The 282512-nt window shown below is 46.2% G+C and overlaps 11 protein-coding genes and 1 pseudogene across 52 annotated transcripts in view; 6 read left to right on the forward strand and 6 right to left on the reverse strand.

The window, feature by feature from the left end:
• The window catches only part of USP54 (ubiquitin specific peptidase 54), a 120992-nt gene extending 74873 nt beyond the window's left edge, over nt 1-46119 (reverse strand). For 3 of the 14 annotated variants that reach the window (XM_032423950.1, XM_032423951.1, XM_032423947.1), the window contains exon 1: nt 2096-3215. The gene's annotated coding sequence lies outside the window, so the exon portion shown is untranslated. The other 11 variants (XM_032423939.1, XM_032423948.1, XM_032423954.1 and 8 more) reach the window with 9 other exon arrangements.
• LOC116644378 (40S ribosomal protein S27-like) lies at nt 14884-15995 on the forward strand. Its single transcript, XM_032423957.1, has one exon. It carries the CDS (start codon nt 15080-15082, stop codon nt 15260-15262), a length of 183 nt encoding a protein of 60 aa, XP_032279848.1. The 5' UTR covers nt 14884-15079; the 3' UTR covers nt 15263-15995.
• Nucleotides 46120-51220: 5101 nt separating the features above from the next.
• Nucleotides 51221-58354, reverse strand: MYOZ1 (myozenin 1). The gene is made up of 6 exons (XM_032423654.1): nt 58252-58354; nt 56916-57006; nt 55605-55783; nt 53759-54002; nt 53214-53379; nt 51221-51727 (listed from the first exon to the last, which is right to left on the reverse strand). Exons 2-6 carry the CDS (start codon nt 56986-56988, stop codon nt 51496-51498), a joined length of 894 nt encoding a protein of 297 aa, XP_032279545.1. The 5' UTR covers nt 56989-57006; nt 58252-58354; the 3' UTR covers nt 51221-51495.
• A 3595-nt stretch (nt 58355-61949) lies between these two features.
• On the reverse strand, nt 61950-69778 carry SYNPO2L (synaptopodin 2 like). Its single transcript, XM_032423561.1, has 4 exons — nt 69674-69778; nt 68294-68445; nt 67321-67835; nt 61950-64090 (listed from the first exon to the last, which is right to left on the reverse strand). Exons 1-4 carry the CDS (start codon nt 69776-69778, stop codon nt 61950-61952), a joined length of 2913 nt encoding a protein of 970 aa, XP_032279452.1.
• Nucleotides 69779-75275: 5497 nt separating this feature from the next.
• Nucleotides 75276-99896, forward strand: SEC24C (SEC24 homolog C, COPII coat complex component). Of its 3 annotated transcripts, none has more exons than XM_032423762.1 (24): nt 75676-75759; nt 77499-77698; nt 79969-80104; nt 88161-88336; nt 88548-88919; nt 89227-89363; nt 90586-90654; nt 91962-92073; nt 92470-92597; nt 93762-93900; nt 94114-94229; nt 94374-94498; nt 94648-94839; nt 95049-95142; nt 95354-95470; nt 95823-95993; nt 96505-96601; nt 96704-96849; nt 97080-97218; nt 97367-97485; nt 97578-97757; nt 98004-98195; nt 98431-98520; nt 98661-99896. In XM_032423762.1, the coding sequence occupies exons 2-24, from the start codon at nt 77527-77529 to the stop codon at nt 98799-98801; spliced, it is 3360 nt and encodes a 1119-aa protein (XP_032279653.1). In that variant the 5' UTR covers nt 75676-75759; nt 77499-77526; the 3' UTR covers nt 98802-99896. The 3 variants fall into 3 exon arrangements, with proteins under 3 accessions (XP_032279654.1, XP_032279653.1, XP_032279655.1); XM_032423764.1 differs by having other exon boundaries at nt 88827-88919; XM_032423763.1 differs by lacking the exon at nt 90586-90654 and having other exon boundaries at nt 75276-75759.
• Nucleotides 99897-100104: 208 nt separating this feature from the next.
• Nucleotides 100105-107821, forward strand: FUT11 (fucosyltransferase 11). Of its 3 annotated transcripts, none has more exons than XR_004301722.1 (4): nt 100105-100818; nt 100943-101568; nt 102967-103491; nt 107769-107821. XR_004301722.1 is itself a non-coding variant. In XM_032423626.1 (3 exons), exons 1-3 carry the CDS (start codon nt 100111-100113, stop codon nt 103112-103114), a joined length of 1482 nt encoding a protein of 493 aa, XP_032279517.1. In that variant the 5' UTR covers nt 100105-100110; the 3' UTR covers nt 103115-104855. The 3 variants fall into 3 exon arrangements, 1 of the variants encoding a protein (XP_032279517.1); XR_004301721.1 differs by lacking the exon at nt 107769-107821 and adding an exon at nt 106424-107073; XM_032423626.1 differs by lacking the exon at nt 107769-107821 and having other exon boundaries at nt 102967-104855.
• Nucleotides 107822-107889: 68 nt separating this feature from the next.
• CHCHD1 (coiled-coil-helix-coiled-coil-helix domain containing 1) lies at nt 107890-109185 on the forward strand. Its single transcript, XM_032423627.1, has 3 exons — nt 107890-108056; nt 108179-108297; nt 108893-109185. Exons 1-3 carry the CDS (start codon nt 107933-107935, stop codon nt 109001-109003), a joined length of 354 nt encoding a protein of 117 aa, XP_032279518.1. The 5' UTR covers nt 107890-107932; the 3' UTR covers nt 109004-109185.
• Nucleotides 109186-110800: 1615 nt separating this feature from the next.
• On the forward strand, nt 110801-125330 carry ZSWIM8 (zinc finger SWIM-type containing 8). 7 transcript variants are annotated; one of them, XM_032423614.1, is made up of 26 exons: nt 110801-111558; nt 113662-113815; nt 114063-114157; nt 114348-114520; nt 114697-114804; nt 114920-115001; nt 115136-115256; nt 115496-115697; nt 115817-115992; nt 116365-117358; nt 118113-118244; nt 118382-118561; nt 118664-118847; nt 119057-119155; nt 119744-119868; nt 120560-120800; nt 120899-121057; nt 121154-121382; nt 121559-121848; nt 122008-122231; nt 122794-123282; nt 123512-123695; nt 123819-123995; nt 124166-124285; nt 124610-124720; nt 124842-125330. In XM_032423614.1, exons 1-26 carry the CDS (start codon nt 111351-111353, stop codon nt 125300-125302), a joined length of 5718 nt encoding a protein of 1905 aa, XP_032279505.1. In that variant the 5' UTR covers nt 110801-111350; the 3' UTR covers nt 125303-125330. The 7 variants fall into 7 exon arrangements, with proteins under 7 accessions (XP_032279505.1, XP_032279506.1, XP_032279508.1 ...); XM_032423615.1 differs by having other exon boundaries at nt 118113-118223; XM_032423617.1 differs by having other exon boundaries at nt 124542-124720; nt 124842-125319.
• Nucleotides 125331-125335: 5 nt separating this feature from the next.
• On the reverse strand, nt 125336-133824 carry NDST2 (N-deacetylase and N-sulfotransferase 2). Of its 5 annotated transcripts, XM_032423621.1 has the most exons (16): nt 133567-133822; nt 132675-132917; nt 131366-131407; nt 129924-131278; nt 129644-129731; nt 129200-129354; nt 128830-129015; nt 128422-128550; nt 128108-128290; nt 127917-128013; nt 127329-127452; nt 127027-127201; nt 126655-126825; nt 126439-126548; nt 126165-126267; nt 125336-126068 (listed from the first exon to the last, which is right to left on the reverse strand). In XM_032423621.1, exons 4-16 carry the CDS (start codon nt 130926-130928, stop codon nt 125943-125945), a joined length of 2652 nt encoding a protein of 883 aa, XP_032279512.1. In that variant the 5' UTR covers nt 130929-131278; nt 131366-131407; nt 132675-132917; nt 133567-133822; the 3' UTR covers nt 125336-125942. The 5 variants fall into 5 exon arrangements, with proteins under 5 accessions (XP_032279512.1, XP_032279516.1, XP_032279514.1 ...); XM_032423625.1 differs by having other exon boundaries at nt 126476-126548; nt 131366-132917; nt 133567-133824; XM_032423623.1 differs by having other exon boundaries at nt 128830-128940; nt 131366-132917; nt 133567-133823.
• Nucleotides 133825-134307: 483 nt separating this feature from the next.
• CAMK2G (calcium/calmodulin dependent protein kinase II gamma) lies at nt 134308-188945 on the reverse strand. Of its 15 annotated transcripts, XM_032423586.1 has the most exons (23): nt 188732-188945; nt 187282-187376; nt 176282-176341; nt 169037-169091; nt 168078-168143; nt 165574-165646; nt 165323-165425; nt 164806-164889; nt 164286-164380; nt 163599-163721; nt 159983-160066; nt 159697-159739; nt 157080-157142; nt 154970-155013; nt 147816-147848; nt 145599-145667; nt 144410-144454; nt 142525-142573; nt 141225-141338; nt 139135-139210; nt 138731-138825; nt 136996-137240; nt 134308-136333 (listed from the first exon to the last, which is right to left on the reverse strand). In XM_032423586.1, the coding sequence occupies exons 1-22, from the start codon at nt 188794-188796 to the stop codon at nt 137008-137010; spliced, it is 1767 nt and encodes a 588-aa protein (XP_032279477.1). In that variant the 5' UTR covers nt 188797-188945; the 3' UTR covers nt 134308-136333; nt 136996-137007. The 15 variants fall into 15 exon arrangements, with proteins under 15 accessions (XP_032279477.1, XP_032279464.1, XP_032279465.1 ...); XM_032423573.1 differs by lacking the exon at nt 147816-147848 and having other exon boundaries at nt 188732-188944; XM_032423574.1 differs by lacking the exon at nt 145599-145667 and having other exon boundaries at nt 188732-188943.
• Nucleotides 188946-218638: 29693 nt separating this feature from the next.
• On the forward strand, nt 218639-224559 carry PLAU (plasminogen activator, urokinase). The gene is made up of 11 exons (XM_032423660.1): nt 218639-218744; nt 219039-219126; nt 219555-219588; nt 219737-219844; nt 220175-220349; nt 220535-220626; nt 220965-221181; nt 221401-221546; nt 222101-222241; nt 222605-222753; nt 223421-224559. Exons 2-11 carry the CDS (start codon nt 219070-219072, stop codon nt 223595-223597), a joined length of 1296 nt encoding a protein of 431 aa, XP_032279551.1. The 5' UTR covers nt 218639-218744; nt 219039-219069; the 3' UTR covers nt 223598-224559.
• A 41492-nt stretch (nt 224560-266051) lies between these two features.
• Nucleotides 266052-267166, reverse strand: LOC116644323 (annotated as a pseudogene).
• Between the last annotated feature and the right edge of the window lie 15346 nt (nt 267167-282512).

Genomic DNA, 282512 nt, shown 5'->3' on the forward strand with positions numbered 1-282512 from the left:
ATCTGTACTTTATTAGAATACAATATAGAAAGTTACACTGTCTTACACTCAACAGATGCTCAATACTTGTTAAATAAAAGAATAAATGAATAAGCTTTGTGAAACACATTTTTCAGTTTAGAGATTAACTCAGTTATAAGTATGATAAGTCATCTTTCTGTCTCTTCCCTGAATCTACTGTCTAAATCATATCATGCCTAAATCACACATTCTGTTTCCAAAAGGTCTGTGGAATAAAGATACTCTATGGCCAGAAGGACTAACACAATGCTCTTTCTCAAACACACTGCTAATAGCACCAAACTAGTAACAGCAGGGGTTAAAGGAAAGAGAATCCACAGCAATTAAATTAGGCCCCAAAATGACAACTATATTAGGCAAAATGATAACTATGAGTTGCATGAAGTTGCTCTCTATTATCTTCTGGCTCAATAACTTAGAGCTAGAGATTTTTTCCCTTAATTTTTTAAGCCCCTAAGGTTTCTTAATTTAAGTGCTTGATTGCAACTACGCACTATTTATGAATCATTATAAATACACCACTACCCAAATTCTTTTGGCACAAACAATTATGAAGGCATGATGGCTCTATCAACAAGAGGAAAATAGGAAGGGAAGCCAGTGACTGCACTCATTACTGCTAGGAGAACACTGGTACTGAATGGCACAAGCAACTCCAGTATGAGAGACTAATAAGCACATGACTGGGAAGGTGACAGAGGATACCAAGAAAAGAAGGGCATCTATAAAGAACCCCAACTCTATGGGGGCAGGAGGTGGAGGAATGGGCAGGGATCCACTGAAATCTACTCTAAAAGCCTTCACAATATTCAAACAAAAACAGGCTACCAGACTCCAGGTTTTGAGCCAGTTCAAATCCTAGCTCTAACACTCAAAACTGAGAGACCTTCAGCAAGTTATTTAGCTATAAAATTGTAATAGCAGTCACCACTTAATGAACACCAACTGTGAGCTAGGCACCATACACATGGTATGTCCTTTAATTCCCACACCTAATCTACCAAACAGGGATTATTCTCATTTTGCAGAAAATAAAAATCCATGTTCCTTCTACCCATGTATGACTGCTTCCCAGAGGGATAATGCTACCTATGTGGCAGGGTTGTAGTGGGAATTAGAAGTAAATGCAAAGTACTTACTTAGCACAGGAACTAGCACCTGCCACATCATAAAAACTCAGGAAGTCATTATTGTATAAGTGCAACTATCACTTGAATAAATGACTCAATTGAACGGCAATAACATCCCACGAACAAGTTTTCCCTCATACTTTCTACCATAAAAATGACTTTAATTAGCAATACTTTTGGAGAACCAAAGGTGTGCGCACGTACAGCTTCTTAGTTGAGGATCAAAACATAAAATCCAAAGAAATAAAAAAGTCCATTATCAAGGTGATATTTGACTCAATCTGAACACTAAGTATTAAATACTTTACTTTCAAAAGCATTATAGATCTCATACCTCAAGGGAGCAGGAGCTAATGAACAAATCTAACTTCCCCAAAAATAATTCCCAGAAGCATCTGTTATCCTGAAGTACTCAGCAAACCATTTCCCAGAATTAAGAACATATTGCTAAAATCTTAGTGAATTTTGCCAAAAACATTCTGCTGAGAGGAAAAAGAATCATTCTGATTTTAGAAGCAAATGCTACTTTCCAGCTTAGCCACAAAATAGATCTTTTCTTCATTATTACTCTTATCAGTATGTTAATACTGAAAATAAATAGAAAAACATCACAAATATACTTCCATTTGAAGGAAATTTAAAATATTAAACCCATAACATTTGCTTTAATCTTAATGAGCTCAATAAAATCCATGAGAATGTTTTTTTAAACCAATAATAAAAATCAAATTTCCAAAGACTTATTAATAATTGAAACAGACAGGAGAGTAGAGCAAAAACAACAGTCGTATGCCAGAGCCCTCCTCAAAGTTAAGAGAGTCTTACAACCTCAATTTCAAAGTTTAAATTTTTGTTATTAAAAGCAACACTTCAGAAAGACTGACCAGACACAAAGACGAAATCCCTCCATCCACTTGCAGTTTTGCCACAAGGACAGTACTTACCAGACAGCAGCACGTTCAAACTCCAGCAATCCCAAGGGCATTTGTGGGGCAAGGGATCCAGGAATGAGGAGGGCCAAGGGAAGAGCCTGAGTTGTGGGGAGGGAAGGGTACAGGAGGGAGGAGACAACTGCAGCTAGCAACAATGGGAAATTGTGAATCTAAACCACAAAGGCTTCCTGCAGAACAGCACAACAGGGAAAGGGCAATTCTTTTTTACCACCTACCAGGAACTCAGAACTGACAATTCATGATAAAGCTAAAAAGATGGGGCCTCCAATTAAATGTAAACAAAGTAAACTTAAGAAAGTAACCAAAAGTAACTTGAAAGGACATATCACAAACTTCATAGAGGCTTAAGAAAAACAATTAGGAGGCTGTTTTCTCCAGGGGCATTCCTGATGACAAAGGTCAGCAATGTAACAATGAAGTCTGCAGAGTAGCAGCTGCTTCCAAACAGAGGGCCAGCCCTAAAAAACAGTCCTTTGCACTACACTCAAAAGGAGCACTAGAAGACACATTCATAGTACTTTAGAGAATAACCAAAACAATGTCATTGTTTGAATCCTTAACTCAGAATTCCAAGACTGTCTGGACTTAAATTATATCACTTTAATAGGCAAAACACCTCCTTAAACAAGACACACTCTTCAAGAAAGTTATTGTGTGAACTGAGCTTTTGAATTCAAGATCAATTCTAAAATGCTTGGGATCTCAAAGGTTCCCGAAACCAAAGGCAAGGACAGTGAAAGATCTCCACCCCTCTCTCAGGGAAGAAGCCAAGTTATATCACCAAGAACAAACAGCAGGCAGAGTCCTGACTCCAAACATGTGATCAGTCAGGCCAGAACTTACATTTGCAAGCAGGGCACAAAGGCCCCAGAGGATCAACACACACCCTTCTATGTATTACACCCAGTTATAAAACAACTTTATTGAAAGGAGTTGTTTTATAAGCATACTGATTTTAAAAACTCATCAGCAGAAACCCTGCCAAATATGAAGGTCTGTTGTATTTCTACAGGTTGTGAGAGAAAATATGAGATTTAATTAAGATTTATTGATAAAATTGAACAGATTCAGGCACTGCCCAAAACTAATTAAGCTCTTACATTTTAACAATATACTAAAGTACTCCTTTCACAACAGTAAGAGTGTCCAAATTAAAAAAAAAAAAAAAAAAAAAAAGATACTACTGCTTTTCTTTTGCTAACCATTAGCATTCTAACTCAGGTCTCCTAGTGGTAGGTGGGGGTGGAGATGTCATTCCGAACTGTGAAAAACAGGATTTCTATTGATCAGTGCTAAATGCAAAAAAAGAATGTACAAATATCAAGGTCAAGCTCTCTAATCAAGTCTTTCAGTGATGGTCATACATTTGTTGTAGGGCTAATCAAATAAAACTAGAGTAATTGGGGAAGAGTTACCGATCTTCAACCCTAGCTACAATGTAACTACATAAATGACTTTTCATATATTAGCCAGGCAAGGGAGGTGATCCACAGGAAAATCTCACCCTAACAGATTGTAATCTCTTTTGAAGCCCCTCAGAAAATACTTCATGTAAAACACTTCTATATAATCATATTCCACCTTGTATATAGCTGTTTCTCGGACCAGCGGGGCTTGAACTCACAACTGTGACACTGAGACCTAAGCTGTGATCAAGAGTTGGACACTTGACCAACTGAGCCACACAGATGCCCCTATTTTTTGACATTTCTTATTTCCTTTTCAAGACTGCACAGGAGATTCTGTCTCACATAGAGACAACCCTGCATCAACCACTGGGCCTCTCCACCTAAAATAAATTGAGTAACTACAGGTGTCTGCTACCTAAGTGTCAAACTGCCTGTAGGAGAGTTTTTGTGAGCATGATTGCTAGGTCAAGAGGGAGAGTGATATATATGGTTTCAGAAGTCATGTTTAAATGTCCTGGGATCCTAAAGCTGGATGACTGGTTACAACAGTACTTTTTAAAATTGTACTTTAACAAAACTCGTCATATTGTTCAAGTACTACGCAAGGAGTATTACATATAATAGCCTTCCTTTGACCATAAGAGACAAAGACCTCAGACAAAAATATATAAATATCATCAGCAGGGAGAAACTACCTCTAAGACTTGAATAAGGCAATCAAGAGAAATGGGGAGTGGGGGCAGGTTTAATGGAAGAACACAGGCTAAAAAGTCCCTACTTGGTCCGATACCACAACCTTTCATAATTGGTCTCCACTAGCAAGTGAGGTAGGGTACAGCAGAATGTTCAATTTAATGAAAGAACATTATGTTTCTCTTAAAGTCATAAAAGAGAAACAGAATTTCTCTAAGAAAAACCAAGGTGACTCCCTCCTGGAGTAACCCCAAAGCAAAACCATTTTTGTTGGTTTTTATTTCTGAGATGCTAATGATAATGCTGATGTTGGCAGTAAAGGCAAGAGCTGAGTGGCTCAAGTAGGAGCCAAATTGGAAAATAAAAGCCTCTTGATTCTAGCACTCCAGAGGGTAGTGAGGAAGTCTGTGGACTTTTAAATAAACTATGGAGGATTGAGGTGAGGAGGAGCAGGGTAGAGACTGCTTTATATCAACTGGAAGCCCATAGAAACAGTAGCGTTTGATCCCTGGGTTATATGCTCACAGGAAAAAAAAAAAAAGAGCTTAATTCAGAGCTGTAAAACTGGAGTTTTGGAAAATGAAACTAAGATACAGATTGATCTTGTCAACAAGGAATCCCCCAAAAATATTCTAGCTTTTTGACTCTATATTCTAAGGGAGAATATACTGGAAAGTCCATGAAAAACAAGAAAAACTATACAGCTAATTTGTATCTAGTTTTTATTCTGAGATTTATTCACAGTGTTGATAAATAGTGTGTATACCTTAAATATCCGATCATTTCACTTAAATACATATTACTGAGAAAAGGTATATTGTAGACAAAGAGAAAAAAGGAAAAAAAAAACTGATTCTAAGGGCACATTCTGGAGAAACTTTGGCTGTTAAGCACAGGCCTATGCAGTAAAACCATCCAAGAGAACTTGTATATTTCTCACACAAATGGACTCTTAAAAAAAGAGGAAAGGGGCGCTGGGGTGCCTCAGTGGGTTAAGTGTCATTCTCTTAATTTCAGCTGGGGTCATTGTGGGCTCGAGTCAGTGCTGCGTGTGGAGCCTGCTTGGGATTCTCTCTCTCCCTCTCCCTCTAACCCTCCCAACCCCTGTTCATGCACATGCTCTCTTTCTCTCAAAAACAAAACAACAACAACAAAAAACCACCAAAAAATAAAAACAAAATAAAAACAAAAGAGGAAAGGCAGTCAGAGACCATTTATTTGGGTTTCTGCTACTCCAATATCATCATCATTTAAATTCATATATTAAATTACATCTTGCATCCTAAAAATTACTTCAAATAGCATTATCATTATGAATATTAGCCAACATATCTCTAGAACAAGGGCTTAAATTTTCTTAAATTAGACTGAAAGCTCCTAGAAAGCAGTAAGAATGTGAAATATCTCTCAAGTACACTGCAGGATCATCAAAATCTAGTCTCACAGAAAGTAAAAAAAAATAAATCTGTCATTCTCTTTTATTTATTCATTTGTTTTTAGGGAGGGGGGAGAAAGAGAGTGGGGGGGGAGAGACAGAGAGAGAGAGAGAGAGAGAGAGGGAGGGGGGAGGGGCAGAGGGAGAGGGAGAGAGAGAATCTTAATTCCACTATTGGGTATTTACCCAAAGAAAACAAAAAGCCTAATTTGAAAAGATATATGCATCCCTATGTTTATTGCAGCATTTTTTATAATAGCCAATATATGGAAGCAACCTGTGTCCATCAGTAGATGAATGGATAAGGAAAATGTGGTGTGTATACAATGGAATATTACACAGCCATAAAAAAGAATGAGATTGTGCCATGTGAGACAAAATGGATGGACCCAGACAGTATTATGCTAAATGAAATAAGTCAAGCTGAAAAAGAAAAATACCGTATGATTCCACTCATAAGTAGAATCTAAAAAAAAAAAAGAATAAACAAATGAAAAGCAGAATTGGACCTATAAATACAGAGAACAAACTGATGGTTGCTGGGAGTGGGGCAAAATGGGTGAAGGGAAGAGGGAGGCTTCCAGTTATGGAATAAATAAGTCAATAAAAAGCACAGCATAATGAATACAGCCAATGATATTGTAATATTGATGTAACAGGACAGATGGTAGCTACACTTGTGGTGAAAACTTGTTAAATCACTAAGTTGTACACCTGAAACTAATATAACACTGTGTGTCAACTATACTCAAATAAAAGGAAAAGAAAAAAAAGAACCAAATTGAGTCTACAGTTGTGGTAAGCTGTCAGCAGAGTAATTTATATTTTTGGCAATATTGTTTCCTGAATTATTTTTGGTCCTAACAGTTATGAAAGCCTCTGAGATTTCTACCATACTTCAGCAAACTTCAACTGATTTTGGGTAGAGTTACTGATAATGTGTTAAGATGTACACACTAAATTTTTCTCTATGTTCAACTGAACCTTAAATATCAAACAGTTGTGCCAGGACAATTCAATGGGGAAAGAATAGTCTCGTTAACAAATGGCATTGAGGCAACTGGATATCCATATGCAAGAAAATGAAGCTGGACTCCTGTGGCACACCACATGTAAAAATTGACTCACAATGGGGTCTCAAATATCCAAAGGAATGAACTAAAACTATAAAACTTTTAGAAGAAAATGTAAGCATATATCTTTATGACCTTGAGTTAGGCAAAGTCTTCTTAGATATGACATAAACAGTAAAAGAAAAAATAGAGGGGCGCCTGGGTGGCTCAGTCGATTAAGCAGCTGCCTTCAGCTCAGGTCATGATCCCAGGGTCCTGGGATCGAGCCCCGCATCGGGCTCCCTGCTCAGCAGAGAGCCTGCTTCTCCCTCTCCCTCTGACTGTTGCTCTGCCTACTTGCACTGTCAAATAAATACATTTAAAAAAAATTAAATTAAAGAAAAAGAAAAAAATAGATAAATTTGACTTCATCAAAATAAGACAACCCAAAGAATGGGAATAAATATTTGCAAATTATATATAAGGGACTTGTATCTAGAATATATAAAGAATATATAAAGAATTCTTACAACTGAATAATAAAAACAATCTAAATTCTAAATGATATCTTTTAACACCCCAATTTAAAAAGAATCTGAATAGATATTTCTCCAAAGAAGATATATAAATGGATAATGAGCACAAGAAAAACTGCTCAACAACAGAGTATGGAAAGAGGCAGGAGTGACTTTACACTGGAGAAACCTGACAACCAGTGCCTTAGCCAGGTGATCAAGCTCAGTATCAACAATGATAAATCACATCAATAATACATACCCTTGATATGATACGATGAGAATGACACTGTATCTCTGTGATCTTCTACTCAAAAACCTCGACCCCAGTCCAATCATGAGAAAAATATGAGACAAATTCCAATAGACGGGCATCTTACAAAATACTTGACCAGTACTCCTCAAAACTGTCAAGATCATCAAAAACATCAAAGTATGCAAAACCATTATAGCTAAGAGGAGCCAGAAAGAACTGACAAGTAATGTAATGTGGAATTTTATTTTTTTTTAAGATTTTATTTTTTTAAAGATTTTATTTATTTATTTGACACAGAGAGAGACAATGAGAGAGGGAACACAGGCAGGGGGAGTGGGAGAGGGAGAAGCAGGCTTCCTGCTGAGCAGGGAGCCCGATGCGGGGCTCGATCCCAGGACCCTGGGATCATGACCCAAGCCGAAGGCAGATGCCTAAGGACTGAGTCACCCAGGTGCCCCTAAAGATTATTTGAGAGAGAGAGAGTGCACAAGCAGGAGGGGCAGAGGAAGAGAGAATCCCAAACAGACTCCACACCAAGTGCGGAGCCCGACGCAAGGCTCCATCTCATGACACTGAGATCACAACCTGAGCCTAAACCAAGAGTCCAACACTTAACCAACTGCACCACCCAGGCACCCCTGTAATGTGGAATTTTAGATAGGAACTTGGAATTGAAAAAAGATATTAGGTAAAAACTGAAGACATCTGAATAAACTATGGACTTCAGTTAATAACAACATATCAATATTCGTTCATTAATTGTAACAAGTGTACTATACTAATGTAAAAAATTAATAATAGGAGAAACTATGGGGGGGCACCAAATGGGAACTCTTTCTACACTGCTCAATTTTTCTATAAACCTAAAACTGTTCTAAAAAATAAACTATTTTTAATAATGATAATTAATAATTTTAAGTATACTTAGAAGTATTTTTTTAATAATTTTTAATAATAGTAAGTTTTTAAACACAAGTTAAATAACAAAATCAAAATCAAAATCACAAGGTGCCTGGGTGGCTCAGTCGGTTAAGTGTCCGACTCTTGGTTTCAGCTCAGCTTATGATCAGGGCGGTGAGATCGAGCCCTGCAACAGGCTCCATGCTCAGTGGGGAGTATGCTTGAGATTCCCTCCCTCTCCCTCTGCCCCTCCCCTGACTCACATTCTTGCTCACTCTCTCTCAAATAAATAAATGTTTTTAAAAAATGAAAATCACAATGAGATACCTCTTCACACTCACTAAGATGACTATAATCAAAAAGATAATGAGTGCTGGCAAGAATATGAAGAAATCTGAAACCTCCTACACTTACGGTAGAAATGTAAAATGGTACAGCCACCTTAGAAAACAGTCTGGCAGATCCTTAAAAGATTAAACATAGAATTACAATATGACCCAGCAATTCTACTCCTAGCCATATACCCAAGAGAAATTAAGACATGTTCATTCAAAAACTTATACACGAATGTGCATAACAACATTATTCTTTTTTTATTTTTTTATTGTTATGTTAATCCCCATACATTACATCATTAGTTTTAGATATAGTGTTCCATGATTCATTGTTTGTGCATAACACCCAGTGCTCCATGCAGAACGTGCCCTCCTCAATACCCATCACCAGGCTAACCCATCCTCCCACCCCCCTCCCCTCTAGAACCCTCAGTTTGTTTTTCAGAGTCCATCGTCTCTCATGGTTCTTCTCCCCCTCCGATTTCCCCCCCTTCATTCTTCCCCTCCTGCTACATTCTTCTTCTTCTTTTTTTTTCTTTCTTAACATATATTGCATTATTTGTTTCAGAGGTACAGATCTGAGATTCAACAGTCTTGCACAATTCACAGCGCTTACCAGAGCACATACCCTCCCCAGTGTCCATCACCCAGTCACCCCATCCCTCCCACCCCACCCCCCACTCCAGCAACCCTCAGTTTGTTTCCTGAGATTAAGAATTCCTCATATCAGTGAGGTCATATGATACACGTCTTTCTCTGTTTGACTTATTTCGCTCAGCATAATACCCTCCAGTTCCATCCACGTCGTTGCAAATGGCAAGATCTCATTCCTTTTGATGGCTGCATAATATTCCATTGTATATACATACCACATCTTCTTTATCCATTCATCTGTTGATGAACATCTTGGCTCTTTCCACAGTTTGGCCATTGTGGACATTGCTGCTATAAACATCAGGGTGCACGTACCCTTTCGGGTCCCTACTTTTGTATCTTTGGGGTAAATACCCAGGAGTGCAATTGCTGGATCATATGGTAGCTCTATTTTCAACTTTTTGAGGAACCTCCATACTGTTTTCCAGAGTGGCTGCACCAGCTTGCATTCCCACCAACAGTGTAGGAGGGTTCCCCTTTCTCCGCATCCCCGCCAACATCTGTCATTTCCTGACTTGTTAATTTTAGCCATTCTGACTGGTGTGAGGTGGTATCTCATTGAGGTTTTGATTTAACAACATTATTCTTAATAGCTAAAAAGTGGAAACAATCCAAACTTATACCAACTTATGAATGGATAAATAAATTATGGTATATTCATACAATGGAATAGTATTAAGCCATCAGAATAAAGTACTGTATAATATGTATGAACCTTGAAAGTATGCTACGTGAAAGTAGCCAATCACAAAAGACCACCAGCATGATTCTAATTATATGAAATGTCCAGAATAGGCATAGCATTTCTTTTGAGGGTGATAAAAATATTCTAAAATTGATTGTGGTGATGGTTGTTCAACTCAGTGAATATATTAAAAACCATTCAATTGTACACTTTAAGTGGGTGACTTGTCTGGTATGTGAATTATATCTCAACAAAGCTGTTTTTTAAGAAATCACAGTTTCTCTTTTTAAAAACAAGGACACTCTTTATTTCATGTCTGTGGTTTAAATTAGGTCCCAATAAACAACAGCAGCTGCCACCTGGTAAACTAGATGGCTTCAAATGCTTGGCAAACAATTTCTGTGTGTATGAGATTTTGAACAGTTGTTTTTAAAGAATACATAAGCAAAGAAAATCAGTCTGTCAGTACATTCTTACACTCTGACGTCATTTAATTCAGGACAGACTGCAATCACCATTTCCCTAAATCAAGAAACCAACAATAATACTATGATTACATTTATGTCCAAAGTAGATGGAGACAGATAATTCACTCCGATAAAAATAAGGCTGAAAATACTGTCAAAAGGGCACAGCAGCAAAAGTCAGAGTGCATGTCTTATGTTTGCGTGGAAAGACAGAACAGATGAACAAAGCAGGCTGAAGTAATATTCTCTGGGCATACTCTTTGCTAAACAATTACAAACATTCCCCCACATGTCTGTAGAAATCCTTCCTGTGGCTTCTTGGGCGTATTTCCCTAGAGTACTCCCTCAGAAGCTGACCTAAAACCATCTGTTTGAGGGGCACCTGGGTGGCTCAGGTAGTTAAGTGTCTGCCTTCAGCTCAGGTCATGATCCCCGGGTCCCGGGGGAGAGAGCATTGGGCTCTCTCTGCTCAGTGGGGAGCCTGCTTCTCCCTCGCCCTCTGCCTGCTGCTCCCCCTGCTTGTGCTCGCTCTCTCTCTCTCCCAATCTCTTTCTCTGTCAAATAAATAAATAAAATCTTGAAAAAAAAACCCACATCTGTTTGATAAACAATATGACGGTATCCAGGATTCACAGAAAACAGAGACCTAAGAACCTTTGGTGGGTGAAAAGAGGACAGAAGAAAAAAAGTGGGCAGGTATTTACCTTCATTGAAGGGACATAAATACCACTCCTGAGTTGGTGATCTGAATAGGAATAAGGAAAAAGAGAGAGATGACAGCACAGTATTAATGGTTTAGGAAAGGAAATTGGACCTTTGTGACAACTTATTTCCTTTTCTTAAACAAGCAAAGAATTTAAATATACAGTTCACAGAAAGAAAAAAATAGATGACCACTAAAGATAGGAAAAATGTCCTATCTATTTATAATTAAAGAAATGCAAAAGGAAGATACATAGATCATTTTTCAGATCTCATAAGGAAGATACATAGATCATTTTTCAGATCTCATATTGCCAAATATTTAAAAGTTGGATAAAATCAGTGTAGGTGAAGGTACAGAGAAGGATAAATTCTCATTTACTCTTGGTAGTATTAAAATAAATTTGGCAGTATTTCTCAATTTTAAATGCTTCTTTGTTTCAGCAATTCAACTTCTAGAAATTTACCCTGCAGCTGCAAAGATAAATGTGAAGGTAAATTTATAGTTCACTACTTGTAATAAATAAAAACTATCAGGGTGCCTGGGTGGCTCGGTCATTAAGCGTCTGCCTTCGGCTCAGGTCATGATCCCAGGGTCCTGGGATCGAGCCCCGCATTGGGCTCCCTGCTCCACGGGAAGCCTGCTTCTCTCTCTCCCACTCCCCCTGCTGTGTTCCCTCTCTCGCTGTGTCTCTGTCAAATAAATAAATAAAATCTTTTTTAAAAAAGGGTCTCCTTTTAAAATAAACAGCTAGCTAGCTAGCTAGATTAAATAAATAAATAAATAAATAAATAAATAAATAAATAAATAACTATCTGTCAATAGGGGACTGGTTAAATTATGGTAAGCCTCATTTAGGAATATTTACAGAGGAAATAATATATATAGGATTTACTTCAAAATAACCATGGGATTTACTTCAAAATAATCACATGTTGACTAGGGGGAGTAAGGGGGGAGTACAGATAAAACACGACTGACTATGTTTTTAATAACTTTTATGAGGCTGGTGATGGGTACATGTGGTTCATTATACTCTTCTCCTTATTTTTGTATATGTTTGAAATTTGCCATAATAAAAATATACAAAACTATGAAACAACAACACTGAAGAGGATAGTGGATAAAGGTACTGACCTACATAACTTTGGAAATCACTGGAGTCTGTTAGACTAAAAGCACAGGGAACCACATATTAGCATTGTACTCTAGCTAATAAAGCTGTTTCCCACAGGTGTACAGGTTAACAATTCTGAAACCACTATACATGTTTACTGAACCTGAACAACTAGGTAACTGAATGGTGGATGGTAGAAGGTTTCTCACTTTTGGAATGGGAGATTACAGGTAAGCAGGACGAAAAGGCTAAATAAAATGATCCATGTGGTAAGGGATTAGAGCTAGAATATGAACTTGTGTTTAGCTTAGTAAAAATACAGATGGTTACATCTAGAAATATTTATAGATATGTATGTATGCATATATACATATATTTATTCTGTCAGCTGAGAATGCTTAGAATCAATGACATCCCAGTTGTAACAAGCACACCTAGAGACAAGATATTAGTTTCTAACACCACTCTCCAACAAAAGAAACCCAGGTTTCTTGGAGAAATGGCTGATTCCAAGACTGGGACAGGAAATACACAAGATGAGCTGAGCATCCTGTAATGTCAGAAACTAAGGAAATGTTAAAAACAAAAAGATCCTAACTTTACAGAGGTATATCAAAGGGACAGAGGAGACTAACTGAATGAGCTTCCAAAAGCTAAATAACCTAAAGTACAAAATAAATATCTATGAGTTTATACTGATACTAAGGAAATGATTAAACAAACAAATGGAGAAGAACAAATTTCCCTTGCAGAAGAATTCCAAATAATTTATACAGATACTCCACCTGCAAGGATGGAGACCATAAATCCCACTCCTTAAGTGCATGGAGACCTCCCTCCAAAAACTACAGCATGGAGGGGCACCCGGATAGCTCAGTCAGTTAAGCACCCAACTCCTGATTCAGCTCAGGTCATGATCTCAGGGTCGTGAGATCACGCCTCCAGTTGGGCTCTGCACTGGGCGTGGAGCCAGCTTAAGATTCTCTCTCTCCCTCTCCCACTCTTCTCACTCTCTCTTTAAAAAAAAAAAAAAAAGTACAGCATGGGAAACGGGAAGGGGGAGACTAACTTCAGTGGAGAAACCTGTCAAACCCAGCCAGGTGATTAAGGTCATTATCAACAATGATAAATCATATCAATAATATATACCCTTGATATGATGTGATAAGAATAGCACTGTATCTCTGTGATCTTCCACCTGTGAAAATTAAAAAAGGGAAACCTCACTAAAGTGGATCTGGATGCTAGAAGGGAAGGCTGGAAGGCGGAGCTCTACCACTCAATATCAATTACAGGAGGAATTGTCAATTACAAATCCAACTGAAGAACCGTCACTGGAAAAGAATCATCAACTACAGGTCCCAGCAGAGAAAGATGTACATTGCATCTCATATAAAAAATCTACTAACTCTGCAACTCAGGCAATGAAAAATCATCCTACACTCTTGCTTTTCTCCAATGGACTTTTGTTCAAAACAACCCCTCCCAACTTCCTCTTTCTCCATAAAATAATGTTCCTCTCCTTTGTGAGATTTGCTTATGGCTTTGCAATTCTCTGTTATTCCCAAATAAACCTATTTTTGCTGGTAAAATAAACTGTTTGCCGATAAGACTGTTTTATTTTAAGGTTAACACACCCAAAAACCACAACCCCAGTCTAATTATGAGAACAACATCAGACAAATTCCAAATGAGGAGCATCCTAAAAATACTTGACTAGTACTCCTCAAAACTATCAAGGTCATCAAAAACAAGGAAAGTCTGTGACAGCCAAGAAGAGCCTAAGTAGACATGACTACTAAATTAATGTGGTGTCCTGGATGGGAACCTGGACAAAGAAAAGACTTAGATAAAAATTTGAAGTGGTTAATAATAATGTATCAATATTGATTCATTAACTGAAATAAATCTACTCTAATATGTTAATAATAATGAAAACTGGATGAGGAAGTATATATAGAACTCTGTACTATCATCTCAATTTTTTGGTAATCTAAAACTGTTCTAAAAAACAAAACGTGTTTTAAAGCTTATGAAAAAAAGATAGAAACTTAATAAAAATCAGTAGTGCATTTTTAAAAATCTCATGCAAATGAAAAATTATGTAACAGGGGTGCCTGGGTGGCTCAAACGGTTAAGCATCTGCCTTTGGCTCAGGTCATAATCTCAGGGTCCTGGGATCAAGCCCCACATCAGGCTCCCTGCTCAGCAGGGAGTCTGCTTCTCCCTCTGCCCCTCACCCCACATGTGCTCCCTGTCTCTCTCTCAAATAAATAAATAAATAAATAAATATTTAAAAAAAAAAAAAAAAGAAAAAATTTGGGACGCCTGGGTGGCTCAGTTGGTTAAGCGTCTGCCTTTGGCTCAGGTCATGATCCCAGGGTCCTGGGATCAAGTCCCACAATGGGCTCCTTGCTTGGCGGAGAGTCTGCTTCTCCCTCTACCTGCTCTGCCTGCCACTCGCCCTGCTTGTGCTCTCTCTGACAAAAAAATAAAATCTTTAAAAAAAAAAAAAGAAAAGAAAATTTGTGTAACAGAGAAAAAATAAATCTCATGCAAATAATTTCTAGTGTCTTTACTACTCCAAAAAGGATATATCCCAGTGAAATGCTGTCTCATAAGAACTAGCATAGATAAAAATTATAAAAACGTTAAGTTTTTTTTTTTTTGCTTTCCAGTGGTGACAACCTCCCCATGAGAGGACCTCCTCCACCCATCCCCGGAGGAGGAAAAGAGTAAGCATAGAAGTGCCTAATGCAGAGCCCCAACTCCTACTTCATGGATGTGAAGTGTCCAGGATGCTACAAAATCACCACCATCTTTAGCCATGCACAAACAGTAGTTTTGTGTGTTGGCTTCTCCACTGTCCTTTGCCAGTGTATAGGAGGAAAAGCAAGGCTTACAGAAGGATGCTCCTTCAGATGGAAGCAAAACTAAAAGCACCCTGATGGAATTAAGGTCTTAATACTATTTGGAAGCAATGACTAAGTTTGTGACTGTCACTGAATATACATTATTTAATATCTACAATGTATAGCACTGGGCCACATGATTTAAAAGTTAAATTCTATGCAAAATGCACCAGTAATTTTTCTCTCTTTGTTTTTTCTGGACATTCCCTTAACACAAGTCACTAGGTAGTATTCCAGCAGCTCCGTTCAAGGGAAGAGCAGTATGAGTCTTAGCAAAAATGAGTAATCATTTTTCACTTCAGACTATTTAACTGTCTCTTCCTACAGGCGGAGCTCTTTGGTAAGAATGTGTATCAATAATACTTGCTTCTATTTGCATAATATTTACAGTTTGCAAAGCATGTACGCCCACCTTCACATGACACCACTCCACTCCAGGAAGGCCTCCAAGCTAGACTCACTCCTGGTAAGCACCCCACAGCATTGCATTAATCTCTAACTTAACCTCCATACACTGTTCAGTGATCTGATGAATGTTGTGTCTTGCCCCAAAAGCTGTAAGCGACTGAGCCACCCAGGCACCCAAAGCTGTAAGCTTCTTAAGGTTAGGTATCATGCTGTATTAATCTTTGAGTCCCCAGGGCTTAATGTTGTACCTAGAATATTTTAGATGTTTAATTAATATTTGATGAATGAATTAAAAACTCTGTGAATTTTATAATCTTACATTTCTCAGCAAGGTTCTGGTTATACTAAACATTTTAAATAATGATACTGGCTTTGTGGGTATCACTATTTTAAATTTTCATTATTTAAAACAAACAATAAATAGGGGCGCCTGGGTGGCTCAGTCGTTAAGCGTCTGCCTTCGGCTCAGGTCATGATCCCAGGGTCCTGGGATTGAGCCCCGCATCGGGTTCCCTGCTCAGCGGGTCTCCCACTCCCCCTGCTTGTGTTCCCTCTCTCGTTGTCTCTCTCTCTCTCAAATAAATAAATAAATAATCTTAAAAAAAAAGAAAACAATAAATATATTAAAATAAATTTTAAAAAAAGAATTAAAAGCACCCTGAATCAAGATGAGTGGGAAACTGTCCCAATAAACACATTTTGGATAATACATAGATGGATAGATAGAAAGATAGATAGATATAGATATTAAATCTTAATACAGACTGGTTTAGGGAACATTACATTTTTATTAAGTACTCTGTACCTATGCACAGACAGGACAAACTAGAGGACATTAGAACTTATTCATCCTTAAGATCAGAAGAAGGAAACAAAGATTCTCTGAGATTCAGCATGATAATACTTACATTGTATGATAATGTAATCCCTATAAATTGTGTAAGTAGAAATTTGGTATATTTTAAATGCATTAGAAAATATTGCTCTTTAAATACTGTTGATATATTATTATAAAAAGCAAAATCTCTTTTTCTTTTGCAAATTTGATGTCCACATAAAAAAGGTATAAAAATATTAAAGTAGAGCAAATGGTGATGAATGGAATAAGAAGGAATGAAGTGAGCTATTGATTCTATTTGATCTTTAAAATCCTAATAAGAGAATTCTATACTGACTTCTCATCTCATGAACTATATCTTAAATATTTTAATTCATTAAATACTTACTGAGCCTACTTACTACTATAAGCCAGATATAGTGCTAATATTAGAGATACAAAGATGACTAAAATCAGGGGACCTTCAAAGTGTTCACTAATGAGGGGAAAAAGAAAAACTGTAACAGAGATATGAACAAAGGCCCTTAGACTTTCCAGAGGAAGTAATAATTGAATTGGGTTTTAACACTATTGTATGATAAAGAATTTGGTCTTTGTGCCTGGTTCCTGGGAGTAAGCCTCTAGACCTTTGGAATTTCCTCTGTGCTATTCAAGGTGGGCTCTTCCAGCCACACTGGGTTTATGCTAACCAAGTGAATGACACTGGGCCCCTAGTTTCAAAATGGGGGCTGCCCATGCTAGAAAGACCAACCATGTGATTAAAGTATTGGTGCACTGAGCCACATGATATTAGCCTGACCTCTGGGGAATATAGAAAGAGGCTGAAGACAGAGTTCAATCATATGGCCAATGATTCAATCACCCCTGTCTACATAATGAAACCCTAGTAAAAACTCTGAACACAGAGTTGGTGATATTCTCTGGTTGATAATACACATTGATATGCTGGGAGGGTGACACATCCTGAGGACACAGAAGCTTTGCTTTTAGGAACCTCCCAGACCTTGCTCTATACATCTCTCCTTTTTGCTGGTTCAGATTTGTAACCTTTTGCTACAATAAAACTGTAATCATAATTATAGCACTTTCCTGAGTTCTATGAGTTGTTCTAGTGAATTATCAAACCCGAGGGGCTCAGAACTCCTGAATTTGGTCAGAAATACAGATGGCCTAGAGACTCCTGAACTTGTGGTTGGCATCTCAAATGCAGAAAGTCTTGTGAGGGACAATGCCTTTAATTTGTGCAAATTGAGCTAATTCTCATTAATGTGAAAACTACATTGCAAATACCCTACAGGAATTAGTTTAAAATATGGATTTACAAAATTATTCATCACAAAATACAGCGCATATAAATACAATGGAATGTTACAGAATGATCTATCATAGCCACTAATTCAGGGAATAAACAAGTAAGCCCTAGAGTGCTGCTGTAGCCAAATGTTCCATCCTGAGGAATCCCAAGCAGGCTGGACAAATTGAAAGCACAGCTCCTGGATGGGTTTCCCAATACTGTTGCCGAACAAACTTGGATAAACTCATCCCAAGAGAAGTCAGTAACTCAAGAGATGAGGGTTTGGAAAAGAGAAAGGGAGAGATTTACTTCAAGTGCTGGCAGCTGGGGGAGGTGGCAGCCTCAAGCCTTACCAACCAACTTCTCTGCCAGCAAGATAGATACCTAGAGTTTTACAGGGAGAGGTTCAGGGAGGCAGCACGAGAGAGCAGGCAGAGAGCACGTGATTATGGGTGGGGGTCAGTATGTGTTCAGTGGTGATCATGGGCAGGGAAGGGGATGTAGTGGGGTGTGTGGTCTTCTAGTCATTCTGTTGCTATCAGGGCTTTTCTGGTCTGGTGGTTGGAATGTTCTGGTCATTGCAAACATCTCTGCCAATGCATTAAGAAAGTGCCGTAAGAAATAAACACAATGGGTTTTAGTTAGGACATGAATTAAGTGGGCTTATCTATTTCTGGTTTTAACTGTTGGGGTCTATAGTTGAACAAAAGGGCTTGCTGACAGAAGCATGACTCAGTCATGAAAAAATTATGTTGTAGATGAATATTTACTGACATGAACACATAAACATCATACCCTTTATCTCCAGATCCATTCTCTTCCCCTGAGGTCCAGACTTGTACATTAAACTTCCTACTGAACATTACCACTTGGTTGTCTTGGTTGTCTCAAACCTAACATGTCCAAAAGAAAAAAACTTAACTCTCACCAAATACACCCCAGTCAGCTCCTCCACACTCTTCCCTATCTTAGTAAATAGTACTACCATTCACTCACTTGTTCTGGCCAAAGTTGGAGCCATGCTTGACTTCCTTCTTTCCCTAAGAGCTCACCAATCCATCAGCAAATCTTACAGGTGCTACTATCAAAACATATCCACTCTCACCACCTCCACTCCATCCTAGACAAAGCCACCCTCTCTACTGCCTAGAATAATACTACAATAGCCTTCTATTCGGTCTCCTTGTTTCCATTAAGGTCAGCCACTCCACACAGCAACCAGAATAATCTTTAATAAGATTATTGTTGGTGATCTTCTTTTAATAAACTCATGTCATTATGTATATAAAACACTCCAATGTCTTCCCAATACATTCTGAATAAAATCTAGATTCCTTATCTTATGATCCAGCTTCTACTTCTCTTAATAATTTCATCTTTACTGCTCTTTGCCCTCCATTTTTCAAAGATTCCAAGCAACTTCCCATCTCAAGTCTTCTTCACTTGCTAATCTCTCTCCACTGAATGTCTATTCCCTAGCTCTGTGTATAGTCTGAACCTTCATTTCCTTCAGGTCTCTATTAAATGTTACCCTCCTCAAAGGGACTTCCCTTCATCTAAAATTACCACCTGTTTCAACTATACTTCAATGAAAAAATAATTTTTTTTAAACTAAAATGACCACTTGCCACCCTATCTCCTTACCTTGCTTTATTTTGTTGTTGTTGTACTTAACACTACCAGATCTTACTATCTACCTTCTCTATTAGAATGTAAGCTCCCTAAGGCAGACACTTTGTCAATTTTGTTTCCTATAGAATCTCCAGAGTCTATATACAGTGGGCAAGACATAAATACTTGTTGAATGAATGATTAGGATGTTAGGTGAAAGGAGCAAATTATAACAGTACTTTCAAAATTATTTTGTTCTTATAAAATTAAACAAAATGGAAAACAAAAGCCACTATGTACACACACATTACATACAAACACACGCACAGGGTCAATCCTCATTATTCATGGATTCCATATGTGCAAATTTGCCTACTCATCAAAATATATTTGTAACTCAAAAAAATCAATATTTGCAGCACTTCTTTGGTCAATCATGGACATGTGAATGTACAGATTGGTAAAAATTTTGAGTTGCCTGACATGCACATTCCCAACTAAGGTCAAACTAGGCAATGCTTGGCCTTCTTGTTTCAGCTTTCATACTATAAAAAGGTTCCTTTTTGTGGTATGGTGTCACGTTTTTCATATTTTTGTGCTCTTGGTTGGTGATTTCACTGTTTAAAATGAGCCCCAAGTATAGAGCTAAAGTGCTATCCAGTATTTCTAAGTGCAAGAAGGCTGTGATGTGCCTTCTGGAGAAAATACATGTTATATACATTCGTTCAAGCATAAATTACAGGACTGTTTGTTGTGAGTTCAATGTAAATGAATTAATTATATACATATTAAATAAGGTGTCTTTAGGGCACCTGGGTGGCTCAGTCGGTTAAGCGTCTGCCTTCGGCTCAGGTCATGATCCCAGGGTCCTGGGATCGAGTCCCACATCGGGCTCCCTTCTCAGCGAGAAGCCTGCTTCTCCCTCTGCCCCTCCCTCCACCATGGGTACTCTCATGCTCTCTCTCTCTCAAAAATAAATTAATTAATTAATTAAAAAAAAAAAAAGACTCTTCAAAAAAATAAAAATAAATAAATAAGGTGTCTTTAAACAACACACATAAAATGAGTTTAGGTATTAATCAGTTAATGAAAATGTAACCAGAGGCACATAGGAACCTAATCCTGTATTTCCTCTAGGAGCAGTAATTCAGTATTCATTAATTCAGTGTTCACAATGATGTTACAGAACATACTACCACCAATAACGTCTGTGTGTGTATTAAACTAAAAGGTCAGAGAGATTATATGTCGTTATACCATGATATTAATATAGTTAATATAATCTTTGGGCAGGAATATTATAGGGCATTTACTTCTTATTCTTATTTGTTTTTTGCTGGAAGAAAAAAGTTGAGTCACTTCTAAGATTTTAAAATAAGAATTATATTAGTAAACATTCTAGGGCAGCCAAAGAAATATAAAATAAAAATAGGATATGACCACTGATTTTTTTCAGTAATTAAAAGTGTAAATTTAGGGCGCCTGGGTGGCTCAGATGGTTAAGCGTCTGCCTTCAGCTCAGGTCATGATCCAGGGGTCCTGGGATCGAGTCCCGCATCAGGCTCCCTGCTCAGCGGGGAGCCTGTTTCTCCCTCTGCCTCTGCCTCACTCTCTCTCTCTGACTCTCATGAATAAATAAATAAAAAATCTTTAAAAGTATAAATTTATAGCTCTCCTCTTAACTTCTTAAGCCTGGGTCTTCTAAATCAAACCTCCTATGTGCAAATACACATGTATATTTATACACTCTCCCTGATCAGTAACCAACAGACAATTCAAATACTAACAGTTTAAAACTCATTCATTTATAATTATAGAATCTTATAGTAGAAAGAATCTTTACAGAGCATATACTTAGGTTTCTCACCTAATGCAAGAACCCTTTTTATAATCTTTTTTATAAGGGGTCACTCAGCCTCTGCCAGAATACGTTCAAGAACAGAGAGTACATTATCCCACAAGGCAGCAAATTTTTTTTTTAAAGATTTATTTATTTATTTATTTGAGCGAGCACACACATGCGCACAAGTAGGGGGAGGAGCAGAGGGAAAGAATCTTCAAGACTTCCTGCTGACTGGGGAGCCCCACACAGGGCTCAATCTCACAACCCATGAGATCATGACCTGAGCTGAAACTGAGTCAGATGCTCAACCAACTGAGCCTCAGGCACCCAAGGCAACAGATTTTAATTTACACACACTGTTCTTAGTTCAATCTCTGATCCAAAAGCAAGCAGATCTACTGTCTCCTCTTTATATAAGCCTTCCAAATATAAGACAAAACTCATAAGTTCCCTTGATCACCTCTTTCAGGCTAAAAATTCTAGTATGACTATGACTCAGTGTGGTACACAACTTTATTCATGCCCTTGTGTAATCCCCACTCTTTGAATACAGGCTGGACCTGGTGATTTACTTCTAATAAACAGAATACGGCAAAGGTGATTGGATGTCATTTCCAAAATTAAGTTACAGACTCTGGCTTCCGTCTTCTTCACTGTCATGGAAGCCAGTTGTGGTGTTTTAAACTGCTCTGTGTTGAGTCCCACAAGGCAAGGAACTGAAAAAGGCCTCCAGCCAACAAGCTAGCAAAGAACTAAGGCCCTCAGTCAATCAACCCATGAGGAACTGAAACCTGCCAATAACCACACGAGAGAACTTGGAAGCAGATCCTCCCCCAGCTGAATCTTCAGAGGAAACCAAAACTCTAGTTAACAACCTGACTGCACCTCTGAGAGACACACTTTGATTCCTTTTTTTTTTGTAATCAAAACTTAAGAACTTTATTTTTTTTTTCACATTCAAATAAGTGAACTTTTTTTTCAATTAATTAACATATAGTGTATTATTAGTTTCAGAGGTAGAGGTCAGTGATTCATCAGTTGCATGTAACACCCAGTGCTCATTACATCACGTGCCCTCCTTAACATCCATCACCCAGCTACCCCATCTCCTTCCCCTCCAGCAATCCTCAGTTTGTTTCCTACAATTAAGAGTCTCTTATAGTTTGTCTCCCTCTCTGATTTCATCTTGTTTCATTTTTCCATCCATTCCCCTAAGATCCTCTGTTTGGTTTCTTATCTTTTTTCAAAGATTTTACTTATTTATTTGAGAGAGAGTGAGAAAGAGCAAGAGCAGGGTGGGGGCAAAGGGAGAAGCAGACTCCCTGCTGGGATGTGGGGCTGGATCCTGGGACTCCGGGATCATGACCTGAGCCAAAGGCAGACGCTTAACCAGCTAAGCCATCCAGGTGCCGCTGTTCTGTTTCTTAAATTCCACATATAAGATCATATGATAATTGTCTTTCTCTGATTGACTTATTTCGCTTAGCATAATACCCTCTAGTTCCATCCACATCATTGCAAATGGCAAGATTTCATTTTTTGAAGGCTGAGTAGTATTCCATTGTATATATATACCACATCTTCTTTATCCATTCATCTGTTGATGGACATCTGGGCTCTTTCCATAGTTTGTCTATTGTGGACATTGCTGCTATAAACATTGGGTGCAGTACCCTTTGGATCATTACATTTGTATCTTTGGGGTAAATACCTAGTAGTGCAATTGCTGGGTCATAGGGTAGCACACACCTTGATTCCTGACCCACAGAAACTTAGATAACAAATATTTGTTGCTTTAAGTCACTAAATTTTGGGTAATTTGTTACGCAGCAATAGATAAGTAATACACCTAGCAATTTCACTTCCATCATAACCTTAGAAAAATTCTGATACATGTATCTTTATTAGAGAAAAAAAACAAAAACAATTTAAATGCTCATCAAAAGGAAACTAATAAATACAATGTACTATAATCTTAAGATTTATTGCTATGCAGCATTCAAAAATGGATGAACTAGATCTATTTAAACATTCAATCTCAACATAATGCTGAGAAAAAAAACTGCAGAATTACCCCTAAAATATTCCACTTATGTAAAAATTCTTTTTAAGTTTTTATTATTTTTAAGTAATCTCTACTCCAAACATGGGACTTAAACTCACAACCCCAAGATCAAGAGTTGCATGCCCTACTGACTGAGCCAGCCAGGCACCCCCATTTATGTAAAATTTTTATTTATTTATTTTTTATTTTTAAATATTTTATTTTTAAGTAATCTCTACAACACCCAACATGGGGCTCAAATCGAGATCAAGAGTCACATGCTGTATGCTCTATTGACTGAGCGAGCCAGGGACCCCCATTTATGTGAAATTTCTAAAATACATAAAGCACTACTATATATTAGTTGTTGATACATTTTATACATATACAAAATTATAAGAAATGGATTGTATTTCTATTTAAATATGTTAATTAAATAATTTACCTCTAGACCCTCCTAATTTAATTCTCAACTAAAAATAAGAGTAAAGGAATACAAAAGGTGAAAATCCACAAGGACAAAGAAACAGAACATAAATGACTGCAGGGGTAGAATTTACACAAAATTTTAGAAGCTGGAAAGCAGATAAATGTGTGGTAATTGATTAACATACCAGAGAAAGAACCAGAGGGTAAATGTTGGCAAACAAAAGCATACATACTCCTACTACAGAACCCAAGAAAGGCTCAGGAATTGGAACCCTTTGCAGGAGGGAATCTGGGGTGGAACTTAAAAATGGAAAAGCAATTTAAAAATGTGTTTAAGAAGCAGTTAAATGCTTCAAATTCTCTCTTTCAACCCAATACAGCCAGGCAAATGCCCCTTCTTTATATCTGAAGACTTTAGGCTTACTTTCTGAGGGATGAGCCAGAGAGGGTGTGATAGTGGGAACACACCAGACACAGCTAACCTGGGTGAGATGCCTTATTAAAACCAGGGAAATTTTTAATTCAATATAAAGTTCAATCTTAAAAAAGCACTAGGAAATTAAGTGAAAGTCTATATACTAAATGGGGAGATCCCCAGTCTCTCTTCTCCTCAGCACCAAACCACTTGTAGTCAGACTCCAAGCTCCCCCAGCAAGAAACTGGAGGACTTCCATCTGGGACAATTGACCAGCCCAAAAAAATACCTATAAATACATACAGCTGATGGTATTCAAATGGGGATAGGGGAGGGGAGCTTGAAGGAGACAGACAATCCAGGGAATATAAGAAAACCTAAAAATCCAAAATGTAATTCTCAGAGGTAAGATTTTGCATCTCTAAACCGAGAAATAATACAAAGTTCAATGAAAGATTTGAAAGACAAATTTAAGGAAATCTCCCAAAAAGTAAAATATAAAGACAGAGAAATAGAAAAGATAACAGATTTTTTTTTAAGATTTTATTTATTCATTTGACAGAGAGAGACACAGTGAGAGAGGGAACACAAGCAGGGGGAGTGGGAGAGGGAGAAGCAGGCTTCCCGCGTGGAGCAGGGAGCCCAAGTCGGGGCTCGATCCCAGGACCCTGGGACCACGCCCCAGGCCGAAGGCAGAAGCCCAACGACTGAGCCACCCAGGAGCCCCGGAAAGATAATAGATTAAAAAACAGAGAATCAATTCAGGCTTTCCAGAAAAAGAGAATAGGAAAGTATCAAAGAAAAAGTACAAAAAATAGCCCAGACTTTAAGATCATAAGTTTTCAATTTTAAAGGAATCACAAAGCCCCTAGCATAATGAATTTAAAAATCCACACGACAGCACAAATAATTCTAAACTGTAGAACACTGGGAATAAAGGGAAAATTCTGTAAGTATCTAGAGAGAAGGAAAAAAATGGTATCATACAAAGGAATGAAATCAGAATGGCATCAGATTGCACAACAATGTAAATGTACTTAATGCCACAGAACTATACACTTAAAAATGGTTAAAATGGTAAGATTTATGTTATGTATATTTAACCAAAGAAAAGTGTAAAAAAAGAATGATGGAGCAGGGTGCCTGGGTGGCTCAGTTGGTTAAGTATCCGACTCTTGATCTCAGCTCCAGTCTTGATCTCAGAATCATGAGTTCCAGCCCCACATACTGGGCATGGAGCCTACTTTAAAAAAGAGAGAGAGAATGATGGAGCACTTCAGTGGTAAGATCCCAATTCCTTCATAAGAATTAGTGCATATAGGGGTGCTTGGGTGGCTCAGTTGGTTAAGCGTCTGCCTTTGGCTCAGATCATGATCTCAGGGTCCTGGGATGGAGCCCCGCATCAGGCTCCCTGCTCAGCAGGGAGTCTGCTTCTCCCTCTCCCTCTATATGCTCTCTCTCTCTCTCTCAAATAATTGAATAAATATTAAAAAAAAAAAAGAATTAGTGCATATAAAAACACTACATTTTCTGTAGAATTCTGAAGTAAATGTATGCATTACAAATACCCAGTCTGTTTTACTAGAAATTACATATTTTTATTTACTTCTTAAAAAACTACCATTTGTTTTTGTAAAAATAAAATAAAAAGAATATTAAACTTTTCATAGGCAACACAGGAAGAAAATAGCAATACCTTTAAAATAATGAGAAAATGATTTCTAATAAAAAATTCTATTCCTAAATAGAGTATTATTTAATATCAAGGGTAGAATAAAAACATTTTCATATATGCAAGATTTCAAAAAATTTAATTCCTATAAATGTTAACTCTCAGAGAGCTTCTGGAGAACCAAGAAAGAAAATGACATGTAATTCAGGAAACAGAATTCCCAGGATGACAGTGAAAGGAAATCCCACGGTGAGATCTGTAGAGCAGGCCTACCTACCAACCAACCTATGCTAGAGCAGAATATAGAAGAATATACAGAATATACAAAGTAGATCTCTAAGGGTTAAAAAAATTGATAAATTATCTATTGGATTTGAATGAATAGGGCAGAGTTTTATGGTCCTGGCTGAGAATCTGGGAATGATTTAGTAATCTGAACTTTAAAAACTGAGCAAATAAAAAAAAGCAAGGCAATTAATTATGCCTACAGAAAATTAAAAGTTATATAAGAAAATAATTATAATCATGGTATATTATATAGCTCAGGTTCAATATTTGTGTAAAATAAAAAATAATTATTTAACCCCCAAATTATATAACCATATTGAGAATATAAGGGAAAAGACATATATGCATTTAAAAGAACCAAAGGCTCATCTTCTATGGCACTGTATATAGGTTTAATATTTTTTAAAAGCAAGTGTTATGGCTATGCTATTAGAAATATTTAAGATCTGGGAGACTGGGGGGCTCAGTTGGTTAAGTGTCTACCTTCAGCTCAGGTCATGATCTCAAGGTCCTGGGATCCAGCCCAGCGTCGTGCTCCCTGCTCAGTGGGGAGTCTGCTTCTCCTTCTCTCTCTCCCTCTGCCTCCTACTTGTGTGCAATCTCTCTCTTTCTCTCAAATAAATAAATAAAATCTTAAAAAAAAAAAAAGAAAAAATATTTAAGATATATGACTATGGTTTCCTCTAGGGGTGGGATAACTGCTATTTTTCCCTTCTAAGCATATAATACTATTCGAATTTTTGAAACTATGGACATGTATTACCTTGATAAAAATAAGACAGAGTTTCTTGTAGGAAGGAGGAAGAAAGGGGCTTTGACTTTATCTCAATTTTTTTTCTTTCTAAAAGAACAGCTAAGAGCAGTTAATTCTGGATGGTGGGATTATGGGTGTTTCATTATATTTGCAGTTTTAAAACTTATCAACACTACCTTCCACAAGTCCCAAAAGTTTCCTATATAAATGGCTTTCAGATCATTTACAGTTCTGCCTGCCTTCCTTGGAATGCTCTCAACTTTGTCAGTATCCATTTAAACAAACATGCAAAATGTGTTTCCAACCTAGTACAAAAATATATTGGAATCAATACTTTTGTGACCTGGATAAACTTCCGATAATATAGCCGAAGGTGTTTTTAGCAGCACACTGCATAACCAGTTCATGCTACATTTGTGATTAACCAAAATTTCCAGATATTTTTCACACTATACTACACCCAGCTCTTCTTTATCCTGTTCTTGTACATTTGAGTTTAAACATAGGGATTACCTCTGTTAAATTTAATTTCAGTTTGGGCCTACAAACTTTGTAATTTCTCAAAATCTTATAAATAGGTTAGCTAGAAATTAATATACCATTATCCCATTTTATGCATAAAGAAAGTGAAGCACAGAGAAATTAAAATTATTTGCCCAAGGTCACAGAGCTACAGTGAACCAAAATCTTCTATCCCAGTCCAGGGCTCTTTTCATTAAGGCTATGTGGATTTCTAATACAAAACTAGTTAAGATTGCACATAAAATTTCTTGCTTAAGGGGCACCTGGGTGGCTCAGTCGGTTAAGCGGCTGCCTTTGGCTCAGGTCATGATCCCAGGATCCTGGGATGGAGCCCCAAATCAAGCTCCCTGCTCAGCTGGGAGCCTGCTTCACCCTCTCTCTTTGCCCCTTCCCCTGCTTGTGCGTGCTTGCTCTCTCTCTCAATAAATAAAATGTTTTAAAATTCTCTTGCTTAAAAACTGATTTTTTGATTAGTGGTTGAGAGGGTTAAAGAAGGGGTGTGCAAAGGAAGTGGGTGTAGCTATAAAAGGGGAACATGATGGATACTGTGGTGATGAAAATATTTTGTACCTTAACTGTATCAATGTCAATATCCTGGTTGTGATATTGTACTATAGTTTTGCCAGGTGTTACCGTTCAGGGAAACTGGGTAAAGAGTGTATCAGATCTCTCCTAACTCTACATGAATCTAGAATTATCTCAAAATAAAAAGTCTAATAAAAAATAATGATGGATATTTCTTTTTTTAAACCAATTTCATTTTTTAAAGATTTTATTTATTTATTTATTTATTTATTTATTTATTTATTTAGAGAGTGCACATGCATATGAGGGAGTGCGGACGGGAAAAGGGACACAGGGAGAGGGAGAGAGAGAATCTCAAGCAGACTCCCTGCTGAGCAGGGCGCCCTACACCGGGCTCAATCCCACAACCCTGAGACCATGACCCAAGCCGAAACCAGGAGTCAGATGCACAACCCACTGAGCCACCCAGACGCCCCTAAACCAATTTCATTTTAAAGAGCCTTACTTAAATAGTTTAGGTAAATTAAAACAAAATAGAATAGAATCATGCATAGGGCTCTGAAAGCCAGCACCATGGACTTCAAAGGTAGGATAAGTCCCATCAACTAAAGCTCAAAAAAGCCATAAAGAAAAAATTTTCATCCCTGGAAATTAAAAAGGAGACCTCAGAACTCTTATTTCCTAAAGCAGCAAAATCAAACAAGACAGTATGAAAAACAAATTATTAAGCCACCTCAAAAAGAATCATTAAAGTTAGAACCACCAAAGCTTTCCTCAACCCACCACTTTACTGCAATCCTCAACTTAGAGACTGAGTGTCCATGTGTGTCACCTTCAACCTGATATTCACAGCCACATGTTTCAAAAGAGTCCCAAAATTGCTTCTATTTTTTTGCTACTCACAAACTGCCTGAAGCTTCAACCATTTCCTGCTTCTCCCAGCTGCAGGACTTGCAATTAGGAAAACATTTCACTCAGCGTCTAGAGCAGGTCTGGTTAGAATGAGCTCATCCCTTCAGATGTGTACCTGATCCTCAGGAAGCTGTTCCTCCTCCAGCAAACAGGTCTTTGTATGTTTAAAGTGACACCCACAATCAATCAATCAATCAATCAATCAAATGACATCCACAACCTGTGCAACCACTTGGCCAGAGCTAGAACAAGTCCTTCCCTACACATGCCTGGTGCCATGGAATCATTTTCTGCTCGAGCCACTTCACACAACCACAAAGTTCAGGCAGCAGCAGCTCCTGCTGCTATTACAGCCTCACTAGAGAAGATTACATTTTCAGCTACAGTGGAGGTCAGGGTCAGGTCCTTCACCACTACTCTATGAACATTGAGCTGTTTGTTTCTACAGGTCCTTACCCAGAGTCAAACCTTACCAGAATCACCCCTTTTTCCAGAATTTACAACTCATTTTCCTGTACCAGGAATTGTAATGCTTCTAACATCTCTTACTGTTTGTTCTGTGCACAAGTCTCAATTAACCAAGGCAGCTAAATGTACTATATGCAGTTAGAACCAAGTCCTGAAACTCAAGTTTGCTACTCAGTTTCACTACTTCTAAGAAAACATTTACTCTGCCACAGCTGTCTATTTATTGGTAAAGGACATAACAATCCTAAAGGATATGTAGACATCATTTCAAAATAATATACTGGTACTAAATATGTTCGATCAGAAGTACCTGGGTACCAAGTAGTCATTCAACAAATATTTCTGTGCACCTTTATGTACAACCATCTCTGATAGGGTGCTGAACTGGGCTTTCAACTTAAAAAAAAAATCTAAGAAATATCTCTTCCCACCTTAGCCTTCCACAGGACCTCCTCAGTATTTTTACTTCTGCCATGATAAGCTTCTAATACACTAACAGGCTAAGGAGTATAAACTAGTCAGAGAAATATCAATTCATGAGTGGTTACCTTTGAGAGATGACAAGGGACATGCAATCAAGAAGGGAAACTTTTGTTCTATAAAAGCCCAGGTGAAAGGATGAAAAAAACAAGCTACAGACTAGAAGAAAGTATTTGCAAACCACATATTCAACAAAGGACTAGTACCTAGGCTATATAAAGATCTCTCAAAACTCAACAGTAAAATATCAAACAAGCCAATTAGAAAATGGGCACAAGATATGAACAGACTTTCCAACAAAGAGGATATACAAATGGCAAATACGCACATGAAAAGGTGTTCAACATTATCAGCCATTAGGGAAATGCAAATCAAAACCACAATGCAGTATCACAGCACATGTATCAGAATGGCTAAAATAAGAAGTAGTGACACCACCAAATGCTAGTGAGGGTGCAAAGAAACCGGCTTACTGATACATTGCTGATGGGAATGTAAAATTTACTTTTAGTGCCAGTCTGGAAAATAATTTGGCAATTTCTTTAAAAACTAAACATGCAACTACCATACAATCCAGCAATTACACTCCTGGACATGTATCCCAGAGAAATGAAAATGTATATTCATATAAAACTTTATACAAATATTTGTAGCAGCTTTATTTGTTTTTGTTGTTGTTGTTTTCATAGCAGCTTTATTTGTAATAGCCCAAAACTAGAATCAGCCCAGATGTCCTTCAACAGGTGAATGTTTAAACAAATGATGGTACATATATCCATATCATGGAATAGTACTCAGCACAAAATATTGATACATGCAACAACTTGAGTGAATCTCCAGGAAATTATGCTGAAAGTAAAAAAGGCAACCCCAAATGGTTACATATTTTATGATTCCATTCAGATAACATTTTTGAAGTGAGAGAATTTTAGAAAGGGAAGACAAATTAGTGGTTGCCAGGAATGCAGCTGGGGTTGTATATGGAGCAACAGTAGGGATACTTGTGGTTTTAAAGCTATTCAGTATGTTGACTATAGTGATGGATACATGAACCTACACATGTAAAAAAATTACACAGGATACACACAAATACACACACACACACAATGAATAAAAAAGTAAAGCTACAGAAATCTGAATTAGATCAGTGGTATGTACCAATATCAATACCCTGGTTGTAATATTATATTGTACTTTTGCAAAACGTTACCGTTGGGGAAACTGAGCAAAATATATAGAGATCTCTCTGTATTATTCCTTGCAACTGCAAGTCAATCTACAATTATCTCAATAAAAATTTCAATTAAAAAAATATGTGAGTTTGGGGCACTTGGCTGGTTCAATCGATAGATCATGTGACTCTTGATCTTTGGGTCATGAGCTCCAGCCCATGCTGGGTGTAGAAATTACTTAAAAAATAAATAAAATCTTAAAAAACAATGTGGGTATAAGTAACTTGCCTATTTTTACACAGAAACTGAGCTGACATTCAAACCTGACACTTAGCTCTGCATCTTCACCCAAGAAAATAGTAACAAATAACTTTAGGTAAATTACTTCCAAAAAAACTAAACAAAGAAAGCAATTACTAACACTAGGAAAAATAATATTTATGTAAGAAAGGAAATGTATTACTATATGGCTTAGCTATGAAATCTATAAAGTCATAATGGAAACAATGAATACAGATGTATTAGTTTTCTATTACTGTGGTAAAAACAACACAAACTTTTTATCCTAGACTTCTGTAGGTTAGAAATCCAGTATGCTTTCACTGGGCTAAAATAACAGTGGTGCTAAGGTTGTGCTGCCTTCTGGAGGTACTAGGGGAGAATCTTTTTCCTCGCCTTTTCTAGTGTCTACAGGATACTTGCATGACTCTGCTCATGTTCTCTTTCCTCCATATTCAAACCAGCAACAGAGATTGAGTCCTTCTCATATAGCATCTCTTCTGCCTCCCTCATCTACTTTTAACAATCCTTTTAATTACATTGAACCCATCTCCATAAGCCAGGGTAATCTCCCTATTTTAAAATCAGCTGATTAGCAACCTTAATTCCATATGCAACCTTAATTCTCTTTTGCCATGTACAGGTCCCGCTTATTAGAATGAGACATGGGGGGGGGTATCATTCTGCTTACCACAACTGATTTAATCAAAACTGTATTATACCTATATTGGGAGAGAAAATGTGTGTGTATGGATGCAGGGCAGGGGTAGGTATAATAGAAAATAGCAGTTTAGCAGTTCAAGCATATCATTTAGAAATATATATGAAGGGGTCGCCTCGGTGGCTCAGTCAGTTAAGTGTCTGCCTTCAGCTCAGGTCATGATCCTGGGGTCCTGGGATCGAGCCCTACAGCGGGCTCCCTGCTCAGTGGGGAGTCTGCTTCTCTCTCCCCCCCTCCCTCTCTCTGTGTCAAATAAATAAATAAAATCTTTTTTAAAAAGTACTATTTCACTTTAAATAATGTACATGCATTACTATGACTTGATTTTATTTTTTAATGGCTTCCAATTTGCATGGCTTTATCTCAGAGGTTGGCACAGACAAACCAGTTGCATAATATTGGTAATACCCTTAGGCACTTTGAGGAAATTACAGGAAAAAGAACGATTTGAACGACCAACTATGGAATTTGTCCTGACTAGGGACACTTATGTCTTTCAGCACTCTGAGCAAGAAACCTAGTCAGAAAATTCCTAACTAATTTCCTGGAAAATATCTGTGACCTAGAGAGGAGGAAGACTGCTTCTAATACTTGGGAACTAGTGTCTGAACAAGATTAGTGCCACAGGCTTGAAGAGTGGTCTATTTTGATCAATGCCACCACAAATAGATTTTGTTCAGTCAAACAGTTCTGGGTGGAAAATGGCATGGGCAAAGTCAGGATGACAGGAAAGACATTGACTCGTTTAGGGAATAGAATGTAGCTTAGCCTGGCTGAAAGGATAAGATAGTGGGACTCTAACTAGAAATAAAGTGAGAATCATGGGTCAGTCTTTGATAATCAATGGAAGACTACTGAATGCTGTTGAACAGGAAAGTAACAAAGAGCAAAGAATACTTTTTTACTCGGTTTTCAAAAGTGGTTGGTATTCAGTGAAGCTCAAGGAAAGTATTTTCAGAGCCAATCCACATCTAGGACTATGGTGCGACACTTGAGGCTCCTAGGTAGAAAATTTAAGTAGGCACTCATTCTCAGGGTCAACCAAGTGACCATGCACTTGCACAATCCTGAGTGCCTCCTTAAATTTTCCACTTACACAACCCTTAGTATCCTTATTTTGTGGGCTAAGGACCTCATTTGCCTCATCCTTAAAAGCCAAAAAGTGGAAACAACTCAAATGTCTATCAGCTAATGAACAAATAAATAAAATGTCTTATATACATACAATAGAATAAGGAATATTTTTTGGCTATTAAAAGGAATAAAATACTGATACATGCCACAACATGGATGAACCTTGAAAATATGCTGAGCTGAAGAAGCTAGTCACAGAAGGCACCACATAATGATATTTTATGATTCCATTTGTATGTAATGTTCAGAATGGGTAAATCTATGGAGACAGAAATAAATTAGTAGTTGCCAAGGGCTACAGTTGTGGGTAGAAATGGAGTGATTGCTACTGGATATATGGTTTCTTTTTGGGATGATAAAAATGTAATGAAATTGGGGCGCCTGGGTGGCTCAGTCGGTTAAGCGTCTGCTTTCAGCTCAGGTCATGATCCCAGGGTCCTGGGATCAAGCCCCGCATCGGCTCCCTGCTCAGCAGGGAGCCTGCTTCTCCCTCTCCCTCTGCCTCTCCCCCTGCTTGTGCTCTCTGTCAAATAAATAAATAAAATGTTTTTTTTTTAAGATTTTATTTATTTATTTATTTGAGAGAGAGAGAGAAACAGCATGAGAGGGGAGAGGGTCAGAGGGAGAAGCAGGCTCCCCGCTGAGCCAGGAGCCCAATGTGGGACTTGATCCCAGGACTCCGGGATCATGACCTGAGCTGAAGGCAGTAGCTTAACCAACTGAGCCACCCAGGCACCCTAAATAAATAAAATCTTTATAAAAAATGTAATGAAATCGATTGCAGTGACAGCTATACAACTCTATAAATACACTAAAAACTTTTAAATTGTGCATATTAAATAGGTGAATTACACAGTATGTGAATTATATCTCAATAAAACTGTTATTTTAAAAACAGGCATTTAGTAACTATTGAAAAAAGAAGTAAGGTGAAAGTCACCATGAAATAAAAACTTCAAATTGAATATATACAATGGAATATTACTCAGCCATCAGAAAGGATGAATACCCAAATTTTACATCAACATGGATGGGACTGGAGGAGATTATGCTAAGTGAAATAAGTCAAGCAGAGAAAGTCAATTATCATATGGTTTCACTTATTTGTGGAACATAAGGAATAGCATGGAGGATATTAAGAGAAGGAAGGGAAAAATGGGGGGTGGGAATTGGAGGGAGAGATGAACCACGAGAGACTATGGACTCTGAGAAACAAACAGGGTTTTGGGGGGAGGGATTGGTTAGCCCGTTGATGGGTATTAAGGAGGGCACGTACTGCATGGAGCACTGGGTGTTATACGAAAACAATGGATCGTGGATCACCACATCAAAAACCAATGATGTACTGTATGGTGACTGACATAACATAATAAAATTAAAAAAAAAAAACTTCAAATTGATTTTTAAAAGGGAGTTATTATTTCTTTTCCTAAGTTTTTATTTTTTATTTTTATTTAATTATTTTTTTAAGATTTTATTTATTTATTTGACAGAGAGCTAGAGAGGGAACACAAGCAGGGGGAGCGGGAGAGGGAGAAGCAGGCTTCCCGCGGAGCAGAGAGCCCGATGTGGGGCTCAATCCCAGGACCCTGGGATCATGACCTGAGCCGAAGGCAGATGCTTAACTAACTGACCCACCCAGGTGCCCCTCTTTTCCTAAGTTTTTAGAGTAGGCATAGGAAAGACAACTGTAGGGGCGCCTGGGTGGCTCAGTCAGTTAAGCGTCTGCCTTCAGCTCAGGTCATGATCCCAGGGTCCTGGGATCCAGCCCCGCATCGGGCTCCTTGCTCAGCAGGGAGTCTGCTTCTCCCTCTCCCTCTGCCTGCTGCTCCCCTTGCTGTGCACTCACTCTCTCTCTCTCCCCCGCTCTCTAATAAATAAATAAATCTTTAAAAAAAAAAAAAAGGAAAGACAACTGTAAGACTTCCATACTCTGCCCAGTTAAAATTATGGCCAGAATTTTATTCATACAGATTTACTCAAAATAACTTGCAATGTGGAAATTTGTGGTTTAAACATTGGTCAAAACATGAATAGTATAAATGTGTATTCTCAATATCAGTAAATACTCTAAAACTCAGAGGTGTCTAAAATTTACCTTTTTAATTACAAAGTTTCCTACTACAATTCTGTGAAATAACTAGAAGTTTCCTTAGAACTGGTAGGTCCCAAGACTACAATGGCACTGCCTCTCTCTGGGGTTCCCCAAGATTAAAGGAACACATGATGGGAATTCCCAATCCTCACAAATACCTTTCTGGTCTGCAATGACCACGAGTAAAGATAAATAAAGGCTGAAAGAAATGGCACCATACAGCTTTGACTGGGGTCAACGTTCAGGACACGATGCACCACCAAAGGAAATGGATCTGCACAGAGAAACAACAGCTGAACCCAGGTCAGAAATGAGATAATGGCACACAAATAAGGAGAAAGTTCTGTTTCCATAGATAATGGATTTTTCTACAAACCTGACTATGAAACTACTGTACTGTCTAAAAGATATCTATTCAGAAATTTCTTCTCAGGAGAAAGAAAATTTTTTTCTTCTGGGAATTTCAAGTAAGTCATTGAATGCCTGCTGGCTTTATGTTAAAAATCTACCTTTTATGTCACAGAAGAAAATGAACCTATACACAGGTCAAAATAAGACCAACAAAAATATATTCCACAAGAGTCCAATATAGCCTTATCCTCAGCTTCTGTTTTCATTTAAAAACTCAAATGCTATTTGAAAAACGTGCTTTGTAGAACATGTTTCTTGCTTTCAACATAGTACAGGAAGGTACTGCTAAGAGAAAGTATTTAAGGAGCACCTGGCTGGCTCAGTCAGTAGAGCATCTGACTATTGATCTCAGGGTCAGGAGTTCAAGCCCCACACTGGGGATAAAGCCTACTTTAAAAAAAAAAAAAAAAAGGTGCTTAAATACTGAAACATAGATTTCAGAAAAGTTCATTCATTGCACACCAACAACAGGGCTATTGGCTTTTTTCTCAAAAGCCACTTGTCTATAAAGAACATTTATATAGCCAAACTGAAAGAAATATGAAAAACTCTGAAAGAGCAACAGAAGATTAAAAACGTTTTTGTATATAGTACAATCATATAAATATTTATGTATGTGTCTGATATAAATGAGAATGAGAGAGAGAGTTCACAAATTTACTATATGGCACTGTCCCCAAACAAAAAATTTGGATAACCGTTTCTGCAGATGTATTCCCTGGGAGAAAAAGACTGAAAAGTGAACCTCAAAGTGAATTCTACTTTCCCACTAATTCTCATTAAACATAAAAAATGTGTCCATATTTTTCATATCAATAAACCAACTTAAAATTTTAGTGAAGATAAGATCAGGCTGGTGACTGGCTCAACACTAACCTGGACATTAGAATCCATTTTCAATATTTCTTCTGGGAGCAATACTGTTTTTCTAGCAGGTAAATACTCCTTTTAGCACTTCCTATTATTTTCCCAACCCATACCATTCCTACTCATCCCAATGCTCAGCAATTTCTTTTATGTCTGGAAAATCCCTCAACACTCACAGCTCCCAGAATGTTCTCCTTGTCAGCCTCTGCCTTCCCTTAACTTTTAGTTGATGCCTTTCACTTGTAAGCACATCCAAACCTAAACAGGACAGGGAATTTATCAGACGCTATCAGCAATGGTCCTACAGTGAAAGGGTCTGGAATGGGGTGGTGTGTTACATGTGTGACCAGCAGTTCATGGATTTTCTCTACCTTCTATATTTGGCCATTTTGATACAACCTTCAAGGCAGACATCTTGGTATTCTCCTCAGTGTTGTCAATGGCACTTTATGCACTGATGGAGATGTTCCATTATCTGCACTCTCCAATATAGTAGCCACATGTGAATATATGGCTAGTAAGACTGAGGAAATGAATTCTTACCCTTACTTAATTTTAATAACCACATGTGGCTAGTGGCCTCCATATTGAACAGCAAAGCTAATTCCTGCAGAAACTCAAGCTATTGCTTTGGATGCCAAACCCTTGGCTAGTGACCAGATACCCAATCAGGATCTTGCCAGCCCTCTCTCCTAGATGTTCCTTGTATGCCCCAGCTTGTTGAGAGGGTCCTACAGTGAATAAATCAATCATTTGGAAACACAAAGTGACTACCTGCCTAATTTTCTATAGTTCCTATCATCTCAACCCTGCTGCTTTGTCACTACTAAATTGAACTCTTTTGAACTTCAGGTTAGTACTATCCTTTAGATATTACCAATTAGATCACTGCTTCTCAGACTTTAAGGTGTATATGAATCACCTGGGGATCTTGTTAAAACATGGATTCTAATTCTATGTTTCTAATATGTTTCTAAGTGGTCCTAACTCTAGGTTCTAGGTTCTCCTAACCCCTAATCTGAATGGATCCATACAACTGACAGTTCAGCAGCAAACATGAATTCAGACCTGTAAGTTATGGCATGCCTTCTCTTTCATCAAATGTTTGCACCATGTAATGGAGCTGTATTGGCAGTATGAATTTTTTTTAATGTAAGTTCTGTGTCCAACATGGGGCTTGAATTCATGACCCCAAGATCAAGAGTCATATGCTTTACCAGCTGAGTCAGCCAGGCACCCCTGGTAATATCAACTTTGAGCAGTACATGACATTATTTGATATGGTATACTATGGGTCTGAAAATTAATAATAACTACTATTTTTGAGTACCTTATTCTACAGAGGAGGATGTGGCTCAATGAGCTAAAGATCACAATGTTAATAACTGACAACTGGAATGGGAGCCAAGGTTTGTTAAATTCCAGTGCCCATAATCTTTCTACTATGCCAACTTCTCTCTCAATGCTAATCTCAAGAATGTTCACATGTCAAGGTTTCTCTTAAGAGAGCTGAGGGGCTGTTGCCCCTAAAGAATTATTTTTCCCCAAGTATAACAATAATCAAAAAACTAGTTTCTTCTAATTGTATGATTAAATATCAGATATAGATATTATTTACATATTTACATATTCTACTATGGATTTTCAACCTGGTCAATTTTATTCAGCTATCTTCTCCCCAACTTTAAATTTAACTCCGTTAATGCAGATGGCACATCACAATACATAGGATTGAGTTTCTGAATTTTACAATCAAATACCATTTGTATCCAGAAGTGGGCTTTTTTTCCCGTTGTTTTAATTCATAGTTTTATTCACCAGACTTGGTTTAAAGAATTCTAACCCTCTCAGAATTTTCCTAGTGTAAAGATAACTTCAAAGCATTGCAACATCCCATTCTAGTGTTTTACCTACTGATGGTCAAGAGGTTCCCATAAAAACAAACAACAACAACAAAAAACCACTGCAAGCTATATGACAAAAGATTAACACTTTTCTGATAAAGAGATTTAAAACATGTCAAAATAAGAAAAATTGTGTATGCCAAAATGAAAACTGGCAAAGACATCAGCTGGAATATATGACTATCTAGAAAATCCAAAAGAATCAAATGAAAAATCATGATATTTAATAAAAGCATTTAGTAAGGAAATCCAATTCAAGATCAACATAGAAGAATCAATAGCTTTACTATATGTCAGCAATAACCAATTTTTTAAATGCGATAAGGTAAAAGATCCCAATTGCCACAACTTTAAATAACTATAAAATACCTAAAAATTAGACATGTACAAGATCAATGTGAAGAGAACTATAAAATTTTCTGAAGGATTTTTTTTAACTTGAATAGAGAGAATATCCTGTTTCTTTTCTTTTTTTTTTAAGATTTTATTTATTTATTTGACAGAGAGAGACACAGCGAGAGAGGGAACACAAGCAGGGGGAGTGGGAGAGGGAGAAGCAGGCTTCCTGCGGAGCAGGGAGCCCGATGCGGGGCTCGATCCCAGAACCCTGGGATCATGACCTGAGCTGAAGGCAGACGCTTAATGACTGAGCCACCCAGGCGCCCCGAATATCCTGTTTCTAAATGGGAAGTCTCAACATTGTAAAGATATAAATTCTTCCATAAAGTAAATAAACTATCTGTTTCAATTAATGCCAATTACAATCCCAACAGAATTTTTGTTTGTAATGAAACCTGAAAGACTAATTCTGAAAGAAAAAGTCTCTTCTTACATATAGTCTAAGACTGAGAGGGGAACTGACCTTCAAACATACTATAAATAACCAATAATTAAAACTGGGTGGTACTGGGGTGCCTGGCTGGCTCAGTCATTGGAGCATGCAACTCTTGATCTCGGGGTTGTGGGTTCAAACCCCACATTCATTGGGTGTAGAAATTACCTTAAAAAAATCTTTAAAAAAGATGGGACTGGGGCGCCTGGGTGGCTCAGTCGTTAAGCGTCTGCCTTCGGCTCAGGTCATGATCCCAGGGTCCTGGGATCGAGCCCCGCATCGGGCTCCCTGCTCCACGGGAAGCCTGCTTCTCCCTCTCCCACTCCCCCTGCTTGTGTTCCCTCTCTCGCTGTGTCTCTCTCTGTCAAATAAATAAAATCTTTTTTAAGAAATAAAAAAAAAACAGATGGGACTGTATGAATATAAAAATTTTAGTACATCAATAGACACTGTAGGGGCGCCTGGGTGGCTCAGTCGTTATGCGTCTGCGTTCGGCTCAGGTCATGATCCCAGGCTTCTGGGATCGAGCCCCGCATCAGGCTCCCTGCTCAGCCGGGAGCCTGCTTCTCCTTCTCCTGCTCCCCCTGCTTGTGTTCCCTCTCTAGCTGTCTCTCTCTGTGTCAAATAAATAAACAAAAGATCTTAAAAAAAAAAAAAATCAATAGACACTGTAGATAATGCAACACACTGGAGAAAATATGTGCTATATATATTTATAAATACAGATTTGCATCCACATACATATAAAGAGTTCTTGCTAATCAAGAGGTAAAAGAAAAAGCTTCAAAAAGGCAAAGAATAGAATAAGAAATTTCACAGAAGGAAATATAATAGCCAATAAAGAAATTAAAAGATGCTCAAACTCACAAGTAATCTGAAAACTGCAAATTAAAACAAAAATTTTCTGCCCACCATATTGGTAAAAATGTACGAGATTGACAATACCAAGTATTGGCAAGTAGGGAAGGATATAGGTGCTTTCATAAACTGCTGGTGGAATGCATAATAGTACACAGACTATTTAAACGGCAGATTGGCAATATCTTTAAAAATATGCATACCTTTCAAGCAACAACTCTAGGCACTACTCTAGAGGTATTCTAGAACATTTACACAAGACACAAGAATAAGAGATGTTCATTTTAATTGGTAAATGTAAAAATCGTGGATAACTTAAATGTCCATCAATAAAAGAATGGTTAAATAAATTACAGGAATTCAAAATGAAATATAATCAGCTGTTAAAAACTGAGTATTGAGAGGATGAGATCTCACAGGCACACAGCTAAGTTAAAAAAAAGAGCTGCAGAAAAAATATATTATCATATAAAAAGCTATAAATAGATACATAAATTATAAATGGCATAGAAAAATCACTGGAAGAAAACCCACCAAAAAGAATATTCTGGAAGGGGATTCTTTGCTTCTAGCCTCTACATAAATTTTTTTAATGTTATTTTTCCTCTTTAAGTATACAATTTAAATATTTATAAAAATTGGGGCATCTGCTGGCTCAGTTGGTAATAGCATACAACTCTTTATCTCGGGGTTGTATGTTCGAGCTCCATGTTGGGTGTAGAGATTACTTAAAAATAAAAAAAAAATCTTTAAAAAATTTTTTTTAGGTGTTTTGGGGCACTTGGCTGGCTCAGTCAGCCGAGCAGGCACCTTTGATCTTGGGGTTGTAAGTTCAAGCCCAACGTTGGATGTAGAGATTACTTAAAGATAAAATCTTAGGGGCGCCTGGGTGACTCAGTCGTTAAGCGTCTGCCTTCGGCTCAGGGTCATGATCCCGGGGTCCTGGGATCAAGCCCCGCATCGGGCTCCCTGCTCGGCGGGAAGCCTGCTTCTCCCTCTCCCACTCCCCCTGCTTGTGTTCCCTCTCTCGCTGTGTCTCTCTCTGTCAAATAAATAAATAAAATCTTTAAAAAATAAATAAATAAAATCTTAAAAAAAATGTTTTTTAAGTATTTTAAAGAAGACATAAACAGTGAAGTCAAGAAAGAAAAATATGGAAAAATGTTCAACTTCATAGGCAATCAAAGAAATGGAAATTTAAAATGAGATGTCACTTTTCACCTATCATGTAAACTTTTTACTTTGTTCAATTTCCATTTATTTTTGCGATGTAAGTGCTGGGAAATTAATACTTTTTCCCACTCCCATCCCTGGAGGAGTGTAAATGAATAGAACCTTTCCGGGGGTATGTGTATCAAAGTAGAAGAAAAGTTCTTCAGGCTCTCCTGTGGAGATTGAGAGTTAAAGAATACTTTTAGACCATTATCCACTTTACACATCGCCAACTACTCTTTCAGTTTTCAACCTTTCTGGGATAGAAGTTCCATGTTCTGCCCTCAAGACTCTTCCTCTCATCTCACTCTCTTACTTTAAACCTTTCTTAGAAAAATGTCTCGGGATGCCTGGGTGGCTCAGTCAGTTGAGCATCTGCCTTCGGTGTAGGTCATGGTCCCAGGGTCCTGGAATCGAGTCCCGCATCGGGCTCCTTGCTCAGCGGACAGCCTGCTTCTCCCTCTGCCTGCCACTCCCCCTGCTTGTGCTGTCTCTCTCTCTCTCTCTCTGATAAATAAAATCTTTAAAAAGAAAAATGTCTCAGTGCCTCAAAAATAAGTCACATGAAAAACATGGGCACCCAGCCCACTTAGTTAAGATATTAGAAAACACAGAATCTCATTCATACCCACATGCTATTCCAGCCTATAGATGAAAGACTGCTGGAGAAAGTCAACTCGATGAAAAAACCTCACCTGACTCACCTTCAAATCTGTATGTATGTCTTAAGAATATTATGTACTACAGGGGCACCCAGGTGGCTCAGTTGAACATCTTGGTTTTGGCTCAGGTCATGATCTCAGGGTCCTCGGACTGAGCCCCAGGTTGGGCTCCATGGTCAGCCGGGAGTCAGCTTGAGGATTCTCTCCCTCTGCCCCTCCCCCACTCACTCATGCACCCATTCACACGCACTCTCTCTCTAAAATAAGTAAGTAGGGGCGCCTGGGTGGCTCAGTTGGTTTAAGTGACTGCCTTCAGCTCAGGTCATGATTCCGGAGTCCTGGGATCAAGTCCCACATCGGGCTCCCGGCTCAGCAGGAAGCCTGCTTCTCCCTCTGACCCTCTCCCCTCTCATGCTGTTTCTCTCTCTCTCTCTCTCAAATAAATAAATAAATAAAATCTTTAAATAAATAAATAAATCTTACAGAAAAAAGAATATTATGTATTACAACATAGTTGTATCCCTCCACTTTTTTTTTTTTTTTTTTAGGTTTTATTTATTTATTTGACAGAGAGAAACACAGCGAGAGGGAATACAAGCAGCGGGTGTGGGAGAGGGAGCAGCAGGCTTCCTGAGGAGCAGGGAGCCCGATGCGGGGCTCGATCCCAGGACGCTGGGATCATGACCCGAGCCGAAGGCAGACACTTAACGACTAACCACCCAGGTGCCCCCCTCCACTTTTTTAAAGGCATGTCAACATTTGTTAAAATGGGCCAGTAAGGCAGCTAGACACAAAAAAATGAAACAGTAATATAAGAAACCAAATGTAAGAAGCTTTTGAATAAACGATCTGAATGCATTTATTCTAAGTAGGAAGTATAAGTACAGTATAAGGGAAACAAGTAATCAGTTTGTACTCTCATCTATCAATAGCCTCCTGAGAACACACTGGTTTCCTAAAATTAGCTGAGAGCATCTATAACTCTATGTATAGTAATTATTAAATATAATTTGGCAATGTGGTACAGTAGAAGAAACACTTAATTGGAAATCAGGACGCCTGGGACATTGCAGCTGTGTGACTTTGGCAAGTCACCGAAAAGTTCCTCTAGGCTTTAGTTTCCTTAATATAAAAGGAAATGGATTGGACTCATCCACCTTAAGCATTAAGTCTAGACCTAAGTATCAACAATGATGGTATCTATCATTCTCACTTAGATTTCTAAAGAAACCATGTACTAAGATATAAAATTTGAATTTCAACCAGAAAATCAGATTTTGGACTTTAGAATAGAGTTTAAAAAGTCTGAATGCAAATATATAAATACATGTGATATGTATATACATTTTTTTCAATACAAAAAAAACCCAGCAATATAAAAAAATGTTTGACTAAATCTCTTAAAGTCTATTGTAATAACATTTGTCCTACTGCATTTGAATATAGATAACTGTTTCCATTATTAAAATGATCACTTTCTAGAAGACTGCAAATGTTAACAATTGCTTGTTATAACTATTTTCCCAAGCATAGCTCTCTGTACAATTATATACAACATGAATACGGCAATTTACTCAACTCTCTGTACAATACAAATATCATATTTAGCGTCATGTTAATATTCAAATTAGTTCCCATATAGAGTGTAAATATGTGAGGGAGAAAAATCTATGAACAAAGACAAAGAGACTGAATTCTGGTCTTCTGGCCAATTCCACCTTCAATCTCTGGCCCCCCAATCCCAAGGTACCCTCCCTGCAAAAGAGGGAATCTTGCTTAGTTTTTCCAATCACATATATTTCCATTTCCAATCCCTAATCTGCCATTTACTAGCTCTATAACTTCCTTAATTTATTGAAAGTACTGGTACCAGCTGAAGAGCAGAGTGTCATAAGGATAAAATGAGATAACATGACTGGCACATTAATAATCACTCAACAAATGTTATTATGCTTACTACTGACTTAAGAACATACAGTGGTATTTATTTTAAGAGTACAAAAGAAGACTTAAATTATGAACTGACCTGTGAATTTTCTCAAGCTTTCATTATAACTTTTATCTCTTCTGAGAAACGTTATGTTCTACTTATGCAGCACAGTTTAGAATTTGCTTAATGTTTTGTAATTTTTTTTAATTATTTCTTCTTTTTTAGTCTTGTCAACTAGGTAAACTCTTGAGGGCCAGAACCTTGTTTCATAAGCTTGGTTTCATATATTGTGCTTATTATATTGTAATTATTTGTTTCTCTGTCACACCTCCCCCCTTCCTAGGTTCTGAGCATTGCAAGGCAGAGAGCAAAGCTTACTTGTGTTTGTATTCTGAAGGCTTAGTAATCACACAAAATAGGTCTCAATAAATGTTTGTTGAATGGGTAAATGAATGAATTAATCTCCCTCCCCCCAGTGCCTAACACAGTACTCTATATATAATAGGAACTCAGTAAAGCTCCTTAATGGATTCATGCAGAAATCTTTTGGACCCAACCACATAAAGCTGTATCTTGCCTCAGAAAAGCACTTCTACTTTAAAGTTTAGCTCCTAATATTACAAATTAAAAGTTTTAGTCTAACACATATCAAATAAATAGGTTCAATGATTGACCACATTAAGGCTAGTGCCAGAAGGATTTAAAAGCCATTATTCTAATTAATGAATTTGTGAACCTCAACATGGAAAAATCCAGTTACATAATCAAGAGAGGTTATCTCCTGCAAATTTATACCTACAAAAGATAGTGAGAAAAATTATCAGAAAGTTTGTATCTGTCGACTGAAATGGGTAAGTTATTTTTATGCCTGAATTGAAGCCATTGTTTCCACTAGAAATAAGAGTTCAGGAGCAAAGTGGTCCAACCCGTCTCCACAAAATAATCTTGAGACTCAGAAACTAAATATTTTGCCTTCTCCTTGATTTTAACCCCTGAGAGATTCATTTTATTCTCAGATTAGCAGATACTCAAAACTTGTTCTGTCTCCTAAAAAAAAAAAAACAAAACAAACAAAAAAACTTCATCCATTTCTTAAAAGGCAAATAACCTGAATATGCACACTTTGGGAACACTAGGTTTTATAGTCAACTTAACTAAAACTATCCCTAGTGTTCAGCTTGCTGCTGCTGCAATACAAACACTTTTCTTGGTTTTTAAATTACATCCGTGGAAAGCTTAAGTGTCGTACTGCACATTCTTCTACTGTATCAGCTAAACTAGTTTTACAGTGCATATATAATTTCATAAGTACACCGTAAAGGAATTCTATACTTGAATGAATCTGGGAAGAAACGTGATTTCAGCACACACACCCCTTTTTCCAACTCAATACGCTCCAGAGGAAGCACATCTTAGTTTTTTTCCTCAAGAATTTCTCTCCCGCCCCCACCCCACACTTCACAGCAGCAATCATTCATTATCCCACTCACAATCTCTCCGCAGAAAGAACCTCACCAACTAATACTAGTTCACCAGGACCCTTCTTCCACATCACATCGTCCGTGGGGAATTTCCTTGGAAGGGGCGGGTGGTGGTGGAGGTCCCGGACGCCACCATTCCCGCCACGCCATTTATGACCCAGGTCCTGGCGCGCAGTCCTAGACCAGCGTCCGGCGGACCCCAGGGAGCTGCAAGGGGTCCGACACCGGCCCCCCCATCCCCCCAGTGCAAAGCAAACCGGGCCCAACCTCCGTGCTCCCATTCAACATACCCTCCTCTTCGCGATACCCCATTTCTTCCCACTTATTCCTCGATGTAGTCCGGTCCCTTTATCCAGTTCTGAGTCCGCGTAACTCTCTTCCTGCCAATACACACACCCTCCACGCTCCGGCCCCTGCCCCTTGAACCCTACTATAGCCGGGTCCCTCCCACTGGACCTCACGGCAGCTCTAGCCCTCCGAGTGCCCTAGTGCAGACCGGCGTCAGGTCCCTGTACCCCACTGGACCTAGGTTCTCCCTCACACGTCACACTTGGGCCCATTCCTCCCTACCTACCCCCCCAACCGGGGCTACCCCCTGCACCCCGTTACCTCCGACCCCGCCCCCCTGAGGGTGTCGCACTCACAGCTCCTGCCGCCGCATCCTTAACCGCCGCGGCTGCTATAGCTACGGGGAGCCAAGGCAACCAGCTCTCGCGACACTTTCCTCAGCTAACGGCGAGAACAGCCGAGAAGAGCTTCTCGCAAGAAAGTAAACGAGTCAGGCTCGAGAAGGCTAAATATATCTCGCGATAGTAGTGTGTAAAATGGCGGCCGCCAAGCGTTTTAGGGGTGGCCGGGAAAGGTTTGCTGGTGGGTGAGGGCAAGGAAGGATCTGGAGCAGAGAGTCGGAAAACTATTGCAGGGAGGACCGGCTGAGCTGGGGGGAGTTACTATAGCGAACCCTACCCTGGAATAACTTTAGGGATGTGGCCTTCTCCAAGTGCCTCATAGAGCAGTGTCGCCTTTAGTTGAAGTTCCGTTTTCCTGGCATTTTCCTTATGCATACGGAGTGGTTAGAGATGGAGCGAGCAAGCCAGAAATTGACCTTACAATCTCCTCATAACCTTCCTTCAAGAAGTTTTCATCCGTTCTTCTCACACTGGTTTGCAAATGGTATTTGGTTTCCCAGAAATATTTGTTTATTCACGGGTTCCCCACCCCTATCAGTTCGCCAGACCAAAATAGGAAATAAAAGGTTTTTTTAAAAAAATCGAACATAAGCACAGGTGTTTGCCTTGGATGCGGAAAGGGGACCGCATTGGTGTATTATTTGAATTTTGCACTTGCTGCTTGCCACACTGGACACATCCTTAATTCCTGACAACATTTAGTCGTAGGGCTTTCTCTCTGCTCTCAGACAACTGTAAATACAGACTGAATAGCATCTGGAACAGAAGATGGATTTAAAGAACGTTGGTGAGGCTGGTCCGAAGGTAGTGAATTATCTCAGTTGTTCACAGTTACAGATTGAACTCCTTGTTCTACTGTTTTTTGTGTTTTTTTTAAGATTTTATTTATTTGACAGAGAGAGACACAGCGAGAGAGGGAACACAAGCAGGGGGAGTGGGAGAGGGAGAAGCAGGCTTCCCGCAGAGCTGGGAGCCCAGTGCGGGCTCGATTTCAGGACCCTGGGATCATGACCCCAGCGGAAAGCAGACACCCTAGGACTGAGCCACCCAGGCGCCCCTCCTTATTCTACTCTTTCCCCATTCTCACTACTGCACTTGACTTAGAAACAAAACAAGAAAAAACATTGGTGAACAAGGAAGAGTAAAACAGAGAGGAACAAATAAGAGAATAGAAAGAATAAGTGGGAAATTCATATTCTTCCCTCAAAGCCCCTGAATAGTTCTCATAGTCTAAACCAATACTGTCTGGTAGAAATATATTGTGAGTCACATCATGCGACTTAAAATTTCTAGTGGCCACATTTTCAAAAAGTAAGAAATATGAAATTAATTTTAGTAATTTGTTTAACCCAACATATTAAAAATATTTCAACATGTAAACAATATTTTAAATTTTTTTAATATTTTGAAATTATTGAGATATTTTACTTTTTTCATATTAATTCTTCAAAATCTAGGGTTTATATTTATAGAGCATCTCAATTTGAACTAGGCACATTTCAAGAGCTCAATAACTACATGCGACTAATGATTAGTACTGGAAAGGAAAGCTCTAGACTGTGGACTAGAGAATACCCTGCCTGGGTAACTTTAGGGGGATGGTATTATGAGCATTGTGTTTTATGTAGAAGAAATTCTTGAAGTGGCTGATTCAAACGATTGCAGAAGCTAGGCAAGTAACAATAAAAGATGACCTACTGTAAAACAATAGGTAGTAGTGGAGACTAGGACTCATGGGAGAGTACAAGCACCTCTCTAAAGGGTAGCTCCCCTGAGCTCCTGAGTTTTAAAACACTATGATGACTAAAATAAAATAAAATAAAACAAAACACAATGATGAGAAACAGAAAATGTCTATGAGCAGTATAGACAGCTAGATCTGCTGCTAACATGTGGCCTCTGTGAACTGTGGTATTCAAATGCATGAAACATTTTTGAAGAAAAGATTTTTTTAACAGAAGAGTGTCCAGGCAAAGACATAGCAAAGCTTGAGGATTCTGCTGGCTGGATCCTGTGCAAGTGTGCACTTTAATACATTAAACCACCATTGAGGAGGGGAATGAGGTAATTGGGTGATGGGCATTAAGGAGGGCACTTGAAGTAATGAGCACTGGATGTTATATGCAACTGATGAGTCATTAAATTCTACCTCTGAAACTAATAGTACAGTATAAATTGAATTTATTTTTTTTTAAGATTTTATTTATTTATTTGACAGAGAGTGAGAGAGCACAAGCAGGGGAAGCAGCAGGCAGAGGGAGAGGGAGAAGCAGGCTCCCTGCTGAACAGAGAGCCCGATGCGGGGCTCAATCCCAGGACCCTGGGATCATGACCTGAGCTGAAGGCAGCCGCTTAACCAACTGAGCCACCCAGGCGCCCCAATTAAATTGAATTTAAATAAATTTTTAAAAGGAAAGAAAAAGAAAACCACCATTGCAACCTCTGATAATAATTTGACTTAGAAGTAGACTTCTCCGGGTGCCTGGGTGGCTCAGTCAGTTAAGCGTCTGCCTTCTACTCACGTCATGATCCCAGGGTCCTGGGATGGATCCCCACATCGGGCCACCTGCTCAGCGGGGAGCCTGCTTCTCTCTCTCCCTCTGCCTGCTGCTCCCCCTGCTTGTACTCTCTCTCTCTCTCTCTGTCAAATAAGTAAATAAATAAATAATCTTAAAAAAAAAAAAGTAGACTTCTCTACTGAGAAGGTAATTTCACAACCAACCTGAGCTCCCTATAAATTAATAAGCTTGTGTCATGATTTTTTGTTATATTTAAGATTTCAGACATTCTGAGCTTGGAAAAATTAAGTTTCTAGGTTCCCAGAGCTGTTGACTAGCAGACCTTGGATTTTTTTTTTACCCAAACTGTAAGGATAGGCATTTAATAGTTATTTTATGGTTGACTGTGAAATCTCTCTGTCACATGAAAGTTGTTATGTGTCTTTGTACAGCTGATGCCTGACATAATACTTGGTCTACAGTAGGCACTTAATAAACATTTGTTAAAGGAATATAGTCCTGGGGGTGGTAGCAAAAAAATAAAAAAGGAATATAATCCTTAACTTTGGGGAAGGGATCGCAGATTTTTAAACGTGAGAATCTGATGAAAACTATGAACCCTTATCCAGATCCTGTTGGTGCCCTACCCATATTCCCTCAGCCCACCGCAGAGCTTACTACAGCTTTGGTAGACAGTACAAGTACATAGCTTCCTACCTCAGACATCTGAGTATTTCTTTGCCTGGAAGAGCCAGCAGAGTTAACATTCCCAGTAGCAATCTGCAACCAGTGAAAGATAGAATTTGGTGGCTAAATACTACAGTTCCTCACCCTCTTGGTGGGGCAATTCTGAGGTCTGTTCTAAAGGAGTGTTTCTCAAAATTTACTGACACCTATGAATTGCATGGAGAGGTCAAAGACACAGATTCTTGAGTTTGCATTTTAACCAGTCTCTCAGGAAATAATAATGCTGCCAGTCCATGGACCACACGTTAAATAGCATTTTTCTCAGATAGTACCAAATGGGATTCAACTCCAGTTGCCCAAAGCACCTTTACTGGCTTTCTTCTCACTCCCTTAAACTGTTTGGATTTCTGGGATCACCATCCAACCTTCTGGGATTACTTACATCCAAATCTGTCTGAGGGTCTATTTGGGGGGAAATCCAACCTATGGCAACACTCTCCTTAGAAAAATACACACAGAAAAATCCTTAGAAAATTGAATTTAAAATTCAATTCAATTTAAAATTTAAATTGAATTTAAAAAATAATAAATTAATTTTTTAATTTAAAATTTGCATGTGCAGGGTGCCTGGGTGGCTCAGTCAGTTAAGCATCCGACTCTTGGTTTCAGCTCAGGTCATGATGTCAGGATCAGGAGTTGGAGCCCCACATTGGGCTCCGTGCTCAGTGGAGAATCTGCTTGAGAGTCTCTCTCTCCCTCTCCCTCTGCCCTTCCCCTCACTCACACTCTCTCTCTCTCAAATAAATAAATAAATCTTTTTAAAAAATAAAATAAAACTTGTACTACATTAAAATGTATATAATATAAGCATTGTAACAGTGCAAATACTTCATACATTTTTATAAATAATAAACAGCAGGGACAGTAACTTAAAAAAAGGGGGGACACCTGGCTGGCTCAGTCAGTGGAGTGTATGACTCTTGATCTCAGGGTTGTGAGTGTGAGCGCCACTTTGGGTGTAGAGATAACTTAAATATAAAATCTTAAAAAAAAAAAAGAACAAGAAAAAAATACACACAGAATTAGAGTTTTGTGTACAAGTTTAGAGGAAGTATGAATCCCCTGAAATTTGTTTAGGTTGTAAAGGAAAATGATCAGGGTAAAATGTCATGTGACCCAAGGTCCATGAAAACTGGATCCATCTATGCAGAGTCTAGCAACTTAAAATCATTAATGGCCCATGGAGTTGGCTGAATTCAGCCAGCTCTCCTCAAAGTTATTTTCCCAGATCCTATTAAACCATCTCTTATTCTCCCTGGTCTGTATCACTCTCATTTTGTGGAACACAGAGGTAGGTCTGGGACTCTAAAGAAACCACATACTTGAAATAAAAATAAAAATAAAAAGAGTATTGTTGCTCATCCCTATTGGGCTGTCATGGTTTTTTCCCAATTACAGTGCTTTCTGAATACCACTGAAGTGCCCTCATGACCCTTAGATCTTTTCTTGATGTGTTCACACAGAACCAGGCATATTATAACTACATCTGGTTTTCCCACTTTCTTCTGGATTCTAACATGGCCCTCTATTGTATGCCATCCTTTCAGGAATCTGTAACCTTTGATCCACATATTCCTCAGCCCATTCTGTTGTCATCTGGAAACTTTATGGCATTGCTCTAGTTCTGTGATAATTGGGTAATCCTGATCATCCCAATCTCTAATCAGCTACACAAAGAGAGCTAACACTAGGGTCACCAACTACTTCCTACTTCCTAACCACAGTGCACAATAGCTTCTTAGCTTTGCCCACATATGGGCCAGCACATGTGTTTGTGCATGATTGTCTTATGTACTATTGAATAATTATGTCTTTGTATACACCTATGAATACGGTCTCATGGGTATGGGTGTGGGTGTATAAGCAACCAGAGCTCAGGCCTGGTCTTGAAGTCTGAATAATGAATGTTTAGTACTTGACTTTAATTAGTCTCTGTGCATTGTTAGCCTCAGTTCTCATCTGCCCTTAAATATCAGAGGAAGAATGAGTTCATTTCCTTGAAGTTTATTGACTGTTACCGGTGGTAGAGCTAATTCCATAAAAGAGCAGGTTCCATACAGAGCAAGTGGAAGGGGAGGTCTGAGTTGGTGAAGAAGGATGCTTGGAGTGGGGACTTGGAGACTAGAAAGAGAGGTATCTCCCTTTTTTTCCCTCCATTCCCACAAGGATACTGGATTTACAGTAGGGGTATCCTGCTCAGCATTCCCTTTCCAAATTGGAACCTGATAAGAGAAAACTGATGCAAAGTAGAGGAGGAAACACCTCATAGCTCCTCTGTTTCTCCATCCAAGGGGATGCCAATATCCACGTTGAAGTCTACGGGCTCCCCAGAGCTCATCCAGGGAATAGGGGTTCGATTGAAAGAAGGTCTGTTGGAGAGGCTCTGGTTGTAGAGGACCAGGGGTTCGCTCAGTAGGGGCCCCAGATCAAACTTGGGCATCTGGAAGGTCATGCGTTTGGAGGCCTTCTCATATCCACCATAAGGCATTGCCGTCCTGAAAAGTGGACACATTATTTAATTAAAAACCAGAACAAGGGGCGCCTGGGTGGCTCAGTCATTAGGCGTCTGCCTTCGGCTCAGGTCATGATCCCAGAGTCCTGGGATTGAGCCCTGCATCAGGCTCCCTGCTCGGCGGGAAGCCTACTTCTCCCTCTCCTACGCCCCCTGCTTGTGTTCCCTCTCTCACTGTGTCTCTCTCTGCCGAATAAATAAATAAAATCTTTAAAAACACACACACACACACACACAAAAACCAACCAGAACAAAAGGAACAGCTTTATCAGTAAGATGTTACCCTGTTTTGAGGATGGGGAAGTCTGTGAATTTTAGTTTAAGATTGTTCCTGCGGAGTCAGGCTCCACACTCAGCAGGGAGTCTGCTTGTCCCTCTCCCTCTCCCTCTGCTCCTCCCCCCACTCATGTGGTCTCTCTCTTTCTCAAATAGATAAGTACAATCTTTATTTAAAAAAAAGGATTGCTTCTGCACTTCTTATTCTTCTTCTCCCTCAATTCCCCATTCCTGGTTTGCTTATTTCCCCAGAGCTAATAATGAGAAAAGGAGTCTAGTCGGTACTGGATAGAGAGTTTCATGGAGAGTTGTGACTCAGACACTAGAGACCCAAGGGTCTGAGACTACCTTAAATTACAATGTAGAGACAGCTTCCCCTCCCTCCCACACACACAACCCCTACCCCATCTCCAGTGGATAGCCCTGGCCTGCTGAGAGGAATTAACATAGCCTGGAAAATTCAGGCTTCTTAGGATCAAATGCAAAACACTTCTTTAGTGCTTCCCTATTCTGTTTTCACACAGATCTCCTATCCACAGTCTAGAGAAGCCAAATTCCAAAAGAATAGATACTTAAGCCTTACTAGAGTATAAAAAAATAGACTCATACGAGAAGAACAGTAATGGAAGCCTAACCTTGAATGAAGGGAACTTTAAGAGTCCTTTAAACATGAATATATTGTTCCCTTTTTTAAAAATTTCTTATTTATTCGTTTGAGAGAGAGAGTGAGAGAGTGAGAGCACAAACAGGGAGGGAGGTTCAGAGGGAGAGGGAGAAGCAGACTCCCCACTAGTGGGGAGCCCGAGGTGGGGCTCGATCCCAGGACCCTGGGATCATGACCTGAGCCAAAGGCAGATGCTTAGCTGACTGAGCCACCCAGGCGCCCCTATATTATTTCCATTTTACAGCAAGGCAACCAACGCTCAGAAGTAGGGTGATTTTCCCATGACCAACACCCCTAATAAGTGGTGGAGTGAACTAAAATGTTGCCCCCCAGCAAACGTTTCCTTCATTATACTGCACTGTTTTTCTGGGCTAGCATGAAAAAAGCAAAGGCCTTCGATTAGGGCCCCCATGTTCCTTCCCTCCCTCCTCAGCTTCTTTCTGGAACATGTGAACCAAAGTCTCCATCCCAACTGAGGACACTGTGCCACATGCTGGAATGCATCTGGTTCCTTCTTCACAACCCCTACCTGTTGAAGGATTTATAGTGGGGGAGTTCAGGTTTGGCCCCATAGGCCAGCAGGTCGATGCCAAGCTCCACTTTTTGTTGAGGGTCAACCCCCATGGCTCGCTCCCATGGGGAAATATAGGTCTTGAACACAGTGATATGTTTTCCTTCTCCACCTGTCTGGTCTCCTGGCAGCCACGGGAGAGAAAATTAAGTCAATAATAACGGTGAGTAGCCAGTGGAAGTTAGTCTTACACCCCTGCACTAGGGAACTTGTTGGGGCCAGAGATCAAAGATATAACATCCTGGTAACTGTGCTAGTTTTGTGGAATAATGATAGCCTGGGTTCAGATCTGTGACTGAAACTGAAAAGCCAGAAAGGCTGAAAGACAAGGTTTCTGGGTGAAATAGACATATCTCGGTATTCTCCTGAGAGTCCATCTCCAGAGGGTCCATCTAGGTATCTCAGCAGGCCTCCCTTGCTCCCTAAACCCGGTCTAGGCCTCATTCCTGGGGACATCTCTGCTCTAGGGACCAGACACGTTACCCTTGGGTAGGGATACTTGCCTGTTCCTGTCTCGCCAACCCCTGCTGTCCCAGCATCTCCTCCTCTGCCAGTCTGGCCCCCAGGACCACCTGTACCCCCAGATCCAGATCCAGAGCCCTGATGGTGCTGCTGGTCAGAGCCATACTGTCTGGCAGAGTCACTGCCCCCTGCCTGGCCTCCACTGCTGCCCTTGCTGTAGGAGAATCCCTGACCAGCTGTGCCCAGCTGTCCCCCAACTGTGGGAAGGAACTTCTGGAAGTGATCCTGAAAAGAAAGGACAAAGTGAGGGCAAGCTTAGGCAATGGGTATGGGGAATATACAAAGACACAGGTATGCATAGCAAGAAGGAAATTATCAGAGAGCATGGCTAACCAGAAGACACTGAATCCTCTGAGATCCCCACCCCCCGCCCCCGCCGCAATAGGTGGACAGTGGATAGCCTGGCTGAGAGGAATTAAACTCTCCTTAAGCGATAGGACCCCCCTCTGGCTCAGTTCCTCCAATTACACCTTAAGATGGGGGCAACTTATTCTCTACACTTTCCTTTCCCATCCTTATCAAGGCAAAGAGGGCCAAGATTTCTGCTTAGCTAAAATTTAAAAGGATGGGGTTGGGACAGAGAACCCAGGTTTAATTTGAAGAGCTAGAGAGATCTCTGCCCTCTCCCCTTCTTTAATCTTGTCTAACAGACAGAGCTCTCTTCTTTCTCTTTCTCTTCCTTTCCCTTTCTCCTCTTGGTGCCTGTTGAACCAGGACCTCCTGACCGTGAAACTGTAGCAGGTAGGGGGAAGGGTGACCAAAAGGGCAACCCTGGATTTAGCCCCAAAGCCTAAAAATAACCCCACTAACTCCTTCAGGAAGCTCTCCTAGCCACCCCACCATGCACACCCCTCTGCTCCAACCAGTGTAACCAGACCCAGCCAGGGACAAGGGCTTTTGGCCTCCTAAAGTTAGATATGACCAGCTCAGCATTTTTGCTCTGCTCCTACATAAGGATCAATGACAGACACTCCTGCCTGTGGCCCCATGTAGGCATCTATTTCCACTTTCCCTTGGCTGCCCAATAAAGGTAGAGGGGGAAGAAAGGTAATGGAGAAGATCCCCTCCTTCTCAGCTATAACATCTTGTGCCTGGCACCCTTCCAATCCCTACTTCTCTTGGAAAAAAGATCCTCACTAGGGGACATAGGATCTTAGAGGATAGTTTCATGGAGTCCTTAGACAGACCCTTTAGATAAAAGAATGGCTCAAGAAGGAGATGGTTATAAAAAGCACTTAACTCTTTCTAGGGTTGCCAGATTTATCAAATACAATTATAGGACACCAGTTAAATTTGAATGTCAGATACACAACACATACTTTTTTACTGAAATTACACTCCAAATATTGCATGGGACATATTTATATGTAAGAGACTATTCATCATATATCTGAAATTAAAATTAAACTGGTATCCTGTATTTTTAAAATTGAATTGAATTGAATTGAATTTTTATGGCTCAAATATTTCATTGGACATACTCTACTAAAAAATTATTCACGCATATCTCAACTTTAAAATACAGGACTTGGTGTCCTGCGTCTTCTCTGGCAAACCTATCTTTAACGCTTAGCCATACAGGGAAGGAATTTTCTCCCTGAGGGTGTGTACTCTTCACCCCTTCCCCTTCACTGGCTCTAAGATACTGAATTTCAGAGGTGGGCTGTAACTCATCCTGGAGCTGTTGGAGGTTTAATATATCTGGGGACTTAATAAGCTTATAAATTTGCAAGTAAGGGAGGTTGGTGGTATTTGGAGATTGAGGGCCTACCAAGAAGCTGTCAGAAGAGGCACTAGGCTATGAGAGTTATAAAGTTCCAAACTTACCATTGAGCTATCAGAGAAGACATCAGGGTGGTTTTCATAAATAAATTTCTCTACTCGCATCTGCCGCAGTTTGAACATCTTGGAGCCCCTATTAGTGAGCAGTGACAGCTCTTCCAACATCACATCCCTTGGGACACTGATCTTCTTGCCCAGATTCAGGCCTGAGCTCTCCTGTCCACCTTCCAAGGAGGTGGGGAGGAAGAGACAAGGAGAAGAGTAAAGTAGGGTTTTCTAGGCTCAGAATACAGATGCCATCCACAACTAAGTGTGTGACTCCTGCAGAGATCACAGAGGGAAGGAGATACTGTCTGTGACATCTGGTCAAATTGTACCTTGTTTGTGAGAGATTTTTATTTCCTGGGTTTGGAGTTGGAGACGATGCATGGGAACTGGGGTGCAGAGTGGAAACAGTGGGGATACTAGAGTGGAGAGGGTGAATGAGGCAGAAGGGTCAGAGGCATGGGGTGCAGGGCAAAAGGACTAAAGGAACATCATAGATGGAGACCATTGGGGAAACTATCACATGGGGGCCAGTCCAAAGGCCAACACCGTGTGGAGTTGACCACATCTAAATACAGATTTGTCGGGGCGCCTGGGTGGCTCAGTCAGTTGGGCGTCTGCCTTCAGCTCGGGTTGAGCCCTGCATTGGGCTCCCTGCTCACCAGGGAGTCTACTTCTCCCCCTCCTGCCCTCTCGTGCTCTCTCTCACTATCTCTGTCTCTCTCAAATAAATAAATAAAACATTTAAAAATAAATAAATAAATAAATAAATAAATACAGATTTGTCTCAACTCCTTTTCCTTCTCTTCCCCTCAGTGAACTCTGGCTACAGACAGCCTCTAGGTATTGGGAGAGCTCTTCACATGCTTATACTCCTACTGCCCCCCAGGAAAAAATGCCTGAGTATTTTTCCATTTTAAGTGCTTACACAGGCTCCCTAGCTCTGGGGGGGAAAGTAAGGAAGTTAACCATTTATTGAGACTTTGCTGTGTGCCAATCTCCATCATATATGTTCTCTTCCTCAAACATACCTCACTGACCTGTGAGTCCTGTTGTCCTGGACCTGCATTGGGTGATATGGCAAGGATATTACTGTCTCAGGTTACAAGGTGAAAAAGGGTGGAAGGGTGAGTGGTCAGTGTTGAATCCTTTCTCCATTTTTCTTCCTGCCCCCACCCCCCAGAATTTCTCTTGTCTCTTCACATCTCTTCACCTTAAGACATATATAACTTCATGATTTTTCTGGGACTCTTGGGCCTGAGATGCTCTTAACAAGAAGTCCCACACTAGGTAGGTGCAAACATGCCATACCTCCAGTGAGTTCCATGATCAGCTTGCTGGATTTCCTCTTCTTGTTGGGGGCTGGGGTTCCTGAGAGCGGCATTGTGGAGGCAGATTCAGCCTAGATAGGGTGGGATGGGGGAGTTGGAAGATGGACAGGAACTGGGAAGGGGGAGTATCTACAGTAAGGCAGTACTTCTTAACCTGGGGTTAAGGGTTTCAGGTTAAGGGCTTTCATGAGATTTTAAAATATAGGTATATACTTATATATACATATATTTAATATGTATATATGATATGTATATTTAATATAATATATATATATATATATATATATATATCCCAAAAAGTGAAAACCAATTGCTTTAGGGCTTCTCTTTTCTTGGAGGCAGGACAGAAAGCATAGATGCACCCTCTGCTCCTACCATCTACCAACCTCTTTTCTGCTGTTTAAATGGAGCTCGTACAGGGATTAGGAACATAGTATGTGTTGGGGGCAGTGGGTAAAACAAACAAATAACACACAGGACACTGCACCCAGGTTTCATTGGCTTGGCGTGACTTTAGGTTTTTATTTTCATGGGGATCTCAGATTGGGGTTGTCATTCCAAACTCTGGTCTCTCCTCAGTCTTCCTCAAGCCCCAGTGGGGCAGAAAAATGTTCTGCCAGGATTGAGGAGATTCAGACAAAAACATTCTCCATAGGAAGGAGAGGTTGTTGCTCCCCTATTGGGCCAGCTGGAGTGTGGCCTGGGAGGTCACAGCAGTGTTCCTTGCTCCCTTTCAGGCACTCCTACCCCAGGCCCCAGAGCTAGAGTGGAGAGAAGAGCCAGGGGCATTTGAACACTGACGCATGTCAATTCAGCAATATCATAGCAGTGGGGAATTGACGGGGGGCAGGAACATAATAATAGCATCTGGCAGTGGAGGGGGACAAGCTGGGAAAAGATGCAGACTCCAGTCCCTCCTTCACAGAAGGTGGCACTCAGCAAAACACTGTCTTCTGTTGAGTCCTGTTTTCCAACACGTCTGCAACTCTACTAACTTAATGGGGTATGCTGAGGCCAGACTCCAGGAACTGCTAAATGGGCATTCACTATACCTCTCTCAGCCCTAACTAGCTAGGTTCTTTTTTTTTCCCATCCAGCCTCTCAGACCCCCTTCTTACTATTCCAGTGCCTCCTCCGACATCTCCATTCCCCCCACCCTCCTGGGCTCCTCTCCTTCCAACTCTGTGGCTCCCCTGAACTAGACAGCTGGGAGCAGAGCATAGATAAGGGAGGATCAAGGGTCACAATTGCAGACACAGACACAGCAGTCAACAGAATGGGCTCCAGCCCCTCTGGCCATAGAGCTGGAAACTTACCGGCTGCTCAGGCGGTGGTCAGCTCTCCCTGGGGTCCAGCAGCTTTGGAGGCCTGAGCTGCTGTGACCGGAGAACCCGAGCTGGGCAGGCGTGGGGGCAGCACTGGCAGTGGGGGAGGGAGGGTAGTTATTAATAGAGATGATGAGTACAAGCAGCTCAAATGGCACTGGGGGTACTGAGACCCTGGAACCAAGATCCCGCCCTCCTTGCCCAGAGGCTCAAGAAGGGGAGGAATGGCCTTTGGGATTCTCCCACTAAGCTGTCTGAGCCAAGGATCAGTCTGCCCAGGGAGTCCCCTTTCTTGGCATCTAGAGTCTGAGAACCAAAGAAGCATTCAGGGAGAAACTGAAAACTGAAAGGGAAAGAGGAAGCAAGCAGAAAATGGTGGATAGGAATTCAGAGTGGGAGAGCAAGAACTTGGAGAACATGTCTGGAGAGCCACTCAAAACCATTCCAGGCTGGAGCTGGAGAGACATGTGGGTGCATTTTGGGAGTGGGAGGGCTTAAGGTGCTATGTTTGGGGAAAGGAAGTCTGTACACAATGGAGCTGCTCATTGAAAGTTCCTTGATGGATTGGTCTTTCCTGAAAAACCAGATCTTTGCAGAATAAGGAACCAAATTAACCAAATCCAGTGCTTCCTATGTTGTCAGGGATGATGTGGGGAAGAGTTGACCAATTTTTGCCTTTTCATCCCCATTTGCTGTTGGGGTGCTCAGTTTGGCCTGCTTTGCAGGATAGATGTTGATGTCTGAGAAGTACATGTATGCCAGGTCCATACACTCTGGGGTTCCCACTTGGGATTTTCTTCAAAGGGAGCACACAACCCATAGGATCTAGATTGTCCCATTCATACTCTTCCAGAGGATCCCCTGGGCAAGGGCACAAGTTTGAGAGCCTCCTTAAGGGAAGCCTGTCATTTACCCAGACCTTTCCTCAGTAGCTGCATGAACATCCTGGATCCTCTTCCACCTGCTCAGATTCTGGAACCAGCTGCGGCTGCACCTCTGTTGCTGTCACCACCATCCTGTTGTGGCTGCTTTAGGAAGTGACTTTGCAGCTTCCAGAATGCCCCTCTGTCACTCTGAGCTCTCCATTCTTCCTGACCGTGTTCTTTTCCCATCCTGAACTTTCCAGGCTCAGGCCAGGGACTGAAAGATCATCCCACCCCCCTCTAGCTGGCCTCTGCCCAAACCAGTTTAGCCTCCAGATCCCTCATCTTTTGTCTTCCTTCTCCATTCCCTCCCAACCCAAAGAAGCAATTAGAAGAAAAATAAAAATGGCAAATGGTGATTTTGTCATCACCACCATCCTACTCTCAAAAACAAAACAAAAACAAACCAAAATTTTGGTCTCCTATGATTGAGTACCTAAAACTACTGAGTGGATGAAGACAATATTCAACCTATGCTCAGTGGGTCCTTCCTTTGGAATTCTTTTTTTTTTTTTTTTAAGATTTTATTTATTTATTTATTTGACAGAGAGGCAGTGAGAGAGGGAGCCCGATGCAGGGAGCCATCCCAGGACCCCGGGATCATTACCTGAGCCGAAGGCAAATGCTTAACGACTGAGCCACCTAGGGGCCCCTTCCTTTGGAATTCTGAGACCATACTACTATGTGGGAGCATCAGGGTCCTGGGCCTGGTTATTTGCACAAATATGCCCCCTGCTGGAGTAACTTTCCTTCTCAGAAGTCCTTAATTCTAGCCTGCCTCCAGTGCCTTCTCTTCTATATTAGACTCAACCCACACCGATCCACCCTCTTTCTTCTCCCCTCTCCCACCCCACCTTCACCTCCAGACATTGCTTTCCCATGGAAACATCAACTGTTTCCTCCAGAGAGCTAGGAAATGATGATGGCAAAAGCTCAGAGGGCCTTTCCACTCCTCTTGGTTCTGAAATTGAGGGCTTGCTTGGGAAGTATGAAGCAGGAGACAGAAAAGGGGAGAATCTGGATGGAGAGAGAACCAAAGGGGATGGTGGAGGTGGCTAAATCAGAGTGGGACAGAACTGGTAAAGAAGAGCAAAAGACCAGGGGGTGAAGGGCAAAGGGTGAAGAATAGGGCAGGAATGGAGAAAGAGATCAGAAGAATGGGTTAGAGAAGATGGAGGAGAATCAGGATTTGGGTATAAAACTACAAGAGATGATGGCAACAGAAGGTTTGGAGCATAAGTTTATTCTTGTGCACAAACCAAAGTACTGTGACTCACACTCAATATGCAAAGGAAACGATCAATCCAGATCAAGCAGCAAACGTGGCTGGCTGGTGGTGGTCATGGTGAGAGGGGAGTCCATACCCATCTAGGATCAGAGATCAGGACCTGAAGCTGGAAAGGAATAAGAGCTAGGGTGCAGGGGATGGGGTCGGACTGAAAAGAAATTTTGACTCTGGGTATTTCCTTGCCCTTTCCCAGGTCATCATGACAAGCTGCAGAGGGTAGAAGGATAGACTCAAAGGAGGTAGAACAGACACTACCTATTCTTTCAACACTCAGCCCACACTCTCACATCCCCCCACCATCATCTGTCCTCACTCTAACAAATGCATTCTTCTCTCTCAAATTTTTCCCTAATCCCCCTGTTGTACATGGTGAGTTTCTTGAAACCCAACTCTCCTGTCTGCCAACACTGCACTCTCCCTCCCCATGTTCCTCCCTGTGGTTCAATCAATTTCATTTATTCCACTCTGCTCCTGGTTTCTGCCTCACTTTCCACACCATGGCTCTTTTCACCCTCCTTTCTGTCTCAGGTGCGTGAGGCAATGAAGCCAATGGATTTTTCATTCCAGAGGAAATTTTCTGGCTTTCTTTTTCACTTCCTGGATGCTTGTAGCTCAGCATGGGCCTCTTAAATTGCTAACTTTCTGAAATCCTGACTAATAGAACTATGTATGTATGTATGTATGTATGTATGTATGTATGTAATCTCCACCGCCCAGTGTGGGGCTCTAACTCACAACCCTGAGATCAAGAGTCGCATGCTCCTCTGACTGAGCCAGCCAGGCGCCCCCTGATGAATAGAATTCTTAGTTCTGTTCCTGGTCTAGCTGGTGTAACTCAGCCCTTATAAACTGCCCCAGCCCTTCAGGTCTTCTCATAATCTGTGAGTTTCACAAGATGCTGTACCCCTGCTACAGGCCCTGGTCTTTAATTCCAGTCAATCTCTCTCTCCCCACTAGACTATCCATAAGGGCTTATCTGACCCTTCTTTAATCAGTACAAAGGGAAGACCCACATTGGGTCTTTATTTAGACTGCTCCTCTTACTCTTGCCTCAGACATAAGAACACATCTGTGCCTACACACACTTGCACATACACACACGCACACATACATGTCTACATATATGCCAGCCAAGCTTGGGAAATGAGAGTGAGGAGTAGCAAGCGATTTAGTGCAGAGATCAATTCAGTCCCTTTGAGGCCTACCTGATGGTGAGCTTCTTGCCTGAGGTCTCACTAGTAACTTCTCTGTGTGCTTCTCACTGAACATTAAAACGAGGCTCACAGAAAAGCACAAATGTAGAGAAATAGAGACCAGTGGAGGAGTGTGGGTGAAGATGGGACACCAACTCCAAAACTATCTCCGGCAGGAGGGAATTTAGCCTCCAGATGCCTGAGAGAGGACATGGGATGGGTAGGAGAAGCAACTTTAGGAACTGGATGCTCCACCTCTCCTTGGTCCTGGGAGCTGTGCCCTGCTCAGTGGTGGCCTGCCCCCGGCCTCCACACATGAGCCTGCAATCCAGTTCTGGTGGCTGAGAACCGGGGCCTGGCTACCTGGAAGCCACAGGAGCTGGGGGAAGTCCCGAGACCCCTAGGAGACTCTGGAGGAGGGGCTGGGCTAAGGACAGGGGTTGAGGCCAGCTCTGCCCTCCAGATGGGCTCATCCAATGTAGTGGCTGCTCGTGGGGCAAGCACAGTGGGGCCCAGGGGTTCTGCAGTGGGCTGGGGTGCTGGAGTGGAAAATCGGCGGATCTCCTGGACTCGGGCAGTTTTGCGGGGCCCTAAGGAAGTGGGGCCAGGAGTCTGGGGAACCTCATCGAAACAGAACATGGCAGTTTTAAGTTGGTAGGGCTGGTGCCGCATGAAATCCAGAGCCTTGATACCCTGCTTGGGGGTTGCCCGAGGACCCTGGGATTGGGCCTTATTAGGGAGCGTTCGAGCAGCCTGGGGGAAAAAGGGTGAGAGCAGTGGGTTGTAAGCAATAGGAGGTGGGGCACGAATGTTGGGTGAATATTTCCAGGAAGGGGGCAGTGAAGGTGTAGGGGAAGGGCTTCTGGGCCGAGAGCCAAGGCCCAGGCCAGGACTAGGTGTAGCTTCCACCACATACCTGTCTGCTCGGCTCTGCCGCTTGGCAAACAGCTCCCCACCCCTGCCCTGAAGCCTTGCTGGCTCAGGGATTCCAGCCGAAGGGGCCGCCCCATTCACTAGCCCATCAAGCAACCCTCGAGATGGGGGCTTAGGAGCCACCGGGGGTGGAGTCTTAGGAGGCATTGGGGGCGGGGTCTTGGGAGACATTGGAGGCGGGGTTTTAGGTGTCACGTGAGACCGAGTCTTGTAACTCCTGCCCCCTGGTGGCTGCATGAAGTTGCAGGCTTCAGCCCCGAGGCTCAGAGCATCCTCCTCTGGACCAGATTCCGCTCCCCCGGCCCGGGGTTTTTCATCCAGGTTCTGCACCAACGATAGCAGCTCGGGGTTGGGCGAGTTCTTCGTCTCCTCCTTTCCCGGCCGGAACATCTGCTTCCGGGTTCCCCGTCGCCGGGCCTCCTGGAGGATGCCAGTGCGGGCAGCGGGCACGGAGATGCGCTGCTCCCGAGCGCTGGGGGGCTCAGGTGCCCCGGGGCCTGGGGCGGGAGCCTCTGGGCGCGCAGAGGGTCGCAGAGGTGCCGATAGGAAGATAGAAGCGGTGGAGGTCATGGCAGCGGCGCTAGGGGGAGCGGGAGGCTCTGGGGTTCCTCCTGGCGTTACAGGACGATTGGGGGCTGGGATGTACAGGGAACTTGTGGCTGTCACGGGGCCCGAGGAGCGTGGAGTGCTGGGGGAACCGGAGGCTGGCACGTGGCTGGGCAGAGGGGTGGGCCCCTGTGGAGGGGACAGGAAGGGCGGTGGGGCGGGGCTGAGGCCTCCCAGGCTTTCGTTAGCCCTCTTGGGAGCTAGCGGCCGGAAAATCACCGAAGTGGTACCTGGCCGCTGCCCTTGTAAGCCTGGGGTGAAGGGCCTGGCTGACCGGTTAAAGATGTTTGGAGCTGGGGTTGGGGCTCCACCGCCTGAGAGGAAGGGACTGGGGCTGGCTACAGGGGCTGGCGAAGGGCTGGGTGGGAGCATAGCCGCCTCCGGAGGAGCACTCTGGGCCCGAGGTGGTGACTGCAGGCCCTGCCCATTGAGCATGGCTGCTGGACCATCCCGCGCCAGCTCCTGGGTGCTGGAGGCTGTGCGCTGGCGCTGCTGTTCAAAGAGCTGGGCCCCTCTGCCCGAGGCCTCACTCAGCTGCCCGCCCTGGCCCTCTGCTGCAGCCGAGCCTGGCCTGGCCAGCTCCATGTCCAGATAGGGGCTGTCCCAGTCGCACTGGTTGGTGAGGCTGCGGGCGTCGGAGAAGGTCTCCTCGTCCAGCTCGGACTCGCTCGTGGGAGGGACCCCGTCTTCTTCCTCAGCGCCTGTCCCAGCTGCAGCCCCGAAGCTCACTAGGGTGTACTTCTTGGCTCTCTGCCGTCGTTTCTTAAACATAAGCACCCCCTTGGAGTGGGGATTGGGGGCTGCAGTTAGTAGGGATGCAATCGTCCTGCATTTGGTCTTGGCCTCCTTCACACTCTTCTCTTGGAGGCTCTCTGCCCGTTGCAGTTCTGAGGAGGTCAGGAGGGAGAATGGTCAGTGAACCTCTTCTAATTCTGTTCCCCACAGCTTTCACCCCAACCCCACCCCAGCCAGTTTCTGCAGTCCTCCCACCCACTGTCTTTTCACTGGCCTGATCCACACAGGCAAAGTCCTCTGATTTGGGGGCAGAGTGGTAGGTGAAAGGTGAGACCAAGCACAGTTGAAGGGAAGACAATCTGGTTGACTCCCTGACACCACTCTGATCACAGCTCTCCTTCTAACCTCTCTCCCATCTACTCTGCTTCTGTCTTCCCAGAGATGTGCTCTTACCCACCCCGCACACATTCTTCCCCTGCCTCCCACCATTCCTGGCTGGCAATGCTGGACGGGGAAGGGGAGAGCAGTCACTTCCCATAGCGACCAGGGAGAAGAGGCAGGTGTCAGGGAGAGACAAAATGAGACCATGTTAGGGGGCTTCTCAGAAACATAAGGACTTACCTCCTCTTCCCACCTCTTACCCCTATGATAGGGACACAGAGGACGCTTAGGAAGAAGGCTCTTCATTCACAATTCCACCCCCATTATGTAGTCCACATCAAACACATTCATGGAAATAACACCCACCACACATTTCAACAAGAATATGGGTCTAGTGAAGGCCAGTTATGAGCTTATTTTCTCCTATATACTTTTTTTTCCTCATTCACATATACCCCAGCTTATATACACCCTAGTTCACATATACGTATATAAATGCACATGTACCCTCACAAAAACACAGTCACTCAAATACCTTCACACACATGCATACTCCTTCCCAGAGTTCCCCCTGCAGAGACCCTGTTGCTAACAGTTTGGACAAAATTTTACAACTGATATTGACCTTCCAACCACCAGGGCACTCCTCTGTGCCTCACACCCCTGCTACTCACAGCCAGGGATAACCTCAGATCCGAGATGCAGGAAAAGCCAGAGTGCTGCTCTCCAAGGCAACCCTCCAAATCTTTAGGATATCTCAAGGTCACTGCTAAATATATTCCACCACCAGCCCCCACCCCCAGCTGGGGTGGGAGTGGGGTGGGCTCCTTTGGGGGTCAGCCTTCTAGGTAGAGAGCTCAGGCAACCACTAACAGGCGGACACACAAGGACTATGTACTAAGGGGAACCTGGGCAGGGCTTCCCATGCCATGTGGGGCCTGGGAGGTGGGGCCAGGAACTGGGAGAGACTGCCCCGCTGCTAGGACCTTGCCTTGGGCACAGATTCTCTCTGATCTATGATCCCCAGTTCCTCCTGAAAAATTCTTGAAATTCCATCCACTTTCCACTCAAGATACCAAGCTCCTTTCTAATTAGGGCTTTCATTCCACCCATCCCAACGTTTGTACCACAGAATAGTACTGTGCATAAGAGATAGGCACTGGAGTCAGAGTTCAGTTCAGGTTTTTGGTTCTTGATAGAGTTACCTCACTTTACTGAAGTTCAGTTTCCTCATCGGTAAATGAGCACGATAATGGCTATCTCATAGGATTGCTATGAGGACTAAATGAGATAGTGTAGGTAAATTTAGCATCTCACGGCAGCCCTAAGGCCCACGGTGAGTAACCATTACTATTAAAGCTTTCTTGACACCAGCTACACATGTATACAGACACTTTCTTGTTCCCATGTATGTTCTCCCATGGATTCCCATATACATGCCTTCATGTATTCACAGATTCACAGATTCACACTTCCTTCTCTCACACACACTCCCTCCCCATGAGTTTTCTATAGCTCATGTGGTCACAAACCCCTTTGACATGTGGCCATAGCATCAGCCCATTCTGAGAAAGGGGCAGTGAAACTTTCCTGAGAAAAGAAGGAAGAAGAAGTCAAAAAGGAGGAAGGAATAAGGGAATAAGACCTTTCCCAAAGACATCCCTTCCTAAACTATTGATGTATTCCCCCTCCATTTTAGATCCCAGAACTCTCTCAGCTATGGGAAGGTAGTACCTGCATAGAATGGGTCCTGGAGCCCAGAAGCTGGATCTGGGGCTTTGTTGCAGTTGGCTTGGCTGAGGGGCTCTTGGCCGATGGGCTCAAAGGTCTCCATGCTGAGAAATGCAGTGTTGGCTGGAGCAGGACCAGCTTGAGCCACCCCCATGCCTTTTAAAGCCCCTTTGTCTTGTCCCCAGAGCTGGCAGCTGAATGAGCTCACTGTGCTATTTTTGGAGTCTAGCCCCCTCCCTTCTCTCTGCTGCCCCACAAGCCCCGGTGTGATGGACGTGGACACCTGCCTACCCTTCCCCCCACCCCACCCCACCGGACAATGAGGTCTGCTTGGCTAAAAATATCCCTGAGCCACTAACTGCAGTCTTAACCCAGCATGATAGGAAGGGAGGGGTGCTAAAATGAGGACTGGGGATAAGCATGGGATCCTGGGCATGCATCTGGAATTTCTTTGTGGGATATTGGACATTCTCAGCGATGTCAGACTCCAAATTATCAATGTCCTTAGCCTCTGTTCCAGACTTAGACACACAAAACTCTATGGATCAGGAATCAGAATGGTAGAGGGGAGGAATGAGAGATGAAAACTAGAGGTGTAATCCTAGATTTTCAAGGTGACAAGAAAGGTCTCTGGGGTAGAGGCATGGAACAGGGAGAAAGTTCACCCTTAGACCTTGTTCTGTAACTCACATCAAAAATAGCAAAGAGCTTGAGATAAGTGGAACTGGCGTTTTCGGCCCAGGCCTACATTCTTGCATGAGATAAGGAGTCGAAGATCCCTCCCTCTACCACTTCCTAGGGATCTCATGACTATCCCATAGGCTCTCAGGCTCCAGGAACCCAGCTGAACTTACAAATGTCAAAGGTATCTCTGATGCTCTGCCTGCAATTAACACTGAAAAACCCCTGCCCTGCTTCCAAATACTCCCCTGCATCATGTCTTCGCTCTGCCCTCACCCTGTCTGACACTTAGCAAAATCATAGCAACAACAACAAGCAAACCCTTTGTTGATTTCATGTCCGTTTTCAACTTCCCTACTCACTCTGTTCCTGGGTTGGGTTGAACCACCTACACCTTTTGCCGCACTGGTTCAAACAGTAAAAGTAATGGGGACCGTGAGAATAATTATTTTCCCCTTCTACTCATCACTCTTCTCCACTTGTCCCCAGGACTATATCCAAAGGAAGCATAAAGTATGGTTATGGAGGGGTAGATTTAGGACTCAGATTGAAGGATCCTGGCTAGGGAAAAAAGGGTTCAGGCACTCACTGGCTTGCTTGGCCTTCTGGGTGTAGGTGGTAGTGAGGTCTTCTGCCACCGGGTGGGGAACAGGCCCCACCATAGGGATGAGATGAGGGCCAGGCCGGAGGGGGCCGTGGGGCAACAGCAGGGCCTCAGCTGGGGGTGGCTGAAGGGTTGCCCCATCCTCCCAAGCTGGGGAGCTCACACGGCTGTCAACCTGACCGGGAGGACCAGCGACGGCAGGTGCTGGCTCTGCAGGGCTGTCGGATAGGTAGACCTCATCAGGCAGGGCTCCTGGAGGGGAGGGCCTCGTGGGACCTCTGCGGCGGGGTCGGCGGGGCTTCTCCTGGGTGGCAGGGCCATCGGCATCACTGTCTGTCTCTCCGTAGTAAGCCTCACTGTCAGGGGGTGAGAGGAGGCTCCCGGGCTGAAGAGGCTGGGGAACTGGAGCGCCAGGGGGCTCAGGACTCAGTGGAGATAAGGGTGACAGCACTTGAAGCTCACCAGGGGATGGAGACCGCACAGGCCCCTCATCCTCTGCCCTGGACGGGAAAGAGGACAGAACTTGAGAAATGGGTTCTTGAGAGCTGGCGAGATCTAGAGGGGATGGGAGAAGGAAGGGAGAGAAGGGACTGGCATGTGGGCTGAATGAATGGGCAGGGAAGAGTAGGGATCTGAAGACAAACCAGGAGGCAAATGTGCTTGAAGAGCTGTGAGTGGACATGGGCTTAGAGGGAGATGTGACGGTGAGGAGACAGGCAAGGGCTTGAAGTAAACCCGCACACTCAAATACCCACTTAACACCCCCAGCCCTTAGTTGCAGATACACTGAAACCCCTTGGGAGGCAAAGACAAACATCTATAGTCCAGCACAAACTTACAAGCAGAAGTGGGTACTTAGTAGTAGCTGAAGCCAGGCCAGTGAGACATAGAGCTGAAACAGGCATTGGGAGCCCTGGGCTAGGGGGATGAGGTGGGCTGGGGTAGGAGGGGTCCATACCGCCGCACCGTGAGGACCAGCTGATTCCCTGAGGCATCAATAAGGCTCATGGCACTGGCATGAGAGAGGCTGGTGCAGGAGACCCCATTGATGGCCAAAAGCTGGTCCCTCTCTCGGAGTCCTGCTCTGCCAGCCTGGCTCCGTCTTCGGATCTGAGGAGGTGTTGGGAGGAGAGATTGTAGGTGAGGGAGGGCTCTAAGTGGGAATGGAATGAAAGGAGTCAGGACAGGAAGGACCTATGCATGGAGAGGATATACTTTGCAGGGTAAGAAAGGGTGGGGAGGGACACGGAGCTACAGTTGAGGGGGCCTATCTGGAGGGAAGAAGGCACAGATTAGAGGGAGTAATATACATCATATGAGGGGAGGTAGGGTAATCACCAAATCAAAGAGGCCTGGGGAGAACTGCAGATGGGAGGTACTAGATGGCAATTGTATCCCCTGGAGATTTCCCTTCAAGGCCCATATCTTTACTTGCCAATTGTTCTCTTTTAGGCCATTACCTACACAGTCAAGATTTTAGAACAGCATTCCAGATTGGAGGGAGTCCAGCAGATTCTGGGAGATTGTAGTTGTGTGTGTAAATGTGTGCCCCTACGTGCACACATGCGTACATATGTGAAAGTAATAATAATAGTAGTAATGGCTATCATTTATTGAGTGCTTACTAAATGTTAGGTATGGGGCCAAGCACTCTACATGTATCATTGCAATTAATCCTTAGAATGGTTCTATGAAGTAGGTATTGTTATTACCCACATTTTATGGTTGAGAAAACTAAGCCTGTATGGTGAAACCAAACACATAACAGTTCATCTGACAGGCCAGATCTTGCCATAACCTTCCTAGCACCTAAAAAGTCTTGCCTCATGAGAGAAAGGGTCTGGTGAAGGGGAAGAGGAGCACTGAAGGCCTGGGCAAGGTAGGGTAGGGTAGGGCAGGGCAGGGAAGGACAGGGCTGGGCTGGGTAAGACAGCCTCGGCTCATCACATACCAATATAGTTAAAGAAAAATTAGAACCTTCCCTATATTCCTGGAATTTGGAGTAGAGGCACAGACTCAGGAGAGCAAAGACTGGATGGCCAGCCAGAACTGGATCTCTGTTACTATGGTGCTGCAGGGAACTGAGGCAGTCTTTCTTTTTTTCTGCTCCCAGAAACCAGGAATTCTTTTCTAATAGCCCCCCTGCAAGAAGCTTGTGCTCAGAAACCACTCCTCCCAACAGATGAGCATGCTTCCCTGCCCACCTGCCCACCTGCCACCCCCACTCCTCTTCTTCACAGCCTCCCACTTCTCCCCCAAAAGGCCACCACGTTTCTCTTCCCAAATTCCCCTGGGTTCCCCTTTCCCTGAAACCTCAATAAAAGGGGCTCTCCCTTACCTTGGACACCTGTAAAGGTTTCCTCTGCTCGGCCCCCCCGTGAAGTCGGAAGCCCCAGGGAGCTCCCCCTGACAATGTGACCAGCACCTTCTCCTCAGCACCCATCGCTCAGCTTGGCCTATGGCCCTCGGAGTTTGGACAGTGTCCCAGGGAGAAAAGTCGAGGCGCTGGTACCCCGTCCGGCCTGTCTGTATGGCTGTCTTGGTCCTGCTGTCCTAGGCCTTCCCCCCCACACCACACACCACAGGCAGGCAACTTGGCCCTGGGATCAGTACAGTCCAGCACACATGTCCTGTCAATCCGAGCCGTGCTCAAAATAGTTGCCGGCTGTACTCCCTTCCCTCCCCCAGCTGTATTACTCCCAAAGCTAATTATAGTAAAAACGTCTGCCCTCCCCTTTCCCCCATTCTCCTGCGTGGGCCTTTTACTCAGGACTCAGAGTACTAGCTCTAACTAATATACATACTTTCAGGGACTGTGCCTTCCCTGATAGGATCATGGACTAATCCCAACTGCTTTCCTCCAAAGCTCATTTCAAAGTGGCAGCAGCAGGGGCTTCAGTTCCATGGCAAGGAATGGCTGGACTTGTCCCACAAGTTCACAAGCTCCCCAGAAGTGTGCCCCCTTGCTGTATGAATGTGCCTGTTAATCAAAATGGAGATCCATATCCCACTGCAGTGCTGGGTGCAATATAGCTTTTAAAGCTACTGGTTTCCAAAAATAAGCACAGAGGATTAGATGATTACATAATGAAATAATCTATTAATGTATATACACAATGATTCCCAGGCCTCAGCTCTAGGAATTCAGATTTTATTGGTCTGGTACCCAGTATTGCCGTTTTATTTTATTTTATTTTTTATGTTTTCCTGCTTTTGGCAACTGTTGCCATTGTCCACTTTGTGATTCCCTGTTCATTTAGACCCTGAATTTTAGGGACTTGCCAGAAATTAGAAGTAACTCCCTTTTCTGGTCTAAGCCTAATTATACTTTTTAAATAAGCAATGAGGCAAGAATGTCTAGACACCAAGAGTTTTACAGAACAGAACATGATTCTTATGCCATACCTTTATTTTATGCGAACCAGTGTCACAAAACACTAAGATGGTCTAATAATGGGTTCTGAATGTCCTATGTCTATGCTACTTCTCTTTTCTCTTTCTTTCCTTTTCCTTTCTTTTCTTCCCTCCCTCCTTCCCTTTCTTTCTTTCTTTTTTTCCTTTGGGATAGTCAAGCAGATCCAGACTCTAACTAATGTCTGGGAGGTAGGCACAGAGGCTTTGCCAGGCTTCCCACTCCAGACTCATGCTTCCGGGATATCTGGTTCTTTTTATAATCCCTCTTGGGGAGTAACAATAGGTAGTGTAACATTCAGTCATAACTCTAATACATCATTCAGGTTGCATCATGGACAGGCTCTCTCTATTCTTTCATAGCAACATTAAACAGGTATACTTTGGGAACACAATTTTTTTTTTTTTTTTTTTTTTACAGATTCTTTGCAAGGATGCGTGTTCCATTTTTGCATTTTTGCAATAATATTAAATATATCTTGGCCCCCCCAAAATCTTACTGGCATTTTAAAAAAGATTTTATTTATTTACTTGAGAGAGGGAGGGAGCACAAGTGGGGCAGAGGGGCAGAGGAAGAGGGACAAGCAGATTCCCGCTGAGCAGGGAGCCTGACACTGGGCTCAGTCCCAGGACCCTGAGCCAAAGGCAGATGCCTAACTGACTGAACCACCCAGGTGCCCCCTTACTGGCATTTTTATTGGTATTGTGAACTTTATAGATTAATTTAGGGAGAATTGACATATTTTTGATGTTAGGTTTTGCTACCCACTGGAATATTAGTTCCTAGATGGCAAGGATTTTCTCTGTTTTGTTCATTTGTGTATCTCCAAAGCCTAGAAAAATGCCTGGCATATAGTAAGTGCTGTTTTTACTGAATGAATGAATGAATGAATGGGATGCCTTTACACTTACACTTGTTTTGATTTTATGTTCCTCAGAAGTGTTTTAAACTTTCTTTGTGTAAATCTTGTACATTTTTCTTTCTTTTAAAAATTTATTTATTTTGGGGTGCCTGGGTGGCTCAGTCGTTACCATCTGCCTTTGGCTCAGGTCATGATCCCAGGGTCCTGGGATTGAGCCCCACATTGGGTTTCCTGCTCGGCAGGAAGCCTGCTTCTCCCTCTCCCACTCCCCCTGCTTGTGTTCCTGCTCTCACTCTCTTTCTCTCTGTCAAAGAAATAAAAATAAGATCTTTAAAAATTATTTATTTATTTATTTATTGGTTTATTTATTTATTTAAATTCCAGTATGGTTAACATACAGTGTTACTTTAGTTTCAGATGCACGATATAGTGATTCAATAATTCTATACATTACTCAGTGATCATCACTTCATCTACTTCACCTATCCCTCCACCCACTTCCCTTCTGACAACCATCAGTTTATTCTCTATATTAGAGTCTGTTCTTTGTTTGACTCCTTTTTTCTCTGTTCATTTATTTTGCTTCTTAAATTCTACATATGAATGAAATCATATGGTATTTGTCTTTTTCTGACTTATTTCACTTAGCATTATACCTTCTAGATCCATCCATGTTGTTGCACCTAGTATTGCCATTTAAAAAAGTACCACAGAAGGTGTGCCTGGGTGGCTCAGTTGGTTAAGCTTCTGACTCTTCCTTTCAGCTCAGGTGATGATCTTCCTGGTCAGGATATTGAGCCCCACCTTGGGCTCCCCGCTCATCAGGGAGTCTGCTTCCCCTCTACCTCTCCCCGTGCTTGTGCACTCTCTCTCTCAATCAAATAAATAAATAAATAAATAAATATTAAAAAAAATAAAAAGTACCACAGATGATTATAATGTGCAGTGCTGGGCAACGTAGAGGAATTCTAATCAGCCCTACCCCAGTTGAATTGTTGCCTCTTCCATAAAGCCTTTCCTGCCCATCTCCCAATTTCCTTCCTATAGAATTAATCCTTCTTTCCTCTGGGCAACATATGTATCTCATTCATATTTTTATTGCATTTCTCAGCAATATTGTAGTTTGTTTATAGGCCTGTCTTCCTCCTAGATGGTGAGAAATTTGAAAGGACTATATGCAATAGCCCATCAACAGCCCAGAGAGCAATACCTGATGTGATGAGTGCTCAATAAATGTTGGCTAAATTAAATAACTTCTTACAGCGCACAGGTGGTCATGGAAAGATAGATACAGATAGGTGTGCATAAACATGCCAACCCATGTTAATAATAAAATCTCTACTTATTTTTAGGTTTCCATTCAATGAATGTACTCTAAGAGATCTCGTTCTGTTATAAATCATAACATAATGATGCTGTAAGTAGAGTCATCAAAAGCTACAGAGTTTCCTGGAATAGCTGCTGTACTAGTGTGCTAAATGCTGTTTGCCTTGGTGTATGATGTAGTCATAGAAAACACTTGGGGCTTAGGGTCTAGACTGGATTTGGAATCTTGTTCCACCATTTATTAGCTGTGTAACCTTGGACAGTTACTTGACCTCATCAGTAAAAAGAGTATCTAAATGTCCTTTTTTAAAATTTAAATTTTATTATTTTTTTTAGAGAGAGAAAGATTTCAAGCAAACTGGCAAAGGGGCAGAGAGGAAGAGAGAGAATCTTAAGCAGGCTCCACAACCAATGCAGAACCTGAGGTAGGGCTTGATCTCACAACCCTAAGATCATGACCCCAAAATCATGACCTGAGCAGAAAGCAATGCTTAACCAACTTAATCAGATGCTTAACCGACTGAGCCACCCAGAAGCCCCTCTAAATATCCTTTCACTCACTAGTCAAATATTTATTACTTGCTACATGTCAGCCATTGTGCAATACCAGTGACTTTCAATTAACCTTGAGGGCACATTAGAATCACCTGGCAAAAAAAAATTTTTTTTTAAAGATTTTATGTTTAAGTAATCTCCATACCCAATGTGGGGCTCGAACTTACAACCCTGAGATCAAGAGTTGTGTGCTTTACTGACTGAGGTAGTCAGGTGCCCCTCACCTGGAAAAATTTTATTTTATTTCTTTTAAAGATTTTATTTATTTATTTATTTGACAGAGAGAGAGAGAGAGAGAGAGCACAAGTAGGCAGAGGCAGAGGGAGAAGCAGGCTCTCCGCCAAGCAGAGAGCTGAATGTGGGGCTCCATCCCAGGACCCCGGGATTGTGACCTGAGCTGAAGGCAAATGCTTCACCAACTGAGCCACATAGACCTGGAAAAATTTTAAGGCTACTAGTTCCCTAAAATAAGACAGTGTATATAAGATTAGATGATTGTGTAATGAAATAATCTACTAATGTATTTTATATATTTAACACCTATAGCAATTAATTTAATTAATTACATATAGTAATATATGTATGTGTAATATATGTATTAATTACAATAGTAATATAATTAATTACATATAATAATATGTGATATAATTAATTACATGTAATAATATGTAGTATAATTAATTATATATAGTAATATATACAGGATTAGATGATTGTGTAATGAAATAATCTACTAACATATTTATATATTACATATATAATATATAAATATTATATAAATATAATACATATTTTTTCTATGCTGATATGAGAGTTAAATGAGATAAATTATGTGAAAACGCTTAGCAAAGGGCACAGCCTAGGACAGGTGCTCAACAAATGTTCATTGAATTTGGCAAATTACTAATCTAGATTAGTAGGTCTCAATCTTCAGTATGCTATGGAATTGTCTGGAGGGCCTAAAACCTTGGTTTACTGGGTTTCACCTCCCAAATTTCTGATTCATTATGTCTAAGGTGGGTCTGATATTTGTGTTTCCAATAGGTTCCCAGGTGATACTGATACTGTTGATCCTAGGATCACACTTGGAGAACCACTGACCTCGACTATAAACTCTTGAGGACAGGAATAATCGGCCTGCTGACTAAAGCATGCTCAATGCCTAATATAGCTTCCAGCACAGACTAGAAGTGCAATCTTTTTCAATGAATGAACCACTCCATGCCTCAGAATAACTGTTATTTACTGTCAATCACAGGAGAGCAAGAACTTTTGTTCACTACTGTATTCCCAGAAACAAAACCAAGGCTTGGCACACAGCAGTGCTAAAAAAAGAAAAAAAAAGTTAAAATTAAAACTATTATCGAAAGGATTAAGTGAGGTCATGTATGTTTTTTAAAAATCCTACAACTATTAGCTACAATATTGTTAGTCATTAAATGGGATAATAATTACTCCAGGAATTGTATTCTTCCAACAGGCTGGGGGCATTCTGAGTGCAGAGATCATCAGGCTCTGGCAGAGCTCTGCATCTAAACGAAGCCACTGTATAAAAATGGTTAACTAATAACATCTGACATCTACTGAGTGATTGTTATGGTGCCAGGCAGTCTATGTGACTTGTCTAATTCCATCCTCTCAACAAGCTATTATTAGAAGGGCATTTAGTATTCTCTCCCATTTTACAGATGAACGAAACTAAGGCAGAGATAGGTTCCCAAGCTGGTGAGCTGCAGAGCCAGAACTTGAACACATGAAGTCTGAAAGCAGAGTTAGTACCCTTTACTATAAAAAGTTCCGTAATCTCATAACCAGCAAAAGTCATAGGTGAAAGCAACTTCGTCGACGGAAATCAATGGGGTCAGGGGTCAGCAGGAAATGGCTACAGGACTCTAGCTCAGAGGTCAATAATGTGTCATAAGAGGATTGTGGGGGCGTTACTAAAGATAGTTTGACCTAGTCTTCTCGATCGCATCTCAGTTAGTGGGACCGTAAAGTGACCAGAACATCTGGGGTAAAATATAAGGCGGAAATCCATAAAAATCTGCGGAGCCTCCCAAGGCTCAGCCATAATGGGAGGGAACAGTGGCGCATGCGCGGCATCCGGGTTCTTGAAGTCGCGTCTACGGCAGACGTGGCAGAAGGAGTGTCCCGCCCCGGAGCGTGGGGGAGGAACTTCCGGGGACGACGCTCCGGCCCCCTCGGAACCGGAAGTTGGGCCTGGGAGCCTTGACGTTAGGAACGAAGTCGAACCTGGATCTGGAGCCGGGTGAGGAGTGGCATCGGGAGGTTGGTGGGTAGGAAAGCAGGGGAGAGGCCGAGGTATCACTGGCCTGATCGGGGTCCGGTCTGAGAAGGAAGGGAGGAGCCTGGGGGCGGGGCACGGGGAGAGACCCTCACCTCACGCATCCACAGTCCTGGATCAGTTGTAGACCCTCCCTTCTCTCCTCCCGGCCCAGATTCCGGGTCCCGCTTCCTGCGCCAAACCTGTTGAAGGGCGCAAGACGCTCGATCTCCATGCTTAATGGACCAGCCCTCTCGTCGTGGCTGGAGAAGCTAGTTTGGCTTCTTGGTCTTGATCCCCGGCGCTCCCAGCCTCCACAAGCTCGACTACTTTTCAGAGTTGTAGGAAGCTTGCCCCGCCCCCTGGGTTGTCACCCTCGGCTGTCTACCCAGAATGGAGTCCAGACTTGAGCCTTACTCCAAACTCTTGGGTGTGAGATTATTTCCTGGCGAAGAAGCTCCTTTCCTCCGACCCCCGCCCCCACACTGACTTTAGGAAGATACAGGGGAAGGGTCATCTGTCAAGCTTAGTGTTGTGACCTGTGCAAGGTTTAGGATTTGGAAGAACAGTTCCTGGGATGGCTGTAAGATTAAAGAATTCTAGTCCAGAAGCAGCTCGGCTTTTCAAGATGACCCTCTCTAGCAAATGGGAGAGGCCCATTGTTCTACTGCAGCAGCTGTGAACTCTCCTGCTTCCTGTGCCCCATCTGTCTATAGAGTAGCTGGAATGATCGGGCTGTTTAGATGTGATTAGATAGTGTTGTTCTTGGAAGGACCTGGGAAAGGCCCTCTAATTCATTCCTCTGTTGCTGGTCAAGATTGTAATAACTTCAGTGGTGGCCTAGATTCATGACAGGCATATAAGGAAAGCAGAAACAGAATAGTTGGAGAAGTTCATGGGATTTGGAATACTCCTAGTTCCTCTGCTTGAAGGTTAGATGAATGATCTTTTTACATGAAATCTAACTTTGTCATTGATCCTTGGGCTGTTTCCCTAGGTTATTGTGAGAAGTTTTTGGGCCTGGCCTGCACTTGATAGAGTCTGGTACCTTGCTGGAGTTTTTGGGTGTCCTTTACATTTAATGATTTTAATGCTTCAGTTCTCAAATCCATACATTCTTTTGGTGGGAAGACTGGGAATGGAGTAACATTTGAATTATTGCAGTTCAGCCAAAGAATTTCATTTCTCTAATCGGTTACTCTAAAATTTGTCTTTTGACAAGGAAGGAATTTAGCTGATCTGTTTTATATGTGTAGCCTGAGTGATTAAAAATGACTAGCACATTAGAGAGTATTCAGTGTTTGTTGAATGAATCCATGCTAGAGTGAATGAATGGGAAGTGAAACATTGTTTCATTTACTTATAATATCACAGTAGTTCATCAGTGGCAGGACTCCTTGTGTGAGTAGACACTAGAAATCATTACCCCTGGGGAATGGAGGCTGTTTCCCCATTCCATTGGGCCTGTCTAAAGTTGAAATTTATACCCTCTTGGCAGTGACAAAACATGGGGTTCACAGTAACAAATTTTTACTTTGAAGAGGTAATCTGGCTACTGTCTGGGGCAGAAAATTATAAAGATCCTGTGGTAGTATGGGAAGAATTAGGCTGATAACTGCCTGATAAGGTCAGTCCTTTTTTATGTCTATTTCCTACCCTGTATAGTTGATCTGTCTTTAGAAAGTTGATTTTGATTAATTTCTCTCTTCTCTTTCATCTTTTAGGTGAGACCAAGTTGGGGATGCACTCATAATGAACGTCAACCAGTCAGCTCCACCTGTGCCGCCATTTGGGCAGCCCCAGCCTGTCTACACAGGGTATCATCAATCCAGCTATGGTGGGCAACCAGGGTCCACAGCCCCACCAACTCCCTATGGCGCCTACAATGGCCCAGTACCAGGCTATCAGCAAACACCTCTCCCAGGTGTGTTTCCAAGTTTCCTTTGAGCTAAGGAGAGGAATCAGTAGTGTTCAGGTTGGGTGGTATTGCCCTACCTAAGCTACCTAGAGAGTTGGAGTGGCTGGGATTGAGGAACATGACTCTGGCTCTCAGTCACTGAGAACTTTGTGGGCAGTCTGCCCTTCCCTGTTTTTACATAAGTTCTGCCTTAAGACATCTAGTGGAAGCACATCTTCCAGTTTCAGTGGCAGTTCATTTCATGTGAATGTCACCCTATACAGCCTCAACTGCCTGCTTTGTTCACAGCTGGATGGAAAGGTTGTGGTCACAGCTCCTCCAGAGCCTGTGACCAGGATTAAATATTTCCTATTGACCTAAAGTCTCCCTGAAATCACTTGTTCCTCATATATATTGATAATGCCTCTCATTGGATTAATGGTTCTATCTATAAATGACCCTGTGACAGGGAAACTAATTCATGGGTAAAAAGTGTGGTGTTTGTGTGCTTCTCCATTCTTTCTGCTCATATCATTCTTTGCCTTTGCTTGAGTTTCATCTGCTTCTTAGATGCTCTGTGGTATCAGGGCAATAAGAGAAGACTAATCTGGTGCTGCCTTAGGATCAGTGTTTGGCTTTTACATTACTTTTTCAAGAAGAGCAGCTGGTACTCTACAGCTTGTCTGTAGGGCTTTTTGGAAAATGGCTAACAGTAGATCTTTGGTTAGGCTAGCTGAAGACTTAGGGTACGCCAAACATTTTATGCTTTTTAGGACAGTAAATTCTATACAGAGATATGGGGAAAAGAGGGCACCAAGGAGGCATAAGTAAGATTTGGGAAATGAATGAAGTATTACCATTTTAATTATAATTTTGAGAAAAAATTTGTAAAGTGGTGAGATTAAGTCTCAGGTCTTTGGAAGAGCCTTATTCTGGATTTGGACTTTGGCTGGACAGAGTCCACCTCTGATGTCTCAAGTCCTGGCTTATCAGGATGGAGTTTGGCATTGCCCCAAGAGGAAGCTTTGTTATTGAATGGAAAACGTATCTGGTTCTGTGATAGCTAGTGAGCAGGTTCAGATTAATTAACCTGTAGGCAGGTTCTAAATTGTCTGATCTCTACTGAGGAACAGAGCAAAAGAAAAACAACTGTTTGAACAGGGGTCAGCAACATTTCCAAAGTGATGTGCCAACTTACTAATTCCCTGCATTTCATGTGGGAAGGATGGTTGGGGATGGTATGCAGAAAGGATGGTTGGGGAGTTAGTAGAAATAGCTTTGATGCATCTCTGATGGGCAAAACGATGGAGTACAGCTTTTGTGAAGATAAAGGTGGCAGCACTAATGGGAGGGCAAATCAGTTGTCTTGACTGAACCACTGGGCAGAATCTCCAAACTGTGAGAACACTTTCCTGAGCCATGTGATATTGGGAGCATCAACACTTAGAAGTGGATAAAAAGAAGATGGTTAAGATAATTAGAATATATGAAAAAGAGGCTGACAGAATGGTCTCCCCAGGAGGAGCCTTTCTTTATAATCTTGTTTGATATATTACTTGATCAACTTTCTCATATGCTCTAAGTTTCTGAGTTCTGGAGTTGGATCTTTTCCTTAAAAGAGTTGGCTTTTTGGGGTGCCTAGCTGGCTAAGTTGGTGGAGCATGTGACTCTTGATCTTGGGGTTGTGAGTTTTTTTTTTTTTTTTTTTAAAGATTTTTATTTGTTTATTTGACAGAGAGATGGAGTACAAGTAGGCAGAGAGGCAGGCAGAGGGAGAGGGAGAAGCAGGCTCCCCGCTGAGCAGGGAACCCGACGTGGGGCTCGATCCCAGGACCCTGGGATCATGACCTGAGCCGAAGGCAGCCGCTTAACCGACTGAGCCACCCAGGCGCCCCTTGGGGTTGTGAGTTTGAACCCCATGTTGGGTGTAGAGATTACTTAAAAATAAAATCTTTTTTTTTTTTTAAGAGTTGACTTTTTGTCTAGGATAAGAACATTAGACTGCCCTGGATTGAGTGGGAGTGTGTGTTGGTCACAGGAAGCCTCTACATTCTTGTAGCTCTGGTTGCAGCTTCATCTGTAGTATATCTGTCTAGGAGAGTGGAGACACTCTGACTGGTCATCCATGCTCAGAATCTGTAACTAGAGTTGCATGTTCCTGGTATCCTTTTGCTTGCAAAGCTGTAATATTGGGCCAGCGAAGGTCTGAGCTTATTTATCCTTGCTTTAACATTCCTTGCTCAGGGTGGAGAAGAAAGTTATTTCTCAATCATTTAGTTTCTGTCCTTTACCCTCAGGTGTGTCGAGAGCCCCACCTTCTTCAGAGGCACCTCCGGCCTCAGCAGCGCAGGCCCCTTGTGGCCAGGCTGCATATGGCCAGTTTGGCCAAGGAGATGTACAGAATGGGCCAAGCTCCACTGTTCAGATGCAGAGGTATGTACTTGGGTCAACCTAAAATTGGTCTGACGAAGCTAGGAGAATTAGCAATGGATGAGGGCCTGTTTCCTCTTCTTTTTTCTTTGCCTTTCCCTTAGATCCTCTTTTCTCTTTCCTCCACTTTTTTTTATTTTGTTTTCATTTTTCCAGGTTATAGGTGCTGCTGTTGTCCACTCTGTAGATCATTAACCCATTAAGTTCTTTTGTGTATTCTTTCTTTTTTTGTAAACTTGAGTTTTTTCTTGACTAGACATATATCTTCAATAATAGTTGCAATCCTACCGAATCTATCCTCAGGGGGAAACAGGAAAAAGGGATCTCAGATTTATGTCTCTTCTGACTTCTTCCTTTCCTCTCAGTCAGCAGTTAGTAGGACTTCTTGGTTAAGTTTGGGTGTGACCAGTTATGAAAGGAAAGATACTCAAAGAAAAACCACATAAATGATAAAAACTTTTGTGGTTCATGATCCAATAAACACCTGTCTTTGTATGGAAGTCCATTAAAGGAAGGCAGTCATCTCTGTTGGACTGTTGTTTATTTCTTGGTAAACAAAGAATAAAGTATAACTGTGAGTAGGTTGTGTGGTAATGGCATTTTTATTAAGTGTCCAGAATATACATATTTAGCATAGAACAATAGCCTGGAGAAAGAGCCTGGGAAGTGCTCCCTAACTTTGTATGTTGGTATAGGGAATTCATTCATTCATTCATCCACTCAAAAATATTTATTTTGTATTATTGTGTGTTGGCTCTTGTTCTAGCGGTTAGAGATAAAAGCAGTAAACAGAACAGACCAGATCTCTGCCCTGATGGAACTTATAATCTAGTGGAGTACACAGACCATAACAAGTAGACAAATAGAAATAAGAAATAAAACAGAGTAAGGATACACAGAATGCCTGGTGAGGAGGTAGGGAGCTGTTTTAAATGCATTGCTCAAGGAAAGCCTCTCTGAAATGATATTTGAAACCTCAGTGAAATGATGAAGGGAGCTATCTGAAGAAGGGAGAAGAGTGTCTTGGGTAGAGGGAACAACAAGTGTAAAGGCCCTGATGGAGAAATTAATTTGGCAGATGTGAGGAAGAGCAAGAAGGCCAGTGTGGCTAGAGCAGACTGGAGAGTGGAGGAGATAAGATAGGATATAGGCAAGAGCCATATCATGTAATGCTTTGTAAGCCATAGTAAGAAGTGTAAATTTGGGTGCCTGGGTGGCTCAGTTGGTTAAGCGACTGCCTTTGGCTCAGGTCATGATTCTGGAGTCTGGGATCGAGTCCCGCGTCGGACTCCCTACTCAGTGGGGAGTCGGCTTCTTCCTCTGACCCTCCCCCCTCTCCTGCTCTTCCTCTCTCATTCTCTCTCGCTCAAGTAAATAAATAAAATCTTGAAAAAAAGAAGATTTAAGAAGTGTAAATTTGATTTTAGTTGCAGTGAGAAGCCTTTGGATTTATGTGTTCGTTTGTTCATTTATGCAACGGATCTTTTCATTGTAATATAAAACACACACAAAAACCATACAGAACAAATGTATGGCTTCATAAATTATCATAAAGGGAACCCCCTTGTAACTACAACCCAGATGAAGAAATAGAACTCTGCCACACACCCCAAAAGAGGCCCCTTCTGCATGCCTCAATTCAGTCATAACTCTCTCCTTATCCCCTTAAGTAATGATTATCCTAACTTATAGTAACCACTTTCTTGTGTTTTTAAAAACAGTTTACACCCAGGGCGCCTGGGTGGCCCAGTTGGTTAAGCAACTGCCTTCGGCTCAGGTCATGATCCTGGAGTCCCAGGATCGAGTCCCAGGATCGAGTCCGGCATTGGGCTCCCTGCTCAGTGGGGAGTCTACTTCTCCCTCTGACCCTCCCCCCCTCATGCTCTTTCTCTCTTTCATTCTCTCTCTCAAATAAATAAATAAAATCTTTAAAAGAAAAAAATATAGTTGACACCCAAATGTACATCCCTAGACACCACGGTTTAATTTTGCCTATTTAAAAAATAACAACAAGAACAACTTGAGGTGTCTTTTAAGTCTATAGGTTCCCTCTCTCTTTTTTTTTCTTTCTGTTTATCTGTTGAAGAATTGAAGCTGATTGACCTGAAGAGTTCCCCACAGTCTGGAATCTCCTGGTTGCAAATTCATATTATAGTTCAACATGTTCCTCTTTTCTCTGTATTCTCTGCCACTTGGCAGCCGGATCCAGAGACTTGTTATCTTAATATCTTGTAGGGTTTTGTGTGTGTGTGGTAGTAGTTTTGTGTTAGCAGTTGTTGGTGCTTACTAATACATCTATATATGAATTCGTTGGGTTTACAAAATGGGGGATACTTTTTAATTCTTTTTTCATTTATTTATTTGTTTGAATACCATTATTGACATTTCTCCTCATGTGTTATTTGGTTACCAATTGTGCAATTCATTTACCTTTGTTTACCAGTTTATAAGGGAATGAATTGGTCCTCTCTTATCTACTGAAGATGACCAGTTCTCCCTTTTTTTTTTGTTAAAGATTTATTTATCTATTTGAGAGTGTGTGGGTGAGTGAGGGGGAGGGGCAGAGGTAGAGAATCCCCAAGCAGACCCCCTGCTGAGCACAGAGCCTGACACCTGGAAATCATGACCTGAGCCGAAACCAAGAGCCAGATACTCACCCGACTAAGCCACCCAGGCACCCCTGTCTCTTCTTTTCTTGAGGCCATGGGGATGATAGAATATTGAAATATGCCATAATTTCTCATTTATTTTATCTCTTATATACAACAGTGTCAGTACAATAGTACTAACACTATCACAAATGTGATTACTAAAAACAGTATCTTTTTAAAAATTTGCATATACTGTCCTCATTCTCTAATAATTTTTAAAAAAATATTTATTTAAAAAGAGGTGAGTGATGGATTTAAGAGTAGAAGTAGGGAATCCTATTAGGAGGTTGTTGTAGTAGTTCAGGTTTAGGATGGTAGTGGTAGAGGTGCTGAGAAAGATTTTGGATAGGTAGAGTCAATAGGATTGGATGTGAGATAAGAGAGGAAGAATAAGTCTGGATATCTTTTAACCTGCTGGTTTAAGCCAACTGGATAAATTGTAGTGCTGTTTACTGAGGTGAGGTATATTTGAGGAGCAGATTTTGGGGTGAATTGGAGGGTTTTATTTTGTACATTATAGGTTTAAGAAGCTACTAGCTACCAAGTAGAGATATTGAATATGTAGTTGTATATACAAATCTGCAGGTGAGGAATGATGCCAGCACTAGAGATAAAAATTTGGGAGTCTTCAGCATAGAGATGTTATTTAATGGCATAGGACTGATTAGATGAAATCATTTAGAAAGTGATCACTGGGGGCGCCTGGGTGGCCCAGTCGTTGGGCGTCTGCCTTCTGCTTGGGTCATGATCCCAGGGTCCTGGGATCATCGAGTCCTGCATCGGGCTCCTTGCTCAGCGGGGAGCCTGCTTCTCCCTCTGCCTGCCACTCCCCTTGCTTGTGTGCTCTCTCTCTCTGACAAGTAAATAAGTAAAATCTTAAAAAAAAAAAAAAAAAAAAAAAAAGAATTGAGAACTGAGCCTTGGAGTTTACCAGCATTTTAAAAGGAGATCCGAGGAGGGGCCATCAAAAAACAATGAGAAAGAGCAGTAGTAGTGAGATTGGAGATTAGCCAGGAGAGTGTGGCATCCTGAAACTAGGTGAAGAAAGTATTTCAGGAAGGCAAGAGAGTAATCAGCTGTGTTATTTGCCGCTGAAAGGTAAGATGAGAACTGAGAATTGGTCATTGTGTTGGGTGAGGTTCGGCATCATTAACAAATGTGGTTTCAGTGAGATATGAAGACAGCCATCTAGTTGGAGTGAGTCAAACAGTTTCAATTGGGTAGTGGATTAATATAACCTGAAAACCCTTCTGCTACAAATATCTAGAAAGGAGAGGGGAAATAGAAGCAAAAAATGTTTTTCAAGCACATAATCAAGCTTAAAAAGAAAGAAAGTGAAATCCTCAAGTGCCAGAGACCAAGTGGGAACTGACAATCAGAGTGGTAAGTAGACACCATGGCTGCCTTTGGAGAGGGTGGGAATGATTGTTTTGAGAACTTGGGGACTTCAGTTTAAGGAGGTACTGGGGATGGGGGGGATGAGTCTTTGGGCTTTTCTGAGCTGAGGTTTGGTCTGGAGACCTTATTTATGAAGTCTGGACCTGGGCTGCACCTTCAGTGAACGGGTAGACTAGGAAAAAAAATATGCACACTGGCACTGGGGGATATTAAGGAATCTTATTTCTTGTGGGTTGACTGTAGGTAAGTGGTGGGAAAAATGTCTTAGGACTGCAAATGGACACAAGGGATCTTGGGGAATGAAAATGTGCTAAAATTAGATTCTGGTGATGGTTGCAGAACTCTATAAATTTACTAAAAATCACTGAATTGTACACTTAAAAGGAATGGATCTAATGGTATGGAAATTGTATTTCAAAGCTTTTTAAAAAAATATCATCTTGGGTGGCAATACCGTTGGAGTATCTTACAGAAGCAAATGTGAAACAACCACACTCCGTCAACTCAGGCTGTAAAGGATTCTCAGAGAGAGAAAAAAAAAACTGATTAGACTAAATAGAGACTATTAGAGGAGAGCAGATCGTGGACTAGTACCTGAAAGCATTAAGGGAATACAATTGTCAATGTAGAATTATGTACCTAGCTGAGAGAAAGCACAAATAAAGACATTTACAGACAGACTCAGAGTTTACCATGTATAGACCTTGGCTGAGAAAATTATTAAGAGATAGACTAAAGAAAAAAAGGAAAATAAACCCAGAAAGAAGGATCTTTTAAAAGAAAGGGAAATAGGAACTAAAGACGTATTGGTAGAGCATAGACCATTCTTTTGTAATGTTTAGCTAAAGGAGGAGCAAAAGCTTGAGGGTGGTATGAGGTTTTAGGGCAGTTTTATTTGGCTGGATTTTTATTTATTTTTTTTAAAGATTTTATTTATTTATTTGAGAGAGCGTGTGAGAGAGAGAGCACAAGCAGGGGGGAGGGTTAGAGGGAGAAGCAGACTCCTTGCTGAGCAGGGACCCCAGTGCGGGACTCAAACCCAGGACCCTGGGATCATGACCTGAGCTGAAGGCAGACGCTTCACCGATTGGGCCACCCAGATTCCCAGGCTGGATTTTTAGAAACAACTTAAATGAGATATAACTCACATCCCATTCAGTTCGCCCATTTAAAGTGTACAATTCAATGGTTTTTAGTATATTCACAGATATGTGCAACCATCACCACAGTTTGAGAACATTTTCATCACCTCAAGAAGAAACACCATATCCTTTAGCTCAGTAGCTACTATTATTTAGCTAGTCCTTCAATCCTCCTCAACCCTAAGCAACCACTATAGTAGTTTCCCTTTCCGCAATCCATAAGCAGATGATCCTTTCTGACGTACTATCAGAGGGTCAGTAGTAACTTCCTCACAAAGCCTTCATCATTCACTCCCTTTGTCTCATCACGTAGGCATTTTATCATCTCATTATCAGGAGAAGAAGGGTGAGTATAGTACAATAAGATAGAACATATTAAAAAGCTATTCAACTTCATAAATAATGAGAAAAGTACAAGTCAAAAAGCATAACAAGGGGCGCCTGGGTGGCTCAATTGTTAGGCGTCTGCCTTCGGCTCAGGTCATGATCTTAGGGTCCTGGGATCGAGCCCCACATCGGGCTCCCTGCTCGGCGGGAAGCCTGCTTCTCCCTCTCCCACTCCCCCTGCTTGTGTTCCTGCTCTCGCTATCACTCTCTCTCTCTCTGTCAAATAAATAAATAAAATCTTTAAAAAAAAAATAACAAGATTCTACTATGTATCCATCAAAGTGGCAAAATTAAAAAGTCTGATAGTCCCAAGTATTGCTGAGGAAAAGGAGTAGTAGGAACTCTTTTCCGCTGGTGGTCAGATGCAAATTAGAACAACTACTTCGGGGAAATAATTTGGAATTATCTGTTAAAATCAAAGCTATACATACCTTCTGATCTGGCAATTCACTCATAGATATATGCCTTAGAAAAATTCATGTATATATAAACAAGTATATGAGTGTTCATAGCAACGTCGTCTATAATATTAAAAAATTAGAAAAACTTAAATATCCATCTACATTAAAATACTTAAGTAAATTATGACATTTATTTAGTGGAATAACATTTAGTGATGAAAGGCAATGCAAGTATAGATGAATTTCATAATCGTGGTTGAACAAAAGAAGCCAAACCCAAGGAGTATGTATGATGTGATTCTATTTACAAAAGTTTAAAAAAGTGACAGAACTGAACTATGGTTTGTTGTTGTTTTAGAGAGGGAGGAGGGAGGGACAGAGAGAGAGAATCTCTCTGCCCTGAGCAGGGCCTGTCCCTGGGGCTCCATCTCAAAACCCTGAGATCATGACCTGAGCGGAAATCAAGAGTCAGACGCTTAACCAACTGAGCCACCCAGGCGCGCCTGAACTATGTTGTTTTAAAGACAAGGAAATGATTATTAGGAAGTTAAGAAAGTAGTTACCTCTGGGAGAAGAAAGAGGGCTATGATGGAGGAGAGGCACACAAGGCCTTTGGGTGCTAGTGTGTTCTATTTCTTGACTTGGTTTTTAGTTACATTGGTGTTTGTATAATTATTGAATACATATTTGTTTTATGTATTATTTCTATTTCCATTATATTTTACAATTAAAAAGTAAAGTGCCTTGAACTAAGATCAAGTTTGGGCTCTAGTTCTAGCTTGGTTTTCTACTTATACTCTTCATGTCTTACTTTTCTATCTGCTCTGTCCTCATTTTGCTGTGAGGATTAAATTAAAGCACTTAGAGATGCTTTGTAAGCTGTAAGGCTATTTACAGACAATATTACTAGGGCATGTGGTGGAGTAACAGTGGGTAGTTGGTAGTATTATCCATATTAATGGAGTAGTAACCATGGAATATAATTATTCTGACAAGGGTTTGTGAGCATTGGCCATGGAGCTAACAGTATGTTAGGTGGTGTGGAAAACAAAAAATGCAAAGCCCAACAAAGAGCTTAGGGAGGTGTAAGGTTCACTAGCATAACACTCAGAAAATAGTAGTTGAATGAATGAATGAGTGAAAAGTGTTAAACTGCAACACTGATAGGAACTAACCAAATATAATAAAGTACAAGTTATTTAGTAGAGACAAAATAAGCAGAAAGGATAAATCAGAATTTCAGTGTAACTGACTGTTGTGAAGATTTTGATTCATTCATGAAATCCCATGTGGAGCTTGTTATGTATAATAATCTATGTTGTAGATTTCTACAGTGATATCACCATAGAACACCAGTGCAGTTACTTGCTGATATGTAATGATACTGGAATGATTTTGTATTTATATATTAATGTGCCATCTAATACCATGGGAATATCCAGTGTAGCTATCCAAGTAATGAGGCTTTTGCTAGATAAACCCAGCTAGAACGCTATCTGGTTTATGTCCTATTTCTCTAGTCCTTTTCTGGTAGAGTTGGCATCATCTTTCTGACTAGTACAGAATGTCAAACTCAGCTGACCTACTCTGCTCTTAACACCTTTGCCAGGATAAAGTAGTCAAGTACTTTGGTTTAAAAGTTAAACAATCAAACTACATTTGTTTGATCCCACATTTGTTAAGTACCTGTTGTGTTAATGCTTCTGCACACTTTCCCTTTCAACTTCTTCAGGGCTTCTACTTAGAATACTGAGATGTTTTGTTTGTTTGTTTATTGAGGTGGTTTTTCAACAAAGGATTAAGTCAGAGGAGGTGATAATCTAGTACATATTTGAGGGTGCTTGGCATATGTTTGTGGAGTGAGCCTAATGGAAAACAAGATTTGCCATGAATAATCATAGTGTAGATCATCAGGAACGTAATATATCTACAAGTATACAAAAGTACAAAGCCATAAAAGAGCCCAGGCTGACAGTAAGATGCTGTAGAACAGTACAGTTTCTTGTATGATGTGGAGCTCCTGCCAGCTTTGAAGAGTGTCCCAGCCTGCTTGTCACCTCCGCCTTCCTTGTCTTCACAGGTTTCCTGGGTCTCAGCCTTTTGGGTCAGTCCCACTGGCCCCTGTGGTCAGCCAACCAACTGTGCTTCAGCCCTATGGCCCTCCCCCGACAAGTGCACAGGTGACTGCTCAGCTGGCCGGAATGCAGATCAGTGGTGCTGTGGCCCCAGCCCTTCCCCCTGTGGGGCTGGGCTATGGTGAGTAGCTATGATCACAGGAATGTTACTATCCCCTTCTTTTTAGAAGCATCAGACTCTGGGGTATACCTGCATCCCTCTTATGTCTTGTGCTTCTGAGTGCCAGCAGATGGGACAATCATTCCTGCCCCTCTCGTGTGGAAAAGGAGTGATTTACTGAATAAGAAGGCAGAATGACTAGGGATCTGACTCTACCTCTTCTAATTCTCAGGCCCACCAACATCGCTGGCCTCAGCCTCAGGAAGTTTCCCCAATTCTGGTCTGTATGGCTCCTATCCTCAGGGCCAGGCTCCCCCCCTTAGCCAGGCCCAGGGTCATCTTGGGGCCCAGCCTCCCCAGCGATCTGCCCCACCACAGGCCTCCAGCTTCACATCTCCAGCATCAGGGGGTCCTCGGATGCCTTCGATGACTGGTCCACTCCTGCCTGGACAGGGTTTTGGGGGGCCCTCAGTGAGCCAGCCCAACCATGTGTCCTCACCTCCTCCTCAAGCTCTGCCTCCTGGCACCCAAATGACTGGGCCCCCAGGACCACCACCACCTATGCACTCCTCCCAGCAGCCAGGCTATCAGCTGCAACCAAATGGTGAGTTTTTCCCGAAGTCTGACTAGGAGCCAAAGGCTTCAGCTATTCAGGTGTTTTTGTTTGTTTGTTTGCTTGCTTTTAGTATTGTTTGCTAAGTGATGAACTAGATGGACAACTTTAGGGTATTATTACTAGGATGTAGGGTTTGTAAGACATTCTTTTTTCTTTTAGTTCAGATAGTGTGGTCTTTCTCTGAATGGTTGTTATCTCGTAATTCTACACTTACAGGAGTCTAGTCATTTTCCTGGGGCCTTAAGAGATAGGGAGGGGATTTTGAATTTATCAACCTTGTGCCCTTGTCTCTCAGGTTCCTTTGGACCAGCCCGGGGCCCTCAGCCCAATTATGGAAGTCCCTACCCAGGAGCACCCACCTTTGGCAGTCAGCCTGGGCCTCCTCAGCCACTGCCTCCTAAGCGCCTGGATCCTGATGCCATCCCAAGCCCTGTAAGTAGATACTTATGTGGTCCTAGGGAAGGAGTTTGTGGCTGCCAGATAAGTGAGTTAACCTAGATGAGATGTTTGCCTAGCATTTTCTGATTATTTTCCCTTTTCATTCATCCTGTAGGTGTAGAACCTAGATGTAATTTTTGACACTTTGAACTGGAACTTGAGGCCCCAGAAATCTTTTGAGGGCACTTTTACTCCATAGCTGGGCAGGGAAGGAAGGGAAACCAAGAGTGTTCAGTAGTGTCGGTAGAGCTTGGGGTTGAGTGCTGTGTTCTGTCACTATTGGACATAGCATGGTAACCTCTGCCCTTGGAGTAGGAGCTGGGTCCAGGTCTTGTCCTCTTAGATTTGGTAGGATGTCAGTCTTTTTAATGGGTAGAGCTGGTGGGAATTCTCTGATGGTAGGTGTTAAGAGAAGGAAAGTCTCACTGGTTTCTCTCTGCCCCTAGTTGGACAGTGTTTTAGGAGGAAACCTCCAGTACTTTGGTTGGCTAGAATCTTGCTGTGTAGATGAGGAAAAGTGATCTACAGTTTATAGGGGCAATGTGGGGAAGCTGCTTTTCCCAGGAAGAGAGTGAATCTCAGCCTTGGAGCCATCATCAGAACCCTCAGGCCTTCCTTATCCTAGTTGGAATAGAAGTTGGGACTGTACTCCTAAGTGGGGGCTACTTTATAGTTCTGTCTACAACATTTGCTATGTCAATTACCTCACCATGCTTAGCCATTGTCATATTCCATTCTGTTCTCTTCCCTCTTCCTTTGGGGAATTACCATGGTGAAGGACCCTGTTAGCTAAGAGGAACCCTAAAGGATTAAGCAGCCTCTCCTTCAGGGAAAAGGAGAGTCTGGTCCGATGTGAAGGAAGGCTTCCTTAAGCATAAGCACAGTCCTTAGATGGGAAGTTTGGCCTTTTGGAGGGAACATCCCTCTTCCTCCTTCTTAAGATTTCTCCCATTCAGCCCCTCCCTGTAAAACTCCTGCTTGCTTCCTGTTTTCCCCCTTATCTTTCTACATCATAGTCTGAGCCATTAAAGCCTCTGTGTTGGGCCAGAGAGACTTGGAATTTCTGACCTAGAGAGGGCCTGATTTCAGCAATATGAGCTGGGCTCCAGCTATTCATGTCTAACTCATCAGGGTCGAGAGAAGTAACATCTGCTTCTTGTTCTTTTGTCTCCCTCCCTGTATTCCCCTGCTGCCTTTATTATTAAAACACTAAAAGCAACTCAATGAGCTGCCTCCTCAGCAGAAAACCAGGCACAGAATAGACCCTGATGCCATTCCTAGTCCAGTAAGTGCAGGGGGTGGTGTGTGTGTGCGTGTCATCCCTGTGTTAATGCCACCCATGCATGCCTGTGACCTCATCTTCACCTCATCCACCATATTCATCCCTCTCCATCCTCTTCCCTTAGTCCTTCTAGACCCTCGCTTTTACAAACCAGAAGGATGTGCATGTCTCAAGTCACCATGTAATGAAATGACAAGCTGTTAGCAGTGCCTTGAGTATGGGGTGGTAGATCAGGCTCTAAGGGTGGGGTCAGGTGGCATGTTAAGCTTTGGTTTTAGTCCTGCTGGGTCCTCCAGGAGTCTGCATGTGACATTTGATAGAACAGGACAAAGTGGAGTGGTAGGTTCTTCCCCTTTGGGATTGATTTGTCTATAGCTTGTGGAGAAACTTTGGGTAGGTGACTACTAATGTACAAGTTTGGGGTACTGGCATTTCTCACAGGGGAAGAGACTGCTGCTTTGGGAAAGTGTGGGCCACTCTTTCATCGGAAGAGTCTGTTTGACTCTGATATATTTTAAGCTTCAACTCTTTCTGCTATGGGATATGGAGTCTTATTCTCCCTTTACGTTTTCTGGTTTTACCAAACCATCTTAAAGTAACTGACCAAATGTCATCAGCCTACACAAAGATCTGATTACCAACTTTGCAAATTTTTTTTTTCTGCCTTTGCTGGGTCTGTCAGAATTGTGGGGGACTGAGGATTGGGCTTGTAAGGATCGGGTACTTAATCCTCTTCTCCCATATTGACACACTGATGCTTACCTGAAAATAAGGTAGCATCTGCTTCCTCACCTTACCTGGTCATTTCTGTTTAATCCTCTCCTCACCCTGTCCCTTCTACTTTCATTGAGTGTAGAGTCATTCCAGGTAGATTCATTTTTACATGGTTACTGTTGTCTGTTTACCTGCTCTCACTCAGAATGTGTCTTGGTGAGAGGATGGGGAGGGGAGGCTTGCTGGGGGAGGGAAGTGGAATCTGATCATGTTGGAAGGTTTGTGATGAGACCTGGAGCTTTCCTGGAGTGGGGGGAATAAGGGGCGGTCACCACAGATTGGGGGTCAGGGCAATTCATAAAGAAGCCCATTCTCAGTGTTGCCTGTCCAGCGTTTTGCTGCTGACTATAGAGTGGAAGATTGGCATTGTAGCATCTTATGTGATCTCCAGAAGGAGGGCAGACCTGGTGCATGAGGTATTCTTGGCAAATTACTAGTTTCCATGCTGTAGCTCTAGCCTTTCTTTCTCCAGGCTCTCTAGGACTTGGTACTTCCCTTTCTTCTGTCACCTCACTCATTTCACTTCTTCTCTACAGATTCAGGTTATTGAGGATGATAGGAACAACCGGGGTTCAGAGCCATTTGTTACTGGAGTACGGGGACAGGTGCCACCCTTAGTCACTACCAACTTCCTGGTGAAAGACCAAGGTAAGAAGAGTATTAATTCCTCCCTGGAGGGCTTTTTCTCCTTATGGATAAGCTTTTGTCAGTCTTTTTTTTTAAGATTTATTTTAATAAGTGGGGGAGGGGCAGAGGGAGAGGGAGAGAATCTCAAGCAGACTTCGCCCAACGTGGAGCCCAACGTGGGGCTCGACTGTGAGATCATGACCTGCGCTGAAATCAAGAGTTGGATGCTTAACCAACTGAGCCACCCAGGGACCCTACTTTTGTCAGTCTTTAATTAGAGACCAGTCCCTCCTTGGTCTCTAGGGGAAAAGCCGCCATCAGCTCTAGCATTTGTTGGGGTGGTGGGGTGGATCAGCAATGGAGAGCTGGTGTCTGGAGGGATTCTTTGATCTGACTCTGGTTTTCTACCTCCTCTAGGGAATGCAAGTCCCCGATACATCCGATGCACATCCTATAATATCCCTTGCACATCTGACATGGCTAAGCAGGCTCAGGTGCCCCTGGCAGCTGTCATCAAACCACTGGCAAGGCTGCCTCCAGAGGAGGTAAGTCAGGAAGGGACTAGAGTATAATGAAAGGGAGGAAGAGAGAGGGAATAAGACTTCTTCCTAGAAATGATTCTGGCAGTCATAATGGAAGAAGTCTTGGTTGGGAGGGAAGGGAGAGTATCTTCAATAGCTTTCTACCCCAGGGCCCATGCCTGACGGGCATGGTTGGGATGAAGGGAAAAGCCCAAGAAATTGTTGGATGGGAGCAGGGTCCATATGGGAAACAAACTATGAAAAGAGGTAGGGCCAACTTATAGGGGAGGAGACGGCCGGATGCAGAAGCCTCTTGTAGCATGGTCATCTCCAGATGATTACAGATACATTATCCTGTTTTTCTTCTATACTGTCTATCATCCCAGGTAAGTTAGGGAATGTTAGGACAGCATATAAGAAAAAAAGGTAGATTAGGGTCCAATAGTCCATCTTTTACCTGACTTGGGCCCTGATTTATCACTTCAATACCTGAAATCAGCATGCAAAGAGAGAGCGAGCTTGTCAGCTGCTCTTCCAGGCTTTGGCACGTTTATGCCTAGCTTACTGAATTTAGGGTGGATTTCTCTATAACTGGAAGCTCAAGACTCAGTTTACGTCCTGCCTCTCTCTGTCTTGCTCTGTGTTTTTCTCTCTCTGGGTCTCAGTGGGGATGGTTAGACACTTGGCTTCTGATCTCTTATATGTAGGATGACATCTACTTGGGACATTGGTAGGTGTCACAGAAACCGAGGGATGGGGGAGGATCAGTGTTACAGATACTTGGCTGGGGAAGGAAGCAGAGTTAAGATCCCTAGGGTAAGATAAGAGTGAAGAGGATTGAAGATAGGGCCAGAAATGAGAATCCTAGGTAATCTTTGGCTTTCTCCTTTTATGTCTATGGCAGCCCCTGATTTGGTAGGGTCACTTACACCGTTCTTTTCTTTCAAAAAAGTGGAATTCTGGAGACAAGGAGTAAGGAGAGGGAACTATAGAATTTGGACTCTTAGGGACATTCTTGTGACCAGTACCCTCATCGTTTATCTTCATTCCCCTTCACTGTCCTGCCCCCTCTGGCAAAATATCTTAGCCATGCCCTCCTCCCTCCAGGTTGTTGCTCTTCATCTATTGCCACATGTCTCAACCCACTGTAGCTTTCCTCTGTCTGAGCCCCTCCCCTTTGCTCCTTAGGCTTCACCGTATGTCGTGGACCATGGGGAATCTGGCCCTTTGCGCTGCAATCGCTGCAAAGCATATATGTGTCCCTTCATGCAGTTCGTTGAGGGAGGGAGGCGCTTCCAGTGCTGCTTTTGCAGTTGTATCAATGATGGTATGTTCACTGTGGCTGGGATTGGGGGGATGTTCTTCTGTATTGCATCTTCATTGTTCTCTTTCTAGTGAGATAGGTGAGGTTCCCTTATTCAGGAACTGGGGAAGTAGGGCACAGATGGGGATGTGGGGCAGTAGAGTGAGCTCAGCCAGAGCCAGACTTACTAAGATTGAGAGTGGACGTTCGAGTAATACTCTGTCATGCTCCCCACAGTTCCCCCCCAGTATTTTCAACATCTGGATCATACTGGCAAACGTGTGGATGCCTATGACCGTCCGGAGTTATCCCTGGGCTCGTATGAATTCTTGGCCACTGTAGATTACTGCAAGGTAAGGGAAAGTAGCATGGGGAGGAGTGGTGGGTATCTTTTCATTATCTCCTCTTTCACTGTCCCCTTTGATGTTGACTTCTCTCTAGTCAGTTAGCCTGCTTACCAATACCCCTCTCTCCCCCAACGTTTCCTTCCTTTGCAGAACAATAAGTTCCCCAGCCCTCCTGCCTTCATCTTCATGATTGATGTCTCCTACAATGCCATCAGGAGTGGTCTTGTTAGGCTCCTCTGTGAGGAGCTCAAGTCACTGTTAGACTTTCTACCTAGGTGAGACCTACGGAGACAAGGTGCTTCCCTTGGATAATCGCTGGGGTGGGGGTGGTTCTGGGTTGTTGACTCAATAGGTAGAGCTTGAGGTCATGAAGTTGGCTGGTGGAGAAGGGGGCAAGTATGGGTAATGATGTTACCTTCTACAGGGAGGGCGGAGCAGAAGAGTCAGCAATCCGTGTTGGCTTTGTCACCTATAATAAGGTGCTCCACTTCTACAATGTGAAGAGCTCCTTGGCCCAGCCACAGATGATGGTTGTATCTGATGTGGCCGACATGTTTGTGCCACTGCTGGATGGCTTCCTTGTCAATGTCAGTGAGTCTCGGGCAGTCATCACCAGGTAAGAGCCAGATTGTAGAGGTAAAGTGGGAGTGGGGCAGAAACCATCACAGAAAGCCAGACAGTTGAGCAGAGGGGTCAGCAGATGGACAGGGACTGTGCCTCAGGAGTTTTCAATCTAGGGGGCCACATGATTCTTCAGAGAATTAAGTCCTGAGGAATCGAGTCTGGATAGCAATTTTGATTGCTTCCCATCACCTATCTCTTCAGCTTATTGGATCAGATTCCTGAAATGTTTGCAGACACGAGGGAGACAGAGACAGTATTTGCCCCAGTTATCCAGGCTGGGATGGAGGCTCTAAAGGTACGGCTAGAACCCTGACAACTTCCTCTGCCTCGCTTTCCTCTGACCGTCTTGTACCCTGGGATAGAACTCCTGTTTCTTTAGTCATTGAAGACTGTCCAGTGAGTCAGCATATCTGACATAACTGGCACTGAATAAATGATGAGGGAAGGGATGAATGAATAATAGCTGAATAAAGGAAAGAATGAACAAGTAGTCCTCTCTTTCCTAGGCTGCTGAGTGTGCAGGGAAGCTGTTTCTGTTCCATACCTCCCTGCCCATTGCAGAGGCCCCAGGGAAACTGAAGAACAGAGACGACAGGAAGTTGATCAACACAGACAAGGAGAAGGTGTGGGTTTGGGAGATGGGGGGAGGACTTTCCATGACAGAGGAAGGTGCTCATTCTTGCAATGCAATACTCTTAACTTGCTTGAAGAGGTACTGGAACTAGACACTCTGCTCTTTCACATGTCAAGTCCATGACTGCCAACTTTCTTCAGTGCTCCCACACATCTCTACCCCATTTCATCCCAAAGCCCGGGACAGATTCTTTTTTTTTTAGAGAATGTTCTACTACTGTTGGAAATACCTATGAAGTAGATCTGAAGTCTTACATATATTTGAATATCCCATATTAAATATATAGTTCTCAAGTAGGGTGGAGCTGAGATATTTGAATGTTTTATTCTGTTCCTCCCCAGACTCTGTTCCAGCCTCAGACAGGTGCCTATCAGACCCTGGCCAAAGAGTGTGTGGCCCAAGGCTGCTGTGTAGATCTCTTCCTCTTCCCTAACCAGTATGTGGATGTGGCCACGCTCTCTGTTGTACCCCAGCTCACTGGTGGCTCTGTCTACAAATATGCTTGCTTTCAGGTAGGGCATGGGACTCTGGGTGGCAGGTGGAAGCAGGACTAGAATGTCTGCCTACATGCAGAGCAGCTCTTTAGCTGCTGACTCATTAATAGGAATCCTGGTGGGGGAGAAAACCCTATAATATAAAGAAGAGAGCCATAAGTGTAGTGGTTAGGAGCATGGGGCTTGTAATCAGTTTTGGGTTGTTATTCTGGCCCTCCCAGAATACTAGCAGTATGACCTAGGAGAAATTAATTATTGCTTCTTTGTTTCTTCATCTGTAAAATGGGAATTTAATATTTCTTAAGTAAGATTTGTCATCAGGATCAAGTTGTTATATGTAAAGTACTTAATGTGGTACTTGGCACATAGTAAATGCTTAAAAACTATCATTGTCATTATCATCATTATTATCATCTTCACTGTTATTGTTATTATGATTCAGCAGCTTGTAGAATGGAGGGGATGCAGGGAGATCGTCTCCAGGTTGTTAGGTAGTCAGTGATGTGACTCTGGGCCTGGGGGGCTGCAGGTGGAGAATGACCAGGAACGGTTCCTGAGTGACCTGCGTCGGGATGTCCAGAAGGTTGTTGGCTTTGATGCTGTGATGCGTGTTCGGACAAGCACTGGTCAGTCCTGGTTGGAGAGGAGCAGGTTGGGGACTAAACCCGGGAGGGAGGCAAGTGGCACCTATAATATCTGTAGCCCTGACCTTATCCATGTGGCCTCAGGTATCCGTGCTGTAGATTTCTTCGGGGCTTTCTACATGAGCAACACAACAGATGTGGAGCTGGCTGGGCTGGATGGGGACAAGACAGTGACTGTGGAGTTCAAGCATGACGATCGGCTCAATGAAGAGAGTGGAGCCCTCCTGCAGGTAGCAGGCGGGAGGCAGGGGCTGGGGAGGAAGTGTCAAATATCGTTGTACTGGATATAAATAGGCTGCAGGGAAGAGGGAGGGTAGGAGGTGGGTGGAGAGGACTGGAAGAGGCCAGGGAAGGGATGGCTCCTGTCTTTCTTCTAGCTTAATAATACAGCAAAGGAGCAGTTTTTCAGAGGGCTTTGGTGAGGGAGGGGTATGAGCTCTCCCTTTCTCCTTTCCCCTAGTGTGCCCTGCTCTACACCAGCTGTGCAGGGCAGCGACGGCTCCGCATCCACAATCTGGCCCTGAACTGCTGCACCCAGCTGGCTGATCTGTATCGAAACTGTGAGACTGACACGCTCATCAACTACATGGCCAAGTTTGGTGAGGGTAGAGGCAGGGAGGGCGAAGTGGGATTGGGGCTGAAAGGTGGTTGTCAGTGATTCCGCATTCCCAGGTAGGTGTGGTGGCAGCAAAGCAGGTGCAATGGGGTGGCCAGCCAGTGACTGTGCTATCTCCCTTTCCCATCCAGCATACCGGGGGGTGCTTAATAGCCCCGTGAAGACTGTCCGTGATACTCTCATCACTCAGTGTGCCCAGATCCTGGCCTGTTACAGAAAGAACTGTGCCAGCCCCTCCTCTGCGGGACAGGTGGGCAAGCACTGGAGGAATTGTTGGGACACATGTTCGCATTTGGGAGAGATTGCCCATGATCATTCACTTCATTTTGGTAACCCCTGCAGTTGATCCTTCCTGAGTGCATGAAGCTACTCCCAGTTTACCTGAACTGTGTGTTGAAGAGTGACGTCCTGCAGCCTGGAGCTGAGGTTACTACTGATGACCGTGCCTATGTCCGACAGCTGGTTACTTCCATGGATGTGGCTGAGACCAATGTCTTCTTTTATCCTCGGCTTCTACCATTGGTGCGACTGAGGGCTGGATGAGACATTGTGTGCTGAGAAAAGGGTATCATAGGAGGAGGGGAAGGGTTAATATTATCTGTGTCTGACACTAGTGAATTTGTTTTTAACCTGCATTATCTGATGTAATTTTCACACTGAAAAAGTTACTGAGAGATTGAGCTCTCTGAAATTTCGTTGGGGGGGGGGTTGCAAATGCGTCTTAACAGTCTTTGGTAAATAACCTTTTGCCCCCTTCCTTTTGTCTAGACAAAGTCTCCCATTGAGAGTGCCACTGAACCACCAGCAGTTCGAGCATCTGAAGAACGTCTAAGCAATGGGGATATATATTTGCTGGAGAATGGGCTCAACCTTTTCCTGTGGGTGGGAGCAAGTGTCCAACAGGGTGTTGTCCAGAGCCTCTTCAGTGTCTCCTCCTTCAGTCAGATCACCAGTGGCTTGGTGAGGGCAGGGAGTCAAGGGGAATTTGGGTGTGGAAATGCATTTTGTGATATGAGTGGGAACCAGTAAAGTTTGTGTGCTAGTCCCCTTTAATAGCAGGGAACATTTGGAGAGGAGGGAGGGTGCTGTCATTATTCCCAGGCTTATTTCAGATGATGAATAAATCTGTGCTGGCCCATTTTTTTACTGGACTCAGAGTATCTTACCATAAGGATAAATGAATTTTGTGTTGCAGAGTGTTCTGCCAGTTCTGGATAATCCGCTGTCCAAGAAGGTGCGAGGCCTCATTGATAGCTTGAGGGCACAGAGATCACGGTACATGAAGGTAACACTGATCTAAACCCTGGATTTCTTACCTTGTCCTCTCCTGGAAAGGGGGGTGAGAATAAGTGATTGGATAATGGGATTTTAGGGCATGTTTAATTCCTTTTGGCCCTGCCTCATGACCCTATTTTCTGGCCATAGCTTATCGTGGTGAAACAGGAGGACAAGCTGGAGATGCTGTTCAAGCACTTCCTGGTGGAAGACAAGAGCTTGAGTGGGGGAGCATCCTATGTGGACTTTCTGTGTCATATGCACAAGGAAATTCGGCAGCTACTGAGCTAGAGCAAGTGGGTAAATGGCATAGGGTGCCAGGCCAGCTTCCAGAAAGTACCCCAGGATGGCAGAGAAATTGGAACAGTTCCATATCTAAGTCATGTTAGCTGACCTCAGTCTCTTTGGGGGGAGGGGGAGGTGTAAGGAGACACCTTTCTGGGATCAAGTATCCTACCACTCTGTCATGTCCTGCTGATGAAAGGTGCCCCTATCCCCTCACATTACCCTCCTTTTCCTGCTAATCCTGTCGTAATGAATGTAGTTTCTCAGTTCACTGTATATGATTCGGTGTTGGGGGATTTGAAGGCACCCAGACTCTGGCAATATTATGTGTCCCCTTGGACCAGCCTCCAAGAAGAGAGAGGCAGGCAGGAAGGAGTGGGAATCCCAGGGTTACCATGGGGGGGAGGGGCTAATTCAGCTCAGTGTCATCAACAACTTCCTATATTAGGGATAAAACATACAGGTGCACAAGAGCTGGGGTATAGACCATAGGTGGTGGAGAGAGAAGTGGTTGGTCAGTCCTTCTTGGGCCTGGAAGTCAGCAACCAACTCAAAGTTAGGGAGAGTGGTTGATTAGCTAGCTTTTCTCTCTCTCCTGCAATGATCAGTGATCACTCAATGGATAGAGGCACAGTATCAGAGATGAATGAGCCTGGGAAATGAGTTGCAAAGAATATTAAGACCTGGGAGAGGTACCAGCCTCTTTTCCAGCTGGAGAGGCTCCAACACTGGATGGTTCTGTAGGGAGCCTGATCATCAACTTGCAATACCTCACAGAGCCAGCCCCTATCCCACTCTGAGCTCCCACTGGAAACACTGCTTCTCCAAGGTGGGAGTTGTTGGGGAGAGAGGCAGAGGCGGCTGGAGCTCTGTTCTCTCCTGCTGGGACACCACTCGAGCTTTGGTATTGACAGAGTGGCTGACAGTTATCTTCCAACCTGAACTGGCTGGGGCAGGACAAGGGCTAGGCTTGATGGTGGCCAGGCTTGTCTGCTCCCAGCCTGGGATTCCCCTGCTCTGGACCTCTCATTTATCTTCATTGGTTTATTTTTCAATGCATCTTTAATTTGTAAAGAAATAAAATAAATTAAGATGTAACAATTAGCCTCATTTTTACTTGTGATTTACCGTTGTCCCCTGCATTCATTCCTGCTAAGCCTAGCACTTCCCAGGAAGTGGCCGGCTGAGCAGAATTGCGCATGCGTCACACGCACCGCGGGCGTAGGACCTCGTTCGTCCCGGCTCACCGCAAGGCGGGGTCTGGTGCTGCCGGGAGGAGTTGGGGGCGGGGGGAAGGGGGCGGCTGCCAGTGGACATGGCGGCGGGCCGCAGCAGGGCTGTGTTTGCCGTCTTTGGCGTGCTTAGTGTTTGTGCGGTCAGCGGCTCTGGACCCGTGGCTGAGGGGGAGACGGGCGGGGAGGCGGAGTGGACGGAGCCTTGGGATGGTGCGGTTTTCCGGCCGCCCTCAGCGCTGGGCGCGGTGGGGGTGGCGCGCAGTCCGGGAACCCCCCGGCCAGGGAGGGAGGAGGCGGTGGACTTGCCCGTGCTGCTGTGGTGGAGCCCAGGCCTATTTCCCCACTTCCCTGGCGACTCGGAGCGCATCGAGTGCGCGCGCGGTGCGTGCGTGGCGTCCCGGGACCGACGGGTGCGGGGGCACTCGCGGACGCGCGCGCTGCTCTTCTACGGCACTGACTTTCGCGCGTCTGAGGCGCCGCTGCCGCGCCTGGCACATCAGAGCTGGGCGCTCCTGCACGAGGAGTCGCCCCTCAACAACTTCGTGCTGAGCCACGGTCCGGGCATCCGCCTCTTCAACCTCACTGCCACCTTCAGCCGCCATTCTGACTACCCGCTGCCGCTGCAGTGGCTGCCCGGGACGGCCTACCTGCTCCGCGCCGCGCCTCCGCTACGGGAGCGCGCGGAGTGGCGCCGCCGCGGCTACGCGCCGCTGCTCTATCTGCAGTCCCACTGCGACGTGCCTGCGGACCGGGACCGCTACGTGCGCGAGCTGATGCGTTTCATCCCGGTGGGTGGGGCCGGGCCGGGGCTGGGGTGGGGGGGCGAGGGGGCGCGTGCGGCTGAGGCCAGGACCCCTGGCGTCCAGGCCGGCATGCAGCACCCACTTGACGGCCGTACTCTACCCCGCTCAGGTGGACTCCTATGGGAAATGCCTGCAAAATCGGGAGCTGCCCACTCCGCGGTTACAGGACACAGCCACAGCTACCACCGAGGATCCAGAGCTCTTGGCCTTCTTGTCTCGCTATAAGTTCCACTTGGCCCTCGAAAATGCCATCTGTGATGACTACATGACAGAAAAACTGTGGCGCCCCATGCATCTCGGGGCTGTGCCTGTGTATCGCGGCTCTCCCTCTGTGAGGGACTGGATGCCCAACAATCACTCCATCATCCTCGTTGATGACTTTGAGTCACCTCAGAAGTTGGCAGAATTTATTGACTTTCTGGACAGGAATGATGAGGAATACATGAAATACTTGGCATATAAGCAACCTGGGGGCATCACCAACCAGTTCCTTCTGGATAGTCTGAAGCATCGGGAGTGGGGAGTCAATGATCCTTTGCTGCCTAACTACCTCAATGGTTTTGAGTGTTTCGTCTGTGACCATGAACTGGCTCGGCTGGAGGCCGAGAAAGCCCACGCAGCCTCTCCTGGGGACATCCCTGGCCCTGAACCTCACATTGCCCAGCCCTCACACATGGACTGCCCGGTGCCCACACCTGGCTTTGGCAGTGTGGAAGAGATTCCTGAGAATGACAGGTAAGGATAGCCGGGGTCCCTGTGGCCATCAAATCAAATGATTGACTTGCTTGCTGTGGGCAGTGAACTAGTACTAGGTGCTGTGGGGTCTGTGTATGAGGAAATGGATGACACGGGCTTACCCTGCCTTTAAGGTGTCAAGAGTCTAGTTGGGGAGATAAGACAAACTGAAAAAGCTCAGTAAAAGATGCAAAATATAATTCAAGGCAACAACATGAAGATCAGCTTATGTGAGCAGTGTTTGCAATAGTGATTCAGAAAAGGCTTTAACCAGAGCAGAGGGGCCTGTTCAGAGGAAGTGATGAGAGACAAAGTTGGGCAGATAAACTGGGGCCAGGCTATACATAGTCTGAATACCAGGCTCAGGAGTTGGACTCTCCTGAAAATCAACTCAGGTGTTTTATTTGGCACCTTCTAAAGGGTGGGGTGGGGAAGAGCAATACAAAGATGGATATTTTGAGAGAGGTTTGTCTGCAGTAGGGTTTACATCTGTTAACCTGGCATAATGATTAATAGTACCTCCTTTCACTCTCAAAAGTACCCTGGTTTGGATGATAAATTATATACGTTCGCTTTAAACAAGATAGGACTGCTTTCAATAGATAATAATGAACAATGGTGGGCAGTATGAATTGGAAGAGAAGTGAGGAAGCTACTGCAGTAAGTGGCAGAAGGTGGTGCACTGGGAAACAAGGTCAGCATGGGAGGTGAGAAAATGTTGAAGACACTTGCAGCAAACCACATCTTTTCAGGGAGAGGTGATAAAAAGATTATTAAGCTTAAGAAAGCAAAGACTGCTAGAATGGCCTGCAGAGACCGACTTGCACAGTGGATGGCAGCAGAGGGCTGTTTATATACACTGCTGACACAGTTTGGTTCTGGGAATGGAGTCCTCCATCAAGTAATTTGTATCTAGTTTATGCTGAACATAGTATTATGATTTAGTAGAAGAGAAGTGTAAAACATTAAAAAAAGAATATATGTTTTATCTAGAATTGGACAGCACTGCACCTTCATTTTGATTATTGAAATAAAGGTGCAACTTATAAGGTAACCATCTAAAGAGGCTCCCTGGCTTTTCTTACAGAGACTTCTGGTTCCATAGTCTGGCCCTTGCCCTGCCTTCCTCTGAACTCCTTCCACATTTGGGAATCCGGAGTGGGCAAGACAGGAAGTGTAACTCATTGGGGGTGGGCTGTGTGACAGATACCGTGTGACAGCTTACTGTCACTTGTACTACTACTAGATTTATTTCACATTTCCTTCCCTTCTAAGGAGAGCCCTGTCCCAGACAGAGACTACTGTATCTGCTTAAGATTTCTTTGACCCCATTCAGAGAAGGCAGGACTCATAGCTGTGCAGAGGTTCCATAATCCAACTCCCATTTTGATGTTTCAGCTGGAAGGAGATGTGGCTGCAAGATTACTGGCAAGGTCTGGACCAGGGGGAAGCTCTCACTGCCATGATCCACAACAATGAGACAAAGCAGATGAAATTTTGGGATTACCTACATGAGATCTTCATGAAAAGGAACCAAAATCTCTAATTACCCTTGCAAGAGCCTTTAACTTGGTAGAGCTAAGGAGATGGAAGTCCTTATTCTACTATGGGACATGAGGGGCACCTGCTGCACAACCTTAATGAACACTGTCTTATCATGAGTTCAAGGAATTCCAGTTACAGCCACTGATATTTTATCTTAATGATGTGTATCCAGTGTCTCAGCTTGTGGTAATAGGGCCTGTCCTCAAGGAGAGATGGAAGCCTCCAGTTTTTGGGATTAGTGGGAAGCAAAAGCCTGAAACACCCACTTGTTTCAAAGTGCTGATCGAACAGAATTTTAAAAGATCTGCATCTTTTTCTAGCCATTCCATCCTCTCAACTGTGATTGGAACAACACCTTGGTACTTGTCTAAGAATGAGGTAAGATGGGGTCAGGTTTACGGTCTTAAAACTTTGATGCTATTCCTTAAATTCTTCATTATTTAGTACCTTTCCTAATCTCTTTTCCTCATCTCCTGCTTTATAAACTGTTAATGTTGGTGGTGAAGCAAAACTCCTGGTGGGTTGTGTTCTGGTTCTTGGAGTTGTATTTTTTATATCATTTACTTGCCTTTGATGTCAAACTTTTTATTTTAAATGGATTTTTCTTTCCTGGTTGTCCACTGTATCTGATGAAGATGCAGTAGCCTTGCCACCATCCCCACATTCATTCTCCCCTGCATTAAACCAGCTATAGGTCTGACAGCTTTTTTTACTGCTGGTTTGCTTTTTTTTTTTTTTTAACAGCATATCTGGAATTCCTTCTCATGAACAGAAAGACTCAATGGCTAATATATGCCATGTCAATTTAATGAATTGTCCTGCTCTATTTTAGGTTAGAGATAGAGACTAAGGCTGGAAATGATGACAGAGTATATCTATATCATTCATGTATATATATATATATATATACATGAATGATATTTAAATGATTTTGAAATGTTAAAATAGACCAGTGCAAATCAAACCGCAGATTTTTATAGGTCTTTGGTCTTTTCTGTCTGCCTAATGAACTCTCTATTTTATTATTTTTATATGCTACAATTTTAAGTCTCATTTTCCCCAAAGAGTCATGAAGATTATGTTGGAAAAAACAGCCCAGCAATATAGTTGTAGCAATTACCTCATATTATGTAGCATTTTTCACTTTATGTGGAGTGAATATTCCAACTTCATTCTATTACCAATATCCGTCTGTACAACTTTATAGTACTTACTGAGACTACATTTTGATGGAACCCACCTAAGGTCCTAACCTCAAGGGGAGGTGAGGCAAGAGATAGCTACAAGTGGCTGGCTAAATAAAAAGCTGTTAGGCAGATTTTGGGGTACAGCCAAACCCTTTTATTGCTGTGGTTTGAAAATAAAGCTTAATGGGCAGTGAGACCGTTAGCTTTTTCTGGGCCAGTGGAACAAAAAAGAATACTTTGGACCTTAGCGCTACTCTGGTTGTAATGTAGTATTAATGAATTATCACTAGAGAAGTTCCATAGCTTATCAGTTTATCTGTTTGTAAATTATGTACTTTTACATACATATACACACACTAATTTACAACCAGATGTATGTGTGTGTGTGTGTGTGTGTATATATATGTTAGATGGATCCCACCCTTAATACTGTGACATCTAAGGATGTGGCCAAGGAGAGCTGTAATTTGGGCTAGATTTCACTGCCAGCGTGGTTCTTTTTCCATTTTATTTTTTAGTAAAAAAATACCCTTCACACCAGCATGGAAAGTTTGCTTAGGGGTGCCTGGGTGGCTCAGTCGTTAAGCGTCTGCCTTCGGCTTAGGTCATGATCCCAGGGTCCTGGGATCGAGTCCCGCATCGGGCTCCCTGCTTGGGGGGAAGCCTGCTTCTCCCTCTCCCACTCCCCCTGCTTGTGTTTCCTCTCTCACTGTGTCTCTCTCTGTCAAATAAATAAATAAAATCTTAAAAAAAAAAAAAAAAAGAGGGGTGCCTGGGTGGCTCAGTTGTTAAGCGTCTGCCTTCGGCTCAGGTCATGATCCCAGGGTCCTGGGATCGAGCCCCGCATCGGGCTCCCTGCTCAGTGGGAGCCTGCTTCTCCCTCTCCCACTCCCCCTGCTTGTGTTCCCTCTCACTGTGTCTCTGTCAAATAAATAAAATCTTAAAAAAAAAAGGTGGGGTGCCTGGGTGGCTCATTCGTTAAGCATCTGCCTTTGGCTCAGGTCATGATCCCAGGGTCCTGGGATCGAGCCCCACATCGGGCTCCCTGCTCCACAGGAAGCCCGCTTCTCCCTCTCCTGCTCCCCCTGCTTGTGTTCCCTCTCTCGCTGTGTCTCTGTCAAATAAATAAATAAAATCTTTAAAAAAAAAAAAAAAAAAGATTTTATTTATTTGACAGAGAGAGACACAGCGAGAGAGGGAACACAAGCAGGGGGAATGGAAGAGGGAGAAGCAGGCTCCCCGCTAAGCAGGCAGCCCGATGCGGGGCTCGATCCCAGGACGCTGGGATCATGACCTGAGCCGAAGGCAGACACTTAACGACTGAGCCACCCAGGCGCCCCAAATAAATAAAATCTTAAAAAAAAAAATAGCAACCCACAAAAGAAGTCAAATTCAGGACTCTGATTTCTGAACTTGCAATCTACTTAAATGCAGGTGCTGATTTATAGTGCAAAATACATATTACTCAAGTGCAAACTAAGGTTAGGAATCAAGTTTCATTATGTGCAATAAAAAGGGTAAGTGCAAAGTGTATAATCATCCTTACCTCTCCTAATTACAGCAGTTCACATTGGCATTTCTTTAGCACTTTTATGTACAAAGTGGGCCAGTTGTTTATGAATGATTGTGGCTGGAGACTCATGCCTGCTTTGTGGACAGTGCTTCCCAGACTTTCTCCTTTAATCCTATCACCATAAAAGTATTCACAAAAGAGCACGGTAAACCAGATGCTAAATGTCCACAAGAGAAAGCAGAACCAATATGAAGAGAAAGTAAACAATGTGAATTTCCTCTGGTTTGGGCCCACTTGCTCTGTAAACAGCAACAGGCTCAAGATTATTGGGCAACAGGCTCAAGATTATTGGTGGCAGAAGTGTCTGATTAGGAATCAGTTTTATTTGTGCTGCTGGGGTGGCAGTGGAGCATGAGACTGATGCCTTTATTACTCCATGTGTTGCAATTTTCTATTTTCTCAGGTTTCATTTTGTATAATAAATAACTTCTTTTTAAAAAGTGTCTTCTGCTTGGTTATATTTCTGGGCTGAGTATGATACACTTGGAGGCTTGGAAAAATATGTCAAAATATTTGCTTATTTAACAAGTATTTATTGTCACTATTCTAGGCACTGGGATTCAGTAAGACAGGGTCCCCTCTCTAATGGTGCTTACATTTTAAATGGATGTCGCTGGTAAGGAAGGCCGTAAATAAACAATAAAAAGGAACAAGGTAATTCAGACTGTGATATGTGCTATGAAAAAAATGTAACAGCTTGATGATGGGGGGATGGGGGATGTAAGGGAAGGCCTCTCTGACAGAAACTGAGACTCAAAAGAAGAAAAAGAACCAGTCATGCAGAGATCCAATGGGAAGATTAAACATCTGTGATAAATGATTTTAATTTTAGCACACTAAATTTTACATAACCAAGTAAATATTGCTCCTCCAAAGTAGTCCTCTTATGAACTAAAAGCTGTTCAAGTTACACTTCCATTACCAGAAACATTTCTTGAAGCTCATTTCTAAATGCCCTGAGAATCCCTGGCACATCTTTGAGTTTTGTAAACAGCTAAAAGTCACTTAGAACCAAGTCTGATGAAGCTAGGCATCACAACTGAAGGGTCAAGTCTATTAAGAATGATACCACCAAGTATCTTCACAGGATTGGAGAGAAGATTAAATTAGACGATAAATGCCAAAGTGCTTAAAACTCACCCTACCCAATGAGATCATTACAAAGGAGAGCAAAGAATATATAGTAGAACATATAAGTAGTAGCAACTTTATTTTTACTTATTTATTTTTAAGTAGGCTCCACACCCATCGTGGAGCCCAATGCAGGGCTTGAACTCAAAACCCACAGTTCAAGACCTGAGCTGAGATCAAGAGTGGGACGCTTAACTGACTGAGCCACCAGGTGCCCCAGTAGTAGCAACTGTTTAAATGAGCCTAACTTTTCTTACGGTTTTGGGGTGGTTTTAAAGGTTTTTTTTTTTTTTTTTTTTAAAGATTTTATTTATTTATTTGACAGAGAGATAGCGAGAACAGGAACACAAGCAGGGGGCGTGGGAGAGGGAGAAGCAGACTCCCCGCCGAGCAGGGAGCCCGATGCGGGGCTCGATCCCAGGACCCTGGGATCATGACCTGAGCCGAAGGCAGACGCTTAACGACTGAGCCACCCAGGCGTAAAATCCAACAGTTCTTGAAGACTCGTCAAAATATAATAAGAATCTGTCCCAACCTAACATCTTAAAGTCTCATATTTTGATTCGCTCCCATACTCTGCCCTTGCCTATGTCAATCATCCTCTAGTTCAGCCGGCTACCACCATAAAGTGTCCTATTTATCGGGTCCTTTCCTGGATGTTCCCGGCCTAATACCGCCCGGAGCCCTCAGGGCCCGGAGCCCACAAAAGAGCGGTCTCGGTCAGCGGACGAGCCCCAAAGACTCTCCTCCTAACCTGCACACAGGTGTTGAACAACCGATGTTGGATTTCCTCATCGGGTCTACAGGGCCAAAAGAGCAAGCTGGCCTCCCAGCTTCCCGCAGGTTGCGCGCCTAGACTCGTCGAGCTCGTAGGGGTCACGCAGGGTCACGCACGGCGACGCAGAGCCTGCCGGGAGTTCGGTGCGCAATGGCGACGCCCAGCCTGCGGGGTCGCCTACCGCGGCTGGGAAACCCGCGGAAGCCTATACTGAAGCCCAACAAGCCCCTCATCCTAGCTAACCGTGTTGGGGAACGACGCCGGGAGAAGGGCGGTGAGCAGTCGGAGCCAGGGAGGCTCCAGAGCGGAAGCCGGAGGGATGCACGGGGCGGCTGGGTGGGAGGGCTGAAGGTAAGGGTTTCCTTGTGACTGAGGGTTCTCGTTCTGCTCCTCCAGAGGCGACTTGTATTACAGAGATGTCGTTGATGATGGCGTGTTGGAAGCAGAATGAATTCCGCGACCAAGCGTGCAGAAAAGAGATCCAGGATTTCTTCGATTGTGCTTCGAGGGCTGAGGTGACAGAAGGCTCTTAGGGTGTCCTCTTGGGAGGAGAGTGGGGCGGGGATACAAGTAATTGTTCTCCTCGCCTCTTGCTACGTGATAGGAAGTCCTTATTTTAAAAAGGCGAGGAAAGTTGTGGGAGCGATTTCACTCACGCCACAGTGGAAAAAGTCATGTTTTGAAGGCATTATGATCTTGAGCGATCTGTTTCACTGCTCTAAGCTTTAGCTATACCAGATGTAAAAGGAGGTTAATATTAATACCCACCTTACAGAATGTTGTGTTAAATGAAGGAATGAATGGGAAAATCATTTTATAAAATTTAAAGTGCTGCTCAAATAGACATTATTGTCTGAAATAGAGCTAAAGATAGTGAAGGGCAGGTTATTTGGATTTTAGCCTAAAATTAATTGCTAGCTCGCATGGTAGCTTCAGGTCATCCAGTCATTTTTAGGTTCTACGTCCCTTTTGAAAGGGGACTGGGTAGATGACACAGATATTTCCAGGCTGGTTAATATATTAATGTGCTTTGTGGCATTGTGAGAACTATTGGCCTAGGTCAGGATAAACTGTAGAGCTGTCATTTTTGTTTTTGTTCTGTCTTTTCAGGGAGCCCGAAAGATGCGATCAATCCAGGGCACAGGAGAATTTGGGGATTTACCCCCCAAGAAACTGAATAAGTTGTTACAGAGATTTCCTAACAAATCTCATGTCAGTTGAAAATGGAGAAGCATTTTCTATGACTGGACTGTAGCTACTGAGAACTATGCAGAGGTGTTTTAGAGACGTTTGCACTGCTCTATTTGAAAGGTGAAAGGAGGCAAGACACCTTTTTTACCCTTTGGAATCATTGTCAGGATGGAAGTTATGCTTTATCTTGAAATAAAATCCTCTAAAGAGAACTTGGCCTTTGTTGTAGATTAGGTTCTCCCTCCATCCTTGAACTCTGTATCCTCCGTGAGACTGGAAGCTCTTTGCTCTCTGATTTGCCCCAGGAGCAGGACAGATTTATTCTTGTTCTGCATTTGAAGTCCTTACACCATTTAGTACCCTTGCCTTTGGATGCAATAAGGGAGTTGAAGTTTGCCTGTATGCAGAGTTTTTTTTGTCATCATTTGTAAGTATTTAGTGACTGCCTATTTTGTGCGTAGCCCCTGCAAGATGCTCCCAGAATAATCAGAAGTTCACAAACTGGTGCACAAAGTTACTACAGATGTATTTTATTTAGTCAACACAATTAAAAATTTCTTTTTGAATTAGATGACCACCTTCAAAAATAGGAAAGATGTCATTAAAAATCCACTTTGGAGCTTTCCATTAAAAAAAAAAAGAAAGGATCTGGCAACACCAATTTCTTATTCCTGCATGGCAATAATCGAGTAGAACTGATTATCATTTGTCTCTATTCTCCATACCTGGAGAATACTTGGCATTGGCCTCTCTCAAATGGTGAAACTTAAACTTATTTGGCAGTTATCTTCTTTGTGTATCACCTGTTCATTCTCATTAAGTTATCCACCTAGTTGCTAAAGGTATTAACTTCTGTGACCCCTTGATATTAGAAACAATTGTATAGTATTTTATGTATACTCTGCCCTTTCAGGCATAACTAACTTAACCTTTCCTATATACGTTAGAGCATTAAATAGACAAAGGGATCAGTGGGGTTTCTAAATCTCCATTGGAATAATTATTCAGATAAAGAAGGGGTCTTGCCTCCCTGACCCCCACATCTTCCTCTTCCTATAGTCCTCATTCCCCCTGGGTATGGCACTGGGCAGTTGCCTGGTTCCACAGCTGAGGCTTTTAGCGGTAGGAAGAAGCTCAGTGCTTAGGCACTTTGGACTGGACTTAGGAGTTCTTAACCTAGGGTCAGTAGATTCCCAGTAAGAGGTCTGTGGACATGAATGGGAAACAAATTTTATCTTTAGCCACAACTGAAATTTAGTATTTCAGTTAAGACTGAGGGAAACAAACCACAGTATCAGCAATATCTATGTGAAATCATATTTTCATATAGTAGGTTGCAGATACCTCAATATCGTACCCATCACTAGCTTCAAAATTATGGTAGTTATTACACTTGCTGCTGGATCTTACTTAATGTGTAAATAAAGAAGTATTACTATGTTACAAATTTGTTTTATTATTTTTAAAATTGTATTTCGACATAATTGGTTTCCTTTGTAATTTTTCTTTTTATTTTGTGCATTTACAAACAATCTGAGAAGGGTGTCTATATAGAGACTTCACCAGGCTGCCAAAGGGTCCGTAGCACAAAAAAAGGCTAAAACATCTGAACTCAAAGGACCCACTGACAAAACAATACAACCATTTCCTGAAATCAAGTGCATTCTTTTCGCGGTGCTTCCCTGGTGAGACCCTGTAACAACTCTGATGGAATGCAGGCTTCTGGACTACAACTCCCAGAAGGTGATGCGGTCCCAGGGCCTATCCGGAGTTAAAACAATAACTCCACCCAATAGTTCCTGTGTTATCGCTTGACAGCCTACGATTCCCGGCATTCATGGCGGCTGTTTATTCCTTGGGGACACTATGGACGCCGAGTTATTGCTGGGATCTGTAGTCATTTCATATACCTCTGGGGGTTGGCTTCCTCTTACGGTATCTGAGGCTGGGTTCGAGAAAAAAAGGCAGGAAATGCAGCAATTAAACAAACAGGTCCTCTACATCTGCCCGTACCGGGTCCGGTTCCCAAGCGCGTGAGGGCGGAAGTGGTGGTGGCCGGCGCGGCCGGAAGTTCAGATCAGCTGATGGGGGAGGCGGCGCCGCAGCCGCCTAGAGGCCCCGGCTGCCGAGCGCTTCGTCCGGGCCCTGAGTCTCGGATACTGGCCACGATCCCCGTTCGCACCTCGCAGTTGGGCGAGGCCCGGTTCCATATCCCTTCCAGGCTTGAGATCCTCGTCCGGCACGGCCGCCCTGAGCGCCCCGGCCACCCCCAGCCCCGGCTCGCCCCTCAGGCCCCGGGCCTCCCCTCAGCCCCCGGCCGGCGGCCCAGGCCCCGGATCCGCGGGGGGGGGACCCGGCCCCGGGGGGTGCAGGCCCCATGGAGCTGATGTTCGCGGAATGGGAGGACGGAGAGCGCTTTTCATTCGAAGATTCGGACCGCTTTGAGGAGGATTCGCTCTGTTCCTTCATCTCCGAGGCCGAGAGCCTCTGCCAGAACTGGCGGGGATGGCGCAAACAGTCCGCGGGGCCCAATTCCCCCACTGGCGGCGGTGGCGGAGGTGGCAGTGGCGGTACCAGAATGCGAGGTGAGGGTGAGCGGAGGGGGAAGGGAGCGGGCTGGCTCTGCTCAGGCCTTGCTGGGGAGCTGTCCCTGCTCGGGAGCTGTCCCGGACCGCGAGCTGTCCCAAGCCCAGAACGGACTTCTGGATTCGCTTTTCCAGTCTCCTGGGGTTGGCTTCTCCCCACCAGCGTGTGTGTGTGTGTGTGTGTGTGTGTGTGTGTGTGTGTTGGAGTGATGGCTGGGAAATCCTGGGTTCGATAGGATTAGCGACAGAAAGTAGATCTTTTGTGGTTCATTTGCCTTAGAGATGGGGTAGGAGAAAAAACTCGTCTGACTTGGGAATACTCACCGAGTTCAGCGTGGCGAGCCAGAAAATAGAAGAGAAGGTGGGTAAGAGGTGGACTGTGAAGAAGGGGCCACTTGAGATGTGTCAGCTCCATTGTAAAGTGCATTGGGAGCTTCCTCTTAAGGGTGATGACCATCTCTGATCCTGGCTACACCAAGAAGGGATTGCATCCAGAGGAAAGTGGAGGTGAACTGGCCTGTGAGAAGAGATTCCACAGTTACATAGGTTCACATCAGAGGCTTGGTTCTGGGCCATATTGAACATCTGTCTCCTAGGAGCCGAGGCTGGGACCACTGGATTAGAGCCTTAGATTTCTATCATCTGGGGCCCGGGGAAGAGTGTAGGTAATTGGCTCTAGAGTCTCCATAAGAAACACTCTTCCTGCTTTTTTGCTGTAAGCTTCTTTCATCCTTGGGTCTTTCAGTGAATTAACTGATTAGTGCTGTGAAGAATTTTCCTTTTATTAAAGGGGATTGAGCGGAGAGTGATGATAAGTGACGCTCCACAGGCTCAAGACTCACCACATCCTTTCCCTGCCTTCCTCATGGCACAGTTTTTGTCCTGGTCCTCAGTGCAAGCTGACTTTTTTCAGCAGTTGGGGTTGTGATTCTACTCCGGCCATTCCAAGAGTCCTGTTTTCCAAACTGCCCTACAGAAATTTTTAGCACCCCTCTGGGACAGAGAGAAATGTACACATGTCACTTGTTAGGAGTGGTAGTGTTCAACTTCAGTTGGAGAGGTGGCATATGTTCTGTGTACACAGACCCACAGGCCCACAAAGATCATAGGCAGTTTCACTGTGGGTCTTCTATGGTCTCTCTGCTTCTTTCACATTTGCATGTGTGGGTAGTCTTGGGGCTTAGAGCTCTTTCACTTTGAGGGAAGTAACCAAAGTCATGTTGGTGAACATTCTCAGCATACCAATATCTTCCTGAATAGGTTAAGATCTAGGAAAGCATGTCCTTCCCCAAGCCCCCTGCCATCCTGGGCTATCCTCAGTTGCTCACTTGTGAAATAAGGAGATTAACTTCTTTAAAAAAGGTTTCTTTCAGCTCCATGATTTTCTGATCTTTTTTCTAATCTGACTAGCAATTTGTGGAGATATGTATGCAGTCTATTGTGTTTCACCACTTTTTGATTAAAACAGTGTAGGAAAGCTTGAGTGGCAATTCCATCCTGCTCCAGGTGATAACAGGTTCCCCTGGGATAACCCATCTTCCTCCCATCCCATCTTCCCAGGCTTCCATTGTAGGAAGCCAAGGTTCGGGTGTGCCAAAGGACATGCAGCCTCTCTTAACTCCTCTGGGCTCTGGCCCATCCTCACTCCTTGGGTAGAGGTCTAGAGTCATCTAGAGAAAAAGGAATAGTAAAAAAGCAATTAGAGAAGAGAATGTCAGAGGAGAGACATTAACAACGTAATATGAATCTAAAGTGCTAGGTATAAGGGAAATTAGATGCCGAGCCATGTGAGAGGGGTTACCTGCTAGGATCCTGGAACACACCTGTTTGGCCAGGAGTTTCTGGGATATCCCTGGTATCTTCTGTTCTAGACCTTAGGTAGCGGGCTGTGGGCTGCGGTTGATTAGCTCCCCACCCCGAGATGGGAGTCTTAAGGGTTAATGTATCCTAACAGGAGGGTCCCTTGGTTTTTTTATCCAGCTCTCCCCTTCCTTTCATAGTGAAGTGGGGCCCAAGAAGTTAGGCCCTGGCATTGGTGCCAAGTAATCATGGCCCTTTTCATTTCCCCTTCTCTTTACCCTCACCCAAACATTTGTCTCCAAGATGGACTGGTGATCCCATTGGTGGAGCTATCAGCAAAGCAGGTGGCATTTCATATCCCATTTGAAGTGGTGGAGAAAGTTTATCCCCCAGTGCCTGAGCAGCTACAGCTCCGAATTGCTTTTTGGAGCTTCCCTGAGAATGAAGAGGATATCCGGTGAGGCTAAAGGACTGATGGTGGGGAGTGGGTCCTGATATTCCACACTGTGTACTGGGCTTCGTACAAAACAAAGATACTGTACTGGGGGCTGTGGTAAGAAGAAGATGAGGGGAGGAGAGTGCCTGGGATTTTCCCCCAGAGGGAGTGACACTGGAGAGAGAGTGCCCAGGGCGTGGGGGTCTCTGACGGGGTCTCTAGAAGGCTATTTGCTGAGTTGTGCCCGTGTCCTCCTCCTCACCCCCAGGCTGTATTCGTGCCTCGCCAACGGCAGTGCAGATGAGTTTCAGCGAGGGGATCAGCTGTTCCGCATGAGGGCTGTGAAGGACCCACTGCAGATAGGTAAGGGTGCCCTCGTGCCCTGTGCGGGCCCCCCCCGCCCCCCCCCAACTCCTCCCATCCCCTGTGTTAGGAATGAAGGACCTACTGCAAGAAGCCAGAGCAGGTTGTCAGAATAACTGCAGGGCCAGGGGTGCGGGCGGAGAGTGATGTCCTGATGGCTCTCCCTGACCATACCCATGTTTCTCCCCAGGGTTCCACCTGAGTGCTACAGTGGTGCCACCTCAGATGGTCCCCCCCAAAGGGGCCTACAACGTGGCTGTGATGTTTGACCGCTGTCGGGTCACTTCCTGCAGCTGCACCTGTGGGGCTGGGGCCAAATGGTGCACTCACGTCGTGGCACTCTGTCTCTTCCGCATCCACAACGTGAGGCCCTCCCAATTTATCCCGGCCCTATCCTACGCTCCATCCCCCCCTTCTCTGCTGCATGCCTGGCCACAATGTGAGCCCCCTCGCCTCCCTTAATCTGCCTGTCTTTCCCCAGCTCCAGCGTCAGCAAGCCTTTTCTCAGCTTGTTCTGTTTCTCTCTGTGTCCCGTTCAGGCTTCTGCAGTCTGCCTGCGTGCCCCAGTCTCAGAATCCCTGTCTCGGCTGCAGAGGGACCAGCTGCAGAAGTTTGCTCAGTACCTCATCAGTGAGCTCCCTCAGCAGGTGAGTGAGGATGGCCGCCCCTCCTCCAACTCCAAGCTCCGGGACCGCATGTAAGTCTTCACGGTAGACCAGTGCCTCCTTGGGTCACCTGTGCCTTTGTCCCTTTCCCCGTCAGATCCTCCCCACAGCCCAGCGTCTTCTGGATGAACTCCTCTCTTCCCAGTCAACAGCCATCAATACGGTGTGTGGGGCCCCCGGTGAGTGTGGAGAGAAGGAAGGGCGGTAGGAAGGAAGAAAGCGGGTCGTGCAGAGCACCACTTCCTCAAAGCTTGCTGTTGTCAGGCGAATCCAGGTCCCTGTCTCTAGGTAACTGACTGCCTATCACCCCCAGACCCCACAGCAGGGCCCTCTGCCTCTGACCAGAGTACCTGGTATTTGGATGAATCGACACTCACCGACAACATCAAGAAGACACTGCACAAGTTCTGTGGACCCTCGCCTGTGGTCTTCAGGTAAATTGGATCTCTTTACGCCTGTGTCTGCGGCAGAAGGGAGCGTCCCTCAGGCTGTTGACAGATCCTCTGTTCTGTGAATACCCGTGCTTCAAGAATTTTTGTCCTGGACATCCTTTTCCCCCTATACCCTGTATTTTGGGTCGGGACCCCTTTTGTGTCAAAGCCCTGGTGCACTTTGACCCGTTGAAGGCGGCCCCATCTCAGGGTGAGCATTTTCCACTCCCCTGCCTTCACAGTGACGTGAACTCCATGTACCTGTCTTCCACGGAGCCTCCAGCTGCTGCTGAATGGGCATGTCTGCTGCGCCCTCTGAGGGGCCGCGAGCCAGAGGGTGTCTGGAACCTGCTTAGCATTGTGCGGGAGATGTTCAAACGGAGGGACAGCAATGCTGCCCCCTTGTTGGAAATCCTCACCGACCAGTGCCTCACCTATGAGCAGGTAACCCTCCAGAGCTGGCTAGGCCCGTCGTGGCTCATTTTCTCCTTCCCTGGACCTCATTACCCTCTTGCTGACAGGGGCGCTGCGGAGGGCCGCTCTATCTTTCTCTCTGTTTGCAGATAACAGGTTGGTGGTACAGCGTGCGCACGTCCGCCTCTCACAGCAGTGCCAGTGGGCACACGGGCCGTAGCAACGGGCAGTCCGAGGTGGCAGCCCACGCGTGTGCCAGCATGTGTGACGAGATGGTCACGCTGTGGAGGCTGGCTGTTTTGGACCCTGCACTCAGCCCCCAGCGGTGAGTCTCTCCCCCGGCTCACCACAGCGCGGATGCTGGGCCCGCCCGGGACAGACCCGGCGCTCGTGTCCTGCGCACACACAAATGTGCTGTTCTTCTAGCCCTGGGGAGATGGCAGGTGCTGAGCAGCAGGGTTACCAGTGACTTCGGAGTCCTTTTTCTGAGAGGATTTCTCCCTTCCCTCCCCTAAGTAGCTCCCACTTTGCCAAATACCTGAGTGTTGGAGTGATGTGTATGGGCTGGCTCAAGAAGTGCTTCCCTCGGCCCTTCCGCGGGCCCCTCCTCTGGGGCTTATGCCTGCTCTGTCTCCTCCCATCCCTTCTCAGGGCGGGATGTAGCCTCCCTGCAGCCTCCCCAACTTTGTTCCCACAGCCGCCGGGAACTGTGTGCGCAGCTACGCCAGTGGCAGCTAAAGGTGATTGAGAATGTGAAGCGGGGACAACACAAAAAGACCCTGGAGCGGCTCTTCCCCGGCTTCCGGCCGGCGGTGGAGGCCTGCTACTTCAACTGGGAAGAGGCCTACCCGCTTCCCGGTGTCACCTACAGCGGCACTGACCGGAAGCTGGCGCTGTGCTGGGCCCGGGCCCTGCCGCCTCGGCCCGGCGCCTCCCGATCTGGGGGCCTGGAGGAATCCCGGGAGCGGCCCCGAGCTCTTCCTTCTGAGCCCGCTGTGCGGCCCAAGGAGCCTGGGGCCAAGCGCAAGGGATTGGGTGAGGGGGTCCCCTCGTCGCAGCGGGGGCCCCGCCGCCTCTCTGCTGAGGGGGGAGATAAGGCTCTGCATAAGATGGGTCCAGGTGGGGGCAAAGCCAAGGCCCTGGGTGGGGCTGGCAGTGGGGGCAAGGGCCCAGCAGGCGGTGGGAGCAAGCGGCGGCTGAGCAGTGAAGACAGCTCCCTGGAGCCAGACCTGGCCGAGATGAGCCTGGATGACAGCAGCCTGGCCCTGGGTGCAGAGGCCAGCACCTTTGGTGGATTCCCTGAGAGCCCGCCACCCTGCCCTCCTCCCGGTGGCTCCCGAGGTCCTTCCACCTTCCTTCCTGAACCCCCAGATACTTACGAAGAAGATGGTGGTGTGTACTTCTCAGAAGGGCCCGAGCCTCCCACAGCCTCTGCGGGCCCCCGTGGCCTATTGCCTGGGGAGGTCTGTACCCGGGACGACCTCCCTTCCACAGATGAGAGTGGCAATGGGCTCCCCAAAACCAAAGAGGCAGCCACTGCAGTCGGAGAGGAGGATGATGACTACCAGGCATATTATCTGAATGCCCAGGATGGGGCTGGGGGCGAGGAAGAGAAGGCCGAGGGCGGGGCCGGGGAGGAGCACGACCTGTTTGCCGGGCTGAAGCCGCTGGAACAGGAGAGCCGCATGGAGGTGAGGACGAGGGTGCTTCTTAGCCACAGCTGGGAGCGGGGCCAGCTGGCTGTAGTTGGGGGTGTCAGGACCGTAGCAAGGCCGTTAGAATCCGGTAGTGGGCTCCTAACTGGCCTCCCTGCCTGCAGTCTCTTCTCTTCACTGCTTCCATATTGATTTTCCTGAACTGTCTGATGGTGTGACTCAGATACTTAAAAGTCTCCAGCATTTCTCACTGCCCTCAGTTTAAAATTGAAGGTCCTTGGCATGACCTGTGAGGCTTCACTTGGTCTGATCTTTGCATGCTTCTCCAGACTCATCTAGCTATTCTGTCCTTTTTACTGGTCAGCTGAACCATTCCTCTAGCTTGCCATGCTTTCTCTTGCATCCTTACATTTGCACAGATTGGCCTTTCTGCCTAGAATGTTCTTCCCTCACCTTACCTCCTGTTCCTTCTTCAGGTGTCAGATATCGTAGAGATCACTTCCTTGAGGAAGTTTTCCCTGAGATTGCCTCTCTGCCCCAGACCCCAGTGAGCTATCTTACCCACCTGTTCCCCTCTTGACCTTTCCCAGGGGTAGCTGGCTTCACACTGGTTTGTGTGTTTGTGTGTTTGTTTCTGTGATCAGACTGTGAGTTCCCGTAGTCTACCCAAGACCAGTATAGGGCCTAGCATGTAGTAAGTACTCATGGGATGTTTGCCGCGTGAGTGAGTATGGTGTCCTGCCCCTGGAAGTTAGGGCTTCAACCTGTGTGCTGCCCCTGTGCTCTCCAGGTACTGTTTGCCTGTGCTGAGGCCCTGCACGCGCACGGCTACAGCAGTGAGGCCTCCCGTCTCACCGTGGAGCTTGCCCAGGACCTGCTGGCCAACCCACCCGACCTCAAGGTAGAGCCGCCCCCTGCCAAGGTGAGAGACCCCCACCTACCTCCTTCCCCACTTAGCCCTAACCCTCTTCTGTGCCGCACCCCAAGCGAGAGCCTCCTCCTCACTCCACCAAGATGAGTCAGATTCATCTGCCTGCCTCCTTGTACTTCCCTCTTTAGGGCAAGAAGAACAAGGTATCTACGAGCCGTCAGACCTGGGTGGCTACCAACACCCTGACCAAGGCAGCCTTCCTGTTGACAGTGCTAAGTGAGCGTCCAGAGCACCACAACCTGGCCTTCCGAGTTGGCATGTTTGCCTTGGAGCTACAGCGGCCCCCAGCTTCTACCAAGGCCTTGGAGGTCAGAGGTTCTGTCTGAGCCTTGTACTGCCCTCTCCTCAGAGCCTTGCAGCTCGATCTCCATCGAAGTAGTAGAGGTCTGAGCCCCTTCCTATACTGATAGGTGAAGCTGGCCTACCAGGAGTCTGAGGTGGCTGCCCTGCTCAAGAAGATTCCTCTGGGTCCGAGTGAGATGAGTACCATGCGGTGCCGGGCAGAGGAGCTTCGGGAGGGGACGCTCTGTGACTATCGGCCCGTTTTGCCTCTCATGTTGGCCAGTTTCATCTTTGACGTTCTCTGTGCTCCAGGTATGGCACACGACTACAGCAAGTAGGAATCTTGGGGTAGGAGTAGTTTTCTCTAAGGAGAAACCAAGAGCCCCAAGGCTCTGAATTGCCTTTAGGACCCATCAGGCAGCTTCATGAGAGGTCTGGAATGATAAGGGTCTTGGGTTCCCTACATTTCGTTCTTTCCCATCATGCTTCTGTCTGGCTGACTTACTCCAACTTTTATCTAGTGGTTTCTCCCACGGGTTCCCGGCCTCCGAGTCGTAACTGGAACAACGAGATGCCTGGGGACGAGGAGCTGGGATTTGAAGCAGCAGTTGCTGCCTTAGGTGAGTCTAGCGTTATCTTGAGCACATCTGTGAACTAAGCCTGGCCCAGGCCATGAAGGGCGTGAGACATGGCCCTGTTTTGAAGGGGCTGTAGGGTAGTGGGACAGCCAGAATGACACGAATGAGCCAAGTAGTGCCTGTGAGACAGCCAAGAATTAGGAACAAAATGTTTGCTATGGCTGTTGGGGGTTAGAAGGGCCGCGAAACAAAAATCTAGGAGGAGGACTCAGGGTGGGTGTAGAATATGAAATGTAGGTTCAAAGATCAGCTAAGTTTTTGATAGGGGGTTCAAAACACCATGAATAAAGACACAGGGGCAGTTAAGTCTTGATCAGAGTGAGGAGTCCTGCTTCCCTGAAGTGATGGCTATGCTGTGAAGGCAGAGTGGGCCAGGTCACGAAGGTCTTAAAAAGCAGGTCAGAGCTAAGGCTGGATGTAGTAGGCGATGGGGACCTTCCACAGCGGATGTGGGTTGGACCAGAACTCCTTATGTCATACGCTGGTGGCTCGGCAGCCCTGGCCTGTTCACCTTTGCTGTCTTGGGAGTTATGGCCATTCTCAGTCCCTGTGAGACCTTTCTTCTTACAGGTATGAAGACAACAGTGAGTGAGGCAGAGCATCCCCTCCTGTGTGAAGGCACACGTCGGGAGAAGGGTGACTTGGCACTAGCACTAATGATCACTTACAAGGATGACCAAGCCAAGCTCAAAAAGGTAGGGACTGAGGAACTGGGATTTTGACAGGCGGGGAGCAAATTTTACCACCTTTCTCCAGAATTCCAGGACAACGAGGAAAGGGCTATTCTGCTCATAGGAGATTAATGGAGAATCTTAGGGACACTTCATAAAGAATAAGACCAAATTAGGGGGAGGGGGGAGTGGGTGGCTCAGTCAGCTGAGCGTTCAACTCTTGATTTCGGCTCAGGTCATAATCTCAGGGTCGTGAGACTGAACTCTGTGTCGGGGTCTGTGCTGGGTGTGGGGTCTGCTTGGGAGTCTCTCTCCTCCCTCTGCCCCTCCCTGCTGCGCTTGTTTGCACATTCTCCCTCTAAAATGAAAAACAAAACTAAAAAAACCGCTGCTAAAAAAAAAAAAAAAAGACTACGACCAATGGTTCTCATAGGAGCGCTTGGGCAGGGGGTGGAGGAAGAGAAGCAGAGAGCATAAAGTCAGTTATACGTTTATTTCAATATTTATTGAATATCAATATACTCAGCCCTGTGATTGTTAGGATATCAAGATATGTAAGCCAGCCCCTATCTTGGGGGGGGGGGGGGTTTCCTATGGTTGTAACTGGGGAAGGCTTCCTGAAGAGGTGGTATTAAGCTGTTTCAAAGAGAGAGGAAGGTAATAGACATAGAAGTCAGGAGATAAAAGGCATCTTGTCACTGCTTCTGTTCTCCAGATCTTAGACAAACTGTTGGACCGAGAGAGCCAGACGCATAAGCCCCAGACACTGAGTTCGTTCTACTCCTCCAGCCGCCCAGCCACAGCCAGCCAGAGGTCTCCCTCAAAGCATGGGGGCCCATCTGCCCCAGGGGCCCTGCAACCACTGACCTCGGGCTCTGCAGGGCCTGCTCAGCCAGGGAGTGTGGCAGGGGCTGGGCCAGGCCCCACTGAGGGCTTCACAGAGAAGAATGTGCCTGGTGAGGTGGGGGCACTGGGCAGGGGGGATGAATGGTATGGAACCACGTTGGGGTCCCCTTTCCTGAGCTTATCCCAATGTCCTGTTTTCCCCACCTAGAAAGTTCCCCACATTCTCCCTGTGAGGGTCTCCCATCTGAGGCAGCTTTGACCCCAAGGCCAGAAGGGAAGGTTCCCAGCCGCCTGGCACTTGGCAGTCGTGGAGGCTACAATGGACGGGGCTGGGGCTCCCCAGGGCGGCCTAAGAAGAAACACACAGGTATGACAGCCTGTGGGATGATATGGAGGGAAGGATATTCCTGAAGTCTGAACTCTGGAACTTCTGGCTTCTGAGGACTGACTTGTCTTGGGTTAGGCATGGCCAGCATTGACAGCAGTGCCCCTGAAACCACGTCGGATAGCTCCCCCACCTTAAGCCGGAGGCCACTTCGAGGGGGCTGGGCCCCTACCTCCTGGGGCCGAGGACAGGACAGTGACAGCATTAGCAGCTCTTCTTCGGACTCTCTCGGCTCGTCGTCGTCCAGTGGAAGTCGCCGGGCCAGTGCCAGTGGAGGGGCCCGGGCGAAGACCGTTGAAGTTGGCAGGTCAGTGGAAGAAGTCCCCGTCTCCTCTCATCTGGCCCCACCCTCAGAGCCACCCGCCTAGTGTCATCTAGCTGTCGTTCCCCCAGGGACCCCACTTGCCCTGGGCTCTCCCAACCCACCTCGATACCCATTTCAGAGAAACCCCAATCCCCGTCCCTACCCCATCGCCCCTTCAGGTACAAGGGCCGCCGTCCCGAGAGTCATGCCCCCCATGTACCCAATCAGCCATCAGAGGCAGCTGCACACTTCTACTTCGAGTTGGCGAAGACGGTGCTGATCAAGGCAGGGGGCAACAGCAGCACTTCCATTTTCACACATCCATCTTCCTCAGGGGGCCACCAGGGTCCTCACCGCAACCTGCATCTTTGCGCCTTCGAGATTGGGCTTTATGCCCTTGGCCTGCACAACTTTGTTTCTCCCAACTGGCTCTCACGTACTTATTCTTCCCACGTTTCCTGGATTACAGGTAAACCCAGTGTCTTGACTTGGGTTTGGGAGGGGGTGTTAACTGATAGAGTGGAGAGTCTTATCCTTGTGGAATTACCGATCGGATAGGAGACCCCATTCCCGCTCCCCAGCAGTGCCCATACTAACCCCATTCTGATTTTTGCTCCTTTCCCTGAAGGCCAGGCAATGGAGATTGGCAGTGCAGCTCTGACTATACTGGTAGAATGCTGGGATGGACACCTGACACCCCCTGAGGTTGCATCCCTGGCTGACAGGGCGTCACGGGCACGAGACTCCAATATGGTGAGGGCAGCAGCGGAGCTAGCCCTAAGCTGCCTGCCTCATGCCCATGCGTTGAACCCCAATGAGATCCAGCGGGCCCTGGTGCAGTGCAAGGAGCAGGTATTTCTACAGGCAATCTGGGGACCTGCTTTGAGGCATCTGGGCAGGGGCATTGGGCATGGGGAAAACTAACGGCCCAGCTCTTGATTGCCATATCCCGAAGTTCACAAATTATCTAGTTTGTCCTGATATGGTGATACTTGACATATTAATGCACTTTCACATCCATTACTTCTTTTACCTTATAACTCTGAGATCAGGATTATTCCTATATTATAGATAAGGAAATGGAGGCCTATACTTTAGGGACCAAGGTGATCACCAGGCTGAAATCCTTAGGGCAGGCTTTGGGGAGATAGATAGATAGTGGAATTGGATGGGAGTGGCTAAGTTAGTCTGGAACTGGGACTATAACCTGGGTCTTCTGCTGGTCAGCAGGTGTTTGTTCAGTGTCTGTGTGAAGCATTCATTGCTCTGACACAGACTCTGAGCATTGGCCCTGACCTCTGATGCCTCCCCGGGACCCGGGAACCGGCCAGTTCAGAGGGACACGCTGGAATGTCATTTAAAACCATGCCTGAGTACAGCCCCTCCCCCTTAACCCTCTGCCCCTCCCTTCCAGGATAACCTGATGCTGGAGAAGGCCTGCATGGCGGTGGAAGAGGCAGCTAAGGGTGGGGGTGTATACCCCGAAGTGTTGTTTGAGGTTGCTCACCAGTGGTTCTGGCTCTATGAGCAGACAGCAGGTGGCTCATCCACAGCCCGTGAAGGGGCTACAAGCTGTAGTGCCGGTGGGATCAGGGCAGCTGGGGAGGCTGGGCGGGGGCTGCCTGAGGGCAGGGGGGGCCCAGGGGCTGAGCCGGTTACAGTGGCAGCGGCAGCAGTGACAGCAGCAGCCACAGTGGTGCCAGTCATCTCAGTGGGGTCCAGTTTATACCCAGGTCCAGGACTGGGGCATGGTCATTCCCCTGGCCTGCACCCCTACACTGCTCTACAGCCCCACCTGCCCTGCAGCCCTCAGTACCTCACCCACCCAGCTCACCCTGCCCACCCAATGCCTCATATGCCCCGGCCTGCCGTCTTCCCTGTGCCCAGCTCTGCATACCCACAGGTGAGACCAGTGTTCTGCTGGGGGGGCAGGGGGCGGGGGCTGGGCATTGGGAGTTCATGTGGGGTTGGAGTGGGGTACTCTGGGAGAACAACAGGGCTGTCCTGGTGAGGTGGTGGAGGTCTGGGGGACCCAGGCTAACTAAGATAAGAAATGTAGGGACACCCAGTTGTAGGCCAAAGGGGGAGAGACGCATCTTAGTATCATTTCCTTCTCTTCTCCCTGTCTTTAGGGTGTGCATCCTGCCTTCTTGGGGGCTCAGTACCCTTACTCAGTGACTCCCCCCTCACTTGCTGCCACTGCTGTGTCTTTCCCCGTCCCTTCCATGGCACCCATCACAGTACATCCCTACCACACAGAGCCAGGGCTCCCACTGCCCACCAGTGTGGCCTGTGAGTTGTGGGGACAGGGAACAGGTGAATGGAGGGGAGGTACACTGGGCAGGGGAGATGGGGGAGGAACCCTCTCTGTCCCTTTGTGGGCTGTGAGTTGCTCATACGACTTTCGTTCCCCTCCCCTCCCCCCCTGCCCCCACCCAGTGAGCAGTGTCCATCCAGCATCCACGTTTCCAGCCATCCAGGGTGCCTCGTTGCCGGCCCTGACTACACAGCCCAGCCCTCTGGTGAGCGGGGGGTTTCCACCACCCGAGGAGGAGACACACAGTCAGCCTGTCAACCCACACAGCCTACACCACCTGCACGCTGCCTACCGTGTTGGTGAGAGGAGGACCCCTTCTGTGCCCCCACCTGCAGTTGTGCCACAGGCTCTTCGGTGACCCCTCCCTCCCCACAGCTCTTCATTTGTTTCCTGTGGGGTCAGGTGTACCAGGTTGGGGTAGAGGAGGAAAAGGATGTACCCCCACCATGTGCCCACCCTTTTCTCCCAGGAATGCTGGCACTGGAGATGCTGGGTCGCCGAGCACACAATGATCACCCCAACAACTTCTCCCGCTCCCCCCCCTACACTGATGATGTCAAATGGTTGCTGGGGCTGGCAGCAAAGCTGGGTAACACCTCCCCTCCCCAGGACCATTGTCCGCCCCCCACCCGCTTCCCCCACCTTCCTATCCCAGACCTCCTTCCTAGCTCTTGCTCAGAGTTGAGGCCTTGGTCGGGTATGTGTGCGTGCGCGGGGGGCGGGGGGTTACCTCAGCTCCTGGGGTGGAGGGCGGCTCTCTGCCAGGCCAGAGCTGAGAGAGGAGAGTTGGGTCCCTAGGGCAGAGGTGGCCACCCCCGTCTCATGCCCCTCCCCCTGCCCCCCAGGAGTGAACTACGTGCACCAGTTCTGTGTGGGGGCAGCCAAGGGGGTGCTGAGCCCGTTTGTGCTGCAGGAGATCGTCATGGAGACGCTGCAGCGGCTGAGCCCTGCTCATGCCCACAACCACCTGCGTGCCCCGGCCTTCCACCAACTGGTGCAGCGCTGCCAGCAGGCATACATGCAGGTGACAACCTAGGACGCGTGGAGGAGGGGGGAGTCCCTCCTGGGCAGGCAGGGAACCAATTCCCCCGCTTGCTGGGGAGGATGGGCCTGGTGCTGTGCTTAGTGGCTTCATCCTGTTCCAGTACATCCACCACCGCTTGATTCACCTGACCCCTGCCGACTACGACGACTTTGTGAATGCGATCCGCAGTGCCCGCAGCGCCTTCTGCCTGACACCCATGGGCATGATGCAGTTCAACGACATCCTGCAGAACCTCAAGCGCAGCAAACAGACCAAGGAGCTGTGGCAGCGGGTCTCACTCGAGATGACCACCTTCTCCCCATGAGTCTGGCCCCTCTAGGGTCCTATACAGGGACACAGGCCTGTGGCTATGGGGGCCCCTCACACAGAGGGAGTGAATCTTGGCTGGACAGATCATCCCCACTCAGTTCTCTGGTAGCCCAGACTGGCAGCTGCTCTTGGGCCGTAGCTTGGGGCCAAGATGTCTCAGACCCTAGAAACCTAGGGTTGGGGGAGACAGCCCTGTCTGGGAGGGGGCATTGGGTGGCCTCTGGTATTTATTTGGCATTTATAAATATATAAACTCCTTTTTTACTCTAGTCTGCCTGGGCCTTCGCCTTCTTTCCCTCCATGTGCAGATGAGCTTTGAACCGGGGTGGGGGAAGAGACTGGTAACTTGCTTTAGTCTAAGTTTCTCCCACTCCAGTGAGGCAGACAAAACAGAAAAATAAGGATGTTTATTAAGGACATTTCTAGCCCACAGCTAGGGCTCATACTTAGCTCTATGAGCCACTGTCCAGCCTCATCCCCATTCAATGTGAATGACATTAGGGAGGCTGGGCCACAGGTAGATCCCATTGATCCCACAGTAGGGGGTCCCTCCCATAGTCAGGTATAGATATACTGCTGAGGATGAAGAGGGAAATCATTGGATTATTATGTTCCTCTACACCCTGCCTGGACCCTTTCATTCCTGCCCACCTTCCAAGAACATGGGTCAAAGGTGCCTAGTACCGTGATGTAGGGTATCAAGGGAAGCCCCTTTATAAGACCCCAGAGCTATGGGAAAGGACTGCCCTTCCCTTCTCAGCCATCCCAGGCCTGGGGGCCACTGAGGTAGAAGGGGCAGGGGCTGGGCCACTCTTATCCCCCTTGTGGGCCCTGCTCTGGGCTCGCCCTTTAGCAAACTAGGGGGCTTTTGCTGGTACAGGAGGCCCGGACATCAGCCCAGACTGGAATGTTGCAGTTCTTCCCGAAGCCATGAGGGCACTGGCTGTCCAAGCCGGCTTAGCAGCTTCGACAGATCCAAATTGTGGTTCCGGAAAAAATCCGTAAGAAAAAGGCGGGACTAAGAGGAGAAAAATGGAGGCAGAAATGGTAAGGAGTGGGACAAGGATGAGATCTTAGAGGCAGAGAGGGATACCTTGTCCCAGGCTTTACTCACCTCAGTGTCCATATCTGGATACCTTCGGCCTTTGCTCTTGCCTAGACAGCGAGTCTTACCACCTTCAAGTCCCTGGCACCAGAATCCCTTCTCTTCATCAAACCTGCTCAACAGGAAGAGGCCACTGGTTGGCAGGGAGAAAGGAAATTCAAAACCCATAAATATACACTACCTCTCCCAACTCACAGGGACACATGTCTCTTCCAAACAGACATGGTCAACCTGCTTCCCCATTTCCCCCAGATTCCTCCTCCCCTGGGTCATACTCTCCCACCTGAGGGTCCGTGTGTAGTTCAGAAAGGGTGTGATACCCAGGAACTTCTGGATGCTCTCCATTGAGGCAGCTGGGTTGGTACGCAGCTCTTGCCCATCCACAATCAGCAACTAAAGGGACAGGGATGTGGTTCCCTCTGTATTCCTTAGAAGCCTCTAGGCTGAGGGGAAGAGGAGGGGAAGGGGGACCCCAACAAGGGCTACTGGGGGATCGTACCTGTCCAGAGGGGTAGTAAGTCAGCCAGCGCTGCAGATGGGTGGAATAGTAGCCAGGGACAAGACAGCGGTTCTGCAGGGAGCGAAGTGCCAGAGGGGCCTGAGAGGAGGCTGAAATCACCTGGTAGAAGGTATAATTCAGAGCAACTGGGTCTCCATGGGCTCGCTGGTGCTGAAGGACAAGGAACAGGAAGGGAAGGGATGGGTGATTTGACAGAATTATTCTGCCCTACTCTTGGTCTAGTGAATAAATAGCATAGGAATCCTTCCCCAAAGCAACTGGTTTAGTTTCCCTACCCTCTTGCTTTCTGTCTCTCTAGCAGTCACCACCTCCCTCACTTAAGCCCTAATGTATCCCTAGTTTCAGGCTCACCTGATACCAGGAGTAGGCCCTGTCAGCAGGGTTGGTGAGCACAGTTATGATCTTGGCTCGTGGCAAGAGGGCAGCCCCCCGACGTGGTACAACCTCTGAGTCAAAGTAGGTGGCACTTTTTTCAAACAGAAAGTCAGTGCTGGCATTGGAAGGGACAGGGAAGAAGTCCATGTACCTAGGAAGTAGTACAGACAAGAGGCAGAGAATTTGCAGAGTGAGCTGTGCTAGTGGAAGCTGGAATGGGGTATTTGGGGGGAAGGGAGTGTTCCTCTGAGAAGCATTCCAAGGGATCCCAGTCTCACCAATCAATGCCCTTGTGGTAATTAGGGCCGTTGAAGAACTGAATCTCCTCAAAGGTGCTGGGGCTAGGGAAGCTGCTAGTTACAGCTGGGTGCAGGCTCAGGAAGAAGTGAATAGCTGTGGTCCCTAAACGGGAGAGAGAGTCCAGACTATTGTGGGAAAGAAGCCATATCAACAACATGAACTTTAAGGAGGTGAGACAATAACTACTCTGGGTAGTAATATCTCCTTTGGACAAACTATAGTGAGAGAAGGAAAGACTAAGAGAGGCCGAGGGAAGGGTTAAAATAGTAGTTCTCAGCCTTGACTGCATCAGAATCACTTGCGGATCTTAAAAACAAAACACACACACACACACACACACACTCACTTGCGGATCTTAAAAACAAAACACACACACACACACAGACACAGACACCCCCCCCCCCCCCCCCCCCCCCCCCCCCCCCCCCGATGATCCTGATGCACCACCAGAATTAAGAATCACTGTCTCTGGATTAAGGAGGGGTGGGCATGAGAAGGGAGTTCTTTGACCAAAGAACCTTTTGGATTTAAGGCAGGGGAAGAGAAGTTAGCTAGGGATGATTCACCTGTCTTCTGGGGTCCCACAATCAGGAACTTGGGGAGCCGATCACAGGTTTTCTCCTTGGACCAGATATCTTTGTGCCTCTTGTCATCACAGGGATTCTGAAGGTGAGGCAAAAAATCAGATGCCTAATCTTTTCTTCAACCCTTCCCACCCTCATCCTGTCTCTCTGGTCAGCCTGAGCTCCATCCATACCTGCCAAAGAGGGCTCCGCTCTTGAGGGAACAGTTCAAAGTACTTTTGTGCGAGAGGGACGGGAGGAAGGGTCTGTAGGCGCAGCCGTGTCCAGCACTGGAGGAAGCGCACCAGGCTCTCAAAGGTATACAGGCCCAGCCGATCATTTCCATAATTGGACAGATGGGTCATAAAAATGCTGATCTGCAAAGGGGTGCCTGCATGTCAGAAGCGGAGAGCCTACCCCACCTCAGAATCAGGCTTGGTGCACAAAGGTCCCAGCCTACATACACTTTGGCTCTCTAGTCTTCTAGCCCTTCCTCTCAGCACCTTACCGGATTTAGCAGCACTGTCAGAAAGAGCTCTCCACCTCGGATGCTCCGGTCTAGTTCACGAGAGCCTCCAGGATATTCATTATAGAAGATTGTGTGAGTGAAGAGGCCACACGTCTGCCGTGGCAGTACCTAGAAGAAGAGGGTAAAAGAAAGAGACAGATGAGATTTGAAAGGCGAATGAAAAGTAGATAAGGGACAAAAGTCCTACAGCATTAGAATTCCCTGGGTTTGCAGAGGACTGTCTTGAGTTATACCAATAAAACTTACTATGTGCATGATGCCTTTTTACCCCTCTACCCCCTATTACGTGAACTTGTACTAGTAGTTGACAGGACACAGGTCAATGCAGGTTGGTGGCTATCTATAAACATAGGAGTTTGATTCAAGTTTGTATCGGGGGTCCCTCACCATAATGCCATTGTGAATGAAGCCACGGCGGTAGCGGGCAGGGCGGAGATGGGGATACTCCTCAGTGCTGGTCACCTGGATGCCCCACACAGATTTCCAGGCCTCATAGAGCTGCGTGTGGATGGGGTATACACCCGAGTGGTGGGGGGCCACAGCATACCCCAGATCCGTGGGAATCCCATGCTCCTGGGAATGGCATAGACTCTCACCAGGACCTGGTGAGGTTCAGGGAGTAGAGGGTAAAGAGGGTGGGGATGCCTCCACAGAAAGAAAAATGGACAGGGTAGGGAAAGGGCACCCCATTAGGGGAAGGTTGAAAAGGAACCATTATCTCTGAGAAAAGTAAGGGGAAGAGATCCAAGGGTCTCACCAGAGCGAACTGTTTGTTGAGCCTCATCTGGTCAGCCAGCACGGAGCGGTTGTGGAACAGGTGTGGCTGCATGTGGCTCCACATGTGGGGGAACCACCAGAACTCTCTGCGGTGCTTCAGCAGCATGTCGTCCCCCGCATCCTCCTCCTCCGTCCCTATGATCACACACTGACCACTGACCACAGCCAGTCGGGCCACGTGCCCTCCTCTGTTCTGTAACAACACTGACCACCTTCCATCCTCGGGACAAGATTGCTGACCTCTGCCTACCTAAGCCTATTTGCCCCCCTGCTAACCTAAATTCATATCCACCGCTAGCTCCTCACAGCATTTTGACCCCACGCCCTGACCGTTGTCTCCAACTTGTTTGCCCAGGAAGATGAACAGTGAAGGGACAGATCAAACTAAGCTTGATATTCTGAGGGAGCAGGAGAATACACTCACCGGTATGATAGAACTTGCCCGAGAAGCCCAAGTTGAAGGTGAAGTTGGGCACTAAGGTCCTGAGTTTGTTCTGGGTGGTCAACAGAGCCTGGGAAGGGTAGCAGGAACATGAGAAATCATGAGAGCAGACTGAGCAGGAGAAAAATGAAAAGTAATATTCTCCCAGACTGAAAAGGGCAGGGATTAATACCTATGACAAGCTCAGAGTCAAGGGAGTCTGATAGGACAGAGCTTGAAACAGCTTCTGAGGAAAGAAATTTGAGTCAGGAAAAAGACTGACCTCAACATCAGCCACCTTCATGCGGGTACCTTCCTTGCCCACAAAGATGTCATCGATGTCTACCAAGATGTAGCGGTCAAGGTCGAGGCAGAGGCGCTTGCCGGTGAGGTACGCAACAGCATCAACAAAAACAAGTTTGTGGAGCCAGAAGGAAAGGCCATGGCCAAAGAGCACCCGCTGGATGCCATCATGAAGCCCCAGGTCCTGTATGACAGTGGGAAGCCGGGTCCGGCGAGGCACCGGTGCTGGCATAGGGGGCTCAGCTGGCCGAAGGCTGGCAAGAAGCACTGGTTCATATGTGCTATGATTGGATTGGAAGATGGTCCAGTCATCACCCGGCAGTGGCCCAGGTTCCAGGCGGCTGGGGCGTGTGAGATGCAGGAGGGGGGCAGAAGGATTCACTTGGTAGTCCTGGAGCCCGAGATTTGAGTGTAGGAAAAGGGGAAAGCCCTTGAGCTGGGCACTCAGTAGGCTATGTTCATGGGCTCGGAAAAAGCCAATGATGCCCACTCCATACTCCACACAGTACCGGTCTAGCAGTTCCCGACTCCAGGCATCCAGGTTGACATACTTGAGCAGGTTTTCATAAATGACCAAGACATAGCGGCCACGGGTATGATCGGTCAGTGTGGGCATGTCCCCTCGGCCAGGTGCTAGCTCAGTGCTATAACGAAAACGACTAGACTCCAAGATGGCCACAATCTCCTGCCCCAGCTGTGAGTATGCACTCTCCACAAACACAAGGACCACAGGTTCAGTTCGCACTGTCTCTGGTGGCCTGGGGGGCCGTGGTGGGACTGGAGGACGTACAGGGCCAGGGCCAGCTGCCCCACCACTGCTGCAGTCTCCCAAGGGCAGGGGCAAGGGTTCCTTGGCCTTGGGGCTGGTGGACACGTAGTAAGCCAGGAAGCCCATGGAGCCCAGACTGAAAGCAATCAGCAGCAGTATGAGGCGGTGCAGTTCCAGCTGCCGAGCTGGGCGTACCACCTTCCACAGCTTGAGCATGGCGGGGAAGGGGAGGCAGGGAAGGGGAAGCAGGGATGGGGACTACCTCAGGGGATGGGAGGTATGAGTTCTATAGGCTGGGGCTCTCTCAGGAGGGTAGAAAGATAGAAAAACGAGGGAAAAGGATTTCCTCAGGGTCAGTTCCCTGAAAAGTTGGAGTCAAGTCCCCTTATTTTAGGGTAGGGGAGTTAGAAGGGGCAATAAGGGGCAACTGGACAGAGTCCATTGGTCTCAGGTCACCATGGCCCCCTGGTCCATGGCTTCAGGATGCAGATCTAGCCAGGCTCCACTCTCGGTCCTGCTGAGCTCCTCACATCAGAGGTCAACAAAGTTCATAATCTCTGCTCTCACTATTTGTAAGACAGAGAAATCAAGGGTTACTTCTCCACCTGAAAGTGTATCATTAATCCATTCCCCTCTTCACCCATCTCTCTTACCTCCTGCTCACAGGATGACTTGTTCTCCAAAAAAAAAAGCTCCTGTAGAAGAACACCACAATCTGAGTCTCATACCTTCACTTCACAGCTTGTTCCCTTTCTTGGAATACTGTCTAAAGTCTCCTTCCTGAGCTAAGTTCTGAGCTAGAGCAGTATATTCAAGGGTTGGAAGGGAACAAATCTCCCATGAGCAGGAGACCAAACAGCCCAGGAGGCTGAAAATGAACCTGCTCTGAAAGAAGTTCCCAGCCCACGACTGAGCAGTTGGTCAGCCAGCAGGAGCTCTGGTCAGCCTGGGAGGAAGGGACGGAAAGCCCCACAAGTCCCGTGCTCCAACGAAATATCAGATAAGAGGAAACTCATGAGTCTGTTAATCTTCCTCATCAATCAAACCCACCATCACAAGCTAAAAGCACTAACGAACTTGTGGTCAGGAGGACACTATGGTGGGGGGAGCTGAAGAGGCAAGAGAAATGCTGCTAGCTAATCATTCAATTCACTTCCAAACCCAGAACCTGGGGACTCTCTTTTCCGTGGCTTGTGAAAAATTACTCAACCCTTGCCCTTCACCTCACCTGCACCAATGTGGGAGAGATGATAAAAATGTAGCCCCAGGGCAGGCCACATCACTGGGGTCTGAGATAAGCCGGAGAACTGAGTCCAGAGTCTCTCTCCCTATCACTTTAGTTTTCCTTCCTAACTTAGCCTCGGTGATACTATATCCCATCACTGAACAGCTCAGAAAGGTCCTGAGCTAGCCTGTGGAGACATGAGGGATTGAATCCCATTACAAAAACAGAGCAAACTGAATGGGGCTGGATGAGAGCAACAGGAGCTTAAGTCATATCCAACCAATAAGAGAGGGGTAAGGACAGTGTGATCAGAAAACAGTTTCAGGGAGACCTAATTCTGGAGACTGCTTTCTTCAATAGATAGACCGCTTCTAGAAGCTTTATCGTTGCTCTCTCCAGCTTAGCCATTCTTAGGAAGGCCAGTGACTGGCAATCCCTCTCTACTACCCCCTCCCAGACACACACATCTCAGGGGTGATTAGGCAGAGACAGGGTTCCTCAGAATTGGGAGAGACAATTTAAGAACAGCTCAGCTTTGGCCTGGGTCAAATGAACTGATGTGAAAAGAAAGCTGGGAGAGGATCAAAATGGTGATGGCAAGGGGTGAATCCTAAGAGTTAAAGGAAACTCTTGAGGGGAAACACAGTAGTGAGAAGTCATCACTGAGGTGAAGTGGACACTCAGGGTGTCTCACCCCTTAATGTTAAGAATAATGTAAATAATCACTGAGAGCTTACTCTTTGTCAGACACTCTTCTAAGAGCTTTCCATATATTTAATGCTCACATCAGCCCTGGGAGGTAGGTAAGAGGTAGAGACTATTATTATCCCCATTTTACATATGAGTAATCTGGCGTCCAGAGAAGCTTAATAACTTGCCCAGGATCACACAGCTCAGTCAGTGGAGGAACTGGGATTCAAAGTCAGGCCTGTCACGCTCCACAGCCGGTGCTCTTAAACCACTGCATGTTGGCTTCACACCTAGAAGAAGCAGCAGTATTCAGGGAAGGGGTGCTGAGGGAGCTGTCGGCGTAGAGAGCGGGGTGGGAGAGGAACACGGCGTAGGGGTGCTGTACGCGTGGGCAGCGGCGGGAGGTTTCTGGGGCGGAAAGCAAAGGGGTCACCCAGGCTCGGGCTGGGCGACAGCACCAGTGATAGAGACCGGGGAAGGTGGGGCTGGGGGCCCCGCGCGGGGAGACGAGCGGTGCAGCCGCCGTGGGAGGAGGGGGTACCGAGCCGCGACACGGGAATGCGGGGCGGGGGGGGGCTGTCACGGATGGAGGGTCCCTGCTGAGGGGGGACATGGGGTCACAGGTGGATATGAAGGGAGCGCCGGATGGGGACGCGCTGAGGAGAGCCTGGGGTGACATCGAGGCAGGCGTTGGGCTGGGAGAGCCCGGAGGGGAGGGGGAGCCCCGTCCTGAGGGCAGTGAGGCCACTACAAGGGAGGCTAGTGGAAGGGACGCAGGACAGGGGCGCTCTGGGCCGCACTGGGGGCCGCCCAGGACAACCCCGCGGGTGGTTATGGTGGCAACACTGAGGGGAAGTCTGTGAGGGGAGGAACTGCGGGCGACCGTGGGTGGGGGGGCCACACTCTGAGTGGGGGTGGTTACCCTCAAGGGCGGCTCACCCGGCGGACTAGGCAGCGTCCCCGCTGGCCCCGGGCTCCGCCGCGTCCCGGGGCTGCCCGGCTTCCCAGCTCTCGGGGCCTCGGGCCGCGTCGCGGCGGCTCCGCCATCTCCGAGCGAACACTCTGCCGCAGCCGGGCCCAACCACCGCTCCCACCCGGGGGGGGGAGGCGGCGCGCTGCCGCTCGCGGCGCCCGCTCAGGTCCCCGCGGAGTCCGGGCCTCGCAGCCGCACCGCCGAGGTGCCGGGCAGCCGAACCGTTCTCCGCAGCGCTCTGTCAAGCCTCGGCCTCGGAGACGCCGGGCTGCGCGCCCCGCCCGCAGAGGCGCACCCCCCCCCGTTCCCGCCCGGTGGCACAGTCTGGCGAGCGTCGGGCGCCGCGACTCCCGGGGCAGGGGCGGGCCCAGGCTGCGGGCTGGTCCACTCAAGCCCGGCGGAGGGGGAGGCCGAGTCGGCCCACTGAGGGGCGAGGGGGGCGGGGCAGCCCTTGACGCGGGCGGGGCTCGGGGGCGGGGCGAGACCCCTGGCCCACCAGCGACGGGCCGGCAGCTTTCCTCCCCACCCCGAACTCGCCTCTGCAGCCCGGTGGGCTGGTTGGAGGCTGATGAGTTTATGAGGAAGTTTTCTTCTAAAATGAGCCCCAAGGGAGTGGGAGAAGCTACATCTCTCCATCTGAAGCTTTGTAACTCAGGAGGCTAAACTCAAGCCTTTGGCCATCAGCCTCCAACAGCAGTAACACAATGGACTGTTTAAAGGTTATTTTATTAAATATCTTCAGTTCAAGGTTTCATTGTAACAAAGCTAGGAAGGGTCTACCAACATTCAGAACAAACACTAACTATTTTTAAATTATTTCTATGTCATCATGCAAAAATTCTGCATCAAATGCCTTCCATTTCCTGTTTAAAAGGTGATTTTTTTTTTTTTTTTAATAGTCTATTGTCTATAGATGCTGACATTAGCCCCAGAACAGGAGTAAGAATGCTAAGAAGTGGGGCTGGAGCAGCCATATGAAGCTATGGGTCTTAATGAACTCTAAGACCATTTGTCTTCAAGCCAGCAAAACCAAACCCTGTGGTGAAGGCGTCTGCGTGCTGGTACTGCAGGCTGCAGGGCAAGAAAGGGCTAGGCCCAGGGGCTGAGGCATGCAGGAGGTGCTCAGAGGAGCCTGGCTGAACCCAAGCACCAGCACCTGTGTGTCTGCTCTCTTCTCAGCTGGCTCCAAGGTAAACCTGTAGCTTTGCCTCTTCTCCCAGCTCCTGTGCCTCCTGAAGGTAGGTAGTCCAGGAAGCTGGGGTTTACCCACCGTTCCCCCAATAGTGCAGATATTTGTGCAGGTAAGTCTGCACAGTTGTTTTAGGGAAACCAAGGCCATGACCAATTGCTCCTCCATTATCTTCTCTGCTATCTGCTTACAGTATAGATCTTTCCCTCCTGGAATGGAACTCCTTGAGCACAGAGAGGGACAATGAATGTAGGAGCCTTGGCTCTGGACACCTCTTTTGGGTACATGCAGGTGGTGTGTGGGGGTGATGCCCATGCAGATTGTCCAGCAGTAAGTCATATACTTCAGTTGGTCAGTAGAGAGGCCTCTTTAAAGAGAACACCTCTTCTTGCCAGAGCAGTCAGGTCAATCTCAAAGACAGGAAAAGAGATGGACGTGCAGCAAGGGAAGAGTAAGAAGGGAGGCAGTCCTGAGGGCAGCCTGAATGCATAGAAACAACCATCAGCTCAATCCTGCTGCCTCACTCCTCCCATCCCACAGGGGCACTTGGCAGAGGGCCCAGGCCCAGATGAGGGTCAGCACGGGGACCACCACCATGAAAAGGCAAGACGAAGATGGTCCAAATCAGCACAGAAACAGAACTGCCAAAGGCAGCAAGGGGAGCCCTGATCAGGGCCTGGCTCTCTCCTTGCTAAGTTATAAGAAAACAAACACAAAGCAAAGCAGCAACCCCTCCCTCTTCCCAGCTGCAGGTATTGGGCCTCAATATCAGGGCCCACGTGCATTGTGCATCCTATAGAAATGGATGAGTGAGTACATGTCAGACTAACACGAGGTTTCTCATCAGCTTTGTAGCGGACACACTTCTGCAGCACCAATTCTCTTCCCTTCTACGCTAAATGGAACAGTACAGCAACGTCCAGGCCCTCAGTCCCGAGGCCACTGCTTCTCAGCTGCCTCCACAGCAGGCTGGGAGCTCTGCGTTCTCTTCCAAGTAGGTCTGATGGCCACGATGTTCTCATCAGCCTCATTCTAGGCGCTATGCAAGTTCAGAAGAAGTCCATTCCTAGACCTGGGGCAGGCAGGCCACCTCAGGGGCTGCAATCACATCACAGCCCCCAAAGCTCCGTCAAGAGTTCTTGCCTGGTCCCCTGAGTCCACAGAGGCCAGAGGCTGAGCTCACCTCTTCAGGGCTGGTGGGTGAGCCGGCTGCTCATGCCAGGATGGGTGTCACACGAACTCCTGCCTTCTTCCCAGCCCAAGGGCTATCGGTAGTTTTAAAACGCATCATGGTATGGATTCCATTTTTTTTTTTTTAAACAATCTTTTTTCTTTTTTTTCTTAAATGTAAAAAACACCTCGGTACAGCAGAGACAGACACGAAGGGCGGGCGGGAGGGCTGCATGCAGGGGCGTGCATTGGCTGCTGCCGCTTTGTAATTTAATTGTTTAAACCTCAAACGAACAGGACTGCCGCTGTCACTCAGGCCCTCCAGAGCCTCTGGCTGCGAAGGTTTGACCTCCGGCTGGGATCTCCTAATGCCCCTGTCAAAGAGGACAGACGTGGTAACAGAACAAAGGACAATAAGCACACAGATGAGTTCCAGGGATTTCAACACACGATACACGTGGCCAAGTCTGCCTGAGAAGGTGGAGGATGGGGGAGAAGCTAGCATTTAAATATAACATCGGGGGCGCCTGGGTGGCTCAGTTGTTAAGCGTCTGCCTTCGGCTCGGGTCATGATCCCGGGGACCTGGGATCAAGCCCCGCCATCGGGCTCCCTGCTCAGCGGGAAGCCTGCTTCTCCCTCTCCCACTCCCCCTGCTTGTGTTCCCTCTCTCGCTGTGTCTCTCTGTCAAATAAATAAATAAAATTTAAAAATAAATAAATAAATAAATATAACATCGCTTCACATTTGCTGAGCAAATGCTTCACTTATGAGTATCTTATTTAATCCTCAACTCAGTGAGGTAGGTTGCCCTCTCTCTCTCTCTTTTGACAGCTAAGGAAACTGAGGCTTAGGGTAGGGAAGTAACCTGTCCAAAGTCGCTCAACTTGGAGTCCTGGGGCCAGACACAAGTCTGTCTGATGGCTTCTGCCACTCCTCTGGGATGGTCCACGTCTCCTCCCCCAGTGCCACTTTTCAACCTCCTCTTCCTCCTCTGATCCCATCTGTCCCCTTCCTCACCCCCCCTACCAGGTGCACCTGTGGCTGAGCTCACTGCAGCGGTGCAGCAGGGGCTCCTGAGCAGTGATAGTGGACATTGAGCCACTTGCCATCCCGGCGGTGCCAGACCCGGGTCTCCTCCGACTGGCTGGTGCGAGGCCGACCCTGCCCATCGATGTACTGGGTGAGGCGGATGTAGGCGATGCAAGCTGCGTCCTCCCCGATCACGTGGACGTGCGGGTTCAGGATGGTGGTGTGGATGGGCTTGCTGTTCTTGGACAGAACTGCAGGGGGCAAGGCAGAGTGCGGGAGGTAGGAGGGCGTCAGGCCTGAGCACAGATTTCCCTCCCCGCCTGCACTTCAGGTCTCACCCTCTCTCCAGCAGCCATTCAGGGAGTCTCTAAGTCCCCCACACACCAGAGGCCAGGAAATCCCAGAACATTAGTCTCAGTTATCCAAAAGGAAGAAAGAGGTGGAGAACAATGATAATAGCAACTGCTACTTTAATCAGACATTGTGCTGGGGGTTTTTACATACATAAGCTATATTTCTTGGTCAATACGATTATCTTTATTGTAAGATGATGAAACAGGTTCAAGGACGTTAAGTAATTTGCTCAAATCACACAACATTTGAACTCAGGACCATATGACTCTTCACTAAAGCCTAAGATCTTTCCACTCTTCCAGGCTGATGTTTAGATTTCCTAAGGGTTGGCTTGTCCCTAACTGGCTGCAGAGCAAAATCAAGAGCTTAAGATTTCAAAGTGCATTTGTGATTTAGAAAGAAAAAACCAAAAACGTCCAAAGTTAAAATAGAATCACCAAAGCACCAAGCTCAGGAGATCCCCAGGGTTCTCAGGTTTCTCTGGGGGAAAGGTAAAAGAAGTTGTGTTACCATTATCATGAACACGGCAGATTGTGTGGCTTTTAATGAGATTCACATTTTAATTCATTTCAAATGTGGGACAGGGGCTACCTGAGACCCTCCCTAGGGCTTCTATAAACTCTGAAGCTGCTTCTGGCTAATAGCATTACTTAGATAGCCAAGGGTTTACATTTGCAGCTGAGACATGAAGAGGTTGGTAGTTAGTAGAGAAAACAGTGACAAAATAAAACAGAACTCGGGGCAGGATGGGGAAGGCCTAGGATAATGTAGGAAAGAAAAGAAAAAAAAAAATAGGGAGGAGGAGGGTGCTAGAGAGTGGAAAGAAAGATAGGAGGAGGTGGTGATTCATCTTCTTATCCCCTGGGACTTCCACGAACTGTCCAGAGTACACAGCCCCTCAGCCAGGACTGTCTCCCTCCACATTCAGGAGGGACCCAAGCCACAGCTTCTGATCTCACAAATCACCTACAGTGCCCTGCTACTTGCTTGTACATTCTTATCCTGGTTTTACTTTCCTCTACTGTGAAACCTGTAGATAAAGAGCTTCATTATTACTTGCTGACATCTCAACCTGATCTCAGTGGTTTCCAGTCTTTGCGGAAAGAGGTGAGGCTGAATGGAATAGTGACCCTGATTGTGAAACCAGTTCTGCCACAAAGCTGCTGCAGAATGAAGGGGCACGTGGGGCTCTGGAGCAGGTCCTTCCAAGGTGTCAGTTTAAGACCATCCTCGGGGTACAAGGAGGCAAACACATAGACCAGGGTGCAGCCAAGCAGGTCAAACAAGGGAAAAGCGGGCAACGGGGAAGAGGAGAAGGTGAGCAGGGACAGAGGCAAAGGGGGTGAAGGGGCAGGCAGGAGTATATCAGCAGCACGAACCCACTCACGATTCTCAAAGTAAAACTTATGGAAATCCATCCCCTCCACGAGGTTACCAAGGGCCTCAGGCTCAAAGGAAGTGAGGCCTGGATCGCAAATCTTCCTGCAGAAAGAAAAGCAGCCTGTCAGTCTCCTACAGGGGTGACTTGTCTTGTTTTCTTGTCAGTGGCATCTGTCCTGCAGCAGGTTAGCTGTGGGCTAGGCCTGACAAGATGGCTAAGATCTTAGGAGGTGCGGGGTACTATCACAGGGTATCTACCTGGGAGAGATCCCAGCCCAAGGGCCTGGTGTTTAATTCCGGCACTATGCCCAAGGCCCAGCTTTCCCTTTTCCCAGGGTCCAAGTTGATTTTGGGAAGGAGGGAAGGCCTCAAGAGATGACTTGGGTCACAAGGAAATGGGTCTCTACTCACGTGTAGGCTTCAAAGTCCCCATTGTTGATGGCCTCAATCAGTTGTTCTGTGATCTTAATGATCTCCTGTTTTCGCACTGTGGGGGGAAAAACCCAGCAATTTACCTGCATGGAACTGGGGAGCTCCCAAGTGACAGAGCCCTCCCCAATCCTTCAGAGAATCCCCTGTGATCTCTGTGACAAAGATAACCCTCTTCCCTGTCTTGAACATTAAGGCCCTCTGCAGGAAGAGTGAGCCCACTTTTCTCTTCATTCCTTCTCTGTTGTCCTGTAGAGCTAACAGCCCCCTCCTCCCAAAGCCCACCCATTAGGTATGGTTCTCTGGCCTTTGTCTCCCTCTCCATCAACAACCAGGATGCAGAAAACACTCCTGTCTTTTACAGTTGAGGAGCCTGGCCATCATTAATACTCTGCCCAGACTCCGTGTATCCCATCCCCAGCACGTTCAGCCTCTCTAAGAAGCATCTCCTGATATGGCTATCTCCACCACCTGCTTACTTCTCTCACCTGAAGGGGCTCAGTCAGGTCTCAATTACCACCACCACCACACCACCCCTAGCCCTCACTCAGTGGTCCAGAACCTAGCCCTGGGCAACAGCCAGCCTGAGAGCAGAACCTAGCCAGGGATGAGGGCTCTGAAAGGATGAACGGAGCCCTGGGATGGATGCTTAATTCTCTTCACCCTGCTCATCTCCTCCACAGGGCTTTTCTGGGATAAAGGATCTTGGAACTATAAACATTCTTTTTAAGTGGAGCTTCTCACCAGAGAGATGGCTCCATTTACCCTGGACGAGCCTTGGGAAAGCTCTAAATCTCACACCAGCTCTCATGCCAGGATGTGTCCCTCAAGGAAACCAAGACAAGGCTCAGAATGACAGGCAGGCAGAACTGGTGCCCTCAGAGCCCCCCACCCCTACCCCATCCAAAGCCAAGGGACTGCTGCTGGTGGTATCCTGACAGGGAGCACCACTATGAGCAGGGGCACCACTAGGGTAAGAGAGGGCTCAGACTGCGCTCAGGCTAACCCTGACCAGAGCCCTGGGCTGGCCCAGGCTCTCCTCACAGGAGTGGGAGGCTGCGAGACAAATGCGCGCATTAGGACAGCACAGCCGAGGGGCACAGCTGGGAGAGCGCAGCACAGCCAAAGACATGGCCAGGTGGGGGCCCCACAGCCACCAGCCCTGTCGTGGAGGCAGCTCCAGGTGAGTGAGCAGCACGTTAGGGGAACAACGAGCTCTATCCACGTCCCAGAGGCAAGCAGGTAGGTTACGTACGTACATACACACACACACACACACACACACACCCTCCCCAACCCCACCAAACCCATTTGCAGGACCTGACTGGGGCCCTATGGGTGAAGAGGATTGTGTTTATAAACTCTAAAAGGATAGATGGTAGAAGGAAAAGAAGCAGACAAAGGCATTCTCTACACAGACACAACTTAAAATATAAATATGAGCTACCATTAACCCAGCAAGGCATCGTATCAAGACATTCTACTATCTCATTTATTTTTCATGACAGTGCTCTGAGGTAGGTGCTATTTCATTCCCACTTTATAGAGAAGGAGGCTGAGGCTCTGGGAGGTGTAAGCTGCTTCACACATTTCTGGAGGTAGTGTAGCTGGGATTTAAACTCGGGTCTGTTTCACCCCAAGCCTCATGCTCTTAATATGATATGCTGAGCCTCAGGCAACACCACATCCCAATATGGCTCTTGGCTACAGCAATTTCATCATCAGCCCCGCTCCCACCACCTTTGACCTGATTTCGGACTCGGCCCTTCTTTCTTGCTCATTGCTGCCGTGAGGCCCACTGAATGTCCCAGGGGCTTTCTGTTCCTTCCCACCATGCCAAGTTCTTCTACCCACTCTCCTTTATGTCTTTGGGCCCTGGTCCCAGGGGCCCCTGCCTGGCATTAACAGCACCTCCAATCAGCTCCCCCACCCAGCAGAGGCCGAGCTCCCCAAGCTTACTAAGACAGACAGCTGGGTTGGGCTGACAGCTCTGGGGGGCGGGGGGAGATCCCTGAGGGGCTTCAGGATGAGCCAGGGAGACAGAAGCCAGATTGTGCCTCCCTCACACTTACTGGCTGAGGAGCAGAGAGAAGGCTGGGGCTGCATGCCTGCAGAGGGGGCTGTTCTGTCCCGGGAGCTCCGTCCTTCAGGCCCCGAGCTGCCATTCCCAGTGCGGAGCGGGGCAGCTAGCCAGCCAGGGCAGGGCAGGGCAAGGCAGAGCAGCCAAAACAAACAGAACAAGGCAGGTGAGCGAGCAAGCCAGACAGGACCCAAGCCCGTGGCACTGCAGAGCCGGGGCAAGGCAACGCCTCGGGCTGCTGTGGACACCTGGACCACATCCCACGCTGCCGCCTCTGCCAGAGAGGCCTCCCAGCTGACAGCCCCAGGAAGGTGCAGACTTGGGCTTGTGGCTTCCAGAGGAGCCTTCAAATAGCCTGTATAAGGACCCCTGCTCCCAGGGAAGATGTTGTAGGGGGCCAGGCTACAAGGTCAAGAGCCGTGAAGGAGCCACTCCACAGCATCACCAGAACTAAACTGCTCTGGCCTGAATCCCAGCAGTCCTAGAGGTACAGTTCTTTACTACCTTATATGTTTATGCTTTCTATTTTTTGGTTCCCAAAGGTTTAGTGCCCCTTTACTGCCCCCGGGTGTGCTCTCTCAGCTCTGTCCTTCAGCATTTCTCCATCTGTTCTGCGAGCCTGGCCTCAGGTCACTTACTGATGGCAAAGGGAGCAATTCCAGGAGGCCAAACCGAAGAACAGGACAGAGATTCCCGGTGGTCTGCCATGCCCTCCCACACCCCATGGCCCTCTGGCCAGGCCCACACTTAGGCTGGTGGTCCTCAAGGGACCACCAGGACATGGCCAAATGTGGTCCTGATTCCATCATTCATGACAAGACTTTGTGACAAGAGTCACTGATCCCAATGTGCCCAGGACGGTTCCGGTTTTAAAACTGAAAGTTCCACATCCTGGGAATCGCCTCAACCCTAGGGGAATCAGGACAATGGGTCACCCTCCTAATGACTCACTGTATTTGTGGGCTACTTCTGCAGGGACTCAGGACGTTCCTTTACTGGGATGTTACATCATTATCAGCAATAGGAATAGTTCTCTGAGCCCTGGCCCTGGAAAGCCTCAGGAAAAGCTCTGGTTTAGCTATTCCAGACTTGGGGTCAAAGAAGAGAAGCCTCTTGCCCAGCCCAGCCAGGCTAGGCAGGGACCTCACATCTTAGCCCATGAAAAGGAGCTTTTTATGCTAAGCCCTTTCCTAGAGTATAAGGAGTCATCATTCTCAGTTCTGGGGACAAACAAGAGCCAATGTACCTGGGACACTGCTGGGGTCCCTTCCCCACCAAGGGTCAGCACCTACCTTTGAGGTCTTCATCTTCTGTGGTGGTGTTGCAGCTCTCTGTGGAGCCCTGTAGGCCAAAAAGAACATGTTTCTATACACTCAGGCCCTTGGACACTAAAGGAACCGAGCAGAACAAAAGCAGAGTATGTGCTCCTGCCGGAGGTGCAAGGAAGAATCATAAAAGGTTTGATTTTCACCCTTGCCATCTGACTTTTTTTACAGAACCCTGGATTCCCAAACGCAGTCTTCCCCAACCCCCTACTCTTCCCCAACTCGGTAAATGACACTATCTATCCTGTTGTTAAAACCTGGAGTCCTCTTCTAGGTTTGATTCTAGGTTGAATCTTAGCTTTCTCTCTTTCCCTTATATTTTATTTATCCAACCTAAATTCAAATCTATCAGTCCTACCTCCAAAGTAAATCCTGTCTCCTACCTCTTCTCTTCATTTTTTTAAAAAAGATTTTATGGGGGTGCCTGGGTGGCTCAGACAGTTAAGTGTCTGCCTTCGGCTCAGGTCATGATCCCAGGGGCCTGGGATCGAGCCCCACATCGGGCTCCTGGCTCAGAGGGGAGCCTGCTTCTCCCTCTCCCTCTGCCTCTCTCCCTGCTCATGCTCTCTCTCTCTCTCTTTCTGTATCTCTGTGTCTCAAGTGAATAAATAAAATCTTAAAAAAAAAGAAAAAAAGATTTTATGTTGAAGTAATCTCTACACCCAGCGTGGCGCTCGAACTCACAATCCCGAGATCAAGAGTTGCACGCTCTATCAACCGAGCCAGCCAGGCACCCCTACCTCTTCTCTTCAAACGCACAGCTACGCTCTGAGTCCAAGTGACCAGTATCTGGCGCCTAGACTACAATAGCTTCCCAGGCCCCTGCATCCATGCTTGCCTCCTCCCTAAAGTTCTTGCCCCTAACATGGCCAGAGGGGCTTTTCAAAGTGTCAGTGAGACTACATTACTCCCCCGCTAAGAACCTCCAATAGCTTCTCCTTGGTGCTGGAAGAAGATGCATACTGCTATGAAGTCCTATGTAGCAGGCCTCCTGCTTCTCCAGAGCCATCCCCCTCCTGCCGCTTTCCCCAGGCCTCACACTCTTGGCTCTGCTTCATTTCCTCTGTTCTGTATGTAGGCTGAGACCCTGCACTTGCAGCTCTCCTGTCTAGGGCACTCTGCCCCAGAGTCTGCCTGGCTGTCTCCTTCCCACCGTTTAGTTTTTAGCTCAAAGACTCAGCTCCCGAGGGAGGTCCCTCCCTGGCCACTTAAAGAAAAGCCCTGTTCACCCCCTCTCTTTCCTTTGTGTCATTTTCTTCATAGCACTTACCACTATTGGATTTTATCTTACTTATATGGATTTTGGTTTATTATCTGCCTCCCCTATACCCGTGGAGAGAGATTTTTGTCTTGTCACCTCTATGGACCAGAGCCATGGATGGTTTGGGGCTCGGCAAATATTTACTAATGGGGGTGCCAATAAGACGACAAAGTTATTGACGGCATAATGGGGTGAGGCAATGGAGGATGCTCTAGGGTCTGATTATACTCTTGTCTCTTTTTCTAGCTGTTTGCTGTCATTTAAGCCTCACAAGTCATGGAGGGAGATGCCATTATTATTATCCTTCATTCACAGATAAGGAAATTGAGGTGCAGAGTACTACAGTGACTTACTCAGTGGCCCAGGATTCAAACCCAGGCCCGTCTGACTATAGGGCATGAAGCATAATGCCCTTTCAGGGACTGGAGCAACAAACAGGTACACATTATCCCCAGTCTAGACTCTGAACACATCTGGCCTCAAGGCGCGGCCTGCAGGCTGCCATCTGCAGGCCCCACAGACCCCACAGGACCCAGCCCACCTGTTTCTTGCTGATCCCTAAAGCAGGAGACCAGCTCAGGAGCCACTCACCTTGATCCCATCTGTAGCGTTGTGTACCACGGTGGTTTGTGGCTCCTGTGAGAGAAGATGAAAATTATCCTCCTGACCTGGGGACAGAACTACGGCTCTTCCCTGAGGGGCCCAGTCCCTCTTAGACCCTACGATGACCACAGAGGCCTGCCCACGAGCCATTCCCACAAGACAAAATATCCTGGCTCACCTGGGTCCCAGGTAGCTGGGAAGCCCCAGATTTAGGGGAGAGTACTGGCTGAGTAAGAAGGACAGGCCTGGCACTTAACAAGAGCAGGTACCAGAGAAGCTGAGAGGACAAGGGCCTCTGTCCCCAATTCCTGCTGGATCTGAGGGTTCTTTCCCCACGGGACAACTATGCTGGAGGAGCTGTGGGGCTGAGGGCCCAGGCCAGGCCCTGCCAACAGCGTTCACCAAGGGGTGTGTAGGAGGCGGGGACCTAGAGAGACCAGACTAAAGTCTCCCAGAAAGTCCCAGGATTCCCCCTCAGCAAGCTGAGCCCAGGCAGCTGCCTGCTTTACCCCCTGTGCCTGCGCCAGAGTTCCTGGCCCTGTTGTGCCGTGAGGCAGCACGAGGGTCCCGGGCTGCAGGCAGGAGCAGCAGGCCCATCACCCCTCCGTCTCTCCCAGGCATCCCCCGTGCGAACTCTCTAGTCACTACCAGCAGAAAGAGCTCTGAGAGCACACGGTGCCCCCAGCATGGGGCTCTCCAGGACCTCAGAGGCCTCAGCACCATCCAGAGGTGGGGGACCCCAGCCCTCCTTCCTGTTTGTAGCTTTGCAAAGGAGAGGCTGAGGCAGGTTTTATAAGGAGGCCTCCAAGGACTGAACGACAGGTCCCAAGAAAGCTCCTACCCTCTTCTTTTATAAGCCACTCACCTTCCCGGCCCCCACAGCAGACCCATGGGGCCCCCGCCTGGGGCTAAGAGGGTTAGCTGAGAGCCCTGACCATTCTTCCCCACCCCCAACAGCAGAAGGAGCAGGAGCGGAAGTTGTGCGGTGCAGGAAGGAGCATGGCCACACGGGAAAATGAGGGGGAAGGGGCCCACAGGGCAGGACACAAAGCAGCCTGCTCTACAGGGATGAGAAGGAAAGGGCCAAGGAGGCCCGGGAGGGAGGGCAAGAAGAGGAAAGGAGAAGGAGAGGAAGGCAGCCAGGGGCAGGGGTGGAGAAGCCGGAGTCAGGAGGTACCATGGCCGTCTGCAAGGGTGCGGGCTCTTGGGCTGGGCTTACGAGACTGTTTTTGTTGTTGCTCTGTGGCTGAGACAAGAAAACAGATGGTTTAGTTCCTCTGGAGTCACCAAAGCCGCTCAGGTTCGACTCCCAGACCTCCCTTGCCCCCCGGCCTGGCCCGGAGGAGCTAGGCCTGAGGTGGCCTCTGTAATACTGTGTGGATGGGAGCAATGGTCAGAGAGATGATCGACTGGAGGAGGGGAGTATTTGGAGGGGCCCAGAGACCTAACGCTGGAGGCACTCTTAAGGTGGGACCGGGCCAAAGACTCGTTTCAAAGCATCTCTCCAGAAATCTCTGCTTATGCCAGATGCCATGTCATTGCACAGTCACATTTTACCCAAAGAAATTCAGGATCTTCTCACTTTACAGGAAAAAGAAGGGGGATTTATAAGAAAGCAGAACAAAATGCAGAAACTCTGGGTCCCCTATCTGTAGGCAGTCTCCTGCTGCCCTTTCAACCTGCCACCTGCATTTCCTTTCCCTTAAGACACCAACCTGAAGTCTGATCTGAAAAGAGGAGGAACACGAAGAGAAAGAAAACCTTGCCTAGAAGATGGTGTCCAGAGAGGAAACAGGGGGGATGTGACTTTGGATACAGAATGCACCCACTGCCCCCAGGGAGCAGAGACAAGGCTGTGCTGTTGGCCTTTCTGCCTGGTAAGTCGTGGACTTGCTCAACTAGGAGTGAGGGCAGAGCTCCAAGGAGGGGCAGGTGAATCTGGGGGTGGGAGGTGGCTGTAGCCTGAGAACCCCGCCCCTGGGAGAGTAGGCTGCCCAGCAGGCCAACATTCCTAACAGCAGCAGGCCACCGGGGTTTCTTGGGACATCTCCTTGCCTTTTGAAACGTTACACCGAGTGGCACAGCAAGGGGGGGTTTGGGGAGATGACGAGGAAGGAAGGAGGCTGCTCTCCAGGGCAGAGAGCCTCTTACGATGCCCTCACCAATGTACTCAGTCTCACCGGGAGTCCCGATGGAGCCAGTGGCCACCGAGGAACAGCCTGATGCCTGCAAGTTCTTCAAAAGACAGACAAACTTGTAGCTACCATCTCTGAGCAGGGCACAAACGAGGAGACCCTGGCAGGTAGGATGTGTTTCTTCTCTCCTAGGATACACACGGAAAGCTATCCAGACTGTCCTATTTCTTCTTGCCTGGAGGCTTCTTTTATGGCCCCTTGGACCAGACCTGAAGGCATCCAACCCTAGGTTGCTGTCAATGGCTGAGATGTCCCCAAACCCAGGGCTAGGCATGGAACCTTAAGCCAGGCACCAAGTGCTACCAGACCCCACTGAACCCTTCAGGCTGGAGAAGAGGGGTCCCAGGAAGAGTCAGGATGTGGGTCAAAACTCATGTGAACTCTGCTCTCTACCATTCCCCCGAGAAGGAGCAGAGCTGTCATCGCTCAGTTACTAAGTCCGACCTGTTTGGGGCTGACCAGATAAGGCTGTCCTGCCTGCAAAGCCCAGCTGAGACAGACACCCTGGCAGGAGGCAAAGACTCCAGGGCTCCCTTAAACCTGCCCTATGTGCAGAGGGCTGGGATGTCACCCACGTGGCCCCACCTCTGGCTTTAATGGATGGTTTCATAACAATTCAGGCCTGCTATGCTCCCTTGGTGGCCTGGGTCCCATGAGAAAGAAGATGCATTCTCTCTAGTCTTTCAGCTGTCCCCACTGAGGGCTGGGTGGGAAGGATGAACCGTTGGGCACGGCCTGTTCACAGGCACTCGCCCAGGGGCACAGGCCCAGAGAGTGAGGCTCGGGGCTGTGAGCCTACTGCAGACCAGCTCTCTGCCCACCGCACACATGCCCACCGGCTGCCGGTAAGTGCCCAGAGAGCAGGGCCTCTCCTCCTGAGCAACGGCATGTGAGGGTCTCTCCCTGGGACTCCCCCCAGTCCCTGCTAGCTTCACGTCCTGCCCTGGGCTGCTGGAGGCAGTCCAAGCTCTGCAGTGGGGGGGAGGGGCACACCGTACACTCCGATGCCCACCGGTCAGGCCACCGGGAGACCTTGGGCCACGGCCCCCGCCTGGCAGGACGGGCCGCGCGTGCCCATACAGCACAGACATGCAGTGAGGATGAGTGAAGTACACGCACATGGCAGAATGGGGTTGCGTGGCTGGCAGGCGGGTGCAGGCAGCATGGAGTAGGCAGATGGGTGGGCAGGCAAGGCTCACCATTAGGTGCACGCTGGAACTCGACTTCCTTTTCTGGACACACCACAGCGAAAGGGAAAGAGAAGGGGAAAGAGGAGGTAAGAAGAGAAGCACAGAGATGCTGCAGGTTAGTGCACCAGCGTGGGCTCTGCCTCAGGAGAAAAGAGCGGAAGAAGGGGACCTGGAGCCCAGCACCCGAAGGATTCACACAGCACCTAGCCCACCAGGCACACACATGCCTCCGGGCCCTTCGCTGTCAGGTTCACAAACACAGATTTAGTATATTCTAAGATTCTCAGCCTTGCTCACAGAAAGCTTTGTGAAGAGGTTAAGTCACAAGTTTATAAAGGTAACATCTGGCTGCAAATTTGTAGGTTTGGGCTTCTAAGCCTGGCTCACTGTAAGGCTATTTATTTTCTCTCGTTACTAGGTCCGCCTGAAATTTGGCTGAGCAGCTACCAGGTAAATAGCAAAAGCCATTTGAGGTTGTCCTCAGCTTTGGAAAACTAGACTCCTGAACTGAGACTTTTTTGCTGCATCCCTACACTGCTTTTCAGAATAAAGATGGTGAGCTTTGGAAAATCATCTGATAAACGGTGAGTTGGCGGCATCCCCTTCTTTGTCAGTATGGCCGTGCTCATCCAGAAGATTTCAGCATCTCACTGCATTTTGCAATTAGTGGGACATGGGAGAACAGGAGTGCTGGTGACTAAAAGTGGAGTGATCACAAAGACGTCAAGATGGAAACCAAGGGGGATGCTGAAAGCATGATTCCTCAGGCTCGGCCAGATGCTCACGGACGTTATGTTCAGATGTGAAACAAGAGCATAAAAATAAAGACCACATGGAACACTGAAAATAAATCTCAGAAGACTGTCTCAAAGGTGAAAGGCACTTAAGAAGTTTATAATTAGCTTCCTGGGAGACAGAACACCCCTCGGAACCTGTCTACCTGTTGTCTGACTGCTGTTCTAGGTACAGTGAATGTGTCAGGTAAACGTTCCTTCCCTCCAGAGGCTGACATCCTACTTTAGAGGACATTTTCAGGACAATATTAAATTCAAAAGGAGGGGACTACAAGTATTTAAAAGAATTTAAAATTATACCTAAAGAAAAAGAAAACCTATAAATAATTGGGCTTCTTCTTTTTTTTAGGTAAATTCTGTGCCCAACGTGGGGCTCAAACCCATGACCCTGAGATCAAGAGTCGCATGCTCTTCTGACTGAGCCAGCCAGGCGCCCCCAAATTGGGCTTCTTTTGCATTAGCCTGTTGTTTATGCCCCAAATGTGGGATTTTATTTCCAAAATTATTCCTCAAAAAGAGGACGTTGCTTTACATTCATACTTATCCTTTTATCCAACCAGAGTGTTTACAATGTGAGGGAAGGTCCATCTCTGTCATCTCCTCTGTGCCTAGCAAAATCCCTGAAAGGTTGCATACGATCAACAAACTTTTGCTGAGTTGAACTGGGTTTGCTGACTCTGGTTTTCCCTCAGGCTAAAGCAGAGCACAGGTCTCTAACTTGCCCAGGATCACTGGAGTGAAAACTCTGGGAGCACTGACCGGGCCCACCCTTGGTTCTGGTGATGTCCTTTCTTGCTGTGAAAGGCTGGGGCAGGCAGCTTTCACCTGGACCTTGCCTTAGGCCGAGCACTTTCAATTGTCTGCTTCACCTAATGGGGAAGAAATTCCCAACCGCAGCTGGATCTCTTTTTCCTCAACTGTCTGGCATGAACACCCAAGACATTCCTTTTTCTACTCAAGGGTTGGTTTCTACTGGATTAGTAGACGTCTGTCAGTTCCTCCCTCCTTTCAGGGCTTTGCCCTCAGCCACGCACAGCCGAGCTCCTCTCAACCAGCCCACTACAGCACTGTTTAAATACCAGATCATTTTTAAAGAACCACATCTCACTTTTATTTACAAATTAAATATTTATTTAAAATTGAAATCCAGAAAAGGATTCAAACCTACTTTCCACACTTAAAACAAATATTCAAACAGTACTTAAGGAAATGGCTATATCCCTTTTTCTTTTTTTTCTTTTGTTCCTTTATTTTTTTTAAAAGACTGGATGGCCAGTCTGGCCTGGGATGAGCAACATGCACTAACTGTCCTCAACTGGGGGCCTCTGGGATCTGAGCATTTGTGGCCCCTCCAGTCTTGTCCTCGCAAGTGGCTGTCATTCTTCTACAGACCCTGGGTCCCTGTATCCACTCTCAGAGAAACCGAATCAGAACCTGGGGTCCCTACACTCAAGAGCACAAAGTGGACTCAATGCTCAAACCAATGCAATAATAATATTCCAGCATCTTGTGAAAGCTTCTGGAGAGTGAGGAGGAAACCTTCCTATAGACCTTAAACACCAGGAACTGGGAAGTGAGAAGCTGGGAAAGCAAGGTGGGGTCTATTAAGAGACCCAGGCTGCTCACAGGTCAGCATCTTCTGAGCAACCTCACAGGCCTCCCTCATACACATGGGTCGTCACCTTGACCTTCAAGAGAGTCCAGAAAAGTCGAACCCCACACATCTTGCTTTGCCTTCCCCTCTGCCTTTCGCAGCACTTACGTCCAACCATGCCATTCATTGTTATATACACGTTCCAAATTCTAAAAGGTCTGCAGCCACGTTAGGAACAAATTGGAAAACAAAGAAGGGAAAAAAAACCCCACCCATAATCCTATCTCTCTTGCTAGTCTTTTTTCTCATGTAATTTAGAAACATCATTATAAGCTACATCTGAGTTGATGCCTTACTTTTGAAAACAAATAGTATTTTGATTTTAATCCTGATTTTCAAAGGATTGCATGGTCTAGGTAAAAAATGTAGAAAATACAGAAAAATATATAAAATGAAAGTTTCCCAAATTCCCATCACCCAGTGAAGTTACTATTAACACTTCATGGGGTTTCTTCCAGTTCCTCTTCTATCCACTTAATATATACTGAATATAATCGACAAACACATCATTTTTTTTAAACAAAATTTATATGACAGTGTATGTACTGTTTTGTATCCCACTTTTCCCACTTAATATAAAACATATCATTATATAGTCATGAAAAATTAATAACTCTGTAAAGGTCTAGTAAATAGGTTTCCTGTAATTATTTAGTCATTATCTTACTGACTTTTGAAATCGTCTCCAATTTTTTCAGTTAGAATGTCATGTTGAACATCCTTCTGCTTTCAGTTTTTCCATACTTTGAATTATTTCTTTTTACTCCTAAAGTTTATTTATTTTAGTATTCTCTACATCCAGTGTGGGGCTTGAACTCACGACCCCAAGATCAAGAGTCGCATGCCCTTCCAACTGAGCCAGCCAGGCGCCCCTTGAATTACTTCTTTAGGAGAAATTCCCGAAGTAAAATTAAAGGGTAAAACCAGCAGGGACAATTTTTATGGTGTTTGACATGCTGGCTGTTTCCAAAAGGGCCATTGCTATTTACGCTACTATCCCAAACTTAAAGAGTCAAAATATGGCACCTCATTTCAACTTGCATTTTGCTGATACTAGTGAGGCTAAACCTCCACATTTGTTAACCAGTTCTACCTCCTCTTTTCTGGGTTTTCAGTGCAACCTCTCTGACCATTTATCTACTGGGTTTTGGGGGGGACTCTTATTTGCTAGGGAGAGTTTTTTTTTTTTTTTAAAGATTTTATTTATTTATTTGACAGAGAGACACAGCGAGAGAGGGAACACAAGCAAGGGGAGTGGGAGAGGGAGAAGCAGGCTTCCCGCCGAGCAGGGAGCCTGATGCGGGGCTCGATCCCAGGACCCTGAGATCATGACCTAAGCTGAAGGCAGACGCTTAACGACTGAGCCACCCAGGCGCCCCTACGGAGAGCTTTTTTGAATAAAAATAATATTAACCCTTCATATCACACCTGCTGTGAATATTTTCCTCAACTTGTTGCTGGCCTTTCAATTTTGGTTGGTCATTCCCTTCTTAAACATTTGCATCTTTGCCTTTGTTCCCACCACTATATTCAAAGTCTTTTCTCATGCACAAAACTCGCTGGGCGCATAGCAGGGTCGGACACTAGCTTCCCCACGTATGTTCTCATTTGAAGCAATTTATTTAACCGTCTGCTTGCCATGCCCTCATCCTTCTCAGTGCTCTGTAAGGTCCGACATTGTTGCACACTTCTGTTCTTCCCCCACCTCTTCTGCCTTTTGATGATTCCTCTTCTTCTTTCAGCCTCTCAATGACAGATGGCCCTGAAATTTTGTCTTTACTGAACTCTTAAACCTTCATGTGCTTTAGATTCATATGGGAGAAGGGGAATATTATTAAAATTCAGATTCTGCCTCCCACCCAAGGCTTCCTGAATCTGAATTCCAGGCTGGACCCTGTAAGCTATATCTTTTTAATTAGTTCCTTCCACTAATATTACATAGTTGCGCCTGACACTCATCCCTGGGGTCAGCCATCTAGAAAGTTCCATTAGAAACCTATCCTTCAATGGCTCCATTATCCATCTTTTTACCACCATCTTGGCTGAGACTGCTTTATTTCAGGTCCTATTTTGTGCAATCATTCTTTCCTTCAGCCTTTCGGAGTTACTGAAGTTCCCAGAATCATCACACTGTTTCAAATCTATATATCTTATGCTATTCCCTCTGCCTGGAATATCCCCCTCCCTCTCCTGCTCACTTCGACCTAGCAAGATCCTTCAGCCCAGTTCATGGGTCATCTCCTTCAGGAAGATTTCCTGTTTTGGCTTAGATGCTGGTCTCTGCTCCCCCAGGGCCCGCCCTGAGCACACCTCCTTCGACAGACCTGCCCAGAGCACCCAGGACTGCTGGTTTCCTTGATTCTCCCCAACTCTGAACACCTTAAAGGGTGGATTATATCGCTGTCTTCCCAGCTCCTGAAGGACGGAACTGGCCGAGTGAGTGAACGCATGGATTCACTCACATGAGTCCCCATCTCCATGTGTAGTGCTGACCTCTTCTCTGGGCCACATCAGGTACTCCCAGCACCTTAAAAGACCTCTCCCCCTAGATCACCTGTCTCTCCATCTCAGTGGGGTCCAAATAAAACTCTTGCTATCAAAATGGGTATTCCTTCACAACTACTCCCATTTTTAGCAGAGGTACCACCAATTCTTCCAACATTCAAGGAACTTTGACATCATCTTTGATGGGTCCTTTCTAACACATCCAGTATGAACTTCCTTGGACACACCTCTAAACAGAGCTAACAGCTAATCAGAGCCTCACAATCCTGGTGACAGCTGGACCAATTCTCCGTAGGTAGTGCCTATTCTCGTTGGTTGGTGCCTGGGTTCTTCTGGAGGTGAAGTATTTTCAATAGTAGTCCTTTCTAATCACCTTTTCTTCACCCTATGCCCAGATTATAACAAATCCTAACTGATACCTCTGTGTCTAGTTCCCACCCTCTTCTAGTCATCCTTACGCACTCAGCAAAATCTTTTAAAAACACTGCTCTCACCCGTAGCTTCCCTGCTCAGTGGCCTACATTTCCTGTGGTCTGACACACAAACCTCCAATCCCACTGCCCAACCAGTCCAATCCAGCTGTAGTTTCGACATCCTTCTAGCACAAAGCCCGTGTTCCAGTTGGGCAGAGAACATCAATATATAGGATAGAATCCATAAAAATATTCTGTTGTTTTTAAGTTATAACAGGAACACCTTCTCATTTTAAAGAAAACACGTGGACAAAGTGAAAAATGAAAGGTGTGTCTTTCCACCCTGTCCTCGCCTCCAATCCCATTCTCTAGAGGCAATCGCTGACTGGGCTCCAATCTTCCTACATCCTTTAAGCTTTCTCCAATAAGTTTTTGCCCAGTAGCTTCTTGGACTGAACCATGTAATGTAGGGTCCAGTACCATAGACCATTCAGTGCTTAGCTGATTCCAGGTGTGTCCAATTTCCTCTTCAATTAATCTTGCAACTTCTCAAAGCTAGATGAAAACCACATCACCTCTTCTACCTTTTGTGGGCCCCTAGAACTGAGTGCAGCACTGGGCCTCTGATAGGTACTTATTAAATACTTTGTAAAGAATAACTGATTCTAGCTTCTTTCCTGGATAGAAATATGCAAAATCTCTCTCCAGCTAAGCCTGCCACCTTTTCCTAACTTGGTTCCCCCATTCCAGTTCATGTCCCTATAACTGGGGGGCTGCTGGTCACACCCCCAGATCCATGTCAGTTGGTGTGTGTGGAGCCCAAGCTCCCCTCCTTGGTGCAGAAGCACACAGAAGCAGGCATGCAGAGAATGAGGGAAAGAGGAAGGGGAGCGGGGAGGGGAATGGGGCACACGTGTATATCTCAGCTGGGGACAAAAGATCCTGGGGAAAGGCCCAATTTCAACTTTGGTTGGGATGTAAAGGTTTGGATAATTTCATCGTTTGAAATACCCTATGGTGTAAATTGGTAGGCTTCAAGATAGTATGAACGCCTATCCGATGCCCCAGCCCCAGGACCCGTTCTGCCCCCAAAGCATTTACAGAACACTCTGGGCCCTGTGAGGACCCCTAGCCACCTCTCCTTCCCCTTCACCAAGCAGCCACTCCCATTAAGGCTTTCTGCTGGTCCCTGTGCGCCCCTGTTCTCTCCTCTTGCTGTGATCCCACGGGAAAAGCTCCCTCATCAAATGGGAGTGATCTGTGATATACCACATCCCTCGCCTATTTCTGAGGAGCCTATGCCTCTAGAAAGTTGAAGACACTTTTCACTTAGTGGCATTTGAGCTGGGTTCTGGAAGTGCTTTGGAGATAAGACAAAAAACTAAAAGGACAGTGGCTTCAGGTTCCAAGCCCTGTACCCTGAGTCAACCAGGCCAACTTTGCTTTCATTTGATAAAAAGGGTTTGTGCTCCAAAAAGAAAAAGGAAAAAAGAAGATTACCCAAATGACCTCAAAAACCCTGAGAGTCAAGCCGTGGAGATGAGGCATGTGTCTGCAGTCAGGTTCAGGACCGAGCTCTAGGAAACCATAATTTAGATCACTTCCCCTGAGTCTTTATGTTCAAGCTAGGGTCAAAAGAAACACATTTTTCTTCTGCCCTCCCAGGCCAATGGAACCTGCTGTTCTGAGCACAAAGGTTTCTGGTTTTAAAGCAGAAAAGCAAGGATAGGAAGGTTCCTGGGGAAGGAGGAACAAAGCCAAGAACCCCTCTTGGGCTAGAGGGGCGGAGACACCTACCTTGACACCGCCATCTGACTTCTTGTTCAGTAGGCTTTTGGCAGCTGTGAAAACAAAAAGGAAAATCAAGCCTCTTGCACTGTCCCCTCTCCCTAGCCTAAGTCTGGCAGCCGGATCCGCAAGAGTCTGTTGTGTCTGACAAGGGGGCCAGGAGTCTCCTGAAGCCCCTGGAAGAGGCCCTTCCTGGGAGCCGCAAAGCAAGAAGGGCTTCTCAAGCTGCGTCAGACCCTCAAGGTGGCGCCCCAGGATCTCTCCTGCCACGGAAGAGGGCTCAGCGGAAACAGGGACACACTGCACGTGGGAGGAGAAACCACATTCAGTACAGGAGCTGCCTGGGGTACTGGGAACTCTGCCTTCAACAGCTTCCACCCAGGTCTGGAAGCAGAGTGCCAGGGTGAAAGGTGAGGGCTCCGTCCCTAGATGCCATGGAGTTCCTCAGAACGGCCAAGCTGGAAGGATGCAAGACATCTCCTGAGAGCTCTTAAGAAACAAGAGTGTCACAGTTCACGAAGGAGACCTCAGACGTGAGGACAGACAGACACAGACAGAGACCAGGACCACCTACAGGAGGGTTTTGCCAGGGGGGTTGAAGCCTTGACTGGGCAGGTCCTCACCAGGCTTATGGGGTCCTATCTGCCCCTCTTTCCTCAGTCTACTCTCTGGAACCACTGAGCAGGAAGGACTGGGCAGAATAGCGAGGTAGTAAATGGATTCCAGCCAGGCACGGATGAGGCTCAAGGCTGACGAGCTTTGTGTAGGAAGGCTGGTGACACCTGCTGGTCACCAAGGCCACAGGAACGTAGCACAGTGGGATGGGAGAGTCTGGGAGGCACAGGGGGATGGAGTCAGCCCAACTGTCTGATCCACCTGGACTTCACTGGATCTACCAGTTGGTACCTGTATGACACTGAATGAGTTACTTTATCTCTCTGAACCTCAGTTTCTTTATAAAATGGGATAAAATAGGGCCTAGGTCACAGGACAGGCGTGGGGACCTAAGGGGACCATGCATGAAAAGCACTAGGTGGAGTGCTTGGCACGTAGCAAGTACTCACTAAATGTAAACCATTGTCACTACTACTGCTGCCATTCTTCCCTTCAGGGGCCATTCCTACCCAAGCCGGGTCCCATCTCTCTCCAGTGAGAATAGGGATCCCTCCCTCACGAGAATTCTGACCTCCCAAAATGGCCTATGAGCCTATCTCCAGTCATGCTGGGGTGATGTGAAACTTATTTTTTTACATGCTGGGGGGATCTGAAACTTATTTTTTTAATGTGTTTACTACGATGCCTGACCACCTACTATGTTAAGTGCTTTATATACATCAGAGTTCTGAACTCCGGCTGCCCTTTAGAATCACTTTTGGAGAGCTCAACAAAAATCATTATGCCTATCCCATGCCCTAGGGATTCTGATTTTATTTGTCTGGGGTGGGGGTGTGGGCATCAAGATGTCTGACAGACGGTCCTCTACAGGCAGGGTTGAGAGCCTTCGACGTACATGATCTTAATCATCGCCATATTATTTATTAGCGCCACCGGAGAAAGGAGGAAACTGAGGCTGGGAGGGCTGACGAGACTCGCTCGGGGTGTGGCAAGGCTAGGATCCAAACCCAGGGACGGCTCTCCCCACAGCTTCTACACTCTAGAGCCTTTCAGACTTGGAGGCCTGCAAATGCCAGACTTCACAATTTTGAGGGGGATGGTGGCTTCCTCTGTGGGGTCTCCCAGCAGTGCTGACGAAGCCTAGTCCTAGCACTGGGCAGCTCCGGCCACGCCCAGGACTGTCTCTTGGGGGGGCTGCCGCCGGCCGCAGCCCTCAGGCAGGCCAGGCTCTCGGCCGTCTGGAGGAAAGCCTCCTGCTGCCCAGCTCCACGTCCCCAGGCTATTGCCTCCTGACAGTTGGCAAGCGCCCAGCATGCATGGCTGGTTAGGGGGCTCTGTGACACCAATGCGCTCGCAGATGCCAAGTTAGGTGGTCCGTCCGGCATGCCCATCTCAGCCCGCAAGCATGGGACTCGCCTCCCTGGTGAGTGGGCCTGGCATGCTGGCCCTCCTGGTGGGGTGGCAGGGAGCCGAGGCAGGCGGTCGGGGGACTCATGCCACGTACCTTGCCCGGCCAGGCCGGCGGCGCTCGCGGCAGGCGAGGCGGGGGCGGAGCTCTGCCTGCCAACTGAGGGGATACAATCTCTCAGTGCACAGAGCTGCCGCAAAGCCACAGGGGCCCGTCAGCAGCGAGCATGCCCCAGCACGAGGCGCGGGAACCGCTGGCCGCCCACGCACAGCAGGGCCCAGGCGGCGTGGCCAAGCCAGCCGAGCTGGGGGAGCGAAGGCGCCAGGGGCAGGCTGATGAGCAGGTGCAGCCAGCCCTGCAGCAGTCTGGGGACCTGAGAGGACTGGGTTCGGTCAGGGTGTGGGGATCACCACAGCTCTGGCACCTGTCCCATGAGCACCTCAGGCCAGGGTCTCCTGGTAAAAGCCTGAATCGGTGAGAGGCAGTGTCCTTTCTGAGGCAGCCGAGCCCTAGCTTGAGGCTGTGAGGAAACGGAGCCTCATCTTCACACCTTCCCTCCCTAGGGGACCTAAATGAGGACGTTATCAGAGAGCCCTGTCCTCTGGCCATATTCCAAACAGGAGGGACTCTGGCATTTGAGGCCCATGGAGGGTGCATGGCCCTTGTGCAGCTAAGTTTGCTGATGGGCCCCAGCTACCTATCCCTCTCTTAATCCTCTAGTTCCTCAGAGACACGGGTTGCTTTCCTTCTTCCAGGCAGGTAGCCAGGACAGACCGTTTTTCTCAGCCTGTATTTCAGTATTCCAAGGGTGAAGATGCCCAAGAAATGAGCCCCCAGAAAGAAAACAAAGGCTGCTGAAGCAATATATTCTAGAAGCCCTGATTCCACGATTAGCCAACCTGCTAGAGTCCAGGTCGCACCCCCTTTTGGGGTAAACTCAGCAAACAGCCTAGTTCACGCCTAAAAAAAAAAACCACACAGGTGCTCTTCCTTCTTGATTATACCTGGTGACACCTCTTTCTAGAGAAGCTTCTAGAGACAGGCTCTGTCCCTATCTGTTCCAGAGTCAGGGCAGCAGAGGTCATCCTAGAATGCTTGTAGCACTTTTTTGGTCTCCTCTGACCCAGGGCAAAGTGAGCTCAATGGCTGACAAGGTCTGGGCAACAAGGACAGGAGGAGGCTCTTTAGGAATGAGTGAAAATGCTTTGTCCTAACAGAGAGCCCAGTCTCCTGAAACCAGGATACCAATTTCCTGAAATGGATGGGGGGTGGGGTGGGGGGTTGAGATGGAGGATTTCCCAGGCTAGAAGGGAAGGAGTAGCCTGTCGTCACATTTCTCCTACTCGGAGAGACAACAGATCACCATTCTAGTTTGGCACAGAAATGCCCTCGAGTGTCCTCCGAAAGGCTCTCACACTTCTGAGAAAGTAGAAGCTTCCAGTAATTCTGAGGACAAGAAGTCTGATATGGAACCACAGCTCCATCTCTACTCTCATTTGTGAGAGTAGAATCCACAACCACGTCTTCCCCTCATGGATACCCACGTAAGAATGAGCCCCAAACCAGGAGCACAGGGGATGGGCCTGAGGTGGGACACTTCCCTGGCTCACTCTCCAGTCCTGCCCTTCCGGCGCCCGGTGGCCCTTGCTTGGGTTAGAGCGCATGAAGCCCTAGGACTTCTCCCCTACGGCATCCTCAGACCCGGGGCCCTTAGGTTACCCTGAACCAGCACAGACAAGCCCCTCAAGCTCAAGGGAGCAACCTTAGCCCAGAGTGGCGGCCAAACAACCCTGTCTCCATGTCAGTGTAGAAGGAAAGCAAGGGAAGGAATCTCGCTATGAAAATGAGAAAAGGGAGTCTTCAACCAAAACAGTGGGACTGGGGGGTTGCAGGGCTGGGAAGGCTGGGTGGAGGGTGGTGTGCAAGGTGGGAAGAGACCTTCTGCCTTCAGTTAAGTTTTGACATTAACCTTTTCCTCAAAGAAAGCCACTGTGCTTCCCCACTGAGGGCAAACAAGATGGGGGTGGGGGTGGGGTGGGTGGGGTGGGGTGGGGTGGGGGTGGGGTGGGGTGGAGTGTCTTGCATCTTAAAAAGAAATACCAAGTGATTTACAAATTACTGGTCCCAACTATCCCAATTTTTCTGTCAAATTTAAGCAAGTTGCTTTCCCTCCATCCTGCTGCTCTCTCTTTCTTCCCTTTTACAGCTAGTATCACAAAGCATATTATAAGCACAGTCTCTGGAAAATGATTAAACATCTGGAAAAATTTCTATTAGTCATTGCTATTTAGACACAATGAAGTAGAGACCGTCCCAGTAGACAAATTAATGGTGGTGGTTGAGAAGATTCACTACACCTCATTTCTTTCTTTCTTTTCCCCAGCCCATTGTCCAATACCCTATCAACTGGCTAAAATCCTAAAGCACTGAGAGTCTTTAGAGAATTAAATAGGAATCCCCAGGGACAAGGTAAATGGGAGGCTGGGCAGGTTACTCCTCGGGAGGGTCTAAGGAATAGAATTCATAAATGTGAACCCAAGAGAAGTCCCCCAGAATCTCATGTTATAGGACCCAGCCGCAGCAGCCCCTTCAAAACAGGGTCTTCTTCATCTTGGTCAAGGTGTTGCCTGAGACACCCAGCACCGGGATGGCAACACCCCATTCTGACCCACTCACCTCAGCAGAATTAAAGCGCACAGCTGGGGAAACATACCTGAAAAGTTTCTGGAGACAAGCATGGTCGTGAGGATGGCACCCTGCGGGAAAGAAGACAGGCCTGTGAATTCAGCTGGACTCTACAAAAGCATAGCCTGGTGTTAGGCAGAGGGCAGCCACTGGCCAGAACTTCAAGACCTCAGGTCTTTGGGGTCCCCCAACATGTATAACCTTCATAGCTCAGCTCCAGCCACAAAGGGGGCTTCCTCTTGTGATGGGGCAGGGGGTGGACTGTCAACAGCTGTGATTTCAGGATGCTGGCAGCCTGGAAAGGCAAGACTCACCTTCAGTTTTCTCCGAGCGTTGAACTTGCGCAAGCACTCCACAGTCTCTTGACGATGCATCATGGATGCCACTGTGGATCGTTGCTGGAAGCCAAACAGACAGGCCTGTGAGCCCTCCAGCCGGGCCCTCTGCCCCTCACCCTAGTCCCGGCACTGACGGCTGTGTGCTCAGCCGCCCCAGAGTTGATCCGAAGCTAAAATGAAGTCATAGATGTGAAAATGCTTTTAGAAGAAAAGCACTACCCCAAACTCAAGGTTATGTAAGGACAATAATCTGAACACAAAAACACCACTGATAATCGATGCTAGATTAGGAGGGTGCGTGAGACAGCACTCTCCCCTTCCTTGGGAAATGGGAAGCTATGGAACGGAAGAGAATATCCTGTGTGTTGTGATCCCCATGCAGTCACTCCTTCAGCAACTGTTTACTTAGCACCTGCCGCATTCCTGAGCAGTGAGAGAACAGGCAGCGTTCCTGCTCTCTACAGAGAAGGTTCATTCCTTCCAAGAGCCCCTCTCAACACACCCCCACAAGGACCTGAATAAAGCTGTGATCTGAGAAGCTAAGGGTCTTCACCTTGAAGCATTCATTCTTTTCATCATTTTGGATGGTAATTTTTCTTCAATGTAACTTTCTTCTTCCTTAAAGAGTCCACTGGAAATGATTTACAATGATTTCCTTGATGACTCAGTATCAATTGTTACATAATATCATAATATAGTGACATCCTCAGGGGCTACTGAGTTATATAAGTTGGTGGAGGGTGGGGACTCCAAAAATGACTCCCAGAACATAGTATATCCCTAGTTTTTGAGTACCCGTTTTAAGTTGCTCACCCCTTCCCTTAGCTGTTGCTGTCCTTGCTAGCCTGCTAGGAAGATAAATCCTACAACATGCAGCTTGGTGCCCATAACCCCATTGGGCTGCCCCACAATCCTGTTCCTCACCCCTGGCCCACTCCTTTTCCTGGTTTCCAAAGCAAGTCTCCCAACCTCCTCTACCTTTTCTGAGTCTTATAATTTTACCTCTTCCTCCAAAGTATAAATTTCTCCACAAAGAGAAATCAGAGATCCTCATGCAAGAACTCCTTCGACTTCAGACCCCCATCCACAAAGTGATTTTCATTTGCTTTCAACCTCTTTTTACTATCCCAATCTTTGCTTCCTCAGTGAGTCAATATTTTAAACCCCTTATTCTAGACTATATTCTTCTCTGCAGTCTACACACTATATTCAAGCCTCTCCTTAAAAACTTAAAAACTCTCCTGACTCATCATCTTCTCTCTATAGTACCATTTCTTTCTCTCTTCATCCTCACTGAAGAAAGGTTTCGGTCTCTCCCTCCACTGCCTCTGTCAGTGAAATAATGAAACTGGCTTTTAATTGGTCAGAGTCCATGGATTCTTTCCCATCTTTATCAGGGACTCTCTGTGGCATCTGATTACAGATGCTCCCTTACTGAGACCTCCTGTTTCTTAGGGTCTCCTGCTCCTGAACCTCCTTCTGCCACAGAAGTTCTCATTCCCAGCCTCCTTTGCTGGCCCCTCTAACTCAGCCTGTCTTTCCATGCTGGTGTTCAGTGGCCATCCCTTCTCTTACTGAAGCAAATACAAACCCACAGTGGGAATTCGATCAGCATAAAAACAATCCCATTTATTTCAACACTACCCACACAGAAACGACCGCAACCTGCATTTCCAATTTTGACTTCTTTTCCAATCTCTGGAACCACATTTCTAACTACCCATCTGATATCTCCAGCTAGAGGTCCTCAGACACCACACTCAATCAAACTAAGATCATCATCCTTTCTCACAAACTGGCTCTTCCTCTGGGTTTCCTCTGAGTCAGTGAAGGGCACAACCCCGTGCTTATTACCAGCTCAAAATCTGGCAGTCCCCATAAATCCCTTGCTCTCTTTCACTCTCTAAATTCAACTGGTCACTAAATCCTTTTGAGCCTATCTACCAAGTATCTCTCAAATTTGTCTACTCCTTGCCATGCCACCCAGGCTCCTAACACTACCCTTAGCTGAGACCTCATTTGGTCTTGCTTGGGCAATTACAACAGCTTCCTGAACTCTCTGCCCCAGCCTCCTTTCCTTTCAGTTCCATTTTGTACACAGCTTCCAAAGTGACCTTTCTTAACTGGGTATTTCATTCCCTCTTTGTTTTTAATTCATTTTTTTTAAAAGATTTTATTTTTGGGGCGCCTGGGTCTCTCAGTCAGTTAAGCGTCTGCCTTTGGCTCAAGTCATGATCTCCAGGGTCCTGGGACTGAGCCCTGCATTGGGCCAGGGAGCTCATCAGGGAGCCTGCTTCTCCCTCTCCCACTCCCACTCTCCCCTGCTTGTGCGCTCTGTCAAATAAGTTAATAAAACCTTAAAAAAAAAAAAAAGATTTTATTTTTTTTCTAAGCCATCTCTACATCCAACGTGGGTCTCGAACTTACAACCCCGAGATCAAGAGTTGCATGCTCCACCACCAGAGCCAGCCAGGCGCCCCTTTGTTCCCTCTTTAAACCCCTTAAATGGTTCCCTATGCTTCCCGAATAAAATCCAAACTCATTAGGCAGAAACTTGTATGTCATGGAATCTTTTTGGCTTCATTCTCTTGCATTTTTGTAGGCGTATCTTCATCTACAACTAAACTACTTAACATTCCTTCAACTTGCCACAATTTCCCATGGCCTTTCACCCCGGCTCATGCTAACCTCTGCCTGCAGGTTATCATCCTGAGGAACTCCCAGCCATTTGCCAAGAACCAGGATAGGGGTCACCTCCTCCATGCAGCCTTCAGTAATCTCACTGCTCACCAGATGGCAAGAGTTCCTGTGCACTCATTAGATCCTTTTATGTACTTGCCACATTGCAGAATCGTTGCCTGTTTGAGTGCCTAGCTCCCCAGATAATTTTTAAGATCTTTGGGGGGAGGGACCACGCCTCGCTCATCTTGGTATCGCCAGGACCCATGCAGTGACTGGCACTGAAGAGGCATTCAGTAAACGTGGGACAGGACAAATACCAAATGCATGGTGGCTGTCAGGAGGCCTAACTGTAGCAGACCCTGTTCTTAGTTTGAAAACAGACATTTCACTTTATAGAATTTTGCAGAAGTGTTTATGAAAACAGAGTGTGTTGATCCACACTGACAGCCTGATCGGGGGGGGGGGGTTCGTCTAGGGTGAGTTTTTTTTTTTTTTCAGTCACGAACTTCAAGATGCTCTTTTTAACTGCCCAGAGGCCCCTTTTGTTTATGTGTTGGATCTTGGTCACATTTCCATTACAGCTGTGACAGCTGAGATCTGAATATGCACCCGAAGCTTGGCAGTTCACTTTAGGTTCTGCGAGCTGCTTTCCCTCATCAGCTACCTAGAGTCTCAAGGGTCAACCAAAGCCCTCATTCAGAACTAAGTCACATCTGACAAGTAAGTGGGGGAGAGACAGATTGAAGCCAACGAGGCCACCTGCTTCCTTGAATCCCTCCCTCTCTGCTGGGTCCTTGCTCAGGACCCAGAACAATCATTCTCTGCTCATAAACAGGAGTGTGAAGAGAGTACTGAGGGCACACTGAGGGCTGACATCCTGAGCTCCTCCACCCTGGGTGAAGACACTTACACAGACCCATGGATGCTTGAGAGCCTGGTCAGCTGTGATGCGCTTTGCAGGGTTTATGGTCAGCATCTGGTTGATCAAGTTCTTGGCTTCAGGAGTCACTGTGTCCCACTCTGGCGATGGGAACTAAGCAGGAAGAGGGAAAGGAGGCATATGAAATCTGTGAGCCTCACACCCTGAAACGGAGGCTCTGTCTTTGTCCCAACTCCTACAAGCAGGATACCCCGTGCTATCTAAACCTGCCCGGCAGAGAGCTGGGGAAGCCCTGGGGCATCCCAGGACCTGTGCACTGTTAGAATGCCAGAATATCCGGTCAGAGCAGGGACTCCAACATATTCTGGTTCAACCCCATCTCCTTACTAGAAGGAAACAGCGGCTCCACAACGTGCCCAAGGCCCCATGGCAGTGGGGGGAGCCACGCCACTTCTTGTCCCTATGTTACGCGGCACACCACACTTCTCAGGCCATTCTCTGCAAATAAAGAGCTTCGGTGGGCTCCTCGATTTTACAGCTACCAAGAAAGGCTGTGCAAAAAAAGTTGTTCCTGGGATACGGTGTGGCAAGAATTGAGACCTGTATGCCCATCCTTGGGTCCTCAAAGTCCCTTGACACTCCCTGTATCCCATGACACACTAAACATGCCCCCTCCTGTGGATACAGCCTGAGGGTCAAGAACAAACCAGTCCTTACATCATAGGCCCCAGCCTTGATTTGTTGATACAACTTGTGCTGATCCTCATCCCAGAAGGGAGGGTATCCCACCAGGAGGATATACAAGATGACCCCTACGAGACAGAACACAGGTCATCGGGGTCAGTCACCGATTTCACTGAGGAACCAAGAAAAGCCACACAGGGCTCAGCCACCCAGAAAGTCAAGGTTATACCGGAGGTCGAAGTGGCCATCAGCTGATAATGCTGTGCTTCACTCCCCATGTCACCGAGCCCCATCGGGGACCTCTTTAGACGTAACCCATCCTCTAAGGCGTGGGTCAATCCCTCTTTAGGAAGGATGCAGTATAACCCAGGAAACACTTGGGGCGGAGTGTGTGATGAGAACAGCCATCCCCGGGACACTAGAGCAAACACCGCAATTTCACACACGCCCCACACTTGTAGGGCCCACAAGGAATAGCGATGCTTCTTTCTCACCATCGCTGGAAGTTGAGGGCCCTTAACACCAAAAAGCTGAGAGTGTGGAATGGGCTTACCGCAGGCCCAGATATCCACAGGCTTTCCATAGGGATCTTTCCTCAAGACCTCAGGGGACAAGTAACCTGGGGTGCCAGCAAAACCTGCAGCAGAAGAAAGGGCGGAGGCACACTGAACCCACTTTCTCTGTCGTTAAAACCACATCAGCAATTTCCCCCCAAGCCCCTCCTCGTTCCTGCTGTTTTTGCTATATAAGCTCTCAGCACATGGGCAGCGAGAGATGACAGGCTGGGTTTCTTGTAGTGCCCAGAATAAAATCAGAGGGCAAGTCCGTGTGCCTACCAGGAACTCCCATTTCTCCCCAGGGGCAGCAAGAATGCGGTGCTAACAACAGCTAGACTCACTGCACTGAGCCGCCTAGGGCCAGGGGCCGCTCTGTACCCTCCACCCCCTTCTCCAGTCTCTGAGGAGACGGGGACCGTGAAGGGTCCGGCTTCTAGTTCTGAAAGAGGAAAGCAGATCAGGAAGAGGAGGAAGGGCGGGGGCCACATTCCAGGAAGACAGGGTCACTCTTACCAAACCAAGCCTGCTGCTCTCCCTGTACTTCGATGGCTAGGCCAAAATCAGCCAGCTTGACGGCGGCACCCTTGCATTTACTCGCCAGCAGCAGGTTCTCAGGCTGTATGAGGAAGAGAAGACCTCGTGAGGCACCCACCCACTCTCTGGCCCTGGGGAAGCCTAGTTTGGGTCCCCGCAGTCCCACCACCTGGCACCAGGTGGCGCCTACGCTTCACAAGCAGGAGGCAAAGGGGGAGCCTGGGTAGTACCTTCAGGTCCCTGTGGACGATGTCATGCTGGTGGATGTGGTTAACACTCTCCAGAATCTGATGTATACAGTGGCTGCAAAAGCACAAGGAGAAGGAATGTCAGCCACTCATCCAGGACCACACACTACAGATGAAAGCATGGAACTCTGGGTTGCGGAGCCACAAGGAAATCACCGAACAGCTAAAATCTTGGGACTCTGGACATCATCTAGTTCAACCTATTTTACAGAAGAATAACCTGAGGGCCAGGCATATTAAGTGGTTTGTCCGGGGTCTCCCACTAGATAAAGGCTAGAGAGAGAACACCAGATAGACAGTAGATAGAGGACAGACTAGCACAGAGTTCACCATGCCTCCTTAGACGGTAAAGGGCCAATACCACCAGTCCATTTCCAAGAGACTGGGGACACTCCCGAGCAATAGAGACCATCCAACCCCTTCCTTTTGTCCCCCTATAGTAACTCTGTTCTTGGAGAAGAGGTTTGTGGTGGCACCTTAGGAAGGATAGTACAACTGTACCTCAGTTGTTTTGCTGGGGGGGCACACTCATTCATTTATTTAAACATTGACTGACTATCTCCAGGCACTGTGCTTGGTACCACACAGACTATAAAGATGAGTAAGACCTAGTGCCTGCCTTGAAGTTTATCATCTAGTAGGGGAGATAAAACCCAGTACACAGACCCCTTTAAGAAAAGATGTCCTTAAGAAGGTTCCAAACAGGGCAACCGAAGAGCATTTCTGGTAATGATTTTGCATAGAAAAAAAACAAACAAACTAACCCAGGGTCACCTTCAGCTGCTATTTCTTTTCTTTCTTTTTTTCTTAAATAGGCTCCACGCCCAGTGCGGGGTTTGAACTCAATATGGGGCTTGAACTCACGACCTTGAGATCAAGAGTCGCATGCTCCACCATCTGAGCCAGCCAGGCGCCCCCACTGCCATCCTGAATCAGGTTGCCCGCCTTCCAAAACATCCTGCCACACTTGCAGTCAAACTCCTGGCAGGGAGCATTGGCGATCTAGAGCAATGGTGAAAACTGGGGGACATCTGGTAATGCCTGGAGACATTGCTGGTTGTCACAATTAAGGTGGAGATGCTACCGGCATCCAGTGGGTAGAGGCCAGGGATACTTCTGAAACTCTACAGTGCACAGGAGTGGCCCTCACAACAAGAAATTATCTGGCCCCAGATGTTAGTGGTGTTGAGGTTGAGGATCCCGGGCCTAGAGAATGAGGCCCCCGTCAGCAGGTATGTGCAGCAGGCTTGCAGAGAGGTGCTCAGCTGGTGACCCGGACTTCTGACTCCTTCTCTAAAATCTGATTCTGGGGCTTCCACAAGAGCCAACGGGTCTTACCAGGCTCCTGGAGGCTGAGGCTCAGGCCTCCCTTCAGAACACAGCCCATGAGTAGGCCAAAGAGACTTTAAGACTGAGCTGAAGAGGCGAGTCTCCACAGAAATGTATAATTAGAACAGAGCCAGGCTAGCAGAGAGAGCCTTCTGGCCAAAAATGGCAAAAGTGCGAAGTGTCCCAGCAGAGCCAGGCCAAGCCCACTGGTACAGTCACACACCAGCCCTCCCCTCCCCCTGGCCAGCCCTCCCTCCTCCCCGCCAGGCTCCCAGGGCGGTCACCGCCTCCTCCTGCCCCAGGGTCTGGTCCTCCCCTGCCGGCACTGGAATTCATCTCCCCACTTGAGAAGTTTTCCTGAGGCTGAAGCATCTGAAGTTGATCAGCAAACACTGGCCTCTCAGGGTTGAGAAATTTGTGAGGAAGCTGCACTCCCCCACTCTCTAGAGGCAGCCAGAGCTGCCACATATGCCAGATAAGCTGCAGGCAGGATGATCAAAACCAGGTTGCATGGACATCACCCTCGGAGAAAACTCGGGGCCTGGGGGAGGAGCCGAGGCGGGAAGGACAGGCCACACAAACACCCGAGAGCTGCGGTGTGGGCAGAATTCTGCCAGGGCTGCCACGGGGGGCTGAGGGCTGAGGGATGTGGCCAAGGAACGGTCCTCCCGCCTGAGGTGCCCCACACCAGGGCTGGTTGTGGTGGTCAAGAGACTAAGGGATCCAGGCTGGAATCTCTTTTGAGAAGGTTCCTGGTTGATTAGCCCAGATGTTTACACTCCTTCAGAACGCAAACCACGTTTTCTCCATCTCTGGATCATCCCCAGGGTGCCCTGCACACAGTAAAATTTGTCAAAGGAAAGAAGCTGCGGTAGGGAGGGCCCTTGGGCAGGCTTGCAAGTACACAGTAGTGCAAAGAAAAGGTATTTCTGGGGTGAAAGGGTAAAGGAGACTTGCAAGTGCTTCCCCTCTGCCAAAAAAAAGACGGCTCTAACTTCTAACATCACCCATAAAATGCAGCCCAGGTCCAGCTCTATGGAATCTTTGTCCAGACAGAAGATCTTCTGATCTATATCCAAAGACTCTTCAAACAGGCACAAAGCCTGCCCCCCTGAAGTGGCCAAGACTCACCCGGAACTCTAGGGTCCTTGTCTCACCTGGCATCAGCTTCACTGTAGTACTCTCTGGCCACGATGTCTTCAAACAGCTCCCCGCCGGTAACACTGCAACCAACAGACAGAGAGGGTCAGAGGAAGCAGGTCAGCTGGCCAATCCCAGCATCCAACAGGCAACAGGTCACACCACGGAACAGCTTTTAAAGAAATCCCAACTCCACATGCATTCCATCTGAGAGCCCAAACATGTTCCATCCTTCAATGACGTGGGGCTTCTCCCTGGGGTAACGTGGGCCCTCCCTTCCTCCTGCACATTTCTGTGTCTATAATCTACAGATTAGCTAATACTCAGGCAAAGATGAATATACAGGGATCTAAGAGAAAATTATCAACCTACTCAGAAAGTCACAGTTTTATTTGAGACCAATATGAATACTGAGATACACAGCTGCCCAAGAAGGACAGACCTACTCCTAAAGTTGAAGAATAATGAGATCAAGGACACAGAGACCCAATCCTGAAAATACCAGAGAGGCATTTCCAGGAGGTGAAGAGCTACTTTTGAGATATTTAACCACAACCAAAGTGGAGGAGAGACCAAGTGGAGTCCAGTTTATAACTAATAAAAGCCACCTTTAATTTCCCAGAATTTTTAAGGTCATGCGAAGAGCTGTAGTCTATTTCTCCACTAAGGACAACACACCAAGAAACAAGAAAAAAAAAAAAAAAAAAAGCATCTGCACAAGGTGTGCTGCTGAACAGAAATGCGCGAGTAATGCCATCTGGGGGTTTGGAGCCCTGGGGAGACCGTGAGTGAGCAACGAGGTCCCCTCCGCAACCTGCCCATTACCAGAGGAAGGTCAAAATCAAATCCTTTCCCTCAGGCAAAGGAGAAGGGGCCCTCGGCAGAGGCTGAAGACCCAGTTTAGGTCTTTCTCCAAGCCTTCATGGTGAGCCAGCTGGAGGGAAAGGCCCCCACACCCTCAGAAAGTGGCACTTACAGGTCAAACACGAGGTAGTGAAACCCTTCTTCAGAAATACTGTCATGGAGGCGCACTGCAAGAGAGGAGATGGGGACAGAGATTAACAGAGAGAAACCTTGGAAACCTACTCCTCTCCTCAGCAACCCCACCCCTGCCCCAGCCTGCCAGCCTCCCTGGACGGTCTCCTGAAGGAGTGGCAGTGAGAAGCGGCGACATGCCTGTCACCCCCACCCCCAAGACGAGGTGACACGGCTGCAGAACAGAGAAACAACCAGACCCCGGGTCCAGTGCTCCGGCTGCCACCTCAGACTGCCTCAGACGTAGGCAAGAGAGAGAAGCTTTGTGGCTAAGAAGACAAGACAGAGAGAAGCAGGAACCTTCCCAGAGGGGCTAGTCCCAGAGAAGGAGGTCCTGGGATCTGCTGCATGACGGTGTAACGCAGGGCAAGAGCAAGGGGCGCCGAGGGAGGCTGACCGCGGAGGGACAGAGGATGACAAGACCGGAGGGCCCGAGAGCCCTTTCACAGGAGTAGATGGGAAACGGGGAATTAAAGGGTGGGGAAGAAGCTGGAAAGGTAACACCCAGCGGGAAGGCACAGGGAGTGAGGCTAACGGATGGTGAGCATGGGAGGCAACATGCAGACTCAAGCAAGGACAACAATCACTGTTTATTCGGCGCTTCTTATATGCCAGGCCTGGGGTTAGGCTCTTTGCAGACATGACTTATTCTACAAGGATTTACTGAGTGCCTGCTACGTGTGGAACTCCATGCTAGATGGAAGGACAAAGTGGCTGTCCCTGAGGAGTTGGTTCTTCCAGACGACCACCCCGAGAGGAGAATTCCTCCCATCCCACAGATGAGGACGCTGGGGGCTCAGAGACATCGTATCTTACCGAAGGCCAAAGATGCAATAGGTCAAGATGTAAAGCCAGCTCTTTCTGCCTCCAAAGACGGGTCTACCCCACCGCTTCCTCTAAGAAATGTGGTGTAGCCCACACAGCCAGGCACCAGAGCAATGGGGCCTGTGAGAGAGACTACCCACGAGCGCGCCTACAGCAGCAGCACGGACTGTCCGGGAGGCCAGGGCACCGAGCAGAGCGGGGCAGCTCACCAGCTGCCGGCAAAGGCTTGCAGGCAGAATCCATTCCCACTTCCCGCCTCCAGAGCTCCTGGGCAAGAAACCAGCCTAATGTCTTCTGAGGTCTCCTCCTCAAGCTTCTGCCCACAAAGCCACCTCGGGCTTAAATGCCAACCCCTGAGTACCATTCTCATGCAAACACAAGGTGGTGCTTTGGCAGGCTGTCGAGGCTGTCCCTGTCCCTTCCCTCACCTGAACCCTCCTGATGCGGAACCTCTGTCTGACCTTCACGCCAGCCCCGGGCAGTTTCAGGAGCACCTCACAGAGCACTTTCGGGAATGGCCTGACACCAAGCCGGCCGGTGAAGTTCTCGGATACACAGGAGTCACCATGTCTCTTCCTTGGCGGGACCCAGCCTGCCAACCGCCCCACACGACAGGTCCCATTTCCGGTGTCAGACTGTTTCCTCAGGGCTGGGGCGCTTCCCTACAGCCTTTCCCACCATAGCAAGGTCACAAATTACAGGCACTTGGCCATTCCTACAGCTCCGTGGTTCTCCTCAGCTGACAAAAATGAGGACTCGGGCCTGCCAGGGCTAGATGGAGGGCCTACTGACTGTTGACACTTCCTATTGCCTGCTCTATTTGATCTGATCTGGTTACCCCAAATTCCATCCCCAACTGTGATTTGCCATTGGGATCAAAGGCAGGGGGTACTTCAAAAATCCCTCCTCCTCCAACTGCTGTCTCCCGTACTTGGGCGAGCAAGCTCATACTTCACTAGGCCCCCAGATGACAGAAGGAAGGAGCTACAGCCAGACCCATTCCTCCCTCCCACCCTAATCAACCCGGGCATGCTCAAGTGAGCTCCCCCAAAGCCCTGCCAGCCCTCTCCCCACGTGCGCTTCTCTGGTCTAAGTCGGTGCTGCGCACAGAGTCCTGTTGTAGCTGCGTTCCCTCGTGTCCAAAAGGACTTTCCATTTAATTAAAAATTTGCTATTAAAAAGCATTAAAGTGTGTAATACAAATAATCCCCTGGAAATCAGCTGTCCCAGAAGCTAAAGACCAGCCTCATTAGGGAGGGGACTAACAGCAGCAGGACGGTAAGCTAACAGTACGGCAGGTAGGATGCTAACAACCACTCCCAGGGGAGTCCTGCCCCCTGGCCCTGCCTCTCCCGGCCCCCCGCCCCTGGGCCTGCCCCCTCGTCCCACACAGCGGGGCTGAGAGTGCTGCACAAAGTCCAGGTGCCCAGGCCTATGCTGAGGCAGGGAGGCATGGGCGCTTGCCCTTCTCCAGGAAGGCCACACACAGAGCCCAGGTGGGAGGAAGCAGGGCAGGGGAATCAGAAGAGAAGAGCCGCAGCGGAAGATTAATCCTTCCAGGCCACTCAGCCCAGAGAATGGCTTTGATGTGTGCCCCAGAGCAAGGTACCACTGAGACAAGAAGGGACAGGTGCAAAAGGCCTCATAGCTGAACCATTTGTAAAGAAAATTAAGAGAACTGAGGACAAGAGGAAAAACTTGACTGTGCCACCCTAAGTGCCTATCCAGCAGAATCTTGATAATAATGACCCAAGTGAGCACCACTACTTAGTTGTTTCTATGTGCTAGACATTGTGCTAACTGCTTTACATACGTTATTTTATTGAGCTCTCACGTTACCTCTGTTACCCCCATCTCACAGGAGAGAAGACCGAGGCCCCGAAAGGAACTCATCCAAGGTCATCCTAAGTGGCCGAACTGAGACTTGAACCCAAAACAAACTGACAGCAAGATCCCTGATACTGTGGAATTGCCTGCGAGGAGTCCCTTTCTCTGTCCTCTTAGGCAAAGGAACTCCAACTTGTCCCCACTAGCTCTGGCCACTCTGTTCCGCCCAACAGTGTCCATGGGGCGCCTTTCCAGAAGCAGGCGTGGCCACAGAGCTTCCAGGTCAATGGGGAAGACGGGCTTTAAACCAGCACTTACACAAATATGTCACTACGCACTACTGCGGAAAGGGCTACGAAGCAGAAGTGAAGGATGAGATGGATGTGTGGGGAAAAAAATAACCTGACACTCAGTCCATCCCACAGCAGATGGCTTGAAGGCCAAGGAGGGCCAGACCAAGGCCACAGACAGAAAGACCTGGAAAAGAATGATAAAGCATCTACTGCATTTCAGCGATAAAACTAGTTACTTTTTCTTTAAAAACCGTGGAGGGAAAAATGGCCCAAACACCTAAATACCTTCACTTGACGTTTCATACCTTCAAGGACTAACAACGCCATAACCCAAATGCGGTGGCTATTTCCGGTTCTTTAGAAACCACCCAACAATATGCCACATTTTAACTAGCAAATCTTGGCTCAAAAAGCTCTGAGAAAGTGTCACTGTTAAAAGTGTCTGCAGCAATAGCACAATGGAAAGGAGGTCCTGTTTCCTGGGGGCCAGTGGGGGACTGAGGCTGCCCCCCCAGGAGCAGGTGGGCAGGACTGCCCGAGGCAGAGATTTAGGAGCTGCTTGGTCAGGATTCAAGGTGTTCTTCTTTTTCTTTGCCCCTGTTTCTGCTCCATTTAGCGTTAGCTGAATGGGCCCTGGGTCCAAGATAAATGGCAGCCTGGCTTAAATACCCTGCAAACTGAGCTGCGGCTGAGGATTTAGGGAAGGTCACTTCTGGTAGCTGGAGATCCTGTTCTCATGGCCTCCATTCTTTCCAAGCCGAGGCCTCCTTTGCCCACTGAACCCTCTCACAACTCCACGAAGAGGCTAAATATTCTGCTGGAGGTTGCAGCTCCAGACCAGCAAATCCCACACGCAAACCTGGACGACACGATCGCAAAGCCACACACCTTGCTCCCCCGCACACGGCCCGCAGACCGGCAGTGTGAGCCTCCCCTGGAGACCACACTCCCGAGACCACAAGCTCAGGTCCACCCCAGACCTTCTGAATCAGACCCTGAGTTTCATGCGATCCCTTGGTGATTCCTGAGCACATAAAAGTTTCAGTAGTACTGCTCTAAACCATCATGCCAGACTGTGATTGAACCTGCTGGGGCAGCTCAGCACGAAGGAAGACAGAGTCTATTCATTAGAGGAATTTAGAGCAGGGAGCAAGCAGATCACAGGTAGAACACGCTCCATTCAGACTGGAGACAGGACAACTACCGGCCCCTCCTCTTCACTCCACACCTCTGGCCATTCTCCCAAAGCTGTTTCAGGTTCTGCAGAATGCCTCATAACCAACAGGCTTTTTTTTTTTTTCATCAATAAACTTTATTTTTTTGAGTTTAGGGTTCATAGCAAAACTGAGTAGGAAGTCCAGAAAGCATCCACATACCACCTGCCCCCACACACAGGGCCTCCCCTACCATCAGCATGCCCTACCAGCCCGGCACATTTGTTACAATCGATGAACCTACACTGACACATTGCTGTCACCCAGACTCTGCAGTTTACATGAGCATTCGCTCTTCCAGCAGGCTTTTTAACTCCTGGGATAGAATATCTATTAGGGAAGAAAACTGGGGATGCCTGGCTCCTTGCACCAAAAATCCTTCTGAGTTCAAGTACAGCAGCCAGAGAGGGACCATGTACTCTCTGTTCTCAGCTTCCTCAACTCTGAGCCACTCTTGGGCTGGTCCACTTGTATCCCCTTGGGATGGAGTTAAAGAGGCTGGAGCCAAAGGGGCCACAACTCTGAAGGACGGGGCAGCGAAGAGAGGGGAATAGTGAATTAGGGCACAAAACGGCCTCCTCTCTGCCACAAGCCAGATCAGGATCCATGGCAACCTCAGCCTCCTGGATCTACCGCCCCACCACGTCTCCAGGAGCCCGGTTCCCACCGGAAGCCAGAGAGCCCGGCCAGCCAGCTCTCCCAGGACACAGTCCTGACTCACCCTTCCCTCTCGCTGCTCTTGATCCCGGAATAAGGCCCCAGACCAACATCCCTCAGGATCTGGGAGCAGTTGTGAAATGAAGCACAGTTCTGGGCAATCAGATGCTGATGAAGTGAGTGTGCCTGGCCTGGCCTGGCTTGGATCTCGCGGGGCCCCTAACAGGGCAGATGACTAGGGTAGGCGGTCCCCCAACTGCCAGGACCCCAGGTCGAGCTGGGGGCAGGTGATTAAAAAGGAAAGAGCTACCAAACCAAGTGAGGTCTAAAAGGTCAAAAGTATATATTTAATTTCTAGAAAGGCATAAAAAGAAGGGTACGACTGTTTTCAGCTAGAATCCCATTTTTGTCCTTCCTGGTCATGTCTCAGCGGTCTTCATCTTACCCCAACCCTTCCAGGGTCGATCAAGTCCGTGCTACGGACGATGCAGACGTGGTTCTGCCTCCTGCCTCGCCCACCCCACCTTTTGTGCTCCTCCTGGCATGAGAACAACTCTATGACTTGGTCACGAGTAGCATAAGGGAAGGAAGTTGCTGTCCTCAGATCCTGAGACCTGGGACTGGAACATTAAAATGCTCCCGTGCTTGTGGATGACTCTAGTTACCCACAGGCTTTTTCTTTCTGTTCTGGAACTTCTAGGTTAGAGGTCACAAGCTCAAAAGCCTCCGGGGACCAGGTAGGCAGTGCAAACATAAGGTTAACAAGGTAGTTGGCAAAGGACGGTTGGCCAGTAGACTTTGGAGGGCAGCCACTGCCCAGCCCTAGCTGATTCTGGCCGCATACAGATGCGGGCTCAGCAGAGCCCCAATGTCTGATTCGCAAAACTGGGAAACAGAATTTTTTTTTCCCCAAAATGCAAAATCTTGTTTTTAAATACTGGCAAATAATAAAATATTTTTAGACCACTGAGCTGGCCAAACAAAACACGCCCGAATTTGCGACTGCTGCTCGGCGCTCCTCTCATTGTCTCTCCTACCCAAGGTGACACGTCGGTCCCCACTGTGCTGTTTGCAGGTGAGCGTCTGACTTCGGAGCTCACGCAGGGAGCTCCAGGAGTTCTAAGCCTGGGACCCATCAGCTGAGAGGTGTTGGCTCGGTGGGACACACCGCACCAGCAGAGCTGAGCATTGGCTATGTCAATCCGCTCCGGGTGTAATCCAAGCTGCTGACTGCGATCTGTAAAGCCCTGCATGGTTGGAGTTCTGGTTAGCTCAGAGCTACTCCTCTCCCCTTGGGCTAGAGTACGACCTCAGCTCTCCCACGTTAAGAGCTCACGTTAAGCTTTCCAGCCGAAGGTCTGGCAGACCAGAGGCTGGGTAGCTCCAGAGGAAGCATCAGGCTTCAGCAAGTCACCTCCCAGCCCCGGCCGCCAACAGAGCAGAGCGGGCAGCCTCCGGGGCACTGTGGGAGCCCCGATATTTAGGCCATGCCTGAGGAGCAAGGAACACGTGTTTTTCTTTGTGATGACTCAGGGCTTTCAGGGAAAAACCTAGGAGATGCTCCCTGCTCTGCCTCAAGTCAAGACTGGGGTTTCTGCTCAGACACTGCAGCCAGCCCCGTTTCTATCCCCTCTGCGAGAAGCACCAAATCAGGGCCAACGCTTCTGGCAAAGACTATTTCAGCTGAACAATGTAAAACTGAGCTGGAGTGGGTTGTGGCAGGCAAACCTCCTCAGGCTTTAGAACAACCAACAATGTGCTCTTGTCCCCCAAGTCAGGGTGGGAGCAGGGAGAAATCCTCTTAATTTTTTCTCCTTCCCCATGAGAGTGGCTCCTGCCTTCCCTTCTCCAGAGAAGCCAGGCGGGTGGGCAGCTTGCTTTCCTGGCTCTGGGGAATACAAACGGGAGCACCATGGAAACCCCCAGAGTGCGCACGACACCGTAACAGGAACAAAACTCTTTCAAGTCCAGAAACAAAATCCGGACCCTTTTATGACGGCTGTGGAAGGCCCCTGGTGAGGGATGCTGGCAGGCTACTAGCCCGGAGCCTCACACGCTGCAGGCCCTGGACCTCAGCCCAAAGACGGAAGGAGAAGGGGAAGAAAGGGAGTCTGAAACCTGTTCTAGGACCTCCTATCCTGGCCCTGAAATGGCACTGTGGGGATGGAGACCCGCAGGTCTCTAGAGCAGAAGGTCCCAGCGTTCTGAGCAAGACACACCTGCTATCCCACTTGGACAAAAAAAAAAAAAAAAAATTACACCAGGCAAAGATCCAGGGACAGAACTGGTTTCAGACACAAAAGCAGTGGATCTCTGTTCTCCCTACCTTCTACCAGATGCCCAAGAATTACCCCGAGCGAAGGTGCTTACCAATGTTTGGATGTTTCAAAAGTCGGCATATCCGGGCCTCACGTTCTAGTTTCTGGTGATCTAAAAGCAGAAGAGAGAAAACAAAAACCATCAGCCATCCATTCTATTTGTGGCCACCCGGCTATTCATAGTCCTTCAATTATTAGGCACCAACTATGCACTTTTTACTAATTTGCTGAATTAATGCAGCAAGTCACAGCAATCCTAGAGACAGGTATTATGACTTTTTTCAAATGAGGAAATGCCCTAGGAAAGTCCCTCAAGTTAGTGAGGCAGAGTCAGGACTTGAATCCAGGTCTTCGACTACAACTCTGGTACCCTTTTCACTACAGCAGGGATTTCACTTGGCCAGGGCGTCCAGAATCTCTTCCTTGATAGAGATACTACCAATAACTAAGTTTTTATTGAACACCCACTATAGGACCAGGCACTGTGCTAGGAATTTTGCAAATATTCTCTGATTTAGTCTTCACAGTATCCCTGAAACATAATGATGCTGACAACCAAGATGATGATGAAGATGATAATGATCTGACAAAATGATAAGCAGAGCTAACATTTCTCAAGAGCTTACTTCTACACCAGGTACAAACATCTTTTAATTTATTCTCATAACCACTCTATGAGGCTGGCACTATTATGATGCCCACTTTGCAGTAATTTTGCTTCTCCCCAGGATCCTCCTGGCCACACCCTGCTGTGAGCGCTCACCTCTTGGCACTCAGGCACTGGGATTACTCTGTTTTGGTGAAAGGACCCAAATCCCGGAGTCCCCAGGTACAAGCAAGCTGCATTGGTCGGTTCCTTCCACAGGAAGGCAGAGCTCCAGGAAGTAGAAAGAGAGGATGCTACCACTCAAAGCAAGGCAGCCTAGCAGCCCTCCCCCCTCTACCTGCTGCAACAGTCCCCTCCTTCACAAAGTCTTCCCTGTTCTTCCTGGCAGATGTGACTTCTCCTCTCTCTGAGCATCCCCCCATCTTCTGCTGCACTTCTTAGAATTTTCACATCGCACATTATGTCCAGTATCTTTTGGTCCCAAGCTCTTCAAAGGGTGGGACCTCTCTGAGTGATGCTTCCTATCCTAGAGTTCCTGCCTTGATGGGGCTTCGTATTGGTTTATCAATAACACCAATGGTAGTAACAACCATTATTTACTGAGGAGTCACTATATGCCAGGCAGAGGCGTGGGTTATCTTCCTTCACCCTCACCGAGACCCTGTGAAGTAAAGGATCTAATGAACTCCATTACATGACAAATGAGGAAACTGAGGCTTGAAAAGTTGAAGTAACCCACCCAAGGTCCCAGGCAGTGGATGCAGGCAGTCTGAGCCTAGAGCCCTTTCTCCATCACTATGCAATGATGACAGGATAAAGTGAGGACAGCTAGTAAAGACTCCGGGCTTTGGGAGGCATTTCTCCAGGTCTGGGCAGGTGCCTTCACATCCACACCTGCCAAGCAATTCCTGCCTCCCTTGGTAGGGGCTTCTGTCCACCCCACCTCCAGCTCAACAGCAAAGAGCCTCTGTAGAGCTCCCTATGACCCCCACAACCATCCTACCAGGGAGGTGCTATCACTGTCACCTCTTCACAGATAATGAAACTGAAGCCCAGAGAAGTTAAATAACTCGCCCGAGATCCTGCAGCAGGAAAGGGAAAGAACTGGGATTCCAACCCAGGCCTGCCAAAATAATGTAGTCTGAGATAACACAGGGATTATAGACTAAAACGATTCACATTTGTTGTTTCACCAATCACCCCCCGTTTTGTCCTAAACTTTCCCTCTAGCAACAGCTCTGCTTTGTGCAAGAAGGAGGTGGGGACAGACAGAGATTAGTTCCTGCTGCCCAGCTAATCCATCCCAGCTGCCCAAAGATCTGGGTCAGGTCCTCCTTTCCATCCTCAGTTTGGCGTTAGCACTGACCAGGATGCAGCCAGAGAACCACAGGTGACCTCCAGTCCCACATCACCTGGGATCCGTCGGTCCCAGGGACCTGCAGACCCTGGAGGTAGTTGAGGAAGTAGTGCTAGCCCTGCTCAGTGGCAGGGGGGCTTGCTTCTTCCAGATCTGGCTGGGAAGATGCCAGGGCTACCCCGCCTTCCTCCCAGCTCCTGGAACTGGGCTGGAAGTACCAAGCTAGCCAGCCCCAAAGATTCCGCCCTCTGACCACTCACCTCGCCACCCTCTGACCCACAACCCTTGGGCTTGGCTGCCCGGGCAGGTGCAGGAGAACAGCATCTTGCAATGTGGAGGTGGCTGCTGAGGGGAAGGCCTGGAAGATTAATGTTTATCTCCTCCCTTAAGTCTCTTACTGGCTAATGGTTACAGTCCCACAAGAGTAGCAGCACTAAAAATAAGGGTGCTCTGGCTTCACCAGTGACTCAGAACAGGGAGAGGAGAGACACAGATTCAGACTTCCAGCTCCTCGAAGGAGCTGCCCACCGTCCAGAGGGTCCTTGTTAGCCACTTAATTCAACCCTGTCTCCAAGGAGCCGAGTCCCCATGTCTTCTCTGAATCCCAGGCTGCTCCTTAGTCTTTGTGCTGATCCTTAGCATGTACTCCATCCATGAACACAACAGTTTTGGAGTCAGACAGCCCTGGGTTGAGTCCGAGCATGGCTATGGCAGGTGAGTTATTAAATCCATCTGCGCCTCATTCATTCATTCAAAAACACTGTTCTGAACGCTGCGGCTACAGCAGTGAACAAAACAAGACAAAAATCCCTGCCTTCGTGGAGGTGATATTCTAGTGGGGCTGGGAGGGGGGGAGGGACAGACAAGAAGAAGGGGATGGCACAGGAAATGTCATGGCAAGTGCAAAATGTGGGAAAATAAAGCAGGGAAAAGGCACAGTACACATTTAAATAGGACAGTCATGGAAGAGCCGCAGCAAGGAAGTGACGTTTGATTGGGACCCGAAGGAGGTGACACAAGGAGCCAGGCACATATCCCGGGGAAAAGTTTCCTCACTTGGAAAACGGAGGCAGGGCTCTCTGCAGATTAAATGCGGTAACTGGGTAAATGCTCAGTGCAGTGCCTGGCACACGGGGAGAACCTGATCCAAAGACACTGAGCGAGTCGGACCCAGAGTCCGGCCAGAGTCCACAGCACCCCAGCAGAGCCCTCTGACTTGGCTCGGCCACAGCCCTCCTGAGGGGGAGGTATCCGCTCTGGGCTGGAAGTACCAAAGCTGCTGCTTTGGGTGGGGCCCGCCCTGGGGAAAGGAGAGCAACAGGGGCTTCTCAGAGAGAGGACAGCCTAGCCACGCCACTGCCTGCGGGATCCCCCCTCTTCCTCGGCCTCACCCTTGGAGGCGGTGGCGTCCTGCCGTCCAGAAGCTCTGCTCAATGAGCCATGGGGTTTCTGCCTACCATACTCTCCCTGCGTCCTTACACCGTGCACCGCAGGCCAGCGCCCCAGGCTCCCCGCTGTTGTCTCCTGCCCCCGTCCCCCACACACCTCCCGTCCTGGAGTCCCCTCCGGGACCAGGCCCTGTCTGGGCAAAAAAGCAGAGGGCTCCATGCCAGCAGCAGCAGTGGCATTTCAGGAACAAATATGGTTTGTGGAGTATCTTGCCCAACAGCAAGGGCTGTCCTGGCTAAAGCACAGCATCACAACCCCAAAAGGGGTGAAGCCACTGAACTGACTCAGTCCACAGGCGCAGCCTGGGCATCCGGAGGTGGTAACACACCAGCTGGTGCTTTTGTCCCAAAGATGGCCTTCTCCCTCGAGACACCCCTCCTTCCATGGACCCCTGCGCTCGCTGTTCCGAGGCCTTCAGAGGCTGACCCTCTTCCCACCCACCTTTCAACTGGGCTATTTCCCGCCCCCTCACGTGGCCCAGCCCCCCCTTCCTGTTTGACAACAGCCACTTCCCGCTTCTGCACCGGGCCACTTCCTGCCTGCCTGTGTGCTGCTGCCATGGACAGACCCGCCCCGGCCGACCTTCAGCCCAGCTCTGACCACATCTCTCTGCAAGGTTTTCCCCCGCAGCAGCAGAGGTAGCAACAGGAGCAGAAAGCAGAAGTGGCCGTTATCAGGGACCTGCTCGGGCCTTCCCTAACAGCCCACCCAGTGTAGAGCCAGGCCGGAGAAACAAGCATCCGTGGAGGCCTTGCCTCTCCTGCCTTTGGCCCAAGCACTTCGAGCCTTGGTCCAGGCCAAGTACCCATCACCAGGAAGAGCGGCAAAGAGTGACCAGGTAGTCAGTGCCAAGGGAGGCAGAAAAGAGGAAGCAATGAGGAGACAGCATGTAGCAAAGGGGAGGCAGGGTTCTAGAACCACCTCTCCCCTCAATCCAAACGAGAAGCCTACTCCAAATGCACTTGCCTTCCCCCACCACAGGACCAGGGGCCAGGGAAGGCTGGCCACTGATCCTCCATGGCCTTGTAGGGACATGACTGATTTAGTGACATTTCCCTAAAACCACAAATGCCAGTACTAGCTTCACATAAGATTCTACTGCCACCTGAATACACCACCCTCTGTGATGGGAAAGAACACACACGGCCCTACTCCGCCTATGAGGACCCTCCCCAAGTTCCAATCCCAATGACACCTTGGACTTTCCAAAGGGTATTTCAAGGTGCCTGTGATCCTGACATGAATGACGAGAAGATTCCTACAGCTTCCTACAGCCCAATTTCAGATGCTCCAAGTGGAGCGTCTCCTCTTGCTGCCCTCCTGAGTGCCCTCCTCGTCCTTCCCAAGCGGCAGAGGCCTCCGTCTGGCCCCCGGGGCCTCACTCTGAGGAGAAAGAACAAGGGCACCATAGGGATTTGGTGTCATAATCCACATTTCCAGCTGCTTATAAACAGCCCCTGGGCTTGGGCACTGACCAGTGGGAATCCCAGGCCACAATCCCATTGACCTCATCCTGACACTGCGATGCCACATCCCTTCCTCTTTGAATCTCACTCCAAAGGTGCAAAGAATCTCCAATTAAGAGCAAAGTCCATCCACCATGCCTGCGGAGGGGTCACGGCTTGGAATTCCTTCACACTCACACACCCGGGACCAGCCGCGTGCTGTGAGTACAGTAGGATGGGGCCCAAAACGTGCTCACGTCAACCCCCCAGGCTCTGTCCGAATCTGGCACCCTCCTTTTCTCTTCAGTCCTCACTCAAGCAGCTCTCACCAGGTGACACAAAGACCCAAGCCCCGCTGTGGCCTCTGTGTCCTAAGAGAAGCTTTAACTAAGGAGGGAGAGGAGAGAGGCACTAACAAGTGCCCCATAACCAAAGTCTCCCAAACCAGCTTAGATGGAGAAAATCCCCATGGGGTCACTTGCAAGCTCCAAGAAGGCAGGGCTCAGCCTCTGGACACTCTGGATTCTCTCCGGGCCAGAACCGGGTCAGCCACTGAGTTCTCCATGCCCCCGGCAGGGATCTGGGTGCCTGCAGCCTTTGCCCACTGTTTTGGTGACATTTCCTTCATGGTAACCAGCCCCAAGTAAAACATCCCAGGAAGCAGCCCCTAAAAATAGCTCCTCCCAGGGCAGCAGCAAGCTGGGGGGAGGGGAAAGAGAGAGAGGAGAAAAGAGGGGAGCAGATGGGAAGCTGCTGCTGATAGGACCCAGGAAGTAGAGATGGTGCTGGGTGGGGGGGTGGCTGGAAATATCCCCACCACAGAGGGGTCTGTACCCAGAGAGGTGGTACAGATGAGAGCGAGGCCTCGGCCAGCAAAACAGAGGGATTTGCTCCACCAGGCTTAGAGCTCTGGGCCTAGATGGAGGTGTGGATATCAGCACGTATCACAGGAACAAAATGCCCAGAATCTGTGTTTTCAAGGGAGGAGCCATGGGGTAGGTGAAGACCATACTGCTTGAGGATGCTGGGGTCTGAGCACTGGCAAAATCACTGGCATACCTACAGCTCAAAAATAAACCAACCAACCTTTTGTGCCTTGGTTTCCCCACTGGCCCTGGGGCAGATCTTTCTGGCCATGGGCAGATGACAAAAGGCCTCTGCCAAGAGGCACTCAAGAGGTGCAAAGTGCCCATCCCTTCCTGTCATCACCCTTTTGGCACCCATGGGATCAGGCCCCTGTCGGCCTGCCAAGGCTGTCCAGAGAGCAAGCACAGAGCTGGGGGCAGGAGCCTGTCATACCCACTCCTCCCCTTGCCTGTCTCTAGCCTCAGCAGAGAATGGGGTCAGCCACTCACCTCTAGGGTTTCAGGATAGCCCTGAAGCTTGGAGCACAGCTTCTGACAAGAGACCAGGGCAAGCAGCAGGGAGAGAGCAAGGATGGGGCCACCTTCCAAACTCCATCCCCACCCCATGAGGCCAGGACCCAAAGTCAATCTGGGAAGGTGGGTGGGATGGCAGGGTGACGGGCCAGTGTTGTACGAACTAAGTCACATAGCTCACAGCGTGACTGTATGACAAGACCGGCCCAGCATAAGCCTTTGGCACAGAGAAGGGACCTCCAGGCTGCTTTCTCATCCACTTAGGGGAACAAGTCAGTGGAAGCTCAGTCATTTATATACAGGATGCCCGTTTCTCTGTCAACAGAAACTGACTGGCCTGTTATCCTCAGGAGGAAAGCACGGTTTTGTATACGACCTCCTTAAATGCTTCCTCAAGTAGCAGAGTCCCGGCGTTCCAGCGCCGCATAGATCGCTCTTCCTTCCCCCCCCACGCACCCCCGCACCCCCAGGCCCAGCCCTGCACTGCTGCTTCACCCTCCCCTCCCTGCCTCCCCTCGCTTCACCCAGATCCTTAACAGGAAAGTCTTACTTGGAGATACCACAGGGTACACAAATGTCATGGGGGCCACTCAGGCCAACACTAAGGGGGTGGGGACTTACAGCTGGCACCACCCAGGGGGATCTAATTTCAGTCCCCAGGGCCAGCTGGACCCAGAAAGGGACAGCCTTTGCCCTTCTGGTGGCCAACGTGCCACAGCCTCAGGCACTCAGCTCCGCCACAGCCCTGGACACAGGCTGACACCCCAGTCTGGGGGGTCAGAGGAGGCCCCTAATCACAGAAAAGCCCATGGGTACAGATGGCCACATACCAGCAGAGATGCCACCTGGAGAAGGCTGCCAAGGTTTGTCTGGGAAATCTCAGAGAACATGACAAGAGCTACCGCTGGTGCGTCTGCTGATTTTAGATGGCGTTTCTTAAACCGCGGCTGGGGGACCACCTGCATGGAATTCACTAGGGCCCATAAATTCACTATACTTGTTTAAAGTATAGATTCTGGGGCCCAATGCCAGACCTCCTGTGGATAAAGCCCAGGAATCTGTGTTTTTTAACCATACTCAGGTGATCCTTATGCACACTAAAATTGAAAATCGCTGCTGAGAGGAAGTCCCAACATTGCCCTATAAGGGAAGAAAGAATCATAAGCTACACTGTGTTCCTACATCTCCCACCTGCTATATATGCCCCAAGCACAGGTCTTTAACCTCATGTGTCCTCTCCAACAGCCGTGTCAGGCCTGCAGCCTGGCTCCATGGATCAGAAAGGGGGAACCCAAGCCAGCACCAGGGTACGAGGGTTCCTACAACTCGGCTCTGAGTTTCCTGAGAGCCAAAGCCAGGAAGCAACCACGACTGGTTATGTAGCCTCTGAATCCATTCGTTCGACATGTACAGGCCAGGTATGTGTCAGGCACTTTGCTGGGCCCTGCCCACACAGAGGTAAAGAAATAGATCTGGTCCCTACCCTTTACCTCCCAGGTCCTCAGGAAGAGGAAAGCTTTTGCTTACATTTAGCCTCAATAGAAACTTCTTCACATGGGGTACACAGATTAATAAATAAATAGCAAGTGCTGTAACAGATTTCAAAATATTGTTTCTGGTAGCATCTCTTAGTAAGGCCAAGTGTCCATGTAGTAAAAGCAATTGGAATCCAGATAAATGGGCCAAATACAGAGGTTCCTTATGAGGCCAACTGTTCCAAGGATAAATCCTAAACTACGGAAGAATAAAGGACCATTTGCCCTTCAACTATAGCAATATGGGGAAACGCTTTGGATGTAAGCAAGAGAGCAGGATATAAAATGTTATGCTCCACGAGGTGAAAATCTATATGCATATGAATAAAGATAAGAAGGGAATCTGAAGATTTAAAAATAAAAAAAGACATAAGGGCTCAGGCTCCTTGGGGGGGTGCTCTTAAATCTTAAAATAACGACTTATCATTGCCATCACCTGGCCCACTAGCTCCTGCATCCAAGCCTATTTTAAATGCCTCCTTCAGCCTAGTGGAGAGCTAAGCTTGGAACCACGGGCTCCCTTAAGAGCCCCAACTCCACACCTATGACTGTTCCAAGCAGAGGGAGTGACGTTATATGACTTTCAGTGACTTTATGTAGACAGGCCTGCAGACAAAGACGGTGCTCAACGCACAGCCACACGAACTCCCTACCTTGTAACACAGCTACGAACGTGGGCCTCTGAGGCAATGACAAGAAACAACAGAGCAAAAGGATTCCCACCCAGATGCAATCCCCCCGTAAGACCAGGTGATCTCTCCCCATGCCTCCTGAGCACTTCACTGCAGATGCCCGGGAGAAGCAGCTTGATACTCTTTTCTTTCCTTTTGATTCGCAGCACGGAAAATCACAAACAAGAAAGAACACAGGCAGATAGACTCAGCAAACAGGGCAAGCCCCTTCAGACCCTCATGGATGACTCTGGTGGGCCCACCACATTCCTGGACACAGAAATCCAACACCTGCGGAGCCCTAGACAGACAGACAGCGAAGAGTGAAACCCAGCCCCAGCTGCTGCACCTTTATAAAATATACAGCGTAAACTGAGAGGCTGCAGGGCAGCCACGGGCCTTCACTCCCTAACCCCGTGGGCACCAGCCTAGTGGGCACCCTGGCCCAACTCCCCAGGAGCTCACATCCCCTGGGCCCACACCTACGGCACAGCCCCCAGCTTGGTCCTTCCATCTCCAAGACAACACCCTCCCACTCTCCCACCTCCGAACCATACTGGCACAGACAGACTCCTGACCCCTCTTGTTGGCATCTGCCCGTCAGCCAGGACCAAGCCTCTGTCCCTAAGTTAACCTGGTATGCAAGCCACACAACAGAGCCCCAGTCTTGGCATAACCATCTCGAAAGAGGGGGAGTTGATGTCTGAAGCATATGATCTTACACAAGAATCCTTTCCTTGAGGGACAAAAAAAAAAAAAAAAAAATCAAAGAGAAATCAAACCTCATCCAATTTGGGCAGGGAAAGAAAGATGTCAGTTGGAAAAGACAAGGCAAGGTTTAAAGGAGGTGAGGAAGGGAATAGGACATGATGACACAGGTCAGGGAAGTTCAGGTGGGTAGGGAAGGAGGAGAGAATGACAGCCGAAGGCAGGCAGCTCCACAAAGTCACCACGACAGCAATCCTCACATCTCAGAGTGTGGCTCCCAGCGTCCCTCCCTCCCTCACCCCTGGGTCAGAGGACACTGGTGAGATGAGGAACACGAAGCATTGCATCATTAACTGGAGACACCAGACACCAGCCCCATTTCTGATGCACCAGGGCTCTGCTCTGTGGGCACAGGGAGGTATCCACTCTTGAGCTGCCGTCCCTGCCTGCGCCCTGCACCCTTGGCCACAGGATGTCTGCCAAAGAGCCCAGCCCACTGTGTCATCCCCCTACCCCAGGGGAGGAGGGCATCTGACTGCCCACATATCTCTATGGCAACCGTCGCCTCCGACTCAAGGTACCCAGAGAGAAAGAAAACAAACAAATAAGTCAACTTTATAGCCAACGTAGAGGAACTGCAAAAGATGGAGGCTGGGAGGGAGACAGAAAGACAAGCCCTATTTGTGGGGATGAAGAGAAGCCCTCCCAGCCAGGAGGCAGACACAGCCTTGCTAAATAGGTCCCAGAACAACTGGACACATGACAGGAGCCCACTGTCATCTCCGTGGAATTTAATAGCTTCTCTGATGCTTAGGGACATCAACTACAGCTCTCACCCCGGCGTCGCCTGGGTCACTATTAGCCACAGCCCTCACCTTCCCCAGGGCATCAGTCCTGGCTCCTAATATATGTATGGGCATCCTATTGCCCCATACTAACTCCTTTCTCTGAGTCAAAAACCTTTGTCCCCTGCTGCACCCCACAGCCCTCAATGACGACCCATCCCCATACCTCTGTACTCACCAGACCTGTTCACAGAGCACTGCACACACTGCTGGGTCTATACCTATCAGATGAGGTGAGTTTGGCAAGCACCCAATCAAGGTTCAGGGAGTGTAGGTTCAAGGTGTGAAAGACAAAGACAGGGCCTCACCCTCCTGGCCCCAGGTACTTGGGAGGATCTCACAAATCAGGCTCCAAGGCCTGGGCCTTCACAATCCTCGGACCTGGAGGCAATGCTGCTCCCACCCAGACCAGGCCACTGAGATTTCCAGACCATGAGGCATCACCCTCCACCCAGGACAGGCTGCATCTGCTGCTGCACCACCAACTTTGTAATTTGATCAAAAAAGCAATCAAGTTCATCTGGCAGGATCTGTTCCCGAGAAGCCCTCGCCAGCAGCAGCCTCCCCTGATGTTTACAGATTCCCTTCCCTTGGGAGTCTGTTCTGCCGCCTGGTGGGCAGGGGGAGGCTGGATTTGTCAGAGCTGTTCACTTACTGCATTTCCATCCTAAGTCACCACTGGGGCACAGGGACCAAGACAGGCCTGGAGCGGCTGCCCACTGCCCGCAACACAGAGACTCCAAATTAAGAGCTCTCCGTTCCATGCCCCCATCACTCCCCATGTCGCTGCCTCCCTTAAAAACCAAACTCCCTTGAGCCTTCAGGTACCACTCCTCCCTGTAGCTACCTACATGTCTTACATCTTTTTCATTCTTTTCTACCTGAGCACTTCTGGTTCCCCATGCAACTCCTTGCCTGGCTTCCAAGTCAACCAACCCTGAAATTCCAATTCTTCTGCAGGGGCTAAAATACACAACTCTCAATTCCTGGAGCATCTTCAGAAGCTATAGCCCTTGGAGGCAGCCTAGGGAGAGGCCAAGATGGGGGAACACTCACCCCGGGCAGATAACTTCTTGGTGTTGATGATTTTTGCTGCGTACTCTTGCGTGGAGGTTTTCTTCACACACCTGCGGACCACAGAGAAAGCACCCCTGGAGGGAGAAGGGGGAAAGAACTGGGACACGGAGCAGAGCAGTGACACAGACACGCTTCAGGTCTGAGAACAGCGATGCTCCCGTCACCAGCCCTTTAGTCAAAATCATACACACCAGCGTAGTGACCATCACCTTCTAACCTGGGGCAGAAGGATGTGGCCACTGCATGACACGGAACGGATGTGGGTGGAGGACCACCCCATCCCACCCCCCACATCTACTTTGCTGGACAAAGCAACAGCCCCAACCTCAGGCTGTACATCAAGAGCTGGTGGGCAATGCTTAAAACACACACCTGCTGCATCTCCCGGACAGCCCCGCAGTCCGGCCAAGAGAACCAGGAGAAGGGACAGAGACCCTGCCCTTCTCTCAGCAGAAATAGTTGAGGGCAGGGGAAGGAGAGATTAGGAAGACGGTATGACTCCGAGGGGGAGATCTCCCTCAATCATGGGGGTAGGTGAGGAAAGTGAGGCTCAAACCCCCCACGACCGGCTTCATCCCACTGCATCCCTGGCTCAACTGACAGCAGGGAAACAGAGGATCCAGTTGTAGGTCTCAGACACCAACAGCTCCCCTACCCCATGATTTTTTCCACTACTTTCCCCCCAAATGGGAGCTCGCACTCTCTAGCTCTGGAAACGTCTAGGGGGGCGGGCAGGGCGGGGGCTGCAGTGGCCGGGCTCGGCGCCGCGGGTGGGGGTGGGGGGGCCGGGGCTGCTGCAGCGGCCAGCTCAGTGCAGAGGGGAGGGGGATGCTGCGGCTGCGGCGCGCGGCTCCCGGGACCACTGCAGGGATAGGGGGAGGGGACAAGGGGGTGCTGCAGCACTGCCCAGCAGCGGGGCTGGGATCCTGAAAGCATCCCTAGCGGGGGGCGGGGCCGGGCACCAAACATCCCCCCACACTCGGGCACCGCAGCGGGGTTGGAGCTGCAGGGCCGGGGAGGGTCCAGAGTGCCAGGAGCGTGGGACATGGGACAGAGTGCTGAGTGAGCTCCCGAGCAGGGTGAGGAGGGGGCACGGCGAGCAGGCGGGGTCAGAATGGGGGGCGCCTGAAGGGTGAGGGAGGGGCGGGGCTGGAGGGCGCCCAGGAGCGGTCCGGGGGCTGCAGTCCCCGCGGCAGCGCGGTGTGCAGCAGCCCGGGCAGCTGCTGCAGGGCGCGGAGGGGGCTGCGGGGTACGGAGCTGGGGGCGAGGGGGCCCCGGAGACGGCGGGCGGGAAAGGCTGGGGGTGGGGCGGGCCGAGGGGGCGCTGCAGCGGCCGGTGCAGGGCCGGGGGGGCGGGGCGAGGAGCCGCATAGCGCCCGGGCGGCGGGGACAGGGTGGGGGGCCGCGGCGGGAGGCGGGCGGGTCGTACTTGCCGAGCTCCTCGAAGAGCTGATAGTCGTCGGTGAAGCGGGTGCAGGTGGCTGTGGTGGCCATGCTGGCGGGCGGGCGGACGCGGCGGTGCAGCCCGCGCCGACGTCGGTGCACAGTCACCGCCGCCCGGCCGAGGGAGCAAGAGGAGGAGACGGGGCTGAGCCCGGCAGCACCGCGAGACTTTACCGGGGAGAGCGAGGGAGGGAGGGACACCCCCGCGCCCGCCCGCCTGCCCCGCCCCCAGCCCCGCCGGCCCCCCCCGTCCGGCCCCCGGACCGCCCCCGGGGAGGGGCCTTCTGCCGTCGGCCCCGCCCCGCCCCGGGAGCCGCCCGCGCTGGGCCGCGCGCTCGGGGTAGCAGGGGGCGGGGGTGGGGTCCCAGCCGCGGGCCACCAGAAGGGAGCTGAAAGCCTCACGACCTGTGGGTTTGTCCCAGGGTGGACCCTGCAAGGGCTCGGAATGTGCGTGCTATGTGTGTGTGTTGCGAGTGTGTTGGGGTCTGGACCACCGAGTTTTCTAGTCGTCCTTAGCCCCCGGCTCACACGATGTGGAGAGAGGGCCAAGGTCAAAAAGTCCGCTGTCAGACTGCACACGCGGGAGGCGCCCCCAGCCTGTGCAGAGCCAGTTCTCTCAACAGCCTTCCCTCTGGAAGCGGACAGTCTAGACTTGTGTAAGCATCAGGGCCATTATTAGATAAAACCCTTCAGGCATGGTTTGTTCAGGGAGACCAGGCCAGGGCCAAGGATGCAGGTGGAACTCTGCCTTCCTGCACTCCAACCCTGGCGATAAAAGAATGTTGTCTCTCAGGCCAGGAACGAAAGGGATGATGAAGTGGGAACGATTAGAAAGGTTTTGTGCGGTTGTGGGCTAGAAGAGCAAGTGGAAGGAAGGAGAAAAAATATCCCCATTTTTCTTGCAGGGCACCCTGTATTTTTATTTTATAGCACTCATCACATTTTGTCATGATATATTCAATTTACTGCTATGAGAGGCAGTAGAGCTAGAATGTGGTTGTCTAAAGAGTGAATTCTGATGTCAGACTGCCTGCTTGGATTTCTGGGCAACTCACTGACCAGCTGTGTGATGTTGGGCAAGTCACTCAATCTTTCTGTGCTTCAATAGTTTATCTGAGAACTGAGAAGAAAAATAGTATCTACCTCACAGGGTTGTGAGTATTAAATGGGCGAAATCACTTAAAGCACTTTGAATAGCTCCAGGTACCTAATTAGAACAGAGGTAGCTATTATTATTTGTTTAATATTTGCCTTCCCACTAAGTTGTAGGCTCCAGTAGGGCAGGGCCTCTGCCTCCTCTGTTCACCATTGTATACTTAGCCCCAGTCCCTCAGTAAACATTTGTGGAATGAAGGGACTACTTGGGGCCCCCGCAGGGGGAGTTACCATCCCTTCCTCTGTAGCCACTGTCAGAGGACAGTAGAACTGAGGCACACAACTGTCTCTGTGGAGGAGAAACAAGCTGGGCGGGTTCCCAACCTGCCCTGCCCAGGCAGCTGTACCCCAAGTCAGGGGCCAGCCCCAACTGGGCAGGACAGGGTTGGGCCAACTGCTGCAGCTCAGTCTGGATTACAGCAGGACACCCACTGGGAGTCAGGCCTCCATTGTCAGCAGGCTGGCTCACCGAGAAGGCAGCTGAGAGGCGTCCCAGCCTCCCAGGCTGCCTCCCTGAGGGGGTGGGTGGAGCAAAGCTCCCAAGGAAGGCTCCCTTACTTTCCTCACCCAACAGCCCTGGGAGCTGGGGAAAACCAGACTGCCCAGTGGGGGCGATTAAGGGAATGGGAGAAGAAAAGCTTAAAGAGATTGCCTGGGAGGAGGGCAGCAAGGACCAGAGGAAAGGGCTGAGGTGACAGAACACCATGCCCCACCCCTCCCCAGGGCAACAGGAAGTAGGCGCTGGGGAGTAAGGCCACTTCCTATCTCAAAGCACTGGGGTGAGAGCCCCGTTCTGAGTCCCAGTGTGGGGCAAGGCAATGAGATTATACGTGGGAATGACAGTGAGTCCCGAGTTCCTGTCATCCACCTTAAAGGCAGAAGTGATGGCTAGTCTGCACTCCAGAAATAGGGGCTGCATATTAATCATCAACGTGCCCTTCCTGAGCCCTCAGGACAACTTGGTTCCCGACCTCCTCATGCTGAAGCTTGATATTCATTAATGTAAGGTGGCTTGAAGAAGATGGAAGATCAGAACAAGCTAGGGCTGCTGTGAAGTCCCCAGGAGGGGTATCCCAGGAAAAAATGTAAAATCAGGACTACAGCTCCCAGGTACCCACTGCGAGAGGGGCTATCTTCCCCACTGAGGGTGAGCGTTCTATGCTGGGTTTTGGAGGGTACCCATATAAAGCACTTTGCACGGAGTCTCTGGGTAAAAGGAAGAGTGATGAGGAAAATAGTGGGGGGAAGCCTGGGGGATGACTCACACTGCTGTGTAAGTGGGACTAACTGCCTTTCAACAAATGTTTATCGCCTCCCTACTATGTGCTGGGCACTGCCTCTCATTTTGAGAAAGGTCCAAATAAAGTGGAAAATTAGACGTCACAATGAAAACAAAACTCAAATCAATCTCTCCTTTTTCCTTTCTTTTTTTTTTTTTTTAAGATTTTATTTATTTATTTGACAGAGAGAGACACAGCGAGAGAGGGAACACAAGCAGGGGGAGTGGGGGAGAGAGAAGCAGGCTTCCTGCCCAGCAGGGAGCCTGATGCGGCTCGATCCCAGGACCCTGGGATCATGACCTGAGCTGAAGGTAGACGCTTAACCGACTGAGCCACCCAGGCACCCCATCCTTTTTCCTTTCTATGTCTACCTTGCTTCTCCCTCTCTCACTACTTCTGTCAACAGGTCAGACTCTGACGTGGCCAGAGTGGCAATTTGGAGCCTGTAGACACCTTTGTGTGCACACACAAATACACACCCTCGTACACACCCTCCTGATCCCCATTGCTGTAGCACCCACACAACCTCCAGCTGCCCCACAGCAATTAGAGGGAAGATACATATAAATAATAACGAGTTCACCAGCTCCCTGAGCATCAGTATCTATGGCAACCTCCTGGGGTCCTCCAGCTGCACTGTTCTGGTTGCAGCCAGTCCCCTGGGCAGCACCAGCACTCAGGCCCTGCCCACAGCACGGGGAGCAGGGGATTACACAGGAAACCGATGCCCCAGTAATCACCAGAGGTGCTCCACTGGGTGGGACCCTCTGTCATTCTTCCGATCTTTCTCTTCGAAGTCTCCAAAAATTACACCATGGGACTTGCCCCCCTAAATGCGAGGAGCTTCCCTCCCTAATTTTGGAATGCAGTTTTAGAGTGTAAAGGTACTTATTCTTCAGACCTGAGGAAAATGGGGCAATTGAAAGTGGGGTGTTCAAATGCAAGGGGGATGATGCTCTTGGAAACAAAGAATAGTTAATCTGCTTGTTGGGGGATGTTGTAAAATAAATTTGGAGACAATTTAGTCTTGTGCCCATAAGGGGTTTTCGATCCATATTCCACAGAAACCTACAGGTTACATGGTCATGCCTCGGCAGCTGCTCAACATATATATTGGGGTTCTGCTTAAGATTTTGTTGAAGAAGAATCCTTGGCTAAAAAAAGTCCCCGAAAGAAGTTTGAAACTTAAATCTTAAAAAAGGAAAAAAAAAAAGAAAGGGGACGCCTGGGTGGCTCAGTCGGTTAAGCAGCTGCCTTCGGCCCGGTTCATGATCCCAGGGTCCTGGGATCGAGTCCCACATCGGGCTCCTTGCTCAGCAGGGAGCCTGCTTCTCCCTCTCTCTCCCTCTGCTTGTGCTCTGTCAAATAAATAAAATCTTAAAAAAAAAAAAAAGTTTGAAACTCCCTGGACCAGTGACTTCTGAAATCCCCTCCAACTCTAAGATTCTCTGGCTAGTTTTGGAGAATTAGTGGTGATGAGGTCATGGCCTCTCTCCAAGGACTCTGAGCAAATTATTAGTGATGAGGTATTTGAAACTAGTGACAGGATATGATAATGGGGATAAGAAAGAGTGAGAAAGGGACGCCTGGGTGGCTCAGTAGGTTGAGCATCTGCCTTGGGCTCAGGTCATGATTTCAGGGTCCTGGGATCGAGCCCCTTGTCAGGCTCTCTGCTCAGCGGGAAGTCTGCTTCTCCCTCTCCCTCTGCCCGTGCTGCATCTCTTTCTCTCTCTCAAATAAATAAATACAATCTTAAAAAAAAAAAAAAAAGAAAGAGTGAGAAGGACAAATGAGAACACTTAAGTTTCTTTCTGAAGTTTTATTTGTTTAAGTAATTGCTACACCCATTGTGAAGCTCAAACTCATGACCCTGAGATCAAGAGTCGCATGCTCTTCCAACGGAGCCAGGCAGACACATTTAAATGAAAACATTTAAATAAACAATTTCTAAACTAGGGGGTCTGGTGAGGGGTGCCCCTCTCTCCCCTGGAAAACACATCAGATCACAACCATGCACGGAATAGTTGATATGCCCATCCTCAGTAACTACTCCCAACAGTCATTGTCCTTAGCGGGAGTGTTTTCCCATCCCTGCCATGTCTAAGAGCTGAAAAAAGGATTAGGAACCACAGATTTAACCAGTATTTCTTAAAAGAGGAGCTGAGGAATTTAAAGTGAGGGATTGAGCTCTGAAGGATTGGGCATTGGGGATGAGATTTTGGAGTGTGAGGCTGAGGACATTCAGGGCGAGGGCTGAAAACTTTGGTGTGAAGAGCTGAAGTGTTTGGAACAGGGTCTGAGGTGCTGGGGATGAGCTGAGTTCAGAATTTCAGATGAGTTGTGGGAGTAGATAATGTGAGGAGCTGTGGTATTTGGAGGGAGGGGCTGAGGGACTGGCGGGGAGAAACTCTTCCATTTTATAGCTAGAGGTCTGATTCCAAAGGGCAGTCTGATTTCCGCCTTCCCACCCCCGAGTCCAGTCTCTCTGCCTCTCCACCCCTCCACCATCCTCCTAGAGAGACTGCACTCCTTGAAGACAGAGGGTACCTGATCTTTCTCCTTGTATCCTTAACAAGTAGCACAAAGCCTGGCGTATAGTAGGTGCTCAATAATTATTTGTAGAATGAATGGAGTACTGCAGGCATGAAACGGAGATATTAGGACGAAGAGGGAGCACCTGAGAAGAGGTGACAAAACTGTCAGGAGAGAAGGAGGGAGATACTGGGGTAAGGGGCCGGCTGCCTGCACCAGCGGGGACGGTCAGGGCAGGAAGAGAGGCATGTGGGGCCCCCTGGTGGGCAGACCTGAGGCGCACAGGGTGCTAGAGAGAGAGGCTGGAGAGCAAGAGGAATGTGAATGAGAGCGGTGTGGTGAAGATAACAAAACCTCAGTTGTAGCTAACCTTTAGGGAGCACCTGCTACAAGAAAGGCAGCGGCACTAAGTACTCTAGCTTACGCTTTTCCATTTAACCCTCACCACCGCACTCTGTGTGTAGGAGCCATCAGCCCCATTTTACAGAAAAGGAAACTGGAGTTTAGAAAAAGCAAAATTGGGGCACCTGGCTGGCTCAGTCGGTAGAGCATCTGACTCTTGATCTCATCGTCGTGAGTTCGAGCACCACGTTGGGTGTACAGATTACTTAAAAAAAAAAAAAAAAAGGAAAGGAAAGTAGCTTGCCTAAGAGCAAACAACTAACATGTTGTAGGGGAGGATGTGACTGAAGAGGAGTGAATAGAAATGGGTATTGAGGTGGGGGAGTAGTAAATGGCATGGGGGATTCAATTCAGATGTGCTCATACCAGCCTTGGGACCTAGACTGGAATCTTAAACCCAAGGTGGATTTATCCCAATCGAATCCTCGTCCTGAATCCAGGCACTTACTCAGTAGGGCACTCAGTCATTCATTTCTTAAATTCTTTGATCACCTCTCCGTTTCAGTCACATGGAAACCTAAGAGAACAATTTGACAAAGTTCTTGCCCCCATGGAACTTGCATTGGAATTGGGTCTGTATTGCAGCAGGCAATGAACCTGGGAAGCGGTCCTTTTCGCCTGGAGTAAGTTCTACAGAGAACATAAAATAAAGCAATGGGACAGAGTGGGGAGGAAGAGAGAATTCCTTTAACTGAGGTACTCAGACATGGCTGCCCTTGGAAAGGGACTTTTAAGGGAGACCTAAATGACGATAAGAAGGTAGTCCTTGGAGGTGTAGGACAAGAGCATTCCTGGTGGAAGGAACTGCAGCAAAGGCCTGTTTATTTGAGGGTGGCAAGAAGGCCTGTGTGGCAGCAACAGAGTAGGCAAGAGGGAGGCGGTAAGCTGACAGGACCTGGAGGCCCCAGTAAACCCCACTGTCCTGGCACAACCCCCCTGGTGCTCCTTCCAAACTGTGGGTCACAGGCTGCCTCCATGCCCTCAAAGGCAGGACACCTGAAACCCCAGCTTAATGCCAGAAGATACCTTCATCAAGGGCGGACATAAAAATGGGCCTGAAGCTGGAAGTGACACTGGTCCTTGTTTACCACAAAGGAGGGTGCTGGAGGTGGGCTCAGGGTGACCCCTTAGCGCTCCTGGGGCTCTGGGGGTGTTGTGCTGAGGGGTTCTGCAGAGAGAGCCAATGTCCCCTCTGTCCATTTAGACAACAGTCTCACTGCCCTGGGTAAACTTCAGTCCTAACTCTTATAGGGGATAAAAAGATGGGCCAGAAATAGGCCCTGCCTAAAGGAGCTTTACTCACTGGAGGAAAGAAGATAAGCACGATAATAAAACAATGATACAACAAAAGATTAGTACCAGAGTACAAATGGCTGCCTGAATCACATTTCCGTCCCCTTGCCTAAGCTCAGTTCTCTGTTCAGGTGTCACTTTCTCAGAGTAGATTTTCCTGGCCTCTCAACCAGATCAGGTCCCTGAATGACAGCCTCCCAAAGTTCCATCCACCACCTCTTCAAAGCACTTATCCCAAGTGTAATCTTACATGTGTTTGTGTGATTACAGACTTCACGAGGGTAGGGTCTGTGTCTGTTTATGTTTGTCCTGGTATCCTCTCAAGTGCCCGGGGTATAGTAGGTACTCAGTAAATGCACGGAGGGTAAAAGCAAAGTACTATGGGACTTTTAATGGGGGAGCAAGCAGATCATGTTGGAACAATTGGAAAAACTGGAGGAGATGAAAGGAGGGGAAGGATGTTGGCAGATGGAGTTGTAGGTGAGGGGTCATTGCTGGTAGAGAAGAGAGTGTGAGTCAGGCCCTGAGATACTGAGGACTTGGCAGGTGTATGGGAAACTGGGTGGTCAGGTGAGCTGGAGGGGAGGGTGGAGGGGAGGAAAAGGACATAAGTCTGGGGACCAGCCAGATGTTAATAGTATTTGGCTCTGGGCTGGGCAGGGGTAGGCTTTGGGAAGGACCAACGTCCAACTTTCTGACCAGACCAGGTTCAGAGGCTCTTAGATCCCAGACCTTGGCTAGAGATGATTACTTACTTACCAGATGGTCCCACTTGAATGTCCTGCTATCCCCCCCAATTCAACATGATCCAAATCCAAATTAATTGGATTGAGAGGCAGTATAACATGGTGGTTAAGAACAATGAAGCCAACTCCTGGCCTCTTACTAACTATGGGAGTCTGCACATTTTATGACTTCTCTGTGCCTCAGTTTTCTCATCTATAAAATAGGGATAATAATAGCACTCACCTCATAGGGGTTTATGAGGAGTACATGATTAGTACATGAGAAAACTAAAACAGTGCCTTGCATATCAAGGGCTCAATAAATATTAACTATTATAATTGCTTCTCTTGCTTTGTCCAGTTTTTTTTTCCAGTTCCTTTGGCTCTGACAGTGACATGACTCTCCTGCCAATGAACCTACGTTCAGAATCTCTAAGTCAACTTTGACTCGTCCCTTATCTCACTTAAAGGACAGAGCTGGGTTTCAATTCTGCCACTCCCTAGTTGTGTGACCTTGGGCAAGTTACTTGAACTCCCTGAGCTTCATGTTCCTCATTGGTAAAATAAAGATGTCTTAATGTTCACTACAGGGTTGTTATAATAACTTACTGATAATATTTGTATGTTAATGGCTCACTTCCTGATGCTAAATAAATGGTAGTTATTATTATTACCATCCTGTGTGTCATCAGGAAACAACACCATCATATTTTCCTCTTTAAATGTCTTTGTGCCCATTCCTTCTGCATTTTCCTCCCACCACCTTAGACTTGTCTTACCTCACCCTCCAGAGTTATGCAGTAACTCTCCTACCTTTGCCAACTCTATTTTATACTTCACTTTTCTTTCTTGTGCTTTCTTTTTAGAAATATTGGTTGAACACCTACTTTTTTCAGGCACTATCTCAGTGCTGGGGGTAGAGCAGTGGACAGAATAGATGCTGTCCTTGCCCTCAGGAAGCCTACCTGCTAGTGAGAGGGACAAACTATGAGCAAATAAATATTGAATACATCAGGTGTTGATAAATGCTGTGAAGGAAATCAAAGTGAGGTAAGTGGATAGAGGTATTTAATATAGGATAATCAGGGAAGGTCCTCTGCTAAGATGAACATATATGTAGAGATCTGCAGGAAATAATGTTGCTTTCAGTAGGTCATGCCTTTGCTGAAATGCTGTTTCCTTCAGAATTAAGTACGAATGCTCATGTATAACTTTCTAGATCCTCTGTAATCCTAGTTGGTTTTGTGATTTCATGCCACTCCCAGAATGTCCCTGCTTCTACAGACATGCTTAATACATGAAGACTGTACATCGTTAGATTAATAGTACTTATCTCTGATTGTGGTATCAGTGTGAACTTTTTCCTCTTCCTTAAGTGTGCTTTCTAAATTTTTTTATGATGAACATAGATTACTTGAGTAACAGCAAGAAACATAATGCCACATTCCCTCTTCATCATCTTATTATAATCTTCATACAGCTCTGCAAGGTAAATTTTATATCCCCGTTTTACAGATGAGAAAACTGAGGCACAGAGAAGTTAAGCTAATCCTCTGAACTCAGCTCTTGAAATGTTTGGCACGTGATTACAGGCTCGCTGTTTGCTTATTTTAATTTTAGTTTTGCCTTATCAGTTAGAGCATAGGTTTCTTCAGGGCAGAATCCTTGCCTATTCCCATATCTCCCTCTTCCCCCTCCTCATGCTTTTATTAGACTACTATGTACTGGACATAATGGGTGCTTTTTAATGGATTGGTCTGTTCCATGTCTGACCTATGGTTATGATATGGTTCATTATCTTGCTGGTGGTGCCATCGTGTATGCTCTTGACCCTGGGCCCGCAGGTGGAGAACCTGAAGATCCTGGGGGCAAAGAGGTGAGGGAGCTGGACCTCCACCCCCCCAAAAGGGCAGTGATTCAGCTTGTCCACTAGAGGCCGCAGTAGGCCCGGGTTTAGAGAGACATCAGGGCTGTGGCTTACTCAGCAGACCCCACCCCAAGAGTCATTTCCAACCCCAAGTCTGTCCCAGAGCCCACGGCCCCAGAGACAGCCTATCAGTGTACCTGGCTCCAGTTCCTCCCAATAGATCATCAGATTCCCGGACCTGGAATGAGTTAGCTCTAGAATAAAAGCGGCTGATGGCCCTTAGATAGCAGGAGTATGCTGGCAGGCTCCAGATGCCCCTCAATTAGCCAAATCAACAAACATGCATGGAGCACCCTACTGAGCGCCAGCTGTGTACCACATAGCGTGCTAGACTCTGGGACTAGCTTGGTGAACAAGACAGACTCTGTTCCTGCCCTCCCAGCTCTTATGATCTAAGGAGGTACGCAAACAAGCCTAAAAATACTGTATTGTGTGGTAAGCTGCTAACATAATTTCTGTTCCAGGGTTAGTTCTCCTTGGGTCTCATTTCGGTGTGGATTATCCCATGGGATATCTACCTGCTTTAGAGAAATGAAATAAATAAAGGTGAGAGGCAGAGAAAAGAACCTTTGTCTACATTTGGAGAATCACTGTGGAGCCCCCTCCTCTCTCAAGGTTGAAGGGTTCCCAGTGGCCCTTGGCAGATCTGAGGGTGTTTGGGGTTGGGGTGGGTGCTGGGGGCAAGGAAGTGCCAGGTCACCTCTCCATAGCTTTTCTTCTCTCCTTTTTCCAAGTGGCCTGGGGACTTTGCTTGGGAAGGAAAGGAGAGTCCCCAGATTTGGGGGTGTGACCCAGACTGCTGGTTTTCTCACTGATTTTTCATTGCTTCCTTCTTTTCTTTGTTCCCTTTTCTCAGATTATCTGTCAATCAATGTTTTTATCAAATGAAGGTTATGTTTAGATTATCCGTTTTTACCCAGAAGCTTGAAGTCAACAAATTGACTTCATGTTGGAACATGAAGTTGCAACAGTTAGGGAGATAAGATAATTAAAAAGAGGGGGAAACACAGACACCCATGCAAGGCAGCAGTTTGACAAGCACAAATTGGTAGCTGCAGACACTCATCGCTGGGGTCGATCCCTTGGGCTGATGTGGTCTGGGGAGGCTTCCTTCCTGGACAAGGAGGCCAGGGCCTTCCAGGATGAGTCCTCAATCTATCCTGATAGGGTTTCTCTGGGAGAGATATCCTCAGAGAACAGAGGGGAGAATAAAACATCCCCCACGCCCCAGCTGTTCATTCCACTGTGCCTGGACAAGGGGCTCAGAGGCCCATGTGCTCAACATTCCTGAGAAGCAGCTTCTGAGTCAGAGCCCTAGAAACAGCTGAGGCAGCTTCAGGCTAGAGTCTTGGCTCTCTTTTCCCCTTTTCTGTCCAAAAGCAACTCCCTCCCTTGCTATTTGGATGTGACCAGAAACCCAAGCAGGGCTCTGGGGTAGCAGCCTGGCTCAGCCAAGTCTATAAAATATATTTGGTCCCTGCATCCCCTCCTAGGTTGCAGCCCTTAGGTAAAGGCGTGTGCCCAATGCCACCTATGCCAGGAAGTCCAAGGGGTGAGGAAGACTTAGCCCGTGCCTACAAGTCAAAGCTCCCAATGCAGCCATTGTTGAGCTGCCTCCGGGAAGGGGTCTTAACTAGGACTTGGCTGGAGTTAAGACAGCAGCATTCCTCAGGCAATCGGCCAGCACCTCCTCACTGCCTGGGCGTGGGGCCCAGGACATGCCAGGGCAATGCCAGAGAGCTGACTCAGGGGGCGGCATGAGGGGAACACAAAAACCCTTCTCACCCACCAGCTAAGAGAGGAGATGAAGCTGCCCCGAGGCCTGCTGTGATTGCCCTGTAGTGCAGACCACCAACAGGCTCTGTGGGTGGGTCCACTCCTCAGCCACTGATCCACGAAGCACCACATTTCCTGGGGCCACCAGCAGAAGGCCAGGGCTCCCCCTGTCTCCCGGAGTCCCCCTTTTCCTTCAAAGACCTCTAGATGTGCAAATCTAGGTTCCCCCGCCACCAGCACCCCCCCCCCCCCCCCCCCCCCGCTGAGATTGATTCAGGCCCTGCCATTGTCACTTTCTTAAGACTGTGACCTTGAGCAAGCCACTTTGACTTTGGTGAGCCTTTAGATTCCTTATATTTAAGGTGGGACGGGTAATACCTGCTTGCCCCATAGGACTGCAGTAAGGATCAAATAAGATCACCTCTATGAAGAGAACTTAAATACTTTACAGGACGTTTATAATAAGGTATTATTGTCGTGGTTATTCCTAAGACGGGAATTCCAGCTGCTGGCCCTTGAACCTCAAAGTCCTCCTCTTTGCCTCTTTTGTCTGACAAGTTGCTCTAAAGCCAGTGCTGAAATCCTAACCCAGTCCTGAGCCTCACAAGCAGCGACACAGGCTTTTCTGCCGCGTGCTATGGGCCAACTTAGGGAAGCAGCCTCCACCAGCCCAGCTCTGTTAAACCGGTTCTTTCCCTTCTAATCAGACTCTTCCAGTCCAGTTTGCCTGCAGTGATGACAAAGGAACCTAAAATAGCCCAGGCTCTGCAAACACCGCTGGAGACAGCTTGGGGCATAAGGTGTTGCCTGTCACCCATGGGCCGGTCTGGGCATCCTGGCCAGGTGCAGCCCTCAGCCTTCCAGGGCCTGGTGTGTCTTCCTCTATGCAACAGAGGATGACATGCCTCCTGTCAGCACTTTAGATGGCTGAGTTGGATGACTACCTAGAAAGTTGGCTTGGCTAGAGGTGCCAGGGGTGGGGGCTCACGGCTCTCCCCAGCTGGCTGCTCACACACACACTCTTGGGGCCTCTCCCTGCCCTGAGAGGCAAGCTGGGCTAAGATCATGCAGAAAGGCAAGCTGTCTTGTGGTCCCGGGAAGGGCTCCTGACTGGGAACCGGGAGTGGCTGATTCTGAGGACCCTGCAGCCAGCAGGCCCTGGCTTGCCCCTCTTCTGCAGAACCAGTTTGGTATAGGCAGCTGCCGGGCCTGCCTCTGCTCTCCGACTTTGCCTGGGGCCTTGGTGTATTCAAAGGAGGAGGCATGCAGGGAGCCATGGGCAGGAGCTGAGAACTCCCTAATTCCCCACATTTGAAGCAGTCATTTTCATGCAGCCCTGAATCTCACCCTTAGCACTTTCTCATCCAACTCAGTCCGAAGCACTTTACTCTAGCCAACGTATTCCTTTCCTGGGTGATTGTTGAAAGAAAGATGAAGTCTTAGTTTATGTCAGGAATCCCAAACTGATGGTCTGTTGGCTAAATCTAGCCCTTCAACCTGCTTTTGTTGACTTGCCCAACTTCAATTGGGAAGTTTTAACATAAAACGATCCAGATTTCAGGGCGCCTGGGTGGCTCAGTCGGCTAAGCATCCGACTCTTGGTTTCGGCTCAGGTCATGATCTCAGGGTCATGAGATTGAGCCCTGCGTGAGGCTCTGTGCTCAGCAAGGAGTCTGCCTGGTATTCTTTCTCCCTCTCCCTCTGCCCTCCTGCTCATGCTCTCTCTCTCTCTCAAATAAATAAATAAATCTTTTTAAAAAATCCAGATTTCAAATATTTCTTAACCTTTTGTGTCCTAGGTTGGTTTCTTCCAGAACAAGTCTTCAGTTGCAAGTAGTTTATTGGGAAGGTGATCCTAGGAAACTCCAGTTAGGGAGTGGGACAGGGAAGGTAAGAGATAAGGGTAAGGTTACCAAGGAAATTACCATCTGGACATCTGCAGCTTAATTCTCCTGGGGAACTCCGAGAAAACAGTGTAGGACACATGTCTCAAAGTTATCTCCCCCGAGAGGCAAAGACATTAACATATTTATCCACCAAACCCTGCAAGTCACTGGCTGGGAGCTGCTACAGAGTGGGGGGTGGGGTGGGGAGGGGCAATGGTGGTGTTAATTCATAAGGAGCATCCAGCCTGTGGTACAGTAGAGAAGAGTGGGCTCCAAAGGCCAGAAGAAGCTGGAACTGACGGCATCTGCTACAATATGGAAGATCGAGCAAAAACTGGTCCTCAGTTCTTACTTGGAAACAATTAGCAGGAGCTGAATGGCAGGTACCCCTTTAAACAAGACAAGAGCTCTTTGTCTGCATTAGCCCTCACACTCCCTCCCCCACATTGTCCGACACTCCACCCGCTTTACTCTTTACATTACTTACTTCGCCTCTGGGGTGTTTGCATTTGTGACCCCTGGTTTGTGTCTATGTATACGCTCTTCAGAGCTATAGCTATGAATCCCACTGTCCCTGTTTCCAATAACTTGTTTCTTATTTTTCTTTTCATCTCACAGGGCAGCTCACCCAGTGATTCCAAAAGATGTTGAGCGATGACTTTGTTTCTCTAGACCTGTACTCTGAATTATTTAATTTTCTGAGTCTCAGACCACCTTACCTCCGTGCTCTTATATACACTGCGTCAGAGCATGTAGAATAGGTCCTCACTTTGGGGGCTGACTTGGGGAAGCCCTTTGTTATCTCTTCAACATCAACCTAATTGGCTTTCAGTTCCTAAGATGCACTGAGCTCCTTTCTGCCTCAGGTCAATACCCCTGCCTGGAAAGTTCTTTCTTTCCCTTTATGACATGCTAACTCATATTCACCCTTTAGGACTCAGCTTAAATGTCACCTCCTCAGTGAAGCCTTCCATATCATTCACTCATCTACCCCTTACTAGGCTACATCCCTCCTCCATATTCCTCCTCTACATATTTATAATAATTGCATACATATTGGTGTAATTTGTATTTACACTGGAGTCCCATCGTTAATGAAGTTAACTTATGCAAACCCAACTATCCACACTCAGCTGAAAGAGCAAGAAACAAAGAAATTCCTTCATTTAAAATCACACTCCACCATTAAAGCCAGATCTTGACATTTACTATCTCAGGGTGACACCCAAGGTGCAAAGAGAAAGAGAAATAGATGTTATTTCTTGGCTTTCGTGCTTCTAAATGCCAAGGTCCTGGCAATGTAAGGTGTTTTCAAGAATAATTTTGCAATCTTTGCCTCATGTACTGATTTTAGAATCTGCCACCACCCACTAATGCACACAAATGTAGAAGGTGGAAATCAGCTGCATTATCTGTCTCTCCCTCTAGACTGAAGCTCCATGAGGACAGACAACATGCTTTCCTCCATCCATTACTGGATCCCCAGGGTCTGGCAAAGTGCTGGCCACATAGGAAGTATTCAATAAATCTTTGTTGAATGGATGATGATGGGTAGGTGGTGGATGATGGAAGATGGGTAATGGAGGAGGGATGATCAGAGCTGGAGATGGGATGATAGTTAATATGACTTACCTACTTACCAGGTTGCAGGGAGAAGGATGAAGGAGATGAGGTCGCTGAACTACTACAATTGGACTATCTGCCTAAAGGCCTACTCTTCTGTAAGTCTCTCAGGATTTGTTAAGTCCTGTACTCTACTTTCCCCCAAACCAAATTCTCTGGATTAGAGCCTTATCCCAGGGAGTGCAGCCGCCTCTGAGTCACCGCACAGAACGGCTGTATCGCTCAGGGCTCAGACAGTGTGTACCATCTGGCATGGATTCCTAGGCCAAACTAAAAACTCCACCCAACCCCCTACTGTGATCCTGTTCATGACTCCCTCCCTATTTTAGCCCAAAAGTTTGTTTTGACCTCAGTGCCAGCACTGATCTCTATCATAGTTGTTTTTATAGCTCTTGTGCTGATCCCAACCTTGATTCCCACCTTGACCTTAACCTTGGCGCAGACATAGCTTGCTTCTGATCCTGAGTATAGTATACATCCTTTTGGTTTTTTGGTGGTTGTTGTTATTTATGAAGCCTTTACCTGTAGTATTTAATTTGAAATTAACAACTCTATGTAACCAGCCCCATTTTACAAACAAGGAAACCAAGAGGGTGGAAAATGCCCAAGGTCACACAGCTAGTAAATTGGGGATCCCAGATCAGATTCAGGTCTTCCTGCTCTAAATCCAGGGCTATAGGAGTCTGGGTTACTGACTCTCCAGATACAGTCTTCATTGCCTTTGTGGCAAAGCAATCCTAGATAATCAAAGACCTCAGGGTACTAATAGTAGTCATAATAATAATAACCTTAACTTACCGGGCAATTTCTTTGTGACAAGCAAAGTGCTGAGAAGCTCTTCATACATTATCTCATCTAATCCCCACCACAAGGCTGCAGAGCTCCTTAGCTCCATTTTACAAGTGACGAAACCATGGCTTTCCGAGGTTAAGTAATTTGCCCAAGGTCACATAGCTGGTTAGAGGCAAGCCAGAATTTGGACTCAAGTCTCTCTGATTTTAAATGTATTTCACTTCCGGGGTGCCTGGCTGGCTCAGTTGGTGGAGCATGTGACTCTTGATCTTAGGGTTGTAAGTTCAAGCCCCACGTTGGGAGGAGAAATTACTTAAAAATAATAAAATCTTTAAACGTAGTTCACTTCAACCTTTACAAAGAAATGGTTTGGCAACAGGGGGCAGCTAGGAACCTGGTCTTGTAACCATGTACCCCCATACCTTTTGAGCCGTAGTGCCAAATTCCAGGATTTTGTGTTTGATCATCAAAACTGGGTCAAAAATGAGTCAAGTCTTGGTAGAACTGACTCACTGTGGTGTCTGTCAGCTCTAAAAGGAGACAGGAAGCCTCAGAGGGTAACAGCCAGATGACCACTGCAGAGTGGATGAAGGTCCCGGAAGCATCCACCACAAGCCCTGCAGCGGTTAAACATGGAAATCCACGTGCCTGCCAAAGAAAAGACCCAGACTTCAGACTCATTTAAAAAATTAGACCTGCCAATCCCCATTTCTTCCACCATACTCAGCCCTATTCCCTAACAGGGCTCCATTTTGGTCAACTTCTCTTCTTTCATCTCTGACTCTTACACTTTATCCTTTTCCTTTATGGGCAGGCTCTTTGTTTCCATCCCAGTCCCCATCCCCATCTCAGCTCCTAACTCTGAATATCATTGCGGCCACCTTCCCATGTCCTCTTTCTCTGAATCTTATTCTTAGTGCCCGGTAGGTCCCCGTGTCCCCCTCTTTTTTGGCAATCTTTTTTTAGTAAAATATACATAACGTAAAATTGACCATTTTAGCCATTTAAAAATATTAATTACTTAATTTTTATTATAGTGAAATATACACAATACTTAGCTTTTTAAGCACTTTTAAGTGTTCAATTCGGTGGCATCAAGGACATTCACTTTGTCGTACAACCACCATCACTACTCATTTTCAGAACTTTTTCAACCTTCCAAATAGAAACTCTGTACCTGTTAAACAATAACTCTCCATCCCTTCTCCCCTCAACTCTGTTAACCTCTACTCTACTTTCTATCTATGTGAATTTTCCTATTTTAAGTACCTCCCAGAAGTGGAATCATATGATATGTGGCCTCTGTGTCTGGCTTATTTCACTAAATACAATGTTTTCTTTTTTTAAGATTTTATTTATTTATTTGACAGAGAGATAGAGAGAGAGCACAAGTAGGCAGAGAGGCAGGCAGAGGGAGAGGGAGAAGCAGGCTCCCGGCCGAGCAGGGAGCCTGATGCGGGGCTTGATCCCAGGACCCCGGGATCATGACCTGAGCCGAAGGCAGCCGCTTAACCGACTGAGCCACCCAGGAGCCCCTAAATATGTTTTCAAGTTTCATTCATGTTGTAGGATGTATCAGAATTTCATTCCTTTTTAAGGCTGAATAATACTCCCTTCTATGTATATGCCATACTTTGTTTACCCATTCATCTGTCGGTGGACAGTTGGGTTGCTCCACCTTTTGGCTTCACCTATTGTAAATAATGCTGCTGTGACCATGGTGTACAAATATCTGTTTGAGGCCCTGCTTTCAATTCTTTTGGGTATATACCTGGGAGCGGAATGGCTCAATCATATGGTAATTCTATGTTTAACATTTTGAGGACCTGCCAAACTGTTTTTCATAGTGGCTGCACCATTTTACATTCCTACCACCAACGCACAAGGGTTTTAATTTCTCTACATCCTTGCCAACACGTTATTTTCTACTTTTTGGGGTAACAGCCGTCCTAATGGGTACAAAGTGGTATGTGAAATCCCTTTTGAACACAGTGTTTCAAGTATTCCAGATTCCCAGGGTCCACTCCTCCCCCTGGGCTCCCCTTGAACCTTCCCTGGCTGTGAGGATTAGCATTTCCCCGTAGCAGAGAGACCACCATTGCTGATGAGCAGCCAACACGCATCTTTCTCCATGTACCCTCTGGTCTTTCTTCTGGACTCTGACAAGCTGCTGCCCATCTCTCCGCCTTTTGCTTATGAGAGTTGGACTGTGAAATAATATAGGCTTTGGGAGGAATACAAATTCAATATCTTTAGGCCCACAGTGTTCTGAACTCTTTTATTCATGTACTCTTCCAGGCCAGAGACCATAGGACTCCACGGGGACCGACTTTATGGCTTTGACCTGCCACTGACCTCAGAACTAGAATAGCATCCAGATCTTTGGGCAAAATTGTTTCTTGGTCTCATTAGAACCCAAGGGAACGGCTTATATTCTAGTTACGACGCCCAAGCTATTTGAATTGAGTCCTTTCCTTTGCTGGGGCTCATATTTGGTGGTTTAGGTCTCCAAGACAGATCCTGGGTGTGGTGATTCACCTCCTGCATAAGCCTCATGACTCCTTGAGGGGAACTTGGAGACCTGGAATTTTGGTTGGGATTCCCAGTTCATATTCCCAGAACCCAGACTCTCTGGGGCAACATTTGTTTGTATTGTTTAATACTTACGTCTTCTCTGCGGACTTCTGATGTCAAGAGCAGAGCACGTCAAACCTGCCCCCCCAGCCCGGGTGGTCGTACATCCCGAGCTTTCCTAGAGCCCAGGCCTTACCTCTTTGCTCAAATTAGTTGCCTGATGTACATTTCTTTTTCTTTTGGTCTTTTCTGTCTTCTGTGAAAGCAGGTGGAAAAAACAGAGACCTACGGAGGGAAGTGATTCACCCCAGTGAATAGATGGAGTCAGCAACCAAGCTGGGAATGGGACACCATTCTCTGACTCTGAAACCACAGCCCTCACCATGGGCAGTCACCCTCTTCCTCAAGATAAAGCTCTCAGCTAATGCTCCAAGACAGGGCCTTTGTACTTGGCAGGTGCCACTGGGATTGGGCGCTGGGGCTCTCTACCCTCATTCTTCCCACTCTAACCCATGAGACTATTGTATTGACCATCAAATATGGATTTCATGGTGCAGCTCTTGAAAGGAACTTTCTAAGGCTCTTTCTAAAACAAAACAGATGACTTTGCAAGTTTGGAAAAACAAAAGCTCCTGAAGACCAAGAATGAGGAGGCAGCTGTAGCTCTCCTCTCTTCCCTTGCATTCTTACTTCCCCTCTGCTGTCCTTTCATTTCAATTTTCCCTCCCGTTCTGGCACCCAGCCCTGGGGGGGTTATCTTTCCCCCATTCCCTCCAGCCCAAGCCCAGATATAATCCAAATCACTCTCTTTTGCTTCTTTTATTTCAGTTGAGACTGGTAGGAATTTTCAGCTTTACTAGAAACCTTATACACATCCTTGTTTAAGAACCTATAGTGCCTGGGGCGCCTGGGTGGCTCAGTTGGTTAAGCGTCCAACTCTTGGTTTCGGCTCAGGTCATCATCTCAGGGTCATGACCTCAGGGTCATGACCTAAGGGTCGTGAGATTGAGCCCCACTTGGGCTTGGAGTGTGCTTGGGATTCTCTCCCTCTGCCCCTCCCCACCTCACACTCTCTCTCTTTCTCTCAAAAAAGAAAAAGAAAAAAAGAAAAAAGAAAAGAACCAAGAGTGCCTTCCTGGAGTCTATGGTATCAAGTACAGACTTCCACCTGGCTTTTAAGACCTCTTACAATCAGACCTCATCCTTCCTAGCTCTACTTCGTTCTCACTACTCTTCAGTGTAAACTCTTCCTAATTGCGCCAGATTTCTCACTGATTGTATCCATGTGTACATATGTACACACACACACACACACGCACACACACACCTGCAGTTAAGAACATATAAAATTTACTCTCCAGAATTTATACAATGTTTATTCCAGCTTCTGTCGTCTTCTAGGACCCTTGTTTGGAACTTCTTTTTTCCTCCCCGCGCTCTACCAATCCAACACGACACATCCTTTAGGATTTGTTCAGGCCTAGGAAATCTCTAACTTCGGTGTGTCTGTTCTCTGTCTTTACTGCAATTTTGGTCAGCGGTCAGAGTGTTTAATGTAATTTATTTTATTTTGTTTTTTATTTTTATTTAAATTTATTTTTAATTTATTTTGTAATTTTTAAAAGATTTTATTTTTATTTTATTTTTTTAAAAGATTTTTGTTTATTTCTTTGACAGGGAGAGAGACAGCGAGACAGGGAACACAAGCAGGGGAGGGGGAGAGGGAGAAGCAGGCTTCCCGCTGATCAGGGAGCCCGATGTGGGGCTGGATCCCAGGACCCTGGGATCATGACCTGAGCCGAAGGCAGACGCTTAACGACTGAGCCACCAAGCACCCCTAAAAGATTTTATTTATTTATTTTTTGCGAGACAGAGAGCGAGAGAGAGAGAGAGAGAGTGCACGCGTACGCACGAGCGGGGGGGAGGGGGGAGCAGGGGCAGAGGGAGAAGCAGACTCACCCCTGAGCAGGAAGCCAGATGCAGGGACTCGATCCCAGGACCGCAGGATCATGACCTGAGCTAAAGGCAGATGCTTAACCGACTGAGCCACCCAGGCGCCCTGTAATTTTTTTTTTTAATTATGATAAAAACACACATAAAACTTACCATCTTAATTTTTAAGTGTATTATAGTTCAATGGTCTTAAGTATATTCTCCTTGTTGTGCAACTGATTTCCAGAACTTCATCTTGCAAAACTGAAGCTTTATACCCATTAAACAACAACTTCCCATTTCCCCCTCCTCCTATCCCCTGGTAACTCCCATTCTCCGTTTCGATGTATGAATTTGACTACTTTGGAAACCTCTATATCTAAAGATATGTAGAATCATGTAGTATTTGTTTTTGTTTTTTTGACTGGCTTATTTCACTTACTATAATGTTCTCAAGGTTCATCCATGCTGTAGCATGTGATAAGACTTCCTTCCTTTTTAAGACTGAATAGTGTTCCATTATGTGTATAGACCACATTTTGCTTATCCATTCATCTGTCCACGGACACTAGGGTTGCTTCTCCCTCTTGGCTATCATGAACAGTACTGCTATGACATGAGTGTGCAAATATCTCTCTGAAACCCTGCTTTCAATTCTTTTGGATATATACCCAGAGTTGGGATTGCTGGATCATATGATAATTCTGTGTTTAACTTTTTGAGGAACCTCCATGCCGTTTCCCACGGTGGCTGCACCGTTTTACAATCTCACCAACAGTGCCAAAGTGTTCCAATTTCTCCACAACTTGCCAACACTGTTCTTTTCTTTTTTCTAAATAGTACCCATCTTGCTTAATGGTGTTTTAATTGTTTCAGGTATGTTCATTTTGTTTTCCTTACCAGTTTTTAAACTTCCTCAGGGTATGGATCACGTAGGTTCTTCTGCGCGCCCTCAGGGTCCAGCCCAGCACCAGGTGCCACCCTAGGTATTTGAAAGTAATTTTTGGTTGATTGAATGAAATTAACAGCTTGAGTTGAGCTTAATTTTTTTATTTTTGAACTTTGGGTAGAATTTTCTCTTTTGTTTTTTTAAGATTTTATTTATTTATTTGAGAGAGAGGGAGACAGAGATAGCGCACGAGCAGGGAGGAGAGGGAGAAGCAGGCTCCCAGTTGAGCAGGGAACCTGAAACAGGGCTTGATCCTAGGACCCCGGGATCATGACCCGAATCGAAGGCAGACGCTTAATCGACTGATCCACCCAGAGCCCCCTAGAATTTTCTTTACAAATAGCGCAAGCTCACTGCCATGATAGACTGAATAAATCCTTAGGCTACTGTGCCATGGAGCAGAGGGTCTGCTCAGGGAGAATGTCACTGTTGCTTCCTTCTTGACGAAAAATGCAAACATCGTGGTCATCCCACAAGCTGCTGGGCCCATTGTTGCTGAGGATAGTTCCCACCCTCCCCGCAAAGGGACAATGCTCTGGAAACCCAGTTTTACTCAGGTGGAACCAGAAGATCCCAAGGAGGAAAAAAAAAATTGAGAAGCTCAGAAGGGTGCCAACACAAGAACCGTCAGGAACTATCACAGAAAGTAAGTACAGCTATTCTCAATTCTGCTTTGTTCTCACCTCTACCCAGTTTCTCCCAATTTTCCTGAGGTCCTCGGGCACCAATTTCTCATCTACTGCCGTGAGTTTGAGGGTTGCTCTCATTTCCCAAACTCTTTCAATCTCTATATGGAAAAGTCCCTCCATTAGCCATCCATTTGGCATTTTAAAAATGAAATTATCACTAGGATCTAAAAAAAGAACAAGTACAAAAGTGCCGAAGCAATTAACTTTTTGAGAATAGATTCTTTAGAAAAGTCGCCTCAGGGTGGCTGGGTTTGCACAGAACTGTCAGGTGTAAATTCCCTTCTTGATTCATCCTTGTCTGAGAAATTCTGCCCAGAAGTTGGCCTTCCAGCCCTGGATCTTTCCCACCTCTATACAGGCCCTCATTTCAAAGGATAGGATTGGAGTAGAAGCCCCAGTAGATAGAAAGTCTGTGATTTAATTGGGCATTTCCCAGGTAAAAGTCAACCAACACTCCCTAGATATGCATTGACTGACATTTTCTCCAAACTTGTTTGGTGGTAAGAATCTTTTTTTTTTTTTTTGAAACTGTAGGTGCTCATTTATGTATAATAATAATAAAGGTTATGCAAACCGTTAAAATAAAAAAATACCTTTTCTTGGGTGAGGGGGCCCTAGCCCGCCACCAGCAGGCCAGGTTAGCACCTTCCGGGTGCAGCCTGCGGTCGGGCGTGAGGTCCGTGCGTCCGGTTGAGGGGGTCGGCGGACCCGTGCAGCCTGGCCTGGTTGGGGTGGCTCAGCGGCGGGCGACGCGCTGATGGCCGCGGGAAGGGGCTTGGTGGCCCGGTGGTAAAAATCTTTTTTTTTTTTTTTAAAGATTTTATTTATTTATTTGACAGAGAGACACAGCGAGAGAGGGAACACAAGCAGGGGGAGTGGGAGAGGGAGAAGCAGGCTCCCCGCGGAGCAGGGAGCCCAATGCGGGACTGGATCCCAGGACCCTGAGATCATGACCTGAGCCGAAGGCAGACGCTTAAGACTGAGCCACCCAGGCGCCCCAGTGGTAAGAATCTTCTGAGATGCATATTAAGAATCAGATTCCTAGGCCCCATCCTGGACCTAAGGAATCAGAATTTCCAAGGAAGTAACCTAACATTCTATATTTTTTAAACCTTCAAGCCAGGTGATTCTTTTTTTTTTTTTTAATTTTAAAAATTTATTTGAGAGAATGAGTGAGTGAGAGAGAGGGGGGGCGTCTGGGTGGCTCAGTCAGTTAAGCATCTGCCTTCAGCTCAGGTCATGATCCCAGGGGCCTGGGATCGAGTCCTACATCGGGCTCCCTGCTCAGCGGGGAGTCTGCTTCTCCCTCTCCCTCTGCTCCTCTCCATCCCTCGTGCTCTCTCTCTGTCTTTTTTTTTAAATTTATTTATTTGACAGAGAGAGAGCTCAAGCAGGGGGAGCAGCGGAGGGAGAGGGAGAAGCAGACTCCCCGCTGAGCAGGGACAACAACAACGACGATGACAACACAGGGCTCGATCCTGATCCCCAGGACTCTGGGATCAAGACCTCAGCCGAAGGCAGACGCTTAACCCACCGAGCCACCCAGGCACTCCAAAGCCAGGTGATTCTTATCATGAGACAAGCTCGGGAAACATAACGTTAGTGAATATTTATTATTACAGATTCCTGGGCACGTGTTCAACAGGGTACATTTTTTCCCTCGGGGAGGGGTAAAGAGATAACACTATCATGGTGATAATCAGCACAGGCTTTAGAGTCAGAAATTTAGGTTTGACCTGCCAAGTATTGGTGTGGTTGTGTGACTTTAACCACTCAGAGCCTTGGTTTCCTTATCCATAAAGTGGGGATGGTGTTGCATCTCCCTCATTATCATAAATGAGAGAATGCACATGATTATTGCCCAATGCCTGCTAAATAAAACGCACGCTCACTAAAGAGATGCTATTGTTATTTCCCCACAGAAGAACCCTAGGGTATCCTCATCATTTAATATGGGTGAATAATGGTTGCAAAAAAGGAAAACTGGCCATTGATGCTTCCAGAAATCCACATAGATATATAAGCATAGCCAGAAGACCCAGTGATCACTTCTCTGACCAGACCCAGCTGTGGCTGGTTATATTAAGGAAAAGGAAGAACATTTTTATTAAAGTCTGGCTTGAGCTAGGTAGGCGGGAACCAACACAGACATGACTTGGATGGCTGGGGCTACCCTGGGATGGCACAGTGGTTAGAAGTAGGAAGATTCCCAGGTATAAGAACAAGCATCCCCACCTTCCTGACAGAATGCGATACTGCATCAGAGATAGTTCTCCACCTCCTGGAATCAAGCCAGTATGGGTGTAAGTCCCAAGTCTACCATTTGCTTATAGCGCGACCTTGGGGAAACTGCTTAAACTCTGCAAGCCTCCATTTTCTCATTCATAACATGGGGAAAATAATAGTACCTTCCTTAAACGTTGTTGCTAAGGTTGAAAAAGAAATGAACGCTAAGCAAATAAAAGTCAGTTACTATCATTTATTTTTAACAAAGGAGAGATTATAATATCCCCTTGTGGGGAGCAGCCTTCCACTTCTTTTTTTTTTTTTTTTTTAAGTAATCTCTCCACCCAACATGGGGCTTGAACTCACAGCCCCAAGATCAAGAGTCAAATGTTCTTCCAACTGAGCCAGCCGGGTACCTCCAGCCTTTCTCTTCTTTAACTGCTGTCACACTTCCCACCATCACTGCTCTCAGAGTAAAGAGAAGCCTCCAGGTTAAACTACCTTCATGCTGTTCTTCCACTCATTCTGCAAACACACCTATCTCAAGGGCTCCGTGCTGTGTCCCTGCTCCCTCCTCTCAGAGACTTCCATACATCTCATCCTATATACTTTCTGAAAGGAAACTGACCTCCCCACCAAGGACTTGGCTGCTTCATCACACTGTTATCAATCACTGCTTGGAGAAAAGAAGTACCTTCTGCAGGTGGGTAGGAAGACGAAGAGACTGAGGGTGGAGGTTGAAGGTGGTCAGGAAGGGAGGAGTAAGGATTCAGACTTAGGAGGGGAGAGGGTGGAAATGTGTCATGAGTTTCCTCAAAATTGGTGAATTCTGAATCTCATCATTTTCAGTGAATGAACTCAGATGATTCACTTCCCTTCATTAGCCCTCTATTTTCCTCTCTGTGTAATGGAAAGGGAAATGCTTGCACTTGCTTTAAAGACAGAGGAGCATATAGAATCCAGCTTGGGGGAGCCATGATCACATGAAATTATACATGATATGGGCTACGGATGTTAGGTTGGTTCTCTTCGGAGCCAAATTTTTTAATATACTAACTCCTGGCTGAATGTATTTCTTTAAACACCATTGACTTCTTGGCAGTACGTACCAGTTTCCAGTTTGCCTTGTCAGCCCTTTCTTCCTGGGTATCCCCTTTAGCTTCCAGGTAAGCAACCATTGCCATCCAGCATGGTAACCCAAGCAGAACTTCTAGGACCAGGACCTAGCTGTGTTTCCTGGAGGGAACTCAAGATCTAGGTCTGGAAACCCATGACCAACACTCCTTTAAGGTCACAAGTTCCTGACTGAGGAAGTAAGTGGGTTTGGGTTAACGACAAAGAAAATGTTGGCCAGGGCTCAAAATATTCATGCAGAGATCTGAGCTAACTGTCTTGGGTGGGGCTAGGAATTGGGCCAGAAATTGTGAGGCAGGGAAGGGTGCGAAAGAGTAGGGGTCAGAGGCCGAAGCTGGAGGGACCAACTCGGCCTCTCTGTTCAGGGCGTTATTGACGACAGAGTATAACCTCAGGGTGCAACCCCTGGGCTCTCTGCTTTCCATGAGTAAGGAAGCAAGTATGTGGCTTCCTCTGCCTTCCTCTTTCCACTCTTTCCACAGGCTGCGGGGGGCCTAGCAGTTCCTATCATGTTTCAGTGCCTGCTGTGGCTACAGCATCTTTTCCCTGAGCGCTAAGCTAAACACACGGAGGAACATCAGACGGAAGCTATGTGACTAGCATTCAGTGCCTCCTTCCCAGAACTGCAGAGGAATCCGTCTGCCCTGGGTGTAGGGGGGAAAAGAGAAGAGCTTCAGGCCACAGACAGTGGACAAGAGGGGGAGGGAATGGGAGTCAGGGCTTTGGGGGGGTGAACATCACATGCAGCTGGCCAGTTGCTGGGAACTGTTGGCTAAGGACACAGCATCCCCACTTAACTGGAATTCTGGGATCCACTCCAGAGAATTGCTGGTCTTCTGGACCAGTATAACCGTAGTCAGGAAGACAAGGCAGGCACTCAGGGTAGGAATTGTAGTTTACAAACTTCATCCTTCTTTTTTCTTTTTCTTTCTTTCTTTGTTTCTTTCTCTTTCTTTCTTTCCCTTTCTTCCTTCCTTTCTTCCTTTCTTTCTTTCCTTCCTTCTTTCTTTCTTTCTTCTTTTTTTCTTTCTTTCTTTCTTTCTTTCTTTCTTTCTTTCTTTCTTTCTTTCTTTCTTTCTTTTTTGAGAGAGAGAGAGCGAGCATGTGTGCATGCGTGTGCAAGCAGAAGGAAGAGGGGCAGAGGGGGAGAGAGTCTCAAGCAGGCTCCACGCCCGGTGTGGGCCCAGGCTCGATCTCATGACCCTGAGATTGTGACCTGAACTGAAATCAAGAGTCAGACTCTCAAACAACTGAGCCACCCCGGTGCCCTGAAAGTTCATCCTTCTATCTCTAGTATCTTAGAACTGTGCCTGACACATAGTAGGCCCATGATAAATACTGAGTACATAGTTAAAGGGATGAATGGATGCTTTCCCACATAAGCATGAGCTCATTCAATCTGCAATGTGAGGCACAGGGAGAACAAGTGTTGCCTGGTTTTGCAGATAGGGAACTGAGATCAAAACAGTTAAGTGAATGCCTAAGGTTATTCAGCTTGGATGTGGCTGAGCTGGGGCTAGACACTGTACTCTCTATATAATACCACGCTGAACATTCTTGGTGTAGCAACCCAGGAATAGATCCTGTGACTTGATGTGAACTTCCCTTTAGGTCCCGCTGGTCAGATAATAGCCTTTCCAGGGGCCCAGTTTCCTGGACATAGTCTCAGGGCCAAGTTTGGACATCCTGGTTCTCTTTGTACACCTGGCATCTGCCTGCTCTTTTATGAGAAGCTTCAGGAAAGGGGGCCCTTTTATTAGTCTCTGTTGTCACATCCGACTTGAAACTTTGGCCCCCTGAACAGGGGTGGGGCTGGTGGTTTGACTCTGGGTGTCAGGAACGGAATGAAATTCTGAAATCATGTTCCTTATTCTCTTACCCTTGATAAGAACTTCAGATAGCCTAGATCACCAAGTTAGTTCCTGGAACTCAGGCAAGCAACTAAATCATTCTACACTAAGGGTTTCCCAGGAACTAGGGACCCACACCCGGAGGAGTATTCTGGAAGGCAGTCTCCAAAACCAGCAAGAGGGCTCCCCTGAGCTGGAATGTTGTATATCATCTGGCCCTTATCTTCACAGCATTCTGTTTTGTACACCTCTTGTACCCCTCTCTATGGAGGCAGTGAGATATAGGGTGTGGGAACAAGGATCAGAAAACCTGGGTCCTAGGGCTGGCTTTGCCAGCTCATCAAGTCTGTATCTTTTCTCCACCTCATTCTCCTCATCTGCAAAATGGGAATAATGATTTCCAGCTATGCCACAAAGAGGAATAGATTGTATCAAAGTGCTTTTTAGCACAAGACAGAAATAATACCAGTACTATTTTTTTTATGGCAAGAAGAAAAGAGAGTAGGGGGAAACTAACAGGATGCCCCAAAGCTCTCTGTTCCTACTTGTTTACTGATCCATTCTTCATAAAGCACCTACGTGAACAAGGCACGTGCCCAGTGTTGAGGAGGAGATAAAGATATTTACGACGTGGTCCCTGTCCTCAAAGAATCAAAAAGACTAACACAGCTGTGCACCAAAAGATGGACACGGAGATTTCAGGGTGCGTGTCCAAAGATGGCAGAGTGGAAAGAAAGTGCAGAGTTAGAGGCTTCAGGATTGTTCAGCCAGGTGAAGGGACTGTAGGGGGAAGGAAGGGGAAGAAGAGTGTCAGCTGCATAACGGTCTCCAAGCCTCTTTGTCCAGGAGGAAATGAGGTCATCCTGCTCTTAAGAATCAGCATGACAGCCTCCAGCCAAGTAATCTGGAGTCATGAGAGCTGCTGGGAGCGCTCTATGAATCATGACAGTGTGCTGGGAATTTCCTGATACCTAACCTAGTAGTTTCGGGGTAAGTCCTCAGGCTGCAACACCTCTGTTTACATTTTGATCACGTTTATTTGCAATTAATGGGTTCTAAATTCAAACAAAACATGCTACAGTCTTCTAGAGGAAGTAGTGAGGTCAGCTCTGAGACCTCTAGCACCTCAGTCCATTCCCTGAGCTGCTGCCAACTCAGCTGGGCACAGAAGAACTCTCTACAGAGAAGGATGGGGCGGCTTCCTCGTGAAAGCTGGATGGTTAACTCGCGCTTTCCCCAGGCCGAGGCTGGTATCCTGCGACCTCTGACAGGAGCAGGGCAAAGAAGCTTTCCTCTTCCCTCCTCTCCTGGCATTCTCCCTGCCTTCCTCTTGCCCTTCTCAAGTGGGTCCAGACCCAAGGTCCAGGCATGCCAGGCAACAAAATGCTGTAGGCCTAGGCAGAAAAAGGGACCAAGCCTTGGGCCTGGCTTTAGGGCCCTAGTGAGTTACAGGGACTCAGCCCCCTTTCCTCCCATTCGGGGGGACAGTCCTTCTGGGTAGAAAGAAGTGACCCCCCAAGCCCTGGTTCCCAACACTAGGGGAAAGGGATGGGGTTGACTGCTGTGCACCATCACCTCTGTGTAAGGAATACGCGCTTGTGCGTGTCTGTACAACTGTGTGAGCTTGCCCTCAGGCAGGAGGAGCGGGTGGAGTCCTTTACACATGGTCTGTCTTCCTGGAGGCCAATCTTGTTGGAAAAACAATTATTTTATCTTATTAGAAGCAAGGCTTTATGATGAAGTCTTAGAATACTAAATACATATGCATTTTTTAAAAAAAATCTGTAATTGCGTTTTTGGAATGGGTGATACAAAGGCATGTTTTCAAAAATTTAAACAGTGCAAAAAGGCATACAGTCTAGTTCTCCAATTCCTCTCCTCAGATGTGAAAACAGAACTTCCTACCCCTCCACAGCTTACTGCTTATGTTAACAAGGCTCTACTATTATTTTGTCTTTATTAACTAACTATACTCTGGCCCAGGCAAATAAAGGGATTGTTTGTTATAGGAACTTTTTGAAAGATCCATCAATACTTCAATAGAAAGCATCAATAGTTTGTGCCCTTAGACTTTGTTCTACAATCCTATAATATCATACCACAATCCTTACCCAATCCTTATCAAGCCCTCACTTTCTTTTCTTTTTTTTTTTTAAAGATTTTATGTATTTATTTGACAGAGAGAGAGGGAGAGAGAGACAGCGAGAGAGGGAACACAAGCAGGGGGAGTGGGAGAGGGAGAAGCAGGCTTCCCCCTGAGCAGGGAGTCTGATGCGGGGCTCCATCCCAGGACTCTGGGATCATGACCTGAGCGGAAGGCAGACGGTTAACAACTGAGCCACCCAGGCGCCCCAAGCTCTCACTTTCAAAGACCACCCTTAAACCAAACTGCAAATTCTCAGTAAAATCGGACCTTGCCTCCGCGCTGCCGGGCCAGCCACAGCCAAAGGCCCTTACCTCCGTGAGCAATAAACTCAACTTTGTCCTATTCACTGGTTATGTTGATGAATTTTGGGGAGCTAGTATTCACAGCCCTTGTTAGCAGGAGTTAGCGCGAGTCACGTGCACTTACTTTCTTTTCAAAGATTTTATTTTTAAGTAATCTCTTACACCCAACCTGGGGCTGGAACTCACAACCCAGAGGTGAGTCCGGTGCTCCCCGGACTGAGCCAGCCAGGTAGCTCCCTCAAATGCATTTTCACGTTGAGAAAGAGACTTGGCTCTAGGAGCTGCGCACTATGCCCCTATACCCAGGGTTCTGATCACTCTCTTAGGCAGTTGGGGGCCGAAGGTGGAAAGACTGGAGAAGAGCTGATTTAGGGGATCTGGGAAGAGACAGCAGAGCTGGACAGAGGAGAGTCTCTCTCTAGCGCGATTCGAAGGCCCTCTGCACTGGGGTGGGGCCCAGGCCAGGTGAATGGCAGGAGGGGGTGAGGAATTTAGATGCCTCTCCATCTCTCTGTTCAGACCTCGCTCGTCCCCTCCGCCAGGGACCGCGCTGCCCCTCACTCTCAGTCAAGGTTATGGAAGCCCACGGGTCCAGGTCGCGGCTGTCCCCAGGGAAGCTGAGGCAAGGGAAGGGTTGGGGAGATCCCAGGCTGGGGCGGGGCCTGGCTGGGGCGGGTCCTGATATAGAGCCCCGCAGCCGGCTTAGCAGCACAGCGCGCCGACTGGAGCCCCAGAGGCCCGCGGATTGTCAGAGTGTCCACCCGACCCGCCGTCCCGGCTCCGTGTCCCTCCTGCCGCAGCTACCGGTGAGCGCAGGCCACCCTAATTGCGCAGGGCTGCTCCTGCGGGCTTCCCTTCCCCCGGCCCCGGCGGCCCCAGAGGCCCCCGCCCGGCAGCGGCCGAGCCTGAGTCACCGCTCCCGGTGCCTGTGCATCCACCTGTGGGGTCCGGGCCCCTGAGCCCCCAGCGGGGAGGGACGGCTGGGCCTGGGGAGCCCCGCTGGAGACCTAGGGATTCCTGCCCTGAACTGCGGCAACCCAGCCGGCCCACCTTCTCGCTTCTCCGCTTCTACCTCAAGCTGACTTCCCCCTCCCGTGCAGAGCCGCTGTCTAGAGCCCCAGTCTCGCCACCATGAGAGTCCTGATGGCGTGCCTGCTCCTCTGTGCCCTAGTGGTGGGCCACTCCGAAGTAAGTGGCTTTCCCGCTTTGACCTATGGCGGCCGGAGGGGGCTTGCAGGATCCTGAACAGCGCTGGGGGTGGAGGGGGGGGGGGGGGCGGGGGCGGCGGGGGGGGGGGGGGGGGGGCAGGACAGGTGTGACAGTGGGAATCCTGAGAACTAAGGGAGTTGGAGCTTTTGGGCAAGGGAGGAAGAAGCCGCAGAGACTGCCCCCCCCGCCTTGGGCCCTGTATGTGAAGCTTGCTTGAGTCAATCCGTTTCTCCCCGGTTGAAACCTATGATCTTCCCTGTGAGGGCTAGTTAGATGTGAACAAGGTGAAGAGAGAAGGAGCGGGAGGAAAGGGTGAGATTTGGGATTGGGGCCAGTTTGTCCTCCCCCTTGAGTCCCAGGAGCATGGGACCTTTGCTGAGCTTTCCCCTCCCCTCCATCTCTTCCAGGGCAGCCATGAACTTCATCCGGTGTCTAGTGCATGTGAGTATCCCCCATTGCACAATATCTGACTGTACAGACCAATTGAAAAGCCTCAGGGGGCAGCCCCTCCCTGACCCTGCTGCAGGGCTGGCTCCCCCTTGCCTCCTCCCATGCTCCTTGCTTACCACACCACCTTTGTGATCCCCAGCAAACTGCGGTTGTCTGAATGGAGGAACATGTGTGTCCTACAAGTACTTTTCCAACATTCATCGATGCAGCTGCCCAAAGAAATTCCAAGGGGAGCACTGTGAGATAGGTATGGGGATCCTGACTCTAACTGGGGAGGGGGGGCACCAGAGATTTGGGGGCAGGGAGAGATGGGTGGAATGTGCAAGAGCAAGCAAGAGTTAGGAGCTGGAGGTGGAGTGGGGGACATCTTCATCCCTGTGTGAGACACACAGTCAAACACAAACCCATACTGTTTCATGAATCTCTGGCTGCACAAATGCGGGATGGGGAGGGAAGGAGACCCTTTCTAGTGTTTTCTGCCAGGGCTGAAATCATGTGAGGCCTGACAGGATCTCTAAAATGCCTGTCTGAATTTCCTCTTCTTTCTAATACCTTTCATCCTCACATTCTTCCCTAGATACATCGAAAACCTGCTTTGAGGGGAATGGTCACTCTTACCGAGGGAAGGCCAACACCGACATCATGGGCGAGCCCTGCCAGGCCTGGAACTCTGCCGCTGTTCTTCTGAAAGAGTACCATGCCCTCAGACCCGATGCCCTTCAGCTGGGCCTGGGCAAACACAATTATTGCAGGTGAGGTGGGGGCAGCAAAGACCCTCCCACAGCCCCACAGGAACCCTTGCCACCATCCCCTGTGTTTCCAGAGTGCTGTCCATAGCATGAGAAAAGCAAGGCCTCTGGCTGAGTTTTCCCTGGAAGGGAAGGAGAGGCGTTCTGGGTGGGAATGACACCCCTCCCCTCCAACTCTGTGTTACCAGGAACCCGGACAACCAGAGAAGGCCGTGGTGCTATGTGCAGGTTGGCCTAAAGCAGCTCGTCCGGGAGTGCATGGTGCAAGAATGCTCTTTTGGTGAGTGTCATTGACCTGTTTATGACAGTAGGGTGGAAGGGGACAGTAGGGTGCAAGGGGACAGTAGGGTGGAAGGTGGAATGGGATCATTGTGGAGGTAGCAGATGGAGGGATGAGGGGAGACGGAGATGGAGTGGGGAGCACTGTTTAGGGAGTGATGGGCCATAAAGGTAAATAGATAGGGGGAGGGGCCATACATGGGGTAAAGGCTCCTTTATTCCATCACAGGAGGGTTGAGGAGGGGGGCCCGCCTGGCCTTGAAAAACTGGGAGGATAGAGGGTGGAGAGGGACACTATCTTACGTGCCTCCCCAAGACATCCTTCTCTTTCTTCTCCAGGAAAAAGGCCCCTGTCTCCTCCGGAAAAAGAGTTTCAGTGTGGCCAGAAGACTCTGAGGCCTCGCTTTAAGATTATTGGCGGAGAATTCACCACCATCGAGAACCAGCCTTGGTTTGCGGCCATCTTTAGGAAGCACCATGGAGGCTCTGTCACCTACCTGTGTGGTGGCAGCCTCATCAGTCCTTGCTGGGTGGTCAGCGCCACACACTGCTTCATGTATGTCCTCTGTCTCTTCTCCCTGACCCTCCTGCCTTACCCCAAACACATCTCGTTCCCCTTCCCAGCAAAGGATGCCACTTAAATTCTACCCCTTTAGGCCCCTTCCATGCAGTCCACGGCCTTGGGGGCAAGTCATGCTTTGAGGTCACTGTGGAGGGGGAGTGACAAGATCTCATGAGATCAGACTATCTATCTGACAAGACTCCCCTCCCACAGTAATTACCAGAAGGAGGACTACATTGTCTACCTGGGTCGGTCAAAGCGTAACTCCAGGACACCTGGGGAGATGATGTTTGAGGTGGAAAAGCTCATCTTGCATGAGGACTATCATGCTGACAGCCTTGCTCACCACAATGATATTGGTGAGTGGAAAACCCTTATCTGTCATAATGATGATAGTTGGAGGAAGAGGGGTCCAAAAAGAGACCCAAATGGGAGGTTGAGATTGTAGGGGAACTGAAGATCCTGCTTTATGTAGCGAAGGGCCTACTGCTCTTCTGCAGAATCCTTGAATTTCCAAACAGCCTCTTCTAGATGGCAATGGCCCCATGAGCGTATGACATGGGCTGGGAGGCCCCTTCTTTTGTTGGATACAACCTCTGCCTGTCCCAGGATCTGGAACTTAGAGCACTGGGCTGAATTTAGCCCATCTACCTCAGCCACCCATACATCTGTATACAGCAGCCCTGGCTGGCCAAGCCCTATGTCAGCAGCTGGAATAAAGCCCTTGAGGCATGGGGCAGGGGAGGCTTGTTTCAGGTAATAAGCTACCAGCAGACCTTCCAGGATGACCTCTGACCCTAAATGATTTAGGGATAGACATCCAATCCTTCAGCATTTGGAGGGGAGAGATGGTGACCACCTGGCCAGGTAGAGATCTTTCCCACTGACCTCTCCTGCTTCCCTCCTCCCCCAGCCTTGCTGAAGATCCGCTCCAGCACAGGCCAGTGTGCACAGCCATCCAGGTCCATACAAACCATCTGCCTGCCTCCATGGTCTGGTGATGCTCATTTTGGTACAAGCTGTGAGATCGCTGGCTTTGGAAAAGAGAATACCAGTAAGTGACATTTGGGGCTGGCCGAGAGGGTCCTGGGGGAGTGTTGTAACCCGGAAGTAAGCTCAACTTGATCTAAAGAGGACTGTGGAGATAGAAATGGGATCATTGTGGAGGTAGCAGATGGAGGGATGAGGGGAGACGGGGATGGAGTGGGGAGCACTGTTTAGGGAGTGATGGGCCATAAAGGTAAATAGATACAGGGGGAGGGGCTATACATGGGGTAAAGGCTCAGATTTGGGTGGGAAAGAATAAAGGCTTTCCCTGGTAGGGACACTTTTTGGTCCCCTCCCTGGCAGAGAGTCCCTGTGGGAAGGCTGGACAGACACATCTTAATGTAAACTTCTCCTTGTTTCCTCCATCCAGCTGACTATCTCTATCCAGAGCAGCTGAAAATGACCGTTGTGAAGCTGGTTTCCCACCAGGAGTGTCAGCAACCCCACTACTATGGTTCCGAAGTCACCACCCAAATGCTGTGTGCTGCTGACCCACAGTGGGAAACAGATTCCTGCCAGGTGAGAGTTCCAGCCTCTCTTCCTGTCACCCCCACATCTCCCCTGGGCTCCTGGGCCTGTCCCCGCCAGCTTCGGGGAGCCTCTCTCCAGCCAAAGCCCCAAGAAGTCAGAATTAGAGCTCAGGTCTTAGTGTAAACTAATCCTTCTGTGTTTCCCAAACATCTGTCGTGAGCCTGGCTCTGTGCTGGGCACTTCAGACTAGAGAAGGGAAGGGAATAAGACCCTGAGAAAGAGGAAAACAATAGAAAATGATACAACTCAGTGCTCAGGGTGTGGTATGAGCTGTAAACGATCAGATGTTTGGGAATGGGACGTGAGTACCAATTAGGTGGTCACAAAGAGAATGTGACTGTAGGAATTTGAGGAGGCAGAGGGAAGAAAGGAGACCGTTCCAGTTGAAAGATACAAAAATGAGAATGAGCATGGCGCACTCTAGGATGGCGAGGAAAAGGGTCTGAGGATGTAGATGGAGTTGTGGCAGGTAGCAGGGCTTTGCAAGCCAAGCAGAGGATTTTAAACTGATATGGTAGGAAATGGGGAGTCACTAAGGACTTTAATTCTAAGAAACTCTCTCTTGTCTGCCTCTCGGGCGTGATTGGGTGATTGCATCAGATGGCTCCCTTCTCCCTTTTCCCAGGGCTCACCTTCTGTGTCTTTGGCTTAACAGGGAGACTCCGGGGGGCCCCTGGTCTGCCCTATCCGAGGCCGCCTGACTCTGACTGGGATCGTGAGCTGGGGCAGTGGATGTGCCATGAAGGACAAACCAGGCGTCTACACAAGGGTCTCAAGCTTCCTGACTTGGATCCGCAGGCACACTGGGCAACAGAATGGTCTAACCCTCTGAGGCTCCCCAGGGAGCCAAGGGAAGAGAGGGGTACCACCCACTCCCAAGCTGACTATCATTTTTGCAGTAGAACCATCTGCATCGGCTCTATATAAGGAAGAACCTGAGGAAGATAGGCTCTTGCAGAGATGGTTTTGCTTGTGCTGCCCACCCAGGGTGAGCAACAATAGCTTGATCCTCAGATACGGGCCTGGGTGCTGAGTACCCAGATCCCCCAGGGCCAGGATGGAGGGATGGCCCTGACCCAGGATGGTTATTGACCAGTTGTTTGTCTTTTTCTGAACTAAAGCCTCCTGGAGTGAAAAACGCCATTTCCTGTGCATGGGTAGAAGGAGAGCCAGCGCTCCCAGCAGTGGGCATTCATGAGCCCACCGTTGGGAAATGAATAATTTCTCAATTAGGAGGTAGAACAGAACCGAGGTCTCTTGAGGGAGCTTGGCCACTGTGGAACAGTGGCTGGGGGAGTGGAGACATTAATGACTTGAGGGAAGGGCTCTGACATTCCATGAATGTATCAGGAAATATTATATATGTGTGTATATGTTTGCACACTTGTGCACGGGCTGTGTCAGTGTGAGAAACAGCTGGTGTTCCTGTGTTTGACTGCAAGTCTAGATATTTCCCGACACTGAATGGACTATGATGCCACATAGAAGGGTCTGTCTGGAGAGGTCCCGGGTCACTCCTAGGGCCTCTTGGGTCTCTCATGTGATCATGCCTCTGAATGTATCATTCTGGGGCATGGCCTGTGACCAGCACTTAGTTTTCAGTTTCACTTTTACACAGATGTTCTTTCTTGGCCAGTTATCCCTTCTATCTGAGTTTATCTGAGTTTATCCAATCCTCACTGGGTGAGGTGAGGACCACTCCTATACACTGAATATTTAATAATTATGTTCTGCTATTTTTATTTATGTCTATTTTTGTAATTTTGAATAAAGATCAATAAAATATGATTTTTCTGAAGACTTTGGTTCTTTCTTGGTACTTGTATGGGAGGGAGTTGGGGAGCATAAAGAGTGGAAAATGATGATGGTGGCATGTACTCCAGAGTTTCTTAGGGGCTGAATCTCTGGACTTAATGGGGCTTTGGGAAGTAGAGGCTAGAAGATTTGTAGAGTAGGTCCTCCGTAGTACATCAGGTACAGCCTGGTGTTCAGGCTGCGTACCAACCGTCAATTCCCTCCTTAGCCGGATGCCTTTGTACAGTGCACATCTTGTACAGCTGTACCCAGTGATCCTCTAGGATAAGTCCCACCATATTATCTTCACTCTGCCCGTACCAATCCTGGGGCTGACCTCAACCAAGGAGAATACCTGCATGAAAATTGCTGATCCAAAACCTGGCCCAGCTTGAGTGTGGCATTCAGGGAACAGAAAACAATTTCCGATCATCTGTGTGAGGGGCTGGTGCTAAGTTTTCTCAGTGTGTTAATGGAGCTCATGACCAGTCACTGCAATCCCTAATATTAGGGTACTCGGAATCTAAAGCTAGGTGGTATCCTAATGGAGGTGACCACGCATTTTGAACCAAACATTGGTTTCTGAAGAACTGGGGTGTAGAAGGCAGGTGGGTGGGGCACCTGGGTGGCTCAGTCGGTTGAGTGTCTGCCTTCAGCTCTGGTCATGGTCTTGGGGTCCCGGGATTGAGCCCTGCATCGGGCTCCCTGCTCAGCGGGGAGTCTGCTTCTCCCTCTCCCACTGTTGCTCCCCCTGCTTGTGCTCTCTTGCTCTCTGTCAAGTAAATAAATAAAATCTTTAAAAGAAAAAAAAAAAAAGGCAGGTGGGGAGATACAGCTGGATGCTAAAATGTTGGAGTTTCCAAGCTATGTTAATGGGTTTGGGCAGTGTTTCTTAACCAAGTCACCTGAGAACCTTTTTAAAAATATATACATGTTGATGTTCCACCCACAGAGATTGTGATTCAGGTCAGGGCTGGTGCCAGGGCTTGTGAATTTAGAAAAGTTCCTCAGGTGTTTCTGTTAAGCACTCCTGATTGAGATCCTTTGGGGACAACTGGCCAGATTATGTGAAGGGCCAAGTAAATTCAAGATATGGTCAGTATGTGTTCTCTGCATGAATAGTCAGGTTTCTGAGTGGAGTTTGGGGTGCAAGTTCTCCTGGGCTTCCTGTTCAGAGGCTCCCTAGACCATGGGCCCCTGGAGGGCAGGGACCCAGAGTATTGTGCTTTTAATCCCTATAATCAAGCATGTTGTCTTATTTATTGTGTTACAGTGGTTCAGAGCATGGATTATAGAGTCAGGTGGTCTGGACTAGAATCCTGGCTCTGACACTAGCTGTGTGACTTGGGAAAGATTCATAACCTCTCTGTGCCCCAGTTTCCCCATCTCTAAAAAAGAGATAATAATATCTACCTCCCAGGAGTGTTACAGGGATGCATGAGTTCACAAATGCTGGCACCCAGTAAAGGCACAAACACAATGGCTATTATTACCAAACTATGTAAATTCTTACAGAATCGAGTGGAAGCCCCCTCCACTCTTCCGCCCCAGGATTGCATTAGTGGGTTCTGTGGCAGCTGAAACTTGCCAGGGAAGAAAAGCCATGATGTGAAGCTAAGGGGCCCAGCCCAGGCTGAGTTGCTTCTCAGCCTCTGCGTTCCCCCCCCAGGGGCCAAGAAAGATCCTGTTCTAACATGAGCCGTTCCAGCATTAGGGCTCACACACACTGAAAACAGGAAGTATGAGCCTCGCCAGCCAGGTTGAGCAATGACACTGATAACTCTTTCCAGACCATTTCCCAGCCACCACCCAGACCTGACACCCCCAGCTCCCCGCCTCCACCAGCGCCAGTTGCTACCTCTTCTCTAATCTCTCTCAAGGCTATCCAGGGAACAGCCACTCCTGCACTCCAGCCACTCTGATCATGGCTCTAGATACTAACCTGTCACTCACTTTGGGGTCTGCCTTCTTCTAGTCCTCACTATGTATAGGGCGTTGTGTTTTGTTTTTGTTTTGTTTTCTAAGTAAGTTCTATGCCCAACATGGGGCTTGAACTTATGGCCCCAAGATCAAGAGTCACATGCTCTACTGAGTCAGCCAGGAGCCCCCGTGTTGGACACCATGTTAAGTTCTTCATATGTGATCTGATTTAATCCTCACAACAGTCCTGTGAGGAATGTGCGATCATTACCCCATTTTGCAGTAGAGAAAATGGAAGCACAGAGGGAGATTGAGTGATTTGTCCAAGGCATCACATCCAGTAAGTGGCAGGGCCAGGGTTCAGCTGGCTTCAGAGTACGCAGGCCCAGCACAGTGACATACGACCTCCCAGCAGGGCCCAACTTCTCCTGGGAAAAGCCCCCCTTTCACCCTCCCTACTTCAGAGATGCTGGGTTTCTAGGCTAAGTGTATCAGAATTTCCACCCCTGCCTATATGATATTTTATATTATATTATGTATTATATGATATACTATATATTATATTATACTATATCATATATTATAACCTTTTCCTCTTTAAAGATTCCCAGGTCAAGTGAGGAGACCATACTCGGTCGCCAGTTTCTAAGTAAAATTTCACTCTTCTCAAGCTAACCTCATCCTTTTCTGCTGAAACCTGATTTCATTGAAGTGGTTTCCGTTTTCACCAGAACCCCTCCTTCTGAAATATTCTGTGGCCCATTTATCACAAGGACTCAGCTTGATTTCCACTTACGCCAACCCCCCACAACAACCACACGCCACACCTACCCTCCACACGCACTCCCAGTGTGTCCATCTTCCTCCCCAGCAGCAAACATTTGAACCTTCCCTTTAAATCAGATACAGTGGCAGAAGTTGCTGAGGTGTTTTTAAAATAGCACTACTATTGAGAAATAATTCACGTACCATACAATTCAGCCCCTTAAAGTGAACACCTTAATGATTTTTAAATTCACAGAGGTGTGCAACCATCAACACAACCAATTCTAGAACATTTTTATCACCTCAGAAAGAAACCCCATACTTGTTAGCTATCACTCCCTTTTTCTCCCCATCCCCTCAGTCCCCTAATCCACCCTCTGTCTCTATGGCTTTGCCTATGCTGGACATTTCATACCAACTGCAATCATATAACATGTGGTCTTTTGTGACTGACTTCTTTTGCTTGTCATATGTTTTCCAGTTTCACTGATGTTGTAGCATGTATCAGCTGAGTTTTGTTATTTTTTAAAAAATATTTTATTGATTTATTTATTTGAGAAAGAGCATGTGAGCACAGAGGGAGAGGCAGATTCCCCGCTGAGCAGAGAGCGGGACGTGGGACTCCATCCTAGGACACCGAGATCACAACTCGAGCCAAAGGCAGACGCCCAACCATCTGAGCCACCCAGGTGCCCTGTTGCTGAGTTTTAAATAGCAAATTGGGAGAAAAGATAGTCTTCTGACCTTGCAGTCCCATTGAGAGTCATTCAACAGATAAAAAAAAAAAAGGGGACACCAGACATTGTTTTAGATGCTGGAGTACAAGAATGAATGGGACATAGTCCTAGTCCTCAAGGAGCTCACAACTTTGTGAAGGAGATTCTCTCCTTCTCCGGCCCAGCCAGGAGACCACAATTCAATGTGATAAGTGCTATAATAAAAGTATGTATAAAGTGCAGGGAACAATGATGAGGAAGCAATTAATTCTGCCTTGGGAAGTCAGGGAAGACTTTATAGAGGAGGTGATATTTCACCTGGGCCTATAAAGATGCAAAGAAATTTGCCAAACAAGGAGGAGAAAGGCATTCTAGGCATAGGGAAGATCATGAAGACATGAAAAGGCAAGGCATTCTCTATCTCTCTTTTTTTTAAAGATTTTATTTATTTATTTGACAGAGACACAGCGAGAGAGGGAACACAAGCAGGAGGAGTGGGAGAGGGAGAAGCAGGCTTCCCGCGGAGCAGGGAGCCCAACGCGGGGCTCGATCCCAGGACCCTGGGATCATGACCTGAGCCGAAGGCAGACGCTTAACGACTGAGCCACCCAGGTGCCCCGAAAACGCAAGGCATTCTCAAGAAATGATGACTAGGGGTGTCTGGCTGGCTCAGTCATTAGGGCATGTGACTCTTGATCTCAGGGTCGTGAGTTCAAGCCCCCCATTGGGCATAAAGGTTACTTTTGAAAAAAAGGAAGAAATGATGAATCAACTGCTGTGCTAGAGAAAAGAGTTGGGGTGTTGGCAATGAGCAGGCAGAGAATGGGTGGGGAGGAGCTGGTGGGATACAATTGATGAGGATCCTTAGACAGGGCTGATAATCAGTAGTAATCATGAAATAGCTACTGTTCCAAGATTCCTTTCCATGTGGCCTCCTACCACCCAGCCTCTTTCCACTTCATGATCTAGCAACCATAGGGTTAAAGCTGGACAGAGGGCTCCCTCGAAGGAGCCTCTGAGACACTCCCCTCCTCCATCAGCCATCCAAGTGTTGGTACTCTGAAGTCCTGCTAGTTAAATATTTTGAGTATTACCTCTTTCCCTCAGATACTATTTTTCATAATCTAGAAAGTTAATTAAGGTCAAGGAGCCATAAAAAAAATTTTTTTTTCCTTAACTAAAAATTTTCACCCATAGGGGCACCTGGGTGGCTCAGTCAGTTAAATGTTGGACTCTTGATTTTGGCTCATGTCGAGACCTCGGGGTTGTGGGATAGAGCCCTGTGTTGGGCTCTGCACTCAGCAGGGAGTCTGCCTGGAATTCTCTCTCTCCCTCTCTCTCTGTCCCTCCCCACCCCTGAATAAATGGATGGATCTTAAAAAAATTCTACCCAATTATAAAATAACTGTAAAAGTAAAATGCTCCCATAGCATTTCATAGCTGTTTTTAACATTTTTGGTTTCTTGTGTCTCCTTTGCAATCAACCTCCTCTACTTGGCCTTGAATATTGGGTTCCCTAAGGCCTCATCCTAGACCTTCTCCTCTTCCCACCCTAAACTCTCCCTCACACAGTCTCATTCACACCCAGGCTTAAATTACCACCAATAAACAGTTGGCTTGCAAATGCTTATTTCCAGCCAGACCTATCCTTATTTTCTGTTGTCTACTTGACACCCTCTTTTGATTGTCACACACAGGCCACCTCAAACTCAACCTGTCCCAAACTGACCCTGTCTTTAGGCCCCAGCCGGATGAACTTCTTCCATCACTCTCTGTCTCAGGTGATGGCACCACCTCCACTCACATCCAGAAACCTAGGAGTCATCCTGATGCTTCTCTCCTCTCACTCCCCTTATCCTATCCTGGCAATTTGCCTCATAGCTCTCGAAGTCCTCCATTTCTCTCCATTTGCACCACCACCGTTGGTTGAGCCACCATCATCTCCTGCTTGGACTACCACAATAGCTTCCCAACTGGCCTCCCCCATTTACTCGATCCCTACCCCCACTTCCTCCCACACCCCCACCAATCCATTCTGGAGAAATTTTTTGAAAATGCAAGTGTGCCTAATGACTCCCATTGCTCCTGTCTGGCTGTCCTGGGCAGCGTCTGGCCCCTACTTCCTCTCTAGCTCCATCTGGCACTAACCTCTCCCAGTCTTGCCCTACTGTGCCATTCTCTTGCTCATCAGTCCCTCTTACCACGGGGCCCTTATTCATGATGTTTCTTCTGCCTGGGACTTCCTTTGACTAGTTAAGTTTTTCCTTGTGCTTCAGAGATCATTCCTCAAGGGAGTCTTTCCTGGCCTGCCTATATTTATATAAGATCCCTCTATTTTGTCCATAGTCTCATGGCAACAAGTACCACCTCTTTGATGCACTTGTAATTGTTGCAATCTTACCTTTGCTGCACCCGTATTTGGTTAGTGTTCGCTTTTTCATCAACTTATAACCTCCATGAGGGATGATGTGTTTTTGATCACTATTGTATCCCCAGCACCTAGCACAATGTCTAGAATATGGCAGACATTTAATAAATATTTATTGAATGAATGCATTTTGATGTATTTCTTTCCTTTTTTTCTATCTGCTTTTTTACATAGTTGTGTTCACAGTCTATACATAATTTTGTATCTTGTCTTTTTCCTTTGAGTATTTTGTCATAAGCCTTTTCCTACAGTGTTACAAATATCTCCAAGCCTTGTATGTACAATGTAGCTAATAACACTCACCCAACCTAACTTTCTGGATTCAGGCATCATAGATAAAGTATGTGAACGTTCTTTGTAAACTGTATATACATACGAGGCAGTATTATTTACATTTAAAAGGAAATGTAGGTGCCCTCCCCACCCTTGCCTTTATACCTCCCTTCCTGGGGCTTTTTTTTCTTTCTTTCTTTTTTTTTTTTTGGTGCCCTTGTTCTGTGGGATCACCTAGTTAAAGTCTAAAATAACTCATTAACTTTTATATGCTACCAGCCCAAGGACATTGCATTTTTTAAAAGGACTTCTAAAAGAAGGACACTCAGGCCAGGGTGATGAGGTCTGGGGGGTGGGAGGGGACTCAAGATATTCATTGATTCATTGATTTATCTTTCATTCGTTTAACAAACACTTATTGAGAGTTGCTTCTAGGCCTGGCACTGTGCGGTGTACTGAGTGTGGAGGTAGAAGCCCTGGTCTCAGCTTCAGTGGGATAAAAGGTCAAGTGGGGAAACAGACAAGCAAATGAATGGAGTATAGTGAGAGCATAGCTATGAGGATGATGTGCAAGATGGTCATGGATAACTAAGAGTGGAGTCTTGGAGGGCAAATATAGAAAGGAGAAATGACAATCTGAGCAGAGGACACAGCATGTACAAAAGTAAAGAGGAAAGAGAAAGCAAGGGGGCGCTCAAGGAACTGTAGGTGGTTCAAGTGGTTGGGGTAAAAAGCAAGTTTGGTAGAGGTGATTCATTTGGAGGGATTGGTGAGAGCTGCAACCTAAGGGCCTAGAGGACCTTGCCTGCCACATGAAGGACTTTGGACTTTATTAGGGTGGAGAGTCAGTAAAAAGTTTGGGGCATGTGGCAGCAGTGTGAACGTTGGATTAAAAGAATATTCTTGAGCCTAGATAATAATATGGACAGAGAAAACTGGTTCAGAGACCACTATGCTGAGCCAAGTGGGAGCTGAAGAGGGTCTGAACCAGGGCATTGGTAGTGGGGTGTGAGGAGAGTGTGCAGATATGGGAGATTTTGTGAAGATAGGATTAATGTGGTGCCTGGCGGGGGGGGGGGGGTGGAAGGAGAAGGAGGTATCATTTGGCTTAGCCTCCTGCCTTCAGACAGGTAAGACGCTGCATAATTTTATAGCTGAGGTTCTACCATAAGTGACTTCCCTAAAGCCATATCTAGTAGGTAGTTGAACAAACTAGAGTATTTACTGGTGGAATTTAGGGGATCAGTATCTACAGGGCAAGCTAGACCTGCTGATGGTCTCTGTGACTCTGTCCACCCAAATGGAGAACTTCCCGATCACCAAAATCACTTAGTGATGTTATCCAAACCTGTAGGCATTGATGCTTAGTGCCCAAACATCCCAAGTCTGTTCAGCCCTGTGACTGTGGTTCTGACTCCAGCAACTTCTCCAAAACCTCCAGTCCTGTGATGCACTGTCAGTGAGTTAGGAGGTGGGCCTGTGGCATATATAAGGGGATCTGCAGACTTGATCTAGCTGTTTGCCCTCTGGCTTCCTAAAACTGAGACGTGACTTCTGGTGTTTGGGCAGGTCATGTGCACTTAGCACGTAGCCAAGTTCTGCAAGCGAAGTGTGAAAATAAAGTGGATTTTGTAAGGACTTTGGCTGGTTGGGTTCCCAGCCCAATCCTTCCATCCCCCTGCCATCTGTGGCCTGCCAGTTGCCCTTAATTTTTCACTCCCTCTTAATAAAAAGGACAGGGAATGACTTTCCTCTCTCACTTGGCTTTTCTCATCTTTGCTTTTTGGTCTCTTTAGCTTTCCTCTCCAGAGCACGTGTACAGCTGAGGTCAATACCATCGGCGAGCAGGACTCTATAGCCTCAGCTTGGCTTTTCCCCTAATTACTTTGGTGACAAAGGTGACCTCAGATTTTCTCTTACTACTCACTACACCTGCATACGCTTCACCATCCCAGACTGAGAGGCTCTGCCAGGGAAGCTCTAAGCCCTTGAGGCCCAGTGGGGCCGAACATGTATGTGGAGTTAACAGCTATAGATCATATCACTTTTATTTTCCACTGGAATTTGGCCACCAACCCTGGCCTTGGAGACCTATTAGATTTATGTCAGGATGCCCCATGGTGAGCTTACCAGAAGTCCTTCTCTGATAACCCTTCTTGTAGCCCCCTCAAGTCAAGACTCTCTTGGCCACTTGTCCTAGCCCTTGCTTTCTCCTTGGGTAGACTCTTTCATGGCTGAGAGAATCAGGAGAAAGGATGGAGAGAGGCACACGGTGAGATAAACACTTTGCTTAGAACATCAATCTAAAGTGGTCATTCTCTGGGGGGGCCTGGCTGGCTCAGTTGGTGGAGCATGGGACTCCTGATCTTGAGGCTGTGAGTTCAAGTTCAAGCCCCATTTTGGGCAGATAGCTTATTTTAAACGAACAAAGTGGGTCTTCCAACTACGGTTCTCAAATCAGCAACTTCAGTATCACCTGACACTTGTTAGAAATGCAAATTATCTGGCCCTCCCCCAGACCAACTGAATCAGAAACTCTAGAGGGGGAGCCCAACGATCTGTGTTTTAGGAAGCCCTGCAGGTGATTCTGTTCCATACTCAAGTTTGAGAATCACTGATCTAAGGCATTGATTCTCAGACTGCAGTATGAACCCAAACCACCTGGCGAGCTTGTTAACCATAACCTGGTTAAACGAACCTGGACTGGTGTCTGGGAAACTGTACTTTTAGCAAGCTCCCTAGGTGATTCTGATATTCATCAAGGGTTGAGGATCATTGATCGAAGGAATTCATCTTATCAATTAGCTGAGCCTCTTGGGGAGAGAGCAGACAGAAGGCTGTGGAAATGTCTCTTAAAGTTCCAAATGCCACCTGCATCTGACCCTCTGGGGAGCTTGTTAGAAGAGAAGGATCTGAGTATCTAATGTATTGAACCAGACTCTCAGGGCCTGAAGCCCTGGCATTTACATCCAGAGTTCTCTAGGTAATACTTAAACATGTGAAAGTTGGATAACCCTGGAGCAACAGGTTGGCAGGTGTTCTCAATGATAGTATGCACATTAGAATCACCTGGGAGCTTTAATCATGACGTACCTGAGAGTCTGCTTTAATCCGTCTGGGCTGGGGCTTCAATATTTTTTACAAGTCTTCCCCCTCCCCCACCCCCAGCCCGTCCAGCCGCATCCACATGATTTTAAGTATTGTTAGGGTTAAACCATCCAGTTAAAGGATGATTGCAGATCTGGGAAGGGTCAGGAAACAGGAGAAAGTGAAGGAGTGCCAAGGAAACGGTTTGTGGAAGCCTGGGGGGGAATTCGTTTTAAATGTCACGTTGGAAGTCTAGAGGAGATAGAAAGGTGGAAAGTGCCTTGGGTGGAAGGCTTGAGTGATACGGAGCTTGGTGGATGAAGAGGGTTAGTATATTAGTTTCCTGCTGCTGCTGGAACAGGTTATCACAGGTGAGTGATTTAAAATAACACAAATGTTATTATTTTACAGTTCTTGAGGTCAGAAGTCCAAAATGGGTCAGCAGGGCTGCGTTCCTTCTGGAGGCTCTAGGGGAGCACAGTCCATTTCTTTGCCTTTTCCAGCTTCTAGAGGCTGTCTACATTCCCTGACTCATGACTCCACGTCATTCCAATCTTTGCTTCTGTCATCACATCTCCTTCTCTCACTCTGACCCTCCTGTTTCCCTCTTTTTTTTTTTACTTTTTTAAAAAAAGATTTTATTTATTTAACAGAGAAAGAGACAGTGAGAGAGGGAACACAAGCTGGGGGTGGGAGAGGGAGAAGCAGGCTTCCTGCTGAGCAGGGAGCCCGATGCAGGGCTCGATGCGGGGCTCGATCCCAGGACCCTGGGATCATGACCTGAGCCAAAGGCAGACACTTAACCAACTGAGCCACCCAGGCACCCCCTGTTTCCCTCTTTTAAGGATCCCCTTATACATTGTGATTACATTGTCCCCTCCCAGATAATCTGGAATAATCTCCCCATCTCAAAATCCTTAACTTAATCATATCTGCAAAGTCCCTTTTGCCATGTAAGCTAACATATTCACAGATTCCAGGGATTAAGATGTGGATATTCTTCAGGGTCATTACTCAGCCTACCACAGTCTGCCCTCTGGGCCCCAAAGATTCACATTTATTCCAACCTCCCGCAAAACCTCAACCCCATTAGAGCATCAACTCAAGTCTAAAATCTGATCTAAATCTCATCAGCTCAAAATCCTCACATCTCACCATCTAAATATTCTAAATAAGATATGGGTGAGACACTGGATACAATCCATCCTGAGGACCACTTTCCCTCCATCTGTGAACCTGTGAAACTCAAGAAACAAGTTATCAGCTTCCACGGATAGGCACTGAATAATAGTTCTAGATATTCTCACTCAAAAAAGGAAGAAAAGGGAAGGAAAAAGGAAGTCACAGGTCCTAAGAAATTCCAAAATATAGCTGGGCAAACTCCTTTAGGTTTCAAGGCCTGGGAATAATCTTCTGTGTCTCAAGACTCTAACCTCTGGGTTTGCCCCTCTCTCTCTGTCGTTCTACCTTTTTCTTGAAGGGTAATTCTGTTTGCAGCTGAGTAATTTTATCATCTTGTTTCTTGCCTGTAGAATGTTGGGAGTCTGTCAGCCTTCTTTCATTTTGTTTTTTCTCAGTCCCTTTAAGTTCAAGTTGATAGTGTATTTGCTGGTATAAAATTAACAAGAACCTTGTGGGTCTCCAACGTATGTCACAGGCATTCACTTCATTAGACAAAAGGCTCCTCCACAGGTTTTTCCTGGATGATCCCACCTCTATTTCTGGATTCTGCTGAGATGGTTGTGGGGATTCATGAGTCACATGCCTAATATTTTCGACGAGTCCTCTGTGTAAATGAATACCTTTTGATCCTTTCAAGGCATTAACAAAAGATTGTCTAGTCACACCTTTGGCTTTCTCTCCAGAGTATTCCTTTCTGACAGTGAATCTCCTAATTTTAGCATCATTTCCAATCTGGATAGGCTGAGATTTTCCCAAATTACTAGTCCTGCTTCCTTTTTGTTTATAGTTCTTCCCTCAGTTTATCTCCTTCTCTCACATTTTACCATAAAGAACAAAAATAAGCCAGGTTGCACCTTTAATACTTTGCTTGGAAATCTCCCAAGCTAAATATCCAAGTTCATTCCTCACAAGTTCTGCTTTCCATAGAACTGAAGGATACAATTCAGATAAGTTTTCCACCACTATTTAACAAAGACCCTTCCTCTCCTTCCTCTAGGTTTCAATAAAATATTCCTCACTTCTAAGCCCTCACCAGCATCACCTTTAATGTCCATATTTTTACTAACATTCTGTTTATGATGATTTAGATATTCTCTAAGACAACATAGGTTTTCTCTACTGTGCTCCTCACTTCCTTCTCATTCCTCACTAGCAGAGTTTTTAACATCCATAATTCTACTAACAAGTCTGTTCAAGGCAACCTAGGATTTTTCTATCATTCTTCTTAAAATTCTTCTGTCTACTGCCTACTGCCCAATTCCAAAGCCACTTGGTTTTTAAGGTATTTGTTATATCAGCACCCTACTCCTACTACCAAAATCTGTATTAGTTTCCACTGTTGTGGTAACAAAGGACCACAAACTTAGTGGCTTAAAATAACACAGATGTATTATTTTATTGTTCTAGAAGTCGAAAGTCTAAAATGAGTCAGCAAGACTGGACCTCTAGGCAGAATCTGTTTTCTTGCCTTTTCCAGCTTCTAAAGGCTGCCTGCATTCCTTGGCTCATGGTCCCATATCACTCTGACCTCTGTTTCCATCATGACATCTCCTCTTTTCACTCTGGTTCCTCTGTTTCCCTCTTACAAGGACCTTTGTGATGACATTGGGCCCACCCAGACAATCTCCCCATCTCAAGATCCTTAACTCAACTGCATCTGCAAAGTCTCCTTTGCCAGGTAAGGTGGGATTCATAAGTCCCAGGGATTAGGATGTGGACATCTTTGGGAGGTCATTATTTAGCCTACTACGGTTAGCACAGCTTAATAGGAGTGGAAACAGTTGCTATAGGCACAGTGAAAGTCAAGCCAAGGTGAAGATCTCCAAGATAGAGTCCAGCCTCTCCCAGGGTTTGGTTGGTCACCTCTGGCCAGCTCCAGGAAGCCTCTGGCATGGTTGAGATGTTGGGTCAGGTGCTGAGGCTACCTTAGGATCAGTATGCTTATTGGTACTCCTCAGGCCCTGGACTTTCTCCTCAATTCAGAGAGAGGAGAAGGCAAATAACATTTGTTGAAGGCCCACCAAGTGCCTGGGACTCTAGGGGCCTTTACTTCTGCCCTCTCAAAGGAGGGTTGTGGCTTTACCCACTGAGGTGCTGGGAGCTGCAGGTCAGGATGGCTGGTTGCCCATGGGTGGAGGGGGATGAGAGGGAGAAAGGAAAAGGTGTTAGACAAGCAAAGGATCCTAAGGCCTTGCCCTTGGCCCGGAACTCCAAAGTCCTTCACAGAGCAGCATAGGTTCTTAGCATCCAGGGTCAGGCTTGTAGTGGTCCCCGCAACCCTCAATGGCTAATGTCCCTCCTGGGCAAGCAGATGTGTCATGTTGGTGAACACCTCTCCCTCACTGGCACCTGTGTGGTGACTCAGACCCCCCAGGTAAAACCCAACCCCAGGGGAAATGACTAAGCATTGAAGTTTGCTTCCTCTTTTGGGGAGGGAGGAGGAAGCCTGAAGCTGGGTCTGACCCTCCCTCTCCCTCAGATTTCTCAGGGTAGTGAGGGAGATGGTGAGACTTTGTAGGTGACAGTGCCTCAGTGAATGTCCCCTAGAGTGTCCCCACAGCTTCTGCTTTTCTGTGTATGTGTACGTATGTGTGTGCGTGTGTCTGTGTCTGTGTGTAGACAGTTTAGGAGATTTGGGGGTGATGGCCATGCGGGGATCTACCAGATTTCCCCCTTGCTGTCTGTCACCTCTGCCCTCTGCTACTTCCTACCTTTGAAGAGAGTCAAAAGTTTGTTTCCTGCCCCAAAGCATCCATTTTCTTGAGTATGGAAAGTGGGATTTGGGGAAGGGGAGGACTCATGCTGGTTGCCTGGACTGGGGTCCTGACAGTGGGGTAGCACAGAGGGAAGCCTGGTACTAAATTACAAAGGCTCCGTTTAAAGGACATGGTTGGACATCAACGGAAGGCTGCATGGTACTATAGTGGCCTCTAGGTGAGGAGACTAGGTAGCTGGAGGATGGGAAAAGGAGCTTTACTTTTCTCCATATACCCTTTAAAAAAAAAAAAAAATTTATTTATTTATTTATTTGAGAAAGAGAGAGACACCATGAGTGGGAGGGGCAGAGGGAGAGGGAGAGAGACAATCTCAAGCAGACTCCCTGCTGAGCGTGGGGCCTGACGCAGGGTTCGATCCCAGGACCCTGAGATCATGACCTGAGCCAAAACCAAGGGTCGGATGCTCAACCAACTGCACCACCCAGGCGCCCCCTCTATATACCTTTTGATAACTCGAATTTTGTTCCATTTTCAAATACTACCTATTGAGATGGAAAGAATAATACATGGTTATGTGGGAAGGAAGAGAAAAGGAGTTTTTTTCCCGTATTAGTGCTGAAGCAGTTCATAAAGGTAGCCGTTGACTGCACACACATACAAAGTCCCTGTTGGACATCAGGCCCTGAGCTAGGTTCTGGAGCCTCTGCATAGAGCAACACACCCTCCCTTGTCTCACAGAGATCCCAGTCAGGACAGTAGCTCGGAGAACTGGGTGAGGGTCAGAAGCATGATGATGGTGAACGCAAAGGAGGCTTCTCTGCCCTGACTTGGGAGGTGAAGCCTTCCTGGACTTGGTGCTTCCCGCACTGAGACTTGGAAGGTATGCCTCAGTTAGCCAGGGGACGGGAGGAGAGCACCAGGCATAAGGAGCAACGTACGTGCAGTACAAAGACCACAGGGGCCGTAAAAAGGTTGGCTGCTTCCCTGGAATGGCAAGTAGTCAATAGCCTGGAGTGTTGAGTTAGAGGCGATGTTGAAGAAATAAAGTTTGAGAGGGAAGGTCAGAATGAAATGTTTTGAAATGTTTTATAAGGCAGTTTAAAGTCAGTCAGTGGTCACCCTGAAAGCAGGTATGGAGCCCTGGGGCTCAGGGGTAAATAATAACCCACAGGCCTTGGAATGCTCCTTTGTGCCAAGCACTTTAATCTTTTTACATGAGTTACTTCATTTAACCCTCCCAACAAGCCTATGGGATATTTATTATCATTTTTCTCTCTTTTATGAGGAAATTGAGGATCAGAGAGGTTAAATTCAGCCAGAAACATTATAGGGTCATATAGGAAATAGTGTGGATTCTAGGCATACAGCTAGCCCAGGGCAGAACTGGGGTCTCCCCCAGGCACTCAGTCTGCCATGCTACCTCCTCATTCCTATAGAGCAATGGTTCCCAACAGGGAGTGGTGATTTTGTCCCTCGGGAGACAATTGGAAGTTTCTGGAAACAGTTTTTGTTGTCACAACTGGGGAGATGCTACTGGCATCTAGTGGGTAATTAACATCCTTCAACGCACAGGACAGCTACACACAGCAAAGAATTGTCCGGCCCCAAATGTCAATAGTGCCATGGTTGAGAAATCCTGAGACTGAGAATAAGCCATCGAGGGCTGGCACAGGGAGGTAGCCAGAAGGTGAGTGTGAGACTTTGGGAAGAGACATTTTTAAAAAGGCCTTGAACATACTTTACTCACAGTAGCAAGAGCAGGGGTCAGCTACAACAAAGCCTGTGATGGATTTGGCACATCCTTTTCCCAGTGTGTTCCTGCCGCTCGGAGCACCAGCCTTAAGAGCTCAGAGATGGCCACTAATGAGTGATCCTAGAGTTACCCAGAGCTAACTCTGAAGTTTCCTGATGCCTAACAGAGCCAAGACTGCTAAGGGGATGGCCACCTCCTCACTAGCATATTCTGACAGGCCACAGCTCCCAGCTCTGGTCCTACTGACACAAGGTAACTGTGATTTACCAATCTATACTTTCAAAGAATGATAACACCCAGCAGCAGCCAGAGACCAGAGATACAAGAAATATATTGGAAGTCCTTATTGCCTGAATTTGCTATTCTTACAAAGCCCTTAGTACCCCTTCCACCTGGGTCAGGAGAGAACATTAAGTGGGTTAGCTGCTTATTCACTGATTTAACACACCAGCCAGGAGCTCTCCCTTACCTTTCCACCTGTAAATTCTAGAATGAGTGTGGATCTTTATAGGAGGCATATAAAAGCTCAAAGGATTGGGCAAAATGTTGCCTTAGTTTCCAGGATTTTTGTGTTGGGTACTTGAACTCCCGAGTGCTTTAAATTCTGCGTATCTTTTGATTTCTGATCTTTTTTTTTTTTTTTTTTTTTTAAGATTTTATTTATTTGACAGAGAGAGACACAGCAAGAGAGGGAACATAAGCAAGGGGAGTGGGAGAGGGAGAAGCAGGCTTCCTGTGGAGCAGGGAGCCTGATGTGGGGCTCGATCCCAGGCCCCTGGGATCATGACCTGAGCTTAACAACTGAGCCAACCAGGTGCCCTCTTGATTTCTGATCTGTAGCTGAACTTTTAACTGTTTCCCTCCTGGTTCTTGTCTGGCTCTCTGGTTTGACTCTTGACACATGTGCCTGTCCTAACTGGGTTTTCTAGCAGGCCCTGTCCCTGTCCCAGGCCCACATGAGTCATCAAAGTCTTGCCTCAGTCTGCCCTGTTCCAGTTTTTTTGTCTTGCCCACAGTGTTAGCCCTGAGAATAAGGAAAAACTAAGCCTAGGACCTAGGCTCTAAGAGCTTTCAGGAAGATCCACCTTTTCCTACATCTAAGAGTCCAAGTTAGAGAGTCAAATTCTTCTAAACATCTCGTGTGTCCACATGGAAATTTTGTGAGATATTAATAGATATGAAATGGAACAAAGAGTTTTGAAGCCAAATAAGTTTGGGGAATGCTCAAGGGTAGCCTTGTAGCCTTGGCTACAAGGCTTCTCAGAGCCTTGAAATGCTATGGATAGAATAAATATCCAATAGAAGAGATTTATGCAGTTCATAATCCAGTATCCAAAACCCTTGCGGCCAGATGTATTCAGAATTTGGAATTTTGCATATTTTAATAAGATAATATAGTGAATATGCTATTTATTCCATAGCATCCCCAGCAGAGTGGAACAGGCCCTGTAATCACATACTTCTGCAGCAAAACATATGGACAGTCACACCAAGTAGGTTAAATAAAGAATCTGAAAAACTACACATCATTTAGGTCAGGTTTTGAAACCTGAGTGATGAAAACCTTTGTTTTCAGGACTTTTTTTGACTTCAACATCGTAAATAAAGGAGCATGGAGATATATGTATATATGTTATGTTGTCCCCGGAACATATTTGGCCACAGAACCCCATTTTCCAAGAGCTTCCAGCAGGACTAGCATTGCATAGACTCTTTAGGATACCCTGAGCTATTAGTCTATAATATAACCTTCCCAGGACAGGAACACACTGGGGACCTAGCTAGTCATTTACGTTAGCCCTATCATTTCCCGTGCCAACCAGATGAGATGGGGATTCTGACAGTTGAACAAGGAGGAAGAGGTTGAAAGTGCTGAGCACCAGAGCAGAAACCACAGGTGGTTTTTTTGGGGGGGGGGGGGCGGCACAGTGCCGGGGTTCACGGTGCTCATCCACCAGGTCCCAGGAAAGAAAAGGGACGCGCAGACAAGCAGCATTGTGGAAATATGGGTTGTTGTTTTCTCTTCACCTGCAAAAGGTTGTTGTTCTGAGTGTTGCTGAGAAGAGGCTCAGGCACTCGGAGGGCAAGATGCTAGGTCTCTGGAAGATGACTTCCTGTTGTTCAGGCTTCATGTCCCAACCCAGAGCGGAGGTGGGGTGGGTGGGGTGGGCTGCACGCCCGAGGCCAGTGTCCCCTGGGTAGGGAGGAGGATGTTGGATTCCTGGAGAATTTCCAGGAAGACTTCCTGCTCTGAGAAAAACAACACAACCACAGGAAAAGGCTCTGGGGCCTATGGGGTGGGAAAAATGGCCTAGAGTGGAAGTTTTGGGGGGTTAGAGGCTTGTACAGAGAACAGCTGGGAGCAGAAAAGTCTCCCTCTTGCCATCCAACTACATTCCTCAAGCCCGCTGAATGCATTCCTTCACCTAAGGGTGACAGGTTGGGAGCTGGAAAAGGGGGACCAGTAACTTCTGATACCCCCCTTCTCCACTTTGCACTAAGTATAATATTTCACTGTGGCCTGGTCCTTGGAGGAGGGGGTGGGGAGACTAGGCAGTGGACCGGAAGGGCCATTTGGCTAGAGCCTCCCATTGATGAAGGGCCTCAGATACAGACCTGATATGTGGGGCTTATGTATCCATCACAGAGCTGCACTCACTCTCACTCACTGGGATCAACAGAAAACATGCATCCCCAACATGTCCCATTACCAGACCATGGCCACTGCAGTGTGCTGTGAATTGTTTTCACGCAGCTTGTGAATGGTACCATTATGTTGCAGTATGTGTGTGGGGGTGGGGGGGGGGAGTATCACAAGGTTTAATTTGCTAAGTATAAACATTTGAAATAAACCACAATTTTAGTAATTTGGGGGGGACATTAAAAAAACATATCGGGGGCGCCTGGGTGGTTCAGTTGGTTAAGCGACTGCCTTCGGCTCAGGTCATGATCCTGGAGTTCCGGGATTGAGTTCCGCATCGGGCTCCTTGCTCGGCTGGGAGTCTGCTTCTCCCTCTGACCCTCCTCCCTCTCATGCTCTCTGTCTCTCATTCTCTCTCTCTCAAATAAATAAATAAAATCTTTAAAAAAATAAAATTAAAAAAAAAACATATCAGGAGCCATAAAAATGGAAATAGTAAACATATTTTTAAAAATAATAAAATGGAAGTACTCTGGCCCTATCTTCACTTCTGAGAGGGATGAGGGGAGCTCCAAGCAGGAGGCTCAGAGTGCTGTCCCAGCTGGGTGCTTGGACTAAGAGCTTCTGAAGGATAGACTATCACGCGAGCCCCTAGGCCCTGTTGGGAGCCCTTTCTTCCCTGCTCCAGCCAACTCTGGCTCCATCCGCATTCCTCTAGCGGCCTCTGCTGGGCTGGGGGGGTGAAAGCGGCCACGGATGGGGTGGCGCCCAGAACTCTGGCTCGGAGGAAAGGCTGGGTGGGATGGCCTGATACATAAGCCCCACATGTCAGGTCTGTATTTGAAGCCCAGGCTGTTTATGGCACTCTCTGGGTTTTAGAAATCGTTCTGACAGTGGTGCTGGGGAAGGGAGGCAAGTCCAGGTGTGAGAGCAAGATGGCTTAACCCAGGGAGAGAAATGGTCTGTTGCTGGGTGGGAATGACTCAATTTCTTCTCTTCTGATCCCTGCCTCCATATGGACCATGAAGGGCCTGGCCTCTCTGAGAAGGGCAGACCTCCACCGTGCAGATGGTTGGGTCATGAACTCTGATTCAGAGAGAGGGAACAGGAAGGCTTGCCGAGGCCTCTGGACCACAGCTGAGTTCTCCGATCCGGCTTTTACTGAAGAACCTTGTTCTGAGGGTGTGCGGGAGCCTTACCCAGCCACTTAATAAAAATGCTTCTTCTTGCCCACGTGAAGTAGAGGGAAGCATTCAGGCCCCCAAGCCCTTCTTTCCACATCCTGTGACCAAGTGGGATCCAGTGAGTATTTAGGATAAAAATAACACACGGGAGCCCCCAGCTTGCTGCAGCTGCCATGACTAGTGACAGAGGCGGGTATCAGGTTGTTGAGAAATAGAGCCTTTTCGGTCTAGCGAAGGCTCACTTCAGCCAGACGGAGGTTGTAGTCATGCTGAATAGAGCAGTTCCTGTCACCACAGCTTGCTTTCCCCCCCTTCACCCTGTTTCTCACCCAATATTGCAGATGGCAACTTTACAGAGAAAACAGCCTAGTTTCACATGGACTGAGAACACTTACGGGTGAAGTTTGGGGCCATTAAGTTGACAGTGGAAGCGCCTGCCCCCAATTCTGTCCTCTTTCTCATTTTGTCTACTACCCGGGGTCAGGTGACCGGCTCAGCGGCCCCTGAAGTCACGCCCGCCTCTACTCATACGCCCAGGTCGGCCCTGGCTGCTCACTGCACAGACCCTTGTCATGACTGTGGAGTTCACAGGCCGGAGACTATGGCTCCACCACAGTCAGGTGGCTGGTTTTTTATCAATGGACAGTAAAGAGGGGAGGTATATTTGTAACAGTTGAAAAAGCCCATTTCTAGAGCAGTCTGTTTAGGAAATCACGTTTGCTCAGACTCAGGATTACTATCTGGAATGTATAGGAAACCCACAGATCAACAAGAAGAAGACCAGAAACTCAATGGAAAAGTGAACAATTGATAGATCAGGAAATCGCAGAAGGGAAATCAGAATGGCTCGCCAGTGTGTGAAGAGATGTTCACCCTTAGGAGCATTCTGAGCAATGGAAATTAAAACATGATATCACTTTGTGTTCCTTAGATTAGCAGAAGTTAGACAAGTCATATGTTACCTAACAAGTGTTGGCAAGGATGTGGGAAAAAGGGAACCATGGTGGGGGGGGAGTGGAGTATAAACTTGTAGAACCATTCTAGAAGGCATCTGACTCTATTTCATGAATTTAAATATGCTATACCCAAAAAGCCAGCAATCCCACTCCTGGGTATACTGCCCTGGGAAAAAACCTCACAAACATGGCCCTAATGGAAGGTAAACAAGCATATTTGTTAGAGGATTGTATGCAGAGGCAATCTCCGTGTTCGTCACTGGAGAAATGGTGAAGTGAAATGTGTGGATGCCCATTTTGCAGTACTCTGCAGCAGTCAGATGTAATGAACCAAATGTACTTAGAGCCACACAACAATATTAAAAATATATGTCATGTAAGGAAGAAATACACTAAAATTTATGGTATAATACCATTTATGTAGGCTAATATCACATCTATCCAAAAAAGAACACTATGTATCTTTTAAGAGTGCCTATATACCGGAGGACATGTATATATTTTTTAAATTTTTTAAAAGATTTTATTTATTTGACAGAGAGAGAGCACAAGTAGGCAGAGAGGCAGACAAAGGGAGAGGGAGAACCAGGCTCCCCGCTGAGCAGGGAGCCCGAAGTGGAGCTCAATCCCAGGACCCTGGGATCATGACCTGAGCTGAAGGCAGATGCTTAACCAACTGAGCCACCCAGGTGCCCCGGACATGTATATTTTTAATAACAATTTTCTTTTTTTTTTTTTTGAAGAATTACAGGGGTGCTTGGATGGCTCAGTTGGTCTGCCTTTGGCTCAGGTCCTGGATCGAGCCCTGCGTTGGGCTCCCTGCTCTGTGGGGAGTCTGCTTCTCTCTCTGCTCCTGCTCTCTCTCAAGTGAATAAATAAAATCTTTTTTTAAAAAGAATTACATATGATTTGTAACTTTCTTTTTTTTTAAAGATTTATTTTAGAGAGGGGGGAGGGGCAGAGGGAGAGAGGGCTCCATCCCACGACCCTGACATCATGACTTGAGCCAAAATCAAGTGTTGGCCGTTTAACTGACAGAGCCATCCAGGCGCCCCCCCCCCCCCAAGGACATGTATTAAGTTCATTATAGTGAGTGTCTCTTATGAGGTGAGGAGAAGGATGAGTGTGTAGGGGATGAATGGGGAAGAAAAGAAAAGAAGGCACCCACTTATGATGAAATAATGTACAATGAACTGAAGAGATTTGTCCAACTTTCTGTACCAGAGACAAAAAAAGTTATCCCCCTGAAGTTGGTCAGTAATAAGGGCATCTGGAGCCTCCCTTAATGATTGGAATAGTTCGGCAGCTATATAAAATTCGATAGACATTTCAAAGGAAGACCCATAAAGGTCATCACAAAATGTTTCAGGCATCTTGGAGGCATTTTATTTTATTTTATTTTAGTTTATTTTTTTAAGGAGGGACAGAGGGAGAGGGAGAGAACCTTAAGCAGGCTTCACCCCCCAGCATGGAGCCCAGCGAGGGGTTCCATCTCACGACCCTGAGATCATGACTTGAGCCGAAACCAAGAGTCGGTCACTTAACCAACTGAGCCACCCAGGCACCCTTGGAATCATTTAAAAGTGACATAGGAGTTGTATGAGTGAGAAAGCAAGTAAAGGCTTATGGGTCCTAGGTGACACGCTCAGGGAAGTTATGGTGTTGGAATTACAATGGAAAGCATAGGGAAGATCCACAATGAGGGAAGCCAGAACACAATGGATCCAATCCAGGCCCCGGGTGAGATGCCTCCTGACAGGCAAACCTCCTGGCTGGAATTACCCTACTCAGAGAAAGGGCAGTGAGCAGGATTTGTCTGACCAAAGGAGTCTTTAGGGAGACCTCATGTCTATGGGGTTCCCAAAGGCAGTCTATGGAGAAGCACATAAGAAAAGTAAATGTTTGGCCTGAAAGCAAGGAGATAGAAAAATGGAGGACACTCTGAACCCATGTTAGTGCTACATACAGTAGCAACTTAAGAAGCAGGTGAAATTTGTGAAAACTTATTTGTTTCAATGCAGTGTGGTATCCTGGAACAGAAAAAGGGCAAAAGTAGAAAAACTGGTAAAATCTGAATAGTGTCTAAATTTAGTATACTATAATACTATACCGATGTTAATTTCTTAGTTTTGATGATCAATGGGTGAAGGTTATACAAGAACTATCTTTGCAACTTTTCTGTAAATCTAAGATTATTCCAAAATAAAATGTTTCTTTAAAAAAATGAAAGCTTCAGTGCAAAGGCATATAAAAAGAAGTGAGAATAGAGAAATATATCAATCAGGTATGTGTTGTATATGATATTTGCATACATATGTGTTTATAAGTTTACGAATTTTTAAGTTTAGAAGAATTTACCCCAAAGTGTTTTTATCTCTAGGTCATATTATTACTAGGATGTGGAGCTATAGGTTATTGGTTCTTTTCTTTGTACTTTTTTGAATTGTCTAAATTTCACAATAAAAATACGTAAATGTTGGGGCACGTGGGTGACTCAGTCGGTTAAGCGTCTGACTCTTGATTTCAGCTCAGGTCATGATCTCAGGGTCGTGAGATTGAGCCCCACATTGGGCTCTGAGCTTAGCTCGGAGTCTGCTTGGGATATTCTCCCTCTCCCTCTGCCCCTCCCTCCCACACCCCCTCCCTGCTCTCTCTCTCAAATAAGTAAATAAATCTTTAAAAAATATGTAAATGTTATAATTGTAAGAAAAATAAAACCTCATTTGGGCCTACTTGAAAGAACAGGGTGCCAGGCTCAGAAGACACCTCCTTGGATGTCTTTTACAGATTCCAACCTCCACCGGGTCCCAGGTTCATCCTCTCCCAGGACCAGGTTTGATCAAATCTCCTGGAGTTGAGCAGCTTTCCTCTCCCTCTCCAAGGTCTACACTGAATGAAAATGCATGGCCCTGTAGATGTTCAGGGAAAAGCTTGGATACTATTATTGGTTAGAGAGCTCTGAGCCTGTTTGCACGTCTGCTTGTTACTGCGCATGTACGCAATCGTGTAGTATGGACTGTGTATGCAGACTGACAGTATTCTTCCTTTCTTTTTGATCTTTAGTATTTCTTTTTTTTTATTTTTTTATTTTATTTACTTATTTGAGAGAGAAAGAGAGCACAAGCCGGGCTAGCAGCATGCAGAGGGAGAGGGAGAAGCAGGCTCCCAGCTGAGCAGGGAGCCCGATGTGGGGCTCGATTCTAGGACCCTGCGATCATGACCTGAGCCGAAGGCAGATGCTTAAGCACTGAGCAACCCAGGTGCCCCTAGTATTACTTCATTTTGAAGGTAGTTAATAAATATGTGCAGTGTAACAAATTCAGAAAACAAATGTGCAAATGAAAAGGTAGAAACCCACATATATGGCCTAAGGACTTCTTTTTAAAAAATAGACTTTTAAAAAGAATATTTTTAAGCTCACAGCAAAACCAAGTGGAAGGCACAAAGATTTCCCATATACTCCCTACACCCATCCACATACAGCCTTCCCCACTGTCAACATCCCCCACCAGAGTGGTATATTTGTTATAATCAATGAACCTACGTTGAAACACCGTTATCACCCAAAGCCCAGAGTTTACGTTGGGGTTCACTCCTGGTGTTGCACATTCCATGGGTTGCGACAAATACATAATGACATGTATCCATCATTTTTGTACCATACAGAGTAATTTCACTGCCTTAAAAATCCTTTGTGCTCTACTTAATCATCCCTCCTTGGACATTTTTCATACCAGTAATTCAGTAATTAATATATATATATATATATATATCATTCCTTTGAATGGTTACGTAGTATTCCATTGTATGATGTACCGTATGAGGCATTTTCTGAACCTCTGCTAATAGAGATGAAGCATCCCCAGGGACACTTACATCTATGTCTTAGTGCCGTCTTGCTATTTCCACAGGATAGATTCTTTCAGTAGGATGGCTGAATCACACAGTATCACATTTACAGTTGATAGAGACCACCCTCTAAAAGCATTCATTTATTCAACACACATATATTGGGTATGATTTTTGTGTCAGACTTTTATGAGACCTTAGGAATTCAGCTAGGAGCAAACCAACACAGGCTCATCCTGCATCACTAAACAAACATTATCACTCAACAAATAATCACATGAATCAATATATTATGGTGACTGTGGTAACTTCTTTGAAGAAAAAGAACAGGGTTGTCAGAGAATGTAGACAGAGGAACCTAATTGATACTAGGGTTTAGAGACAGCCTCCCTGAAGCTGAGAATTCAAGGATGACTAGGAAGACTGGAGAGACCGGGGGTCTGGAGGAAGACAGGGAAGAGGAAGCTTTCCAGACAAGGAAGGCCTGTGTAGAGGCCCTCAGGTGGACAGTGTGCTGAGTTGGGAGGAACACCAGGGCCAGTGTCAGGGAGAAAATCTGGAGTCAAGGCTGAAGAGGAAGGCTGGACCAGGCCACACTTGGCTCTCTAGGCTGCCTGATTTATAGTCTCCCCAACGGAGCATGAAGGGTTCCATTTCCTGCATCTTTGAGACCAGCAATACTTAGAAGTGTTCTCTTACCCCATTCTACTACTATGTGAACATTCCTTGATTGTTGCCATTGCTTGATTTTCAATAAAAGCCTTTCTGAGAAGTGAGGAACAGCTCACGATGAGATTGTCAGATTCAAAATGCATGTCAACTTTACTTCACGATGTTAACCAAATTCCCTAAGTCCCTGTGCATCCCAGCATGTTTCTTCTATTTTAGGACTTAAAGTATGAGAGAAATTTCCTGTTTCTGCAGAATCAATTTGTTCATCTAAAGCAAACTATGCTTGCTCCATTCAGCTCATGTTCTGGAAGCTCCTTCTGGGGGTCCTGGATCCTCTCTTGTTCTAGCCAATGAGATGCAAGGCCTGGATGAGAGGGAGAGTGCTGGGCAGCTGGCCTTTTGGATTCACACTTTCTGTCCCACCCTTCATGCTGTTGGTGCCATCAGATACAGGGTTCCCAGTCTCTGTGTCCCCTCTGGGCTCCCACAGCATCCTGGGATAAACCTGTCAGAGTGAGTTCTACACTGATATTTAATTTTTTCTATTGGTGCTCCATAAGTATTTTTTGGATGGATATATTGTATCAACAGAGGGTTAGAAAACATCTAAATCATGGTACATCATTCAAAGGAATACTATGCAAGCATCAGAAAGAACGCGGTCGATATATATTTATTGATATAGAAAGTTGTCCATGAGCTATTAAGTGAAAAAAGCAACACATATAGTACAGTCTTCTGTATAAGTTGTATAAGTATAGAAAAAGGTCTGAAAGCAAATTGCTGATAGGGTTGTCCCTGGATGTGGGGTGGATTAAGGGAAACCTTTACTTCTCTTGCTTGAATATTTTATAATATGCATAATTTATTTTTACAAATGAAGACAATAGTGAAGGCTTAATTTCCTTTTTAAAAAATTATTTCCATATTCCCTTTTCTTTCAAGATTTACTCATTAATTCAGTAAATGTTTATTAAGTAACTGCTCTCAGCCTGACACAGGGCTAGGAGTTTTTCCTCTTAAGGAACTCACAGTCTGATGGGGAAGACTCACAAGAAAACCATGTGATAGGAGTGGGTGTGTAACACCAAGTGTTATGGGGCCACCCATCTGCCAGAAAAGTCAAGGAATGCCCAGGGAAGGCTTCACAGAGGAGGTGTTTCTTATGCTGAGTGTTGGAGAATGAAGAGAAGTTTGCCAGTTGGACCAGGTGGGAAAGGGTATTCCAGAGAAAGGGAATATCCTGTATAATAGCAGCTTTTATAAAAATGTCGAAGAGTGAAAGAAGATATCTTGCTTGTGAACATTAAATAGGTCAGTGTGGTAGAAGCATATGGGACATTCGGGAAAGATGGGCTGGAAAAACAGACCCTCTAAGAACAGTAAGAAGCCCTTGAAGAACCTCGTGTGAGATACAGGGCAGTATTATTGCACCATTTAATAGTTTACAGGACTGAGTCACAGAAGGTTAAATAACTTGCCCAAGGCCACACTGGGGGATAAGGTCAAGCTACAAAATAGTTCTAGAGTTCTTATGCTTCAGGCTACAGTGCTTCCTGGGCCAGGACATCCTTGAGAACCTTCTGATGTTCTGGCTTGAACCACTCCAAGTTGTCAGCAGCGAAGAACAGGCCCAACCTCCCAGTAGGCTCTGACCACACCGGCCACAGCCTCGTCCCAGAAGCCGCAGGAGAGCTTTCTCTAAGAGAGCTTTTCCTAGAGAATGACATGCACACACTCAATCTTGAATTTGATGGGCACGCCTCAGAAATGATAGAGCAGGCAGATCTCCTGGCACCCAGCTGTTCTGGAAAGCCACTTGCCATTCTTGTTGCCAGCATGTAAGTGGTACTTAGGCCACTTGTTCCCACCCAAGACAGAGAGCCTTGAATGTAGCAGGAGCTCAGGTCCAGAGCTTTATGATGTCACGCAGGCTTTGGAATCGGAAAGAGCTGACTGTCACACTCATCCTAGTGGCTAAAATGAAAAGACCAACAATGCCATGTGTGGGCAGAGATGAGGAGCAACCAGACTGGTTGGCAGGACTTAATAAAGTAAAACTTCTTACCTATGAAAAATATTCATGGTACTGTTATTCAGAAAGGCCTAAAACTGGGAACAACCTAAATATTCATCAACAAGAGGATGGATAAGTAAATTGGGTGGTATATTCATAAAATCAAATACTGTTCAGCAATAAAAAGTAATAAACTGCTGATATATATGATAATATGGACAAATCCTAGACACACTATCCTGAACAAAGAAGCCAGATAGAAGAGTATGATTTCATTCCTATGAAGTTCAAGAATAGGTCAAATGAATCTCTGAGGATGGAAGTCAGAATATTGGTTACCTTGGAAGTTAGGGGAGTGGGTACTTGCTGGGGAGCTTTTCAGAATGATATAAATGCTCTAATTTTAATCTGGGTGGTGGCTACATGGGTATATACATATTAAGTGTATGTAAGTGATAGTTCAATAAAGTACTGAGAGAGAGAAAGAGAAAAGCAAGTCTTGATTCTAGTTCCCAGTTCTACCACTGTGACCCCTGGGCAAATTACTTTAACATTTATGATCCTCTTGTCTCATCTATAAAATGGGGGTAATAGTAGTACCGTTCTCATAGGGTTTTTTTTTTAAAGATTTTATTTATTTATTTGAGAGCGAGAGAGCGAGAGAGAACATGAGCATGGGGAGGGGCAGAAGGAGAGGGAGAAGCAGACTCCCCGCTGAGCAGGGAGCCCGATGTGGGACTCAATCCCAGGAACCTGGGATCATGACCTGAACTGAAGGCAGACGCTTAACCAACTGAGCCACCCAGTCACCCTCATAGGGTGGTTTTTAAATTAAATTTGTATTTTTATTTTATGTGGTAAGAATATTTAACATGATAGCTGTTCTTAACAGATTTTTAAGTGTACAACACAATATTGTTAACTATAGGCACAATGTTGTACAGATCTCTAGAACTTACTCATTTTGCATTACTGAAGCTTTAAACCTGTTAATTAGCAACTCCCCAGCTTGACCTTGGCAACCACTGTTCTGTTTTCTACTTCTATGAGTTTGACTATTTTTGATACCTCATATAAGTACAGTCATACAGTATTTGTCCTGTGGCTGGCTTATTCACTTAGCATTATGTCCTTAAGGTCAACCATGCTGTCATATATTTTTAGGGTCTCCTTATTTTTAAAGGCTGAATAATATTCCATTGTATGTATATATACATTTTCTTTCCTTTTTTTAACGATTTATTTATTTTAGAGAGAAAGAGCGCACATGTGGGTGAGTGGGGGGGTTAATGGGAAGAAGGAGAGGAGAGAGAGGGTCCCAAGCAGACTCCACACTGAGCACAGAACCCCACATGGGGCTCAATCCCAGGACCCCGAGATCACCACCTGAGCTGAAACCAAGAGCAGATGCTTAACCAACTACACCACGCAGGTGCCCCTACATTTTCTTTATCCATTCATTCTTCAGTAGACATTTAAGTTGTTTCCACATCTTGACTATTGTGAATAGTGGTGCAGTGGACATAGAAATACTGATTTGTGATCCTGATCCTGATTTCAATTCTTTTGGATAAATACCCAGAAGTGGGATTGCTGGATGGCACATTAGTTCTATTTTCAATTTTTAAAAGTTTTTATTTAAATTCCAGTTAGTTAACATACAGTGTAATATTAGTTTCAGGTGTACAATATAGTGATTCATCAATTCTATACCACACCCAGTGTCATCACAACAAGTGCATGCCTTAATCCGCATCACCTATTTCACCCATCCCTCCACCCACCTCCCCTCTGGTAACCATCAGTTTGTTCTCAATAGTTAAGAATCTGTTTCTTGGTTTGCCTCTCTCTCTCTTTTTCCCTTTGCTCATTTGTTTTGTTTCTTAAATTTCACATATGAGTGAAATCAGATGGTATTTGCCTTTCTCTGACTTATTTCGCTTAGCATAATACTCTGTAGCTTCATTCATGTCATTTCAAATGGCAAGATTTCATTCTTTTTTATGGCTGAGTAATATTCCACTTTGCGCGCGCGCGCGCGTGTGTGTGTGTGTGCGCACGCCACATCTTTTATTTCTTTTTTTAAAAGACTTTATTGGGGCGCCTGGGTGGCTCAGTCATTAAGCGTCTGCCTTCAGCTCAGGTCATGATTCCAGGGTCCTGGGATCGAGCCCCGCATCGGGCTCCCTGCTCTGTGGGAAGCCTGCTTCTCCCTCTCCCACTCCCCCTGCTTGTATTCTTGCTTTCTCTGTCTCTCTCTCTGTCAAGTAAATAATAAAAATCTTAAAAAAAAAAAAAAATAAAAGACTTTATTTATTTATTTGAGAGAGAGAGGGAGTGAGAGAGAGAGAGAGATTGAGAGCACCAGAGCGGGGAGAGGCAGAGGGAGAAGCAGAAGCACATTCCCTGCTTTAAGGGAGCCCAACGTGGGGCTTGATCCCAGGACTCTGAGGTCATGACCTGAGCAGAAGGCAGACGCTTAACCAACTGAGCCACCCAGGCACCCCTCCACATCTTTATCTTGATGGACACTTGGGCTGTTTCCATAATTTGGCTATTGTAGATAATGCTGCTATAAACCTCAGGGTGCTTGTATCTCCCCCCCTTTTTAAAACATGGGGCTTGAACTCACAACCCTGAGATTAAGACCTGAGCTGAGATCAAGAGTGGGACGCTTAACCAACTGAGCCACCCAAGTGCCCCAGTATTTTTTTGAATTAATATTTTTGTATTCTTTGGGTAAATACCTAGTAGTGCAATTGCTGGATCATAGGGTAGTTCTATTTTTTAACTTTTTTTTTTTAATTAAGCATTTAAAAAAATTTTTATTGTTATGTTAATCACCATACATTACATCATTCGTTTTAGATGTAGTGTTCCATGATTCATTGTTTGTGCATAACACCCAGTGCTCCATGCAGAACGTGCCCTCTTTAATATCCATCACCAGGCTAAACCATCCTCCCACCCCCCGTCCCCTCTAGAACCCTCAGTTTGTTTTTCAGAGTCCATCGTCTCTCATGGTTCATCTCCCCCTATTTTTTAACTTTTTGAGGAAACTCCATACTGTTTTCCAGAGTGGCTGCACCAGTTTGCATTCCCACCAACAGTGTAAGAGGGTTCCCCTTTCTCCGCATCCTTACCTACATCTGTTGTTTCCTGTGTTGTTAATTTTAGCCATTCTGACAGGTGTGAGGTGATATCTCACTGTAGTTTTGATTTGCATTTCCCTGATGATAAGTGATGTTGAGCATCTTTTCAAACGTCTATTCATGTCTTCTGCACATTTTTTTAGTTGGATTATTCATTTTTTGGGCGTTTAGTTTGATAAGTTCTTTATATATTTTGGATACTAATCCTTTATCAGATATGTCATTTGCAAATATCTTCTCCCATTCAGTAGGTTGCCTTTTAGTTTTGTTGATTGTTTCCTTCGCTGTGCAGAAGATTTTTATTGTGATGAAGTCCCAATAGTTTATTTTTGCTTTTGTTTCCTTTGCCTCAGGAGACATATCTAGAAGGAAGTTGCTACAGCCATGCCTAAGAGGTTACTGCCTGTGTTCTCCTCTAGGATTTTTATGGTTTTGGGGCTCACACTTAGGTCTTTAATCCATTTTGACTTAATTTTGTGTTTGATGTAAGAAGGTGGTTCAGCTTTGTTCTTTTTTATGGTGTCGTCCAGTTTTCCCAACACCATTTGTTGAAGAGACTGTCTTCTTCCCATTGGATATTCTTTCCTGCTTTGTTGAAGATTAGTTGACCATATAGTTGTGGGTTAATTCTATTTGCAATATTTTGAAGAACCTCCACACTGCTTTTCAAGGTGGCTACACCATTTTGCATTCCTGCCAACAGTGTACAAGGGTTCCAGGTTCTCTGCATCCTCACCAACACTTGTCTTTTGCATAGCACTTGTTTTAAGAGTCAAATGATGGGTGCCTGGCTGGCTCAGTTGGTGGAGCATGTGACTCTTGATCTTGGGGTTGTGAGTTCGAACCCCATGTTGGGTGTCGAGAGTACTTAAAAATAAAGTCTTTAAAAAACAAGAGTCAAATGAGATAGTGCACAAAAATCTCTAAGTCTAAAAACCTGAAAAATCCCAAGAGTTTGGCAAAAATTATTCTCACTGTTGGTCCCTCACGTACCTCCTACTGTTCCTACCAGGAACAGGCCCCTGAAGACTCACTCTCCCACCGCCACAAAAACCCCAGTTCCACCTCTGGTTAGCAGTGCTCCCAAGCCCCACTTCACTAAATGCTGTCACTTGCAGAATCCATGAGGCTCCAGTGACTAGAAAGAAGTTTCATCGAATTCTGAACAGGAAGTAGCAATGGCAGCTGATAATCTGTGACTGAATATAGCTATCCATTATCTCACTGTGGTTTCTTGTTTCTCTGACAGAGGAAACACCCACGACTTTCTTGAAGTTATTCTAAACACTCAGTTCCTTGTTTAGCTCTGGCAGGATAATGTTACCCCTGGGCATTCCTGTGCTTCAGGCTGTGGCCTCCCTGCCTCCCTGGGGCTCCCAGCTCAGCAGCCAACCTGTGGGGTAACTGTCCCCTCTACTTGGGGGGCAGTGATAGGAACAAACCAGGAATGAGGCCCATAGGAGGGATGGCTGTTGGAAGAGGAAAGTAAGCAAAGCAAGAAACCTTAACTACAACATCCACTTTTTGTTCTTCTTCAAGAAACCAGCCAGGCAGAATTGACACGCTGGGGACGTATGTGTCCCCAGTTTCTTTATTGCACTCCATCTCCGGATGCTTCCCTCTGGTTCTGTTCTTCTAAGGGAAGCAAATCTGTCTTAGTGGGTCCACCCTCCAGCTGAGGAGCAGAGCCCAGGCCCAAGTCTCAGGTTTGAGCAGAAAAGCGCTGTTGACCCCTGTTTTTGTAAAACTCAGGGTCCAGGAGGCTCTTGGCCAAATTGCATAGTAGGCACTTTGTCGTTGGCTTCACCTTCCACCGGCCGTCTCCTGCCCAGCCTGTTCTCTACCAAAGCTTTCATGAGGCGATGTCACTTACCACAACATCTGGGAAATTCATTCTGAAGAATTATGGATTTCATGTGTTGCCTCTCTCAGGAGCACTTATATTTTAAAAGAGAACTCTCGAGACAGTAATGCTTAAATCAAAGGACTCCATCTCTAAATGACTTCACGCGAGCTGGGTTTGTGGAGAGGGGGAGGCCTTAGGACTCTTCCTGGCCCCCTGGTGGCCGTCACTTCTCAGTGGGTCCTCCGGATGTAGATGACACAGCATGACTCTAGTTTTTAAAAGACTGTTCTTTTTCTGAAGAGGAACAGAAAGGTGGAACTCCTATAATTTGGTCAGAACAAAATGGGGAAGCTGTAAGAGCAGGTGGCTGCAAAGCCCAGGAAGATGTGTTCAAAAGCTGCTCTCCCAGGCACAGAGCTCGTGCTCAGAGCTAGAGGGCCCCAGGAAAGATGGAGGAGCATAGGGTCACGCAGGGATTCTGAGACACAGTGGAAGCAACGACACCTTGGCAGGGATGAAACCAGCTCTCTGACTGCTCGGCTCTGCCACCTTGCCAGTCGAGCAATGAGCAGCCCCTAACCTTTCCAGAGCTCATTCTCTTCAGTGAAAATACTCCAGGCAGGAAAAATACACACTGAGCTGTTGACCGTGGTCCACTCTGGGTGTGTGATTACAGGTAAAGTTGATTTCTTCTCAAAGCCTATATCAGGGGTTAATTAGAGATGCAGAACCTCTAAGAATGACACAGAGTCAGGGGTTTATTATAGGGATTTGATTTTATGCGATTGTGGGAGCTGGTTAAACAGCTTGTGTGCACTTGCTGCTTATGTTTTTGGTGCTGGATCTGAAATCAGGAGGGTAGGTAGTCAGGAAGAATAAAGAGACATGAAATATGGGGGAGTGAGGGCAAACTGGAAATTGCAAGAAAAATGTGACACCCACAAGGGTGACGTGGATCCTGCATCAGTGTCTCACTGCCTTCACAACCTCCACCTTCAGTGATGTCAGGGACCTGCAAAGGAGCTGGGTCCTTTGGCATGGAGCTAAACACACATTTGACCCAAGAGTTGAACAAGTTGAAGGACGAGATCTGGTGGGAAGTGTGGGTCCAACTGCCCTCCCATGCCGACGGGGTGAGCCAGCAGATCTAAGACAACGCGTGTGAGTTGCAGCAGCGCCTGCCTCCATACAGACCTTCTGAGCATAAACGTGACCGCTTCACGTCTGCCCTTCAAGTTTTATGCAAATTTTCTTGTGGCCAACTCTAGCCCAGAACCAGACAAGGAAAAAAAATTCTGAAAAACATAGTTCTAGGTTAGCTAAGTTGACATAGTACAAAGCCATCATGATTCCTTTCTGTATTTGCCAAACCTTCTTCAATTAGCAGATATTACTTTAGTAACCGGGAAAAACAAAACTTTAAGAAGTCCCTAGAATATCCAAATGGCTAATAAATACATGAAAAAATACTCAATTCACTAATCAGCAGGACAATGCAAATTAAAAACACAATAGGATATCCCTACACATCACACCAGAATGGCTAAAATAAAAAAGACCGACAACACTACATGTTGGTGAGGATATGGAGCAACTGGAACTCTCACACATTGCTAGTGGGAGTGTAAATTGGTTACAACCACCTTGGAAAAATATCTGATAATATCTATCGAAGTCAAACTTATGCATACCTTATGATAAGCAATTACATTTCTAGAAAAACGTATGTTCACTAAAAGATATGTACAAGAATGCTCATAGTGCCATTATTTATAATAGCTAAAAGCCAGAAACAATTCAAATGTCCACCAACAATAGAAGGGATAAATAAATCATGGTGAATTCATATAATGGAGTCTTACACAGCAATGGGAAAAAATAGTCTATAACTACATACTATAGTTAGGGTGAATATCACATATATAATGTGAAGTGGAAGAAGACAGAAAAGGATACATATTTATAATTCCATTTATGTCAAGTTCAAAAACAGGAAAAAATTAATCTATGTTTTTAATTTATGAATAGGAATTACCCTTGAGAGACTAGTGACAGGAAGGGGTCAAGGGAAGGCTTCTGGTGTGCTAGTGACATTCTGTTTCTTCATTTAGGTTTTGGTTATATGAAGGTGTTTGCTGTTTGAAAGCAAGCACTTGGGTTCAAATCTCAACTTTGCTGTGTGCTGGCTATATGACTTTGGGCAATTACTTCACCTGTATGAACTTTCATCTTATTATCTGTAAATGGGGATGATAATAAACCTACCTGAGTAAAATGATTCACATTAAGTGCTTTCATATGGTGTCTCATGCAAAGAAAATACTCCATGAATGGGAGCAGTTATTGTTATATTTCTCTATTGTTTGATATTTTTCAACAAACACATTTTTAAAATAAAAATAATAAAAGATTTTTTAAATTAAAACAAAACAAAACAAAACACAAGGACAGCCCTGAAAGGGAAGAGAGTTTGTAAGAGGGCATGTGGAGTCCTTAGGAGGTGCGGGTTAAAGGACGGAGGGGCTTAGCCATGGAGCTGGAGTTAGGGGTTGAATTGGACTGTGAGCCTTTCTTTTTTGGCCTCCAGCTGAGGAGCCACCTCTTTCTGCTCTGGGTCACTGCCCCTGGCACCCTAAGCTCAGACACAAGAACAATTGCCCCAGTTAGGTCTACTCTGGCAACATCTCTGATTCTAGAGAATCCCAGTGCATACCGGCTACCAGAGGATTTCTTGCCATGATGTGGGTAAAGGGTGACCTGACCAGCTCAGCACAAAGCTCCTATCATTTCATCTCCTGTTCTGACATGCTGTGTCTGTGAGTACTGCTTTAAAAACCTCTAAAGCTTGGCCCCCTGAAATCACACCTCTCTAGTCCCTGGTGCTGGTGATTCATTTCATGTTTGAGAAGACATCCACTGCTATGTCATCACCAAGAGAACTCTAGAAAAGGGACCTAGTCCTTAGAGGTGGAATCCTCCCTCCCTTCTCTGGGGTGGTTCTTTTTCCTTTAAGTGGATGTTTGCTCTGACTCTCCACGCCTGGCCTGGCACTCAGCACACACCGTGGGTTTTGCCTTTTGTCACACTGAGCATGCCTCCTGCAACCGAGGCTGGGGCACACATTCTCCCATATTTGGGAGTAAGCTGGAGACTTGGCGGCATGTGGGTTTCTGTTTAAAATTCCAAAGCCAGCGGGGCGTATATTATCCATTTCCTCAAATCCAACATGCTGTAAAGCATGAGTCAGAGTCGGATAAGCTCCTTCCCAGGGGAAGTTGTGTCAGTTGGTTAGTGAATGTAATTAAACAAGGATAATGTTCACTGGCATTAGCTGCAGAGTAATGCAGAGGAAAACAAAATCTCCGTCTTGAGTATACAATCTTCCTGCCAAGATAGGACAACTTCTCCAAGTATTACTGGTCAGAGAAGGCAGTCCAAACTTAATGCAATTTGAAGGGCATAGGAAGACCCCTCCATCAATAGTCTCCTTCCATATAAATGAATAATGCAGATGTCAGGAACTTTGGAGAGGAGGGATGTATATTCTGATTATTTTTAAGGTATTTTGTGAGGAGGGTTACATGTTAGTCAGTCTCAGTGAGGGTTATTTTATCTGATTTAATTCATCATCATCACTCAGGGCCAGGTGGTTGAAAGCAGACTCTGAGGGAATGGAACATGGGATAGATAAAATTTGATAAGCACTGGGAATGATATTCAGCTTATTGTGCTTTGCATACCAATGGGTCTTTTGGGAGGGAAGTTAGGAAATGAGGGGTGTGTCTAGAGGACGTTGGAAACCTATGGTTTCTATTGCACACTTTCGCCTAGACAAGCCCTTTTCCAAATCATGGAAATCCCAGAATAGAAAGTCAATTCTGGAAAGGCTGTTGGAGGTAATTTAGTCCAACCCTTCTTCAAAGAAAAACAAATTGAGGTCCCCCCAGAGAGGTTAAGTCATTTGCCCAAGTTCACTGAGCAAGTTAGTGGCAGAGTTGAGACTTAATTCTCCTCTTTTCATCTCTCTACCAAGCTGCTCTAGGAACCATAAGAGCTAACACTCAGGCTGACCTCACTGGCCCATCCTGCAAATACCCACTTGGTCCTGCCTTTTCAAATATAACCTCTGCACAGGGGAGGAGAAGCAATGCTAACCCTTATCTGAGAAACTAATGCGTCCTGCCACTAAGGTCCCTCCTGGCTTGAACAGCATAAATAATTCCAAAATGTATTTTTTCTTCGTTCCAGTAAGAAGTGTACTAAATTTCATACAACTGAGAAACAAAGCTTACTGCTAACTAGAACAGCCTCTGGGGTTAAAGAAAAAGGGATTCGTAAATGTTCTTTTAGCTATCTGATGAAGCATTCCCTCCCCCACCCTCCCCCCACCTTCCACTTGACCAAAGTCAGTGATCAAGTATATTTAGAAATATACTTGATCATGGGGTGCCTGGGTGGCCCCGTTGGTTAAGCAGCCGACTCTTTTTTTTTTTTTATTTGACAGAGAGAGAGATAGCGAGAGCAGGAACACAAGCAGGGGGAATGGGAGAGGGAGAAGCAGGCTTCTTGCCGAGCAGGGAGCCCCATGTGGGACTCGATCCCAGGACCCTGGGACCATGACCTGAGCCGAAGGCAGACACTTAACGACTGAGCCACTCAGGTGCCCAAAGCAGCTGACTCTTGATTTCAGCTCAGTTCATGATCTCAGGGTTCTGGGATTGAGCCCTGCATTGGGCTCTGCCCTGGGCGGGGGAGTCGGCTTCAGGATTCTCTCTCCCTCTGCCCCTCCCCCTGCTTGCTTGCTTGCAAGCACTCGTATTCTCTCTCTCTCTCTGTCTCTCAAACAAATAAATAAATCTTCAAAAAAAAAAAAAGAAATATACTTGATTTTTTTGTCATTTCTCTGTGTTTTAGTGTTTTCAAGTGCCCCTTCTGATGTAGGTCAAAGCATTTTGTTTTTCTTAAATGTGATATTGTAGTCTTTCTGTCCGGATAGCATGGAAAAGACTTTTCCAAATAAGGAAGTTTTGCTGCAGTGTGTGGGACTCAGGCAGCAGCCGTTGCTGCCATCCTAACTTAGTCAAATACAGTAGCTCCACTCTCCACGAAGCCAGGAAGCATTTAGGGACCCATTAGCCTTTTGCACAGCTGAACCATTGGGGTTGGGGGTGCTGCCAGCAGGTGATTGTGGCAACCAGGGACTCTACACGGAAAAAAAAATTGTAGAGAAGGCAAAATTTGGTTTCAGCACACCCGTGCTCTCCACATTCCCTCCTTCCCGGCCCCAGCATCCTGAAAGTGTTTATTCTCTATTCAGGACAGAAAGTGGATGCTCTGATGTTTTGCAATCAGATAGCTAGGAGTTAAAATCCCGGTTCTCCACATATAATGTGATCTTCAGTAAGTTACTTAACTTTTTTAGACTTTTCCCTCTCTTTCTTTCTTTTTTCCTTCCTTTCTTTCTTTTTTTTTTTTAAAGATTATTTATTTATTTAGAGACAGCATGAGTGGGGAGGAGCAGAGGGAAGAGAGAGAGAGAATCCCAAGCAGTCTCCTCACTGAGCACAGAGGCCGACAAGGGGCTTGATTGATCTCATGACCCTGAGATCATGACCTGAGCCCAAATCAAGAGTCATCCAGGTGCCCTTAGCCTCTTAACCGACTGAGTCATCCAGGTGCCCTTAGCCTCTTCCCTTTCTTTTAAAGTAAAAATGAGGGGCACCTGGGTAGCTCAGTCGGTTAAGCATGTGCCTTCAGCTCAGGTCATGATCCCAGGGTCCTGCTCAGCAGGGAGTCAGCTTCTCCCTCTCCCTCTGCCTCTGCCCTTCCCCCTGTTTGTGCGCTTGTTCTCTCTCTCCCTAATAAATAAATGAAATCTTAAAAAAAAAAAATAAAGTAAAAATTATACTGCTTATCTCTTGGCATTGCTATGAACAGTAAATAACCTAATAAATGTAATGTATGTAGTATGTCCCAATTCCCCTTCTTAGGCTCTAAAATTACTTGTTTTCCATCCTTTTTAAAGTACCTCCTCTGCTACCAGAACACCTTAATCTGTACTTAACCAAGGGTGAAGAGGAATGTGTGATTATTAAAATAATTTGTGCTAAGGTGTGAGTGACTACAATAAAAATTTATTAGTCCATATGAATTTCTGACTTCTGTAACCAGGGATGTTGTTGTAAGTGAAATGAAGAATTTCCTTGCAGTAATGAAGACATATTTTCTTTTGTAATGCTCCTTAATTTATACCACTATGCCCTGCTCCACCTGCCCCTAAAGCCTACTCAGCCTTTTAGGGTGAGAAGAGCAAGTGCTCCATAAGAATCTATACAATTCTGGAAACTTGATAAACAGGATCATTTTTTCCCCCTTCTAGATAGAAGAATGCTCATCACCATATTTTCAGAAATGTTGAAAAACACATACTCTTTTAGACTGCTAAGTTCAGATCATAATACAGTGAGAATCTTTGACAGAAGTTTCTTACCTGAACAGTAAGGGCCTGTTCCCAAGGTCATACCCAAACGGAACAACAATTAACCCAAGACCAAGTAGATCTTAAGATAGCCTTGATGTAAAATGGTGCAGCCACTTTGGAAAAACAATCTGGCAGTTTCTCAGAAGGTTAAACATATGGCCCAGTAATTCCGCTCCAGGTATACACCCCAATATAAATGAAAACATATATTTACACAAAAACTTGCACATGAATGTTCATAGCAGCATTATTCACAATAGCTAAGAAGTAGAAACGACCCAAATGTCCATTAACTAATGAATGGATAAACAAAACGTGGCACATCCGTACAATGGAATATTATTCAGCCATAAAAAGAAACGAAGTACTGATACAAGCTGCAACATGGATGAACTTCGAAAACATTATGATAAATGAAAGAAGTCTGACACAAAAGGCCACATATTATATGATGCCATTTATATGAAATTTCCAGAATAGGCAAATTCATAGACAGAAAAAAGATTAGTGGTTGCCTAGGGCTGGGAGAAAAGAGGAGTTCTTATTCGTTTGTTTTGTTTCTATGATTCTTTTAATTATTTTAACAATTTTATTTATTTATTCTTTATTTATTTTTTAGAGAGAGAGAGATTGAGCTCGTGTGGGGGGAAGGGGGGCAGGGAAGGGAGGGGCAGAGGGAGAGGGAGAAAGAGAATCTATTTTTTTTTTTAAAGATTTAATTTATTTATTTGACAGAGAGAGACACAGCGAGAGCGGGAACACAAGCAGGGGGAGCAAGGGAGGGAGAAGCAGGCTTCCCGCCAAGCAAGGAGCCCGATGTGGGGCTCGATCCGAGGACCTTGGGACCACGACCGGAGCTGAAGGAAGGTGCTTAATGACTGAGCCACCCAGGTGCCCCGAGGGAGAAAGAGAATCTTAAGCAGGCTCCACGCCCAGGGTGGAGCCCGATGAGGAGCTCGAGCTCACAATCCTGAGATCCTGACCTGAGCTGAAATCAAGAGCCGGCGCTTAACAGACGGAGTCACTTAGGTGCCCATTTTAACAATTTTAGATGCTAGAAAATTCTGTATCTTCTCAATTCCAATCTTTTGAGTTATAAACATAAATTTCCCAAATTAAAAAAATATTAAAATCCTTAAAAATATTCTTTCCACAATTTGAGATAAGACAAAACACAATTACAAAATTTAAAAATTAGACCACTATGTACAGTTTGAGCTTTCCTTCTAATCTGTCTCTTTTGCTTTAGTCGGATAAATTTAAATACATTTTTGGTAAGGTTTGTTGTCATTATGTGAAAAGGAGAGTGTTGTTAATGGGTATGGAGTTCTTATTTAGGGTGATGAAAATGTAAAATTCATGTGGTAAGGATTGCTCAACTCTGTCAATATATTAAAAATCAATGAATTGTACACTTTAAATGGATAAATTGCATAGTATATAAACTATATCTCAACAAAGCTGTTATACACAAAGAGAGAGAGAGAGAGAGAGAAAAAGAAAGATAGCCTCAAGAAAAGTACTTGTTACCTTGTAGGTACTTACAGGTTGGTTGGCTAAAGGCTATAGGACTCCTGAGGTCTAGAAAATGGCCCTGGTATCCAATTGGAGATCCTAGTGAGTGGCCACTAGTTAAGTCCAAGCATTGGTGGGAGGAGCTGGATTGAGAACCTCATAAGCTCCTCATTTTGCATGCCGGTTCTTTTGATCAGAAACATGAATAAAACAATAAAAAACAGGCCAGAAAATGGCTTCTAGAATACCTCTAAACAGTTATTTCTAGTATTGCTGCTGTTTTCTCTTAAAAATCAAATTTCTCTTTAGGCCCTATAAATAGAACAAGACTTATTAAAGGGATATCATTATTTAAGATTGGAGTCACAAGAGAAATCATATAATTACTAATTCCACAGGCAATGAATTAAAATGGAATGCTCAAATCAACCAAAGGGAAATGAGACAGGATCTTGGGAAAGATGCTAGATTATTAACAGAGTTCTTTTGCACTAAAACAAAAAGCCTTAGGGGTCAACATGAAATTTAGTTGTAATCGCTTTGCTTCAAAGATCTAAATGACCAATGGAATATTAAAAGGAACTCTTTGGGGGCACCTGGGTGGCTCAGTCGTTAAGCGTCTGCCTTCGGCTCAGGTCATGATCCCAGGGTCCTGGGATCGAGCCCCGCATCGGGCTCCCTGCTCGGCCAGGAGCCTGCTTCTCCCTCTCCCACTCCCCCTGCTTGTGTTCCCTCTCTAGCTGTGTCTCTCTCTCTCTCTCTCTGTCAAATAAATAAAATAAAATTAAAAAAAAAATAAAAATAAAAAAAAATAAAAGGAACTCTTTGTAGATTAGGATATTTAATACTGCTAGTAGTTGTTTCAGGATCAATTTTGGTAAAACTGGTACCATGACTTCATGAATTTTTGTGACCAGGAAATTTATAAAATGGAAACAAATAAATAAAGCGTAATTCAGACCTTGTCAGCAACCTCCATTTTCTCTGAACCACTGAGAGAGCAGGGTGAAATTTTCCAGCTCAAAGCATGATTTGATAATTTAAGAATGCATTTAAATTAGTAAACACTCAAAATTAAGGTTGATTTCATACATTTAAAAATTGTTTTGGAATTTCAAAAGCAATGCATGCTCATTATAAAAATATATATAAATATATATAAATTTAAAAATATAATAATGCAGGGACACCTGGGTGGCACAGTTAGTTAAGCAAATGACTCTTGGTTTCGGCTCAGGTCCTGATCTCAGGGTCGTAAGATCAAGCCCCATCTCAGCTCCATGCTCTGTTTAAGTTTCTCTCTCCTTCTCTCTCTGCCCCTCCCGCTGCTCTCTCTAAAATAAATAAATAAATCTTTTTAAAAAATGTAAGAATGCAGCAGTATATAAATTATTACTAATAATTACTAACAATTAATACATGCTTACAAAGTGCCCAGCACTAGGTTTAGAGGTATCTGATTTAATCCTCACAATCACCTGATAAAGGTAGTTATGATATTGTCCTCCACTTTGCAGACAAGGAAGGTGAAGTTCAGAGAGGGTAAGTAACTTGTTTAAGGTCATACACCTTGTGAATGGTAGAATCAGTATTTGATTTTTTTTTTTTTACTGCAGCACTTTATCTTCCTCACACATTAAGGCGTTGCTGGGGCCTAATGTTCTCACATGACAGTAGAAAACCAAAATTTGTTGATGTCTCTTAAATAATTGAGAATTGTGTATAAAAACCTTACATAAATTAAAAGGATGAATAAATTTACAGTTGGAAATACAAACCATTTTCCAGTTCAAGGCAACTGACAACCCACTGTGCTTTGGCAGGAAAACATCTGGTAAGAAAGGAGAGTGGGTTTACCTAAGGCTCTCACCTTCCCAACCCTGTCAGACCGGCAAGACAGAAATGACAACTGGTTCAGGACTCTTGCCAGCCTCTAAAGAAATCCTGGAATAGGCAGCTCTTACACATTAATACCCTGCACAGATCAAGAACCTCATGGTCTTGCAGATTCTCAAGTCAATGGATTTCTCTTCCATAAACATGTTCTCAGCCTCAGGACAAAGTGACTGAGCCACATGTGCTAAGGGTTTAAATCAAAGATATGTACAGGGTATTAAACATATACCAACGGAATAGTTAACTTGGATACAAGATCAATATCAGCAACAAGTTCTACAATCCAGTGCTGATATCAGATACAAGCTTCAAGGACAAATTTCTTCTCAAAGGCTTATTCTAGTGTCCTGAGTCTAGCATGAGGTGTATACATTTGCCAGGGCAAATTTATACTCCGGAGTTCATTCATGCAGCAAATGCCACACAGCTGCTCGCAGTCCGTTTAGAAGCATTCCTGGTGGATGGTGGAGGGGCCCAACTCATCGTACTCGGGCTTGCTGATCCACATCTGCTGGAAGGTGGACAGTGAGGCTAGCATGGAGCCCCCAATCCACACAGAGTACTTGCGTTCAGGAGGAGAGATGATCTTGATCTTCATCATGCTGGGCTCCAGAGCTGTGATATCCCTCTGCATCCTGTCTGCGATTCTGGGGTACATGTTGGTCCTGCCAGACAGCACTGTGTTAGCGTAGAGGTCCTTCCGGATGTTGATGTCACACTTCATGATGGAGTTGAAGGTGGTCTCGTGGATGTCACAGGACTTCAATACCCAGGAAGCAAGGCTGGAAGAGCATTTCGGGACTGTGGAACCCCTCGTTGCCACTGGTGATCACCTGCCCATCTGGCAGCTCATAGCTCTTCTCCAGGAAGGAGGAGGATGAGGTGATGGCCATCTCCTGCTCGAAATCCAAAACAATGTAGCAGAGCTTCTCCTTGATGTCATGCACGATTTCCCACTCAGTGGTGGTGGTGAAGCTGTGTCCACCCTCCGTGAGGATCTTCAGGAGGTAGGTCATCAGGTCCTGTCCAGTCAGGTCCAGACACAGGATGGAGTGGAGCAAGGCATGCCCCTCGTAGATGGACACAGTGTGGGTGACCCCATCCTCAGAATCCATGACAATACCAGTGGTGTGGCCAGAAGCATATAGGGACAGCACAGCCTGGATGGCCACATACATGGCTGGAGTGTTGAAGGTCTCTGTGATCTGAGTCATCTCATGGTTGGCCTTGGGGTTTGGGGGGCCTTGGTCAGCAGCACGGGGTGCTCCTTGGGGACCATGTGCAAAAGGTGTGATGCCAGAACTTCTCCATGTCATCCCTGTTGGTGATAATGCTGTGTTCGATGGGGTTCTTGAGGGTCAGGATGCCCCACTTGCTCTGGGTCTCATCACCCACATAGGAGTCCTTTTGGCCCATGCCCACCATATAACACCCTGATGTCGGGGCTGCCAGATGATGGACAGGAACACGGCTCGGGGGGGTGTCATCCCCAGCAAAGTCCGCCTTGCACCTGCCAGAGCCATTGTCAAAGACAAGCGCTGGGATCTCCTTTTCCATTGAGGTCGGTGAAGGTGATGGGAGAACGCGGAGTGTGGGAGAATGTGGAGCGCGGGCTGGCTGCCACGAGTGAGCTAGAATCAGGATTTTAAACCATGCAGTTGCATTCAACCTCTAAGCTCTTAAACTCCTTTATCCTTTAAGTAAAGGTCCCATCAACTTCTCTAATCATCTTCCCCCAAATTAACTATTATTTACTGTTCACTGTAGATTACAAAGGTAAAGTTTAATAACTGGAAAATAACCATTAGCTTTCTCATGAAAATATCAGTGAATCAGATATATTATAAAATATATGAAATTAATTATATGTATACCTGTAATTAAATATAATTAATCACATAAAATTAATACATTATAAATATATTTAAGTATTCATGGACCCAGATGTCAACCCAAGAGAGATGAAAACTCATGTCTACATAAAAACATGTATGTGAATGTTCATAGCAGCATTATTCATAATAGCCAAAAAGTGGAAACAGTTCAAATGTCCATGAACTGTTGATTGATAAGCAAAATGTGATATACCCACACAATGGAATATTATCAGCAATAAAAAGGAATGAAGTACTAATACATTGCTATCCTATGGATGAACCTTGGAAACATGCTAATTGAAAGAAGCCAATCATAAAGGACCACATACTGTATAATTCCACTTATGAGAATTCTCCAGAATAGGTAAATCAATAGAGACAATGTACATTAGGGGTACCTAGGCCTGGGGTTAGAGGTGTGTAATAGGAAGTGACTGAGAAAAGGTAGGTTTCTTTTGGGGATGATGAACATATTCTAAAATTGATTGTAGTGATGGTTTCACAACTCTGTAAACATATTAAAAACCATTGAGCTGTATACTTTAAATGTATGAATTTTATAGCATTTAAAGTAAATCTTAAAGCTGCTGAAACTTCATGACAGTGAAAGGACATTATGATCAAAATCCATTTGGTTATTTCAATCTGTTCTTGAAATCTAAAGAATTAATAAAAATATAATCAAGAACACCTTCATAAATCAAGGTAGGTAGTTTGCTGCTCAGATATGACAAGGTTTTGATGAGAAGAGAAAGCAGATGTTTTAAAACCACAAGAAACAACCACAAAGTTACATAAATGGTCAGAAAAAAAAGGAAGAAAGAAAACTTATACAAGAATCTATAACATGTCTCAGCTTTAGTTTAGTTTGCATTTGTTCATATTTGGATTTTATTTATTTATTTTTAAAGATTTTATTTATTTATTTGACAGAGAGAGCAAGAGAGCACAAGCAGGGGGAACAGTAGAGGGAGAGGGAGAATCAGGCTCCCCACCAAGCAGGGAGCCCCATGTGGGGCTCGATTCCAGGACCCTGGGATCATGACCTGAGCTGAAGGCAGGCACTTAACCATCTGAGCCACCCAGGCACCCCTCATATTTGGATTTTAAAGATGACTTCTTTAACATGGTTTTATTTATTTATTTATTTTAATTTTTATTTAAGATTTTATTTATTTATTTGTCAGAGGGAGAGAAAGATTGAGAGAGAGAGAGAGAGCACAAGCAGGGGGAGCAGCAGAGGGAGAAGCAGGCTCCCCGCTGAGCAGGGAGCCCAATGCAAGATTCGATCCCAGGGCCCTGGGACATGACCTGAGCCAAAGGCAGACGCTTAACCAACTGAGTCACCCAGGTGTCCCTAACATTATTTTAAAATATAACAAATTTCTGGCAAAGGAGACAGGTAAACTAGCTGTGACGGCATGGTAGCTAAGCTCCAAAGATGGCCCCTGATATACTCCCTATTATTCATGCTTTTGTATGGTCCCCTCTCATACAGAATCTGGATTGACCTCACTCTTTTTTTTTTTTAATTAGTAATATTTTAAATAAGATTTAAAGTGTCATACAAAATTTTGAAGCTTGATGATGGGTGCGTGAACACTCATTCACTTTTTGTATCTTTGAACATTTCTCTACTTTTTTGTTTTGTTTTGTTTTGTTTTAACCAATGGAATACAGTGAAAGTGACATTAGGTCAGTTCTAGACTTAAGCTTTACAAATACTTGGCAATTTTTGCTCTTGCGCATTTTTTGTGCAAAAGCGAGAGGGAGAGAAAATCTTAAGCAGGCTCCGGGGCGGGGGGCCCAGTGGGGCTCAATCTCACAACCCTGGGATCAAGACCTGAGCCAAGATCAAGAGTCTGACGCTTAACCAACTGAGCTACCCAGGCACCCTGCTTTTGCACTTTTGGAGAGTCCTGAGGTGCCATGTAAAAAGTCGGGCTACCCTGCTTCAGAGATTGTAGAGACCACTTTTAGGCAACCAGCTTAAACAATGGAAACCTGAGTGTGGTAGAAGGGCCCACAGTTACCCCCTAGCTGAATACAAACAGGCTTATTAGGCGACCCACCTCAAAATATCCATAAGCCTTGGCAGACCAATGGGTTACTTACACCCAGACACGGGTAACAAAAAAAGGAAAATTCCATAGTTCCCACACCTCCTCACCTTCCCTCTTAACTGCAGCGCCCCCACCACTGCCTCCTAGCAGACAGTCTCTTCTGTCTCTACCATCCAGCCCACTGCTCCTTCGCAGTGTAGTCAATAAACTTCTATCTCGTTTGTTCTGTCTTGGGTGAATTCTGTCAACACTCGCACTGCTGGCCTCCACCCAGTTGGGTGGCCCCATAGAGATCACATGGAGAAGTGATGTGGAGAGGCCAAGTAGAAAAGGAGAGACCTGAGACTGCATGGAGAAAGAGGCCCAGCCATCCCAGCAGCCCATTTCTGCCCTCCCCCTCCTAACCAACCTCAGCAAAATTCCAGGCATGTGAGTGTGCCATCTTGGATGTTCTGGCCTAGTGGAGACCCAAATGACTGCAGCTTCATCTGACATCACATAGAGCAGAATTCCCAACTGAGGTCGATCAATCCACAGAATCATGACAGATAATACAATAAAGCCACTGAATTTTGGAGTGTTTTGATTATGTAGTCATAAATAATTGAAATGAATATTTTTGGTTTGTATTCTTCCAATCTTTTAATCCAACAGGTGTTTGTGGCTTTGCTGTTCTTAGAGCTCCTTGGGGAAGAAACTGCCATAGTTCTTTGGAAATAATTTCAAATTTACAAAAAAAGTGATGAAAGAGTACACAGACCTTTCATATACCCTCCATCTTGACCCTCCACTTATTATTATTTCTTAATCATTTGAGAATAAGTTGTAGACATGATGCCCCATTACCCTTTAATATTCCAGTTTGTATTTCTTGAGTCCAAGGATTCAGTGCAACAATCCAAATCAGGAAATTAACTTGATCCAATAATATCATCTAATCTATACACCCCATGCAAATCTTACCCATGGTCTCAGTAATGTCCCTTATAAGTCCAGGATTCGATTTAGAATCACATGTTGCATTTAGTTGTCATGTCTCTTTAGTCTTCTTCAATCTGGAAGTTTCTCAGTTTCTTAGTTATCTTTCATGATCTTGACGGTTTCGGAGAGCCCAAACCAATTACTTTTGAGAATGTGTCTCAATTATGGAAACTTGTCTGCTGTTTCTTTATAATGTATGCATTTTGTCAGGAATCTCACAGAAGTAATGCTGTGCTAGTCTCCAGGAATCATATGAGGAGGCACGTGATGTTAATTTGTTCCATTAATGGTGATGTCAACTTTTATTACTTAGTTAAGATGGTGTCTGCCAGGTTCTCTATTGTAACATAATTAATAATTATTTTGTAACAAGAACCTTTGAGATCATTTGAATATCTTGTTTCTTATCAAATTTTCACCAGTTTTAGCATTGATTAATGATTCTAACCTGAATAAATTATTATTCTGATGATTATGAAATGGGGATTTTCTAAACTTATCATTCCTTCTAGATTTATTAGGTAGGATAGAACTTTCCTTTCTCTCCTATTAATTAATGTCAGTATGGACTCAGGATTTCTCTTTTACTCATAGATTTACAACCTGTTATTATCATTATTTATTTTGATACTCACTTTGTCCCACACTTGACCAGCGGGAGCCCCTTCAAGCTGGTTGCTATGTCTTACAGACATGTCCCCATCATTTTTCAAGCATTTTTTTTTTTTTTACTTTCTAGTGTCATAAAATGTTCTAAATACATACAGCTTATATTTCCCCTAGAGTCGGCCATTTTGGTAAGGAGAACTGGTTCCTTTTAGTGGATAATGTTATCTAGAAACCAAGATCTAGATAAACTCATTGTTATCAGAATGCTATTGCTTCTAGACCCTCTTAGTGAACAGAGTTAAAACACACACGCATATACACACACAATTATTATTTTTATAGCTTTTTAAAAAAGATTTTATTTATTTGAGGGGGAGAGAGAGAGCGCATGCGCACACGCATGAGTGGGGGAGGGGCCGAGGGAGGAGCAGACTCCCCGTTGAGCAGGGAGCCAGACATGGGGCTCTATCCCAGAACTCTGGGATCATGAACTGAGCCAAAGGCAGACGCTTAACTGACTGAGCCACCCAGATGCCCTACACACAATTATATTTATCTGCCTGTCTATCTAATCAGGCCATAATACTGATATCTCCAATTCCTGTGCAACACTCCAGGATTTTTCTGGACTTCCTACCTTCCATAGTTGTAACACTTTTCTCTGATAGTGAGAAATCTGTATTTATTTATTTGCCTAACCCTGGACATGCCAACCTCCACTCCTTACTGGATACCAGTGGAAAGCTCAGTCCCAATGAAGGGAAAGAGGAAGAGAAAAGAAAAGCCTTTTTTTTTTCTATTGTCAGAAACTTGAGCAACATACAGCAAACATCTATGTATATTCAACTTTTTGACCAAGCAGTTCACAGTTCACATTTTCTTAAACAGCAAAAAGGACAGGGACACCTGAGTGGCTTAGTCGGTTAAGCATCTGACTCTTGATTTTGGCTCAGGTCATGATCTCAGGGTCCTAAGACTGAGCCCCGTGCGGGGCTCCATGCTGGGCATGGAGCCTGCTTGAGATTCTCTCTCTTTCCCTCTGCTCCCCCCTCCCTCCCCCACCTCACAAGCTCTCTCTCAAGAAAAAAAAAATAACAAAAAGGACAAGCAAGTTTGCTTAAAGATCCATATATTATCATTAACAAAGACTTTAGCAAACTAGATTTTCAGTGGCATCTCAAAAAGTAATGAAAACAACGAGATTGTGAGCTAGAAGGAACTCAGTTTAATTTCTGTCTCTAAGACTCAGTGAAGCAACCTTGGGTAAATTTCCCAATTCCTCTGAAATTAAGTTTCCTCTTCTGTAAAATGGAGATGAATGAAGACATTGTTGTTTTTCAGACTAAATGAAAGAACATATTTAAAATGGATAACCTTGATAAAAACTGGATCTTGAATGTCCAATGGAAAAAAGACAGTCTCTTCAACAAATGGTGTTGGGAAAATTGGACAGCCACATGCAGAAGAATGAAACTGGACCATTTCCTTACACCACACACAAAAATAGACTCCAAATGGTTGAAAGACCTCAATGTGAGACAGGAGTCCATCAAAATCCTAAAGGAGAACACAGGCAGCAACCTCTTCGACCTCAGCCGCAGCAACTTCTTCCTAGAAACATCGCCAAAGGCAAGGGAAGCAAGGGCAAAAATGAACTATTGGGACTTCATCAAGATAAAAAGCTTTTGCACAGCAAAGGAAACAGTCAACAAAACCAAAAGACAACTGACAGAATGGGAGAAGATATTTGCAAATAACATATCAGATAAAGGGCTAGTATCCAAAATCTATAAAGAACTCATCAAACTCAACACCAAAAGAACAAAGAATCCAATCAAGAAATGGGCAGAAGACATGAACAGACATTTTTCCAAAGAAGACATCCAAATGGCCAACAGACACATGAAAAAGTGTTCAATATCGCTCGGCATCAGGGAAATCCAAATCAAAACCTCAATGAGATACCACCTCACACCAGTCAGAATGGCTAAAATTAACAAGTCAGGAAATGACAGATGTTGGCGGGGATGCGGAGAAAGGGGAACCCTCCTACACTGTTGGTGGGAATGCAAGCTGGTGCAGCCACTCTGGAAAACAGTATGGAGGTTCCTCAAAAAGTTGAAAATAGAGCTACCATATGATCCAGCAATTGCACTACTGGGTATTTACCCCAAAGATACAAAAGTAGGGACCCGAAAGGCTACGTGCACCCCGATGTTTATAGCAGCAATGTCCACAATAGCCAAACTGTGGAAAGAGCCAAGATGTCCATCAACAGATGAATGGATAAAGAAGATGTGGTATATATATGCAATGGAATATTATGCAGCCATCAAAAGGAATAAGATCTTGCCATTTGCAACGACGTGGATGGAACTGGAGGGTATTATGCTGAGCGAAATAAGTCAAACAGAGAAAGACATGTATCATATGACCTCACTGATATGAGGAATTCTTAATCTCAGGAAACAAACTGAGGGTTGCTGGAGTGGGGGGTGGGGTGGGAGGGATGGGGTGACTGGGTGATGGACACTGGGGAGGGTATGTGTTCTGGTAAGCGCTGTGAATTGTGCAGGACTGTTGAATCTCAGATCTGTACCTCTGAAACAAATAATGCAATATATGTTAAGAAAGAAAAAAAGAAGAAGAAGAATGTAGCAGGAGGGGAAGAATGAAGGGGGGGAAATCGGAGGGGGAGAAGAACCATGAGAGACGATGGACTCTGAAAAACAAACTGAGGGTTCTAGAGGGGAGGGGGTTGGGAGGATGGGTTAGCCTGGTGATGGGTATTGAGGAGGGCACGTTCTGCATGGAGCACTGGGTGTTATGCACAAACAATGAATCATGGAACACTATATCTAAAACTAATGATGTAATGTATGGGGATTAACATAACAATAAAAAAAATTAAAAAAAAAATAAATAAAAGAAAGAAGGAGGAAAAAAAAACAAAAACAAAAACAAAAAAAACTGGATCTTGAGATTTTTAAAGTCAAATAAAAACCATTACTTAAAAGTTATAAGCAGTTCCTTCTTGTTAATAAGTGAAGATTTGGATACACATTGAAAGTTGACTGCCCTCTGTTCTGGAAAAGCCATGACTTTATTTTAAAATTATGCAAATAAATACAAAATATTCACCCTTTGTTCTTAGGAGAAAAACTGAATGCAGTAAACAAACTAACATATAGTGATTTTTTTCAATTAAGAAACTATGTGTTTGATCATGTAAATTGGGTGTATCTTTAGTGACCTTGAAGGGGAAGGTTCCATTTTTCCTTCCATGAATTAAGCTGCCCTATGCCTATAATTATTACTCATTCTTGGAGAGTAGTTAAGTTTTTTTTTTTCCTGCTGTTTTTTTATGAGGGAACCCTGAGGACTGCAAGAGGGACCGCAGGTGTGAACTTCATCTCCTGTTGGAGGACTGACTGAACAGAATGATAGCTCTGGACTGTTGCCATATTTCACAGGAGAGTTTTTTTTATTTTTTAAGGATTTCATTTATTTATTTATTTGAGAGAGAGAGAGAGAGCATGAGCAGGGGGAGGGGCAGAGGGAGAAGACTGCTCAGTGGGGAGTCTGCTTCTCCCTCTGACCCTCTCTCCTCTCATGCTCTCTCTCACTCTCACTCTCTCAAATAAATAAATAAAATCTTTTTTAAAAAGATGCTATTGAATGTGCAAGATATGAGGGGAAATGCGTGTGAGAGAAAATGGAGAGAGAACAAAGAGAGTTTGGACAGTCATCTTCCAGACTGTGGATGAAAAAGTAAAGAAAAAGAAACTAAAGACTACAGAGGGAGGAGAATGAAGCAGGTGCCCAGGAGAACAAGGGGCCCCAGAAGAAGACACAGAAATAGAAGAGAGCACTATTATACCTGACCACTTCCTGATTCCTTCTGTTCTCTTATGAAGCTGGGCTGTACATCTTACGCTCAGATTCTCTGAAATATTCTTCTATCTGCGCAAAACATGGCTTTTTTTTGTTTAAGTTTTGATTCACCTTGACCTGCCTATAATCCCATCAAAACCTCCTCAACTCCATGCCGTGGACTCTGGGTTCCTCCTTCCTGGCAGTGAGCCGGGGCAATTGTAAAGCTTGCACCCCTTGTTCCCCTTCTTTCAGGGATCACTACCATGCACTGCCTATTGTCCAATGTTTGAAAATTATTGTTTCAAATATTTTGTCTTTTTTTTTAGTTTTTAGGCAAGAAGGTAAATCTGGTCCCTGTTACTCTGTCTCGGTCAAAATTGAAAGTTAATTTCCTATTTGTTTATGCCAGTCTTAGGATTCTGTTATTTGCTTCTAAAGCATTCTTAATGGATACCTGCTTCTCTGAAATCATTTAGGTGGCTAATTTATATTCTGACTAAAACGTAATCTTTACTGTTTATCAAACAAAGGCTAAAATCATTTTAAGTGGTGATATACAAAGTAATTATCATTAAAAAAGAGATGACTATCAGCATCACTATCTTTGACATATTGAAGGTTGTAGCTAATGTAGTAAGATAAGAAAATAAAATACATAATAATAAATATTGGAAATAAAGTGACAAATTGAATTTGATTTTTCAAATGATATGATGGCATAACAAGAAAACCCAAGAGACTCTACCAAAAACAAACCTTATTTATAACTAATAAGAGAATTTATCTTATGGTAAATTTAAAAATAAACTTTCTTTAAATTATAAATAATTTCCTGGAAAGGGTAATTTAAAAAGCCATTCCAGTTATCAACAAACTATGAGTACTTAGAAATAAATTTAATAAGATAATTCACCTCTGTGTGAAAAACACAATACATTTTATTGAAGGAACACAAAACAAAACTTTTATAATTATCACATACAGAATCCTTATTTGCAAATACCATTTCTAAAAATTTCTGAGAGTGGGGACTTGAAGATTTTCTCTCAAAATTTACCCTGAACTTTAGATCAGCTGAAGTCTGATAATGGTCAATTAATTAGAAACTTGTGCCTAAATTTTGCTTTGGTGCCCAGCCTAATGGTGTTTAAGTTGATGTCCTTATTAGTAGCTTTTGGCACATTTGAATGATGTCTGTTACTGGTTGGCAAAATGCTGAGTTGCCAGATACTGTGCAGAATTGTATGTTATATATGCATGTTAACACATACAGTTAACAATTTCATTGGCAAAGGTGTGGATAAGATAGAAATTTGAAGATAGCAAGAAACTTTTTTTAAAAATTTAAATTCAATTAATTAACATATAGTGTATTATTAGTTTCAGAGGTAGAAATCAGTGATTCATCAGTTGTATATAACACCCAGTGCTCATTATATCACGTGCCCTCCTTAATGCCCATTACCCTCCCATCCCCCTCCCCTCCAGCAATCCTCAGTTTATTTCCTATGGTTAAGATTCTCTTATGGTTTGGGGCGCCTGGGTGGCTCAGTCGGTTAAGCGTCATAATTGGCTCAGGTCATAATTTTGGGGTCCTGGGATAGAGTCCCACGTCGGGCTCCCTGCTCAGCGGGGAGTCTGCTTCTCCCTCTCCCTCTGCCCCTCCCCTCGCTTGTGCTCTCTCTTGCTCTGCTCTCTCTCAAAAAATAAATAAATAAAATCTTTAAGAGTCTCTTATGGTTTATCTTTCTTTCTGATTATGTCTTGTTTTCCTCTATGCTCTTCTGTTTTGTTTCTTAAATTGCACATATCAGTGAAATCATATGACAATTGTCTTTCTTTGATTGACTTATTTCTTAGTATAATACCCTCTAGTTCCATCCACATCATTACAAATGGCAAGATTTCATTTTTTTTGATGGCTGAATAATATTCCATCGTATACATATAACACATCCTCTTTATCCGTTCATCTGCCGATGGACATCTGAGCTCTTTCTATAGCTTGGCTATTGTGGACATTGCTGCTATTAACATTGGGGTGTAGGTGCCCCTTCAGATCACTACATTTGTATCTTTGGGGTATATACCCAGTAGTGCAATTGCTGTGTCATAGGGTAGCTCTATTTTAAACTTTTTGAGAAACCTCCATACTGTTTTCCAGAGTGGTTGTAACAGCTTGCATTTCCACCAGAAATGTAAGAGGGTTCCCCTTTCTCCGCATCTTCACCCGCATTTGTTGATTCCTGACTTGTTAATTTTAGCCATTCTGACTGGTGTGAGGTGGTATCTCATTGTGTTTTGTATTTCCTGGTTGTATTTCCCTGATGCTGAGTGATGTTGGGCATTTTTTTTCATGTCTGTTGACCATTTGTATGTCTTTGGAGAAATGTCTGTTCATGTTTTCTGCGCATTTCTTGATTGGATTATTTGTTCTTTGGATGCTGAGTTTGATAAGTATAGCTATATTACAAAGCTGTAATCATCAAAACAGTATGGTACTGCCACAAAAACAGACACATAGATCAATGGAACAGAATAGAGAGCCCAGAAATGGACCCTCAACTCTACGGTCAACTAATCTTCGACAAGCAGAAAAGAATATGCAGTGGAAAAAAGACAGTCTCTTCAACAAATGGTGTTGGAAAAATTGGACAGCCACATGCAGAAGAATTAAACTGGACCATTTTCTTACGCCATACATAAAAATAAACTCAAAACGGATGAAAGACCTAAATGTGAGACAGTAATCTATCAAAATCCTGGAAGAGAACACAGGCAGCAACCTCTTCGACCTCAGCCACAGCAACTTCTGGCTAGCCATGTCCCCAAGGCAAGGGAAACAAAGGCAAAAATGAGCTATTGGGACTTCATCAAGATAAAAAGTTTTTGCACAGCAAAGGAAACAGTCAACAAAACCAAAAGTCAACCTATAGAATGGGAGAAGATTTTTGCAAATGTTTTATCTGACAAAGGGTTAGTATCCAAAATCTATAAGGAACTTCTAAATGATCTTGGCTGAAAGGGGTTGGGAAGGACCTGGGTGCTGTGCCTGTGAACATTTTACTGAATTTATAAATTTCACAATTTCTCTTAAGTGAATTTCTGAAAATCATGGCATTCTTGTACCAGCCAAGGAAGTTTTCTTTATAGAAGCATAGAAATCCACACTATAGCAAATATTGTTTTTACAGATGGAGTGGATAGCTTCCTAGATTAGTGTTTATCAAATGCTAGGTCTTGGACTGATTTTGTCAGAATCACCAAGGGACCTTACTAATAATACATATTCTTTAGCTCCATCACAGACCAACTGAGTCAGATATTTTGGGAGGGCTTTAAAAGTTTGTATTTTGGGGTCGCCTGGGTGGCTCAGTTGGTAAAGTGTCTGCCTTTGGCTCAGGACATGATCCTAGGGTTCTAGGATCGAGCCCCATGTTGGGCTCTCTGCTTGATGGGGCGCCTTCTTCTCTCTCTCCCTCTGCCTGCTCCTCCCCCTGCTTGTGCTCTTGATCTCTGTCAAATAAATAAAATCTTTAAAAAAAAAGTTTGTATTTTGAAAAAGCTCCCTTAATTGTTGCTGAGGTGCAGCCAAATTTTAGAACTACTGACCTAAATGACTGGAAGACTTCACGCCCCTAATGTTTTGCCTGTTGTCCTATCACTATCCCGAAATTTTCATGTTACATTTAAATGTTGAAGGTTATAATTGATGTACAAATGTTATCAATGTGTATTAACCAGTGTTTCTTCACTTGCCAGTGACAAAGACCTAACTTAAGCAAACTGGTTAACACAACTGAGAAAGGGGAGGAGAGATTTTTCAGTCCTGGCTAGCTCCAATAATTCAAATGATGTCATCAAGGATTGGGTCTTTCTATCTCTTAGAAGGCTCTCTCCACTTAACGGGGAAGAAAGCTGTTATTAGGCCATGATTTGCAACCTGGGGTAGAGAGGGAAGACAGAGAGAAGGAAAGAGAGAGAAAGGGGGGGGGGGTATTGAGAGAGAAATAATTTCCTAATAGCTCAGCATGAGAGTTCCCAAGAATCTCTAGCCAATCATAGGTCACATGCTTATCACTGAATGAGAAGAGGGGTGTACTCAGCTTTATCTGAACCATCTTGAATAGGTTCTCTTGAGGAAAGAAGGGTTTTCATATGTGGAACATAAGTAATAGAGTGGAGAACCACAGGGGAAGGGAGGGAAAACTGAATGGGAGGAAATCAGAGAGGGAGACAAACCATGAGAGACTCTGGACTCCGGGAAACAAACTGAGGGTTACAGAAGGGAGGGGATGGGACGATGGGGTAACCAGGTGATGGGTATTAAGGAGGGCATGTGTTGGGATGAGTACTGGGTGTCACACGCAACTAATGAATCGTTGAACACTACAACAATAACTTATCATATACTATATGCTGGCTAACTGACGTAATAAAAAAGAAACTCAAAAAAAAAAAAAAAAGGAAAGAAGGGTTTTGTCACCAAATAAAGATGGATGTGATCCTGGAAAGTCAAAATAAAAGATAATTGCTACAAAATAATATGATAGGGCAAAGAACTCATTGCATGGACCAGTGGTTCTCAAAGTGTAGTCCAGGGACTTTGAGTGTTTGAGACACTTACAGGGACACTTACAGAGACACCACATTATTTTTCACAAAAATATGTTATTTATGTTAACACATGATAGGTTTATCATTATTTTAAAAATGAATTAATAAATATGTAAAAGTTTTATCAATTACTTTAAAGCAGTAAATATTGATAAATATAATCACATAAACAAAAGATCTTTGGGGTCCTCAATAATTTTTAGAAGTGTATAGAGGTCCTGAGACCAAAGCATTTGAGAATTGCTGGCATATGCAAAATGAACCATTCATCAATTTTGTTATGTAGTAGTTTTACTCACTAGCATAATTCTGGGATCTGCAAAAACATTGCTGAAAGAAGTTCTTTGTACATAAAAATCCAGGACTGAAAGTTCCATTTGATGGATTACAAAAACCCATGGGAATGAGAGAGATAGAACTCATTCTCCACACAGCTAAGAAAACAATGTCCTCTGATTATTCCTTTGCCATTGTAAGTAGTTAAGATTTACAAATTAAAGGTTGTTTGGAGATGTTTAAAAGAGGAGATTGAGTTTTCAGTCATTTTCAAAAGAACTCAGTCTTAAGCATCTGCCTTCCGCTCAGGTCGTGATCCCAGGGTCCTAGGATTGAGCCCCGCATGGGGCTTCCACTCCCCCTGCTTGTGCTCTCGCTCTCTGTCAAATAAATAAATTAAATCTCTAAAAAAAACCCAGCAGGACAAACTAATAAATAAAATATCAGAGTAGGCAGTAGTATGGGAAAGTTAGAAGCAAGAAATACTACATTTTAAAAATGGCTTCCAAGAAAAAAGAGTATATATGTATCCAACTAAAAGACTTATATGAATGTTCATAGAAGTTTTATTTATATAGTCAAAATGTGAAAAAAAAATGTCCACCACCATAGAAAGGATACATTTTGGTATATTTATAGGACAATAACAAAGAACAGACTATTGCTAGATATAAGCATGTGATGAATCTCACAGATAATGATGGTGAGTAGAAGCCAAGAACAAAAGAGTGCATACTGTATGAATTCCTTTATATAAATTTCAAGAATAGGCAAAGCTAACCTGTCATGATGATAGAAGTCAGATTAGTGTATATATCTGGGGAAGGGGTATATTACATTACACAGTCCTGTGTAAAAAATTACCTGTAATCTTAATGGCATCAAACAAGAAAAAATAGGGGTGCCTGGGTGGCTCATTCGGTTAAGTGTCTGCCTTTGGCTCGGGTGGTGACCCAGGGTCCTGGGATGGAGCCCTGCATTGGGCTCCCTGCTCAGCGGGGAGCCTGCTTCTCCCTCTGCCACTTTGTCTCCCTCTGCTCTCTCACTTCCTCTCTCAAATAAATAAATAAAATCTCTAAACAACAACAACAAAACAACAAAAATGGTTATTACCTCACATAAATGTCTGTGGGTCAAGGACTTAGAAGCAGCTTATAAGGGTGGTTCTGGTTTGGAGTTTCTCATGAGGTTGCAGTCAAGATGTCAACGAACTTGTGGTCATATGAATGTTATACTTTAATACCATTTCTCAAAAAAAAAAAAAAAAAAGCAATGGTCTTGGGATCCCTGGCTGGGTCAGTCAGTGGAAGGTGCAACTCTTGATCTCAGGGTTGCATGAGTTTGAGCCTCACATTGGGCATAGAGATTACTTAAGGAAATTAAAAAAAAAAAAAAAAAGCAATGGTCTCCCTACACATGTTGTTAGACAGGAAGCTCTGTCTTATTCACTGTTCTGGTTCACCTGGCATAGTCTGAAACAGAGTAGCTTCCCTGTAACATTATTCTGGGTATTTCTGTGAAGAGTGTTCTTGGATGAGATTAATATTTAAATTGGTAGACTGGGGGCGCCTGGCTGGCTCAGTCAGTAGAGCATGCACTCTTGATCGCGGGGTCATGAGTTCAAACCCCACATTGGGCATAAAGTGTACTTAAAAAACAAACAAAGGGGGTGCCTGGGTGGCTCAGTCGTTAAGCGTCTGCCTTCAGCTCGCGTCATGATCTCAGGTCCTGAGATCGAGCCCCACGTCATCGGGCTCCCTGCTCGGTGGAGAGCCTACTTTTCCCTCTCCACCCTGCTTGTGCTCTCTCTCACTATCTCTGTTGCAATCTCTGTCTCTCTCAAATAAGTAAATAAAAAATCTTTAAAAAAACCAAAAAACCTAATAGGGCAACTGGTTAGCTCAGTCAGTAGAGCATGGGACTCTCGATCTCAAGGTTGTGAGTTCGAGCCCCACGTTGGGTGTAGAGATTACTTGAAAAATAAAAACCTTTAAAAATAGAATAAAATAGGTAAATAAAAATAAATAAATAAATAAATAAATAAATACATATAAATAAAAAATAAATTTACCAACTTATTATAAAGCAGTATTGCCCTCTCTAATGTGACTGGGCCTCATCCAATCAATTGAAGGCCTGAATGAAACAAAAAGGGTGACTCTCCCCCAAGTAAGAGAGACTTCTTTCTTTCCTGACTACCTTCCAACTGGGACATTAGCTTGTTTCCTGTCTCCAGACTAAAACTGAAACATGGGCTTTTCCTGGTCTTGAGGCTGTCGGCCTTTGACAGGAATTACACCATCAGCTCTTCTGGTTCTTAGGCCTTCACACTTAGACTAGAACTAAAACATTGCTCTCCTGGGTCTCCAGATTGCCAATCATTCTGCAGATCTTGGGACTTGCCCTCCTCTGTAATGGCATAAGCCAATTCCTTACAATAAATCTCTTTCTTTCCTATTGGCTCTGTTCCTTAAGAGAGCCCTGACTAATACATTCAGTAACTGAAAAATCCTGAGGTCAGTCTGGCTTTAGGTGAGGATTGAGTCCAGTATAAAAATTTCACTGCAGACATATTTCTCTGTCTCTCTCTCACTTGTTGACATT

Source organism: Phoca vitulina, unplaced genomic scaffold, assembly GCF_004348235.1.
Source record: "Phoca vitulina isolate PV1807 unplaced genomic scaffold, GSC_HSeal_1.0 scaffold29, whole genome shotgun sequence".
Taxonomy (NCBI): Eukaryota; Metazoa; Chordata; class Mammalia; order Carnivora; family Phocidae; genus Phoca; species Phoca vitulina.

Excerpts from the sequence above, each read along its gene's own strand:
- MYOZ1 (XM_032423654.1), bottom strand. The coding sequence starts at position 56,988 with ATGCCGCTCTCAGGAACCCCAGCCCCCAACAAGAAGAGGAAATCCAGC. Across the intron at positions 55,784-56,915 it reads GATCATGGAACTCACTGGAG|GTGGACAGGAGAGCTCAGGC; the intron begins GTATGGCATGTT and ends CCTCCTTGGAAG. Across the intron at positions 51,728-53,213 it reads CACTATAAATCCTTCAACAG|GACGGCAATGCCTTATGGTG; the intron begins GTAGGGGTTGTG and ends TCCACTTTTCAG.
- CAMK2G (XM_032423586.1), bottom strand. The coding sequence starts at position 188,796 with ATGGCCACCACAGCCACCTGCACCCGCTTCACCGACGACTATCAGCTC. Across the intron at positions 165,426-165,573 it reads TCGTCCACAGGGACCTGAAG|CCTGAGAACCTGCTGCTGGC; the intron begins GTACTACCCAGG and ends TTCCTCATACAG. Across the intron at positions 139,211-141,224 it reads TTCTCTCTGCTCCTCAGCCA|TGCGAAAACAGGAGATCATT; the intron begins GTAAGTGTGAGG and ends TTCCCCCCACAG.
- FUT11 (XM_032423626.1), top strand. The coding sequence starts at position 100,111 with ATGGCGGCGGGCCGCAGCAGGGCTGTGTTTGCCGTCTTTGGCGTGCTT. Across the intron at positions 100,819-100,942 it reads AGCTGATGCGTTTCATCCCG|GTGGACTCCTATGGGAAATG; the intron begins GTGGGTGGGGCC and ends TACCCCGCTCAG. Across the intron at positions 101,569-102,966 it reads GAGATTCCTGAGAATGACAG|CTGGAAGGAGATGTGGCTGC; the intron begins GTAAGGATAGCC and ends TTGATGTTTCAG.
- NDST2 (XM_032423621.1), bottom strand. The coding sequence starts at position 130,928 with ATGCTCAAGCTGTGGAAGGTGGTACGCCCAGCTCGGCAGCTGGAACTG. Across the intron at positions 129,016-129,199 it reads TCAACAAACAGTTCGCTCTG|GAGCATGGGATTCCCACGGA; the intron begins GTGAGACCCTTG and ends TGCCATTCCCAG. Across the intron at positions 127,453-127,916 it reads TGTGGGACCCCAGAAGACAG|GGACCACAGCTATTCACTTC; the intron begins GTGAATCATCCC and ends TCTCCCGTTTAG.
- ZSWIM8 (XM_032423614.1), top strand. The coding sequence starts at position 111,351 with ATGGAGCTGATGTTCGCGGAATGGGAGGACGGAGAGCGCTTTTCATTC. Across the intron at positions 123,283-123,511 it reads CCAGCTCTGCATACCCACAG|GGTGTGCATCCTGCCTTCTT; the intron begins GTGAGACCAGTG and ends CCCTGTCTTTAG. Across the intron at positions 124,286-124,609 it reads GGGGCTGGCAGCAAAGCTGG|GAGATCGTCATGGAGACGCT; the intron begins GTAACACCTCCC and ends TTTGTGCTGCAG.
- SEC24C (XM_032423762.1), top strand. The coding sequence starts at position 77,527 with ATGAACGTCAACCAGTCAGCTCCACCTGTGCCGCCATTTGGGCAGCCC. Across the intron at positions 96,602-96,703 it reads GCGTGTTCGGACAAGCACTG|GTATCCGTGCTGTAGATTTC; the intron begins GTCAGTCCTGGT and ends ATGTGGCCTCAG. Across the intron at positions 98,521-98,660 it reads AGAGATCACGGTACATGAAG|CTTATCGTGGTGAAACAGGA; the intron begins GTAACACTGATC and ends TTCTGGCCATAG.
- CHCHD1 (XM_032423627.1), top strand. The coding sequence starts at position 107,933 with ATGGCGACGCCCAGCCTGCGGGGTCGCCTACCGCGGCTGGGAAACCCG. Across the intron at positions 108,057-108,178 it reads ACGACGCCGGGAGAAGGGCG|AGGCGACTTGTATTACAGAG; the intron begins GTGAGCAGTCGG and ends CTGCTCCTCCAG. Across the intron at positions 108,298-108,892 it reads ATTGTGCTTCGAGGGCTGAG|GGAGCCCGAAAGATGCGATC; the intron begins GTGACAGAAGGC and ends CTGTCTTTTCAG.
- SYNPO2L (XM_032423561.1), bottom strand. The coding sequence starts at position 69,778 with ATGGGTGCTGAGGAGAAGGTGCTGGTCACATTGTCAGGGGGAGCTCCC. Across the intron at positions 67,836-68,293 it reads CTGGTCCTCACGGTGCGGCG|GGCAGAGGATGAGGGGCCTG; the intron begins GTATGGACCCCT and ends TTTCCCGTCCAG. Across the intron at positions 64,091-67,320 it reads CCAGAAGGCCAAGCAAGCCA|AACTGCAACGGGCAGAGAGC; the intron begins GTGAGTGCCTGA and ends TGACCTCCTCAG.
- LOC116644378 (XM_032423957.1), top strand. The coding sequence starts at position 15,080 with ATGCAGAGCCCCAACTCCTACTTCATGGATGTGAAGTGTCCAGGATGC.
- PLAU (XM_032423660.1), top strand. The coding sequence starts at position 219,070 with ATGAGAGTCCTGATGGCGTGCCTGCTCCTCTGTGCCCTAGTGGTGGGC. Across the intron at positions 221,547-222,100 it reads TGCTCACCACAATGATATTG|CCTTGCTGAAGATCCGCTCC; the intron begins GTGAGTGGAAAA and ends CTCCTCCCCCAG. Across the intron at positions 222,754-223,420 it reads GGGAAACAGATTCCTGCCAG|GGAGACTCCGGGGGGCCCCT; the intron begins GTGAGAGTTCCA and ends TTGGCTTAACAG.